The following is a 288358-nucleotide window of genomic DNA, read 5'->3' as shown; positions in this document are numbered from 1 at the left end:
AGAGCAATTAAGCCACTGGTGTATTCATCATATTGATATGTATGATTAAACATCAAATTACCTGGATTAATTGCTAAAAATATTCCACACATTATGAGTTATTCATAATGGTGAATAATTAGGATTAGTAATGTCTTCAAAATATTGTTTCTGTTTGATAAACAACTGAGCTATTCTCCAAACAAGATAGAAACCAACTATAGGCTCATAAAAGCCCTACCAAAATGGAATACAGGCTTTGTGAGAGCCAAATTATTCTCCAGGTAGGCTTAAAACACAGGCAAGTGAAATATTCTTCTCTTCCTTCCAACAGCCCCTTAAAAATACATTTTGCACATTCATTTCCTTACTTCAAGTTAGGCTATGGGAAAACAGCAGAAAAAATAAATCTTGAAATGTCTTGGCATAGCTTTCATAAAACTTATTCAATTAATGCAAAGCAACAGAAATTCTGCCTTTCTGTATCCTTCCTTTCTTTTTTTTTCCAATTTTTATTTATAAGTACAAACTAAACAGAACAATGAAACGTACAAAACATAAAAACATATAAACATCCATTTCAATAGATGTCCAGTTTGTCGCAACTGTAATATACATTTCTCTTTGTATTTTGACTCTTCCTTATTTGGTCATTCCCTTTTGTCTATCTACTATTGATCTTTGTTGACCTATGTCTGTTCTTTGTTTCCATCATATTATATTTGGTCATTTTATTTACTTCCTATTGCTTCATCTCTTTCCTATCTTTCAACCAACTATACCACTTTTCCCATACTAAGTAAAAGTCATGTTCTTCCCTATTTTGTAATTCCTTTGTGAGTCTATCTAATTCTGCACATTCCATAATTTTATTGATTACTTTATTTGGTGTTGGTATATCACTACTCTTCCAGTGTTGCGCTTATAGTATTCGTGCTGCTGTTATCATATGCATAATTAAATAGGTTGTTTCTTTTTCATAGTATCCATTCACTATGCCTAGTAAGAAGCTTTCTGGTCTTAGTTCTATATTTTGGTGTGTTATTTCCTCTATTTGTATTTTGATCCTTTGCCAATATTGTTTTGCCATTGGGCAGGTCCACCATATATGGTAATAGGTGCCTTTGTGGTGGTTGCATTTCCAACATGTTGATGGCGTGCCGGGGAACATTTTTGCCAATCTGGCTGGTGGCAAGTGCCACCTATAAAACATTTTATAGAGATTTTCTTTATAGGGTACAGACATTGTCAATTTATAATTTATTTTCCATAGTTTTTCCCATTTGTCTAATTGAATACTATAACCGAAATTTTTTGCCCAGGTTATCATATTTTCTTTCACTACCTCTTCTTCTAATTTATATCCTCGTAAGTAATTGTAAATTTTTTTGATCAGTTTGTCCTGTGTCCCTTGCAAAATTTTATCTAATTCGGTTTGATCTTTTTGAAATTCAAATTGAGCCAAATCTTTATTGTATCTTGATTTTATTTGTATATACGGCCACCAGTCAATGTCTGTACCCATCTCTTTTAGTTCTTGCCTCGTTCTTAGTTCCCCCTGATTGTTTAACAGATCTTTATAAGTTTTCATTTTGTTATAGTCCATGGCATTTGGATAGATCTGGGCTTCCATCATTGACAACCACTCCGGGATTTTGTAATAATGTGCCTTTTTAATACTCTGCCATGTTTGGTATAATGTGTGTCTGATTGTATGTCTCTGAAAATATTCATGCCTTTTGTCTGTGCCCTCCCATAAGAAGGCATGCCATCCTCGCTGAAGATCGAATCCTTCCAAATTCAATAGTCTATGGTTTTTGAGTTCCATCCACTCCTTGTTCCAAATTAATGCTGATGCTTTGTAATATATTTCCCAATTGGGCAATGCCAATCCTCCTCTCTCTCTTGAGTCCTGTATCCTTCCTTTCAATAGCAGTTATCAGAATTTGAATCATAAAAGAATCCTAATACGGATTTTGGTAGGAATAAATCAAAATGTTCTGATCTCATTTAAATTTCACAACAGTGTGAATGAGAGCATCAAAAAAGATCTGGTTAATATCTACTTTTCCATAATCTAATTTTTTCCCCAAATTTTTTTGGGGAAATGGCCATTGAATACTTTAAAACTAATAGCAATTATATTTCTCAATAGATTTCACATTAGGAAATTTACAGCAAAAGCATGAATTAGAAAACTTACTAGCAGCAATCAAGGTAATCTGCATTTAAAAAGGTTTTTTTGACATGTAAATGAGGAAGGAGGCAAAAGTTTCTGATAGAGGGTTTAGGAATCGGGATGATAGTAGAGTGTTTGATACAAGAAGGGACACAACACATCTCCAGTGATTTATTAAAGATCTGGGTGAAGATGAGGGCTGGTTGTTGAGCACAGGATTTCAAGCAAGAAGGAGTTATTCTGTCTGGGCCTCATGCTTTTCTGATCTTTTGTCTATGAAATAGCCCTCACATATCTTTTTCTAAGATTACCAGAGGTGGGGGCCCCAGAAGAAAAAAGACAGGTGTAGGAAATTTGGCTACTGTAACTGTATCTGAAGTGGGAAAAGTAGCAGTAGATGACAATGATTTCCTCTCAAACCTACAGTAGAACACATTCAGTTGATGATTCTTTTCAGCAAGAGAGGAAGGTCTGCTGTAGCCAATGATGTTTTTCAGGCTTCTCCACATAGTTGCTGGTTTATTAGCTGGGAACTGATTTCTCAGCTTTCAAAGTAGCTGGTGAGAATTGAACTGCTAGTAGTTGGCAGAATTAGCCTGCCATACTGCATTCTAACCACTGCACCACCATGGCTCTTACAAATGCAATCCAGTCAAGACTAGCTTTATCCCACATCCTCATGCAACATCTCTGTTATTTTAATCTCTCACAGGAACAGCTCTTCCCCTACACTCAAAATCTGCCTATTTTATCTTCTTTCAACTTTTGAGGCAACAGAGCTTCTAGCACCACTCAGAAAGAAAACAAAAGAAAAGGAGAAAAACAGAGTGTTTGATATTTAGCATAAAAGGCTCAGAATGCTGACAAATGAAGAACCAGAGTTTGGGAATAAACTGTGCAATGTTCAGAATATATGTGATTCAGAGAAAGTAGTGGTTTGTTGTTGTTGTTAAGTAATGAAAGGATAGGAAAGAACAAGACAAGAGAATACAGAGAATTACAAAGAACATACTGAAGGCAATAGGGCAACTAATTGTTAAGATAAAAGAGGCCAAAACAACAACAACAAGAAAAAGATGGATTTTTTTTAAAAAAAATGTTTTGTAAGTGGGTGAAAGGACTAAAAAAAGGATCCCCCAGGAGAATAAGTGAATGAATTAAAAATAAGCAAGATGAAATGTTCTGAAGTGACAGAGTGCTGGAAGGAGTATGTTAGAGATTTCTACGGCAATGATAGTGATGTGTCCAAAATGGAGAAGTGGAGAGTCTTGAATTATGGTGGTTTGGTGTGAATACGATGTTGAAGAGAAATGTTGTATGTGATAAAAGCTGTACAGGGTGGATATAAAGTATATATGAGAGTAATGGCGTTGCAAGGAATCAAACATGACATACCGCAGTGACTGAATAACAATAACAGTGCTGATCTAGACATCTCTTAGCTCTCATAAATTTGCTTAGCTCTTCCACAATACCATAGAGAGTTTCAGGAACTATGGATATGGAGGGGTCACTCAGGCTCAATCTAGTGTAAAGATGAGCTCCTAATCCAGACACTTATCAAGGCTTTGGTCAGAACACGTGGCATATTGTATTCTTCTTGTCGTTATTATTCCATTGAGGAGTGGGGGGATTTGAACTTGGGTCTTCTATATCATAATTATTATATAGCACTGCTTCTCTTCACGTTCATTATTTTAATTGATAATGTTAGATAGATGCATATTAAAACTGCAGAAAATCTGGAAAATCATCAGTTAGCAACAAAAATATATAGAAAACTGAAACTATATGCTGTTGTCTTATGTTCACCTTAATTTTTGCAACCAGATAGCATGTGTATTTATATGGCATTATTTACAACCAATAGTTGGTAGTATTTCTAATGGGAAGAAAATATATTTTATTTATTTTATTATTAAAAGTTCTAGCTCCTCTTATACTACTCATTAGATTGTTATGAAAATGATCACATAGTCCATCATGCAAAGTTTATACTAGTTTTCCATTTTGTCTATATTTTCCACTCTGTTGCTGGGTTAGTATAGTAAAGACAGTTCCATAGAATGTTAGTATTTAGATAGTCTAGAAAAGAAACAAAACAATAATAAAAAGTTTTAAACAATGTTTTCCTCATTCCTGCTTTACAATTCCTCTAATTATACCTTCCAATGTAACTCTGGTTCCATAGCAATGTGTCACCAAGATTAAAGACAACAGAGACTGTAGCCTGCTGAAATTGCTTTTGCTGTTCATCTAACACCATATGTGAGTAACCTTGACTGAAGGATACCCTAAATACATAACTCAGTTAAAACACTTTATAACTGAACTGAATATCAAGAGTTAGTAATCTTACTTAATAGAAGGCAGGGTCTTTACTCTCCTGATTGGAAATGGAAATTTACATCCAAATATAATTAGGAGAAATCCATCACATCCAACATAGTTTTACAATACAATTTTAGCACCTCTTAATCATTTAGCCTGAAAAAACACTATTAAGAATTGATATAATTGCCATTGCCAAATATTTGAAAGGATGTCACATAGATAATGGAACAAATTTATTTCTTGCTATACAAGCAAATGGGACCTTGCATAGTGGATACAAAATATAAGAAAGGAGATTGGGATTGAAAAACAAAAGGGAAAAATTCAGTCACTGCTTGACAATGGAACTGATTGCTTGGGAAGGTGATAAATGTGCTGCCCATAGAGTTTGTTTGTTTGTTTGTTTAGTTTGCTGCCCATCTCACTTTGAAGCAACTGTTCAATATGCTATGAAAGAAAGTGATCATTTTAGGATGTTATTACATAGAAGGTGCACTAGAGTCCTTGTGTGGTTTTTTCTCCCCAAATCTAATAATCAATTATTTTAATGATTCTAAAATGTCCCCTGTAAATCTGACATTGCTTGCCATAGCTGATGAATGGGGTGTGTTGAGACAGAATGGTATTTTAATTCATTCCTTTTTTTTTCCTTAAGGGAAGTTATATGATTTTGCAGCTCTCAAATTAAATAGCTAATGATACAGAATACATCAGCTGTCTGATTCGTTTTACCTAGTGCAATTAAAGCCTACTGAAAAAAGCACAGGAACGTTGGGGAGATATGTAGGCTCCCTAGTTCCTGCCTACTCACTTGGGGTGTAGAGATTCAAATGTCTGAGAGAAGGACAAAATTCCATACATTCTAGTTTCTCTTTTTCCATGGCAAATTCTGCTGTGGTGGGGAACAAAATAGAGTGGGGTAGAGGCCCTATCTGTCAGGCCCAGTCTGAGAACAATATAAAACAACCCAGTTTAGTTTAGTAAAGTTTAGTTATTTGTTCATGTCATATAGACAGAATATTACCAGATTAAAATTATGCTACTGTCACCCTAATGAATAGACCCTAGCATATTCTAGGAAGTGGCTATCCTAATTTCTTCCTCTGTCTCTGATCCAACTCCAGCCTATGTTTTATCTTCCATCCATCTCCCCCGCCCCCAAATCCTTGGAATGTGTTCCTTCCTTCCTGGGAAACAGCTGGTTCACTGTAGTCCATCACACCATCTGAACTGAGATCCAGATGAGGTTGAGATGCTAAGGTTTTCTGTCATTACTGGAAGAGTGCCTGGAGGGTGAATTATTTCACAGACTATTTATGGTCTGGAATTCAGTGGTTGTAGTGGGAAGATTTTAATTTTTGTTTCTGTTTTTGTGGTGGAAATGGATGTTTTTTGTGAACAGGAGTTGTAATAGTTTGGATAAAATCCGTCCTCTGGTATTAGACTGGAGAAGTTTTGGAAAAGAGTTCAGATTAGACATTCTAGGGGACTCTTTTCTATTGACTTGTTCTCATGGGGCTGATAGTCAAAGCCAGACCTGCCTGCAATAAGAACATTCTCATTCACATTTTAATGCTAGATGAGGCAACAGGACTGGCATTTATTACTGACACCTGGTTGGGCGATATTGTTATCTATCCAACATCTGCCTATCCCAGATCCTTGGAAAGGATTGATAGGTGGATAAAAATGCTAAATCCAGTGTAAACATCTGGCTGACCATCAAACAACAATAACAACAGTAATAATAATTCAAAATATTCAACAATAATTCAATAATAATAATATTCAGTTGACTGAGTTTCATCTTTAATGAATAAAAGAGATGGTGATGATGATAATGTCATAATAATAAAATAATTTTATTATAAAATGATAAAAAGCAGAGGTGCAATTTGATAAATAGGGTGGGGTAGAACCAGGGCTGAAATTCAGCAGGTCCTGACAGGTTCTGGAGAACCAATAGCGGAAATTTTGAGTAGTTCAGAGAACCGGCAAATACCACCTCTGGCTGGCCCCAGAGTGGGGTGGGAATGGAGATTTTGCAATATCTTTCCCCCAGGAGTGGGGAGGGAATGGTGAGTTTGCAGTATCCTTCCCCTGGAGTGGAGTGAGAATGGAGATTTTGCAGTATCCTTCCCTTGCCCACCAAGACATGCCATGCCCACCAAGCCACGCCCACAGAACCAGTAGTAAAAAAAATTGAATTCCACCACTGGGTAGAACATAGAAAAAGAGAACAGTGAGAGAACATTCAGTGAATAAAACTGAGGAGATGGTTGTGTGAGGCAATTAGGAATATGTGTGTAGTCTACTAAAGGCATATTACTCAGGCTTACCAATACTGGTTGTAGCATTGGTTTCAGTGTCCATTTTCAGATCTATAGGCAGCTGAGTGTATATAATGGAATGCAACACATTTTAAGCAAATGATTATGCTAATTGGACATTTTCAAAAGTGCCAATTTATTGCACTTTTATTTATTGCATTTATTGAGGATGTGGACAGGGTTCTGGGTAAGATTAGTGCCGCCACGTGTTTATTGGACCCGTGTCTCTCCTGGTTGGTACTGGCCTCCCGGGAGGTTACACGAGGCTGGCTCCAGGGGATTATAGGTGCTTCTCTGAGTGAGGGTGCCTTTCCTGCCGCCTTGAAAGAGGCGGTAGTGAGGCCCCTCCTCAAGAAGCCTTCCCTGGACCCGGCTGAATTAGCCAACTATCGTCCAGTCTCCAACCTTTGTTTTGTGGCGAAGGTTGTTGAGAGCGTGGTGGCACGACAACTTCCCCGGCACCTGGATGAAGCTATCTATCTAGACCCGTACCAGTCGGGCTTCAGGCAGGGGTACAGTACACAAACGGCATTGGTCGCATTGGTGGATGATCTCTGGAGGGCTCGAGACAGGGGTTGCTCCTCTGTCCTAGTCCTATTAGATCTCTCAGCGGCTTTTGATACCATCGACCATGGTATCATGCTGCAGCGGTTGAGGGGGTTAGGAATAGGGGGCACCATTTTGCGGTGGTTCTCCTCCTTCCTCTCCGACCGCTCACAGTTCGTGTTGGCAGGGGGACAGAGGTCGACCTCGAGGCGTCTCGCATGGGGAGTGCCGCAAGGGTCGGTCCTCTCGCCCCTCCTGTTCAACATTTATGTGAAGCCGCTGGGTGAGATCATCCGTGGTTTTGGGGTGAAGTGCCATCTGTACGCTGATGATACTCAGCTGTACATCTCCACCCCAGACCACCCCAACGATGCCCTTGATGTGATGTCTCGCTGCCTGGAGGCCGTGCGGGTCTGGATGGGGAGGAACAGGCTCAGACTCAACCCCTCCAAGACCGAGTGGCTGTGGCTTCCAGCGCCCCGATATAGTCAGCAGGTGCCATCGCTGACTATTGGGGGTGAAGCTTTGCCCCCCACGGAGAGGGCTCGCAATCTGGGTGTCCTCCTGGATGCGCGGCTGTCTTTAGAAGAGCATATGATGGCTGTGGCCAGGGGGGGCTTTTATCAGGTTCGCCTGATTCGCCAGTTGCAGCCCTTTCTGGATCGGGACGCCCTGCGCACGGTCACTCATGCCCTTGTTACTTCCTGGTTGGACTATTGTAATGCTCTCTACATGGGGCTCCCCTTGAAGAGCACTCGGAGGCTCCAACTGGTCCAGAATGCGGCCGCGCGGGTGGTTATGGGCGCAACTCGTTGTGCCCATGTGACACCCCTCCTGCGCGAGCTGCACTGGCTCCCAGTGGTCTTCCGGGTGCGATTCAAGGTGTTGGTTACCACCTTTAAAGCGCTCCATGGCATAGGACCCGGGTACCTCCGAGACCGTCTTCTGCCATCAATAGCCTCCCACTGACCAGTCCGTTCCCACAGAGAGGGTCTCCTCAGGGTGCCGTCAGCCAAGTTATATCGGCTGGCGACACCCAGGGGGAGGGCCTTCTCTGTGGGAGCCCCAGCCCTGTGGAACGAACTGCCCCCGGAAATTCGTAAGATCTCCGACCTCCGGGCACTTCGCTGCGCATTGAAGACCCTGCTGTTCCGCCAGGCCGGACTATCAACACAATAGTTTTAAATTGGGGTATTTAAATTTATTGGGGTTTTAAATCTGAGCCACTTTATTTAATTATTTTAAATTTTATATTGTTGTTTTGTCTGTGTTTTTAAATAGGCTGTACACCGCCCTGAGTCCTTCGGGAGAAGGGCGGTATAGAAATAAAATTATTATTATTATTATTATTATTATTATTATTATTATTATTATTATTATTATTATTAAGTTCATAGAACATTTAGTAATGTTAAATACATAATTTCAAATCATGAATATTTGGTACGTATGCAATCAGTTTTGGATTATTGAATGTCTACACTGTTATAAAACAGTAAAAATTCTTTACTGAGTTCAAAACAGGGTCATGAGTATTCTTGGAAATAGTTTGATTATATTAATTAATGCCAGTTTCATAAACTATCTATTTTAGAAGTGATTGTTTGCAAAAAAAAAAAAATCCAAAATCTTTTCTAGTGTGATTATCAGGTTCATATTAATTAACATACCTAAGTAGATATTTATTACAATTCAAGAGCAGTCAGCATAATGAAAAATACACAAGGCAGTTCTCAAACCAACCAATTAACAGATATAACTTTAATACATCTAATATATTGAAGAATCACTATGTATCCATGGCTATTAAACAAAACTATATTGTTGATCGTCTCAGTACACTAATCTCATAAGAAGTTTTTTCCTTCATAAATTTTTACATAAATTGTAAAAAGATCCTGGCAATTCAAAAATAATCCACCTGATTGTTGTTTATCTAGTTCACAGAGCCAGTTTATATAAATGAAATACAAATGAACTAATATAAAGGAAAAAGCAGAAAAGAAAGAAAAGAAAAAAACCAAAGAAAGGAACCAAAGACAAAAATGCAGCAAGAAAAAAGAAAAAGGTTTTCTAATTTGCTTTGCAGTAAATTTAAGGACTATTGGTATACAAAATTCTCTTACTCTATGATTCCGAAAGAAAGTTCATTCTTTTTTTATTATCCATTATTTTCTAAGCCTCAAAGCCACCAGTTATAAGTACATTTTTCCATTTTATTCAAAAAGTCTACAAGGAGTATTTAGTCATCCATAAAGGTAGATATTGTTTTCCCTCTAAGCAAAAAAAGTTAATTTAGTCATCTCTGCAAAATTTCATCAACCAATCTCCTGTTGTGGGTATTATTAAACTTTTCTACTTTGAGTATATAATAATCTTGCTGCAGTTATTTATATATAAAAACAACGTTTCATATCTTTTTTCTAAACTCTTAGGCATTAGCTCCAAATAAAGTCTTTGGTTTCAATTGTATTTTAACTTTTAAAATACGTTTAATTTTTTCTGAATTAATGTATGCATATATGTTTTCCAAATTGACTTACAGCAGAGAAAAAAACCCATGAACCAGTAAATTAATCCTAAAGTCTGTCCTTAGTAGAGACCACACCAAATTCCGTGTTCATCTGAAACACACAACACATGATATCCAAAAGATATGGTTAACTTGTAAAAGCAGTACTGTGTTCCTTATCAATACAGATTTGAGATACATCATGTGTGTTTGTGTGTGTGAATTTAGGCAGCTTTTATAGACCTAGGGCCTTTACTGGAATATAATTATTGCGTTTAGCAAAAAGAAAAGGAAGAAGAATAATTAAGATTAGACTTAGAATTGTTTTTAGTGTTTTCAATAACATTTTTTTTCCAGAATGGTTTGTTATTTTTCCAAACAGCTGTTTATACAGATATAAAGTCCTAAACGTAAAGTCTTATTTTAAAAAAGTCACGTTACATAAAATAACATTCTCCTTTATGATGCTGGACCAGATTTAATCAGCTGTTTTAATCATCATGTAGTAAAGAACTGGAGTCAGTGGCAGAAAAAAATAATCCCAAAGGAAGAAAAATATTTCAGGATAACTTTTTTTTTCTAATCAGCCTTGAACTACAAAACGGCTGGATTATTATGATAGATTTAAATGCAGAAATAAACTGGTATTATTTAACTTGGTCATAGTTAAGACCACCAGCATGCAAGATAACCAGGCACAGTACCAAATCCCAGTTGAACACTATGGTAAAGACTTGGAACTAATAAATTAACTAGCAATAGTTATTTGATCAAAAGACATAATGGAACAGGAACTGATAACTTTATTATTATTATTATTAGTTCAATTTATATGCTGCCTTTCTCCGAAGTCTCAGGGTGGCTTACAATGGATTTAAAAAACCTTTATAAAACATTTAAAAATTAACCCATTAAAACCCATTCACACCATTCATGTCCGGATCTCACAAGATCACAAAAGTGAGATTAACGGCCCCAGGTCTGCCAGAAAAGCCAGGTCTTCACCGCTTTTCGGAAGGCCAATAGGGTGGGCGTGGTCCGTACCTCAGGAGGTAACTGGTTCCAGAGAGCTGGGGCAGCCACAGAAAAGGCCCTTCTCCTTCATAAAGAAAATATTTTACATTTAGTTTGGTTTTAGGTCTGAACCAACATTTGTGGATTAAGCCAAAGATTCAGAATATGGGTCCTAAATTTTAATCATGGATGGAGCTTGCCCATGTATATTTATCCTATCAGTAGTAGCTTTTTAAATGTCATTATTTATATCATCAGAAACATGGAGAGATCATACCATGTTATACGATTAATAAATATCAAGAGGATAAAAGACGCAAGGAAATGTTACCTAACAAAAAGCAGAATATAAAATATTATTTATGTCTCGTTGATAATATTGGAACCAAGAATTCAAAGTCATGCTTTCTGATAAAGAATAATTCTCTTTTTTAAAATTCACATTAAGCCCAAATTATTCTGAATATCATAGTACATCCACATCTGACTTAAAAGGCATATAGAGTTCTTCTGACTTTTATTAAAGATATTAAAAAGGTAATGTGTATAAGTAGACATTGATGGTGACAGCTGATGAATTCACTTTTCATGCCAGAGAAGATAGTGAACATAGACAATCAAAATGAGATTTTCATTTGTCTACTCTTTTGCTATACAGATCAGAGAGATTATGAAAATATGTATTTCATCCATGCAACTACACAATTAAGGACAGCAACAGAAAAAAGGATCTTGGGAAAAATTAGTTCAGATTAACCTGTATTAATACACTTAATATGCTCAGTCCTGTCATTTGTAATGTCATTTTCCACATTAAACCTTGTAGTAACTTTTGGAGGTACTCTGAAGTTACATCAAGACTGTGGTCTATTGACACACTCAATGTCTATATGCACATCTACTGTCCAAAAGACAAACTCCATTCATGTAGCTATTGTTTTAATTTCTCCATATCACCCAGAGCTACTGTCATAAGATGGGTAGCTATATAAATAATTTAATGAAATAAACATTTCAATTTATATTAAAATTCTTATTCTTTTGAAATCCATAGAGCTAATAAAGATGGAGTTAAGTTTACAGGACAAGGAGGTATATAAATAAAATTTATATGGTCTGCAGGGCACTCATAGTGCTGTGTTTCTCATTTAAATATTTTATGATCCAGCATGTCTTGAAAACATGCCCATTATTTTTTTGTTATTTGTCAGATTATTATGTTGTGGTTAGAGAACTATTCCTTTCTATAAACAAGGAAGTACTTTGATAAAAAAATATCCATGTATGTTAGATGTTTCTAATTTCTTTGTTTACTATGTGGAAATGCTTTTCTTAGGGAAAAGAGCAGGAACAAAAAAAATGAAATAAATTTTCTTTGATTGTACAGAACTGTCCAAAAATAATAAAGCTATGCCAAGGAAGACCATTTCTTTACCTCTGCCTTCTCCTTGAATGAGATGAGTCCATAATAGCAAAGCTTTTAATCCAAATTGCATATCGAATAATGAAAATAAAAATGTCTAAGGAATTTCTTTTTTACTAGACTGGTTTCTGTTAATGTAGTTATACTTTTACATACATTGCTTAGTGACTTACCAGCTTGGGACTCAGGAGAATTTGTGAACTACCCTTGTTGAAAAATCTTATATTTCACTTGAATTTCACATATTTAAACTTAGCTTTGAACTTTCCATTGCTCTTTCTTCACCTGTTTTATCTCCAGCAGAATTTTTATATAGAATGCACTTTCACCTTTGCTAAGTAGTTTCACTTTCTTTATTTGAGACAACCTTATGGAATTTCTACTAGCAATGTTTTAAAAAGTCCATGCAGTTTTGATACTCAAAGACAAAATTTACTCTTAACAAGGTCAGGGCAAAGAAGGAAATAGATACAGTACAAATAAGGCTCTTGAAAAAAAAAAGACAGATATATTCAGCTTTTCAACATTTCTTTTCCAATATAAACACATTCACATGATCACTGTAGAAGAAAGCATTTCAGATTTTGCTTGCCTATATATATTGCATGAACATGCCGAAGAGATTTAAAAGAATTGAAACCTACCAATATGAATTATGTATCATCAAGACCAAACAGAATTACATCAAGATGTACAGATGTAATCTAGTTAAGTAATATTACAGAATCAATAGAAGTTAAGTTTGTACATTTGCACTGAACAGAGGCTACTCATCTCTGTCTTCCTCTCCTTTTATCTATAATAGAGTCTGAAAAAGATATGCTCCATAAAGTTATATACAAAATGAGAAGTGTGTAGATGCAATAAGAAAATATACATAACATAAATTACATCAAAGAAATTTGCATAAAGACTTCTTCAGGAATGTGTACTGTGTAAGTTAAGGAAAGGTAAGATGAAAATAGCTTGAGGAACAAATATAGCAATTCCATTTTGCTTGGGTTCAGTTTTCAACCCAGGTTTGCTGTTTAGTTTATCTGGGATAAATCCAGAAATAGGAAGCAGTGGAAAAATTCTGGTGGTAGTGCTGAACATGCACGGTTGGGCAACAACTAGAATGAATAGCAGACACCGGTCCAGCATTGTATAATCCTGTGTATTAGCACATATACTGGAAAGTAAAGCCTTAAGTAAGACATTGCAAAATCTTTTATGCAAATAGAAATTTGTCTCTGCAGTTTCTTTTGGAAAATAAAATGAGCAAAAGCCATTCTGCATGAGGAAGAGATCTGGTTGCAGAAGAACATGCCATTCTTTTATTTATTTTACCAAGTTCTGTATTTAGTTCTGTGTCTTTAGTTGTATGGAATAACTAAAAAAAATCCCACATTCTTTTTGACTCTTAAAAAGATGGAACATCTATATATCTTTATATATCTATATATCACTAAGGTTAACTTAAAACAGTATCAGTGAGAATGTTTAAAAAAAATGTTTAAAAGAAAAAAACAAACCGAAAAGTCGATTATTAACAAAATCCAATGCATTTATAAAACAGATAAAGCAGAATATGACATCTTCCAAACAGTTTTGACTACAAGTAGTCCTACAACCTTTCATTTAGTGACCATTTGATGTTACAATGGTCACTAAAAAGGGACTTATAACCAGTTTTCACACTTATTGACCACTGTAGAATCCCCATGATAATGTCATCAAAATTCAGATCCTTGGCAATTGATTCATATTTATGGCTGCTGCAATGTGCCAGGATCACATGATTACCTTTTGCGATCTTTTGACAAACAAAGTCAATGGGCAAGCCAGATTTACTTAATAACAGTTTGACTAATTTAACAGCTACAGTGATTCACTCAACAATTGTGGCAAGAAAAGTCATAAAATGGGGCAAACTCACTTAACAAATGTTTCACTTAGCAACAGACATTTTGGGGTCAATTTTGATCATAAGTCGACAACTACCTTTAGTAGTACCCAAGAGAGTACTACTTTCTTGGGTACAAGAGAGACAAAATTAATATGGCCGAACAGCATTTCAAGGTGGTGCTTCTTTCAGCTAAAATGGGCTCCCAAGCTCTGTTTTCACTAGCAAAGGTTGTAGGAGACCGTGGCAACTGAAAACAGAGCTCGGGAGACCATTTTCGCTGGCAGAGTGTTCGGGCCGCCAAAGACACCCCAAACAAGAGTGATGTTGAGCTGGCCACACCCCTCTGGCAATGCCCATCCTGGCCTCACAAGGTCAATCACAACCCTGATATGGCTCTCAATGAAATTGAGTTTGACACCCCTGCTCTAAGCCATCCTGGAATTTTAGAGCTTTAGTGCCAAGATTTAAAGTGGTCCTATTAAACTATTAATTAATGGAGTCTTTATATGACTTTTAGAATATGGTCTTGTCTGTGAGCTCTCACTGACATTCTTACAGGTGATGCATTCTGGTCCTATTGTAGGTTTCTATAGACGCTTCAAAAGTGTCTCCAAGTTGAAACTGCCATATGTTCAGTTGCTTTAAAGAGTTGCAGATGAGTGATATGTGACCCTATCCTGATATTTTACAGAAAAGAACCACTGAGCAAAAAAACAAAGTGGTCAATATATAAAGATTTTCTAGTACAGGGAAAGGAGAGCTTAAGACATAATGAGGACAATTGACTTTCTTAATTTTTATCACTCTACACTGTACCAAATGTGCTGATATTATAACGATAATTTTAATTTTTCTGTTGATGTCACATTGGAAAAATTGTATATATATTATAAGATCTGTATATTCTATGCAAATTGATTTATTTTTATAAGAAAACACAAGGATCAAGGGGAAATTATGTACTAAGCAGAAAGCTAGAAAAAAGTTTCAAAACCATAGTAGCCGCCATATTAAAAAAATAAACACAAGCCAGACTAAGTTTGTGTTGGCTAAATAACATTCACAGAGGGCATAGTTTAGGCAATAATAAATTAAAAGTTGGACATGGATTTCATGCTCATCTAAACAGATGGATATCTTTCTTATAATTTAAGCATTACCCTTGGTATTTTTGTTATGTTTGGTTTTGTTTTAGCTCTGAATGTTTTAACAGATATTGCCATAAAAATCCTGGGACAAGGAAGTTGTACAACTATTATTTCCGATGTTCTAAGAATTTCAGCTTGTTTTAGTAAATTAAACATACTTCTACCACATAATTTATGAATGCTTTAAATTTATAGAGGATGAGAATATGATATTCTGTGGCTTAGTTTCCTGGGATTTATTTGTTTACACACACCAAAAGAACTGTTTCTCTGCTGCACCAGCAACACAAGATGTAAACTACAAGAACTATAAAGATACAAAACTAAATACCACATCAGAGAACAAAGGTCTTTAAAAAAACAACAACGAAGTGAATAATTTCAGAATTTGATGGAAACTCCAATAGCAAATTGGATTTCTTCAAATTCTATAGCTAAAAACAGTTGACTGGAAGGTCTGGTACATCAGGTTTACATCAACATCCAGGCTTCTCAAATCTGAAGCAGAGACAAGTGACTCCTCGATTAATAAACTTTTCTAGAAAACCACAAAGCAAACTTTGTTTTTCTTCCCAAATTTGCTAATAAAATATTTAATCTATACATTAAAAATAAATCCAGGCACTCCCAATGGCATTATCTTAACATTCTCCAACTTTACTTGTAATTTTGATTAAAATTAATTTGAAAAGATGAGGCCAGTCTACAGCAGACTAAAAGTTCAATGGAGGTAAAATTTCCTTCCTTCCTCCTTCCTTCCTTCCTTCCTTCCTTCCTTCCTTCCTTCCTTCCTTCTTTCCTTCCTTCCTTCCTTCCTTCCTTCCTTCGTTTCCTCCTCCTCCTCCTCCTCCTCCTCCTCCTCCTCCTCCTTTGCTTTGTTAAAGACTTTCAGACTATCCATAAGGATTTATTTTGCATGTATTTTCTACTTCCCATTTATTCATCTATAGCCAGCTCATAGACATAGTGAGGCATTTAATTCCAAAATTAAACCCATTCTTTCTGAAATTCCATGCAATTTGATCCTTCTGAGATACAGAGTCATCTTTGATTGGCTTTAAGTAAAATTTTAAAACACCAGTGGGTGTGTTGCTCTATTGTAACCCCCTTTTCCGTTCTCACCTTCATGAAAACATACGTTAAAACAGATTAAAGCAGTTGTATAGCTTCTGCATAGACACAAGGCTGTCTGTGCTTTTTATCATATTTAACATCCAGCTGCATAGTCGTGTGTTGAGAAATGAAGATATTAATTCACCTATTTTGCAGAAGAGTGAACAGTCTTGCTTCCAGCAAACATATCAGCAGACAGATGTTGGACGCGACATGACTGTGCCTTTACTCTCTTTACTTTCCAAAAATTGAAGCTATCTGTCCTTAAGAAGAGCAAATGTTTTAACATGAGCATTCCTGTAATAATATCCAATTCCTTTTTACAACAGAGGTTTCTGATTGTAGAATATAATTAAACAACACAACAATATCCTCACTGCTTCAGAATTATTGTTGTGGCTCCGTTACCTGAGCCTGTGTCATCGGCAGGAGAGGACTCCGAGAGTGAAGGAGAAGAATTGGCAAGGACTCCCTCTCCAGGACCCTCCTCTCTGGCAATGCCTTTGGTGTCCGCTGAAGAGCAAGAGATAGGGTCAGGGCCAAGCACGTCCACACAGCCACAGATGGACAGTGATGAGGGTAATAAGTCTTGGCTGGACCCACGCCAGTGTCGCAGAAATAAGCGCCCGCAACAGAAGAAAGGGCGTGCCCGAGATTAGGCTGAATCACTGGACCACACCCCACAGGATATAAAAGGGACCGTGGTGGCCAGTCAAACCTTGTGACGAACAAAGCTGAAAGCTTCCACGCCATTCTGCATTGCCGGACTTTTGCTTTAAGACTTTGCTGGAAGTATCTCTGGACTTGATTTAATTCCATAATTATTGAACTGCTTCCCTTTGATGTATTAGAAGTGGGGAGAAGTTATCTCTCCTCTTTGTAAATAATAAACTTTTGGCAGGCATCACTAGGTTGTTGCCAAGTTCCATTATCATAAGGAAAAGGATTTTGCACTTCAGTTTTGCTGGGATGTAACTATAATAACGGGAGTTGGAATCCCAATCAATCTGAAGTCATTAGATTGGAAAAAAATAGTTTACTGAAATATAAAACTTTGTTTAATTATATTTACTGGATGTGACTTAAATTTGTAACTTGACAAAATTCAGTTCTAAAATGGGATTGATCCTTTATAAGCAGGGGTCCCCAACCCCAGGCCACGGATCGACACCAGTTCACAGACTGCCAGAAGCTGGGTCACACAAGTGAGCGAAGCTCCATCTGCATACATGCAGGATCAAAGCAGTGATGAAACCATGTCCCCCCCCACCCCGGTCCATGGAAAAACCGCCCTCCTGGAACCGATCCCTGGTACCCAAAAAGGTTGGGGGGGCTACTGCTTTATAGTAATAGTTGGGTAAGGATAACTTTCTACATTTTTGTAAAAACAGTTGCAAACTTAAAACATGAATCTACATGGACCTGAATATAATCCATGCTTTGGATCCATAATAAACAAATAAATCAAATCATTACCTTTGTAGTCTGGAACAGTGCCACTCGTTTACCGTGAGTTTGAATAAATTGAAAATTATTCCCAGAGGTCAACTAACAGAGATGAAAGTCAATGCCATTCAGATAGGCTAAACTTCAATGTCCAGAATTTCCAGCCAGCATATCTGTTGGAGAAGCCTGAGGCTAACATTACCATCCTATAGATGCTGTAAGTTTATTTTAAAGTCCATGTAAATTGTTGCAATTATACATTGGTCATTGTCACTATCTTTTTCAACAATAGATCATTCTGATCACAATACAAGGAATAGAACTTCTACAAGGAACCATCCTACCAAATTTGCATCTTATAGAATCTCAGGGTGAAAAAAGAGGGTTACTTCCAAAGTTTAGAATCTGGGCCATGTAATTTCAGAAACTTAACTCTCTGGGTATTTTTTTTTTATTGGATAAAATCACTTTATTTCATAACGCAAAATATTACCAATGCACATTATTTTTGAAATTTGGTATTGCAGTGCATTGGTTTAGTTCCAGACATAGGCCGTTTCTCCAGATTGCACTAAGCATGGCAGAAAGATGTCTCACCAACTGCTTTTAAAGGACATCTCTGCATGATATTGCTAAGCCAACACAGAGGTAGATTAAATTAATGATGACCTTTCAGTTTTAAAGTAGTGTTCTTGTCAGCTTTGGAAGCCATAGCTGGGTCCTGTACAAGGTGTTAACTCCTTCTTTTGTGTTTTGTGTGTTTTATTTTTCAGGGTGTGTTTTTTTTTTCTGCAGGGGGGGGAACTCCTGTCAGCTTTGGAAGCCATATTAGGCTGGAAGCTTCCATGCTACCACCTTCTCATGTGTGGGAAAGTAGGAGGGGGGATTTAGTAGAGGGGTTGTCTGTAGACATAATAGCATTCTTCCTATCAGTCAAGGTTAGGGCGATCCTGCATCTGGAGAAGGAGTGGTCGGAGTGATGTCTCGAGATGGGAGGGTGGTTGATTGGAACGTGTGATCGACTGGAGTGAGGGGATGGTTTTGAGGGTTTTGATTTACTGAGGGAAAACCCGGGCCTCTCAGATTCGCATTTTCCCAGATGTGCCAGTTTATCTATTCTAGTAAATAGAACTTTGAAAATGTTTGCTTCAGAGTCTTTACTTGGAACGGGGGGGGGGGGGGTTCTGGAACGTTGAGATTTCTATTGTCCTGAAGCAAGCCTTGCTGTATGAAGAATCCATAATGCTTTATTGATGTCAATGATGATGTGGTCAAGGAAAAGGATCTATTCATGCTAGCCATTTGAAGCTCCTGATGGCAATTTTTTCTTTTCCTCTCTTATTGCTGGGCATTGCCCTCCATGGCCATTTTGGCCTGAGCTGCAAGAGGGTGGCATGGCTTTCACAGAGACATCTACCCAAGGGTCGTATTCACTTACCTTCGCTACCAGTTCGCAAATGTAAGCGTTTGCTCCTTCTGCGCATGCGCAGAGCATCAAAATCAGGATGACATCCAGGCGGGTGGGCGGAGCCTCCCTCAGCCACCACTACCGGTTCACCCGAATCAGATGGAACTGGATGAATACCACCACTCAGGGGTGGGTTCTAAATTTTTTTACTACCGATTCTATGAGTGTGGCTTATTTTGTAGGTGTGGCTTGTGGGGGGTAATGTGACTGGGTGGGCATGGCCAACTTTTCTTTTTTTTTTTTACTTTTAAAAGCATTTTTTCTTTTAAGAGGTTGCAGAAAAAATGCTTTTAGAAACCTCTGACAATCAGGCAAGTCAGCTAGGATCGCCAGAGGCTTTTAAAGGCATTTTTTTTCCCTACAACCTCTTTGGCCGAAGAGGTTGCAGAAAAAAATGCCTTTAAAAGCCTCTGAGATCCCAGCTGAGCCGCGCAATCATCAGAGGCTTTTTTTTTTCTTTTAAAAGCATTTTTTTCAGCCGAAGAGGTTGTAGAAAAAATGCTTTTAAAAGTAAAAAAAAAAAGCCTCTGATGAGGTGGGCGGGGTAAGTGAGCGGCGACAGGGCCGGGGATCGGTTTGGGGGCGTGGCCAGCTAATGTTATTACTGGTTCTCCGAACTACTACAAATTTTTACTATCGGTTCTTGCGAACCGGTGCGAACCGGGAGCAACCCACCATTGCCACCACTGCATCTATCCATGAAGTTCCTGACTGGAGCTTTGAACATTCAGGCATTATGCAGCCTCTTTATATTCAGAGGTACAGAATATGATTTTAAATATATATATAGTGGACTTTTGAAAGAATGCGAGATCTGTCTTTTTTTTTTTTTTAATAAAGGACTGGCACACTAGTCAACTGAAAAAAGAAAAGAGAAATTGATTCTGCTAGCTGCTTGTCACTGGCTAAGTTTCAAAGGGGTGCAGTTCAGTTTTTCTGCTGCTTCTGATAACAAGACCATTATGTAGCCATGTTTTCTATTATTTTGTTATTTTGAGAAACCTTTGAGAAAGTATGAAGTGTCAACAATGTATAAGGAAAAACCTGTATGATGAATGACTAAAGGAACTAGGTATGTTTAGCCTAAAGAAGAGAAAGCTTAGGGTGGTGTGATATCCTTCTTCCAGTATACTTGAAGGGCTGTCACAGGGAAGAGGGAATGAATTTATCTCCATAGCACTTGGGTGCAGGACAAGAAGCCACGAACGGAAGCTCATCAGAGGGAGATCTAACATGGAACTAAGGAAAATTTTCCTAACACTGAGAACAATTAATCTTGGAGTTGAAGATTTCCATCTGGAAGTTTTCAAGAAAAGACTGTTTGGGATGGAATAAGGACTCCTGCCTTGGGCAGAGGGTTGGACTAGAAGACCTTGAAGGTCATTTTCATTGCTATAATTCTATGATTCTAAATAAACAAAAAATCAGCAAGGAAGATTGAATATGTACTATTTGGTCTGCTCTCATACATCACAACCATCAAACAAGTAACCACACATTTATAGCAATTTTAGCCATTTACAGTGGAGAGACATCACTGCAAAGTGATAGTAGTGAGCAGAATTAGCAAGCTACATTAGCCTGAAATTAAAAGAAGCAACTGTTCTACGTATTACCTTTTTAGTACAAGGAAATTTGAAAGGCAATATGTAAAGCCCCATGTGATTTTAAATGTGATCCAACCTCCTCACTTCTATTGTGATACAATATAACCTGAGTGATCAGAACATAAAGAATTGGAAATATCTGCCAGCACATATTCAAAATAAACTCATGCCGTGAAAATCAAAAACTCAAAAAGCTTTAACTTACAATTAATGTTTGAAGACCACAAAACCTTATATGATATCCAAACCAGAGGTATCTCTGCTTTCAGACAGTTCATGCATATGCAACTGGCTAGCCTATTTCACAAAAATGTATGGGGGAAATAGAATCTGTCATTTATTACTTGTGACCTTCCTATATTTTTCCATTGCTTCTTCTGTTCCCCCCCCCCACACTTACTATACAATATTTGTGCAAAAGGGAGAAATAGTCAAACATGACAAAGGTTGTAAGATCCAAGAGACATGCACAAACATAGCTAAAACTGTTTAGTGTAATTCAGAAAGGATACTCTCTAAATGTGTGCGAGAGTGTATCCCATAATATTTCAAATCCATCAAATCACTTTCTAACATTATCTTTGATGAAGGCAAGTCCTGATCTTATTTCTTATTCAACCCCAATCCATCAACTGGAGGGCGTTTCATGTTTACATTCTCTGCGTTCCTGCTTTTCTGTCTAGAATTCCTTTCTGGGATCTTCCCACTGCTGCCAGAAACCTGAATCCTTGGATAAACGAAGGATTGGAAAAGATTTAAAATATGTGAAAAACAGCATCTTCAGACTGAATCATCTCGCTGTGCTGCTGTGGGATAGGCTTAGCTTAATTGTATTTCTACACTAACGTACAATTATATTTGCCAGGATTATGTGAGAATTAATTAGAACATATTATAAAAATAGATGAGACAATGTAAAACCAATATAAAGAAACTAAATGATAAAATAAAATAAACAGCAACTGTGATAATAACAATAAATACTATGGCTTCACATTGCATGTACAAGGTAGTATTCAAAAGCAGGACTTCAGAACTCATACTAAAATAACTGCAGCATGTCTGTGTTATTCATGGAATGATTCTAACTTCTGCTTTTTTTCCCCAGACTGACATGGAATTATAATAGGAAAGTTTATGAATAGCAGAAGGATCCCGTTCTTTGACTTGCCCAAGATCCAAAGGCTTTCCTCATTTTTGAATAATGATAAATATAGTATATAAGCCACAAGGATAAAATTTAGCAATCACAAACTAAAATGGTTTGACTAAGTCACTTTAATTTACATAGATAATACACTTGGGAGGTTTCCCAATCCTTTACCTAGAGCAGGAGTTCTTAACCTGAGGTTCACAGACCCTTTGAGGATTCATAAATTCGTTCATGAACTTGGATGAGAAAAAATACAACTATATCTTTTCTATTTTATTTTAAGCATTTAAATATATATTTTATGAGAAGGAGCCCGCAGGCCCATAGCACAAAAATTAAGAATGGATGAGCTGGATAGCAACCTATCCTGGTTAGTAGCTAAAGCGACAATTCTTAAATGTAAATGCTGAGTGTTGAATTTTGATAAAATGTTAGCCAAAGTTTGTAAAACATTTTGATGAAGAAACAGTTAAATCTAATGTCAATTGCCAATTAAATAAGAAATGAATGACCGTAGCCTCTGTTTTTACTGGAAATTTGAGAGCATTTTTCAATCTCTTTCCTGTTTGTTATTACAAATATAATTATTTTTGAGACATAAAATTTGACCCTCTGTGTCAAACAGCTTAGGCAACATCACATGCATGACTAATGGCAGAGTGAAACACCAAACTTCCCTTTGCCCATTTTAATGCTCTTTCAACATATGCAGAAGTAGGAAAGAGGAAACAATAAAGTGTGAATGTCAGAGCTTCATGGCCCTTGCCCACTACTGAAGGAAAGTGCTGAGTGACCTGTTTCTGAGACAGCACTAAACAAAAAACAAGTCTGAATAAAAGTTAAGCTCCCCATTGTCACTCCCAATTCTGTCTGTAACGTGTGTTTCAATTCCCTTTCTCATGGTGAGGGTCTGAATTGTATGTCAGTATTTATTGTTGTTAGTTGTGAAGACATGTCCGACCCGTCATGACCCCATGGACAACGTTCCTCCAGACCTTCCTGTCCTCTCCCATCCTCTGGAGTCCATTTAAGCTCACACCTACTGCTTCAGTGACTCCATCCAGCCATCTCGTTCTCTGTCCCCTTCTTCTTTTGCCCTCAATCTTTATAGGCAAGGTAATTGCTTTTCTCTTCTGGATCTGTTGCCATCCTCTTACATCATATAATTAACCAGTGAAGAAAACACCCATTAGGAACCTACTTAGTGTACTGTATTTGGCATCGAGAGCAGATCGCTTGTTCTGTCACTGAGAGTCAGTCTGCTATCATGGTTAATACATGAAACTAGAAATCAGGATACTGAAAAATTAGGCAGAAAGCCAGCCATGTGGGCCAGTTATTCAGCCCTAGGAAGAAGGAACTGGCAAGCCACTTGCGAAAAATACTGTCAAGAAAACTGCAGGAGGTCGTCCTTAAGGGTCAAAACTGATTTGAAGGCACAAACAGAGCCAGCAGAGTGGTAGATAAAGAGGAAATACAGAGAAAATTCCTAACTCTCTATCCACATCCCATTTCTCCACTTTCATAAATAAAGACATGATAATATATTATTATTGTTAAATGGATTGGAGTCAGCATTTCAGATGCATTTGCAGAGGAAGCTTCTTCTTTGTAACAAAGATATAAAGGTTATGGAAAAAGTCTCAGAGGTAGCAACACATAATATCAGTAATGGTAACCCATAATAGATAATAATTTAGTACATTCATATCCTTAAAAAAAAAACATTGGGATTTTGTTGGAATTGGGAACTCATCCATAATATAATTTGGTGGAGAAGAATGCAAATGGCAACATACAGTACAACCCACCCAGTTAAGAACAGCTTGCTGTAGCTGAAGTCCTTCCTTCCTTCCTTCCTTCCTTCCTTCCTTCCTTCCTTCCTTCCTTCCTTCCTTCCTTCTTTCTTTTCCTTCCTTCCTTTCCTCCCTCCCTTCCTCCCTTCTTTCCTTCCTTCCTTTCAGCAGAAAAAATATTATTAATCCTCAATTTTATCTACTACATTAAAACTGTTATTAATGTATTAATATTAAGCATATAAATTGTCTGACATTTTTTTCTACCAGTTCTTAGTCAAGATAATAAAATATGAATGTATGTTTGCCTGCAACAGAGAGAATATTCTGTTGTTTACTGTACAATCATTTTTCTAGACCATCTAGTTTCCCACATTTCCATTAAATTCCAAGGAAACCTTAAATGAATGTGCTAATTTTTTTTGCTAAGTAAAACTCCTGCCTTTGAAAAATTGTTGGAGTTTTTTTTCTTCACCAGCAGAAATGTTTAAAAAAAACTTTCCATCCAATTTCTCTGATGAATTAGGTGGAGATTCATTTCAAAAGGCCATTTATGGCCAGCTCTACTTCTTATGCCTCTGTCATTTTCAATCTTAATGGATTTGAATGTTCACAAATCCCTCATTTAACCCAAGAAATTACATAAAACTGCCACATGGGTTCTTCGGTGTGATATAGAAATCTAGAAATGGAAAATTCAATTGTTATAATCATTTGACCACAATATCTCGATAACTCCAATTAAAGATGCTACTGACAGGCATAGTCCTGTAAAAGGAAAAATTCTCAGGTTTTTTTTTAATCAGGATGTTTTGCTGCAAGCTCAACTATTAAATACTGTTAAAAATGTACTTATTCCTGCAATATAATTTTATGTCTCAGCTGGACATTTCATGCCAGAGTGGCTAAGGCAATATTAGTGAATTGTGTAATCCTAATTGCCTTTAAGATAAAGTCAGCTGAGCTAAATACCAGAAGAGTTGGTAATGATGTGACTAACATTTATATCTCTTTTTGAACATGTTGATAATTTACCAAGTTTCTTTATTTCCTCCATAAATCATCAGCCTGATTACATTTGCTGGACCTCAGATTACTTTTGGGATTTTAATAACTTGTCTTCATGCTTGGAGTAAGGAAATAAAAGCATGTGTTCATATTAAAAGAAATGAATCATTTTAATCCAACTTCTGCTTTATTTTTAAAGTGCTAAATTTGGTTATGTTGAAAAGCAGAATCCTGAATATCATGAGCCAATCTCTGCTTCTGCCTGAGACTTTCCCTGGTTGTATATATCTGTGGGTGAACTCTAGGATGTAGTAATCTGCACCTGAAAACAGTAAATAAAAATCTTATGCTTGCCAAAGTAACATGCTCACTGAAAGATTTCTAAAGAGTCTAGAAAAGGCAGTGCATTCTATCCTAGAGCATGATTCAAATGAGCAGCCAACTCCCACTAGGTCTTCTTAAGTTTCTGGACCAGATCAATTTTCTTTTCAATGTCTGAATAAATCGTTTGAATCAAGTGGCAAATCTGATTTGATTTGCTGGTAAAACAAGCATCAAACTGAGACCAAGATCAAGGTTGACTCAGCCTTCTATCCTTCCGAGGTGGGTAAAATGAGGACCCAGATTGTTAAGGGCAATATGCTGACTCTGTAAACCGCTTAGAGAGGGCTGTAAAAACACTGTGAAGTCTAATGCTATTGCTAGTGCCATGAAACTGAGTCCTTAAAATGCAGCGGTAATTTCAGAATAGAGTGCAGTAAATATAGACAACAAATGTTATCTTGCTATGAAGACCAGAAATGTAAGTTACTTAACAACCATTTGATAGGCAATATACTGTAGTTGCCAGGCTCATAGTCAGATCAGCGCTATAAGTGTTTATTGTTTTAGCACTCTAAGAAAAAATAATCTTTTATTAGTTCTTTGATATGCTCTTTAACCTAGTTCCCTAAACAATTTCTTTTATGGAGAGTAGAAGGTCTCAGTTTCCTTCACTTTGAAAGCTGATTAATTCCCTGACCGACATGAAGATGTGGGTCCTGTCATGAAAAAGAGCAATATGCCAGGGCATTCAGGTTAAATACTAAAAGTTTATTTCCCAGAAAGATGTCTGTTTTTCTATATTTTTGTCTGGCACTTTTTGTCTGAAACTGTCTTGGCAATGGTCTGGAATTTATGTTAATATTAATATAGTGTCCTTTATAATTCTCTCCTCACTGCAGCTTCCCTGGCTGCCCATATTTTCCAATCTGCGCCCCACCAAAATTTGCCTCATGAGGACTTTCTTTGGGATTTAAGTTGCATGCAGTTGAATCTACAGAGGACTGAGAAACAATGATTTTAGAAGGAAAAGCAGAATACTTCCACACCCATGGATTCACCACCTCAGAACTAAGTGCAAATCTTTCACCTAGGAAATTTTGTCCTAAATTATCTACTATTTTGAAATAAAAAGCAAAATAGTTGATATCTATTTTCCAATTGCTTGTAAAATATACAATAACCCAGATGATTGTTCATGAAATTATAGATCCATTCAACCCTTGGGAGTGAAACTCAGACTGCTCCAAAAAGAGATATACTGAAAAATAACTATTACCTTAAAATATTTTAAGGTATGTTCATTATATACATGTATGCCTATTACAAGAATAATGTTTTAACTACAGTCTTTATTTATTTATTTGTTATATCATATGTAAATCCTATTTTTTTCATGCAGGAGCTCCAGGCAGAGTACATAGTGCAAGTTAGTTGGTTGGTTGGATAAAGAAGAACCGGCTTAAAGTAAACCAATGAGGTTCTGTGGTTGAGGCAGTACTAAAACCTGGTCTCCCACTCCTCGTCTAAATCCTAGCCACTGCAGCACAAATGGGTTTCCTTTTTACTACAGTACATATTGAGTAGCAGAATATAAACTTTTGAGTGTGAAATATCTCAACTTTGATCTGGATAGGAGTTTGAAGAAATCACTGTAAATAATATCAAACCAAATTCCAAATGCTTAGTTTTCTCATGAAATTAAATTTGAATTCCAAATGTTTAATGTTTGGCTAAATTAAGCCCTAAATTAATTGCCTGAATCAGCCTCATAATGTTGACCATCATTTAGGCTGTAATCAAAGAAATGTTGTTTTAATTTTATTTTTGGTTTTGAGGTATAAAAAAACAACAACTTCAGATTACCACTACATAGCAACAGGGATTTAACTATACTTTCATTATTCACTGCTACTGTTCATGGTCTTTCCTAAAATATGTTCTTGGTCTTATTTCCTTATATTTTCACTGATTCCTTCCTTTGGTTGTTAAAATGTCCTTCAAAAGCTTACTTCAAAATCAGCGTAATTTACAGCTTTCCGAACTGGACTCCATATGTCAGTAAAGAGCTTCTTATATTTCTCTACTTATATGTCTCTACTCCGTCTAGTTATCTAGAATTTTCCAGCAACCTCTGATAGCCCTATCATGAATTGCCATACATAATTACCTAAATCACCTTAAACTTACAACAATTTCTATGTATATTATGGTTAAATATTTTTCTAGAAATTATTAAAGCTATGCTGCATAAGTATCAAAGGCGTTTTGGGAAAGAGTATCATGCCAGACAGACATTTGGACAACTTGATCTCAGATCACTATTCCAACTCTTCATTAACAAAGTAACTATTAACCAGTGAACTGATCTTTTAAACAATGACTAATCAATCACACATCAAACTGGAGTCTTCCAGCCTAGCTGCCAAAACAAACTGGCTATGAAAACTAAGATTTCTTCCATAAACGATCATATTGTGCATTTGTACAATAACTTGGCCATTGACTCCAGTAATTAATTGGTTTTTACAAAAAAAAATCCTCATGATTAATGTTTCCTTTCATCCAACACCTCCCTCCTCCTTCCTTGTGTGTATGTGTGTACCGCATACAGCAGCAGTTCCAACAGTAATTCCTCAGTAGTTCAAACTAAAGACTCTAAGAAACCAGCCAAGATGTCAGCCACAAACACAGATGCCATTCCTGGAAAAATACCTCCAGGCCTGGCAGCTGTACAGCAGACTAGAGTTCCCTCTGTGTGGCCACAGTTGTTGTTGGCTTCTCTTTGCCAGGGAGGAGGTAGAAAAGAAAGAACAGAAAAGAGAGCAGCATCCAGAGCATTGGCAAGAGCTCTCTGCAACACATATAGGACTGCTCTAAATTCGTTTTAATCCAGCTTCAACCTCATACGACCTCTCTTTTGAAATGCAAGACCTGAATTGTATGCCTAAACTCCCTGATGGGAAGATTTTGAGTTGCAGAGAATATTTCTACATGTTTTATGCATGCTTTAAAACAAGTTCAATGACTAAATCTTGTGTATGGATTTTGCTACATTAAAAGTAGGGCATTTGTAACTTTTTGAATGTTATAAACTACAACTTCTAGTACTCATGCAGCACAGCTGAGGGTGAGAGATGCCAAGTATAGTAGTTCAGCAATATCTGAAAGGCCACAGCTTCCCCATCCATGTGCTAAATTGTCTTATTCGGCAACAGTACCATTTGCTCCATGCTTTTAAATATTTGAAGGCATTTTCCTAGAAAAGACATTAGCATACTCAGAAAGTTTTGTGCCGTCTTGCACATGGCAACAAAAGAAAAGAAAGGAAGTGAATGTTAAATTTTGTTGTCCATGATAGGAAAAAGCAGATGTTGCATTCACATTTACTATTACAACAAGCATTTTCCCTATAAGGCTATTTTTGAGATAATTCCAATAAAGCATCATTTATATGTATTCTATTTTTTGTGGATGTTATTCTTTATGTTATACATATATTGTTTTATATGTTTATATTTTGATATGTTATTTTAAAAATGTATTATTTTTCTATGTTCAGTTTGACAACTATTAGTTCTTTTATTGATTTACAACAACTGCCAAGCCTCTTCTCTAGAAAGAATTTAGTTCTAAATATAGTGATTTCTCTGCAAGTATTGTGCATTTGGAAAAGCATTTACTGCTTTTTCATAATGAAATAAATGTCATTTTTGTGATTAAAATTGAATTCTCATACTAGAAACAGCCTAGGAAAGTTATAAAAATAACTTTTTATAAAAACTTTTTATAAGAATGGAGATGGGGATAAATGGTTTTTCTCTGTTACCCTCTCAAGTGAATTCTTTATAGCTTTCAATAAGTCAGCCCCTTGACTTCAGATCCCAGCTGCCAGACACACATCGTGATAGGCCAGTATTCTTTAGAGGTGTTGAATTAAAAATAATGAAAATTCATTGAAGCAAGATTAAAAAGATACCCAGATAGGGAAAGCTGGACACTATACTAGAAATACTAGACAACACAGTATCAATAGTAGAGACCTTCAAATTACCAGGTTCTACCGTATCGCAAGATCTAAAATGGACCGCTAACATCAAAAACATCATCAAAAAAGCACAACAAAGAATGTTCTTTCTGCGCCAACTCTGGAAGCTCAAACTGCCCAAGGAGCTGCTGATACAGTTCTACAGAGCAATTATTGAGTCTGTCATCCGCACCTCTATAATGTCTGGTTTGGCTCTGCAACCCAACAAGACAGACACAGACTTCAGAGGATAATTAGAACTGCAGAAAAAACAATTACTACCAACCTATCTTCCATTGAGGATCTGTAAACTGCACGAGTCAAAAAGAGGGCTGTGAAAATATTTACAGACCTTTCGCATCCTGGACATAAACTGTTTCAACTCCTACCCTCAAAACAATGCTATAGAGCACTGCACATCAGAACAACTAGACACAAGAACAGTTTTTGCCTGAACACCATCACTCTGCTAAACAAATAATTCCCTCAACACTGTCAAACTATTTACTAAGTCTGCACTACTATTAATCTTCTCATCGTTTCCACCACCCATCTCCTTCCACTTATGACTGTATGACTGTAATTTTGTTGCTTGGATCCTTACGATTTATATTGATATTGTTTCCTAATATGATTTGATTGCTTATTCGTACCATATGACTATCATTAAGTGTTGTACCTTATGATTCTTGATGAACTTTTCTTTTATGTACACTGAGAGCATATGCACCAAGACAAATTCCTTGTGTGTCCAATCACACTTGACCAATAAAAATTCTATTCTATTCTATTCTATTCTATTCTATTCTATTCTATTCTATTCTATTCTATTCTATTCTATTCTATTCTATTCGGGATATCGTATTCTTGCTCATCAAAAGCAACAAAAAAGGGATTATGATCAGAGACCAACACAAACAGGTACCTTCTTTCAGTTGATGTTTATTTCTTAAAGTGTTGTAAGTATTGAATGGTAAATATATTTCTATTACTAAGAAAAGTTGTCAAATACAGTTTTTGAAACTAAAAACATTCCCTATTTGAAAATAAGATCCACATCAATGTTTCTGTAACATTAACAGCATCAATGTTTTTGTAACACTTTCACCTTGAATAACCCAGTTAACTTTGTGAAAAGGTGATCAATCTTAAATATTCAAAAAGAAAAATCTAGTATTTAATCATGCAAAATCGCCATGCATTTTCCAGTTGCACCCCCTTCAAATCATTCAAAACCATCTTACAAATTAGGACAATATAGTTGAGAACACATGAAAGAGTTGGAGGTCTTCAAATCTTCGTTCCACAGCAGCCGTGCTTTTCTTACAAATAAGCATGCTACTACTACCCTCTTTCTGCTGATGAGTATTCTGGTTTGCTGACAAGTTAAATCTCTACTGTCTCACCTTTCCTTTTGACATGAAGTGGCTGTTTGATGACATGGCACCTAAGTATTGCCATCACCACAAAGGAGCTACCGAAGAATAGAAAATATATATATATATTTCTGAGGAAAATTGGAGCTCTTGAGGACTGGAACTGTTTGAGAGATCTTGTTTCAGTAACTGTTTTGAAAGGGCATCGGTGGAAGGTTTTCTTTCAGTGTTTTTCCCCTACATTCTTTTACTATGAGTCCTATATCTTTGCTGGTTTTTTGTTGTTTAGTTGCAGGTGGGTCCAGGAAGACTTTGTTGCATGTTGTTCAACCTCCACTAGCAAGAGTGGTGCTATTTGCCTGGGGCAATCATTCCAAATCTAAAGGTTGGTGAAAGAATGCTCATATAGTCTTCTCAAGCAAGATTTTGCTATTTTTAAGACTATATCTTGGTCTGATTCGGACAATCATAGTGGCAGTGTTAATTCCAAGACATTGAGTATTGAGAATCTCAATATTTATACCAAAGCTACTTTGAGAGGAGCAGCTCAAGATTTCCTGCCTTCTTTTAAACCTATTTAAACCAGTAGTGGGTTTCAAATCCTGTCGCTACCAGTTTGCTCATGGACATGTGTGCTTGTGCGTGCGCATGCTGCTTCTGCGCATGCGCAGAGACATCAGGGTGGGTGGGTGGAGCCTCCTGCTGCTGCCGCCACTACCAGTTCGGGGCAAACTGGTAGCAACCCACCACTGATTTAAACCTATTTTCATCCAAGTGTTTCAGAACCTACAGAACCTATAAAGCAGATCATATTGGCTTTGTCCTGGATGGAACTCTGCCTGACAAATGTAGGCTCTTGAAATCAATAACTCTATAGAGACAAGGGCAAAATTAGGATGGCTAACACACAAAGGCAGAGATAAATGGTAATTGATAGTTTTAAAGTATTTTTTTCAAGCATGGCCAGCTCCCTAATTAGGCATTTGATGGAGTCATGAAATAATGTTTCCTAGTTGCTTGGTAAATCAAATTCAAAGCATTGTCTGACCCATGTCAGCCTGTGATGATCCATGGTATGTAAGAGTGTTACATAGAAGATAATGAATAAAAGTAAGCAGCTTGAGCCTAGATGTCATTATAAAACTTTCTACTTGGTTGAAAATGGAGGAAAAGTAGCATTTGGTATTTTTTTTTCCAATTGTATCTTTAGAAACAGACAACTGATTGGGTCTAACTGGTGGCCCCAACTGACAGTCCTGCAGCATTGGCTAACCATTATGTATATTGTATCAGTTATTCAGAGATAAAATTTCTCAGATTGTTGCAGGGATTGAAGCTATTTGGAGAAATATAATACTGAAGATGTGCAGCACACTGTCAGACGGAAGGAACTGACTTCCTGAAGCAGTAGTACCATCTTCTCATGCTGATTTGGAAGTGAGAGAAGAGAAACTGTAGAAGGTATTTCTTTCAAATAATTTTCAAAGCTTACATAACTCTAATATACAATTTTATCAGATCACCTATTCATTCATTCATTCATTCATTCATTCATTCATTCATTCATTCATTCAACCTACAGGCCACCCATCTCACCAAAGCAACTCTAGGAAGCTTACAATCGTTCAATCAAAATGGCATATAAAACATCAAAACAATAAACATGGTTCTTAAATTTAAAATTCAGTTAAAATTAAATTGACCAAGAGAGGGAGGAAGAGAGCTAAGTGTGCATGAGGAGGAGGTGGGGAAAGATTCATTAGCCACCTCCGGAATGCCACATCCCCATTGGGGCCCAAGGTCCCTTGGCAGAGCCATGCTTTCAAGTCCTTTTGGAAGATCAAAGGAGGGGGGCATGATGTCACAGAGAGTGGTATTGCTTCTTCTACTGGACCCCATCAGTTGAAATTCCTTGGTTTATGGCCCTTCTGCTGGCAGGTGGGGGGGTCTAGTCCCTTTGGAGTGAGACAATTGCTCAGAATTATTATTATTATTATTATTATTATTATTATTATTATTATTATTATTATTATTATTATTATCATACTAGCATAACAAACAAGGTAAGCCAATGGACATAACCAGTTTGCATGTAAAAGAGGGAGAGACAGATAAAGATATCCTTCATGTAATTTTTCCTACAATCTTCCAATATTTGGTCTTTTTTCGGGAGGAATTTTGTATAACCTCGTTCATTTGTGCTACATGGATTCCTTCCCCCTCCTTTTTTTGTCTCTGCTGTCTAAAAGCATGATTTGCATTGGCATTTTACAATAATTGGTTTCTAAATAATATCAGGAGCATCTCAAAGAAATAACCCAAGGCTATAATTTGGTGCAGGATTTGTAGAGCCATTTATAAATTGCTTCTACATCAATCCCCTGACAAGCAGAACTGTTTTGCATGCAAAAGGAAGCTATGTCTATTTCATATAACAGAGGTATCTAAGCTATGTTTCAGTTGTGGATAAAACAAGGTGCATCAGCCTCCTTGTTTATAGCCCTGAAGGCCAACAATGTGGAATTTATCAGATAATTGTATGACATAAAAAAGTAGCTACTGCCTGTATTTTGTTCCCTGTTGGCGAAAGTCTGTTATAATCACTGTCTTCCACTTTCAACAGATAGCCTATGCAAGTGCTGGGACAAAAGCTCATTTTTATAATGCATATTTTATACATTTAAATAAAAACATTACAATAGCAATGAAACTTCAAGATAAGATGGATTGTCCTTACCTATCATAAATATTTACCTTGACCTGGTGTACTAATGAGAGGGGGAAGAGGGAGAAATAATTTTGCATTTGCTATCTATTAATATGATTGGTGGTCAGTCTACAGACTATGAATAATCAACCAGTTTTCCAGAACTGATGCAGGAGAAATTGTATGTCACATCCCTGCACAGAAACAGAGATCACTTACAGTATTTTGCATCTCTTCAGTTTTCAATATTTGGTTTCTGTCTATTATGTGAGACAGATAACTTGACATCAAATGGAAAAGGAAAGGGTCAGTTGGAAATAGAGTATTGCAAGTATAATATACCCTGCATTAATTTACATCGTCTGACTCTCATTACCATTATTCAGATCTGATAGCTGATTCAATTTAACAGATTACTGGTTTAGTTCAAATCAGATTCTTAGTGTTAAATGATAAAAATGTGTGCAGAATCAAGTCACTAAACTGATTCAAAGGCACTGAGCCCAGTTCAGTCCCCATAATTATACCTGGTGTACACATATTATTACTCTCTAGTTTGATAGATAGGTAGAGATGTTAATGATTCTTTATTTGTTTCAGGACAAGACACTGTATGTGTACAATGGTATCTGGGAATGTCCTTGGAGCAGGGGTGGGTTCTACTTTCCATTACTACAGCTTCGCATCAGGCTTCTACGCATGCGCAGATCAACTTTCATGACGTCCGGGTCAGTGGGCGGAGCCTCCTGCCGGTTTTACTACCAGTTCTTGCGAACCGGTCTGAACCAGGAGAAACCCACCACTGCTTGGGAGACAAGGAAGAGCTACAGCCAGGGGAAAAGTGGGACTCTACAGAAGGAATGTGGACATAGCAAAATGTCTTAGAAGGCATCTTCCCTAATTTCTTGGGCATAAGGGCAACAAGGCTGATATCAGACTTGCTAGGTAGTACAAAGGAAGCACAACCAGATGAACTAATTCTACTTTATTGTAAAGTTAAATAACAGAATCTTACAAAACTGAAAGTACTTTCTCCTCCATTTATTTCTATATTTTTAAATTGATGTCTTTACTGTATTAACCTTAGTTTCAAAGCATTGCTTCTTTATCCTAGAGTGCCTATGGGAACATATTTGGAGAATTTCAGGTTGGGGAAGTACTCTAATATTTTCCTCTCTCTCTCTCTCTCCCTCCCTTCCTTCCTTCCTTTTTTTTTTTTTTTTTTTGTAGTGGCTAATAAAATAACAGAATCATTTTGTTAACCTAAGAAAGAATACATTCTTGCTGAATAGTTATCTAATCCAAGTTACTTATTGGGTTTTCCCCCCTTTCTTTCTTACCCCAAATATTTGAAACTGCACATCTAAAACATGCCATTTTATTCTCTAGACCAGGATGGTGCTTCCTCTCACCAGGGATCTCCTGCTTTGAAAATAAAGATGAAATAGACACCTGCAGATTTCTCTGCAAAAGCTTAGCTCTCACTGGTAGGGCTTCAAAACACACCCATGGAAAAACTGAGACAGAAGAATATTATTCAACAGCAAAAATGAGAAGAGAGACAAATTCCAGACGGTTATGTTCCAGATGTAAGAAGGGTTTAGGGAGAAAATGTATTACAGTTTTTCATTTGGAAATGCCTTGTTTTTCTTTTTCCAATTTCCTTAGCTTGTTTGTCCTTATTAAATATTTTCTTGGTGATGGTTAGAATGTTGTGTAATGCGGCTTGGCTTAAGAATGAGATTCAAGGCAGACATAAAAATCTCATCGCAGGCTAAGGAGAGTGGTCTGTTATGTACTAGGTCATAATGTTCCAACCCATACAACGGCACATTCACTTTAGGAAAGAATTAAATTTGTTCCAGAACCTTTAATTCAAAAAAGCCTGCAAGCAATAGACCCCAGATATATCATGCACATTCTTGTCCTGCCCTGTCCATTTTATTTCCCTGACTTATTTAAACAAAATAAACCCAGTAATTCATCTCCGAAACTTTTCATTCAGCCTTGGAAAATCATGTTCAGGAGGGAACATTGGTACTCTGAATCTCAGTTGGGACAATGTATCAGATCAGACTGCTTCCACATTAAAAGGTAAAGGTTCCTATTGCACATATGTGCTAGTCATTCCCAACTCTAGAGGACGGTGCTCATCTCCATTTCAAAGCCGAAGAGCCAGCGCTGTCCGAAGACTTCTCCATGGTCATGTGGCCGGCATGACTAAATGCCAAAGGCGCATGGAACGCTGTTACCTTCCCACCAAAGGTGGTCCCTATTTTTCCTACTTGCATTTTTTACGTGCTTTCAAACTGCTAGGTTGGCAGAAGCTGACAAGTAACAGGAGGTCACCCCATTACGCAGCACTAGGGATTCAAACCACTGAATTGCTGACCTTTCGATCGACAAGCTCAGCATCTTAGCCACATTAATCTCTCCCACATTAATGCTTCTACATTAGCCTGGACTAAATAGATTATTACTGAAAGCTCTGGATCGGATTGCAAAATAAATTGATCTTTGTGTATTATATTCTGATACACTCCATGTTTTTGCTAATTAATGCTAGAAATTATTCTACCAGAGCAGAAGAGATCAAGTGAGATAGAGAATCTTAGGAAGAAACTGCCAATCCCAAAGGTCTTCAAAGAGCCATGCTGATAGCAGTAGGGACAGGTTTTCCCCAGATGTTTCCTTGCTGGTACTAACAGAAGGGAAGATATATTCACCATGTCCATGGCTAGCATAATTTTCATTCATTCTCATGATTCAATTAGAAAATGGGCGATTCTTAGTTTCACCAAAGTTTTCCCCTGTTTCCTCTGTGTATGTTTCCTTTTCAGCTTTAGCGAGCAAATTAAATTCTAATAATAGTGGCAGGGAGTCAGAAGACCAGTGAAAATATTGTAGAATGAAAGGCAAGCATTCATACACAACAATTGGCTACCTCATAATTATTTAAATGTAAAAATACCACAGTTTATCAATAAGAATTCATGGGTCATTAGTATCATTTTCTTCACAGCAATAAACAACTGGATTTTTCTTGCTAAATGGCTAATTGCCACTACCTTATTTATGAATATTTTATTTTTTAACTTTCCAGTCTACAATCTTGACAATTTTTTGGTAGTAGCCTATCCAAATATCAGTGAGGTCCAATTCTACTCAGTTTCTTGAAACTTAGTTATATTTTGTTTTAAATTATAATTATAATTCCCAATATAGAACAACCCTAGAGGGCATCCTGATTTTACCGCTGTGGCTCGAATTTATTATCCAACACATCTGGGGGACATAAGGTTGGAGATGGATGATCTAAGCATTGTTTAAGAGCAGAATCAAAACAAAGTTTTCATTTTGTATGGGGACAAAGAGATGCAAGGACAAATTATTTAATTAGAAACGAAGTATTGGATCCTGCTGTCTGAAGGCAATAGAACTGAAATTGGATATAGAGTCTTTTCTAAGAAGTGGGGAGGATTACTTTCAATCTAATTTAAAACCTCCTATTTAAAAGTCATTTAAAAAACCTTTATATTTCATTAATTCAAGATGGAGCATCATAAATTCACATCTTTGAGAAGCTCAGATCACATATACTGAGGAGATATTTTTATTTCATGTTTCAATCTGTAAATATGGAATTTGGTTCTCAAAACTATTTAGCACCCGCAACTAAGAATCATTAGAATATTCAAGCTTATATTTGCCCAGTGTCAAAAATCTGGTTCCAAGAAACCACAGGACTACTTGTGAATCCCCACAGTCTTTCTGAACCATATGATCCTAATTTTGTTACTATAATGGGAATTAAATAACTTTGAAATCCTTCATTATTTATACATGATTAGATTGATCTTATAAATGAACACAGAATAACAATGTTGGAAGGGACATTGGACGTCTTCTAGTCCAAACCCCTGCTTAAGCAGGAGACCCTTTACCATTTCAAACAAATGGCTGTCCAGTCTAGTTTTAAAAACCTACAGTGCTGGAGCACCCACAACTTCTGAAGACAAGGCATTCCACTGGTTTATTGTTCTCATTGTCAGGAAATCTCTCCTCAGTTCTAGGTTGTTTCTCTCCTTGGTTAGTTTCTAACCATTGTTTCTTGATTTGCTTTCTGTGCTTTGGAAAATAAATTAACCCCTCTTCTTTGTGGCAGATCCTCAAATATTGGAACACTTTTATCATGTCACACACACACCCAGTCCACCTTTTCACTACACTAGACATACCCAGTTCCTGCAACTCTTCTTCATATATTTTTGCCTCCAGTTAAATCATCTTTGTTGCTCTTCTCTGTACTCTTCCCAGAATACTGGGCTATGACGGAACCTTGGCGTACCCCATGCTTACTTCCCTCCATGTAGATATTCCATTAAGGACTGCAGATTGAGTGAGGTTTGTCAGCCAAATATAAATCTATATGGTGGTGATGCTATCTATCCCACTTTTTTCTAGCTTACCAAGAAGTAGGTTGTGGTCCACTTTTTCAAATATGTTACTGAAATCCAAGTATACTATATCCACAGCACTAGTCCACTAATTTAGGCATTTATCAAAGAATGAAATAAAATTTGTTTGGCATAATCTATTTTTGACTAACTCATGTTGGTTTCTGGTTATCTCTCACTTAATGCAGAGTTTGTCTCCCAGTTGATGTCAGGCTAGTTAAAGTCCCCCCTCCCCCTTACTATTGCTCTGTGTTTCCTATATACATTTGTTAACTGATTAGCAAAAAGTACATCTATTTCTTTTGCTTGGTTGGATAGCCTGTATTATACACCTATGGCAATGTCATTCTTTTTTTCCTTTTATATTAACCTATATGCATTCATCCTTGATTTTATGCATTTTATGTAGAGATGTAGTTATCTCTTACATATAATGCAACTCCACCTCCTCTTTTGTTAGGTCTATTTCTTTTAAACAGTTTATATCCTTCCATTGGCACATTCCAATCATGAGTTCCACCCCACCAAGTTTCAGTAATGGCAACTAGATTATATTTGACCTTGTGTATTAGTACTCCAAGTTCACCCTGTTTATTCCCCAAGCTTTGTGCATTGGTGTATAGCCATCTAAATCCTTTATGACTGACCATGGGTATGTTTCCTACATCTCTACCTTCTTATTGGATTAGTTGTTTTGGGAGTTATGCTTGAGATTAGGTCCTAAAGATCCTAAAGATTGCTCAACCTCCCTGAAACAATTACTTGAAACATTGAAATAATTACTTTCATATTAGGACCGTGATTCATGCTGGACAACATTCAAGATAAGGGATGAGAGAAGATACTGAATTGTTGACTTTTTCATCAAAAAGTTGAATAAACCCACATTTGTGTTCAAAATGAATTATTTTGACCCCAAATGTTTGTGCAGCTGCAATAATTACACAACTGAAAACCAGCCACTACTCTAAGAAGAATTCATTGAGGAACATCTTGGAATATTTTCTACTGAAATCAGGACCTCTACAGTACATATCAATCAAGATGCAGAACCCCCAGGTATATAAGAGTGCTTAGATTTCAGTATATAACCACCAGGACAGTTCATTGTTAAAAAACAATTCATTATTCCCTTATGTGAAGAGCAGAGAACTCTAACAGTGTGGGAAATAATAGTTTCTGCAGCTGTAAGATTGTCCCCAAGGGCTTTTTCAATCTGTGTGGCTGATTGTTTTTTAACAATATGTGACGGTAGAGGCTAGTCCACCAGCAACAAAAATCCGATTTGACTTTGCAAAGCACAATCTATGTAAGGATGAATTTGCTAACTCTGCTCACAACTGCTGCCCTCATTGCCCTCCACAGGATTGGTGGCACACAACAATAAAACAACAAGACAGTAAAATGAATACTAAAATAATCCAATTAAAATCCCCGAATGGTTAAATCTAAAACTTCCAACAGATCAGATTTGTTGAAAAAGCCACATTTTATAAGAATAATCTCGTTCTTATATTGTATGCAATCTTTGTAACATGTTATTCATTTATGGCTGTTTCCTTACACATCACAAACCATTTCGTTGCAGCCTTCCCATTTATGCATCCATCTATCTGTTGCTGCATATTATGGGATGCATAAATTAGTTACATGGGTCCTCTTCATGCTCAGAATATGTCCAACCCAGAAAATGAACATCTCCAAGACAATGGAAAAAATGGTTTGCCACAAATTAACCTCAAAAAGCTAGACAGCATCAAAGAGGCCACAATACAGTATTTGGAGGATACAGGCATCTGATATTAAATATTATATATTGTTTTTGTAGTAACCTGTTTGTTAAATTTAATTGGTGAATGAAATATTTTGTGGGAATTTTTGTAGTTATCATACTATATAATTTAATATGAAATATGTGTTCCTAATTTTGTCCAATTTTCTGAAGTTGGATTGAAAAGTACATACTTTTCCTATTTGACTACAGTGTCTTTTGGCTCGATCCCATGTTCATTGCAAGGCTATCCAAAGATCATAAGATGTTTTAGATCTTCTTTTACCAAAAGGAAAGACAAAGATCCAACTTTAGAAAGAGAGGTTCAATTTCTTAAATCCCATTATAGCTGCCAAAGAGATTTCCACGTCTTTTGCTTTTCATTAGGACCCTTAGCATTCCATTCCTCCAAAACACCATCAGACTATGGCATAAATAATTATATTCTTATTCATTGCAACCAGTAATAGGCAAATCATAAAAATAAAAGTTGCATGAAAGAAAGATAAGAAAAATGCAGTTCTCTTTACTCTGATAGGGCTTTGCAAGATAGTATTTCTGCATTCAGATATCTGCATATTGGAAAATATCGACTTTATTAAGGCAAGTAGTTGTTAGAAAAATAAAATAATGGACAAAAGTCCCAAACAACATTTGAATTTGATGAGAAGGATTACTGATACTTCTATCATCTTAGATTTCCAATGGATAATAGTAGCAGTTGACTATTAAAAATATATGTATTGATTTCAATCTAGTTAAACTATCTGGGAAATATGCATGCATATACCTAATGTGCATTCTCATATCATCACACACATCATGTTACCTAGTTAAAGAATGAAGCACGAAGCCGAGAACACCAGCCTGAAGATGACGAATGAGACTTCGTCGAAACGTCGCCAAGACACTTCCAATTTTACGTGGGAGAAGACCCGAATAACCAAAGACCTACATATATATATATATATATATATATATATATATATATATATATATATATATATATAATTAGTTTTTTCCTTTACAAAATATAACAACTCATTACAACATTCGGAGGTGCGGTGTTCATACATATTTACAAAAAATACGTCAGATATACTTCGACTTACCTTCCTTATTGTATTTCCACGTTATACATCAGATGTAGTTCGATCTTACATTACTAAAGGTAACCGTATCCTGACATCATGCTTTTATCCTGTTACTTAACCATTCATACCACTTTTCCCATACTTCGTGATGTTTAGATTCCTCATCGTTATTTAACTCACTCGTTAATTTAGACATTTCTGCACACTCTAGAATTTTGTTTATTAATATTCCCTCTGGTGGTATAGTTTTATCTTTCCAAGATTTCGCATAGACTAATCTGGCCGCTGTTATTATATGGATTATGAGTTGAATTTTGTCTTTGGTGAAACCATCTCTAATTATACCCAATAAAAATATTTCCGGGGATAAGGCTAATTCCTCTCCAGTTATTTCCCGTAGCCAGTTTCGATTTCTAGACCAAAACCTTTTTGTCTCTGGGCAGGTCCACCACATGTGATAGGTGTCGACATCCTTACCGCACTTCCAACAGGTGGCTGAAGCGTTAGGAAACATTTTCGCTAATCTAGCTGGCGCTAGGTGCCACCTGTGTAGCATCTTATAATGATTTTCCCTATATGTTGCTGATTTGGTGATTTTATAGTTTCTATTCCAGTCCTCCTCCCAATCATTAAACTTTATGCTGTATCCAAAATTCTTTTCCCAAATGCTTAGCTGGTTTTTGGCTATATCCTCAGCCCCGTCCTCATCTAATAGCAGATTATATATTTTTGCTAACATTTTCTTTTCCACCCCCAACATGATTTTATCTAAATTTCTGTATTTTACTTCTATACCATATTGATCTCTATCCTTCTGATACCTTGAATTTATCTGTAGATAATTCCACCAGTCTAGGTTGAAGCCTTGGTCTCTCAATATATCCAAAGATTTTAGATTCCCTCTCTCATCTAGTGTATCTTTATATGTGCCAAATTTATAAATGTCTCTTCTGTTTGGAGCGGCCAGGGCCTCCACAATAGAAAGCCAGTTTGGAACTTTAATATAGTACCTCTGCCTAATTTCCTCCCACGTTTGTATGGAAAAAAAAAAAGATAACTTAATGTCCGTATTTGGAATTGCTTTTCTTTATCTCCTTTATCTGATTGTTAATACAATAGTCCTCAATTTACAAGAAGTCACTTACTAACCATTTGGAATTATGATAGATTCCCCGTCCAAAGATATTTATTACATAGTTTCAAAGTAATCGTTACTACAGCACCTCCATGGTCATTCACCCTTACAACCAACCAGAGATGCTACAGCATGCACCCTACCTATTCCCTCCTGATACACCCCATTTAATGACCGCATGTTTGTTTAAAAATTGCAATGGAGACAGAAGGATGGGCAGTCTTTAAATGATGTGGTTCAATTAACAGTCATCCCAACTTCTGACCATATTGGGCAGGCTACATTATAATCATTGAGAACTACCTGTAACACGCTATAGGAGTAGGACTACCAGGATCAAGAGACTAATTCACACATAAATAAATATGCAAGACTTTACCCTAAAAGTTCTTGTTAGACAGAAAATCACCTTAAATTTTTTTGAATTGTGGGTTGTCTTTATTATGCATAAAAATTAATAGTCTTTTAAATATATTTTTGCATATTTATTTAGCCACATTGTTTATTCTTCTGCAGAAAATGGAAAATAATAAACTGGAACCTTTGCTTTCTCCTTTAAAAATGATTTAAATCTATTTGCAACAACTGAAGTACTGGTTGCAGCACAATAATTATCCTATTAAAATTCCTACTGTGTTTATCATATTTGTGGCAATGGCTCACATTGATTTGGATTCTTTCAGTTCCTTACACTAAATAACGTATTTTCTGTCACAATTTTGGCAGCACCAAGTACTAGTTTAGAAAGTATTTTCTCTACAGATGTCCAAATAGACTACCATCTCATCTTCCAAATAACATCAAATGTATTTAGATCTAGAATATTGTATCATTGTTCTATTGTTGCTGTTGTCATAGTTGCTAATGTTTATTTGAATTATAGTAGTCTTGTAGATTACTCAGTAGAAGATCTTCAATGGACCGATTCTTCAACACATTTTTAGCACGAGACTGAACTACTTTAGTTAAGGTGAATCCTGCACACCTTTCAAATGTGCTTTCTTCATAAAAGAGAATGACTGTTTGGAGAATAGGACTGTTAATCACCAGAATTGGCTTGGGTTTTTTTCCCTTGATTTAGAGATGAAATGATACAAAATGTAATGTGAAAAAGCCATCTTCCTAAAGCAAAGTTCTGAGGAAACAAAACAGAAATTTCTAAAGTGGCCAGAATTTAAAATTAACTAGTACAAAATATATTCCAGTGATGATTCAAAAATTCAAATCGGACATTCTCAGCTTTCCCAAGTATGAAATTTGGGTTTTATACAAACAGGAGGAGGGGGGAAAACCTTGCTGCATTTTAAAAAAATTATAGTACAGTGCAATTCAAATTATCTGAAATATTGGGTCACAGTCAAAAGAGGTTATACATGGAAAAAGAAGGGAAGGGAAGGAAAAAAGGAAAGGAAAGGAAAGGAAAGGAAAGGAAAGGAAAGGAAAGGAAAGGAAAGGAAAGGAAAGGAAAGGAAAGGAAAGGAAAGGAAAGTCCACTTATTTATTTTCATATTTGGTTTCACACTTTTAGCAAACCAGGATATAGCAGTTGGAACATCAGAACTACATACCAAGGCAAAATTGATGTTTTCAGAGTAAACAAGGATGAACACTGATATTATGGCAAATTGAAATAAACTGGAATAGATCATGTCACATCACTGGAATACCAAATCTTCGACTGCAGCTAAAAGAGCTGGTTTGGTCAAATGGTTGAGGCACCAGGCTATAAACCAGGAGACTGTGAGTTCCAAACCCACTTTAGGCATGAGAGCTAGCTGGGTGACTTCAGGCCAGCCACCTTCTCTCAGCCCAGCCCACCTCACAGGTTGTTTATTGTAAAGAGAAACAGGAGGATGAAGAAGTATTCACCACCTTGAGCTATTTATATAAAAAATAAAGGTGGGATAAAAATAAAATCATAAAAATCATAAAAGAACAGAAGTAGCTATCATTATTAACAAAAAGTGTCAATATCAGTCAATACTGCCCAAAATTACAGAATGATCTCAGATTGGATCCAAGGCAAGTTAGCCAATAATATTGTGATCCAAGTGTGTGTACCACCCACTGATACAGAGAAGTTGAATAACTATAGTTCTATAACAACTTGAAGCCCCTTGTCAACACAGTGCTGCAAAAGGCATTATACTAATTATAAGAGACTGAAATGCTAAAAGTGAAAGAAAAATAGCATCTGGAATAACAAGAAAATCTGGCTTTGGTGCAAAAAACTATGTCAGAAACAGTCTGCCAAAAAGAGTTCAATGTTTATAGCAAATGCCTTCTTCCAACACCTTAAAAGAGGTTTCTACTTATTGACAGAACTAAGTGGACAAAACTGAAATCAAGTTACTATATATTCTGCAAGTTATAGTTTCATGCCATCAGCAAAAACAAGATTTGTTGCTGACTGGCTCAGATCATGAAGCCTTTCTTATAAAATTACAATTTAAAGAAAATTTATAGACTCATCAAACTAACAAGATACAGCTTCAACAACATTTCATTATGCAACAAAGGTAAAGGATAGATTTAAAGGATTACAGACAATAAATCAAATGCCTGAAGAAGTCCGGAATGAAATTTGTAACATCATTAAAAAGTGAATCAAACACAGCTCATTTCACTCAATGGATGGAAGACCTGATTGCACTTGCCAACTATGAGTGGGCTGCCTATAAACATACTTTGCATGGACAAATATAATGAAGTATTGGACTCATTTACACAAAACACAATAGATTAAAATATATGATGGGTACATAAATGCATTAGAAATATATACATATGTATAAGTTCTGGAATATATAGACTTTGGGGTGCACTTTGTTCATGAATTAAGTTGATTTACACAACCCAAAAGGCATATATTAATGTTAATGATTTGACCATACCGTGTGATGCAAAGGCTTGATAAAAATATAATTATAACATTATTAGGCAAAGGGGCTGAAACATTATTTAAATTCACAGAAACAAGATAACTTTCAGAAGGAACTCAGTCATATGGTGCCTGGGCCACATGAATATAAAAAATAAGTCCAGTAGATAATTAAAAATTTAGAAATAACTGGAAAACAATTACCTCCAGGAACTTGATTATCCTCTAGATAACTTTATATTCTCTTCCAAAGAAGAATCTTTAAAATTGGGGCTATCATATCTGGACTACAAAAATCCAGATAGTACCAAAGAATAAGCCATTTGCCACCATCTACTAGTTAACTGGATTTTTGCAGCCCAGATCTTATAGTTTTAGACAGCAACTTCTGTGAAGTCCAAAATCTTTGGGTTGATTTTGCAAAGAATAGAATCATTAAATATATATTTAATTGTAATCTTGTGGGAGAAGTTTGGAACTTGACTAAGATCTTAATTACTGAAGATCAGGAAAAATAGGCATAGACAAATCTACAGACTCCTATTATTATACAAATTGTAAATATATTCTACTAGTAAACTTAAGCTTCCAATATTAAAAATTTGGAGGATGTGAACATTTTTAAAAAACATAAATTATTATTATATATTATTTTTAAGAGTTTTATTATAAGTACTTTACATTTTCAGTGTTAATGATGGTTTTATGTTCTTTCAGAAAATATCTTGACATAATCCAATAGGTGTAAGTTGTAAACGTCATGCTTACTTTGCTAGAATTATTAGCAATATCTCACTTTAAATTTTACTTGCAAATGTGAGAAAAAGGCTAGTCATTTTTCTTCTGGCTACTAATAAATTGTTTCAGCCTTCTAATAATAGTAGAAATACTTGGTTCATCAATCCTTTCTCATAAAAAGAATTGATACTTTCCTCCAAAATTCTGCTTCCTTCACTTTGCATTTTAATTTCCTTATCCATCCGTTACAGAGTTTCTGACTTACTTCATCATTTCTTTTTCCTCAGAAGCATTATGGAGCTTTGATCTATCACTCTATTCCTAGCAATTACTCCAAATTTATCAGGTAGTTTTGAATCATTCATTCCACAGTTTACAGAAAGAATAGCAAAAATGTACTTCAGCATTCATAACTAATGACTTTTAGTATAAAAAACATTCCTACATTGTAATTCTCCACTGAATCAAGTAGTACATCCTTCTTCTTATTTTGAGGTTTCTATTTTGATTAAAATGGAATTTTGGCTTTCAAATCCTTGATCAAAATTTAGGAAGAGCTGTGTGGCAACTCTTTTGTATTTGTGCTTGAAAAAGGAAGATTTTAATTTATATGAGAAATATTGAAGCTAGTAAATAACAAAACCCATCAGATCCTACAAGAAGCTTTTACCCTGAAGCATACTGTCTTCTGTGTGACTTATCTATGGAATATTCTGGATCTTGGCAATCACTGAGAAGAGACCTTAACCTGACAAGCCCTGAAGATGTAAAATAGCATAGCATCTCCTTATCTTGCTCTGCATTTGTGTTTATCACACAAGCTCTACATGTTTAGATTTTCTTATCCAAATATGGGGGGGCATGCTGGTACAGAGGCTTAATGATGCTGTAACTGTGAGCCAGAAATGGTCTGTACCCCAGCAATTTGAGCCTGGCTCTGTGAAATAAAGTGAACTCCTGTCACTCATTCCCCAGTTCCTGCCCACCCAACAGTTTGAAAGCATGCAATATTTTGAGTAGATAAATGGGTACTAGTTCAATGGGAAAAATGAACTAACATTCTAGGTTGTCAGGACTGCATCTTGTGTCTAGCATATGTAGATTTCCCTGACATTGTATGCCATACTCTAAATCAATCAATCAATCAATCCAAGCATGAAGAACATGGAACTTCTGCAAACTGGAGAAATTAACAGAATGCAATATAATTAATTATTGGATCAACAGACTACTGAAATACAAGTCTTGTTACAAACCCATGCTGATTCTTTCTGGATATATTTCTGATTACTGTAAAGATCCAAGTGGATGTTTAGTTCCACTTGGAAGATTCCACTTGGGATTTGTTAGCAACAGACTCAAGGAAAATACTTCTTGCTTTAAGTACCATTTAAGAATATTCATAGACTTGTTTCAAATAACAAGCATTTTTCAAGTTGATTGTGATATATAATGACATTTTATTAGAAGACTTTATATGGCTTTTTATCATGTTCGCCTGATTCGCCAGTTGTGTCCCTTTCTGGATTGGGACTCCTTACGCAGGCACTCATCACCTCCCACCTGGACTACTGTAATGCTCTCTACATGGGGCTCCCCTTGAGGAGCACCCGGAGGCTCCAACTGGTGCAGAATGCAGTTGCGCGGGGGATTATGGGAGCAACGGGGCGCTCCCATGTGACACTCCTCCTGCGTGAGCTGCATTGGCTCCCGGTGGTCTTCCGGGTGCACTTCAAGGTGTTGGTTACCACCTTTAAAGCGCTCCATGGCTTAGGGCCTGGGTACTTATGGGACCGCTTTTTGCCACCAATAGCCTCCCACCGGCCAGTACGCTCCCACAGAGAGGGACTCCTCAGGGTGCCATCGGCCAGACAATGTCGGCTGGTGACCCCCAGTGGGAGGGCCTTCTCTGTGGCAGCACCTGCCCTCTGGAACGACCTGTCCCCGGAGATACGTAGGATCCCAGATCTCCATGCTTTTTGCCGTGCCCTTAAAACTTTTTTATTTCATCAAGCTGGGCTGGCTTAACCCGCCCCCCCCTTTAGATATTTTTAATTGTTAATTGATTTTAATTGGGGTGTTTTAAATTTATTGGGCCAAAATTTGTTTAATTCTTTTTTAAAAATAATTTTAAATTTTGTATGTGATGTTTTTAGTCTTGGCTGTTCACCACCCTGAGTCCAGTCGGAGAAGGGCGGTATAAAAATCTAATAAAATAAAATAAAATAAATAATAAAATATGATTTCTTTTGTCTAATAAGATGGCTTTCTTAATAACCATAAAATGGACTTTTTCACCATACTATGAAAAAGATGTTGAGACTTTGGAGAAAGTTCAGAGAAGAGCAATTAAGATAAGCAAAGGCCTGGAGACTAAACCATATGAATAATGGCTGCAGGTTTGGGTTTGGTTAATCTAAAGAAAAGAAGAATTAGGGGTGACATGATAGCAATATTCCAGTATTTGAGGGACTGCCACAAAGATTAATTATTATTTTTGGAGAAAAAATATTCTCCAAAGCACCAGAGGGCAGGACAAGAAACAATGGTTGGAAACTAATCAACCTGAAAAAGCAACCTGGAATTAAGGAAAACTTCCTAACAGTGAAGACAATTAACCAGTGGAACAGTTTGCCTTCAGAAATTGTGGGCTCTGTCACTGGAGGTTTTTAAGAAGACACTAGATAGTCACTTATCTGAAATAATATAGGTTCTCCTGCTTGAGCAGGGGGCTGGACTAGAAGACCTCCAAGGTCCCTTCCAGCTTCTGCTCTGCTCTGCTCTAATCTACTCTAGTCTAGTCTAGTCTATTCTGTTGATACATGAGGTCAAGTAAACTAGCGAAACAGTGTCTACAATAATTAAACATTGATTTATCATGAGATAGTCTGGGAAGAACCTGCTATTGAAAGAATAAGTATCCTATTATTTTAAAGCTTTTAGTTGCCTAGTTTATTTATTTATTTATTTATTTATTTGTTTAAATTTCTATACCGCCCTTCTTCAAATAGGACTCAGGGCGGTGCACAGCCTAAGTAAAAACAAAGCATACAAAATTTAAAAAACAGTATTAAAATAATTAGATATTCTGGCCGTAAATTAAAACAACCCAATTTAAAACCAATTTAAAATTTAGCTCAAGCCAGCCCAGCTAGTTGAAATAAATAAGTTTTCAGGGCCCGACGAAAAATCCGGAGGTCTGTTATTATACGTAACTCCGGGGGAAGGTTATTCCAGAGGGTGGGCGCCGTCACAGAGAAGGCTCTCCCCCTGGGGGTCGCCAGCCGACATTGTCTGGCGGACGGCACCCTGAGGAGGCCCACTCTGTGCGAGCGTACTGGCCGGTGGGAGGCTATTGGTGGCAGTAGGCGGTCTCGTAAGTACCCCGGCCCTAAGCCATGGAGCGCTTTAAAGGTGGTCACCAACACCTTGAAGCGCACCCGGAAGACCAGAGTTTATCAGAGGAGTTACATGCAATGGAAGAAAAGCTGGCACAGTATTCATAATTACTATCTCAGGACCATCTCTGCTTGTATGGTTGCCAGGGGTTCCAACTGATTACTTTAAAAAGTAATTTGTCCCTCTTGACACATCATCAGATTTGGGGCCTAGATCTTCAATTCCTAGCTATTTTAGGATTTTCCATGGACCTATAATCTCAGAGTTGGAATATGTTCTCTCCTTCCCTACCAATGAGATGAGGAAAAAGTATTTAAAATAAAAATGAAAACAAAATTAAACTAGAGTTATACCAGTCAGTAAAGTAAAAGAATAAAGTCTAAGGGTTAGAAATTAGGAGGTAAATAGATAAAAGAAGAAAACAAAATAAGAATTAAAAGTTAAAAGGATTAGAAATCAGATGTAATAGTAAGTCACATTATCATAACAATGTTAGTTATTACACATTGCATAAAAAGTCATAAATCATATTCCTAACCCTGTTATTATGACAAGTCATTTTTCCTACATTGCTAAAATTTTCCTTTTCCAATTTACAATTTGCTCAAGATTAGTGTTAAAATTATGCAAAGTGTATGTTAATTGTTTCATGAGGCAGATCCTGGTGTGTGATCATAGGTGTTGGTGGTGAACCCTGGAATTCTTTTTTATCTCCTTTCCTTCATTCTGCTGTTGAGAAGAATGATAACCCACTGAAATCAACAAATTATTTTTGTTTCCTGGTGAAGAAATCCATATTATCCTTACCAGGCAGCAAATACTTTGGGTCAGCCCTAGGTGCTCTGCAGACCTTTGCAGGGGGAAAAAATACCATAACAAGAACTATCAATCATTTTAAGAGAATACTATCTGCCTACCTACCTTTTATATTGCAAAATAAACTCTGGGGAAAATTGTTTCATTACACTCACAATACCAAGCAATAAATTAAAGAATTTTCAGTTTGAAATCCAAACACGAAGGAATGAAAGATTTATACACAGAGCGAGGTTTTTAAAAAATCCCATTCGTTTTGTAACTCTTACTTATTGCTCTTATTTCCCTCCTGCCTAAAAAATGTTCTACACTATTCTTAAACAACAAATGGTTAGCCACAGAAACAAAAGAAATCCATGCCTAGCAGATTGCACAAAATATAAAAATCATTGTGAAATAAGTCCTGTTAAGATTTATCCTCTCCTCTGTTTCATAAGCATTAGCTATTGGGGAGAGGTGGATCATGAAGCAATATCTCTGACACGGATCCTTGACTAGGCCATCCATCAGTGCCAGGAGATAAGCTTATTGAATAGAAAGGAGGGGTGAGAAATTCAAAGCATGAAGCCTGTTGTTTTTTCTGTTGTTGTTATTAGCAATGGATTAAGTAATGATCTTGTACTTAATTAGCTGGGGCTGCTTCAGATGTTTTAATTCTTGCAGGCACACTGAGTTTTTGCTGAAAGCGTCATAAAGCAAGCAGCAAAATAATCTCTCTCTGACTCTGTCTTTGCCTTATCAGTGGAAAGACACAACCAAATCTCACCTCAGCTTAAGTATAAATGATTGAGGTGGTCAAAACTATCAGTTTAGCAGTATAGTCAACAAGCTTTCACTAATTTGTTCTATCTATAACCAGGACTATAACTACTTTCATTGTTGACATATGAAAGATTCCTAATATCCCCAATAAAGCAAATTGAGCAAATTTGAACTGTTGCAGCTTCCATGTATCCTGATGGACCATTTGTTAAAGAAACTGGTTTTCAATGGAATTTTGAAGTACTTCAGGTTTAAAGAGAAAGATGTGCTTGGAAACCTGCAGCAGCCCTCATAAAGCCCCTGTCAGAAGCTCTTTAAAGCAGGAGAGGCTTCACCTAGGATCACAGCTGCAGAACAATTACAGAAAGGACAAAGCAGATTTTATAGGCAAACACACTCCAAAATCCCTTTTACCCCTTCATACCCTGCATAACCATAGTTTAGAGTCAGAACTAAAATCAGAGAGTGGTGAGGTTACCATAATCTCCTCCTTTGGATATCAGACATTCAAGAATAAAAACAATCATTTCCCCATAAATGCTAGTAAACTTCAGCTTATTCAACCAATTCTGACCTCCAGATCCCTTTTCTTTCTTCTCTCTTCAGATAAGTGAAGTTATCAGCGAGAGTGGACAAGAATTTGTTGGGTCTCTGAATCTTCAGATATATATAGATTTATAATAAGTTCCCACAAGAGTAACACATTTGTTTGTCTTTCCTTTTATTCTTGCCTAGATATACTAAACAGGATTTGTACAAGGATATTTTTTGCATACAAGGCAATGCCCCAGTCCTCTTCGTTGATTCATTTCTTTTGCATAAATTATAACTTTCCAGGGCTGTTTGCCTATCATGAGTATCATCCCACCAACTTATAATGCTACCTATCATATTGCATTTGGCTTTCTAAGTTAGCATCTCTAGAGCTTGTTTATTTTCCATATTAGGCATAATATTGTAGAAATAGTTGACTACCCCCTACTGGTATCTCTGTATAGTGTCCTCCAATAATCTGAATCCTTATCCTGGCCTCCTGTTTCTCTCTTTGTACTCTGCTTTCTTGGCTGCATATTTGTTTCTGGGCTTTTGCCACCTTCCCCCTTTTGTTCCAGTTTAACGCCCTCCTAATGAGACTAGCCACTCGCCTGCCAAACAATTCTTTTCCAGCTTTTGCAAGATGTATCTCATCTCTTCTCTTGAGTTTTTTGTGAGTTTGCAATGAGTATGCCTTGTTGAATTGAATGAAACGTACTTCAGAACAAACATTTTTCTAATAGCAGCCTAACCAAACTAAACAATTTTCACATCAAGCTTTACAGCTTGAAAGTAGTTGACCTTAGAAAAGTAGTCAAAAATTTTGCAGGGATAACTAAAACCTCACATGTAAATCTAGGTAGTTCTTTGGACCTCAGCCTTTTGTGTCAACTTTTCAAAATACTGAAGCTTACCAGATATGTCCACTTGCTACTAGTTACATGTAAGGTTTTTGAAAATCTTTAAGCAGTTAAAAATCCTGGCAGTCAAAATATATTTTGTATACATAGCTTGGGTGATCATCAAGAGTTATTAGTTATTAAGCAAGCAAATGAGACCAGTTTTAAAGCACATTTTTTCAGCCACATGATATTCATTAAACCTGAATCCTCACGACAGCAAAACTACAATTATTTCATGCATACGCTGGTTAAATGCCATTTCCTGCTTTGAAGAAAATAATGCCAAATATTTTGTGCATTCCAGTTAGCATTGCTGAGCAGCATTACTCAATGATGCCAGTGATTTAATGTTTGGAAGTAAATAAAACTATTTCTAACTAACATATCTGTGAATAGTAGTCATTCCCAGCTTATATCTATAGCTTTAATGTATTACATAAAGCAATTAAGATTAATTCCATTGTGTGTTCAGTTTTCAAGATCTGCCTTCTTTTCACTAACTTAGTCAAAGAAATTTCTGTGAAGAAGAAAAGCAGCTAACTAATTTTCAGTGTTGCATAATTTATTTGAAAAGTGCAATAAGATATTGTTCATTTCTGGGCATAATGTTCTAGATGCCTGTGCATTGTTTCACTTTCAGGATACTGCTACCTGCTCAGGAACTACTACATGTACAAAGTTGTCAAATTTTGCAGAAAAAGTGGCAACTGGAGAAATGTCTATGGAAATTCTCAGTCATCCAGGTCATAATTGTCTCAAAGCAACTGGACTGTTTTTCCTTTAGGAGGCAAAGAAGACATTTCACTTCTCATCCAAGAAGCTTCATCAATTGTGATTGGATGGTGCCTAGATGGAAGGATAGATTCAGAGAGGATAGTGGGGTGGAATACAGTCCTTCAACCACCACCCCCATCCTGTCAGAAATTATTCTTCCATTCTTCCACCATCCGATCACAACTGATGAAGGAGATGAGAAGTGAAACATCTTCTTCCTTAAGGAAAAACAGCCCAGTTGCCTTTTGAAAAATCACCTTTGTGGCAACTGGAGAGGAAATAAATGTCAGTTCCAAATTGGTGTGTTTTCCAGTCTTTCCAACAGCAAGATGGGATAATGCAAATGTATTATGCTTTAGAAAACAAAGACTCAAGATCTAGAATAGGAATTGCTAGTTCTGGGGTGGCATTTTTTAGGTTAAGATCTGTGTGACCTATGAGCATTCAGAATGAGTCATATCCAAATTAAATTAAGTCTGGTAACTATAGTAACTAAAATTTGCATGTGCTTTGTGTTAATGAAACAAGAAAAAGCTTGCATTGGTGAATGCAAGACTCTCTTCTTATTTCCATACATATGGTCTTTGTGTCACCATCAGAACTAGACAATGGTCCATCGTCAAAACTATTTAAGCTTCAAAATTCTGACTTCTTTTATCAGAGACAATTGAAAGAGTACCTGGCATAGGTGTTTTTTTTTTTAAGTAAATAGGGTCCATTTAGGTCAAGCTAACTTAACTAAAGCATCTATGAGAAATGGCTGTCCAGTCACTGCCTTAAGAAATCTTTCCCTGCAATTGACTCCATTGTTCGCTACTTTCATTTTTTCCCCTTAACATTCAGGCAGAATCTGAATGAATCTGAACTTCATTCAGTTCAGAATCTGAAATAAGGCATGGTTCTTTGTCCTGAATTCTGATACAGGCTGCAGATTTCTTCTCTGTAAATTTCTTCAGGAATTTGGAGGATACCATTATTTCTCTGTTTAATCTTCATTTCTCATGGCCAAACATATCCATTTCCTTCTATCTCTTATTGTAGGATTTTGTTTCCAATCCTCTGACCTTTCCAAGGAAGATAGGAAGGAAGGAAGGAAGGAAGGAAGGAAGGAAGGGAGGGAGGGAGGGAGGGAGGGAGGGAGGGAAGGAAGGAAGGAAGGAAGGAGTGGCAAGTTTACTGTTTTTCTTAAAATTTGACCTAGAAAGGTTAATATGGCAAAACTCTTCTCAACTGGAACTGAGGTTTTTTTGTTTATTGGAATATCCATCTTTTCATTGTCCTTAACTTTACACCAGTGTGGGTTGTTACCAGTTTGCCCCGGGTCGGGCGAACTGGTAGTGGCGGCGGCAGGAAGCTCCACCCACCCATGCACACACAAGTGGTGGGTTGGTCCCGGTTCTTTCCAGTTCTATAGAACCAGTAGTAAAACCGGTGGGAGGCTCTGCCCACCCGCCATGATGTCATCATAGATGATCTGTGCATGCTGCTGCAAAACGGTAGTAAAGATAAGTAGAACCCACCCCGGCGCACACCCACGAGCAAACCGGTAGGACAGGATTTGCAACCCACTACTGCTTTAAACTGCTCCACTGATGAGGTTGTAAAAGTAATGGCCATATAGGAAACAAGCAAACTTGATAGCACCATTTTTACATTTTTAATGTAAAAATAATAGATGTCCCTCTCCAGTGAGTTATTTGCAGGTAGAGGATGAGGTTAAGACTTCTTCCCTTTGAGAAATGTTCCATTGCATTCTTGTTAAGGTGAGCGGATTGTGCAGATCAGCCCTAATAATGAAAAATTGAAGGAGGAGAAAAATTGCTTTTCTCAAGAAACTAAAGGATGTGCATTTATTCCCAGAGCTTTAGATATGCGTAAGAGAGGTTCCATGGAGAAAGGAAATTAAGCATTAGCGTGCAATCATCTGGAATGTATTCTCCAGATTAAGTACTTGTCTAGCAGTGATAGCACAGAAGATTGTAAACAATGGCTTTAAAGCAATACTTGGATTTTTTTTTTTGTTCAACCATGTCCAATTCTCATAGACTGCCTGGACAAGTCTCTGCAGTTTTCTTGGCACACATTTTCAGAAGTGGTTTATCATTGCTTCCTTCCTAGGACCGAGAGAAAATAACTGGTCCAATGTCATTCAGCTGACTTTGTGCTTAAACTCACGTTCTCACAGTTTCTAGCCCAGTGGCTTAATTATTATACTAAACTGGGTCTCATTATACTGAATAAGTACAGTTTAGAAACTGTTACTATACCTGACCTAATAAAAGTGGTTTTAGACCCATATGATGGTTATTTTTTAAGCTTTAGTCTTAACCTTACAGGGCTGACAAATACTTTGTAAATCTTTAGTTTGGCATACAGTATCAGAGTCTAGGCCTGAGGGTGCACCTATAGCGAAGGATAGACCTCTTTTCCAAAACTTTATTTTAATTTCCTTGACAATCAGGTAAGATTGTACATCCAGCTAAATGGGCCATAAATAAGTCACATCCTAGAATAGGTAAAAATACCAATTTAGTTTCAGTTCTATTCTCTTATTAAAGTATTATGTAGAAAAAAGCAAAAATGTTTTCTTGGGTTTTTTTGATGAAGTAAAATCCAAACATAGCTATCTATAGTTTTCAGGAAATGTATACTGGTGAGATCTCTTCATTCTTTGACAACTAAAACAGTTTTACCTAACAGGATTGTCAAGGCAAATGGGAACTAAGGAGAGAAAATCAACTGGCTTGTCAATATCGCCTTGGTTGGCTTGAATGAATATGTTCCAAATGATTCTATGGAACCAGTGTAGTATTGGATGAAGGACAGAGGAAGGTAGCCTGAGAACTGGATTTATTACCTGCTTGTTTAAAGAAAATATGGGAGGGGATCATGCTAATTTCCCATCTCCTCCAGGGTTGGGCCAACTGAAATGTGTATTCACATTTCCTATTTATACGAAGGCACATCAGAGCAAACCTCTGCTTCTGTAAGAGTTGAATTCCATTTTCTTGTAAGTGTTGCATGTTATTCTCAAAGGGCAATCATAACACTAGTTTTTCAGTGCTTGGCTTGAAGGCCCATTCACCCTTACCTTTGTATAAACAGAAAGTTTGCTTTGGGCTTGATACTTTTTCTGGAATTATAAAACAAATAATTTACTGTTGGCAAAATCCTTGTCAAGGGGTTCAGGAAAAGCAACTCATCAAAAAGAAAAAATGCTGAGCCACAGAATTGGGAAACTGTTGCCTCTAGCTCTCTCAAGCCAGACACCTATTTGTTTGATTCTTGTTGCTTGTAATAATGATAGCAGTTAAAATCCTGCAGCCAAATACTTAAAGATGTTTAGGCTATAAGTTTTAAGTGGCTGATTCAGGCGATAAGCTTTCTCAGTTATACTGTTGGGGGGGGGGATCACAGAAACATGATGAAGAACCTCATAGATATCCAAATATCAATTAAATATAAAATATACACTTGTTAAATGAATACTTTGCTCATTTTTGTATATTCCTTTCACTTTAACTATATGTAAATGGTTCATACTTATACTTGAGCTGATCTTTGCCAGGATCCTATGCAGACTGAAATGCATTTGGATGAAAAGTAAACATTCAGTAAACATTCTGCCAGAAACCCAGAAACTCAGCATCAAGGTCCAACTGAATGATTTTCATGTCTGCATTAATTGTATCCTGCGACCTTTGCTTTGTTCTTCCACAAGGGCATTTGCCATCAGTGATAAAATGATAGGACAATGGTGTAAGATGCTCCCATAGAACATGGTCATCACTTGAGAAATTTCCACATTTTCTTTGTTATTGGTGCATGCCCATCTGCTACCAGACTGTATCACTGCTGATGTGTTTAAAATGGAAAATGCCTAATAACCAATGGAACATGCATATCACCGTGGCTTATGAAGGGTGCTCAGCACTTTGATGGCTGGCCAGAATTCAACACCATACAGTGCTGCTGGGCAGACCATCATGTACTGATGGGAACTCTGAAGAAGTTATATTCTTATTTACTTGGATATAAACGGAACAGCCAGTGCAATCTGTAATCCTGCTTTATTTCCATTCTGAATCACAGATGGAACTGAATTCATAGTGAAGCCAATGTGAATTTCCTTTCAATCTGTCTGATTATTGGCTCCGTTCTCTTATCATATCCATACAGCCAAGTAAATAACTGAACAAAAGACAACCACTAAGAAAAACAAATGACAAGTACTCAGAAAAAGCTCTGACATATCTGAGCTTTTCAGAATAATATACTGTATGTTTGTGACAGAAAATGCTTGCACTAATTCTTACCATCATTAACCTAATGATTTTCCCAAGCCTCATTTTTATATTTTCTGAACTACTTTAAATATGCTTGAACAAGAATATACTCTGCTCTAAACTATAGAAAGTCATATGTGTTGCCTGTCTCTATAGCAAAAGAGCACAGCTGTGATTCAAGGTTGTAAGTGGCCCTCCTTTTTTTTTACTATTTTTAATGATAAATAAATATTTTAAGATATAAAAATAATTGACTACATGTGTAATAATCATATGCTTCATATTTAATTTAATTATAATTGAAATTATAATTCAATAATTCAATATAATTATTGAAATTTTACCTTAAGAATACAGCTTTTGCTGTGTTATTCAGGGGCAACTTCAGCTCTTAGTTCCATTAATTTATATTCTTGATCAAAATGAACAAATAGCATTTTTAACACTATTAACTAATTGTCTTAAAACTATCTGACATCAGTTTTGTTTGAAGCAGCCAGTATAAGACAACTAAACTGAAGTATCAGTGGTAAAATATTCTTCAGTGTATAATATTCTTGTTCAATATTGATCAGTATTATTTTTAGATTTTTACTGAAGGGATTTTAAATTTCCTGTGCGTATATTTCTTGTTGCTAATCATTTGGAATCTTGAGTTATTCAGTGACATTACAAAGTATGAATTAATGAATTCAGTATAATTATTTCTAGAGATTACATCTTATTTCTAGAGATTACATCTTTAGCAGAAATGGCAAGGATTAATTGATACTGCATGATAAAACCAGAAAGTTTTAACATTGTGGCTACAGTTTGTTAACATTTTAAATATTTTAAATAGATGTTTAAATAAGAGCTAGTAGAGCTATGAAAAAAATTCTAATTAAAGCCTTGATTCTAAGATGGTTTAATAGAATGATTCCTTTGAACTGAAGCTTTGAACTGACATTTCAGTTTAGCTCAATTCCTTGGACTGAAGGGAGCACCTTCAATTGATTTGATTACTCAGTAGACTTTAACTATATTGATTCAATTTATCAAATCTAATTGACCACTTAGACTGGATCTTAGATATTTGGTCACCCCACCACCTATCTAATTTTATTTCCATTTTAGCTATTATCATGATTAGAAGCTGATACTGAAATTTGTTTTTAATTTTTATTATCTGTTTGTTGACAAAAAGAAATCAGCCCTTTTTCTAAGGAATTGTAAAATGCTGAAATAGATGAAGTTATCAACTTTCTTTAGAGCCTTAATGAAAAAAATTAGCCTAGCTTCTTCAATTAATTATTAGTCCACATATGTCAATGCAGGTATTGAACTTCACTGCTTTATAATACTTAGGGTAAAAAGGGTTATAGAGAAAAGAGTGTCTTCAAATTATCAGCTATTACATAGGGAACACTGTTAACTTTACATGTCTCTTTAGGAAATTTCAGAGTTTTTTTAATGGGGATAAGTTATCATGGCCTGAATACTTGACAGTATTTAATGTATTAATGAAAGTTTTGTATTTATATACATTTGGCTATTGCAAAAAGATTGACTGCAATTGCTGAATTGCTACAAACAAAATTCCTATGATATAGGGAAATGGTTATTCAAAAATGGTTGATGTGGTTTCATTTTCAGCTTTGGCCATCAAAAAGAATATTTTTATTCATAAGTACTTCAGCAGTTGGTGTGAATGCTGTCATGTGCATGAGAAAACAACTGTAGGCCAACTTTTCATCCCAATTAATCCCAAACATTAATAATCCCAAACATTCACATGGTGAGGGCTTCAGATAAACACACAGATTCTCACCATTGCTGCCATCAATATTAGTCTAATGCCTTTGGCTTCCTTAAACACATTCATACCTCCACATTGACTTCCACTTAAGCCAGAATTGTGGCTTAATGTGTGGTTTTGCTTTGCATGGAAGCCAACAAATATGGCCCTCTGTGTATAAATGCTTTTTTTTTTAAAGTAAAACATCAAGCAGCAAAGGATTACCTATACTGCTAATTTCAGGATTTAGTTCATAGAGGAAAGGTAGAATATTAAATATTAAGCAGAGGAATATTAAATATTAAATAGATAAATCCTTCTATAAATGATTATGTTATTGAAATCTCTTCATGTAGTTATCCTGTAAATTATCAATTAATTAGTCAATTGTAAACTTACAAATATAGGTGTTTGTGGCAATTTCATGACTGTATTTTGTCTATGTAAGCAAATATTCCTCATTTCTTTTCCCATTGTGGTCCTGAGTTTTAAGACACTGGTTAAATAGCAGCATATTTTAAATTCTCATTACAGCATGCAATATTGTTCCCATATGTCTGGTGGAATGCAACATGTCAATTGTTTTTCCTCTTATGTTAAACCCAGAAACCAGTTCTTTGGTCCTTTTATAAAGGAGGCAATCATTTAATTGTGACCCGCTAGAACAGAACCTCCTGTCTAGGACAATATAACTTCTAAAGTTTAATTATTTTTAACTTTACTCTCTCTGTAGCCTCTTAAAATATTTTAACTGAAAGTAAAATTAAAACATGCATGCCAAGGGATAAAACATGAATAAAAGAGAAACCCATTTGGGTTTCTAGCAAGTAGTGAATAATGCTATGGTTCAGTATATGTTGCCACAAATAGTTTTGTAATTATGTCAAGCACAAAAGAAACTCACTCAGAATCTAATGTAAAAGATCTAACATTTGTTCTGATGATGGATTAGATGCCTAAAATGAATACTCAACATCTGTCACATTGAATTACAACATCAGATAGGGGGAAAAAACTAAATAATGCATGCAGATAATTAGTATGCAGATTGACTCAATACTAACTGGATTAGTTGGTTCATTCTAAACAATTTTGTTATTGGCTTATATAGACTTTTGCTTTTGTCTCTTTTAGTCAGCATTGATTCTTAGAGACTGCCTTGACAAATCCCTGCATTTTTCTTGGCAACATTTCACAAGTATCCCAAATATTTTTTTTTGTTTGAAAAAATAGTTTTCAAATTTTGTTTTTCTTTGAAAAAATAGTTGCCAATTGCCTCTTGGGAGAGGGGGAAAGCACCTTTGGAACAGCCATGATCTGGATGACTAAAAATCTCCATAGACATTTCAGAAGTAGTTTGCCATTGTCTCCTTCCTAAGGTTAAGACAGTGTGACTAACCTAAGGTCACCCAGCTGGGTGTGTGTGTGTGTGTGTGTGTGTGTGTGTGTGTGTGTGTGTGCGCAGGCGCGTGCGTGCTCACACACACACACTCATGTGGAAGTCTTAATTCATTTGTGTTTTTAGTAGATTGTTATAAATAGCTGTGAATTTTTATTGATTTGGCTACATACATTTTTGTCTTTTCTATGACCCTGCAATCCCTTCATCTGGGTAAAGTCAGGATGACTGAAAGGAAAGTTAGGCTTAAAGTAGAAATCCATCCATAGGAAGACACCAAGTTAGGACATGAGCATATGGTTTTTTAATGACTTCTACATTATTCATTCTGATACTGGCTTCAAATTTCGGAACTTTCTATTGAAAAGATTGTCAAGTAATCAAAGTGTTTAGAAGGAAGATATCAACATTTTTACTTTAGTGAGACTTGGAAGTAAGTAGTCTATCTAATGTTTTGCATATGTTGATGCTGCTTATTATGCTGTATTTAGAGCTGTTCTTTCATTTCTACAAAATGAAGAGACATATTGTGAAGCACAAGCGTAGTTTACTTTATTATTGTCCACTAAGTATAAAACACCGAGTCAATATAAAGATGCTATTAGGGATAAAAATTCACAAAAATCTAATTTCCTTGTAAAGCATTATGATAGACTGCGTAAAAATGTAACCTTTATAACTATTCTATAATTATGTCTTGTTTAATATAGTTATTTATAATTTCTTAAGGTTTCTTACTTAATTATGGCTTCTTTAGGAGTTAAACTTTTTAATACTCAATATGCTCAAATACCATTTGTCTATCTTTGGAACAGAATTAATTACTTATCTTAATTAATTTCCTTGCATTGGCAATTTTCTTTTCTTGCTAAGATAAATTCAATCATCTTCAAAATATCGAAGTAATTGTGCCTAAGCTCTTGATCAAAAAACCTAATATGACACACAAGACACTGACATAGGATACATTTTCTTTTCAGTAATTTAAAATAGAGACTGATAAAGCATTTTGGGAAGGGGAAAATACATAAAGCATCATTTCCTGGCATCTATACTTTAAATTACATTTCTTTTCCTAACCCTACAGAAATGTAATCAATTACAATGACATAAATTTGAAAGCTATTCTTTTCAAAATGGGCCCAAATATTGTTGAAATTAACTTCCTTTATAAAAAGTAATTATTGAATTTCATCCAGGTCTCATGACTGCTTGGAATCCTGATTTATTTGAATGCTGTTTTAAGTGCCAAGATGTTGCTACAGAAGTGGATGCATCTTTCTAAGATGCCTGAAGTTTATCATGATAATCTGTTTGAGGCAGGCAAGTGGATTGTATCTAGTCCAAAAGTACAATTATTTGCGCCTTTTCCAGATCAGATCCTCAGCATAGGAAATAGAGGGGTTGTATTTTTTGCCATAATCCTGATAAGGATTTATTTTTGCTATGTATAGATATGGATGAAGATGTTAAGCCTGTGCTTTTCAATAGGAACTTTTATTTTTTAAGTGAAAATTGCAGACATGACATCAAGAGAAAGATACTTCATTAGTCCAGATCATGTTATTTTTAAGCTTCTGGGGGAAAAAAACACACCCTAGAAGTGAGATCATACAACACACTTAACCTGATAATTTAATTAACCCAAATACAGGGTTTACATTATATATTAAAACATAATCATTGCCCTGCTAGATAATAGGAAAATGTGTGTGTGTGTGTGTGTGTGTGTGTGTGTGTGTGTGTGTGTGTGTGTGTGTAAGAGGGAGAGGGAGGGAGGGAGGGAGAGAGAGGAGGGAGAGGGGGGAGGGAAAGGAGGGAAAGGGGGGAGGGAGTGAAGGAGTGCAAAAGGCTGGAGATAACAATACAGAAAAAATGTTTAGGGAATAGATGAATTCAGCAAGAAGACTGAACAAATTTCATTTATACAACAGAATGGGAATAAGGCTGTGCATTTTATTCCTGTTACCAATTGTTTATCATTTTTGTTATATTGTTTCTATTTTTAATACTGTAATATTAATATTATACATTACCCAGAGACATTATGGAGTTAACTGCCTTAGAGATTTTATAATGATATAAATGCACTGATGTATGCTTTCTGTCAATCCTTAACACTCAGCATTAAATGGTTTGGAAGCACCTTGTCATAGCCTTCAACATGTTTGAAAGGATTCCATATGGTGGTGAATGACATTTCTTTCCAGCAAGACCAAGAATTTAAACCAAAGAACTGATAATTGTGAAGCATCTGCAGGAGACCGTGAAACAGCTAACCATGATTAATCTTCAGATTATTCTGGAGATTTTCCTCCAAGCAATTCTAGTTAATATTTTTTTTCTTTTATCATAAATATTTAAACATGCAATCAGAAAGGAACTGATTGAAAAAACCATTTTCATTTTTCACTAAAGAAAATAATATAAAGAATAAAATCATAGGAAAGGCTATATATTGAAATAATAGACATCAATGGGTTAGAAAAATATATGAAATATTGAGAAGTGCATTCTTGCAGAACAGCAGTCTGGCTTTAGACAGAGTCAGTCTACCATGACAAATTGCTGTGTCTTGAACCATTGTATTACTAAATATGTCAGTAAAGAGAGTCAACTGTTTTCTGCCTTTATAGACTTTAGTGCAACATTTCACACACTTAACAGATAAATACTATAGAGAAAATTGACTGTCTAAATATGAAACCAAGATTGCTAGTAGTGATCAAAATTCTTTGTCCAAATACCTGCTTAGAGTGCAGTTTGGAATGATTGGAGCCATAATGAGCAGGATCAATTCAAAGGAGTAAGAGAAAGGTGAATATTTCAATCAATTCAATCTATATAATAATGACTTACCAGAGCTGATGAAGGATCCTGAAGTATACACAAGGTACTCAATACATATTGCAACAACTTGCTATTTGTTGACAATATGATTCATATCCACATGTTGGGTTGTGTACATAGATTATTCAGAAGTCTTGGCTCCTATTATCACAATTATTCTCTGTATTAATAAATGAAGTCAAAGATCATATTTTTAAAAAAAAATGTCATCACAGCTATAAATGGCTTTTAGATAAGGAGCCAATCGAACAAGTTAACACTTTCTTTCTTTTATTTAGGACGAGGCTTCCCTGATATTGAATCTTGGCTCTCTTATTATTAGATGATCTCACTCCAAGCAAAGACACATATGAATTAATTTCTAAAATTAATAAATCACTGTTACCTAGATTCCTTAGCCCCAATAATTAAAGTATGTAAAATAAAAGTTACCCCTATGCTCTGTATGGTGTTGAAGTTTGGAAAATATGTATCATTACTAAAGCAAACACAATTCCAGCATATGAGAAGTAATTTGGTTGTAGGTAAAAGTACTATGACTGCTGCATTTAGAGCCAAATTGGGAATTTATCCCCTTTGTTCTTTGTCTAAACTCAGGCAATTATTGGTGAAAAATCAGTGCTGTGGAAACTGATTCCCAAAATTGCATATAATAGAACAGACTAAAATGGCTAAGCATCTTAAAGGTATTTACTTGAGCAAGGTTCGAGGATAGAAGACAGCATATATAATTATTTGAATGTGAACTGTTTTAGAAGAGAGAGATGGTATCTCAGACCACACAGAAAATGAACAGCCTATTGGGAAATTTAAATAGCATCCTACATGTGCAGTCAGAACCCCAATATTATATATAAGTGGCCTTTTTTTTTCAGAATGCAATACAGTTGAGAACTGAATATGTGGGTCTGATTGGCGTAAATCATGGGGGTGATTACAGAAATATGATTTGAATTTCTTTTAGGCCTCCCTTTTACTTTATTTGTAGCATATGCTACTATTGTTCTGTATTTTGCATTCTGATATGGTCTATGGCTAATCAATAAAGTATTAGTAATAGTAGTATTAAGCATACATTATAATATATGCAGAAAATGCCCCTCAACTGGAAGTTTTCTTCTAATTTTATTTCTACCTCTATTATACCTTTATTTCTCTTTAGACTATGTACTGTTTCCATTAACAGCCCATAGTCAAAATCTATTCAAAAGTTGACTATAATCAGTGGTGGGTTGCTACGGTTCTCCCCAATTCTTTCTTGCGAATTGGTAGTGGAAATTTTGAGTAGTTCGGAGAATACCACCTCTGCCTGGCCCCACTCCCATCTATTCTCTGCCTCCTGAGTCCCAGCTGATGGGCCAGAAGGAAAAAAAACTATTTAAATCCTTGCCATGGCACTTCAAAGGGCCGCCCTACAGCTGATTAGCGGTAAAAGGCAGTGCGGTGGTAGACCAGTGCAAAAAATGGGTAGACCGGAACGCTACAAAAACAAATGGGTAGACCGGTATGGCTCTGCAAGTAGTTAAAAGCCTGGTAGACCAGTACCTCTGCTAAATCCTAAGGAATTGTCACATGACCATCAAACTACGCCCACAAAATAAGCCACGCCCACAGAACAGGTAGTAAAAATTTTTAGAACCCACCCCTGACTATAATAATATTCTAAATTAGAATATTAATATTCTAAACTAATATTAATATTCTAAAAGTATATACCAACAAAATAAAACAAAAGAAAATAGAAAACATCCAGAGATCACACAAAATTATTTTGCCATTCAATCATACAATTTTAACACATAATCATTATTTCAATATATTTTTTAAAAATAAACCAAGCAATATCAAAATTGATTGAATAATGCATAATATTTAAGGTATCTAGTCAATAACTTCATTAAACAGAACATGCCAAATTTCAAAAGCAGAACAAGCCTTCCCAGTCACACATGCACATTATTTATTGCATTTATTTATTAGAAAACAGATAATTATTGCTTTTGCTTGAATCAGATTGAAAATTATATATGAAAATAGGAAGCTGGAAAAGAACAAGGAAAGTATTAATCATCTGGTTTGTGTTAGCAACCTGAACTTGTTAGTAATCAGAAACACAGTTAAATTTAAAAAAAAAGTTTGGAAAGCTTTAAACAAATTTGGGAATCTATAGTTTTAAAAATTTATGTAGTGGAATAGTGGGTTTACTTGTTAATTTTTATAATCTGCAAACCAAATGATGAATTACCTAGATTAAAAAACTTTAGCATTGAAACTTTGGATAAACGATTGCATCATACTTTAGGACAAAAATGCCTCTTCATATGTTCTACAGAATACTCTTTGCATTGATACGTATTATTTCATTAGAGCTCAATATTTTATAATTCAGTCCTATAATTCAAGGACTTCTTGTAAGCTTGCTGTCATCACTGATTGTATCTTACACCTTGTCTTCTCTCAGCATCCTTTATTTTTTTTCAAATATCATAAATCTCCTCCAATGACACCTACAATCAACTGTCATATTTTCCAAGTACCAGGTATGTACAGCATGTGTCTAGATCCAAAGCTAATATGAAACTAGTTATAAATGAAATGTTTACTGTCAAATATAAGCCTCTCTGATTAGACAAGAAGCCAACTATAGTAATATATCTAAGCATTTTTTTTAAAGTTTATATAACGCATTCAACATTCACTCCATTCACTAATGCAGTCACTCCATTAAAATAATATTGGCATGATATAGTTGAAGCTATAAAGGAAATAGAAAAGATTTCCTTTAGAAATAGAAAGATTTCTATTTCTATAGGAAATCCTATAAAGATTTCCTTTATAGGAGGAAATTACATGTACCTATGGATTTGTGCCTTGAGCAACACATTAAACTAATTTACCCTTTTACTCTTTGGTAAAAATTACCACAATTCAGTCTCCTAGACCTTAAAACTAAATTATTTCCAATTGATGAGATTCAAATTTTGAAGAAAGAGAAAACCAAAAATATATATTTAAATATGACTGAAAAAGAAACTGTACATTTTTTAAAAAAATTGGATCCACTTGTAACCCTAATTCATAGGTCATCCTCCTGTATTTTAACAAATGTAGATCAGATGGTCAATAGAAAGATTTATTAGGTCTGTGATTCTTCAGAAAGGTCATTCCTTCTAAGTCCAAAACTTCATGGATCAGAAAGTCCAGTTACTTTGGGGGGGGGGAAATTAAGTCAATTCAAATAATTTAGCATTTTCATTTTTTTGCGTCAGATATTGATATCAACATTAATGTAAAAGGAAAATTAATATTTATACAAAGATTCTGAACATTACCTTTTCCTAAGGAAGATATACTATCAGGCCTAGCAACATGTTACACAGTAACATCCAATTGAGCCTAACCCTTTATTTGCTTACATCTAATGGATGGAATCTTGCCAAACTAAAGCTGTAAACTTCTAACCTGCTAGATATATCCTGAGAGATTCTAGGCTATGGCTTCCCTGAACCTCTTTCTCCCTTCTCCATCTAGTTTGGGACTGAACATAGTGCCTCTTAATCTGGCCCTTTCTAGAAAAATTATGTGTTGCCAAAATACACACACACACACACACACACACACAGCTTCTCCAAGTACACATTCCATCACATCTACTTACCTACAATGGAGAACAATCATAGGTCAATAAATTTTCTGTGAATCAGCATAGTATTTTCAAGGTTAATTTCTAATAGTGTTCAGTCTATTTAAATATAGCTCACTTTAAAATAGAAATTCATACTAAGCTTGTTTCATGCTTTTGACTTCCATAAATGTCCATTATCATGCTAATAAGAATTTCAATTATTGACAGGACTCAGCAGAAGAGCATATCTAAATGCTTCAGCCTGTGAAAAGGATGCATATTGAATCAATGTGATCCATTTATTTTATGTCACTAATAATTCATACATTTTATTTTATGCATTTCCATTAAAAATATCACAAATTTTTGACTATTGTTAGTATAAACATTTTAATAGATAAATGATTTATATAGTATTAGATTAATTGTGGGACTTTAGTCTCTTAAGATCTGATACTGCTTCTAATAATGTAAGACTCTGAAAATGGAACTGCAGCCAATATTTTCATTGCCTTAAGTTTCAGTTTGGATTGGCTGCACTTCCATTTTCAGAGTCTTACATTATTAGAAGCAGTATCAGATCTTAAGAGACTAAAGTCCCACAATTAATCTAATACTATATAAATCAATTCTATATTCCATTTTAAAACAATGGAGATCCCCATTAGGGGACTGTCTTAAAGTTTCTATCTACAGTATAGATAGATTATAATTATAAATTCTATAGATGTTGCACCAACTCCACACAAAAATAGCATTCTAGGTTCATTGAATGCTATTAAGTCTGTACAGAAAAAGGTTGTTAGAGATGCAATGAGAATCTTTCATTCAAGTATTTTTGTGAAGTCCTAAAATTCATATATTCTGAGAAGAAATAATTACCTACACTGAGACAGATTTTAATATTTTGAGATACCCATATTGTTTTTAATTCTTTAGCCACTACATAGAAACATATGACTGAACATTGGATATGGATTGTCCATAACCCTCATATTGTTAAGGAATAATTTCTTCAGTTCTAAAAAGATAAATTAATGGTCCTGTTTGCTCAGTAGATAGAAGACTGAATTTTACTTTTAATTTATGAACACACTGCATATAGAATATAAATAGCTGAAATATGGTCATTCTGTATGGTGTGGAACATTATATATACATGTATAAAATGCCTACACACACAAATACACTCACTCTCTCTTTCACACGCACACACATATTCAGAATTTTCCTTCTTGTTTCTTTTGTTTAACTAATTAACAAATTAGCAATACATTCATAACAACTACTCAAGCTATAATGTCTTGTTCTTTGCCAATTTTCCTACCTTTCCCCAAATGGACTCATTTGGAAAGAACTCATTTTGGGAATAAAAAAGAGTATATGAGTTTCAAACACTGGGATGCAAGAGACTCTGCAGTGCTCCCTGGCCAAACCCTACCCATGCTTGTTCTGTGCAGTCCTTATGCATGTAGCTGGTCACTTTTCTTGGCCTTTTGCTGGTATAAACTTCCAAACTATAGGGTTGTTTTGAGAAAAATATAGAATGGTGGAAAGAATTGGCAATGAAGTCCTATGTTCTTGGATGTTTCTCAGGTAAGTTGACAATAGTTTGAGTAGATGGGGGGGAAATGAAACTAATAAGAAAGTGAGGCATAGTAAACCATAATTAAACCACACACATTTGGAAATCGAAGAAGTACTCTAGTGTATAAATTCTGAAGCAGAAATGCTTCCATACTAAAGTACATTTGAAAGAAAATATACTGTGGCCTTGCCAAAAGATTGTTATTCTAAAACTTTGGGGAATGTGATATATTATGGTGAGTGGACAAAATCTGGAATCAACAACTAACCATGAAATCAGAGCTGCAGCTCAACTTTGTGTTTAAAATACGTTGACTGAAGTATATTATGAAATGAATTTATGTATAGAATTTGCAAAAGGATCTGAAAAATTGTAATTTATGGTGATTTTTTTCTTGATTTTATAAAAATTGTCAGCATATTCCAGAAGGCAAAGGAATAAAAATGGCATTTAAATAGCCACATCATAATTGTACTTTACATTATCCCCAACAGATCATGTTGAAGAGCTATTAACAATTACATTTTTATATTGGGCAATTCTTTCACTTTCAGTACTGAAAGTGCTTATGTTAATATTTATCAAAGGTTTCCCTTTTCCTCATATCCATTTGAAGCTTTGCTGTTTTACATCTATTTAGAATGGTTTTTGTGGAAGGAGAGGCAACGAATGGACTTTTGTGATAGTAAAATGGCTTTCAAAATCTGTCCGGTATTTTCTGTAGGAAATATTTATTAAAGAAATATGAGAGAAACAGTCTAACATGAATAGGTTTTTTTTTAATGTTTCATAGATATTATGCATGTCCATCAGCCTTATTTAAATGTACCATAATTTACTATTCTAATTCTGAAGTTCATTTATAGACCAGCAAATCTGTTTTGTAATCCATTGGAAAATTTTACTGAGTATATCTGCTCACACTTGGAATTATACCATTCACTTAAATTAAAACATGAAAATTCCATTTCAATTTCAATGTTGTTCCAAACATGAAACAAAAGTTACTCTAAATTCAGGTGTTTTTACTTCAAGAGAAAAAGTTTTCTATTACTTTTTGAAAACAAACACACATGCTAGAAATTTTGGATATATATATGTGTGTGTGTGTGTGTGTGTGTGTGTGTGTGTGTGTGTGTAGGCTCCGTTTTCACTGGAAGAGGTTGCAGGAGAATGTGGCAACTGAAAACAGAGCTGGGGAGCCCATTTTAGCTGGCAGAAACACCGTGGGCCTGTCCTTCATTGTTTCCAGGGTGGCCCTGCGGGCCAGATCTAAGTACCCCGTGGGCCGGATCCAGGCCCCGAGCCTTAAGTTTGACACCCCTGATTTATAGATATAACTTTGTGGGGGAAACATCTGTGAAATGATAATGTTAGTAGCCTTGGGGCCTGGACACTTCTGATTTCAAAAACAGGAAGATCGTAAATTTAATAATGTTTAGTGTTTTTTTTTCCCTTGCACTGACTTGGAAATGAACAATGAAATACAGACTCATTGGAAATATTTCTAATTATTCTGGCCAAGATAGCTTTTACAAGTTTGATGGTTTGCAGTATAGTTCTTGGCTATTAATCCTGTTGACATTGTGGTTCATACCAGTGATGCAATCCAATTTTTTTTTATGACCGGTTCTGTGGGTGTTACTTGGTGGGCGTGGCAGGGGCAAGATACTGCAAAATATCCATTCCCACCCCACTCCAGGGGAAGGATACTGCAAAATCCCCATTCCCTCTGCACTCCTGGGGAAAGGATACTCTGGGGCCAGCCAGAGGTGGTATTTGCCGGTTCTCTGAACTAGTCAAAATTTCTGCTACCGGTTCTCCAGAACCTGTCAGAACCTGCTGGATTTCACCCCTGGTTCAAACATGCTATGTCATTTCATGGACAGACACAGATAATTTACAAACCAACTGAAGGCAAGTTTCTCAGTTTTAATATGATGATTATTTGAATGCCTTGGTTATAAATGTTTAAAAGGGCTCTGGTTCAAATCTAGGGCAGTAGGATTAGGAAACATAACTTGAAGGATTTCTCACATCACTCTGCACAGTGTTTAGATACAACAGAAGGCTTTATTAGTGCTCATATGCAGTTGCATTATTTATAATAGGTAAAGAGTGGGACATGCAATTAGAAATAGTGTAGATAAGGTAATCAAAATGTTGCTGAATTATAGTTCTCAAGAACTGTAATCATAGCCCATATTGGCTGGAGAAAGAGGTAAAGGTTTCCAATATCAGAGTCAAATCCCACATTCATTATCATTGTTAGATCCTACACAGAGCATTCAAGCACTTTCTATCATTCTATCAGTAGCATCTTCAGCATCATTCCTAGGGGCATTAATAATCTTAAAATCTTCCTTAAGTGTTTGATTCCACATTTTCTAAGGCTGGCTCCATTTATGCAGGAGGTATCCAATGTAGTGCAATTTTTGGATGCTGGTCTTTAGGCATACATCTTACATATGTAAGATATGACCAACAAGCCATATTCAACATTAATTCACTTAACAGATGGCCTAAATCTGATCGTTGTAGTACCTCTTCATTAATGATGTAGTCACAATATGAGATGCAGAGCAATTCTTCTCAAGCAACATTATTGGAAAACATTTAATCATGTTGGTTGTAAACTTCTATGTTTCACAAACATATATTGCAGTTGGTATAACAACACCCTTGAAGAGTTTATCTTTGTAGAATACTTGGATACCGTAGACCAAATTGGGTGCATGCATTGGAACATGGCCACTGCCATTCAAATTCAATAATGTCCTTATCTGTACCTCTATCAATAGATATAATGCTGTCAAGATAAATAAATTGTTGGACTTCATCTGTAGCCTGGCTATGGACTGTTAGAGCATATAATTCTGAGCACTACTAACATGCATACACTGGGTCTTCTCAAAATTTATACGTAGGGCAATCTTGTTGACCTCATTATCTAAACTGGTGGTCATTTCTTGCAAGCATTCCTTTGTTTCATCAAGTAGGGTGATATCATCCACAAAATCTATGCATCACTCTATGCAAAGGACTCCAAAGTCCTTGGAGAGTAGAAACAAGAATGGTGTTTGTATACCAATCCCACATTACTAATACCAAAAACAAGGAGCATATTTGAGTATCATTTTCATCTTCTTCGCACCTGAATAGTTAGTGCTTGAATCAAAAGGATTATATCATTTTACCTGTGCCATGATTTGACAAGATTTTTAAAATATCTTAATAACAATACATGAAGGCTGATGGAAACTTTCAATAAGAAATAAGAGTAACTGTTTTTTAACGAGTTAATTAACACTAAAACAGCAGTGCATTAGGTTTTTTGTTTTTTGTTTTTTGCTTTTTTGTGCATTTTTGTTCTTTCTGCATTATAAATAAACCCTAATCTCTTTTAATAGTGACTTGATTTAGAGTAAGCGTAATTCAAGAAGAAATGATTTGTCATATAGGAATCCCAAATGTCTACAATTTCAGAAAGAGGAAAGCTGATGTTCTTCTTCTGAATGATCCAAGGACAAGGAAGATGAAAAGGACAAAATATTTTCTCTCATTTCTATCCCATCAATCTCTGAGTCAGGGTGACAATTTATTTTCATACTATTAGAAGCCTGGAACAAAGGAACTTTTCATGGGTATGTGTGTTTTAGTTCTCCCTTACAAGAAGCCAAACTTTGGAGAAGGCTATGTCCTTCAAGTCAAGGAAGCTTACAAATAAATAATTCCCTTAGTTTTAATTATAAGTCCAAAATTCACTTAAGAAAGAGAAGGGCAAATGGGAAGTTCTTATAACTCTCAGTAAGAATGAATATAAAGCCTATACAACTGAACTCTTAGGGAAAACTACTGAAGTTGAGTTTTACAGCTATACATTTCTAATCTGCAGTTTAGAAAAAAAGTATAGAACTTTTCAATTCACAGAGATTAGAATGCCTAAGAGCTAGAATTTAGTGTAAAGGAAAAGATGGAAAAGCCCTTCAGAAAAGGCAAAATGCCTACATACATCAGAATAAAAGTACAATTTAATTTTAAGTATAATTAAGTATAAAATGCCATTTAGTACTTTAATTGGCATTAAACTTAAGGTTTAATGCCAATTATCATATATTATTATACAGATTATAGTTAATGCCTAGAATTGGTAGATTAGAAGTATACACATAAAACCATGAAGTCTGAAATTATTAATTTTTAATTCCACCTTTTTTATTAAAGTATGAATGCATTTAAGCTGCAGAATACTTTACATATATTGGAAAGCAATAAGCATATTTATTAAAGGTGCAATTCCTCCTCAGTATGTTCCCATGATAAATCTATATGCTCTAATAGTGACTGCATACACACAGACACATCCACACATACATACACACAGGTGCATATTCAGACTCAATGAAAAAGTCTTCCATAGCTATCTGCTGTGATTTGCTTTCTTTTAAGGCTTCTGTAAGGTGCCCAGTGCTCCTAACATTACCACAAGTTATGAACAAGACTGTAGAGAGTGCAGTATTACCTATACATTAGTAATCAGCACTTTGTCTTTAAAACATTAAAAAAATACTTATGAACCCTTTCATCTGTGAGTTGGAAACATTTCAGGAAATATTAACAGGATGTTAATATTTCAGGAAATATTAGCAGAATATTAACAAACTTTCTGCCACCAAACCTGATCTTAAAGATTGTTATACTTCTCAGATGCTAACGATTAATATGTTAGTTTAAACTGAATCCTGGAGCACAAGCAAATAAGCTAATGTAGATTCTGTTTGTGGCAAGACGGTTGCAAAACTAAAGTTTGTGCCAGGAGCAAGGTAGACTCTATATTACAGCCCAACTAATATATATTCAGGATGTTCATCCTTAGGCAGTGGTTTGATTTATTGGACAAGGTATAAAAGAAGGAATTTACATTCAGGTGTCCCACCATTCACTTGGCATCCCTGCAGTTCATCTTTTAAACAATGGCACTAAGGGGAAAATATGTGACTGGAAGTACATTTTATAAGCTTAAATGAATAAAATAAAATATAGGATATGATTATAATGTGTAAATGTAAGCATATGTCAATACTCAAACCATGAAATGTGGATTAATTGTTAGGCTGTCAAACTGCAGGTAGAAATTTTCAGCCCGGGAAGTGGTAAAAAGAGAGCAGTAGATTCTCCAATTGTATTCTCTTTGTCTGTAGAAGATGATCCTACTTAGTACTGTATTAAATGCTAACAACGAACTCTGTAAGAACTCATTGTTAAATGTGCTCAGTGAATCTCAACAAGGAAATTGAAATAATTTACAAACCATAAGACAAGAACTTGAATTCCGAAGCTTAAAATCAGTTTGAAAGGTGAAATGGACAAATGACTAAACAAGAAGCTTTATCACATTAAAACAAAACAAAACAAAACAAAAAAACCCAGCAGCAGATTTCAATGTTATGTAATTATAATAAAGAAGTATATTTTCAGGAAAATTTCTGAATTGCTTTTTTAAAAAAAAAATGAAAAAGGTGATTAGTCAAATTTTGGAAATTCATCATTCCCAAATTGAATGGTTGTTCATTCATTTTATATATGTGTGTGTTTATGTTCCCAGGGCCATTTTTGCTGTTGCTTAATCATCAAAAAATTGAAATTCAGCCATCATCAGATTCTAATTCTTGAGACATTTCTTCAGAGGAGCTATTCCTGTGGATTCGGCCATCACTCTTCATGCTATGGAAAGTTTTCTTAAAGGCCTCCATCATAGCATGAGCTAACTTCTTGGCCTCTAGCTTGCTCTCACATTCTACTGCATGACAGTCCATCTGATAGGACAAATCATCATTGATCTCCCGATATATCCAAGCAAAAATGTTAGGGCTCACATGGTGATCAGCAGTGCAGTAAGCAATACGAGCAACCTGAAAGGTATCCATGTGGATAGTAGCCTCTCCTTTGAGGTCCAGATGATGAAGCCAAACCTGGAAAGGACGGATTTCTAGGAGGGCATTAGCTGGGAAGATGTCCTCTCTAGCAAGGGTGTGCTTCTTCCACAATTCAATTACTGGCTTTTCTGTGCAACCGGACAAAAACTGCATCCCTGTTGTAGAAACTTTTCCCAAGTACGTAACCTGATACAAGAGAAAAAGAAAATAGTTAGTCATCCTAACATGCTAACATTATAATGTCCAGTAATTGTTCCACCAAATCCATCGTTATTACTGAAAATTTCTGCAGAACTTAATCTCTAAAAGGCTATTTCTTTATTTTGGATTCACAAAGCTTCCGTAATACTGAGTCAATATTCCTTCAAAATTCTGCACATTCAGGAGCCAAATATCACATCACAATTTAAAAAAAGAAAAGAAAACTGAGTCACTGAGAAAATCTATTACTAGCTTGGCAGTTCTCAAATGAACATGATGCAATCATAATACAAATACCCGCAGTCCTGGATGCTACCATTAACTGAATCCAAGTCATTAGGTGTGGCAACTTCCTGTCCCCTTCCCACAACCAAAATAGTGGGGATACCAGCAAGAAATTGCAAGTCTTAGATCTTCAGGCAGTTAAATGGCTGCTGCTAGATGGGGGAGGATACAAGAAGGCGGGCAAGAGGCACAATGTAGTTCAGGGAGGGCAAGTGTGGGTGAGTGAGGGCCTGAGAGAAAGGGTGCATGAGGGTGTGAGGGGTGAAGAAAAATGAAGCGTAGGTTGGGCAGGATGCACAAGGGACAAGAGTGCAGCATGGGTCAGGTGCAAGAGGTTATGAGAGGGTGTACAAGAGATACTGCATGGATTGGGGAGGTTGCATAAGAATGCAACCACCCAATGCTACACAGGCCAAGAAGGGTAGATGAAGCACTGGTCAGGTGTGCAAGGGTTCATGAGAATCGTTGTGTGGTTGGGAAGAAAGTGTGACAGTGCACAAGTGGCTGGTGCCAAGTGAACACAGATGGGCTGGGTGAGGGTGTGTGCATAAAGGAAATTTACCACAGTAACCTGCAACCTTCCTTCAGGACTTCGTCATTTATTTTCTGGGGAATTCGGCAAGGAAGGTTGCAATTCACTATCAACATGATCACAAGTCACTTAACAACCTACTCGTAAGTGTGAATTGCCAAGCACCCAGATTGCAATCACGTGGCAATGGGGCTGCTGGATGGCCAGAAATCCAAAAATTGGTCATAACCCTACATCCAGTGCCTTATAGTAGTTGCTGATTGAATCGTTGTAGGTCAAGGACTACTTTGACCTACAGCCTTCAATTTAGCTTCACCAGAGTATTACAAAATATCAGAAAGCTATTGCTATAAGGACAAGGCGTAAGATTTAAAAGATATTTTGTTAACTGCTTCCACATGCACATTATCAACAGAACAAACATTATCAGCTAGTTTTTTTTTTTTTTTACAATTAACCTTTATGCTACTTGTAAAAAGTTGTCCATGTTTCTTCACTTACGGTCACAATGGAATTCCACAATGCAATTTCCTAGGAAGTCTTCATAGGATTGAAATCTAAGATTACGTGTTAAACTTAAGGTTTCTTGTTCAAACCTTAGTTTTGCTATGATTGCTTTTTCTTCTACAGACAACTATTTCACAGAACTGTTCTTTAGAAATATTAAGATCTTTAAATACCACTAATCAGAAATGCTGAGTAGTAAAAAGTAAAGGTAGAAATTTCCCTTTCCAATCATGTCTGACTCTAGGGGGCAGTACTCATCTGTTTCTTGGTCAAGAAAGCCAGCATTGTCTAAAGACATTTTCTGTGGTCATGTGGCCAGCTTGGCTATATGCCAAAGGTACATGGAACGCGGTTACCTTCCCACCGAAATGAGACCTATTAATCTACTTGCATTTGCATGCTTTTGAACTGCTAGATAGGCAGGAGCTGGGGCAGGAATGGAAGTTCACTCCATTGCGTAGCACTCCGCTCTCAAACCCAGGCTGTCAGCTTTCCAGCTGACAAGCTCAGCATCTTTAATTGTTGAGCCATTGCATCCTTCTGAGCCTTTAATAAGGCTGAGTATGTCAGGGTGGCAATTAATCCCATTCTGCTTTTGGGTAATTGCACCTTGATTAGAATGGATCGTAGCTTTTCCTTGAAGTATACTTTAAGAAAATAAACCCAAAATAAACACATAAACACATTTTATTATAAAGAAGTAAAAACATCTTACTAGCTAATTAATTACATCTTGGCAGCGTTCCTGCTGGACCTCTTGGCAGGCGAACAAAGAAAATTAGAAGAAAGTGAAAGAAGGAATGTGGACATGCGCAGTGGCTTCTGAGATAAGAGTCAGACAGTCTACCGTAAATCTCAGAATGGGAGACAGCTGACAAATACAAAAACGCAGTGACAGAGTAGTAGCCTTATTAAAATCCCATCAATTTTCTCTCCAATTTTCCCTTCAAAATCTCCCTCCAATTTTCCATTATTTAGACAACACCTTAACATGTTAAATATAATTACTGCCATGTCTACAAAGCCAAATTCACAATATCAAAGCATTCTACTTATTATTCAGACCAGAGGTTATAATAATATTCTAGAAAAAAAGAAAACAATTGACCATTTCCCAGAATAAAATTTCAGCTATTAAAAAGTAGAATTTGTTACAAAAATAAACCGATAGCACATGAAACATAAGGAGCTTTTTGGTGGAAAGGTTATTTAAGCGGAGCAGAGAAACAGCGATCAATGCAGCAGACAACAATGAGATGTGCTATAGAAGACAACAAGAAAGAGAATATGTGGCATTGGATAGTGGAGAGTGAAAATACAGAGATCAGAATGTTAGTACAACACATCCTAAACTCTGCTTTAAGATCTGGAAAAAGGAATGTGCTGACTTCATTTATCAAAATTAGGTTCAATTTTCAAAACCTATCATTTATTTTTGTGTAACAAATGGATTAAATATAAACATTAGTTTTATTGTGCACTTATTAAATGATGTATCATAATAAATCATTATTAACTATGATGTAAAATAATTTTAATTGAAATAAAACAGCTTAGCTTAATGTTACTCTAGTCATGGTTTGCTCTTATATATGAATGATGAAGCTGTTTCTCTAAAGGTCAATTTTGCATTTTAAGGATCCTATTCTCTTAAACTGTAAATGTCGTGTTCAGAAGAATGATTTTCATCACATCCTGATGAGAATGATTATTGTTTTCATATTTACCCTAATCTCTGATTGCACTGCTATAATCAGTGTCATGTCAAGTTCTGCCCATGGATTCTCAACTTTGGAATATGCAATGGCTGTTTTTCTGAGGACTACTTTTCTTATGCACAAGCTATAATGGAGAAAGTACGGGCAACATAAAAAAACATAGCTAAATATATAAATGCTTTAAAATACTGTTTTTTTATTTGTAGTCTCCCAAAGCCTTGGTGGTGCAGCAGACTAAAGTGCTGTTAAATAGCACCAGCTGCCTGCAATTACTGCAAGTTCAAATCTCAGCAGGCTCAAGGTTGACTCAGCCTTCCATCCTTTCGAGGTAGATAAAATGAGGACCCGGATTCTGGGGGCAATAAGCTGACTTTGTATAAAAAAGAACACCGCTTGGGGGGGGGCGAAAGCCCTATTAAGCAGGTATATACAAAAGTATGAAGACTATTGCTTAACGCATTGTAAGCCGCCCTGAGTCTCCGGAGAAGGGCGGCATATAATCGAACCAATAAATAAATAAAATAAATAAAGTGCAATATTAAAAAATCCAGTAATATAACAGGTATGCCTGTAAATAGGCTTTAATGTAATTTTGCATTTTTAGGATGGTAGGTAGGAGGCAACTAGGAAATTGCAATATTTAAAACCCTTAACCATCATTGTTTCATAATAGGAAAGCAATTTATCATTATTTCATGTGGGACATTGAAAAAAGAATTCTCAAGTGTGTTGAAGTTACAGTAACTTCCAGAATTTCTCAGCTATCATACAGATGGTCCTCTCTTATCAACTGCCTTATTTAATCATCATTCAAAGTGTTCATGTTTGGTAAAAAAAACAACTTTGTGACCAGTGCTTTGATTTCTAGGGACTGCAGCATCCAACAGTCATGGGATCACCATTTGTGAGCTTAACAACCAGCTTCCAACAAACGAATTTAATGGAGGTTGTGGAAGTGAAAACATAGGTTGCCATCACATGATGTCTTGTATAACAATTTTAATGATTTGCTTAACAATGGAAATGGGAGTAACACTGTAAGCCTAGCATGGTCATGTGATTTTTCAGTTAGCGACTGCAGTGTTTAGCCATTGGAACTAGTTGCTAGACCCAATTGTGGTTGCTAAACAAGGATTATCTGTAGTCTTGAATTCTAGAAATTTTTTGCAATATGTGATGTGCAATTTATGCACAGTAGGAACTAAGCACAGCTGTATATCATGTTCAGACATTGCTATGGCACAGAATTTAGCTACCTTCAAAGAGGTTGATGGTCTTGATCTTCTACCAGGAAACACATATCTAACTTTCAGCTGTTCCTCCAAACAGTCTCATAATCTAAGATGGCATACATTTTAAGGTTTACTAAAGAAAAAAAGAAGCAGCATAAAAACTTCACCATATTTGTTACAGAGCCAAGTGATTAAAATCCCATATTATGCAGCTAATTAGCAAAGTATGCATGTTATAAAAAGGAAAAATAAAACATACATAATGCACCCTTTTCTAATCTAAACAACTTCTGTTGGCCAAGATTAGCTGAAGTATAACTCTGGAACTACATATGGCTGTTTTAAGAAACATTTGAACTTGAAAACCGAATTGTGTGTTCTTTTTTTTAAAAAAGCACATTGAGCACAACAGTGTTTGAGCATCAAAACTTCAATGGAAGAAAAATGCTTTGATGTTCATTAGACATCAACAATTATACAGTGAACTTAACACCTCGACTTTCTCACCCTCCCAACACACACTAGTTTTTAATTTTTAAAACTACAAACCTGAAAGACAAGTAAACAGTTATTGGCAAAACATGCTAAATTATAGGGGACATGTCAAACTGTTTCAAAAAAGATTTTCTCACCTGAAATACTAACATTGCACATCAGTATTTCTCAAAGCTTAATGCGCACAAAACAGCAGCATTTCTGTGCATTTTCCATTAGATTAAATGAAAAAATTATTAGCCTTACAGATATTGTCATGATCAATGTTACCTTTCATAAATTAAAATAAATGGGAATCTGTGAATTTATATCAGTTTGCCTTATGCACTGTTTTTTATTTGCTTGTAGAAAAAATAGTTTGAAATAGTTTTGATCAGATTTCAGGACAAAAGTGCTACAAGAAGAGGATGAGGGAGTCCTTTCTACATTATATGCAGATAGATGTGGTTTTAACTCCATCTATTTCCTTTGGAAAAAGAAAACAATACAGGTAGTCCTCAATTTATGACTATTCATTTAACTGAAGTTACAATGACACTGCATGACTGTTGCAGCTTCCCTGTGGTCACATAATCAAAATTTAGACTTTTGACAACTGGCATGTATTTATGATGATAGCAGCATCACAGGGTTGCATATCATCATTTACAATCATCCCAAGGGCCTTATTCCAAACAAGCCAAGTCATAAGTCATTTTGGGGAAAGTAAAATTCGCTTAACAATTGTGTGAATAGCTTAACGACTGGGATTATTTGCATAATGATTGCAATGAAAAATTTTCCAATTTACAGTACTGTTTGTAAAATTGGTTGTGACTCACTTAATAATCGCATCACTTAGCAACAGAAGTTCCAATCCCAATTGTAGTCCTAAATTGAGGACTACCTGTACAGCAATGGAAATGAGGCATGAATAGTTATCCATTCTGGCACCATCAAACTATATTAGACTTCAATTTGTATGAATCTTAGCCAGTTTGCAATCTGAAGATTATTATTATTATTATTTATTAATTATTATTAATTATTATTATTAATTATTATTTACATTGGTAAAGTCTGGTTGAGAATGTACACTGACAATTATGCATTAAGCTTTGAATGTGTTTAAATGTCCAATGATTCATATAGTCAAAGAAGTTATCTTTCATGCCCAACAACATTAAACTACTGTATATCTGATTCATTCATTTATTTTTTTAAAAAAACCTTTTTATATTGCCTCTTTATTATTTAAATTCATGATTTGGGACAGATAGCAACAGCAAAAGAACTTTAAAAACCAGAAAGAATAGAAAAACAAGGCACAAAAAAACAGCAGCCAAGGCAAAAACTAATTTATCCACCAAAATGAGCATAACCCTTGTATGGCCTAAGCCACACCTTCTGATCCTCAGGCTTGATTTTTGCTGCCCATCTCCAGCAATACACAACAAGAAAGTATTTTAATAGAATGTATTGTAATGATAAAATATAAAATATTATGGATATTTAAAAATACTACAATATATAAGTCAGTGACATTACTGGAACTGCACTCCTTGGCTGCATCATAAAAGATCATTTCTTTGGTGGCCTAGAATTTATTTTGAGAAGCTGAAAAGATCTGTAATAACCTTTCATTAGATGCAAACACTCTTTTTTCAAAATAATGCTTTTCATTAACATTTATATTTGTTGGAAGTACTGTATATTTCAATGCCCACTAATTACAGAAAGATCAGCAATGACTGTCCATCAGTACAGAAACCTTTCTATTTTTTAATTTTTAATTGCATTAGACCTCACACAATAATGCCAAACTCATGAGATTTCATAATTATAACATTTCAGCTTTTACAGGTCATCATGAAAACTTTTACAAGGTATCCATACCCATTAAAGCTTGCTAAACTCTGGATGTGGTTTTAATCTCTAATGTTATTTTATTGATCAATTTGATTGTGATAGGCTCTTTTCAATACTTTTGAAAATAGAGAGGAAAAAAAACTTAAATCAATGCAATCACAAAGTCTATCTATCATTCCCTTCCTGTTTATACTCAATGTTCTTATTTATATCTTTTCCAAACAATGCACAAGTAGGAGCTTTTAGGCACAGTTGTTATGTGTAGAAAAAGATTCTAAAACACTGGTTGAAATTATGTAAATGTTTATTTTGTGCATTTCAGGAATTCTATTTCATCAAATAGGCATTTTTTATTCCTAACTTTCAGTATTTTACTTTAATATATTTTATCAAATTGAAAATGTATAGATATGTATTTAAGAATCATGGCAGTCTTCCACTATTACATATAGAATATCTATTAGTTTCTTGCTTTTTAAATCTACCTAGATTATTTTTATAGATATTATTGAGAACTTTTAAAGACTTCTATGGTATCAGTTTACTTTTTATTTTTACAAATTCATTTTCTCCGAAGTAGTTAATTTCTTGCAGATTTGGATTTTTAATGGATTTTAGACATGTTAATTTCTTAACCTATTATAAGAATAATGCCTGGTTGGCTTTCTAACAGTGCTCAAGAAGATCCGCCTTGCCCTATAATCACATTGAAAAAAGGAAGAACAAAAGATGCAATTTATTTAAGCAAGCTCTTATTCATTCCGCAGCTTTAAATGTTGGTTGCCTTTGCAGACTAATTAGCTGAACTATCATTAAAGAAAATACTGCTCGCCTTAGATCAGGAAACGCATCTAAGCAATTGTGAAGGGATGTACTTATTACATTACACAATTGCAATTGCCTAGTAAGAGTTTAAACAAAATGCCTGAACAATCATACTTCTATTGGAGCCAAATCTTTTCAACAACATGAGTCTAGAATATTATTTGAAGGCCAAAAAAGATTAATGTATGGGTTATGCTCTGCAGAGTTGCAGTGATATGTGGAAAATTTATCAATTTGCAGGCTGGCTTGGTTCATATTGCTGTTTAAGTCCAGACCATAAACTCCAATTGACTTACTTTATTTATGTAACTTCTCAAGTTATCTCCAGATTTGATGACACATTCGGTCCTAACTCAGGGACAGTCAACACTTTGGGGATTCCACCACCTTTCATACAATTTCAGGAGATCCAGGTTAATATTTATTTCTAAACTGTTAACATCCCAAAAGATAAGGGTCCTGCAAAGACTTTTGTTTCTGAGAGAACACAGTTGGTCCACTGCTGTCATTATGCCTCTTTTAGCGATATATTCCCAGCAGTGAAGTGCTAACAAACTTAGAAAAAAAACAAAAGCAAATCAAAACAAATCATCTTCAAAGTTGCTAGATTATAACAATAACATCATTTTAAAAAGATTAAGTCTGGTAAGCCTATAGAAATAACTTCATGGTTAGGGCTGCAATAAAATCAAACAGCTTTTTTTTTTAAAAAAAAAGCTTTTTTTTTAAAGATTTTGGAAAAATCTCATTTTATGTTAAATCTTCATTAAACTTGTAATCTCCAGGTAAATTGGACTAAAATTATCATGTGTTACAGAGCAACAACATACTGACTGAATTAGTATAAACTGAAGTTGATCAAGAAGGCTGCCCCTAAACTGGACTTGGACAGTATGTTTTGGCAATGGCAGAAAAGAAATAAAAATAACTGGACCAAATAAATATGAATGGTTGAGTTGGGTGGCAAAAGAAATTGAATAAATAAACAAAAATATAAACAAACTGTGTGTGTGTGTGTGTGTGTGTGTGTGTGTGTGCGCGCGCGCGCGCGTGTGTGCATGATACTGGATAAATATAAAGGAGTGCATTTTAATTCATTTAATTTTACCTCATGCATTGCCAGGAAGATTGGAATACAACTATCCTTGAGAATATGTATTTTTACAAATTTTGTAACAAAATTTTTAACTTAACTGAGATTGCAATCGATAGAGAAAACTAAATATAATAATGTGTATCAGAAAAGGTTGCACGTGAAACTATATATTCTTATTGTTTTAAAAATAAACACTATTGTAATTTAGAAAATCAACTGAGAAGATTAATGCATGCAAAATTAAAATTGACTATATGCAGATTAACCCATCGATACGTATTTAGATTATATAACCGTTGAAAGCAAAATGTGATTTGTTTTGTTATTGTTTTCCTTGACCTATCTGGCAGCCAATCTTAGTGGGTGAGAAATTAATGTAAACATTCATACACATAATTTAAAATAGTAGATTAAAGTTGTTGAGGTCATCCTCCATTGTTATACTGGAGTTAAATATACGATGTAAATCCAACTAAACATGCTATAAAAACAAAGCAAGTCAAATTGGCTGAAACAAATAAAAAATATTTGAGATCGCTTTAATTAAAATAACATTTTAAAAAGCTAAACTGAGTCCAGAAGCTTGATTAGCACCAAGCAGGTCTATTTTCTTTCTAGATGACAAAACATTACATTTAATATGTGTAACTAGTTTTAATTTTCCTTTCTTTGTTACTTACAACAACAGAAATACAAGTCCCCATGATAGAGGCCAATTTTTTTAATTTAATTTATTTAATTTCCACTTTACTTCATTTATATTATTTATATCCTGTCCTTTTAGGCAGGTTAGGTTGAAAAATAGTTTATGGTCCAAAGTCATTGAGCAAATTCTAAGTCAAAACTCTTAACAAATTACAAGATCCAATATAGTATACGAATCAAAGTTGGCATTCATTCTGGCTAGTGTCTATCAGTCAGAACCCTTGCAAGATAAATATAACTTGCTCCCACTTCATTTATTATTCAGAATTATTCGGAATTCAGCAGAATTCCTTTATTATTCCTTAACCAAAATGGCTGCCAATAACTCTGGTGATTAGGAGTGTTGTAACAATTCCTCTGAATTGTATTTTTCAATGTGTGCATCTACTGCACCAGGTCATTCACCTAACTCTAGATGGAAGATGTCCATGGCAAAAGTGTATTTGGACACAAGAACAAAAATATTTAATTTATTTAGTTATGTATTAATTTTTTTTCTGGCCTTCTCAATGATAAGGCGACTCTACTTGGCTTACTCTCATTTCTCAGTTCATTTGTTGCTTATCAAACACAGCCAGCACATAATTTGATGTTTCAACGGGATTCTTAATATGCAAAGACAGTAAATATTGTGGCTGACACTAACAAAGTTTGAAATGATTTGTGATGTATTAAAATGCCCTTTTGAGACAAAGGAGCTTTATAAAATGACACTATTATACTCCACAGGATATTCTTCTTTGTCTCTGATGCCAAATTTGTCGGCTTTGAATCAAAACAAAGGACTGCTATTCTTTTAGCAAAGGAATAATTCAACTTGTGACATTTACTGTACACTATTCTTTTGGTGCAAAGCATACAGAAGGCTGCCAGGAGAAATCAACATATTCAGAGTGGAAATCACATCAACATTTCTCCTTTTCTTCTATCTTAAAACCAAATCTGGATTGATAAATCTTCAAACGGAGTTACAAAATGTAAAGTAGTACTCAAGGAAATCTTGAAGTAAGGCCTGCCATTGCTTGTCTGCCCACAATGTAAATAGCTAGTTCCAGTGTCTGAGGAGTTTTATTGACCTCTATCAGTGGGGGGTTGGCCCCAGTTCACACCGGTTCTATAGAACTGGTAGTTCTATAGAATCAGGAGGCTCCGCCCACTGATCCTGACATCATCAAAATGGTTCTGCGCATGGGCAGAAGCTTCTGTGCTTGCGCAGAACAGCGCGCATGCAGCCCCATTGCGAATCGGTAGTAAAGATAAGTAGAACCCAACCCAACCTGTATGTTTCCAAAAACTGTAAAAAAAGACCACTAAAATGCTGATAAGATACTTTTGTATAGCTCAGAGGTGTCAAACTGGATTTCTTCAAATGCCAGATCAGCACTGTAGTTCTCCTCCGCAGGCCAGCTGGGAGGGAGAAGACGGGATGGACGCCTCCTGCAGCACTTTGCTAGCTAAAATGGGGCACGAGGGTGCAGGCCCCGTGTCCCATTTTGGCTGCCAGAAGCACCACAGGCTGGTCCTTTGCTATTTCCAGGCCGGCCCTGCGGGCCAGATTTAAGCACCCTATGGGCCTGATCCTTCCCAAATTCCTGCCTGGAATTTTACACCCTTGGTATAGATGAGATACAATTCTGCTAAAAGAAAGGATGGTCATAGTTAAATGTAGTGAATTGAGCTAAAACTGGATTGAAAAACTGACAGTACTATGCTGCATTATTATAAATATAGGTATTTTTAAAATGTGGAATGAATGAATGAGGATAAATCAAGATTATAATCTATGGTTTATAATCTTTCTTGTTTGCTGTATATATTTACGTTTTTGTATTGTGATTTTAATTGATTTTATGATTGTTCGCTGCCCAGTCATGTGTTTGAGATATAGGTGGCCACAAAAATTGATTGATTGATTGATTGAATTAATAAATGAATATTGTTTTTTTAAAAAAATTAATCAGCTGGGAAAATACTTTATTGTTTAGTCCAGCTCAGTCTATTATTCAACTCTGGTTCAATTGTTCAATGCGGTTAAGAAACTATGTATGAGAATTTCCTGTTTTAATATGTAAAAGAGAATAAACTATCAGAGAACAGCAAGTAAATGTCCAAAACAAAAGGTCTGCCCAAGAAAACAACGTTTTTATCTCTTCAACATTTCCAAATATAGATGAAATGTTATGGAACTCAGGTCACCCATTACAGTAACATTCCCACACTCTCTCTCAAAATCTTCTCTTTCAAATTTGAACAACAAATTTGAATCTAATCTTACAGCGTAATTTCAGCCTTCATTTCTACCCAAGTAAAGGAATTGTGGATATTATTAACAAAGTAAGAAATGAAAAACTCATTTTTATACTTTTATAAGATGACAATCTGAGCTACAAACAGATTTACTGAATGATTCTATATGAGTCTATAGTGGTCATTTCAGGAAATACAAAAGCAAATACTTAAGAACATTGATATGATAGAAAATTAGAATCTTTAATTATAAGCACATGCAGACAGGAAGACACAAATCCTTCATATCTATTATGAAAGAACACATTTTAATATACATTAGGAAAACATCAGAAAGCATATCGGAATAATTGAACATGTTCTAGATGAATGTACAAATATTATAACACTTTTAAAGTCCCATTAAATGGCATGCTTAACCCGTTATCTAAATAAAAAGATAATGCCATTGACTTCAAATGGCAAGAATAACAGAAGAGCGACTCTTCAAATAAATATTATGGGTAATACCCCAACATTTTATATGAATCAATAGTTGAGATTGCTTGTAATTTCCATTTCCATTGATTTCCCAAAGTCAGAAATCAAACAAAATGTTAAATTAATTATACTAAACAGCTCAGGCACCATCAAAGCTGACACCAGTGAGAGCATAGAACAACTCAAAGAAGTAGTGCAAGATCGGAAGGGTCAGATATGACTAAATGAACAACACCATCATCATTAAACAGTTCAGAATTCTAAAAGAAACATTCATGAATAAAAATGTATAGTTGAAAAACTACTCAATATTACCATTATAGAGCAACTTGGATAAGGGTTGTAGGCCAATTACTGCTATTAGTAGAGGCTGTATTCAAAACCTGTTGCAGGTTAAAGCATTGCTAGAATAATAGTGCAGTGTAAGAAGAGATGCAAATAACACTGAAACACAACATGAAGCATTTCATTGCACAATGGGTCTATTGAATTGTAAATGTTTTATTTTAACAAAAGAATTCAGTAAGTTCAAACTGAACTATAAGAAATATAAACATGCATTTAATATGTATACTGTTCTTGTAGTAATGTAAAGAACTAAGAATTAAAAATCTTCCCATGAATTATTCCTCACTGCATTTCTATCCAAACAGATTGCTTGAGTTTTATATGGCAGCACCTGGCTGAACTTGACTAAGCTTAGAAGTTAAATAAAACCAAGTCTGTCTGTCTATCTAGTCATTAAATTTATATGCAGCATATAGACTCTAGCAATTGTGTAGTTTCAATGGAAATTGTCAGGAATGAAAAATGGAAAGGGAAATCGAACATCATTCCAGAAAAAGACAAGAGTACATCTACCTATGTGACTGCAAAATTACATGGTAATATTTGTGCAGTTTGTCATAATCAGGGACTCAATATCATCCTAAGGCATCTTTGCCATTAGATTTGGTTGAGATAATAAGTGTGATCAGAACTTTAGACATATGAAATGACATAAGAAAATCCCTGCTAAAGTATTACGCTGTCTAGTAATGAAATTACCCAATAGATCTCTAACTCAAGTAAATTTATGAGCATGTTATTTCTTCTACTTAAGAATGCTGTCTAGGGATTCATTAAAAAAACTGAAAGAAATGCAAAGTATTGACTTTTTCCATCAATGAAAGAACAGTGACTATTAGAATAACTTTAAGAGACTTCGTTAACGCCCAGCTAGTAGAGTTTGTATATAAGCACAAATATTACAGAACATCTCCAGTTACAAAGAAAACTAAATATGAATAAATGCATCTTTCATTACTTAGAAAACTGAAACACACGTAACAATACCAAAGGGTGTCATTTAGCACTTGTTATTGGAAATTAGGAGTAGGTGACTTTAAGAAGACAAAATACTTTAGTTTGCTCAAATGGATTCTCTTTTTTTTAGTTCATATTGCAGATATGTAATAAATTCTCTGGCAATGTAATAGTAATTCACTTTATTTTGAGATTCTACACTTTGTTTTTCAAATTGGCTGAGATGGGTGGAAAAATAGTAAAAAAAAATAGTAAAAAAAAAAACCTCTTAGAAGCATAACACAAAGTGTGCTTCATGTAAAAGCAAATTTGCTACGGAACCTTCAACAGCCATATTTACACACCGAGGTAAACAGTATTTCTCATTTCATGTCCCTTGACAGCATGATACTTTTTCAATATTAGAAGGAAATAATTATTTTTTTTATATTTCATCTAAGTTAGACAGTAACTCTATTCATTGTTTGATATCTATCAGTTCAGTGAATGCAAATCCATTTATGCAGAATGGCATTTCCATTTATATGTAAATGAAATAAGTTAAGTAAAAGTATGAAGCATATTTAAGTTTTCAAAGAGATATCTACTGCTGTCTTTGTACTCTTTGAATATTTATGTACTAACATGAATATTATATGTATCAATCTTTGTTTTTTCTAATAGGTATTAGCAAAATTGACTATCTAAAATATTAATTTATTTAAAACATATATGTAGCTGCCTATCTTAAGAACAATTTTGGCATGACCCAGAAGAAGCTGATTAAAAAATAATTAGATCTTGTTTGAGTTCATTAAGGAAAGAAATGTTTAACTGATTATCTAAATATATTCATTTAACAACTCTGGCAAGAAAGGTTGTATAATGTGGCAAAACACATCACTATCTATGACTGTGCATCTGATGTAGGCTGAAAATCAGAGAAACTTTGTTCTTTCAAATAACAGATGGAAAAAAAAGATTGGAGTGCCATGTGGCAAGGAAGAAGTCAAGCCAACAAATACATTTGCTTATTTTCCATTTGGAAGTTAAAGTGATAGTATCTGCATTAAACTATCTATCTAAAGAAGACAGAATCATATTTCATTCACTTTGCTTCTGAACCATTCTGGTATCATGCGCTACTTAAGAACAGTGTTGATCATGAAGTATTTTTCTTTTAGCTCTGGAAGATAACTTTCCTGACCTTTACAGTAATGAAATTTTTTGAGGATAGCATAAAGAGGAATGAGTCTAACAGATGAGACCAAGACTATAGATTTCAATGATACAATTGCAGAAATAGCTGGAACATCTCCAATAGCATATCATAATCCCATATGTTTCACATATTAACTTTTCAAAGCAACAGAAAAGAATAAGTAGCATAGTTAGCGTGTCAGTTAGAACATTTCTAAGTTTTAAAGATTTTTCAGGAAGCAAGAGTTACAGCTTTCTAATATCAAGCAAGCCAGTACAGCATTGTTACAGATCTTCCTCAAGAGAACTTTTGAAACCAAAAGGCACATGGTATTTGGAGAAAAAAATTAGAACTTGACCCAGAGGTCATTGTCAGTAGAATCTCTGCAATTCTAATCTGTATTTTTCTATTATGTAACTGAAATTGTTTTACAAATGAAATTATGATCAATTATGCATATAGTTTATCCATATATGCACATAATATAAGGCTGATTAAAAGGATTGTTTTACACACAGCAAAAAGTGTGTATAGCATCAGTGATGGGCTGCAACCGGTTTAACAACTGGTTCTGTGAGCACATGCCTAAAGCATTTGCACCCAGCATTCAAAATACAGCAAGGCAGTCCTGGTCAGTAGAACAGCGGAGGCGCGGATATCAGCTGTACCGTGCGAAGCAGCTGAGCCAGAAAGAAGGAAATATAGGACAGGATAGGGCAGGCGGATGGGCAGGGCCAGCTGACGGTCAGAACTACTGGTTTGCTAGAACCGGAACCGTTAGGAGCCCACCACTGTAAAGCATGTATGCCCTGTTTAGAATAATCTTTCCTTCATTTCTCTCTCTCTCAACTAACTAATAACTAATTAGTTATTAGTTACTAGTAACTAATCCAGAAAAGTTGGCTTTTCTATTTTTCTCCTACCTTCTTTACATTCCTGATATTTGTTAAATAGGTGAAGGTACAGGTTTCCCTATCCAGTTGTGTCCGACTCTAATGTAGGGTGCTCATCTCCATTTCTTAGCCGACAGGGCCAGCGTTCTCCAAAAACAATTCCATGGTTTGTAACCAGCATGACTATATGCCAAGGGGCATGGAATCCTTCTTATCAAAGTGGTACTTATTTATCTACCTACCTTCAAACTGCTAGGTTGGCAGTTTGAGTTCACCCCATCACACAGCACTCAGGTCTTGAAACCTGGCTGTCAGCTTTAACTGGATAAATAATAGTATTAAATATATGAGCAGTATTATTGAACCTAACCAATGTCACCAATATAATTTTCCATCAAGTTCTCTTCTCCAAAGTTCAGGGAATTGAAGTCATATTTAACTTTCCATGCATCATAACCTTGTTTATTAATTTCACTAATACATATATTCTGCTGTGAAACAAATATTGTCAAATGTAATGTCAAGTATTAAAAAATTAAGTAAAAATAAAATATAATGTGACTGATAGCATCAATAATACCATGAAATAAATTAATTCCCATCAATAAGGAGCAGCTATAAGCAACATATTCTATAAAACATCATTGGTAATTTCATGGTGACACTGTGTAACCATTTAATTATCATTCTGCTTCCTAGGCAAAAATTAAGCCCAATCTGAATTTTAATTATAATATTAATAGGAACAGACTCTATACCTTCTAACCATTCTGGCTTCTAGAAAAAAGGCATTACATTAAAAACCAATTAATGGCAATTAAGATTTTTAGAATGATATTACTGAATCTATGATACCCATCCACCAAAATGGATGAAGTATAAAGGAAGAATCACTGATGTCCTACTTTCCATTACTATTGTGCTATGTATAAAATCCTGCTTTTTTAACCCTTCACAAAAAAGGGCTAAAACTGAAATTATCAAAGACAACTCCCTTTGAAAGCATCCATGTTAATTACCTGCACATTTTTTCCAGTGGTTTTGAAAGTTGTGACTTTTAAGAAATGGATTGATAGATTATGATAATTTTTATATTTAGTTCTGTACCTTTTTAATCTTGTTCATGTCTATCTCTCTTTCTCTCTCTGCTTTACCTGTCTTTTGTTCTATTTTTTCCTATTACCTTTGTTTTATTTGCTGATAAATAAACATCAAGCTATATTCTTGCTAGCTGATGTGTCCTTGCTCTGATATGGATAGACGGACTGACAGGTGTTACGCTAGGTGCAAATTGAACTAGAAATCGCCCACTGTAATTTCCAAGTACCATATTTTTCAGTGTATAAGACACACTTTCCCCCTCCCCTAAAAAAGTGGATGGGAATGTCTGTGCATCTTATATAGCGAATGTTGCCAAAGACTTGCCCACCCGCCGGCCCCACCCTTTGGCTTCTGCCTCCCAGCAATTTGCCTCCTTGCAGCAAACAGACTGGTCAACTTCAGCATAACTTGATTTAGCATGAGCAGCTGATTGGCAGTTGGATCTGCCTTCTGGAATACCGCCTATCACCTGTTCCAGGCTGTGGGGATCACTACTACCCATCGTGGTGCCACCTATCACCACTTCCGTGCGCCCCATTTTTGCCCTCCGCACACCCCATTTTCAGCCCATTCGAGGTGGCAGGGATTGCAGAGGCAGATTTTTTTTTCTTGTTTTGCTCCCCAAAAGTTAGCTGCATCTTATAGTCTGGAGCATCTTATAGTCGGAAAAATACGGTATTTCAGTTCAACATCAGTTTGCACCAGACTGTTTCAGACAACAACCAAATTGTATTCTTGCAAACTCTTTTCCACAACACTTAAAATGTGACTGCTTTTTTGGCCTAACTTTTAATCAATTATTCTGATGAAGAGTTTTGATAAATATGAAGACTTGTAACAATAAAATGTTGGTCTAATAAAAATGCTCTGTGTGGATATCTGATTCTGAATATTGTACTAGTGATACATAATTGCCGTACAAAATAAGCTTGTTCTTCAGTTATTGATTTACAACTAATTCTGAAACAAATAAAATCTAAATAAAAATTGCATGTACGTCTACTATAAAATGCAGAAAAGAGCAACTCTTGGCAAACTAATATTAAGAACTAAAAAGTTATTTGCAGCAAGTGGAGGTGCAAGTACAAACACTGTCAGCTATTGCAGAGGGCAGTTGCCAGCATATCTTCATGTACAATGTACAACTTAGAAATAAAAAAAAAATCATATGGTAACTCTCAACTGCGATTACATTGATCTTCAGAATTTTAAAAAAATCTTCCTGAATTATTGCATTCTTTTCAAGAATATTCTCCATATTTTAATATTATGAACACACAGCTCTAGGAATACAAAGTCTAGGACTGAAGTATGCTAAACATTGACAAGAATGGTTTTGGAACAGCAATAAAAATTGGAACAGGTTGAACCTATTCAGCAGAGCTGATATGTGCCTCCAAGCATTCAATGGAAGGCCACATCCATTCTATATAAAGGAATTTTTTTGATACGAAACTTAAAAGCTACCCATACTCTTCCTCATTTAACATCAATTTAAATGTTACATTTCCATATAGTGAAAATTATACATTAAAGCAATATTGAAATAAGATGCAAGTGAGAAGTATATACTGTATGCATGCATGTATGTACTGACCTAAAAAGCAGTACTATAAGACAGGTGTTTTTAGTTAAGACTTTTTTGGAATGTTGTATTGAGTGTGTTTTAAAATCATGCACTAATCTAGTTAGCCTTGGAATATATGAAAAATCAAATATGATAACATTTATTCCTGCATGACAGCGCTGTTGTTTATCATAACAGGCCTGTCATATCTCAGTTATATTGAAGTTTATGAGAAATATAACAAACAGAGAGGTAAAAGTTTCCCTTCCACTTTTTCTTTCTTTCTAAAGATAATATTATTAAAATATTTTCTTCTGCACTTGTATATTTATTAGCAAATAAACAGCTGTTTAACTTAAGACAACTTCAACTGAGAACGGCTAATATCTGTCACCTTAGTTTTTCTAAGGCAGCTAGCTTGCTAGTCACTTTTCTTAATGTTACCTGCTAACTTTTCTCTAATATTAATATTATACCACATCATAGATACTTTAAATAGCAGCTAACCAAAATTTGTATATTCCTTAACTTATTCCATCAAAATATTTTGAAAAATTTTTCAAAGCAATGAAATTTCTCTGATTTTCATTTTATTTCAGCCTTGTAAATACTTTTTAACTGACAGTGAATTTATACTGTTAAAAAAAATCATAAAAAAGAAAGTATCACTGAATATGGCAAATATTGAAAAGACTGCATTCTTAGATTGTTTTTCCCACTTTGATAGTTTGGGACTCATTTGTGTTTGTTTTGATTGTACACAATTTCCTACAACACTTCCTCATTATTCAAATATAGCATTCCATTATTATTATGTTATTATCTTTTGTGTATAAACTAAGCTGAGATTTAGCATTATGTGAACAAACAGAAAGTTTCTTGCACAAATGATAATACATAGCTTGCATATAACTATAAACAACAATACGGATACTAAAGACTTACAGTGTTCCTCCTCTTGCTATTTCATATTCTAATTTATGACCAAGATCATTTAGACATCCAGTCAAGCAATGACTGTCTAACAATGATCTAGTGTTATGTGTGAATAGTTTTTTATCCTCTTTATGTACTATAAAGACTGGAATATAAAATTGATCAACAAAGAAAGCAGGTAAGTGATTCTAAATCACAGCTGACCTGTGTTTTTGGTCTATAAATCATGATGCTTCTTAGAGATAGTTTGAGGTTGAATAAATATTTAGTTGATATTCTTGGATTCAAAGGCTCCTCTTTGCCTTACATGTAGCATTGTCTGCAATTCAAGTTGATAGCAAATAGAGTTCCTAAATTCAGATCAAATATTGACTTCTATCCTACTTTGGAAGGCTACCACAAGTCATAGCTTCTTTCAAACAATGAGAGCAGATGAGAAAAATTTCTTTTCATTCTTTTTTATACAAACACCAAACCATGTTTCACTTTATATCTGATTCATCAATGTGGTTATATACATTCTCAAAACAATGGCGTTCTTGGAGTGCATTTTCAAGTAACATTCTGAATATTACATGTGGTTTTAAAAAAATGCTCTTTGACCTCCATTGATTTCTTGGAACAGCATACTTAAAACCTTTAATCAATATAATATTCATATTTTATATACATTAAATACAGGGCATCTGGCAAGTAAAAGTATCTGTCTCAAATCAAGTGAGCCTCAGTTATTCTTCCACTTTGAGTAATATAAGGAAGTATTGCCCACTTTCATTTTATGAAAGAAGCATGTATTTGCTTCAATGAAGTGAAAAATATTTCTGGACCTTCAGCCTCAAGTCCGTTTTAATATCCATAAAATATAGACTTTAGCTGCAAGATCTGATGTTTTCTACCAAAAATCGATTTGATTGATACTGTAAATACTATTTATTTATATATTATTAAATTTGTACATTGGCTGATTCTGATACATACCATATCATAAGGGCAAAGAAAGCATATTGCATGCAGCATTCCATAAAAGCTACTCAGCAACCATTTCTATTTGGAAGAACCAATAACATGCTTCCCAAATTCGAATAAATGATAACATTGATACATAAATAAGCACATTTACATTATGAAAAATTGAAGTTAGCAAAGCAGGAACAACACCACATTTATTCCAGTCATTAAAGCAGCTAATCTGTAATGAACATTCCAACGGTATGACTATCTATACTAGATTACTCAGAAATGGATCATCTACTGTATGTCTTCTCTCAAACTTCATCTCAAAGTCACATCTTTCTTGAAACTGATTTTTTACAGTTCTGAGCAGCTACATATTATGCAGCTGTTTTTAATTAAGTTCACTTTTTCTCTTTCTGCTATCTAAATTATCAAACAGCCAGACCAATAATAAACATTTGTCTTCATAAACTTTCTCAGAACCTAACTCCATGTTTATGATAAATAGTTCATTTTTACTGATTATCATAATATTCAAAAGCTACATTAAAATCCTCTGAAAAGGATCACATTAAAATAACCATTCAGAAATGGCCCAATGATACACAAGAATCTATTATGGAAACCATGACAGTACAAATCATTTCATGGACAACATGAAATCCCAATGAACTTCACACATAATTCAGATCAGAAAATGGTCTTAAATCAGCCCTATAACTGAAAATAAAGTGGAGAGACAAGGTTACTAATAAACCTGACCATTTAATCAACAGTGAAAAGCATTTGTTTTCTTTTTCTTATTGTGCATTGGGCAAATAATAACATGGAAGTTACCTAGACAAAAGACAAAAGGTTTCACAACTAATACTCTGCAAACTAGACAAAAAACTAAAAAGAAAAAAGTAAACTAAAAAGAAAAAAAGCAGAAAGCAAATATAATTAAAGAATCCAGATAATAACTTCACTCCCTACCCTAGAAATATATACCACACCAAGAAGCCATAAAATAAAGGATTTAACCACCATAAAATATAATTTTATTTCCAATTCCATTCTAGTGGGGCTTTGGGAGATGGTACTTGTCCCATCTGCCGACCTAGCAGTTCGAAAGCATGTAAAAAATGCAAGTAAAAAAATAGGGACCACTTTTGGTGTGAAGGTAACAGCGTTCTGTCTGCCTTTGGCGTTTAGTCATGCCGGCCACATGACCACAGAGACGTCTTCAGACAGCGCTGGCTCTTTGACTTTGAAATGGAGATGAGCACCGCCCTCTAGAGTCGGGACTGACTAGCACATATGTGTGAGGGGAAACTTTATGTTTACATTTACTTAAGAATGCACAGCAAAAAAATAAATAAATGTGGGCAAAAATGATATATAAGACATTATAACTGAAAAATATAAAGGTAAAAAAAATTCAAAATAGTGACAGAATAAAACAGCAATTTTTCCAGTAGTATTTTTTCTTTGTAAAATAGAATAATGTCCTCAAAAAGCATTACCAAAGAGTAATCCCCAAAGTATAGTAGATAACTATATGTTTGGTACTGAGATTTTTTAAAAAAATCTGTCCTCTGCTTCTTTCTCTCCAATCCTCTTCCATAGACACACCTTCTTTCAGACTGCATGCATGGGAGGTTTAAACAATTGCTTTCCTTGGCAAGATTTCCTGCTGTGCTACTAAAATGTCATGCATTTCTAATGTATGTGTGTGTGCACTTCTCTGGCTCTTCCAAAGCAATTTACTTTCTTGCTGCCTTTATGCTTCGTTGCATTCTGATTATTTAAAATTAAGGTAGAAAAGAGATTTGGCATTGCTAACCTGCATTGGAATATATAAAGTAAAGATAAGAGTTCTCACTTCATTATTTAGCAATTAACATTACCTAGTCTTGTTTAAGAAAGCCAGTTTGGCATTAGGGTAAAGGTTCTGAGCTAGAAACCAGGAGACTGTGAATTCTAACTCTGCCAGCTGGGCAATCTTGGTCCAGTCACTCTCTGTCAGCCCTAAGAAGGAAACAATGGCAAACCACTTATGAAAAATCTTGCCAAGAAAACTGCAGGGGCTTATTGATATAGTTGTTAAGAAGACTGATTTGAAGGCAATTTTCCTATACTTCTTGATATATAAACACTTGAGCTTGACAGATATGGCTTTTCAACCTTTTTCATCAAAGGAAAAAGAAATTCAAAGAAATAAGAAATTAACAATTTCTCAAGTGCCAGCTGTGGAAGTAAACTGCTATTGTAAGGCCCAGCAGAAATCATTCCACATAACTTCTTTCAAGAAATATAGTACATTAGCACATATTCCTTACCACATCATAACTAAATAAATACAAGAACTCAAGAACCCAACATTCTTGAAGGGGGAAAATGTCAACATCAAATTTTATTTCACCAAATGAAAGTAGTTGAGAACTTGTCTGGAACCTTAGCACAGCTTAGAATAGGACCACCAAGATGCATCTTTATTTTCACTGGTTTCAGAACAAGCCACAATCCTGAAACATCTTAATAAAACTTAACAAATGTCAAAAAAATGTCTATGGAGATTCTCAATCATTCAGGTCATGGTTATCCTAAAGGTGCTTTTTTTTTTAAGGCAACTGGATTTTCTTGGGCTTTTTGCTTGAAAAATGTTCCATTTCTCACTCAAGAAGCTTCTTCAGTTCTGATTGAATGGTGGGAAATGGAAAGATTTATATTCTTTGCAGTCATCTAGTCTTTAGCATTCTGAAGGTCATTAGCTCTCTAAGAGTTGACAGCAGTTCCCAAAAGGTTTCACACACATTTGCACTTTCATTCAGGTGACACTAAGGATACAGATAGATTCCCAAGTGGGCTCAATGATTCTCAGAGAGCTAATGACCAATCTTCAAAATACTAAAGACTAGATAACTGCAAAGAATATAAATCCTTCCATTTCCCATCATTCAGTCAGAACTGAAGAAGAAGAACTGTTTTCAAGGGGGGGAAAACCAAGAAAGTCCATCTGCCTTCTTCTGGGTTAACAAGTGTCAGAATTATTATAGCCTTTAGATAGAACTTGAGTTTTATATTCTTTCAAGAGTTTGCATTATAATGTTACAACTTAAAAAGTTCAGTAGCTATTTTAAAAGCTGCAAGAAGCTCTCAACTGCATTTTAAGGCTTATACCAGGCGTGTCAAACTCAATTTCGTTGAGGGCCGCATCAAGGTTTTGTTTGACCTTGCGGGGGCTGGGGGGGCATGGCCAGCACATCACTCATTTTGGGGTGCCTATGGTGTCCAAAGTGCTCTACCAGCAAAAACGGGCTCCCAAGCTCCATTTTCGGCTGTGACAGCCTCCTGTAACCGAGCTCCATTTTTGATGGCAGAGGCACCGTGGGCCAGTCCTTTGCTGCTTCCAGGTCAGCCCTGTCGGCCAGATCTAAGCACCCCATGGGCCAGATCCAGCCCCTGGGCCTTGAGTATGATACCCCTGGCTTATACAGTGGGACTGTGCAAAACATTCAAAAGAGTGTTTTACAAAGGGAACTGGGACAAGGAAACACACCTCTCCTTGAATAAGGGAAGCAGCTATATCTTTCTGAAGTTTGGAACTGCCTCAGTTTTTCAAGGATGGGGTACTTAACTCAAATTAATGTGCTTTGGAAAGCATCTCTCTGACCACTTTGTATATCTTTACAACACACCATTTCTAAGGTTTAGTTTACAGTCATATTGCCATCTTGCAAAAAATGAAAACATTTGAATAAAATGATATGCTGTTCATACATAGTTATTTAAAAGTAAATTATTGTGTTGAATAGTCCTACAGACAAATCTTAAACTCAGTGCTCCTTTCTGAAATCCCAGTCAAGATTAATTCCTCACATCTTTTTTTAAAAAATTATATAATATGCTTTGCTCTAATTTGGCTTCACAACCAGGGTCATTTAACTAAAGAGACCACAATAAACAATAAATTTAGATATGTTGTTTTCTCTTGTTTGCTATGTTCTCACTTATGGGTGATATTATAACCATGGGCAGAAGTTTTATAATTGTTCCTATGTAATTTTTGACTAGCCTTCATAGAGCCTGGTACCTCTAAAATCATACCAGGGCACAGAGAAGAGGCACAAAGAATTCCTTTTGTTTACTAAAACATTAAGTTGTGCCTTTTTTTTTTTTTTACTATTCCCTACTTATAAATTTGAAAATTAACACAATATTAAACTTACATTAAGATTCTTGTAACCTTCTTTCAGAAGGGGGATCTAAGTGACCGCATGGATCATCACTTAAGTATGAGCCAGCAGTGTGCTGCAGCTGCCAGAAAAGCCAACACAGTCCTAGCTGCATCAACAAGAGGGATAGCATTATGATCAAGATAAGGGATAGTACCATTCTATATTGCACTAGTGAGGCCACAATTGAAATACTGTGTCCAGTTCTGGTTGTTATGATATAAAAAATATTCTGAAGGGCCTCGAAAGAGTCCAGTTTCATCACTGGAGGTTTTCAAGAAAAGAATGGACAACCATTTGTCTAGGCTGGTTGGTATAAGGACTTCTGCTTTGGGCAGGGGTTTGACTAGAAGACCTCCAAGGTCCCTTCTGGCCCTAAGATTCTAAGAAGTGTGACCTCACTGAACACTCATGACTTGGAAAATGGAAAAATACAGAACATGGCATAAACTTTCCATTATGATTTTTTTTCTTCTACAAGAAGAGTGATAAACTTTTAAACTGGTTTCTCTTTTCTAAAGAACAAGGAGGTCCTTTGGGAAGTAGTCCTGATAAATGCAGTCCTGTGGGAAAGTAGTTTCATGGTACAGGCAAAATTGTAAATAAATAAAGTTCTGATATTTTGAAACAAAGCAAACCATATCAGTGCAAAGGCTCATTATAAGGTAAACTATGTTTATAAATATTTTTTAAAAAATAGTGTTAGTTTTTCTGTTATCAGAGCTATGTCTCTAGGACTTTTTCTCAACTCCCAGCGTAATTTCGAAAGCTCTATGCAAAAGATCAATTCAGATTCTGGTAAGAGCAGTCTGTCCGTTCCCTGCTTCTTGACAAATGGATGTTAAGAGAATTCATGATTGTATCTACACAGCTTTTGGCTCCAGTCATATATGTACTTGATCCCATACAGGAATTTTTTTTGCCCATGTTCAGTTATTGCACATTCTTGCTAATCTACAGTCACTAATCAACACATTCATATACAGTAGCAGGTCAACTGGACATAATACAGAAAAGAATGTGCAAGTAAACACATTGCAATTCAAGCACAGAAAGCAGAAAACTGAGCTAAAATCAGTTGCAGACTACATGCAGTATAGTATACTACACACTGGATAGACCTTCTGGAAGTTTATGATTCATATACTTTACAGATGGGAAAACAACAAAACAGAAGCTTTGTATGCTTTGGTGGGTAATTCTATGTAGTGCAATCTAGTATTGATAAAACAGAATTCCATATTTCCACCCCTATTGAAATAATCAAAATTACTTCTCAATACAGTAAGAACATTTGTTGACTAGGGATGGCCTGCACATGATCAATATCTCATGATGCATGAACCTTTTATTACAGCAGGGTAGACAGCCCAATTAATACCATGTCATACATGTTTATTGTCTTATCCATGTATACCACAGCATTTTACACACATGCAAATCAAACACCTCTTCTTTCTTTTTCTATTCCCATTTACTATTTCCTCCCTACAACTGGACTGTTGCTTCTTTGGTCCTTGCGTCTACTGAATTCCTGCCTCTTTGTGTTTTAAATCTGGCAACTATACTCACTTTCAGTACAGGGAAAATAAGCAAGCAGAAATCTTGGCACACAACACAGACAGAATTCAGGGCAAGCTGTGGATGATTTTTTTCAATGAAATCTGCTAAGCAGCCTTTCTATCCCTTCCAGAGCTTTTCTTGATCCACTGTTTATGAACATTTTACAATGCAATGCTGAAAATAGACAAATAAATAAAAGCAATGAAACCCAAAGTAATTGGAACATTTCTCTCATTCAAAAATACAACTGCTCAGGATCTCAAACAAGCCAGCCCACTCTATTTCCTAATTGATTTTTGACATTAATGTGAAGACAATTGCCACTCCACCCACCTATCCTTACTTTTAACTCTACAAGTTTTTCTGATGTGAAGATATTCATTTTGTCAAATGATACAGCGAATGTGTTATGAGACAGACATAACAGATTAAAATTAAAAGCAGGTTCCTTGTCTGGACTCAGAAGAATAATGACAAGGGAAGAGATCTTCTCAGAGAGACTGGATATTATAAATTAAAGACAAGCTGAGACAAAGAGAATTAGAGCAGTTTGTAAGAAGAGACTACCTTTGGCTAGCAAGTATCCCCAGCAAATGCTACTTAAAGAGCATCAGTTATTTCCTTGTGTTACAGTACTGTGCATAGTATTGATGCACAATTAAGATTCCATGTTATAACCCAAATATAATTCCTGTTCCCTATACCCTAAAATCCTGTGGCTATCAATTGAAAATGAATGGTGTTAATTCAGCAATTCTGCCAATACATTGTTCTTTGTTAACTTTGCTGCCTTCTTTGAATTTGTGCTTGTTGGTGTCAGAAAATACCCTGAAGTAACTAACAGTAAAGTTACTGGCTTTCAGCTAAGCAATTAAATGCATACAATTTCTATCACCTAAATTCTTTCTTTCAGTTACAATGGAATTACAGAATCAAAATTATTTTAAAATAAAATAACATATTTATCCTATTTGTTTATAGTAGGAATAATAATTTACCAAAAAGAAGAGCAAACCTGAATTTAAACTAATACCACTTCCAAAAGAAGAGTAGAAAGAAACCCATAGAGCCATTCACTCTATCTATGTATCTATGCATCCATCCATCCATCCAAATCTAATCTAATCTAATCTAATCTAATCTAATCTAATCTAATCTAATCTAATCTAATCTAATCCAATCCAATCCAGTCCAGTCCAGTCCAGTCCAGTCCAGTCCAGTCCAGTCCAGTCCAATCCAATCCAATCCAATCCAATCTATCCTAGAATTGCCAATTCTAGCTTAAATCAAACCTGAAGATTTCCCTTCCCACAAATGTGTGTATGTGGACACATATGTATGTACACGAACATATGTATGAGTATAAATAGAATATACTTCCCTGAAAACTGGAATTTTTGGAAGAGAGATAATGGAAATAGATTATGGGAACTTCTTTCCAAGTTAAGATGAACCAATTTCCTTCATTTTTCAAAATAACAAACATTAAAAAATGCTAAAATATCACAGATCAATATTTTTTCTGTAGCGTCAGGTATAAAATAAATCTTTATACCATAATTCATGAAAAATAAATCAAATCAAACCAAACCAGAACAAAAACCTGGAAAAGAAGAAACATGTCTAATCCCTTCTGTTTACCTGTGCAATGGGGACTTTATTCAATAACTTGCAGTTCTGAAGCACTTCTGAAGACAGATCAAAATATTTATCTTTGCATTTCATTCCAAATATTCCATTTGACAGGAGAAATGTACAATATTTTGAAGTGCAGATCCTAAAAGTCTTATACAGTCCTCAATTTACAACCACAATTGAGCCCAAAAATTCAGTTCCTAAGCAAGACAATTGTTAGGTTTTGTCCCATTTTATGACCTTTCTTGCCACAATTATTCTGAATCACTGCAGTTGTTAAGTTAGAAAGTGGTCGCAAAAGATAATCACATCACTTCGAGATACTGCAACCCCCATAAATATGAAACAGTAGCAAGCATCCAAAGTTTGATCACGTGACCATGGGAATGATGCAATGATCATAAGTGTGAAAAATAATCATAAGTCACATTTTTTAGTACTGCTGTAACTTCAAAATGAAGGATTGTAAGTCGAAAACTACCTGCAATAGATTTCTATTGCTCTTGTTTTTATAACAAATGGAAATGGAAATCCATATGATAAAAATTTCACTTTCCAGTTTGCATTCCAGTAGTAGCGAATAAATCTTTTTATGTTGCTATAGACAGCTCTTGCTCAGTAAGAAATGTTGAAAGAAATGTTTAACTTTCAAACTCACCAATAACTGGAAAATGTTCCAAATGATCATTTTATTAATTCTAAAGCTAGCAGGTTATATTAAGTTACTAGTAAGTTACTAGCCACTCACAGCCAGAAATGCCAAGAGCAAGAGCCACAAGATCACACAGATCTTATACTGAATATTAAACAAAGACAGCTAAGCATGAATATACATTAGCAGATCACAAATATAGAAAGAACTGATTTACAACCAATTGTGGAAAAAACAAGATATCCAGGTATGGACACATGGGTACTTTCATGGTATAACCAATACAGCCACAGTTCTAGAAAGGAAACATAATAGATTTGATATATGACTTCAGCCAAAGATCTATTTGTTATTCTAATGGTCTGGCCTGCACTTACACAAAAGGAAGAGAAAGAAAGAGACAAGGAGACACCTCATCCTTGAATCATGCGTCCTTTCAAAGTATGAATTCCATTATCAATTAGTTACTAATTAAGCACTACTTATTAAGGATGCTACATAAGAGACATCACAAAGGACATCTATATAAACATAAACATATAGGTGCGTGCAAGTGCAACTACACATTCATACTGTGTTCTTATTCCAACTCTCTGCAGGATCAATTACTATAGGTTAAACCTTAGTGATCTATAGCTATTTTCTGATCTAAAGAATCATTTCCAAAAAGTCTGATTCTTTTCATACAGTGTGGTTATTTTTCTTCATAAATTCACTTTCATTAAAATATTGTACACCATGATAAATAGCTTTGAAAAAGATAAGGAATTGCACATAATTTCTTCCTGTGTTATTTTCCCTACTGCATCCTCTTGTGGTCAGAAATAAATTCAGCTTTTGGCTGATCTTCAACAGTTCCTCCTTATGTGAATGATTTCTCTGACTTCGCAACATTCAACCCACAATTTATCAGTAGAGAGCAGTAATTTAAATGAAGATAAATTCAGTTTTCTGCTTACCAATTAAATAATAAAAAGTTGTACCCAAAAATGAGATAGTCCTTTAAACTGGTGGAAGCCCATTAGTCCAAATCACGTTTGTATTTATCATCAGTTTTGCATTCAATATATATTAATTCCCATTCCCATTCATTCTTGATATTTTTCCTTCTTGCTTTACATTTCTCAAGCAACCTATTTTCAGTAAGTTCAGATTATTTCTTCAACATAACACAATGGGTAAAATAGGCATTGGTCTTACCTTGAAGGCCAAATTTCTTGATAGTTGTGTCATCGTCCAGATGTGGGCTGCTTCAGTCGGATCTGTTGCTGGCTGAGCCATAGTTTTTTTGACCACGCCCCTTGCTCCTCCCTTTGGGGCCCAGTTTGGCGAAGAAGGCCACAGGAACAAGCTCCAACAGGAACCATCATCCTCAGAAATAGAAACTGGTCCAACGGGACAACTGGAAATAAACTCCTTTAACATTAACAAAAAACAAACTGTACAGGCCCTGAGACAGAGGGAGGGGCTGGACGATGACACAACTATCAAGAAATTTGGCCTTCAAGGTAAGACCAATGCCTAATTTCCTTGATCCAGTTGTGTCATCGTCCAGATGTGGGACATACCAAAGTTTTGGCAGTCCTAAGGGCAGGATGACGAAGGGCCTGGGGAGACCCCTGACCGGTGCACCTGTTGCAAAACCCTCCTGCCAAATGTCGCTTCCGCAGAAGCAAAGACATCTAACTTGTAATGTCTAATAAATGGCGAGGGGGTGGACCAGGTGGCCGCCCTGCAGACCTCCTCAAGGGAAGCCTGAGTTGCCCAGGCCGCTGATGTAGCCGCACTCCGGGTGGAGTGAGCAGTAATTTGACTGGGAATAGGAACCGCCTGGGCTTGATATGCCGAGGCAATACATGCTCTGATCCAGCGACCAACCGTTGCAGATGAAGCTTTATTCCCTAAGGAACTTGGCAAGAAAGAGACAAACAAGGCCTCGGATTTTCTGAAAGAGGCAGTTTGTGTAATGTATATTTTCAGAGCCCTCCGCACATCTAAGGTGTGCCACCTCCGTTCCAAGTTATGGGAAGGTCTAGGACAAAAATTGGGAAGAATAATGTCCTGAGTCCTATGAAATAGTGAATTAACTTTAGGAATAAAGGAGGGGTCCAGTCGTAAGACGACGGTGTCGGATCTGAATATGCATAGATCTTCCCTAACAGAGAGGGCTGCCAGCTCTGAGATACGGCGAACCGAAGTTATGGTCACTAAGAAAGCTACCTTAAGGGTGAGGAAACGAAGATGGACCGTGCGGAGGGACTCAAAGGGAGATGCCGTCAAGGCGTCAAGGACTCTGGGTAAGTCCCAAGTGGGACACCTATGAATCGAGGAAGGCCGTAAGAGCCTGACACCTCTCAGAAATTTTCTAGTAACGGGGTGGTGAGTGAGCGGCTGTTCAGAGGGCTTGGATAGGGCCATAGACAGTGCCGCCACATGTCTTCTAAGGGTGCTGTGGGCCAGACCGCGGTCCAAGCCATCCTGCAGGAATTCTAGGACCTGAGGAGGGGAGGTTAGCAGAGGATTGATCTGGTGGGACCTACACCATCGTACAAAGGCTGCCCAGGTGATATTGTAAATCCTAACCGTGGACCTGCGTCTACAAGCCTGTACAGTAGGAATCACCCTATCTGAATACATGTCCCGCTTTATGAGGGCCCTTTCAAGTGCCAAGCAGTCAGTTGGAGCCACTGAGGCTCCGGATGGGTCAGGACTCCCTGCCTCAGGACGATCTAGTCCGATGGAATCCTCCAATGGTGTGATATGGAGAGATTGACCAGATCCGCAAACCACGGGCGCCATGGCCAGTGCGGAGCTATCAGGATTATTTCCGCCCTGTCGGCGACCACTTTCTGGAGCAGAGCTGGGATCAGAGGCAGAGGTGGGAAGGCATAGTGAAGACCGGGAGCCATGTGAGGCGGAGAGCATTGATCCCTTCCGCTCCCGGAGTCGGGAACCTTGAAAAGAAGCGAGGAAGTTGAGTGTTCAGATTTGTTGCGAAGAGGTCTATGCGCGGAAACCCGAACCTGTTGCATATTGCTTGGGAAATGTCCGGATGGAGCTGCCACTCGGCATTGTCTATCTGAGTCCTGCTGAGGAAATCTGCTTGGATGTTTTCTGTCCCCGCTATGTGATCTGCTCGGATGGAGAGGAGATGTTGCTCGGCCCACTTGCCTAGACGAAAGGCTTCCTCCATGAGACGTTTGATCGAGTCCCCCCTTGACGATTGACATGTGCTTTTGCAGCTACGTTGTCTGTCAGCACCAGAATGTGATCGTTTTGAACAAGCTGTTGAAACTGTATGAGAGCTAGGCGGATGGCCTTCAGTTCTAGCCAATTTATGGGGTTGGACAGGTCTGATGGAGACCAACGACCTTGAGCCACATGCGATTCGAGATGCGCCCCCCAGCCATGAAGACTGGCGTCCGTCGTGAGGGTGATCCTGTTTTGGTCCATGAAAAGACATCCCCCGTCTAGAGAAGGCAATGTCCACCAGTGTAGTGATCGCCTGACTGATAGTGGGACTCTGACAGTGGCCATGGTGTGAGCTTGTTGCTTTCGTTGGAAAGGCAGTAGAAACCACTGCAGGTGTCGGGCGTGAAGGCATGCCCAGGGGACGATCTGAATGCAAGAGATCATTTTGCCTAGAAGTTTTGACAAGGTGGCCAATGGAACAGAAGGGTTTTTGTGAATGTGAGCTATCATGTCTTTGATGTCAGCTCGGCGTTCCAAGGACAGGCAGACTGCGCCTTGATGTGTATCTATGATGGCCCCGAGGTAGACGAGTCTGTGGGTTGGTACTAAGTGGCTCTTCTTGTAGTTGACTAGGAACCAGTGTTCGGTCAAGGTTTGAATTGTGATGTGTAGATCGTGTAAGGCTTGGTCGTGAGATGGAGCTAGAATCAAAATATCGTCCAGGTAAGCCTGGAGTCTTACCGGTTGTTGCCTCAGGTGAGCTGCTACTACTGCCAGTACCTTTGTGAAGACCCTTGGTGCGGACGCCAGGCCGAAGGGAAGGGCCCGGTACTGTAGATGTTTTCCTGCGTAGCTGAAGCGGAGATATTGCCGATGCCTTGGAAGTATTGGGATGTGAAGGTAGGCCTCTGTGAGATCTATGGAAACTAGAAAGTCGTTGGGACGAATCCCCTGAAGAATAGAGGTTAGTGAACACATTTTGAATCTGCGATACACTATGTAAGAATTGAGAGATTTTAAATCCAGTATTGCCCTCCACCCCCCCAACCGTTTTGGAACCACAAACAGGATAGAATAAAATCCCCGTTTCCATTCGCTTTGAGGGACCTCCTCTATGGCGCAAATATGCAGGAGATGTTGAACCGCTTGGTCCATCAGGAGGCGTCTGGACTTGCTGCTGTAAGGTGGGCATTGAATGAAACGTGTCGGAGGTGTGGATAGAAATTCCAGGGGGGGGCCAAATGTTACTATGGATAGGACCCAGAGGTCTGGGGTAGAGGCTTTCCACCTGTCTGAGAAGAGAGCCAGGCAGCCTCCAATGGGAGGGTTTGGTGATGAATTACTTACGGCCGTGGGACTGGCAGAAGCCGGAGCCACGAAAGGGCCACTTGGACTGTGTGAATTGTCTGCCTCTATCCTGAAAGGACTGACGGTCCGAAGACAGGCTTGATCCCTGAGGGAAGCCTTGTTGGGAGGTGTTTCCATGGTAATAGGGACGAAAGGATGCCCTCTTGTAATAAGGATAAAATCGTCTGTCAACACGTGTAGATGATGAAGGAAGAACCTTACACTTGTCCCGTGTTTCAATGAGGAGGGGCTCAAGTGACTCACCAAATAATTTCGCTGCAGAATATGGAGCTGCAGCCAAACGCCATTTGGCCCGAAGATCTGCTGGCCACTGACGGAGCCAGATCATCCTGCGGGCTGATACAGTAGAGGCTAGGGCCCTAGAGGCGAATTTAACCGAATTTAGAGTTAGAATTTAGAGTGGCATCTGCTGAGAATTGAGTAGCAGCTATGATTTTATTAATATCCTGATGGAGGCGAACCTCACTAGGGGGCACTCTTGCTTGCAATTGCTGAAGCCAAAGGATGGTTGATCGGTTGAAAATGGAGGCTGAGGCAGCCGATTGAATTGCCCATGCAGCAGCCTGGTGGTTCTTCTTGCACAGGAAGTCTAATTTTTTATTCTCTGGTCGTAGACCCTCGGAAGTATCCCCTGTCACATAGGAGGAGGGAGACAAAAGAGCTGCTACAAGACTGTCCACAGGGGGGACTTGCAACAGTTGAGCAAATTTGGGTGCAACCGTATAATACTTCCTATCTGAAGCAAGGGCAGAGGCCAAGGTTGCAGGGCTAGACCATTGTTTCTTAACCACGTCTGTAAATAATTGAGGGATTGGAACAAAGGATTGTTCAGGAGTAGGTTCAGCAAAAAGTCCCTTTTTATGACCCTGGCTATCTTCTTGCAATTCTTTAATGTAATCATCATTGTCTAGAGCTGCAGTAATGCGTGCCTTATGTAACAGAGACTTAAATTTGTGTGGAGGAAATAACCCTGTAAAGGCAGGTTGATCTTGAATTACGCCCTCATCATCTGATAAATCAGAATGGTGATCCATCTCCAAAGCAAAGGATTCACTAGCCCTTGAAGCAGTAGGGGAATGAGAGCCAGTAAGACTAACTGCAGGAGATACTCTAGCATGAGTGGAATGCTCAGAAATTATTGATCCAGAATGATGTCTTTTATAGGCATCCTCCACTCGAGAAGCAATGGCCCTTTCAATTAAAACTTGTAAGTTTTCTGGCAGATTTTTAAAAAGGTCCTCTGGAATCTGATCTTGCAAGGGAAACTCCCTTGCAGCCTGAGCTGGTGTCACATTTCTGCTAGGAGCAGGAGAAGCCGGGGAAATTATTTGACTTGCAAATGGATTTTGCAGAGTGCTCTGTTCTTCTTGAATAAGAACCCCTCCCTCACCTTCTGAAGACCAAGCTTGGTGAACTTCAACAACAGGAAGGGGGGGAGTAGCGGGGGGAGGAGAGGTTTCCTTACTGGGAACAATAGCTTTTGAAATTTGCTTCTCTAAAGCCTTATACCTCCTTTGCAAGTCTTTTTCCTCTGATTTAGAAGAGTGCTTGCGCTTGCAATCTGCTTTTTTTCCCTGAGGCATGGTATTTCCCTCCCCGTGGGAAGAATGCTCTGCCATTGCAATAGTATACTCACTGCGACCAAGATGTCGACTGTAAAGATTTAGTTTCACTTTCGCCACGTGGTAAGATAAACAAAAGCAGAGGATCTGGCGTTAGCTCACTGGCTGCCAAGTAACACGTGAGCAGAAGAAACTTGCTCTAGAGGTGACTGTCCAGGAAACCTAGAAACAGCCCCTATAAAGCGCCTTTACAGCCACAAAAAACCCCCGGCTGTAATATTGCCACGTGGAGAGTGTAAGGAAACCTTACAGCTCTCCTGTATAAGCTCCTTTGGTGGTATAGGAGGATCACTGGCTAAAAAAGGGTTAAAAAGCCTCCTATTGACTCGTTGGTGGCAAAGCGGCAATTATCACCTTTCCAAAGTGCCGCGGCGCTTCAAAGGACCGCCCTACAGCTGCTCTGATGTCCCGGGAGCTGAGGGCGGGGGCGGTGGCCTATTTTAGTGATTCTGGGGTTTGTCCCAGAATATCACTACAAATGGTGGTGGTACAATGGTTTAAGCCCCCTGCGGTGTTGTTGGTGGTATAGATTTAAAAAAAAACCCACCAAAGGGAAGAAAAAAAAATTAAAAAGACGCGCGAAGAGGCTTCCAAAATGGCCACCGCCTGGAGCTATTGAAGAGCCTGATAGAACAGGCTGCTCCAATAAGAGGTATACCGGTAGCTATTATATGCAAAATAAAACTAAAAATATTTCTTAACTAGCCTAGTAGACCGGAACCTCTGAAAATTACAAGAAAAAATTAAATAGAAAAATAAATGAAAGAAATAAGAAAATAAAAGGTCAAAAAAACTTACAATTTAACTGCAATCAAACAGACCTGGGCTGAGAGCCAGATCTGTAGGAGGTGTTACTCTCAGGCCGACTGAGCCTAAACTGGGCCCCAAAGGGAAGAGCAAGGGGCGTGGTCAAAAAAACTATGGCTCAGCCAGCAACAGATCCGACTGAAGCAGCCCACATCTGGACGATGACACAACTGGATCAAGGAAATCACAGAGTATATATAGCCATTTTCACTTTTTTTAAAAGAAGCAATTATTTTTTGCAAGAGACTTTATACTATCCTATTATCTTTCTATCAGAATTTGTAGATTTGAAATTTTTAAATTTCTCACTCATTTTCCCATCATTAATAAGCATTTACTTGCTCAAATTATTTCTCATTTATATATAATTTGCACATATAAATATTATTTACTTCATTTTCTGTTCTGTCAACACGACTACTATGAGGGCTAGATAATCATTTTTATGTTTAATACAGTGATTTTCCGATTAATATTGATCATTGCATCATTTGACCAAATATTTGCTTCAAGTTCTCAGCCAGCAAAATCTGAAAACAAAAGTACACTCTCATTAGCATCTTTGACAAAAAGATCTCTAACACTACCAAAAAACATTTATCTATTGTTATTTTTTAATCTTGCCTTATTTTTATCTTATATTTATCTTGTCTTATGTTTCAATAATAAATATTCATATGTCTATTGTACAACGCTCTTACAGCATTCCTCAAACAACTTTCCAATTCCTTCTTAATGCAAAAGCACCTGTAGTTTACCAGCTTCTGCTGCTACTTAAAAACTGGCCCTGGATTTCAGAGCTGACATCCTCCCAGAGATGCCCTAAGCAAAATCTGTTCTGCTTCCTATAAATTTATTCTCGTGAATTCACGAGAGTGAATCAATATTGACTCGTGAGTCAATATTCCTTCTCATGGATGAACTCTAAACACTTTTGCCTGATATACCCCAAATCCAATAAGAGTCAAGGCATTTTTAGTTACAGACAAGCAACATTATTAGACAAGCAACATGGTTGTCTTATATTCAGAACCAAAGGTGAGAACAGCTCCATTTTATTTCTTGCATTGAAACAACCTACAAATTTAAACTAGTCTTAGATTATCTACTATACTTAGAAGTTAATAGAAATGACTATCTCTCTATTTCATCATTTTTATTCTTAATTCTATTTTCTATGGAAAGGTTCCTTGTTTAGTAGTTTTTCATCCGCTTCCAAAACATGTTTTTATTTCAGCAAAATTTACTTGGTGTATTCTTAGTATTTATTATAATCTGAACCGTTCCTTGTTCTTGTTTGATTGCATTGTTTACAACTATCTTTTATTCTCTATATGTATTAGATGTTTTTGTTCTTATTTTTGGCTTTATCTTAATGTTTTAGATTTCTCTTAATTTTTTCCTCATTGAGAAGCCTTTTATATTTTATCATTACACTAAGCATTATTTTCATATTTTCCATTAGCATTATCCTATATAGTTCTGTGGAAGTTCATAGCATAATTTTTTCATTACTTTTCACCTTTCCTCAAATCTAATTTACATTCTGTCTATTGCCAGATCTATTATCTAATACTTTTGCAATATTTTCTTTTTCTCTACTTTCTTTTCTTGCGGTTACTCAAAGCGTGTGACCTTTTTATTTATTGCAGTTGGTTTATATGATTTTTTTGTTTCATTATTTACCTTCATATATTGTTTTCACATTCTTGGTATGTCAGTCAATTACAAATATTGTTATAATAGCAACACAAAGTATTTACACATTAACATTCTAAAATGCTGCATGCACTTTATAATTTACAAATAAATCTTGAATCAAATCTGTATTTATCATAGTAATATCATAATCTTGCAGCTAGATTACTATAACATGCCCTTTAAAATGTTTAAAATTACAGCTTGGGGGAAATTAGTCAGTTTATTAAGATGGATGACACCAAGGAGAATGCAACATTTAGCCTCATTAAGAAGAACCAAATTTCTCATTATGCTCAAGTGTTCTTGTATGTGCATAAACATCTAAGTGAATGTCTTTTATAAGAGATTCTAATTTCAAAACCTGACAACAATTTCCAGCAGTGGTTGTAGTGGCTTGCTTCCAACCCTTTCATTTATTCAGACCACTGCACTGCATGCTTTGGAAAAGAATCTTTTCAACATAGCTATGACTGCAGAATTCAAGTTTATATATTAAGAGGAATATAAAATATAGCTATTTTTTAAATAATTTATTAAGTCCACTCATAAATAAATTAGGGTTGTCACATTAGCTGAAATAGATGCAATGGGGCTAGATGATTGATGATGATGATGATGATGATGATGATTGATGGTGATGATGATGATGATAACTGTCCCATAATTCAGGAATATTCTGTAGAATGTAGATCACAGATTGGGAACCACAAACCTTCTCTTTAATGGATCCTATTAACAGTACCCTTAAGTTGAAATAAAGAACTGAAAGAAATATTATTATGTAGTAATACATACCAACTGCTTTTTGTTAGGACTTATTTCTGTTTCTGGTTCAAATTTCATACAATTGCATGAAATTCATAAGCATTAGGTAATTATACTCCATAATCCATCAAACCTTTCTTTTAAAAACAAGCATATAAACAATATGAAATATTGCTTAAAAATAAGTTGATTCCAACTAATTATTTGACCTTTTTATTGAACAGATACCAAAACAGCTGAAGTCTGCTAGCTTTAATGCTAACAAAATGTTCAGAGTGTACAATTTAAACTAGTTTGCAACATATGCTGCAAACAACTGCTTTTCCTACAGCCATTTAGCTGAAAAGGTTCAGATCTTGCCCTTAGAATACTAGGGAGCTTAAGGCTCCAAAATTGCTCAACATTTGGATAGTTTCCCTTACTTGTGTTTGCCATTATAAGCTGGATACATTTTCACCTCCATCTGCTTAACAGATGCTCAGATCAGCTTTCTGGAAGATAAGATTTCATATAAAATATCTTCAAAACATTTAGCAGGCATCTAAGCTATTAAATGCTTGGGAAGTCTGTAAGTGGAGAAAAAGCACATAATCAGTCTGTCTAGAGGAAATAATGGAAAACTAGAGTATGTCTGGAACTTTTTACTGGAATATTTCCAATATCCTTTATATCTATCCAGATCCAGACTACAGAAATGTTTGTAGGCTGAAAAAAATGTGCTTAGAAAAATACATCCTTACTTCAGAGCATTTGCAACTATGTTCTTTCAGGAGTTGAACTTTTTGGAAGATAGCAAAGAAAACTGAATTTTCAGTTACTTCCCACACTGTTCTAAAATCAAGATAGTATGTCATTATTACAATGAGATTAGGTGATCCTTTGCTCTCTATATTCTTCGGTTCCACTTTGTCTTCCATCATGTCTACAGAAGATTTATTTTTATTTCTGTAATAGTTTTAAAAGCAATATTGTAATGTTATTAGTTTCCACTGAATTTTTCTTGCAGTTCTCATGCAATCTGATTGAACAAGAGTGTTGGTGAAATCCTAATGAATAGAATGTGATATTCTTACCAATATGGGAATGTGCTTTCTTTCACCAAAATTGCACCTTTTTACTGACCTATGGTCTCCCCGACTTTCTACCTTTAAATTACATTTGAAAGGAATTGATAGAACTTTTCTCCCTGACAGTCTGCAAACTGAGTTGTGTGGCTATCCAGGGAAGGAATAAGAATGCAAAATACAATACAGCATCACATAGCAATTCTCCCATTGCTACCAATAAAGAGAAATAAAATCTCTTTCACAGGTGAAGAAAACCTTTGAAAAACCACAAGGGAGATAGAGTTTTATGAGTGTTAACTGATTTATTTATGGATAGAAAAAGTATAAATCGTATAAGAAGTACAGCACAGCATTGCCTAAGATCCTTCACAGAACAGAACAGAACAGAACTCTTTATTGAACACACAAGGAATTTGTTTTCAGTGCATAAGCTCTCAGTGTACACAGTTACATTAAAATATTAGCAATTTAAATTCAACGCCATGATTAAATACTGTAATACTCATACACAGTAGCCTGTACCAAATATGCCTGTACCAAATATGCATATACTTCCTAGCTCTGGCAACAGTCAAGTATGGATAACAAGCTGACTATGGTTTCGCTAGCCAAATTTAGCAGGATGTGGATTTTATCCATCCAGAAGCTAGAGAACAAGTAAACAAACAAGAACCAAGCTTCTCTTCTTTGACTTCATTAAAGGTCTATCATGTCATCAGTGGCTATATAGCTCCAACCAAACATGAATGATAGCCAAGCATGGCCATGATTAACTCAGTTTTATGGTTTAATATAAAACCATATAAGATAAAGAACTTTCTTATAGCTGAAGATTTCACCTAACATTGACCAGATTAATAAATAGAAATTTAGGATTTTTTGTACATGAAATGAGTACTTAAAAAGTCCCCAATCTTCTCAAAATACAAAACCAACAGGCTAAAAAAATGTAGCCCTATACAATGCAGGAAGCCATGAAGTTGTTACCGACTCTGCAAAAATGTGTGGCTTCTGCAGATGTGGGCAATGAGATAGGCAGCCATGCCCTAGCATGACCATGCTAGCACAATCATATTGGCAGCAAGTTTATTACTATGTTAAAAGTGGAGAAGAACGATACAAAATGCTGCAATAATAAATAAAACCTCTAATAAGGTTTGAAATTTTTGTTGGAACAATGGTAAATTACATTAAAACTAAATAGAACTCCTCTTAATCTATTAAAACTCAGCACAATGTAAGTTTTTAATAGTCTATAGTTTCACCAAGAGTAAGTTTGTGTTTAAATAGTTTGCAATAAATTTTACTATGTTAACTCAAAGAATTATTATTTAAGCTTTTAACAGGAACGTTAAAACATACAGATCATAGAATAACAACAAAAGATACCAATAAAACACAAGTAAAAAACTAATAGAAACTAGTGATGAACAGAAAAAGCAAAAGTAAACTAGTTGGCTTCTTCTTTTCATCGCTAGTTTCTTTTTTGGTGGTGCGATGTTCCCTTCTCTTTCATTTGTTTCCCCAACTGCTAATCTAAGTATTTGTATTGTAGAGTAAACAACGAAGGTTATTGCTAGTATCTGTTTAACTGGTTGCATTTCTCTTTTCTTAGAAACCATATTGCAAATCTGTAGATTTTGCTTGGCATAAACTTAAATTTAACTAGACATTTAGTATAGATATATATTATCAGTTTTGCCATTGTTGCATGTTCTCTAATTTTATTTTTCCTGTCTTGTATCATTGACGAAGTTTCTCTTTTCCAATGTTGATAATGTGTTTATAATGAGTGTGTTTATACCTGTTGAAAAGGTCAGAAGTTGTTTTTTTTTCTGATTCTTGTTTAGTTAATTATCTTTTTCTTCCTTCTCTTTGAACTTTTTTATTTTTTCCTTATTATTTTTTCTTAGACTTGTCTTTTACTTATGAAAAAAATGTTAATATTAAGTATATATTAAAAACAGGAAATGGAACAGAGGCACATTAAAGGAGAAATGAAAACAGATATTGTACAGCTGCTGTGTAGTTTAATACATTTTAATTATATGTTTCCAAAAAGATTTCCAAAATATTCCAAGGGAAAAAAATTAAAACTATTGAAATAAAACATCCAGTTTATTGCAAAATAATCTGGCTCCTTATTTCTTCAAATAATTATAAACTTCCCTTTTAAAGATAAACACAGATATAAAAAAGTATTACAGTTCTACAGAAGGCTCTCTTGCCTAAAACTGTATTTTTGGGGAAACATTTTAGAAAATGCTTCAGAAAATGTTCTGACAGTACTCATATTGTTAAAAAAATGAATGGAAGAAATGTTATTCTGAATTTTATATAAAGTTGGAGACTTGTGGGAACATACAATTAGGAGTTTTTAAAGACTTCTTGTTTCTCTTATAGTACAAGATTAGCCTTTAGTTCTTTGATATAGCCACAAAACAGAGGGGAAAATACAAACATGCACTGTATTCGGTGCTTTTGGTTCCTAGGATGCCAAAAGGGAAACCACGGAATATGATATGAAAATAAGCTTAAATAGTAAACAGTAGTAATCAGGGGTGAAATGCTCCCGGTTCGGGACCGGATCACCCGATCTGGTAGTGATGGAGGCGGGTGGTTCGGAGAAAATCCTGTAGCAAAAATCCCTGCCCCCCCACCCTCATTGCCCAGCTGAGCCGCGCAATCATCAGAGGCTTTTTTTTTTATTTTTAAAAGCATTTTTTCTACAACCTCTTCGGCTGAAAAAATGCTTTTAAAAGTTAAAAAAAAAAAGCCTCTGATGATCGTGCGGCTCAGCAGGGATCATCGGATGCTTTTAAAAGCATTTTTTTTACAACCTCTTCAGCCGAAGAGGTTGTAGAAAAAATGGTTTTAAAAGTTAAAAAAAAAAAAAGTTGGCCACGCCCACTCAGTCATATTACCCCCGCCCACCAAGCCACGCCCACAGAACCGGTAGTAACAAATTTTACATTTCACCACTGGTATTAATTAATAAATGAATGACTTAATGAATGTCTGAATGATTGAACAAATGAAAAAGACATAAGTAATGTGATTGAAAAGGTAGGAGAAAGGAGAAGGTTGCAATAATTTCCTGGTTTGACATTACAACCATTCAAAATATAGGAGTCCACACAGTGTTGGGCACCCTTTAGATTGCCCACATTTCCTCATTGCTGCATGAGCTGCATTGGCACCCAGCTTCTTTCTGGATACAATTCAAGGTGCTGATTACTACTTTTAAAGCGATAGTGATGGTGTATTTCTTTCATCGAGAATAGGGGAGGCAGGGCACTGTTTTTGTTGCTTGTGTTTAGCCACCCACAATTAAGTGACACAAGTATATGTTTATGTAAATGTATATGTATATGTAATAATCAAACATCATAAATACAAAGTGGATACAAAGAAACAGGATGTGGGAAATGTTGACAAGAAATGTAAAAGGCTTATGCTACAGAGAAGCATATGGAGATATCACTTCTGTTAATGGGAAGTATCAGAAAAAACACTTGGTAGAATGATGAGGTGACAGATGCTGTGGATGACAAAAAATAAAATTAAAATAGAAGTGTTTAAAGTGTTTTTTGTGGAAATGAAGAACTGTTAAAAGGACTGTCTCTAGTTTCTTGGACTGTAAAGGGATGGAGAAGGGAAAATGTACTTTCAGACTTTCAAGATTTTGAGGGGTTCTTGGTGCTCTCTGACCTTGATTGTTTTCTTGCAGACATCTCATTACCAAACTAGGTAACATCATCAGTGCTAAGGAATAGGGTTTGCTCCCAGTTTATATGCAAAACAAATATTTAAAATAAAAGCAAATGGGTGAAAAAAGAATATTACTTGTGATTGGAGTTTTTGAAATTTTGAAAATGAGAGTTTTAAAGTAGCGTATGAAGATCAAAATGCTTGAAGAGGTACAATGAATGGTACTGATATAACTAGATTTAGCTGTTCTTTTCTCTTATCTTGTGTTTAATTTATTTGGCTTACTATTTTTATTCCTTTTCTGCCCTTTGTAGAAGTGTATTGCATTTACCCTGAACAGCAACAGCCTGAGGTAAACATATGTCTGCATGCATGCAAGTTCCTACAAAAGATATATGGTAAGTAAATAGAAATTCTATAAAAGGAGAAATGTAATGCAGAACAAACTACCGTATTATGCTAAGTCAAATACTGTGGGGAACAGCAAGTATTGCTGTGGTTTTATATTTCCTATTTCTTATCCATGAGACTTATAGTTATTATAATAGAGTTTTGAGAAAATTAAAAGAAACGGTATTTATATATAAAAGAAGAACAGCCCATACCATTAAATTTAAAAAGCCTTGCAATTCAAAATTTCACCAAGCAAGAATTATTCTATTTGAAGACAGGCAAGGAAGTAAAATACAGAACAGAGAACTATCTTAACTATTTTAAGAATATCCTAAAGGAAATGTTCTGTCACAAATAGAGATGCATTCAGCGAATCTTCAGTGGGATAATGGGACTCAGAAATTCCCAGAGGTAGCATTAAGTTAATCACCATTAACCAACTCTTACAGCTTTTCTGATGGTGTTATGAAAATGGATCACACTTCTTCGCCTCTTTTTCTCTATTACAATCCATTTATGTGATTAATAGTTGTGCTTACTCCACATGTAAGGAGGACACCCAGGTTCAAATCTCACAGGACTATGAAGTTTACTTGTGATTTTGGATCACTCAGAATTAATTCATTTATGAGATCCCAAATCCATATCAACAAAGTACAAAAGATGGTTACCTAAATGCAAATATTATTTGACAAGGATAAAACTTAAACCATTGTATACTCTTCCTAGACTTTGCAGAAATTCCAGAAATTGTTTCTGCAATATATTGCTTTTATCTAATAAAGTTAAACAGCTGTCAGAATATTTTGCTGTTATAGGAGCCACAAATCCTGAATATTAATCTTAATAAGAGTTACAAGAGAAAAAGATCTTATCTAGCCACTATTTCTCAGCATAACCTACAACACATAAGGAAGGGAATGTATTTTAGATAGGAAGAAAAAATAGTAAATAATAATATCATAAAATAATTTGTAGTGTAAACAGAATGTCTTTTTTATTTAAAAAATCATACCAGTGTTACTAAATATAAGCCTATATAAATATTTCCATTTGTTAAAACTTCCCAATATGACTTTAAAAAAGGGTCTTTGAGACAGATTGTTTAGCAGTAGTTCCACCACAATATCAAAATCCAGATTTAAGGTTGGCTTCTAGGTAATATCAGAATAATTTAGTTTCTATCTAGATGTAAGGCATTTTGTTTCTATCTAGGTATAAGGTATCTATCTCTCTAGGCATAAGCAAAAAACATAAATCATACATAAGTTATCTATGATGTGATAATGCATATTATTGTGAAGAATCATATGCCTAGCAGTATCATTATACTTTCTTCCAGAATTGAAACACAGCAGGAAGAAAAAGGAAAGAAGAAAGAGGGAGGGAAGAAGAGAGAGAAATGCAAAATATAAGTTGGAATTACAAACATGCTAAAGTCATGGCTTAGGAAAACAAAATATCAGAAAGTGAGGCAAAAAGGGGAGAAGGCTACTATACTGAATAAGTCTCTAAAACTATAATTCAAGGAAAAGTGCTGCATAAGAATGTGTCCCTATACTGAACCATTTTCCCAATCATAATGAAATATTCTAAATACAATTGACATCAATTCTTTCATAAAAGTATGCTGAGAAAAATATAGACATGTGTCGGCTTTATGAAGGCTTACATGGATCCATATAAGTCATTTCATTTCATAAGTCTGTTTCTTAGTTCAAGATATTGACAACTCTGATCAGTTCTTGATAAGTTCTTAAATTTGTTATCAGCCAAATTGATTCTTGATGCTCTCTAAAAAAATTCAAGAGTATCAATATATTTTCTTATAAATAATATGATTAAAGGATCTGCTTTTCTGAAAACCATTGGGAAAAAGATGAATAACACATATAACTCTATTTTACAAGGAGGCAATGTTTTTAAGCTCCATGGAGCAAAAAGTATACCCATCCTAATACAGTTTATGTTGTCAAGTTTTAGATATAAAGAATGGTCCATCTAGCAAAGCCAATTGAAGTTTAAATGCAATGTCGGCATTAATCATCACAAGGAGTCAACTAGCTGTTGGATAGGCTAGTAACCATGGCAACCTTGCCTAGATATTACTCATACAAATTACACAAGTTATATTTTTGTGGTCCCATCCAGAAGCCAAAATGATCATAAAAAAAGGTGAAAATGTTCTTCAAGAACATGACAATTAGCAATGACAGGAGAATATGTCCAAAGTGACCAAAACAATATATTTCAAGCTTGCTTTATCATCTAATGTCAAAAAGTATTAAATGGGATAAATATGAACTGTGTTTATTATAGATAGAAGGAAAGTTATAGCCAGAGATTTGATAATATTCTGTTCAGACCGGCCGAGTATGTGCTGCTTATGAAAGATAAGCAGCTTTTTGTAAAATTGTAAAGATTAAAAAGCTAAGAAATTTTGAACTGTGCAGTATGTAAATATCAAAAACCTCCAACATTCTGAAGTCCATTTAAGAAAATATATATATACTATTTGATTTATGAAGCCATGTCCGAACCCAAGCTGTTAAAATTAAGTTAGTAAAAGAAATTATACATGAAAGCCAAATTAGTTATTTACTTGGTAGACAATGCAACTATAACATTGTATTTTCTCTTCTATAATTACAGGTAGAGTAACAATCTGTTTAAGAAGTATAAAATTTTATTTGAGTGCTTATTGTATACTGGGATAGTGATAGTATAATTATCAATTCAATCAACTACAGGATGAGGCTTTTTTCATTAAAAATGACTGACCGAATTAGGTTGGTAGGCTGATGTTTTTTGACTTCACAGTCAAGGACTGAATGAGAGCTACCACCTTATCCTTCTCTTTTGTAAGAGATTTTGATCACTCTTTTTCAAAGGGCCTTTGGAAAATGATAGGAGATTCTGAGCAGCCATTTTATTTATTTGAAAGGATTGCATAACTCGGTCAATCTAAAAATTAAAAAAAAAAGTTCAATAGTTTTAATGTATGTGTATTTGCCTTATATAGCCTTGGTGGTGCAGCAGATTAAAGTGCTGTTAAGTAGCACCAGCTGCTTGCAATTACTGCAAGTTCAAATCTCACCAGGCTCAAGGTTGACTCAGCCTTCCATCCTTTCGAGGTAGATAAAATGAGGACCCGGATTGTGGGGGCAATAAGCTGACTTTGTATAAAAAGAACACCGCTTAGGAGGGGCCAAAAGTCCTACTAAGCAGGTATATACAAAAGTATGAAGGCTATTGCTTAACGCATTGTAAGCCACCCTGAGTCTCCGGAGAAGAGTGGCATATAAATCAAATCAATCAATCAATCAATCAATCAATCAATCAATCTCACTGTTGATTTCTGCTGAGAGAAAGTGACTGGCCCAATACTCACAGCCTGCTAGCCTGATTCCTTAAACACTATACCATATTGGCTCTCTTTTATAGTTAAATCTAATTATATAGTAAATTAAAATGTATTATAAAATTAAATCATTTTAATTTATAATCCAACAAAAACTTTGGTTGTTAGGTGGATTAGAAATAAAATACTGATAATAATGAACATGGAAAGAATTATTTCTTTCTCTTTATCACAAATGGAGAACTTTCCCATCCTTTGGGAAATCTTTCCCAATGCAATTACATGCCAATTAATCTTCATGTAACAGGATCTACAGCAGAGCTTTTGTCCACTTTTTAAGCTTTGAAAATTTCTTAGCAGGTAATAAATCTTTTCCTCCAACAAATAACTCTCTCTTCTGCAATTCATTTCTTGCCATCTTCACAAAACAGACATATGGCAAAGTATCTTGTATGTCAGATCTTTGACATCTTAGAATATGACACATTTCCTGCATGAGTTGTTATCTTAAAAGAACTACAATACTAAATTTTAAAAAGGAAAACTTTCATAATCCTGTTTTTGTAATCATAATATGCAAACAAATTTCTAGAGTAGTTTCTGAAACTTTTAATACACTTAGGACAATTTTTTATTAAAAGATTTTACAGAAGTTGTCCAACGATGATAACTGTAGAACCACTTAGATTTACTATCTTGTTGAAAATTAGAAATTCATTAGTCATCCACCATGTACAATAAAACACAGTGATGGCTTTTACTGTGCAGCAACCATCTTGGGAGTAAATCCCCCCCTCTCCTTCCCTTCCTTCCTTCCTCCCTCCCTCCCTCCCTCCCTCCCTCTCTTCCAAATAATTATCATTTAATTTTCTTCCAAGGATTAAAAACCCAGAGATCTAAATAACCTCTTTAGTGGGAATATATTAAATTATATATACAGATTTTTTTTAAAAAAAATCACTTGTTCCAACTATGCATTTCAGATGTAATCTATGATCTAAATTATCAATCTACAAACACCTGATTATAAAGTGTTTTACTGAATAATTTATAAACTATTTATTTTCTATTATTAAAAAATGTTATAATTTTATTATAGGTTTTAAAAAAAGAAAATCTGGCAGGGAAACATGCTTTTTTCATTTACCAGGATAATTTGCAGTAAAATAACTGTAGCTAAATTAGAATTAGAGATTTTCACACAAATGTTTTTCCCTTTATCTTTCCTGTCTTCAGAATATGAGCATTATGATGATTTATGTATTAAACACCATACATGAATAGATAAAATTATTAATTAATTAACCTTGTGCATTCGCAGCAATAAACAGAGTGACATCCCTCCTGCGGGAGGGATGTGACACCCTTCCTGTGTGAGCTGCACTGGCTCCCAGTGGTCTTCCAGGTGCGCTTCAAGGTGTTGGTTACGACCTTTAAAGCGCTCCATGGCTTAGGGCCTGGGTACTTATGGGATCGCCTTCTGCCATCGATAGCCTCCCACCGGCCAGTACGCTCCCACAGAGAGTGACTCCTCAGGGTGCCGTCGGCCAGACAATGTCAGCTAGCGACCCCCAGGGGGAGGGCCTTCTGTGGCAGCACCTGTCCTCTGGAACGACCTGCCCCCGGAGATACGTAGGATCCCAGATCTCCGTGCTTTTCGCCGTGCCCTTAAAACTTTTCTATTTCATCAAGCTGGGCTGGCCTAACCCCTCCCCCTTGATATTTTTAATTGTTAATTGATTTTAGTTGGGGTGTTTTAAATTTATCGGGCCAAAATTTGTTTAATTCTTTTTTTAAAAAAAAATTAAATTTTGTATGTGATGTTTTTATTCTTGGCTGTTCACCGCCCTGAGTCCAGTGGGAGAAGGGCAGTATAAAAATTTAATAAAATAAATAAACAAAACCACCAAATAACAGTGAATGCACATTCAAATGACTATAGTGATGCTAATATTAATGCAACCTTCAATGATAGAGGTAAATGATCACCACTTCAGTAAATGTATTATGGGGAAAATTTTAAGGCTTGGGACTCTTTCAAAGCAGAAGTGAAACCATGTAACATGTGACCTATTGCACATGAGGCCCTGTGATCTTCCAAGAACTGAAAGTTAGTGTCAAACTACATCAGCAAAGAATTAGACTGATCATCAATTTCTTTCCAAACCTCTTCCTTCTCTTGCCTAACCACCACATCCTCTATTTGCTTTTACCATCCTACCTTTTCCTTTCATATTCAAGCAAGTACCCATTTTTGCACAACAACTGTTGCCATCATCAAAATATTTTGATGAATATTTTTGTATTCAGATTCCTAAATATAAAAGGATAAAATTGCTTGTGTATGTGCTAGCAAGGTCTGACTATGTTTGGTTTCAGATCCTAGAAAAGGAAGTTCAATGGGTGCTGCCACTCGAAGCAACAACCCAGACGTGGCTTGTCTATAAGAATTCTATAAGATGAAAATTGTGGCAGAATTTTCTAAGAGATACACTAAATATCATAAATAATTATATGAAGAAAATTATATGACTGAAGATATATTCAGTGGATGTTTAAAAGTCCTTCCTTCCTTCCTTCCAGTCACTGTTGAATTTGGTGATTGCCCAGACTAGTTCCTATAGGTTTTTCAAAAGTGGTTTGCCTGCTTCATAGGGCTAAAAGAGATTTGGCTTTATGCCTAAAGTGGGACTAACTCACAGTCTTGTGGTTTCTAGACTTGTGCCTTCACCATTATACCAAAATAGCTGTCATCTACAGACATGGCATGCGACATTTCAATGCTGATAAAAAGGAGGATGCTCACAGAAGTGGAAGAGCAACCACTTGTAAAAATATGGTTTACTTCTCATTTCATTCTTTTCTATGTTTGACTAAAAATGGTCATATATGTCCCTAAAGCTAGCATATGCAGCCAAATTATATTTAATTGTTTAGGGCAGAGACTGTCAGCTGCCCAAAACTGTAATTTCTTGAAAGATATTATTAAGTTCGAATTTCAGAAAAATCCTTTTCCTTCTCCCATAGTAGGTTTTTTTTCCTCTAAAAAGTTAACTGATGTTTAAAAACATTACTATATAACACACAAATATCTTTGCTTATTACTGAATGGGCTTTTATAAAATTTCGTGACTAAAAAAAGCAAACACAATGTTGACAGGTTGAGTAAAATTAGTAGCAAATTTGGAGGCACAAACTGCTAAAGGGAGCATCCACAATGAAACTATCTATGAGTTGACAATTTTCTAGGAGCAGAACAGAATCTACAGATGCAAAGGCTCACCCAGTATTTTGCTATTCTGCAGCAATTACACAAAATTTCAATTAAGTTAAAATTAAGTTTAAGAAACCAACATATATGAAGGCAATCCACACAACCCAGCACTTTTTTTTCCTTATTCGGACCAATTCTCTAGGGGGCCAGGCAGGAGGCCTGGAGTCCCATTATTCACTGAAATCCATCACAGAAATCAGGAAATAAATCTTGCATCTTATATACTGTATTTTTCGCTCCATAAGACACACTTCCTCCCCTCCCAAAAGTGGGTGGAAATGTTGGTGCACCTTATGGTGAATAGTAGCCAGGCTGTGGCAGTGGGGTCCTTTTACCGTACTGAACCCAGCCTCTTCTGTCTTTGCCGCAGTTCAGGAGTCAATAGGCAGAGCTGGCACATGAGAGGACCCCAATCTGTTGTCCTCTTAGGCTCCACCTGATATTTTTTTGTTGTTTTCCTCCTCTAAACCTAGATGCGTCTTATGATCCGGAGCATTTTAGGGAGTGAAAAATATGGTATATTATGTATTCTGCCAATCAATTCATCACAGTATTTTTATTTAAAATCATATATATTTGTTAAATAGTTTAAATTTCATCTTTTGAGACTTTATTTGCATGGAATGCCTATTTGATTCTTCTTTTTATTTGTTTAAGGAATATTTTGAGTCAAGTCTCCCATAATCTGGTGTTCATCAGACATTTTGCTCTTTAGTTCCTTCAGTCAACAACAATGCTGACTGAAGGCTGATGGGAACTGATCTACATCATCAGTTGGAAACCAATTCACTGTATGCTATTTAAGGGACCAAGATATTCAAAATTGCAGTTGCCTAATGTGTCAGTGAAAGCCAGTCTGGTGTAGTGATTAAAGCATCAGACTAGAAACTGGGAGGCCATGAGTTCTAGTCCTGCCTTAGGCACAAAGCAAGAGTTTTATCAATTAGTGGTCATATTGTAAAACACAGATGTTTGGAGTCCTCTTTTCATTTATTTTGTATCAAAGTGGAACATTGCCAGAGAAGATATGTTGCTTCAGTTATTACATACCTTGCATCCAGCATGTGTCCGAGTCTTCATTAATGGAGTTGTGGTGCACAACTCAATGGCTTCTGGCTCATGGAAGATTACAGTGGGAAGAGGTTCCTTCCGAAGAGTTAAGACATTTAGCTTAGTCTTCAACATGGTCTGAAAATGCTAAATGAAATAAAAACAAAGATAGTATGGAGTTTTTTTCGGTTTTGTAGAATTTACGTGCTTGAATAAAATAAAAATATATGAAGGTCAATATTTCTACCTGACTTGTTCTAATGATCTGTGCAATGAAATGGAAACATTGCTAGAAGGAATGAAAATTGCTTAAGTTCATGTAAACAAGCAAGAAAGGAAGATAATGTCATCTATGTTTTCTTTTTTCCTTCTTTAAAATTATAAATGATACAGATGAAAGAAGGAAAAGAATGTAAACATTATTGTCTAATAATCCCCAGTTCAGTTTCTCAAAATCATTGTAAAAAGCCAACTCTGCTGAATGGCAATAAAATCCCCAGTAGTGTCTGTGTAATATATCTTGTTATTAAAACAAAGCCTGCATTTTCTCTCCAAAGTACAGGAAGAAAAAAAATCTAGAATTTAAATCTTGGAATATAAATCTATAAAAGGCTTTCTATATACTGTAAAGGGCAATTTTTTTTGTATCTTCTGATCTCATGTTTGTCCCTAAAAAATGAATGAACTGATTGAGTCGTGTCTAACAGCTTGTGCTAAGTAAGCAAATACATAATAAGAGGTCAAGTATCTGAAGTGTTTATAGTTGAACCTGCTGAAAACTGGTAAGAATAGTGATCCAAACATGTCTGTTTTGAAGCAAGTTATTTTTATATTCAATGGTAAGTTTAAATAGCTCAGGATCGAAGTGATATAATGGATTAGTTTCTTTCAGCAAGACAGAGTTGAAAAAAGTCATCTATTATAGGTGCCACCAAGTATATAAACTTTCCCTCACTTACTGAGGAAAATGATGAATATACTACCTTCCAACAACATGTTTTCCTGATTATTTGGTGCTTTTTTTGTTTATTGAAGAAACATTTCATGTTCTGGTTCACTACTGTCTAACTAAAAATATTCCACAAAATTACCACTTTTTCTGCAGTTGCTTTTTATCTTTCCATTTACCATAAACATTAGCTTTGTGAAAAGCAACAACCTGCCTGGATTTATTTATCTCATCACATTGCCTGAGAAGGACTTACTACCAGAAACAACACCTATAAGTATTACATTGGGCTAGTTTTAATAGTCTGATGACATCAATGAACAAAACTGGCATTCAGCATAACCTAAAATTAAGATATAGTACTGGAGACCTGAGGAGACACCCTGATGTCTCCAGTTACTGGCCTCTTCAAATGCAGTGAATGTACTATTAAAGCTGACTCCAGAATGTCTCATGGAACAAAGCAGTGTTTCTGGGTTGATCAATTTATTTCACATGCATGGAATATGCTTCTAACCCATCTCAACTGCAGAACTGATATCCAGACAGTATGCAATATTCTTATCTGGAAGCCATTCAAATCTTGATATAGTCCAGAAGCCAGCAGCACAGACTCGTAGTTTAGAGGATAACTATATTATAGATAGTAAAATCAAAGAAGCATCTAGTTTTCTTTTTATACATAATTTTGTTCTTACATTTCAAAGAATGATGTATCAGTACACCTGCATACTGACAAGAATTGCAAAACTCTAACATATCCCAGTATTTCTTTAGTAATTAGGGCTTAAATATAGAGTTACAATTGCAGCCCCATTTCATGATTAAGCCAACCACATGAGGGTTTTGCTGAAATGACCAATTTCCTGGAATATGCCTCTCCTGTTGCTCATTGATTTCTGCAGGCAGGTTCCTGGTATAGAAGAGAATAGCTGTGTTCTGGAAAAGTTCCAAGCTGCTTTAATGAGATTTGCAGTTTGTAGTCTTAAGGGTTTATAATCATTTATAGATAATAAACATCAAAGCAAGCAATTTTTCTGTTTATCTGGAGTCCTGTTTTTATGAGCAAAAGCTTTAAAAAATTATCAGATTCTTAATGACTATTTTTTCATGAAATTTCATTATATTAAGTAATGTAAATGTTAATAATTATTCCTTATGTTTTAAAAGAAAAAGCAATACAGAAGATACATATAAACATATACAAGTTTATATGTGACCTACAGCAACTTTCTTCAAACAGACTATATATACATATCCTGTATACAGCTTTACTCACAGATTGTCAGAAACTGCTCATTCAGCAATTATGTTACATATTGTTTCTCATATTCATAAACAAATGATTAACATTCTTGACATAAATTCATACTTTGCAACAATTCTTTTATAATCATGTTTTACTATCTTGGTTGGCCCATTATAAGTGGTTTTGCTTCTTATAAACTAGCTTTAAAAACAAAGCCGCAAATGAGGCATTGTCTGAAAATGGTTAGTATGAACAAGCACATAGTCTCATTGTTGAGGGCATCATCTTCTCAGAAGCTCTTCTGCTCAAATCATTCTTTCCTGATCTTTGATATTTTTATTTTATTTATCAAACTTATATGGTTACCCAGCTCATGGCATGTAACTCTGGGCATAATACAAGAAAACTAGAATCATATATTTCAGATTCATATTCCAGAACTTCCTAGAAGCATCACTATTGTACAAGTCCTCCAACTTCATTCAGTCAAGCTAGCTGTGAATTTCAACACATATGGAGTCTCAACACATATGGAGAGTACCAGATTCCAGACCTTTTAGCAGCACATGTATACAGCTATGGTGGTGCAGTGGTTAGAATGCAGTATTGCAGGCTAACTCTGCTCGCAGTCAAGAGTTCGATGGTGACCATCTCAAGGCCTTCCCAGGTCAGTAAAATGAGGACAATTGTTGAGGACAGTATGTTGACATTGTAAACCGTTCAGAGGTGCTATAAAGCACTATGGAGCAGTATATAAGTCTAAGTGCTATTACTATTATACAATCTGGTATTAAAAAACATGTATTAACTTTATTCTTGATATTTGGAGGCATGAAGCACATAATACCTAAGTAAGAATCTACATCATGTCAAAAGTTAAACATCTATTTCTTTTGTTTTCCTTTGATTATGATTTGTTTTGTTTGTCTCTTTGCTATTCTGGCCTATTATATGTTCTTTTAATAAGCTGGTATTTAATATTAGCCTCCAGAGTCATCTGGGAGTTAGGCAGCCTATAAATAAAATAAATAAATACTAGACAGCTGTAAGAGTTAAAGATCTCTTAATACTATAGATCTGAATATTTGTTCTAATTTCACCATCACCTCTGCCATTTTTATGTCTATTCTCTTTTCTTCCTTTTCTTGCTAAGCTTGGGTCTGATAACCAGAAATGGTAGGAATTTCAGGTTTTTAAATATAAACATTCAAAAATTAAAAGTTTGTACATGTGCATATATGCATATATACACACACAACAAAGAAATGCTTCCAAAACAGCTGTAAAAACCTTGCAAAAGTTCTAATTGCATTAATATTCTAAAAATAGATATTTTACTTGTTTTTTAACATGTTGCCGAAAATCAAAATCAAATGTTCTGCACAATCCTAATGATTGGTTGATTTAGACAAAGGGCAGATTCAAATCTCACCGCTGTATCTAGGAACTGGTTGAAAACCACATGAATGATATCTAGCCAGCTTATCTTAAATAACATTGCAAGTATAGGTGACATCACAAAATATAGGTATCTTGTTTGCAGAGTTATAATCTCCTAATGCCACTCTCTGGCAGTGCCTCTACAAGTAGTATGGGATACTTGTAACCTGCCTCCAATCCTGAACTTTCTGTCCAGCAGAATTCTGCAGCCCTGAACTGCTGATCTATCAAGTAGGATTTGTCACAGTTTCTCTGTTTCTCTTCTGCAAATGGTCATCTACCACAGTAAAATCAGTCCAGTGTCATCCAGGAATGTATGCAGTTGCACAGGTTATCACATGTTAAAGAACTCTGCCCTCAAAGTACATACCTACAATTGGATAGTAGCTAGAGGTTCAATGCAGAGTGTCTTTAGGGATGGGCAGATGATTGTCTCTTAAAGATTACAGTATCTCTTTATCTCCCAAAAAATGTGTTCATGCTGGATCTACCTAGCTGACCCTTTTGACTAGCTTCAGTTAAGATCAGATAAATGGGGATTAGGAAAACATTTGATGGGTGATATCCTTAGACTCAGTCCTCAAAAAGTCAAGGTGATATCATACAATTAGACAAAACAGCAGAAAGTATACTTCAGTATGGGCTGTGTCAGAAATAACATTCAAGTCAGTGTATAAACAAATGCTTTTATACTCAGTATGCTTCATGAATTTGATATTGTCAATTTGATGGCTGTTAATAGTTAAAAATAGTTAATGAACAATTTCAGCAAGAGACATTTATGAACTTAATATCTTTTAAAAGTGTCTGCCTAGTTGCAAACAAAATGGTTAATCCTGTCATCTCCAATACTCAAACCTGCAGAAAATGGCTGTCCTGCAATCTTATTATGAGGACCACCTGTCAGGATCACTTGTGGGCAATCTCCTCTTCTTATCTGGAGAGATATCAAGAAATTGGTCTACTCACCAGTTGCTTGGTCTTTACTATGGTTGCTGGCTCTGCTTTCGCAGAGCCATCTTCAGTTCAGCCTACCTTCCCCAAAAGGCTTATTTTTTAAATTTTTAATAGTGAAGTTCAAAAGAACCAACAGAAAAAAAGATTATATAGTTATAAGGAGGAAAAAAATAATCCCATATTTAAAATGGTAATTTCAAATACAATTTTCGATGGTATTCGATGGTGACTAAATGTGACAAAGAACAGAAAAAAAAGATAAAAAATTCATATATCCATAAGTATTGATGTAAAATTAATTCAGTCCTTAGGCTTATTGTATCTGCCTTGTACACAAAAATATTGTTTCATCTTCTGATTCTTAGAACTAAGAAACATTTCAAAAATAGATAACGACTCGTATCTATACTTTAAAATCAGGATAAGATTTTTTTTTTCATTGGTGTAAAATCCACTTTCAGCAGATCCAGAAGGAAAACCACGTTCCAGGTCCCACTCTTAAAAAGTGCCATCTGATAGGACCATCATTCTCCCAAATATCACATTAGACTAAACCCTGAAAGTCGTTATAGTCATGGCTATGTCATTAAGCATATGGGTCAGAACGTGTGGCTGAGCATGTGAAATTATTACTTTGATGCTAGTTTAAGAAGGTTGTCTTGTCTGGGAATTATATATTTATTATTATATAATTGCATATGCTGTTTTTACTAAGGTTATCCAAAGTCATGATTCTGAGATCAACAGCTACCCACCCACCTCTCTCTCTCTCTTGTGGGTGTGGGTGGGTGAATGATGGGTGTATACACGCCATGTTCAGAAACAAACATCATGAACTCCTTGAAACAACCATTATAAATCAATTGATTCAAAGTATCTTCTGGGACCAAGCATTCCAACAAAACATCTTTCTTTATAGACTACTGAGTTTCAGATCATAGACTTCACACATAAATTAACAGTGGGATCTTTGAGATTATAGTGCAATGTTAAATTACAAAAGTGTATAATTTTCTCTTGGGGTATAATTAAAAAGAGACACAGCAGAGCTTAGCTGTTCTATTTTCTCTAACTTCTGCTTCAGGAACTGCCAAAATCTTTCATGTCTTCTTTGCATCTATTCCCCTTTTCCATATAGTGTGAAAGGAAAACAGTGTAAATATTTATTCTTCTCACATTTGTACTGAATACAAAAAAGTCTGTAAAAAGAAATGATATGGTCCAATGCCAGCTCAAGTTAGTTTATAAATATATTGATTGACTTCAAGAATGTCAAATGAAAAACTTTAGAAGCACTAAGTCCTCCTTCAACAGAAGAAAGTTTCCATATTTTTATTCCATATTTTTATTGAGTTATATACTGTCTTTTCTATTGCCTCCAAAATACAGAAGTCTTTTGTAAATAAGTACCATATATCCCATTGATTATCATGATATTGATATCCCATTGATATTCATGATGAATAAGGGATCCAGTACCCAAACCTAAACCAAGCTAGGAGCCATTCCTTATTTTGAACTTTATATATTCAATTTAACCACAAATATTAGTTTCATCAAAACATCAGCCTTCCTACAATTAGTGTTTCTAATGTTAAACACTACAATTGTGTTTCTACAATTAGTGTTTCTAATGTGACTTAAATAGAAGTAGCCACTTGACAGCATTTTTGTCAATTTCAAAATAAAATGAGTTGCCACCTTGGCAAATTATCGGGGAAAAAATTAAACTTTAATTTGCTTCAAAAGAATCTTATGAAGAGGGCCAGATTAAGTTAAAATGTGTGCCAAAAAGATTAAGGCAATACTTTTTTTCTAGCAATTGGTCTTTACATTATGTAGATAATCATCACAAAGCTGATTTAAAAAGATAACAGAAATTGATTTAAGAATGGACAACAATATTATGAACTTCCTATTTTTCTGTCTTTTACAGAAAACTGGAATGAGAGAAAGAAGACTAGATGTAGTCTCTAGATGCTAGAACTTCCTATATTTCTTGTTTCAAGCACACATGTACTCTTTATGAAAGTATTCCTGACAATTTAGCAGAAACACTTAGAAATTGAGAGAGAGAGAGAGAGAGAGAGAGAGAGAGAGAGAGCGCAAGAGAGAGAGAATATTATTTTTAAATTCAATCTTTCAGATGAGATATTATGGTGAAACTACTATGACTGACTTGGTGGATGATACAGATTTTTAAAATGGCTGTGCGGTAAGTCCTCCAGTATTTCTCTGTGATTTTCAGTACCATAAGTTCCTTCTGGACCATTTGACTGGATTTCATCTTAAGGAATGGCTTTTCAATATTTCAAAACTTGCAGCTCTGAACAAACAATACAGACGCTTGAATGTTGCCTATATTAATTAATTAACAGGGTGGGAGTGAACAAAGTAAAACTGAATTTGAACAAAATGGAGGCACTGCTTTAATTGCAATTTTAAAAAAGCAATAAACGGAATAAAAAAGCAAAAAATACTTTCTTTTATTTGCTTCAATTCATATATAATTCTAAGCTACTTAATAAACCTGCAAAAAAAGATAGTGAGAGACAGGCTTTTTGTTGTCTTCAAACAACAATAAATTATGCAACCTTGGATCAATGATCTTTTTGTCATTTTATGCATTTCAGACTTTTAATGAGTATTCCTTTGTCTGTTTGATAGAATTGACATTTGTGTTCTAGTTTTAAGATTAATCATTTTAGCACATGGTGACACCTGGCTTATCTTGTCTGGATTCAAAAACTAAGCAAGGTTGAACCTGATTAATTCTTGGATGGAAGTCTGCTGAGAAAGGCAAGATTAAAAAAGATCCCTGAAAAAGGTACGTTGGCAACAAAATGGGATACTGTTTCTATACTATTGTTAAAAAAAACCCGCAATGACTTGTTCTGGGATTTGATTATTAAGATTAAACAACCTCCCTAATTTTCTTTCATATGAAAAAGGTATCCCACTCTTACAAGAGCTGAGATTAACATATACAGCTCTCCTGAACTAATTTATCCTCACATCAGTCTTAGATCATTCAGGAGGGTTTGAAGCTGCAGGGAAATTTGAATCTAGAACTTCCAGTCCTAATCTAATGCTGACCACTAGACCACACTAGTAATGTATTATTCATCAGACTTCTTCAGCCAACTTCTTTCCTTCATCATTATTCAATATCAGAAGGATGGCTCATTCAAACAGCCTGCAAACGCGTACATTTTCCACCTTGCCTCACTTTATTTGCCTAACCACTATTTGTTATATGAACCAACTCTGATTTGTAATCAGTACCAACTTGAACTATGTGTTTGCAACCCATGGAAGACAGTAAAACAATATAGGATGCAACAGATTGAGAAAAATGCAGAAGCAACCATTGAGGATTTTCCTATTCCATATTGTCCCAAAGGTGCTTTTTTAATAAGCAACTGGACTTTCTGATTCCAGAAAGTCCAGTTCCCTCTTGAAAAAGCACCTTTGGGACAATCATGAGCTGGATAACTGCGAATCTCCATAGACCTATTCCATATTGAAAAATATTTTCATAACTAATATTTGTTTTATGCACTATAAGAACGCTTTTCAAAATATTCAAAATAACAAATTGTTATATTACAAAATCCATCATGACATGCAAATACAAAGGATATATCTTAAACTTTTTAAAAAGTAGGTTATTTCTTAAAGGCAGATCTATTATGTTCAATTTCAATCCTCTTTCTTGACATCTGGTACCTATTACATAGTTTTATTAAGAAAGTACAACATACAGAGAATAAATACTACCTTCCTTCAGCGTCCATACTAAACTGCCAGTCTTGGTGCACTGGAGTCACAGACAATCCTTAGCAATTTTCATTTGCTGATTATAAGGTATTCTTTCAATGCACTACAATAAGTATTCAGGCTATCCTCTGGAAAAAAATCTTCATACCTTATAAACTAGGTAAGAATATTTTAAAGTTAGAAACCATTTACTTGAAATGAGTACATTAACTGCAAGTTTTACTATCTGAAATTACACTCATTAGATATTTCTCCTAGCAGTTAATGAGTTCAATAAGCAAAATGAAAAATGAATCCCAGAAGTCACAATCATTATCACCACTGTTAGAGAAGTCTATTTTTAATGTGCAGGTTTTTGGAATATTTAACATAGCTTAAATAGAAGCTACTTTCTACAATGGATAGCGCTTGAATTGATTTATATTAACAAAATCTTGAAAGCCACTGTGATGGTCATCCTGAGGACGGATTAAACAGAGGCAAATGGCAAAGTGAGAATCACAGTACTGTATAATGAGTTGTATGCATATGTATAAGGCATGGGCTTATAAATTCTAATATCAACAGAAACTGAAGACAGCTCTGGGACAGAATCACTTAGTCAATAAAGTTCAGTTTTTACTTTGGAAGAGACAATATCTCTTGATAGCAATGAGAACCTAAACAGGTTAAGACAACTGACACTTCCCTAGATAGTGTATATGGATATTGGCCAAATATGCAAATAAAACATTATCAGCGGTAGTTCTACCATAACTCCTCAATATGTATGTCTCAGACCAAGAGAAATAAAACTTATATTTTTTCCCCTCATGTTTCTATGTCTTCCAGTAAAATTTCAGCATGGAATATTTTAACATCTCTGCAATCTCCACCTTTAAAAAGCTAAACTTATTGCATTTTTTCTAACATGCAGGATTCAGAACCATTAAATATACACTAGCCAGTTATTCCAGTATGATTAGTCTAGTTTTAGCTAAGCTGCACTATGCACTAAGTGCCAGTTCAAGGAGACAGCATCTAATTTCAAAGAAAGCTGAGCCAACTTATTTTAATGACTGCATTTTTCCAATAACATTGATAGCATTTGTTGAATGTTCAGATGAAGTGTTAGTACCACTTTATAATGGCTTAATAAGACCACACTTGGAATACTGCACCCAGTTTTGGTTGCTACAATATAAAAAAGATGTTGAGAATTTAGAAAGAGTGCAGAAAAGCAACAAAGATGATTTGGGAGCTGGAGGCTAAAACATTTGCAGAAGGTCGCAGGAATCGGATATGTCTAGAGAAGGACCAGGGGGTAACATGATAGTAGTGTTCCAATATCTAAGGCACTGCCACAAAAAAGAGGTATCAACCTATTCTCCAAAGCACATGACAGCAGAAGCAATGGATGGAAACTAATCAAGGAGAGAACCAAACTAGACCTAAGGAGAAATGTTCTGCTAGAACAATTAATCAATGGAATGACTTGCCTTCAGAAGTTGGGGGTGCTCCAACACTGGAGGTTTTTAAGAAGAGATTGGGCAACCATTTGTCTGAAATGGTATAATGACCAGGGGGTTGGACTAGAAGACCTCCAATGTCTCTTTCAACTCTGTTATTCTTTTATTCTGAATTGAGAATTCTGGATGTTCTATTCCAACACTTCTGAAGCTGTTAAATTCTTCATTTGAATATATAATCACTATGGATTTCTTTTAAAGAAATAGTAGTTAAGAAATTTTACAGTGAAAAACTGAAGAAATTTGTAACTGTTCTTTTCCTGAAACATCCTTTCTATATTTCTCTTGAAAAAAGGTATTTATATTTTGTGTCTTGACAAGGCTAATTACTGAACTGGAAGTAATATTTTCGTAGTGCGATGAATAAATTGAAGTTTGTATAAAGATAAGACAAATTGTGGATAACTACATTTATTTCATTGAAGTTGATTTTACTCAACCGTAACTAAAATTAACATTTGAATCATAAATATGTACAAGGCCAAAGCTTATCCCCACATAACCGCAACCACATTCATAACTCAGTTGATAACATTTTAATTCTGTCATAATTGCTCTGAAACTCCAGGTTCATTCAACATTAGTTATTCCAATGCCAAACCACACATATGCAGTTTATCTTGGAAAGAGTCACATCTTCCAACAGCCTCAAATAATAACAGAGAAACAAATGGTTCAGTCATTATTCTACAAATAATTAGAATAAACTTTACAGCAAGCAAAGTAGAGATTTCTATGACTTTGTCTATTAAAGATTTTATTCAAACATCAACCAGTTTGATGGTAATAAGGGATTTAATATCTGATGTAGTATTCCTGTCAGAGATCACTATATTCTTTATGCAGCTCGATAACCACTTAACACAATTTTCAAAATTATACATCTTAAAAGCATGATTGCTGATCCAGAGGATAACATGCAATTCCATTTTATACATATTTATACAAAAATAATTACTCAATTTACTGTGACTTATTCCCAACTACCAGCAGAACTGCAGTCCTATGTGCATTGTCTGCATTTCTCAGCCTTTAGTTATTTGTATCCTTGACTTTCATAAGATCCTTGATTTAATTGGTTCTTTGTTGATCATTATTCCATTCAGTAAAATATACTGCAAGTTTATGCAGCAAAAATACTCCCACCTTTTCTGATGAATAAATTTACTATCGTGTCATATACAAAAACATGTGCTTTTATTACAGAGCTGTTTTTAAACATGGTTAAAAATATAAATTCTTCAGATTCAGGACTGTCAACAAAACAAACTTTAATTTGAACAATACTCTGAACCATTAGGAGTAGTAACATGGAAATATCTGTAAAATAAAATTTCAATCCAACTATTTGTTAAGAAAAAAGGCATTTCCAATGTCTCAATGGATTGTCTTAATAGTTTAAGGTGACCAGACGTCCCGCTTTTGGCGGGACAGTCCCGCTTTTGAGCAATTTGTCCCACGTCCCGCGGCGTTTTAAAAAAGTCCCGATTTTTCATTCTGCCTCCTGAGTCCCGGCTGCCTCCTGAGTCCCAGCTGATGGCTAGAGGGAAAAAACCTGTTTAAACTCTTGCCGCGGGGCTTCAAAGGACCGCCCTACGTTGATTAGCTCGGCTTCCCCCTCTCAGCTGATTTGCGCAGGGCTCTGCTCTTGCTAAATTGCTCAGCAGTTTTTTTTTTCTCTTTGTGCAAACCAAGCTCAAAACGAAACTGAAAGTAAAACAGGCTGTTGGCTTTGCTGTTTGCTTGCAACGTTGGAAAATTAGGCAGCAGATTTATTTTCCTTTTCCTCACCAAAAAAGGTAGGTCCAAAAAAGGTAGGTGCAAACAATGGGAAATTATTTAGGGCAAAAGAGGAGAGTTCAAGATTTTAAAACACAAAAGAAAAAAAAGCTCTTTTTAACTAGGGAATTGTAATAATTGAGATACTATTAATTGTATACTGTGTTGAAAGCAGAAATGGTTAAGTTGTGGTTTGGAGGAATATATGGGGGAAATTATTTGGTTTATTATTATTGGTAAGTATAAGTAATTGATTTGTAAGAAATTGGATTGCATGGAAATAATTGGAATATTCATGTTCATATTGATTAATATACAAAAAAGATAGTTATATAACTAATTGATTTATATTAAAATGTTGAATTTGTATTAAACAACTGTATTACATAATTACATAATTAACCAATGTGAGGATGGATATAAAAATAGATGACAATGGGAAGGGGTATAATATAGAATAGAAGGGAAAATTTGAATTTGATTAAGATTAGAGATGAGGATAAAGGGTAATATTGGTTTTTTAAAAAAATAGATGAGGAATAAATATGGCAAAAAGGAAATATAGAAATTGTAAATTTAATTGAAATGACTAAACACTGTTTAAATTTGTGAACCAGCCAAATATTCTGTTCAAAGAAAATACATTGTATGTTTGTATGTGTGTTTCTAATTATTGCTATTTATTCATATTTGCTCTCTTTTATTCTTTAAAGTTTAACAATTCATTCTTTATCTTAATATCTTTATATTTGTTTGGGGTTGGCTTTCTTCCCTTTCATCTTTTTTATTGTACAGCAATCTTTCTCCTCAAACCTACCACCTCTCTTTTCTTTCCTTCTTACTTTCTCTTCCCCCCACCCTCTTCTTCTCCTCCCTATTTCCTCTTCCTTTCTCCTTCTCCTCCTCTCTTCCTCCCTCTCTTACCGTCACTCCTACTCTAATTTCCCTTCCCTTCCTTCATCCCTCTCTATTACTGTATCCTTTTATGCATATGGACTACTCAGAGGGCTGAAAAAGTTATTTTTGACTGGTCCTCGCATTTTTGACCAGTCCTCGAACTTACGACTGTCCTCACATTTTACGTTTTTGCCCTATCTTGTCACCATGGTGAAGAGAAGCAGTTGTGAAATGAGTGACATGGTTGTTAAGAATGCTGCACGCATAAATGTGAGGATGGTCATAAGTGTGAGGACCAGTCAAAAGTGTGAGGACCTGTCAGAAATGACTTTCCAGCCCTCTGAGTAGTCCCTATACACATAGCCATGGCCACCCGGTCACATGACCAGCTAGCCACGCCCACCCAGTCACATGGCCTCCAAGCCACGCCCACACAATAAGCCACACCCACAATGGTGTCCCTCTTACCAATGTTAAAATCTGTTCACCTTACCCTATACACATAGCCATGGCCACCCGGTCACATGACCAGCTAGCCACGCCCACCCGGTCACATGACCAGCTAGCCATGCCCACAAAATAAGCCACGCCCACAATGTCCCTCTTTACCAATGTTAAAATCTGGTCATCTTATATTAGTTGGATGCATACTTCACATTAAGACACAATATTTATTTGTTAGTGAAATACTATAATAGGCAAGTCCACCCATTGTAATTTCTAATCCATGGTATTAATCATCAATTATGGTTTATGTAACAAACCATTTCTTAGTTAGTGTGCAGACTCTGTAAACTGTAGAATCATTGCCTGGACAATATAAATATCCATATGTCAGCATTAGAATGAGATCAAAACTAAAAAAAACCCAAAACAAAATGTTTCATAATTTGTACAATTCAGTGAAATCTCAATATTAATGACAGTCCTAAATCTGGAGAATTTTAACCATGTTGAAAAACAGCTAATTTTCATACACAGAAACACATGTTTCTGTGTATGAGATGCCCAACAAAACAGATTATTCTCTCGAATATTCTATAAATTATCTTCTCCCTTGACCACTTGTTCTTGTGGGTGCTGTTTTGTTGATGCTGCTAGAAGTACAATCAACATTACTCCCAACTTTCCTGTCTTGTATGTTTCAGATATTTTGGAACTATAAAGATGTCAAGTTGGATTTTACTTCTGGGTACACTATACAAACAGCATTGCTCACACATCTAAATGAACTCTGGTAGAAGGGAGATTGAGGTGGTGCAGTGCTACTCATTCTGCTTGTTGCCTCGTTGGTATTTAGTACCATTGAATATTATATCTTTCTGTTCATCCCCATAGGATAGGAACACGGGACAATATATTGCAGTAATTCTTCTCCTTTGTCTAGGACCAGTTCCAGTTGGTGGGGAAAGATCCTACTAGATAACACTTCTTTACAGAATTGTAAGCTGTCTTGTGATCAACTTGTTATTTTAATGGAGCTGCCCCTGAAGACCATTCAGAAGCTATAATGGCCCAAAATATGATGCTCCTTGCTCCTTGTTTCATTATGTGACACTACTGCTTTGCTGCTGCGCTGGTTACCAGTGTGTTTCTAGGTGCAATTCACAGTGTTGATGATGACTTCTAAAGCACTTAATGTCCAAAACAAAATTACCTATAACATGATCCTTCTCTTGTCATTTTTGTCTAGAAGGATCTAGATGAGCTGACCCATGCCAGGTTCCAGATGAAAGGCACAGTTTTAGTGACTGCATTCATCCTAAGGCCTATATAAACCGGATGCTAACTGTATATTCTAAATGTTGCTTTTTGAAAGTGTCAAATTGAGTATGGTTTATTATTGCTATTTGCTAGCTAACTTTTTACAGGTAGTCATTGAAAAATTCATTCAGCCACTCTTCAAAATTTTGACAACACTGAACAAGTGAGACAACAATTTTTATAGCTGTAGCTGTTGCAGCATCCCCATAGTCATATGATTGCTATTTCATGCTTAGCAACCAGGTCACAATTACAATGTCACAGCATCTTGTGGCACCATAGGTGACCTTCACTGACAGCTTTCAGCAGTCAAAGTCAATGAGGAAGTTGACGGGTGGTCACAAATGACAATCAGATGTCTTTAGCTCATTGCGACCACATAGAATTCACCTAACAATGGCAACTGGAACTGTACAATTCCTAGCGTAAGTTGGTATAGTCTCATGATAATACGCTTCATCAAGTCTACCTTATTGTACAATTTAGAAGAACTGAAAGCACAATCTGAAAAATCTCATTTATCACTTTCAAAATGCAGGCATCAGGATGACCCATTTCAGTGTCATAAAACAATTATTATAATGGCTTTATCCATGTGTGGAGTTAGAATTCCAAATAGATGCTGAAAAGAAAGATCAAGGATAATTTTGTGGACAATAAAAGTACTTTTTAAGTTATATGTCAAATAGGCTTATTTGTGCCTTTTATGAAGCAAGTTTTATGTATAAAAGCAATTGCCATTACAAATTTGCTAGTTTTAAAAGTATTGTTGAGTTCTATTATTATTTGCTGTAGAGACTAAAATGATTACTCTGCTGGAATGGAAGATAATTGCAGTCTTTTGCAAGTTGGTTCTTTAAAAGACCAAGCTTATGTTGAGACTGCCTGGAAATCAGCATTCAGCATGGCAGTAGAAACTTGTTTTGCAGCAAATGTATGACAAATTATTCTCTTTTCATTTGAAACAACATTGGAATAATCCTAAAAATAAATGTTAACTACAAGGAAGCATATTTCATCATTTCAGCATGCTCTCTATTGGACAGATGAATGAAATAATGAACTAATATTTAATTATCAGTCCAGTGCAAACTATATCTACTTACCAGCAAATGTGTGACGTCTGGATAAACACAGCCTAATAAAGCCTACAGAATTTTAATTAGCTGCTTTCAAGAAAACTATTGATTTGAATAATTAAAGGAGGTATGTGGTTTCTAACAAGGTAGCATGTTATAATGAATTCTCAGGATGTATTCCACAACAGTCTTTTTACTAAAAAAAATCCTTACTGACTTTTATTTCTCTTAGTTATACCAAGCTTCCCCTAGAATTAACAGTTTTTTTCAGAGCAGCTCATTTTCTGCAAAGTATAAACAACTTAGAAAATGGGAGCTGCCTATCTTAAGCAGTGCCAGATGAGTTTTTCTGAATCCCCAGATATGTTTTGTTTTCAAACATCTTATTTGATACTAATTCAAATAGCAAAAGAGGTCTAGAAAATTAATTTCTTTACAAGGTTCAAAGCATTGAATAAGACCCTCTAATTCAATTAGCCATAGTAGAAATTGGAAGAAAATAGCCAAAGATAGCAAAACATGATAAGTTTATAAGGAAGTCATAAAGTGACAAATAACTAAACAGATTGGTGACCTGAGATTCTACAACAAGGAAGGTCTCCAGAGTTCAAAACATAACAAGACCAAAAATAACCCCTACAAACAAACAAACAAAAAACCAACAACAATAATTATAAGGAAATAGAACATCAGAAAGGATGTATTGTATAGTGTTATGAGAATATGAGTTCCATGAAATGATTCCTGGATCTAAATGCCAATTTGCTCCCTTGAGATTAAGGCAGATAAGATGGAAGAGCTAAAGAAAAGGAAAAGAAAGTTTATGGACAAGACTTAGAAGATGAAGAGCTTTCTCTCCCAATTATCACAAAAACTAAAGGACATCCTTAATTCAAGCACGTATAGTCTTGGGCTTGTATGGTTACTATGTGAGATCAGGAAAAATGTTGCTTCTATAAGAAGAACCAAAAACAGCAAACTCTTTTCCCACTTTGGATCTGAATATTGTATACTTAATGGAATTGTTAGGCAATTTTGAGATTTAGTTATCAACTGATCCAAGAGCAGATGTCACTACTTTTTAAGTATAATTATGTCATAGATTTGCTTACCTACAGTTTTATTTTTATTTTTTATTCAGAATTCCCATTATGAAATTTTCCATTTTTGTAAAGAATACATATTAAGTCAAGCTATCCATCATGATCTAAAGCAGGTGTGTCAAACTCGATTTCATTGAGAGCCACATCAGGGTTGTGTCTGACCTCAGGGGGCTGGAGTAGGTGTGGCAGAAGTGGGCGTGGTAACTCGATGTTACTTGTGTCAGGGGCTCTGTGGTAGCCCAAGCGCTTTGCCAGTGAAAATGGGCTCCCAAGCTCCGTTTTTGGCTGCAATGGCCTCCTTCAACCCTCTGCCAGTAAAAACAGCCCTCCTGAGCTTGCTGGAAGAGAGTTGCAGGAAGCCATCGCAGCCAAAAACGGAGCTTGGGAGCCCATTTTCACTGGCAGAGGAACCGCGAGTCGGTCCTTTGCTGTTTCCAGGGCAGGCCTGTAGGCCAGATCTAAGCACCCCGCGGGCTGAATCTGGGCCCTGGGCCCTGGGCCCTGGGCCTTGAGTTTAACACCCCTGATCTAAAGGATTTTTTTCCTGCTTACTCAGCACCTTTTTTTTTTTCCTGTGACTACTTTCAAAAGAATCAATATGGTTACAGGATTAGAATGTTTCACAAAAAATAAAGGTTGCTAGAAGCATTCCCCATAAGCTCATATACGTTACATGAAGGCTTCTAATAAGCCACATTGGAAAATTAGACAGCATTTAGTCTACCTAATTAACACTCAAAAGCACTCAGGTTTTAAGACGGTTTTGAAGAAAAAGAAAATAAATGTCGGTATTGGTTACATATATCCATTACTAGTACAAACCAATCACAAGCAAGTTTATTCAGAGGTTAGATCAATAATACAGTGGTCATAATACTAGTGGATAAACATACGGGTAATTTTGGGTGTGTAAAATTACATGATATATTTTGTGTATCAATTTTAATCAATTATTTTAATCCAAATAGCATTTCAGAATAATACTTAATAAGGTAGTATTTTATTCAACTAAGAAACAGCTTATTATGGTTTTCCAATATCAAGGCTCAGAAGGGAATAAAAAACTTGCATTCACTTTGCTTAGAAAAATCAATGTGGTTGCTTTATTTTTTTAAAAAAGACTAGAAAATAAGGTTAGTACTTTCTGATTATAAGATACATATTATATTAAAAATAGTTAAACAGAACACTAAGTTAGTACTTAACTTTTATAAGTTCTACTATAGAGAAGGCATATATTCAAAGTATATATATTCAAAGTATAACAGTGCAGTTCTGTAAAAAAACTATTTGCCCTTTTCAGATTTTCTGAATATTATAAAACTTTATGTGCATCCTATTGGTATTACAAACAAATAACCCTGAAATTGGTGTTAATTTAATGTATCTAATGTATTATTATTACAAACAAAGTCATCTAATATAATGTTTCTGTGCCAGTGTGAAGAGGTAATCCCTCCTATTCAATTAATTCAATTAAAAACATAACTAGAACTAATTTTATGAATTCCTAATTTAAAGAAATCAGATCTGTATCCTGTAAAATTTATTTTCCCTCTTCATAGTGGCATTCTTACCATATATTCTAACAGTAAATACCCTTCTTAGAAGAAATCTCCTCCCAAAAAAACCTGTAAAAAGATTAAGCTCTCTTTTAAAAGATGCCTATCAGTCTAGAAAACAGTTACAAAACTAATTTCAAAACTCTGGGATCTCCACCAATGAACATCAGAGACAGACACAGTCTTGAAATGCAAAAGATCTGAGATGATCGTCAATCTTCCCTTCCAATACTCCAGAAGTATATCATCAAACCAGAAAGTTATGAAGAACCCCAAAACACAATTCAGGGATCTGTGGCTTTCTCACCTTGTCTAAAGTCAACATTCGTGAAAAAGAAAAGCAAAAAAGCACTGGATAAGTATGTACATTTCATGCCAGGGTCCAAGTCTAATTATGGCCAAGATAGGGGGAATTATCATTTCCTTATAGAAGCTCTAGTGCTTTAACAGCTGGTTTCCTCATAATATCAACCTTGAATGAGACTTGAATTTCTAATTTCAGTGATGCCTTTCTTCTATAAATTTACTATATTCCTACAGTACAAGGAAGGAAAGCTATGATCCAGCCTACAGTGGTTTTTCCCCTTTGGATTGCAAATTCATTGTATAAAACTTTTCAGTTCACCATAACAATGTTAAATGGTATTAGTTTTCCTGATTATTTACTGTCAGTGTTGTTTTTAAATGAACTCAGTAAATTACAAATAGAAATATAAACAAATTATTTAAATAGATAAATAAAACTTACAGGCTTATTTTCATTAGAAAGCTAATAGTCGATCATAGCAGAAAATTAAATAAAATTGAAATGTAAATGGATATTTTTCCTGCAAGCTCAGAACCAATTAGTTGTGACTATTTCCAAAATAATATGCATATGACTGGCAGATTGGGGAAACCAAGAAAAAAAGGTGAGAGAGAGTCATTCCCCACGTCAATGTCTCATCTACTTTTTAAATGAGTATAATTTACAGCCACCTATCTCCACAACCCCCATCTCAGACACAACAACAAAGCCAAGCCTCCTACAACTGAACCCATCCCATGGGGTTCCCACCCCTAGTGATCACAGAAAAGGAAGTGCAAAATCTATTTCACAGACAAAAGCCAGGAAAAGCTCCAGGCCCAGTCAAGATAACTCCTTCTTGCTTAAAAGTCTGTGCTGACCCATTGGCCCCCATCTTCATCCGTATCTTCAATAAATCGCTAGAGATGTGCTATGTTCCTTCTTGTTTCAAATGCTCTATCATCCCAGTGCCGAAGGAGGAACTGAATGACTACAGACAAGTTGCTCTAACATCTGTAGTTATGAAAACCTTTGAAAGGCTAGTGCTGTCCCACTTGGAAACCATCACAGATCTGCTGTTAGATCCCCTGCAATTTGCATACCGAGCAAATAGATCAACAGATGATGCTGTTAATATGGCTCTGCACTACATCCTACAACATCCTGAACCTCCAAAGACCTACACAAGGGTCCTCTTTGTAGACTTAGTTCAATATTCAACACTATCATTCGAGACAGTCTTCTAACTAAGCTAAACCAGCTAGCAGGACCTGAACACACTTGTAAGTGGATCATAAGCTTCCTAACAGACAGGAAGCAGCAGGTCAACCTAAGCAGAATCACATCAGATACCTGTACAATTAGCACAGGGGGCCCATAAGGCTGTGTGCTCTCTCCACTTCTCTTCTCTCTATATACCAATGACTGCATCTCAAACGATCCATCTGTTAAACTACTGAAGTTTGCAGATGACAGAAAAGTGATCGGTCTCATTCGAGACAATAAATCTGCATACAGATGGGAGGTTGAACAACTAGCCTCGTGGTGTGACCAGAGCAATCTGGAACTGAACACACTCAAAACCGTAGAAATGGTAGTGGACTTTAGGAGAAATCCTCCCATACTACAACCTCTTACAATACTAGACAAGACAGTATCAACAGTACAGACCTTCAAATTTCTAGGTTCTACCATTTCTCAAGACCTAAAATGGACACCTAACACCAAAAACATCATCAAAAAAGCACAACAAAAAATGTTCTTTCTGCACCAACTCAGTAAGCTCAAACTGCCCAAGGAGCTGCTGATAGAGTTCTACAGAGGAATTATTGAGTCTGTCATCTGTACTTCTGTAACTGTCTTGTTTGGTTCTGCAACCCAACAAGACAGACACAGACTTCAGAGGATAATTAGAACTGCAGAAAAAATAATTACTACCAACCTGCCTTCCATAGGACGTGTATGCTGCACAACTCAAAAAGAGGGCTGATCTCTCGCATCCTGGACATTTCAGCTCCTACCCTCAAAACGATGCTAGAGAGCACTGGACATCAGAAGAACTAGATACAAGAACAGTTTTTCCCCGTCATCACTCTGCTAAACAAATAATTCCCTCAACATTGTCAAATTAGTTATTAAGTCTGCATTACTATTAATCTTCTCATCGTTCCTATCACCCATCTTCTCCCACTTATGACTGTATGACTGTAACCTTGTTGCTGGTATCCTTAAGATTTATATTGACTGTTTCCTAATATGATTTAATTGCTTATTTGTACCCTATGACTCTCATTAAGTGTTGTACCTTATGATTCTTGACGAATGTATCTTTTCTTTTACGTACAGAAAGCGTATGCACCAAGGCAAATTCCTTGTGTGTCCAATCACACTTGGCCAATAAAGAATTCTATTCTATTCTATTCTATTCTATTCTAGTCTAGTCTAGTCTAGTCTAGTCTAGTCTAGTCTAGTCTAGTCTAGTCTAGTCTAGTCTAGTCTAGTCTAGTCTAGTCTATTTGAATATCTTCATATGAACAATGAATGGCAGAAAACTGTTTTATAATGCCCTTTTGACAGGCTTCTCAAATAATACTGTACTAATGATTTTGCTTTGGATGAGTAAATCTGAGGATTAGCATGGAGTTAATTGACCTCAAAAATTTTGCCACAGCTGAATAGATCTGATAACTAACACTAGAATAAGCTTGAAGCCAATTAAGACTGCTCTGCAGTGAATAATTAGAGGCAGTGCAACCTATATGTCCCATTCTGAGATTACTGAGGTATAGTTTATTTATAAGCAAATACAATGCAGCATTAAGGAAAAGATAGAAAACAGGAGATCCAAGTTGGTAAGAAAAGGCAAAAAGGTTTTTTTTTACTAGATACTTCTATGTCAGGCAACTTGATAGCCATATAGCATCTAGTTTTGAAAAAATAAAATAGAAAGTGGTTAATTCCTACATGCTCAGTAGCAACTAAGAATGCTTACATATTGACATTCTTTTCCTCATTAATGCCACCCTATTTTAGTTGTGTGCAATACAAATATATCTTGAATCTGGGCTAATTAAACTTCTCTCCTACTAATGTCTATTCAAATTCATCATCCACTGGTGTTGTAATACGCTTTCTGTGATTGGAGTCAATAAACATGTTTTATTGATTATACTTCAGCTGAGTTCGCATTCCACATGAAGCCTAAATCTTAGCTTAATATCAACTTTGTCTGCAAATTTTCTTCAATTTTGCCTGCTGCAAATCTTCCTGATTTATTTGCCTTTAATTTGCAATAAATCTTCATCTCCTATGTTGTAATTGTCCTGGAAAACGTCAATCATTGTTATGAACAAATAATACCAATGTGATTATTTCTGGAAATCAACAGTTGAACACACAGATGATTTGACAGAGATTTAATATTGATCCCTGAATCTAATTAGTAGTCTATAGAATTAAGACAAATTAGGATTGGATTGGATTGGAAAGTGGAGGGAAGGTTAATACTATTCTTATTTTGGCTTGACCTTCAATTAGAAGTCTTAAAGAATAATTGGTTTTTGGTTTATTTATCAATATTTCAAATCCATGCGCCCCCAAGAAGGTAGAAATGTGGTACTTTGTGCCACATATGAATGTCTTTCTACAGATAAGAAAAGTACAAAAACATGGCCCAATTTCTTTGAAAAGGGGATTGCAAGAAATAGTCTTTAGAGGTGGTACTGATAAATGCAAATTCTTACTGGGTTAAATCACAGGTGGTAGCTCTTTGATTCCTGCCAAATTTCAGGGTTGCTGTTTGTGATACGGTGTTAAAGGTTTGTTATAAATGTTTCAATGTTAGCAAATAATGGTGGCATAGGAGGAGTTCTCTATGGATTTTTTTGTTTATTTTGTTGCTTAATGGTTAGTTCTGTATTTTTTAGGTTTATAGGGGTTTTTTTGTCACGGTAACCATTACTTTCGTGGAGTCCATGGAGCAAGCTTATGAAGCATCTGTGTTTTTGTAAAGGAAATTTTATTCTAGTAAAGTAAATTTTATTGAGCAAGTATAGCAATGAAAAAATTATTTAAGTTGAAGCAACCAAATCAACAGAGTTTAATTTCTGAAAGTTACCAAGGACAGCCAGAGAGCATGTTTGATTCTGTAGCCATAAATAAACAGGTTTTCTTCTTTATTTATAAATATATAGTTTGGATGAAAAGAAAAATCAGTATTGATCAAATGTTGAGTCTGGTGAATATTCCATTTTTATCCTTAGATAAGATTAATTTGAAAGCCACTTTGGTGCAGTGGTTAAGATATCAGACTTTAAACTGGGAGGCATGAGTTCTAGACATGCCTTAGGCACAAAAGTAGTTGAGCAACCTTGGACCAGTCATTCTCACTCAGCTCTAGGGAGGAGGCAATGGCAAACCACTTCTGAAAAACCTTGCCAAGAAAACTGCAGGGACTTGTCAAGGCAGTCTCTAAGAATCAGATGCAATTGAACAGAAGGAAAAACCAGTATAAGTTTGCTGAAGTCTTCCTTGTTACCCCCAAAACTATTAGATTCTATGCAGCTGTTATAAAATGGTAAAGCTCTAGGGCAGTGTTTCTCAACCTTGGTAGCTTGAAGATGGGTGGACTTCAACTCCCAGAATCCCCCAGCCAGCGCTGCTACCAAGGTTGAGAAACACTGCTCTAGGGTCTGGTTTTTAAGTGCAATAGTATGTCATTTCCAGGTTTGTTAAATTCTACATTTTGGATGTTTATATGAATCTTTTAAGGATGCTAAATTGCCTTCATCATTTTATGAGTCATAATAAGGTTTCAAACCAGGTAAAAATTCTACATTTTGTGCTAGTTATAGGCATATTTTGTTAATGTGCATACTAAAATATTAACTATTATAATGGCTAGGTAATATGAAAAGGTCTTATCACTTATAATTCAACTCTTCTACTCTGGCTTCATCGTAAGTTGTCAGGCATCAATTTAGAATTAGTATAGCCAAGGAGATAATGGACTCCGCTGTACTAGTATCTTTAGATGCAGAAAAAGCCTTTCATTTGGATTATTTTTTTAAAGCAAGTAATAATTATATCTGATGATCAGTGGAATGAAATTTATTATTTTTGGTCCTATGATAGAATTATAACAAATTAAATGACTCCAGATTCTTTTTGAGTTACAATGTGGCACTCAGTAAGGCTTTGACCCTTATAATTTGGTCACTACTATAAGACAATCTTTAGACATTAAGTACACTACATTGACAGGGTGCAAGTAAAAATTATTTTTATATGCTGGAGATATATTTGCAGTATCTTAATCTCTGCCTAGTTTTATAAAAGTACTATAGCACTTTGTAAAGTATTTTGGTAGTAAAATTAATTAGGATAAATACTGTTTACTTCCCCTTAGGTCCTAATAAATCAGTACTCTTATTTAATAAGATGGATTTTGTGATTTCTACTTGTTATATTAAATATCTGGAACTTTACATATGCCAAAATATTTCTAAATATTTGGAAATAAATATGTTGAAAATTTTAGAAAAGATTGAAGGAATATAAATAGATGAAGGCTCATAGGGTAAAATTAATGTTATTAAATAGGCTATTATCACCAACTTGATTTGCAAAAATATCATTTCGCTTATCTTTTACAACCATTAGTATGTGGAATAAAAATATAGTGGAATACAGGTAGTCCTTGATTTACAACCATAATTGAGCCCAAAATTTCTGTTGCTAAGTGAGATATTTGCTAAGTGATTTTTTCCCCATTTTACGATCTTCCTTGCCACAGTTAAGTGAATCACTACAGTTGTTAGGTTAGTAATATGGTTAAGTGAATCTGGCTTCCCCATTGGCTTGGCTTGTCAGAATTTCATAACAGGTGATCACATGACCCTGGGACACTGCAACCGTCATAAATATATATCAGTTGCCTGGCGCCTGAATTTTGATCCTGTGACCATGTGCAATGGTTGTAGGTGTGAAAAACAGTCAAAAGTCACTTTTTAAAGTGTTATTGTAACTTTGAATATGTAAATTCACTAAATGAACTGTTGTAAGTCAAGGACTGCTTCTTCCAAAAGTACTTTTTCAAGAGACAACTGGACTTTCTGGTTTTTCTTTGACAACGTTTCGCTTCCCATCCAGGAAGCTTCTTCAGCTCAAGGACTACTTGTATAACATTTGCATAGCTTATCCATCTTTCAAATGATCCTTTTAATCAAAAATTAAAAGATATATAAAATCATTTTTAAAACTATAAAACTTAACCAGTTAAAACATAAAACAAGAAAAACAAGAAAAACCTGGTGCCAATCAGTGCTAACATGCCATCATCTAACCCCAAATATCCTTCCTTTATTTTGTACAATTTAAGGTGGTATATATAAAGTACCCATTCCAGAGGTGGGTTTCAGCAGGTTCTGACCAGTTCTGGAGAACCGGTAGTGGAAATTTTGAGTAGTTCAGAGAACCAGTAGTAAAAATCCTGACTGGCCCCGCCCCCCATCTATTCTCTGCCTCCCAAGTCCCAGCTGATTGGGAGGAAATGGAGATTTTACAGTATCCTTCCCCTGCCATGCCCCCCAAGCCATGCCACACCCACCAAGCCAACCCACAGAACCAGTAGTAAAAAAATTTGTAATCCACCACTGACCCATTCCCTATTTTCCCCACAACAACCACCCTGTGAGGCATGCTGGGGTGAAAGAAAGGGTTTTGCTCAAAGTCATCCTGACAGCTTTCAGCTGAATCAGAAGCATTACAATTGTAAGAGTTTGAACATTTATCTATGGGAAGATGCATGACTGACCAGACGCATAGGATGCAAAGTATCCAGTTATTCTAGTCTAGAAGCCCAAATATGTTTTAGCTTTAGATATACTGAAGAACTTTGAAACCATTCAAAATAAACTGGAAGGATCCCATTAATTTCAAATCTCAATTTTGAAAGCAAACTTGAGTGTTTCTCCAAATCATAAATTACCACTGCCACTCTCACTCTTCCAAAAATAATGCTTTTTCACATAAAAGATTGCTAGCAGTTTTCTTATCTGCCAATGTGCCGTCCCTACTATCCAACAGTTTTTCAAGTGTACTAAATTACCATTGATACATTTAAGTTTTTCTTACCTATTCCTGCACTTCTGAAGTGCCCATTTAACCCATTAAACAAAATAACAGTATGTATTATCAAAGGCAGCAAAAGTTTTATAAGGAGGCCTTTTTGCAGAAAGTGTGTACCTCTCTGTGGTAAAAAGTTCTCTACAAATGCTCAGAAGCATGACCAGGTTAGACAAGTTTTAATTATATCTGTTCACTAAAATATTGAATGGAGTCTTCAAAGAACAATAGTGTGGCCACTTTTTTAAAAAAACAGCTTAATGAAAAGAAGATCCATATGAGTCACTTTATCAAGGAAGAGGGATAAATTGATCCCTAAAAAAATATTGAGAGTAATGCATCATGTGTTATAATCAGCTGTCAATACCTTTGATATAGTTTAGGTTAATAGCCTGTTTTTATGGGCTGTGTATTACAAGAATAAGAAGGGTCTACAAATTTGGTTGCTATACACCAGTTTAGTATAATGGTTAAGAGCCTGTAGTACAGTGGACTAAAGCACTGTTATTAACATCTGCTGCCTGCAATTACTGCAATCTCACCAGGCTCAAGGTTGACTCAGCCTTCCATCCTTTCAAAGGTAGGTGAAATGAGGACCCAGATTGTGGGGGCAATAAACTGACTTTGTATAAATATACAAAAAGTATGAAGGCTATTGCTTAACACATTGTAAGCCGCCCTGAGTCTCCGGAGAAGGGCAGCGTTTAAATTAAAGAAAAAAAAAAGAAAAAAAAGATGCTGGCTTAGAAATGCAAAGACCTAGTCTGGCATGAAGGTGGCTGGGTAACTTTGGGCCAGTGACTTTCTCTTAGCCCAACCTACCTCACAGGGTTGCTGATATGGAGAAAATAGGAGGATGGAGTATTATGTATGTTCACCATCTTGAGTTACTTATAAAGTAATACAGATGGGATAAAACTCTAATAATAAATAATTATTTTTTAAAATATCGTAAGAAATGTGTTTGCAACAGTAAAGCCAAAATATATACCAATCGCCTTAAATAAAATCAAAACATAATATGTACCTCATATAGCCTCCCACCGACCAGTACGCTCCCACAGAGAGGGTCTCCTCAGGGTGCCGTCGGTTAGACAGTGTCGATTGGCGACCCCCAGGGGGAGAGCCTTCTCTGTGGGAGCACTTGCCCTCTGGAACGAGCTGTCCCCGGAGATTCGTCAGATTTCCGACCACGGTACCTTCCACTGCGCCCTTAAAACGCTATTATTCCATCAAGCCTAAAATATTATTTTAATGGGTTATTGTGTTTTAGATGATTGGCCAAACTATCTAATAATTTTAAATTGTTTTTAACTTTTATATTGTTGGTTTTTATCTTGGCTGCACACCGCCCTGAGTCCCTTTGGGAGAAGGGCGGTATAAAAATTTAATAAATAAATAAATAAATAAATAAATAAATAAATAAATAAATAAATAAATAAATAAACTTTTATAGGTCACTTTTGCTTGATTTTAAAGTCTGTTAAAAAAAACAACTGTTGTTACTTTAAAGTTCTTCTCTTTTTCTACCAAGAGACTATCAACAACAGCTTTGTGGTGCATTCAAAATTGTACTTTGCACACAGAGATATGGGAAAAGACAAGAGAGTATGGGAAAAGTTGTCTTTTAGTCACTACGTGCAAATACAGATCTCCTGAAACATCCCTCAAGAACTCTGGAGGGAAGATTGCCTCAAAAAAGCAAACAATGCTGGTTTTAAAAAGATACCATCAAAGCTGACTGAGGTTTTGAACTTTGAAATGTTTGAATCATGGGATATATCCAGGGGAGTCCAATAATACAGTAAGTTGTAACAGCTTATCGAAGTTAGCAGACATATTTACATTCACATTTTACTGCTGCCAAGGAAAACCCAGATTGAAATAGCTTGAGGACTTCAGGCTGAAGAGATGAAGTAAAAGTATCATTTTAACAGTGTGTTTCATAACAGTAGAAGATGCATTACTTTTGTCAGCATTTGCACAACTATTGCTAATCTCTTCAGTGTGCCAACAATTTTATATAACAGTCTGCTATCTGAAAGCAACCCTGCTAAAATGGGAGCATGCACTGCAGAAGGGGCCCAAAGCTAACCTTAGTACAGTATAGCCAAATAAACATTGAATCAAAAGTTAGTGTGTGAAGAAGGAGAACAAAAGCCCCAAATCATCTGCTTGCCAAAGGTCCTGTGCTTTGGAGCCTACACATTACTTTAAGTAAAGCACGATGTGACCAAATAACTTGAGCAGGCTTAATTATAATGTCTTGGAGCAACCATCCCAGAAGACAAAGCACACTACAGAACTGTAACTGCTACCAGAAAAATATCAGCGTGAAAGTTAAGTCTTTATTCCCAAATATCTTCAAAGAATAGTCAAGTTCATTTTAGATTGTCCTGGATGAATCAAGGCCAAAATATATAGCAACTTTCACAAATGTGTCCCCATAGTGTTTAAGTCAAAACACTCCAGAAGTGCAGCACCCATCATACACCTGATCATGCAGAAGAATTTAAGAATAGGAGTCTCCCAGATCCTACCCATAGAGAGGTTACTCAGCATTACCTCTGCCTACCTAGCCTTTGTCTTCTATCTTGTTGTTCTACAATTGTGTTGGGGGGGGGAGGTTTCCCTCTCCAGACATTCAAAACAGCCTTCCCAACTATTTTTGCCTTTGCCACTTTAGAATTTCTTCAAGGTTTTACTTGGGGATTTAATGCTGCTCTGGCCTGCCAAAAAAAAAAGTTGGTTTCTGTAAATTTATCTGGCAGCCTTTATAGCTGACCATCTGGAGAATATTTTAAAGTGAAAAAGAGAAATTCAGAGGGAGAGAGACCTGCAACAAAAACAGGCAGCTCTTCTCTTCTCCCTCTCCCCCCACCCCGGCTCCAAGTCAAGAGATTCCTGACTCGTTTTTGGCCAAGGATTTTCTCTATAAAAGCGCCGCACTCTGCCAGCGCCGTCTGGGAAGCGCCTGAAACCGAGCACAGCAATCTCCCCGTCTCTAGTCTTTGGGACAGAGCTCACCACCTCACCGTCAATGAAAACTCTCGCCCAGACGCTCTTCGCGGGTTTAGCTTTTCCACTGGCCGTCCTTAGACACGCATTCCACGGACGGGTTTCGAAATGGGGTGGAAGCGGGTGAGATGGACGCCCCTAGAACCCCACGGAAGGGTCAGTGCCCCTCGCCGCGACCTGAAAGTCATGGGAGGGGGGCGACGGGTAGCCAAGATCCCTCCGTCCATGGAGAGTAGGAGCCACCGGGCAAAGGGGAAAGTTGCAAGCGCGGAATCCTTACCATCAAGCCCAGGCAAAGGATTGGCGCCAAGTTGTTGTTGTTGCTGTCCCTCTCTCTAGTCGGGGCCACGCAAAATATTGCATTGCAGTCACATGACAGCAGCATCGCCCCCCCTCCCCACACAACCCACCCACCCCTCACCCCCCTCTCCCCTCCCCTCTATCCACCAACTGCCTCCTTTGCTTCTCCCCCTTACCTGCAATCTCTCCGTTGCCGGCTGCCACATATTTCTCCCGCTGGGACCTGGCGGGGCGGAGCGGCGGGACAGGGTTGTTGCTAACGAGCTGGCTGTGGAGCGGCTGCAGCGGGTCTCCAGCCAGGCTCGTTCACATCTGCTCGGCGTGTGTCAGCTCGGGGCCAGCCGCCAGCGGACAACCGGGGGGGGAGAGAAAGAGAGAGAGAAGCGAGCGCCGCCCAGCCGAGGAGGGGAAAGGAGGCGTGTGCGTTGGAGACGAGAAGCCCGGGTTGAACTTGGGCTGCGCGCAGCAAGAGCTCGGCGCCAGCTCCTCACCGCGGCGAGATGCGCTGTCCTATCGCCTTGGCTCCCCCTCCGAGGCCCCTTCACCGCAGCAGCAGGGGGACTGCGAATGCTAAGCCCCACCCCCACGAAGCCCCGCCCAAGCCCCTCCTCTCAGTCAAGTTCCGCCTCCACTTGGTCTCCCTCCCCCACCCCACCCCCACCCCGACGGGCGTGCTCCCTCTAGTGCGGGGCTTCCCGTCCATTTGCTGCCTCACCCCCTAATATCTGCCTCGCTGCTGCTGGTGGTGGCGTGTGACGGCGTTGCGGCTGCTCTGCTATCCGGCCTAGGGTCAAGGCTTCCCTGGCGTCGGCTCGGCTCCGCGATTTCAGAAGCAAAGTACCATCTGCAGTTAGGCAGCGTCGTGAATTAGCCTCTTTCCCTTTCGGTTAAAATGTGACGATTCCAACAAATGGTGCCTCGCTAGGTTTTTGGTTTTTTGTTTACCCCTTCTTGACTCGGGATTTCTCCCCCAGCCTTTTTAGTTTCTGATATAGATCATCATAGAGAAAGTCTATGTGCCCACTAAGAGTCTTGATGGCATGTGTTTGTAATTACCATCCTCATCCTCATCAAGAAGTGTCAGATTGGATTTCAACCAACTTCCCTTGTTTGTTCTTTTATTTGTTAGATTTGTGTTGGGGCTAGACTATCCCTGTTTTTTCAAAGGTAAACTACTTTCCCTTTTCATAAGAGCCTTGGTGGCGCAGCAGGCTAAAGCACTGTTAAGTAACACCAGCTGCCTGCAATTACTGCAAGTTCAAATCTCATTGACTCAGCCTTCCATCCTTTCGAGGTAGGTAAAATGAGGACCCAGTTTGTGGGGGCAATAAGCTGACTTTGTATAAAAAAGAACACCGCTTAGGCAGGGGGCGAAAGCCCTACTAAGCAGGTATATACAAAAGTATGAAGGCTATTGCTTAACGCATTATAAGCCGCCCTGAGTCTCCGGAAAAGGGCGGCATATAAATCAAACCAATAAATAAATAAATAAAAATAGGGTGAGTTGTCAATATGGCTTTATTAAGCACTTCCAGGCCCAGGGTGAGTTGGAAAGGGAGGGACAAGTTTAAGTCCCAGCTTTGCTCTGAGATAAAACCATCCTTAATTCTTCAGCATTGCAACATCCAACATTTTATAAATGATTTTATTGACCACTATACTGTTGACTTGCCAACCTTCCTGTTTGGGAATTGGTTCAGCGGTAGAGTGCATGTTTATAAATTTGATTGGTAAATAAATATGTTCTTGAAATGTTCAATCACTTTTAAAAACATTTATCTGGCATGGATAAGCAACTGACAGCAGTGAAGGGAATACTGAATTGATAGACCAAGATCCTTTTATCAACACTTTGCATCAGCAGGAGTGTGCCATGCTTTCCTCTTGATCACACTGTTGGTCTGCCTTGTTTTAGGTTTACACCAGACTTTCACTATTCAGAAACTAATGAAATTCCTTGGTTTGCATCACAGGTCTAAAAAAAATGTAAGGTTTTTATTTTTTTTACCTATTTCACCTTATTGGTGAAGTGAACAGTCCATCTGTGTAACATGGTAGAAATACAAGCCATTGGCTATTAATAAACCAAGAAAGTGTCCTCAGAATGCCCCCAATTTGACACCTCACACTTTTTATTAATTAGGGCAGAAACTAGAGTCAAGACAGCAGATCAGTATTCTGGCAAAATGTTATGTTGAAGTTGTGCTGAAGTTCTATAAAGCAGTGGTCCCCAACCCCCGGTCCGCGGACCGGTGCCGGGCCGTGAAGTACCTGGCACCGGGCCGCGCAGCGGCCGGGGGACAGGAACGCTTCAGCACAAAGGCTCCTGGGCCGTGCGCAATGGGCCTGCGCAAAGGCTCAGGCTCCTGGGCCGTGCGCAATGGGCCTGCGCAAAGGCTCCTGGGCCGTGCGCAATGGGCCTGTGCAAAGGCTCCTGGGCCGTGGCCCCACCCCTGCGCGCGCTCAGCGGGCCGCGGCCCTACCCCTGCGCGCGCTCAGCGGGCCGCGGCCCCACCCCTGCGCGCGCTCAGCGGGCCGCGGCGATAAAAAGGTTGGGGACCACTGCTATAAAGAATAAATGCTGTCATTTTTTAAAAGAAAATCTATCTCTTTATCATCTATCTCTTTATTATCTATCTATCTTGGTTGATAAATGTGCTTGTTTCCAAACTCAAGGTATCTTTTTCATTATTTTAAGAATATAAATAGAATTAAAATAATTTAGGTAAATATTTTAGATTTTTTTTCTGCATCTAGCATGCATAACGTTTCCATTAAGGAATTTGCCAGGAAAGCTCATAACAAGATCTGAGACTTTATAAATTAATTTACCCATTGAGTACATTTGTACCTAGAAATCAGGTTTCAGCAGCGTTCTAAGTCTAGCAATTTGCATCATTGATATCTGCCATTCCATCAGCAACATTAACCAGTAAAGAAAAAGGAAAAGGATCTTCTGATACTCATTTGCAAAAGAAACTTTGTCTTCTGCATTATGCAATCTATGCTGGTTGGACAGAGTAAAGAGACATCTGCTGGTGAGCAATGCAGCTCATCTCCTTATTTGGTGGAACTTACTAATAAAAATGCATTTTCTATCTAGTCACACATGGAAACAAGCAACAATATGGCAAGAGCAACATAGTTTGAAATTGACCATGCAACTGTTACATTGTTAAAGGTAAAATTTAGCTTTTAGCTTTTATTCGCAATAAATTCTTGAAAAGCACATAGTTTTTGTAGACTCTGAACTCATTATTTTCAGAATAAAATCTTAAAATCTGCAGAGAATATAATGGCTGCTATGTTTCAGAAAAACCATCTTTTGGACAGCGCAATCACCAAACACTTATATCTCGTCTTCATTTTTTGGCAGAAACCTATTGAAAATTGATTTCTTGGACCATTATAACAGCAATAATATTCGGGAGCTAAGTGAACACATTCTGGCTTCCACAAAGCTCCTGTCAAGTCTTCTGAACAGTTAAAAAACAATCTCAGGATGCTGGGCAAAGTAGCTGTGTTCATAGGTTACTTTAAACTCTTGTATGTTATTTAATGTAGTTATTTAGTATTGACGTAATAAAATGTACATCTAATCAGTCATGGTTTAGCACACTGGGTTACATGATAGCAGGGTTATGATAGGACTGCAGACAATCACTTTCAATAAATTAAACTTGTTTGTAGAACATGAAGCAGCAGATATTTGTAAAAGTCAATCTCATTGCTTAAAGTATTAGAAGAAGTCGATGAAACCTGATTAGGTTTTTGCAGTGGAAAGGGAAGCTGCCTCTCCAAATGCCTAAATGCTTGTACCGGGACTGCAGGATGCTGCCTTTCCCAGTTTCATAAAGAAAACAGACTAAATTATTAACATGCACCAATTTTCCTTAACTTGATGCTCTTCTAGATGTGTATACCAACTTTCAGAATCTCATTGTAGAATAGCCATGACTAACAATTGTGGGAACTGGAACCTACTGGTCCATATTGAGAAATTTCAAATTATGTGAACTGGAACTTTTTTAAAAAATGTATATTATGCCTACTATTATACAACATTTTAATGGTTTTTACTTTATTCTTCCCATGGAAATTACTGATAGTCATGTGTAATTATTTCAAGGTGTGAATTATCACACTTCTTTAATTATAATGATGGTGAAAAGCTAGTTGGTTCAATTCTTATCTCTAAACAAGGCAGAGAAAGGTTTATCTGAAACCTTAGAGATGTCTGCCTGTCAGTAGCCAGATTTAGAACTAATGGTGCAACATTATTTGTTTAGCTAATTTCTGGCTTGCTTGTATCTCTTAGTCCTATCTGGCTAGCAAATTGTGGTCCCTTTCTATTAACAAAGCCATGATGTGAAACCGTGACTCAAAGTTGGCTAGCAAATAATATTGAACCGATGGGTAATAATTATTTATGTCTTCAAGTCAGTTTTGGATTCCTGGCAGCAGCCTGGACTAGTTCCTGCAGTTTTCTTGGCAAGGTTTTAAGTAGGTGGTTTGCCATTGCCTATTTCTTAGCCTTCTTCCTAGCGCCGAGAGAGAATGGCCAGTCCAAGATCAAGAACCCATCAAGTGTCCCAGTTTCTAGCCTGATATTTTAACCATTTACGAAATTGGTTCCAAAATAGATAATATATTAATGATATAGTTGTCCACTGCCAGTAAAAGGCTTGTTTTCTAAGACTATTACTGCAAGCAAATCATAAGGCATTACTACTGTCAATTTTCATGATATTTGTTGTTTGAAGCAATGGTCTTACAATCCTACTACTGAAGGCATCACTGCAGCAGCTATTTATCCTGGAAGTGTGCAGAGTATGCAATTTATGCAGTTAGCATGCAATGTTTTTTTTTTAATTGAAAAGTTTTACAGCATGCAACGTTATTACAAGGAAAAAAGCATCTCAATAGGGTACCTGACAATATAAAAGAAGAAGGGTAAACTGTAAGCCAAATACACCAATGGTCAGAGAAAATAATAGCTATTTTCAATGACAAAGGTTGACTCCTATGAATAAAGGAATCTTGGGTCTCAGTATACAATACAAGAGGCATCAGCGGTAAAAGGGTAAAGAAGTAATGGTTAAAATGCATGAAAAATGGGTGAATTGTATAAGAAATTCACCTTATTAAAGATAATACTATTTTTATAAATTCAGATCAAAACATTTCTCTCTCAATGCCTTTGCTTTCAACCTTTGTCTGGCTTCACACATCATTATAATCCAAGACACAGTCAACCAACCACTTTATGGCACCACACAATATGTGAAGCCAGCCTCCAACATAGCCAAGTGCTGAATTAGAGACTATAAATCAACCTCAAAGCCAATAGGAAATCAGTTGGACTGCAATTGCAGTGATGGGAGGGGGGACCCTCCTAGGATCTCAGTATGTTTTTGTTTTTAATTATTGTCAGAGCAATTACTCTCCTGTTGCTTCAAACTAATTTGTAGGTATTAAGAGTTTAAAATAATAGCCATGAAAAACAGGAGCTTTTTTGTTCCTGGTTTGAATATCTGTACCATTTGTTACTTTCATCCAATTAGAAGCACGTTTCTTAGTTAATTGCATTATTTCACATTCTATACCAAATTTTTTGTATAATGCACAATGTCAATACGTGCACCTCACCCTGCTAGTGGAATATGGGCAACAAAATAGTATCGGACAAAGTGATTTCTAGTTTAGAAGTCCTAACTTGTATTATTGAGATAAGCCTGAACTTTGCCTTCAAACCAAAATAGGCAAAAACTGTCAGGCATTGTCTTTTCTGTTGTCAGGGAGTGCTGTTTGTGGTAAACAATAACATGTACATTTCCCTTCCCGCCCCCCCACTCTGATCAAAAAAGCATTACATGAAAGTCTCAATTGAGCAAAGCCATGATGTGAGGCGGAGATCAATATTTATGGCTGCATATAGTGATGAAGAAGATTGCAGTTTGGAATCTAAGAGGAATAAAGTTCATGAATTAACAAGTGAAAAGAAAAAAATAAAGAAAAACTGGTTATGTTAGGATTTTAATCCCGTTAAAAGAAAGGATGAAAGTGGCCTGATCTTGTGGATATGTGGACAATGGAAGAAACAAAAGTGAAAATACAAAAAAAAAAAAATCAGAAACAAAAAGCATGACTCCAGTATGTAAAATGTTAGAAGGCAGATTTCCCAGAAGAATGAATAGAAAATGGATGATAGGAAAAAGTATGTGGAAGCTACTTGGAACAGAATGAAAAGAATTATGACTTTTTTCTTTCTAACATAAAGTAGTCAGAGTGAATGGAAGAATTATAGACAAATTAGATTGTTAATGTCATCTATGTCTGTCTATTTGGAAAATAAAATATAAATTTTAGCCTAATATGGGTTCAGTGAAACATATTCTTTGGACTGATAATTTGCAGCCCTGGTAACTGCTAGAGAAAATATGTTAATACAGGAAAGAAAAATTATTCTTTGTTGATTTAGACAAAGCATACCATAAAACGAATAGATTTCATTTATTTATTATATCAGTTTTTATAAACCAACTCAATCTGAAGATTCTAGGAGGTACACAACAGAGTAAAAATAGAAAAAGAAACAAAAGCAAAGCAAAGCGTACTATTAATAAATGCCCCCCAGATGACCGCCATAAACAGTTCTCATTAAAAGAACAATGAAGTTTTCGTGGCTTTATGAAATGCCTAGAGGGATGGGGATTTATGAGCTTTCAGGCCAAAGAGTTCCACAATTATGGGACTACAGCATAGAGTGAAGATTGTAAGCTGGTCTTCTCACAGTGTACTTACTAGATGGGCAGATCCACCCTTGGCAAAGTGATGCCTGATGTCAGCCACTACTTCTCTGTATAGGACTTTGTAGGTAATAATAAGTATTTGGACCCAGATCCAGAAACTGGGCAGTAGCAACCAATGCACCTTTAGTACTCTACAGCAACAGGATTGACCTGACACACTATAGCTGCTACATTCTAGTTTAACTGCTGCATACTGGACTAACCACAGTTTCTGGGTGGTCTCCAAATGCTGCCTTCATTAAGTACATTTAGAGCAATCCAACTAAGTGGTGATTGAAGAATGAATTATGTCACTAAGGGACATTGCAACTGGTGCATCAGTCAGAGCCGGATAAAGCTTCTTTGGCTACCGCCATGACCGTGCTGTTTAAGGAGTAGCCATGTATCCAGGAGGTTTTCCAAATCAGAGATCCATTGAAAGGATTGAATAGCAAAATCAATATCTAAAGGAAGAGTTAATAATTAAGCAAAAAAGGAAATCCAGAATAATTGTGGTTGAATTGAATTGATGAAAATTTCACAAAGACAGAGAAGTTTGAGAAAAACAATGCAACACACAAAGCACATATGGATGCAATAGAAGTAAGGATGGTTTGAAAGTATAGAAATATAAGCATTGTAAACCAGTCTTAACTCTTCTCTTTTCCTTATCTTGTGTCTTTAATGTCTTTAGCTTACTATTTCATACTCTGAGTTCTAACTAGCATTGCTTGCTCTGAAAGGGATTAGCGTCATTGCTGTGAATGGAAATATAATCTACAGTTCATTCATTGGAATGAAGTTCTAGAGTGATTCTTAATCTTCCCAGTGCCACATACAATATATTTTCACTGCATTTCTGCTGGAAATTAGTTTTCCAAAGGCCAAACTGAAATTATCATTTCTTATGGGAGAAAAGACCAAACTGTAACGGCCATTATTTATGTGTCTTCCAAATCATGACATGAATTTAAAATAAACCAGTCTTCTAAAGAGATTCAACTGCAAAAGCCAAGGGAAAAAAAGGCTCCTCAGGTTTTCATACCAAATTATTTGGCCATTGCATTGCTAGCTTTTTACATTAATATAATGCAGGTGCTGCATCTGTCACATATTATGCATCAATTTCATACCAACATTTCCCAGTCATCTCTCATGAATATGTTTTTCCTATTTGTGCACTACTGCATTTAAATCTATGCAGAATCTTTAAAATTGAAAATTTATACAGGTATGGAAGACACATTACTGATGCGGTATGAAACTAAGCAGAAGTGCACATCACCAAGTTCCTAGAAAACACAGATTTCTGATTTTGGTTTTAGAAGATAAATATTGGAGCCCTAGTGCTTCTTTTACTACTTTCATTATAGGTTGGTTACTATGGCAACCAGGCATCTCTCAATGACCTGTCTAGGTATCAGAAGAATTTATATTTGCACTATTCAACCAGGTGTTTGTGATATTCAAGAACACCATAGGGTTCAACCATTATTTTCTTTCTCCTTCTGAACCGTAGTTTTAAAGCTGGCTACTGTATTAATGCAAATAAAGCAATTAAAGGCTAAAATTATATGCAAACTTGGAAATAAGTCCATTGAAGACAACAAAATGTTTCTACAAGTAGATGCAGATGATCAGGCTTATGTACTTTAGACCTTAACAATGATAAACCTATGTCCATATGTTTAACACACACACACATCTATGAAGAAACTCTGTGTTCTTCATTTAGTTATATATAACCAAATTTAATTTTCTTGTGAGATCTAATATTCCAAGAAGGCTGTGATCAAGGACACTAATTTGGCATAGTCCCCATGATTAGAGTGCCCATTTCCTGGAAGGTAAAAATGATAAGTCTAAAAATACATGAAGTTCAAATTACAAGCCACTCCTGTGATTGCATAATTATATCTTTCAATTGGAATCTTTCTAATCCTTTCACCCCATACTGCCAGCATACAAGGTCCATTCAAGCCAGTAATTCATTTTCTTTCAGCATCCCTCATCAACATTCATTATCTCACTCACTCTCATTTTCTCATGCAGAGTATATGAATCCATGCACAACCTTCTCAGTTTTTCTTCGGGCTTTGGTTTGTTTCACAGCTCTCCTTAGCTTTCCCATTGTCCTCCACTCTTTTCCTACATCTATCCACTTTCTCACATCTTAGACCTGGATGTGTTCCTGCTTTCTTTTGTGATGCTTTCAGCTCATCTTTAGACATTCTTGCAATAATGGTTTTCCAGAAACCCATATTTTGCCTTTAATTTGGCAAACATTAATGTCTACTGTGTTCACTGAAATCTATATGACAAGATAGTCCTATTTCCTGTAAATATGATTATATTAATTATTTGATCACAATCTTATTCTTTTATTTGAATAAAAACCTCACTGAATCCAATGATTGGTTTAATTACTATTATTCAATTATTGTATGATTATTTGATATGCTGCCTCCATCACCAGAGCTAATTCACCCAGAGAAAGCAATTTGGTTGCTCCAAAATACTTTGAACAGAGCTAAATGATTGTTAGATGTTAATAAAATAGATTCTTAGCTGGTAGCCTCTATAGTCAATCATAACTGCAAAGTATTGTTTTCATAACGGTTTCATAACACCGTTACCATTTTGAAGCAAGAAATTACACAAAGTTTTCTTTAAAGCACTGCAATATGTATTATCTGAACCGATCTATCTTCAAGAAAACCTTTTAAAACTCAGTGGCCAATGAAATCTTATTGTAAGCAAAGTGAAGGCATTTCTGACTAAAAGATAATATGCATCTCATAACAGCTAACTCGCTACAGAGTTTAAATTTTGCACTTACTAAAATAATAACCTTTCAAACCATTGGATGTACATCATCCATATGCAAGTACAAAATAATGTAATAATGTTGTTTGCTCAAAAATTAAGCATACATATTTGATGATGGAAACAAAACCAGCAAGCATTGCAATTCATATATTGCAGAAAAATCTTTCTCTATAGCCAGCCAGATTTTGTGAGGGCTGGTGCAGTAGAAAGATACTATACTACTGATATATATTTGCTCATCTTTCTTGCTAATATCAATAAATTAAATTTAGAATGTATATTGGGAAAGGTGAAAAGCATGTCAACCTATAGTCTTAGTGACAATTAGAATTGTATTTCTAATCAAATTATAAGTTTCTAATAAAGCTAAATGTCTATGGAGATTCTCAGTCATCCAGGTCATGGTTGTCCCAAAAGTGCTTTTTCAAGAGGCAAACTGGACTTTCTAGTTTTTCTTTGAACACGTTTCACTTCTCATCCAAGAAACTTCTTCAGCTCTGACTGAATGGTGGGGAATGGAAGGATTTATACTTTCTAATAAAGCATTTTACTTGCTCTTTACTTATTTTATGACATAGAGTCCACAAGGTATACCTAATTCTGCATGTACAGGTTAAATATTTTCCATTCAAATATTAAAATGTATAAATAAAGGTGCTAAAGTTAGAGGATGCTGTACCATATGGGTAAAATAATTTTGGGAGAAATGCTTCTGTTATATGATTAGTGCTTGTTGGCTGCATCTCACATATAACAGAAGGAAATTTGAAAAGCTGTCATGTGGTATGAATATTGGAAGCGCACAGATGGCAGTGTCAACAGGCAAATAGATTTTACTATATTTGGTAACTCATTTTCCTAGACATTATGCTCAATTTCTCTGTGGGTAGTTTTACACATTGCACAAAGCCCTAATGTATTTAACTGAAACTAGTTGAATCTGCAAAATTGTTCACATGCCCTACAACTGAGTGTAAAAGTAGGTGAAGGAGCTGAGAAAATAACAGCATTGCTCAGCCACTCTTCCAGTTGGGGCAAGGTATAAAATTATATTCTGAAACCTAGCAAGTAAGCTGCACCTCAAATCACATGTGGTTTCCTTGAGATGTTTCAGAAAGGCCTTCAGAAAGCAAGAACCATACATGTGATTTGGAGAATTGTGGCGGCATCCTTCCCAAAATTTTAGAAGGCTTCAAAACCTCTCTGTTAGCCCTAGCATTGACGATGCTGCATGGAGAGCCACTGTGAAGGGTAGCCAAAAGAGCAGAGATGGGGGAGAGTAAAGTGAAGGCGGGTTGACAAGCAACTAACACTACATCAGATGTAACTTCAAGGACCAGGCGTAAGTATCATTTGTTCAATGCCAACATAACATGGTTGCTGAATGAATGGTCTTTAAGCAAGGACTGCCTTTATTGCTTTAAGGAATTAATGGGTCCTTCATCAAATCAGAGACTTTTGGATGGGGGAATAAATTGGAGAAACTTAAGAAAGAAATCAATGTACTGTATATTCATAGTTGTTGTATTTATATCACTTTGTTCCATCTTCTCCTTTTCCAGGATATTTTTAAGACTAATTTTTCAATTATTCATTTTTAGTTACCCTATATTGTGTATTCTTACTATCCACAAATCATTCAGTACTTATTTTTAACTTCTAGTTTTGAAAATATTTCTAAATAATATTGATTTGTGTGTGCATATTCTTCATGTCAGGCATGGTTGCACCATTGCAGTCAATCACATTTCAGAGATATGTTTTGGGTAGTCGGGATTCAACTATGAGTTCTAGAATATGGAGTCTTGCTTTTTCAATCATTCTTACTCTATAGCTGTTTCTTGGAACCCTTTCCAAAATGAATCTAACCTGAGTAAAGTTAGCTTTACATTAATGAGTCTTTGGAGCTACATTTAATCCCTTGTTGGTGTTCCCATATCATTTTAATCTCTCTCCCATTTGATCCAGTATGTAAGTGAATTAAAAGACTTAAAAGCCTTGAATTAATTTCTATGAAATTTGGTACATTTTGTCTCCTGAAAATCATTAATATTATGCGAAGAGAACTATCTTTGATTGTCCCAAATGGTGTTCAATGAGCCAGTATGAGAAACTCATCTAATATAAAACCAGTTGAGTAACTTTCTGAGAAAAATAATTCAGCTACAAAGTAGCTTATACAGTTACTTGTAATGTAATGCTATCTTGCACTAAGTAGAGTTTACAGAAGACATTATTTCAGCTTGCTTTTGTGTTCAGATTCTAGATGTGAAGTGTGCCCAGATTCTCCACACTCTTATTTTATTCTCTTGCATCAGAGAACATACAAATTGCTGCTGGCTTCCATGGTATTAATTTCTGGTGAAAGTTCTTGTAATTGTAGACAGCTTGCTGTAAATAGATGAAACATGGATTTGATATAGCTGCTTTAAATGTCCTTGATTGAACATTAGGTTGGAGATCATGGACTGGATGTCTTAGCATAAGTTAAAACTTTAAAAGTAGCACTGAGATGGTTGGAGAACACTTTCCTATAACATCCTAAATATTTCCATTCCGTATACCAATATTTTTCTTTAATGTGAAGAAAATACAGGCCTCCTCAATTTCCCTTCTCTTTATATCGGCTCGTATGGAGGTCAGACCTTGATGTAACCATGAATAAAAAGAAAAATCCGCCACTTCCTATATGGCAGCTGTAATCCTCCACCTCCTATATGGCCACTTTTAGAAATTGCAGTGGAGTATCTAATCACAGTCTTGTCTTATAATGTTTAAGTTCTGTAAGCAGCAAAAGTTATCTGAAATTGATACATTTTAGTTTAATTGCCTATATTGAACATACACTGGATAATATATTCTCCTTCTGAACCAAAATGTTAACAAGATATGTAGGATTCAAGATGATAGTCTCAACTACTAATTATTCAGGAGGTGGAGATCTCAGGTAGTATAGCCAGATTTGATATACTGGCTATGGAACTCAAATAATTGCTTCAAGGCCATGATGAGTTAAGTGATGCCATGACACCTCTCCCCACCTGCAATGCTTGGATACTGATAAGGGCTGGATGGGGATCAACAGGCTTAAACTGAACCCTGGCAATACAAAATGGCTCTGGGTTTGGAATTCTTTGGTCCATGGAGAATTACCATCTCTGGTCTTGGATGGATGGAACTGTCCAAACAGACTCAGTCCATAACCTGGGGTTCTCCTGGATTCACAACTCCTGCTTGAGGAGTATGTGACAATCATGGCCAGAAGGGCCTTTGCATAACTGCGGGTTGTACACCAGTAACTCCTTTTCCTGGATCAACAATGTCTACTCCCACTCATGCCAGTGGTGGGTTGCTCCCGGTTCTGCCCGGTTCTATAGAACTGGTAGTAAAACTGGCGGGAGGCTCCGCCCACCTGGCACATCATCATTGGTAATCTGCACATGCACAGAAGCTTCTGTGCATGCGCAAAGAGTGCACACACATGCAATACCGCTGCAAACCAGTAATAAAGGTAAGTGGAATCCACCCCTGACTCATGCCCTAGTCACCGCCTATGTTAATTATTGCAATGGGCTCTATATGAGGCTGCCTTTGAAAAGTATCCAGAAGCAGGAGCTGCATTAGTTGCCAATTTGTTTCTGGGCCCAATTCCAAGTGCTGGTTGTTACCTTTAAACCCCTACATGGCTTGGAACCAGGTTATTTGGGGGACCATCTTTTCCTAGTCACATCTGTCCATCAGAGCTTGGGGCAGGGAATGCTAAGTGTCCCTTCTCTTAAGGAGGTTCATCTAGCTGAACCAAAAGGAAGGGTCCTCTCCATAGTGGTTCCCTTCCTCTGGAAATTCATCACTGCAGAGATAGGATTGGATTCCACTTGACACTCTTTCGGAAGCCCTTGAAGACTTGGTTTTGCCAACAGGTCTGAGAACTGCAGAGTGGACGGAGCCCATAAAATGGTTTGTTTGATTGATTGATTAATTGATTGCTATCACCAGGGGAGTGCGGGATTATTGCTTGTTATTGTTTTTATATCAAGGTTTTATTTTTGTAAAAGTCACTGTGAATGAGTTGGGCCATATAAATTTTCTTAAATAAATAAAATGAGATAGTCTGATTATCTTACTTCACTTATGTTAATTTATGTTTACTATGTTATATATTTTGCTATATTATTTTAGCCAGATTATCCTTCATCCTGATATATTTTTATTACTATTATTTTATTTTTTAAATTGTTCTTGTCTATGACCATAGTGTTCAACTAAGCTATACCAAACCAAACCAAACAATAGTCAGCTTCTTTTTACTAGGTATAACAGAAATGTGATACAAGAGAAGTTTTCTGGGTTTTCTGCAATGGATTTTAATGACATGCATAAAATTCAAAGGAATAGAAGATGTATTAACCAGGTGATAATATGGTTGTAGACCATCCCAGACAAGAGAAAAAATATATAAAGCCATCTTTTGATACTTTTAGACTAGTTGTAGAATAGATAGTATGTGTTTTTATGTTTCTAAATTTTCAAAGATGGATGTATTGTGTTCTTATCCTCCTCCCAAATGTTCAAAGACTGCTAATGAATCTTTAAAGTACCCATACAGGCAAAAATCAATATTCTAAATGTAGCATGAAGAAAGGTCTGTTATTAGGAAAAAGACAGAATTAAATGAGAACTGAAAACTATGAAAGAGCAGCAAAAGAATTCCCTCTCAGATTTGTGTATTATATTTAAGGTTGTCACTAACATAGATCACAGTTGTCAGACAAGCAAAACTTAAGAGGTATTTTAAAGACTGGAAAGGGCTTGTGGATAAAGTAATAAATGAAAATTATATTTAAAATTATAAATTATACTTAATTAAAAAAAACAACAAAGATTCATTGTAAGGAAAGGAATTAAAAATTAAAACATCTTCTCTACTGAACATAGATCATAAGATATTTATTTGTGTTCCAAAATCCCATTTTCAGTTCGATAAACCATTTGTAAATTATAAACCATTAAAATCATGGTATGTGGTGTGTATTAAATCTAACAATTAACAAATAAAAAATATTGCACAAACAAAAATATGGGAAATTATTCTCAGAAAAATTAAATTTTACTTACTAATATAGTATACCAATGCTTCCTGCTAGCCATTGATATACATATATACATTGCATGAGGCTTTCAGGCAACATAAATCACAGCCATGAACATACCGAGTAGCAGTTTTCTTCACTTCCATAATAGAGTGATAATGATACAGAAATGCCATTTGGAATTGTTATGTAGCTTCTAGAAATGATATATTGGTATAATTATGTCCTAAAACTGTTCCATTTGATCCATGCTGTCTACTTCAGTTGGCAGTTGTCCACTTAGGATTCCAGCAGATGTCTCTGACCATGTCTCTCTGCAATTATTTTACTAAAAATACAATATATTTGTATGCAACTTATAGTCCCACTTCAGCTGCAACTGAGAAATAAGGTGAGGATGCTAGTGAAATAACATCCTATGAGTTATCCTGTATTAGTCAGTACACACAGAAAAGAACCTTTGATTGTTTATATTCAATTACTCTCTCTCTCTCTCTCTCTCCTACCTGCTGGCCTTCTTCCCTACCCCACTGCCATTTGGTCTCCCTATGAGATGTAAACTTTAGGACTTTTCCCACTATTGTATCCATAATGCATTGCCCTCTAAGTACTTTCCACTCATCTATCAAATTAAATATACCAAGGAGGTACTGCTGTCTACAATAACCATTACATTCTGGGTATCTGGTCCATTCAAATCCCCCAAAATAATGGGTAGATGACAACACTTAAAGATCTTACTAAAAATCTTACTGTCTTAATAAAATATAACTATCTTGGGCATACTTAGTTATTAAATATTAAATATTTGGAAGCACAGAAAAAATACCATTCAGCAGGAAATACATATGTAGAAAGAAAGCGAAGAAAAATATAGTAGAAAATGAAAGTTCTGCATCTGTAGGTCTTGTTTTGAGATGAAGGAAAACAGTCCCTGTCACATGATTATACCGTGTTCAAAATCCACACTTGTGCTAAATGGCAGTTGCTCATATTACAAACAATATGAGCCAACTCCACATTATACAAACCAAAAATATGTTACATTTGAAAATGTTGAAAATATATAAATAAAATGGAACTGGTTCTCAAGACACCATGACTGGTTTACATTATAATTATAAGGCATATGGCTTACATTCAAGGGCACTCACAGTCGTAACAGCTGAAGGCAAAACAAATGAGCTGCCACTTGAATTGGTCACATTTATTCAATATTCTTTGAAATGAGCAAAAATCTTGAAACACATAAGCAGTCAAATAGAGCCACAAAAGTCCCACATGTGTAAATAAGATGCACTATGAGAATTACACAATATTGTAAACAAGAGTAATACTTTACGTTAACATTTGAGAGACAAACTGTTCAAATTATATGTTTTGTTTACTTGCACTATTAAAAAAAACTGGACTTTTTAACGTAAACGTAATTCCAATACAAAGATCTAATCCTCAGCATTATGAAATCAACTGAAATTAATTTCAAAGCAATAGGAACACCCCCTTTTTTGCCTTAATAGGCACTTCAATGATATATTAATTTTTACAAAGCTTACCTTGCATACCATTACAAAAATGACAAACACCAACTCAAGGCCAAATTTTAGCAAGTTTCAGGAACATAATACAGAAAGATTATTCATGCACAAAAGAGGGAGAAAGCTAATTCATTCAGTTTAAGAATAATAATTTTTACTAAATTCCTTTTCACAAACACAAACATTTCGGACTTCATTTTTTCAATAATGAATATATCAAGTTTTACATTTTTCCTAAGTCTACTAAGAATGCTGCCACTGTTACATTAAGGAGAAATTTTCATTGCTTAACATATCATATTCTGCCTGTACTCATCTGAGATTGGTAAAAGCAACAACACACTACTTGTTAAGATTAGAGTTTCTAATGCTGAAGTACAGTAAAAGAGAAATAATAAATTTCACAAATTCAGTTTAAAATATTTCCTTCAAACAAAAAGCTGCAGAAAACCTGTTCTTAAATAATCTACAGAAAATTCTGGAGCAGCTAAACATTTTAATTTTCATACACTTGCTTCATCTTAAAAATATTGAATTAATTCAGTAGCCCATCCTTTTGAAAAATAATCCCCTCCCCCAAAACGACTGTTAAATAGATTACAAATCTTTTGTTTTAATCAGTGTAACCAAAGGCTTGTCATCAGGGCTGTAATCTTCATAAGCAATTGGAGTTGCATCATACATTGCAGGACGAGATTTCTTTCCAAATCTAAAATTCAAAAAAGTAAGTGGAGACAGAAGTCGTAGTGGAGTAATACATATAAAAACATCTCTCTTCCTGGCAGTAATCTACAAGATCATTATTTTCAAAAGTTGTAATTCTAAAACTCTACTTCATCACCAAACGTTTATGGTGTAATTCCATATATGTTAAAATTCTTATAATGAAACTGTGAAAGCTTAGGTGATCAATTGTACACTACAGTTAATCCTAAATTGTACTGTTGCTAGCTACACTTGGGAAATGAGGTTCTAAAGACCATGCTTTGAAAAAACACCTCCAATATATACAAATCCGTGTACTTGTCCCTACTTTTCTAGTCAATACTTTATTCTTGTTTGCGGGGGTGGGCAGGCATAGATACGCTATACTTCAAACTAGGGCATAAAAAACCTTTGCTAGACCTATACTTGAATACTGCTCACCTGTCTGGAGCCCTCACTGCATTTCAGATATCAATACATTAGAGAGGGTCCAGAGATATTTTACTAGAAGAGTACTCAAATCTTCTGCTCGAAATATACCACCAGGCTTGAAATTTTAGGTCTGGATAGCCTTGAACTACACGGTCTACATTCTGACCTATGCTTAGTTCATAAGATTATTTACCAAAACGTCCTATCTGTAAATGAGTACTTTAATTTCAACCGTAATAACACAAGGGCTATCAATAGATTCAAACTCAATGTAATTCGTTATAATCTTGATTGTAGGAAATATGACTTCTGCAATGGAGTAGTAAATGTCTGGAACATTCTACCTGATCCTGTTAGTCTCGCTAATCTACATACCTTTTACTTTAAACTATCTACCGTGGACCTTTCATATTTCTTAAGAGGTCCCTAAGGAGGCGTGCATAAGCTCACCAGCATGCCTACCGTCCCTGTCCGACTATCCCCATTTATATGTAATCATTTTATGTGTTTATGGCTACGTTTTGCCTATTTATATCCTTTTATATGTGCCAACTTTTTTCATGTGTCCATGTCTATGTCTATACTGTTACTTGTTTCCTTGTACTTGTTGACAAATAAATAAATAAAAACAAACAAACAAACAAACACACCATTTTGATTGAGATAGATCATTCTTGACCTGAAGCTTAACATGAAAAGTTTGATTATGTGACAATATCAGTACCCAGAGTTCTGGGAATTGGGTGGCCAATATAGTGTATGTATCTAAGCATGTATACACTTTATATATACTGTACATATATAAAGAGAGCCAGTTTTGCATAGTGGTTAAGGCAATTATAAATTCTAGTTCTACCTTAGGCAAGTGGAATGTAGTGGCTCGTGTGGTTAGAATGGTGGGCTGACAATCAGCAAGCATGCATTCGAGACCTGAGTGCTACTATGTAATGGGGAAAGTTTTTGCTCAGATCCTGCCCACAGAGCAGTTTGAAAGCGAGTGATCTCAAACAGAGTCAACCAAGGTGGAAACAGATTGATTTCATTAGGCTCTTTAAGGTTCTTGCTCTAAATTGCAGCCGGTAACAAGTCTATGAAGGTTTGATCCTGCATGATCTATAAAGTTTAAAATTGCAATTCATGAAGATGATCACTGTTGAGTTTATAACCTAGGCTTGCATATTAAAGATATATAGGAATCAAATGTTACTCTATAGTGATTGAATTGTTATATTTCTTATTTAACTACTGCTTGGCCATAGGAATATGTTTGTGCCTGAATGTGTATACATTAGGAAAATAATATTAACCAGTCAATAATGACCTGCATATCAAGAAATGTGGCTCCCAAATTGCAGAAGGCAGGTTATATATTAAAAAGCTTGAATAAGCCAAAAGCATTTTTAAAAGTATAGATCAGCAGTCACCACTATACTCACCATACATGAGTATAGACCAATTGTCTATACTCAAGTGGACCACTGGTGGTCCATGAGAAAATTTTGGTGGTCCGCAGAAAAATTATTTGCATTTTTTAAATTGCACTAAATACTATTTATCTTTTTAAAAAATTCATATTAGTGGTCTGCGGAATTTAAAATTATGAATTTAGTGGTCCCTGAGGTCTGAAAGGTTGACGATCCCTGGTATAGATAGAGCTCAGGCTACAATGAGCTAGTGTAGGCTTATTCGCTAACATAGTTATTTTTTCATTCTTCAAAATATTTGTATGCAGAAACATTCTATCATTGTTTCTTACAGCATGAATTGGTTTATCATCCAACTTGCTGTTCCTTCAAAAACAGTGTTATGTTTCCCCCAAGCATACCTGGCATGTCGGATAGAAGCAATAGCACTGCTGAAATCACTGTCAATGCTCCTACAGTTGTAGAATTCTTCATAGGCTGGCCTAGATGAACCTTGGTATTCAATACGACTGATGCGACAGATCCCCACGATAAGAATGATCAACATCAGAACAAACGCTACACACAGGGCTCCAATTATGATATACAGAGAATGCCGAGGCATATTTGTCAGACTCTCAGCCACGTGCCCTGATTTCCACTGTAGATCTAGAAGAGTGGACGGGAAAAACAATTATGGTATTAATAGCACTCCCATTTCCCTGTGCCATAAAAAGCTCATTCCACTTTATTCTGCTCATTCTTTTGAAGGCATTCTAATCTACATAAAGGTCTACAAAGCTAGCAAGACCTAGAGGTACTCCTTGACTTATGACCACAATTGGGATCAGAATTGCTAAGCAAGGTGATTGTTAAGTGAATCCCACCCAATTTTATGACCTTTTTTGCCACAGTTGTTAAGCAATTCATTGCAGTTGTTAAGTGAATCACAGTATTAAGCAAACCCAGCTTCCCCCATTGACTTTACTAGTTGAAAACTGGCTGAGAAGGTCACAAATGGACATCTCGTGATCCGGGGATGCTTACAACCATTGTAAATACATGCCGGTTGCCAAGTGCCTGAATTTTGAACATATGTCCATGATGATGCTGCAACAGCCATAAGAGAACTGGTTGTAAGTCATATTTTCAGTGCCAATATAACTTTGAATGATTGCTAAAGTCAAGGACTACTTGTATTACAAACTGCATGTTCTTTTGTCTCATCCTCCTCTGCTAATGAAACACCAACTTTGGTTACATTTACATTTAGGTTATTCCTAAATGAAGAAGTAGATTAAGTGGACGATTTCTCACACCATAATTTGATTATCACTAAAACAGCTTCTAGACCACTTCTTCTCCTTCACACTTGACCAAAAAAGAATTCTGTTCTGTTGTTCTGTTCCATTCCATTCCGTTCCGTTCCATTCCATTCCATTCCATTCCATTCCATTCCATTCCATTCTATTCTCATGTATGGTTTGTCCACACAAGTCTGAAAGTGACCTGTGGCCCAAGACAATTACTGGATTTGGTATCCATTCAGACTATTTTCCAATTAAAACTCTTATTTGCATTTCTTGTTCTTTCTCATCGGCCAGGAATGTATCTGGTAAGGTGGAAAAGGACTAGCACTGATGATGTTACCTAGTTAGAATAATTAAACGTCTGATAATGAAACGTCTGCTTGAAAACAAGCAAGCTCAGAGAGCACCAAGGACCCCTCGAGATGGAAGAATAACTCAAATAAAGTAATGTTCCCTTTTCGGCTACATCTCATTGTTATTTGTAATCTATATTAAGCCTGTGAAGTTTTTAAAATATTGGATTAAACTAAGGTTTTGAACTTTTTGCTATCATAGAAGATCAGCTTCAGTAGGCAATAAAGGCATATGGTCCCAGCAATCTATCTCTTTCTTACAACTTGCATAATATTGTCATTACAATACTTAATACTGAAGCACTGCATAGAATGCATTTTTCAAGGATTATTTTATGTCTCAGGATATTAAAGCCAGCTGTCAGTCAGCCTATTGTCTATCACTGAAATAAATTGTCATTCACCCTTGGATAGTTTCCAGACTCATAACAAAACACACATTAGAAATGAAAAAAAAAAAAAACTTAACTATACCCCAGATGCTAACAAAACCTAATATAAATTTTACACAGCTACAAATATTTTTTAGCCTTCCCATCCTAATTATATTATGGATGAATTAATGACCTTTTACTTGTTAAATCTAGGTGAGTTAGGAAAACAGTATGTAGAATGTTGGTTTATTCTTTGGTTCAAACCTACTCAAAAATAAATAATGCAGTGAAAAGTCACAGAACTGAGGATGCAGAGATGAACAACTATTGCATGTCATTTCTTAGAATATAGCAACTTGGAAGAATGAATTTTATGATCAAGAGAGTTGTTTCCTCAAGCATTTCATACCACTCCCCTGCAGTAAACATGGATTGAGGATGAGGTACTATAGCTCTAGGACTTAAATCATTTGCTCTATTTATCAGTAGGATAAAATGGGAAAAGATGAGCTATTTCTATTCATGATCTGAACCTGCAGGTATTCATTATAGAATCCCTAGCCAGCAACACAATTCTTATCTCTCTTAATTGATATTAACTTTTATGTTCTCCTTTTCTTGAAAACTAGACATCACTCCAAAATGTTAGAAGGCATTGTTGTAAAGGAGATATGAAAGACTTAGATGCCTGCTGCTGAGGTAGGTCTGGCTGGAGGAGCTGACAGTTGGTAGGTGAGCCCTTTTCATCACTGGAGGGAGAGGTCCTTGGGGACAAGCTGTGATAAGGAAGAGGGATGCATTTTTCTTTGCAATCTATGGCTCCCTTTATTCTCTTTCCCCTCAGCATACTGGCAGATAATTCCACAGGTCAGCCAAGAAAGAGGAGGAATGATTTCTGAGAGCAACAGTTAATGAACCAAGACAACTCAAATGGGTTAATTTGCAGAATGCCAGCACCCATGCCCCATATCCAATTTTACCCAATTTTAGCAGTATATAGATACGGGAAGATGTTGCCATAATTGTGTGATGAAAATTACATATGTACTAGATTCTTTATATAAATCAAAAGCAAAAAATTGGAAAAGTTTTTCTTATTTTAGTTTAATGTCATCTCATGAAAGTTATGTGGTATTTTTAAACCTCAGTAGGAGTGGGTGCTTTTCAACCTATATCAAAATGTCTATGCAATTTACAGGACAATTTTGCTTTATTTGGTTAATTAATGACCTTGTTTAAGTTGAAATTACCCTGTTTTCCCCAAAATAAGACATCCCCTGACAATAAGCCCAATGGGGCTTTTGAGCTCATGGCAATAAGGCTAGGCGCTTATTTCAGGGTTCAAAAAAATATAAGACAGGGTCTTATTTTTGGGGAAACATGGTACTTGAAAACTATCTATAGTTTATATACTAGCACTACATCTCCCATTTATAATATCCTATGAAGTAAATAAAATTAAAAAACAATATGTAAAATCAGGGCAACTGTAAAAAGGTATCACTTTACATTTTTTCCATATGCATGGAATATAAAGGCAATCACAGCTATTAAAAAGCTGGGCAGACAATAAAATATGCATTCCCAGGATACTTCTAGCAGTGGTTCCTGGAAGCTTAACATAAATTGGTTAAACAGAGTATTCCACCATTGTCATGATCCATGCATGCTTTCTTGGAAGTACTTGCTACTTACTATTATTTTTTAAAAACTGCATTAATGTCTGGGACTATAATTTTGTAGGAAATCCTTTTCCAAGTCTTCAGGAATTTCAACTACATTCAGACATGAAGTCTGTAAAGAACTACAGCAGTTATAGTATTATGGAAGACATACTGTGCAGAGTGTCTTATGATGACATTACAAACTCCTGTTAACTCTATTTGATTAAATACTAAAATAAATATGTTACATAAAAACAATACTTCTATGGTTCAATGTACTATGAGTAATAATAAATTATACTCACGTATTTCACAGTTTGCACCAACCCATCCACGGGGACAATGGCAACTATATCCATTAGGTTGGTCTATGCACAGTCCTCCATGGTGACAAGGGTTACTCTCGCAGTCATTTATGTTGATGTCACATTCTTCACCTTAAAAACAGGTAAGAAAAACAGTTTTCTATTGCAACTGTAGAAGTAAAATGGTATACATGATGATTTTTCTATATCATTTTGATTTGTATATCTATTTCTGTATTTATATCTGTGACTAAAAAAGTAACACATTCCTTGTTAGAAGCAATCCACCTGTATCCTTCTTTTTGTCAGCTATCACTTTTACTTCATATTATTTGCTTCTAGGACGACAGCCCAAGATATTCCCAGGGTTGCACAGCAGATTAAAACAATAACAATGACAATACAGCCAAAAATCTGCATAGCAAAGCAATCAAACATCTAGAAAAAAGCTTGACTGAAACAATTTTGCTTGTTGGAAACCATCTGGGAAGATTACAAATGTGATCAAAAGATCCAGAATAGTGCAACCATTGTAAAGACATACTGGTTGCCAAGCTCCCAACATTTGATCATGTGACCATGAAGAATACAGCAGTATAAGTGTGAGGATTAGTTGTAAGTCACTTTCTTCAGTGACACTGTAACTTTGAACAGTCACTAAACAAATTATTGTAAGTCAAGGACTACCTGTACTTTGAAAAATGTGCCAAAGTATTGTTCTTGCCCCATATACAAAAATAACCTACCCAAATCTGAATCAACAAAGAATTGTGAAAAGGTTGTTGTGAAGCAGCCAATCAATCAGAAAGAGATTAAAGAATCAGTTGGCACAAATAAAAAGAAAGATACAGTTGTAAATGGCAACCTTAATTGAATTCCCTTTATGATCTTCTCACTTTCATACACTTTTTAATTATATGAATCAAAATATCACAAATATTATTATTGCTATGTTTCTTTTAGTTCAGAATAAGGTACTGTTATCTAAACTGTCCACTAATTTCTTGGAATCATAAATAGTGCAGGTGCAAGTTAATACATTTTACATTTACTTTACTTATGCATTTTTATAAATATCTCTGCATATTGTGCAATTTTCAAAAAAAAGTACCTGTAAATCCAGGTGCACAGATACAGGTAGCATTTAGCCCTTCGCTGTCACATGTCCCACCATTCTGACAGCTGATGTTTACACAAGGATCTTTATATAATTCACAGTGTCTTCCTGAGAATAATACAAGAAATAATTATTTAGTTATAAAATTGGCAAGGCTTTCCAACTCCATGACAACTCTGAGCAGCATATAATATTAAAAGCAAATTCCAACATCCAGTGCAGCTCATGGAGTAGAGATGTTACATGAGTATACTGTGACATGCCTATAATTGTCCATGCTGTCATATTCTGGACCAGTTGCAGTTTCTAAGTGTTCTTCATTGCATAACTTATTCAGAGGATGGCGAAGGAGAAAAGCATCAGAATGTATAAATATGGTGTATCAACATCTGACTGATAGAGAATATACTGTTCATAATGAACTTTACAATCATAACTTTATGATCATAAAGTTTGTCCTAGGTTATGGTTTGGTTTCTTGTTCACTAGGATATTATGTTATAGAATTAAAAAATAAAATAAAAAATAATTAAAAACAATAAATACATAAATACATTTAAAAGGAAACAAAAAAAAAAGGGTGGATTTGGTGGACCACTAGGTCTTTTTCTGCCATCAGTTTTCTATCTTTTTGTGATTCTATTTGTGATGTTATTTCTGATCATGCTCCAGTGACATTATATTTAACATTTAGCATACTCTCTTGAAGATGATATTGAAGGGTAAACCTGAAGTGAGTGATTCCTTTGACTTTTAGGTCCAGCTAGTATATACTGAAAGCTTTCAAGGACAGGAGGGGGAATAGTAGTGGTCTACATTTTCAAAAAGAGAGTGCAGGTTTCTGGTTTCAACAGTCCACAAGTGACCAATTTAATTTGCTATCTCTGGAATCACAACCAGCAATTCTACAAGAGGTATTTCCTTGCTCTTTTTGATCGGCATTCAAAATTCTTTGTTTTATCCTTTATTTTTTGTGGCAAACATAACATATGCACACAAACTGCTCAATTAGATGTATACGCATTTATCTACTCATTTTTAAAAACCACAATACACCTCTCTGAATGACAAATTGCTTCTATTTGCCCATTCAATTGCTACTCTCCATTTCAAATAGTTTTCTTTTTAGGTCAGAGACCAATCTTTGTCCTAATCAGAAAATTTCATTAATTGTGTTCCAGAGTCAAGGCAATTGTCAATTAACCGTTGTTAATTTAAGCCACGTAGTATAATAGTCTAAGGGGAAAATGCTGTTACATCCAAATCTGTTTAGCACTAGAGTCTGAAATGTCCATAAAAAGATTTATCTGGTGAATGGTGAACTTTAAATTATGCATTTACAGCAATCTATAAATTGATTTCTTTTAAAATATAGTATTGCTCACCTTCATACTCAGGAAGACATACACAGTCATAGCTATTGACAAGGTCTCGGCAGGTAGCTCCATTCTGACAAGGAGCTGAAAGACACTCATTATATTCCTCCTCACAGTAAAGACCATGGTAACCTAAGGCACAACAGAAATTTAAAAAAAGAATATATGCTACAAACATCTTTGTCAGAAAATGAGAGTTCCTCTCATAAATGAGATGAAATTGCTATTTATAAAAATGCTTTAAAATACTTCTGAATGGACATTAAAAGATTTGGACCTTAAATAGATCTTCTTGTCTATTTTATATGTTAAATAGCCAAAAATACATTTATCTCTTAAAGAAGAACTTCAGAAGCTTTATTAGAAAATCAGAGACAATTCAGTTTCCAGTGCAATAATATTTTTGCAGAAATCATTCTTCCATTGTAGTTGGCATAATGTGAAATATGTAGAAATTATAGTGACATCACTTTATCTTGAAATAAGCTCTCACACCAACATATAATTCAATGGAGAATGTTTAAATGTACATAAAGCTTCATAGTCAAGTTTTCTCATCCTTGAGGCAGATAAGGGCAGGGAACCATGAATGTACAGTTATGATTGTACCATTGCACAATAGGTCAATGGTCAACAGAACAAGCAAGAAAGCTATTTCACAGTTCAGAAAGTGTTACTAATGTGTTTGACCAAAATTCAGTTAGCATACAGTGTGCACAGTTGTTCAATAAACTATGCTGATTGCACATTCACAGACTGAATGTGCCACAATGCGGTTTGCCTGCCTATGGGTTAACATGCTTTCTGAAGGTAGGCACTATAATTAATGATACAGGATTTGTGGCAAGCATTGTGTGAACCCAGCCAATTATGATTTATTCAAGAAATCATAGCTAAGGAAGCTTCGCTAGCATGATGTCTGAAGTAGGTCACATTATTTTTTTTAATACTAGAAACTCTTTATTTTCCACCACATATTGGCTTATGTTTACATATCACACAAAACATTACTACGTATATGTCATGTAAACTCAGTTATGGTTTGTGAGATAAATATAATTTAGAGTAACACAGTGAAGATAATAATTGCTCAGCCTATTACCCATTCATAGGGTAAGTTTTTATTCCTATCAACACTGATCTAATATTTTCTCCTCATATATGAGAACAACACTGACTAGCCCTTATAGTAGTACAATTATACCTTTATCAGTTTAGTTCAGGATTTCCTTGCTAGCTCTATTTGAGCAGCTGTCATCCCAGATGAATTGTGCCTGTCATTGCACTTACTGGATATTACATTTCAGCTCTGGGTCACTGTGTATATTTAAGTGAGTAGAACTTTCATTTTCCACACATACCATTCATGCAAGATATTTTGTAACTAAAAGGTGAAACCACTACAATACCAATAAATATAGTGGTATGATTTATTTTTCTTCAGTAAACATGGGCTGAATTCAAATGACCCCCAGTGCAATTGTACACAGATATACATAGGAATCCCCAATCCATTCCACTCTCCCAATTACACATAAACATAGACGCACAATCCTACAAATGCTACTCCTCAAAGCAGTTTCTTTAGTATTAGGATGCTCCCTAAAGAAGTTGGGGGAGAAATTAGTAGCTCCTACAATGAAAGTAGATTCTCCGGGTACCAATATGGATATGACAAGGATGGAAGAGAAAGAGAAGGAGAATATATTAGATTTCTTTTTATTCTGTATTCTTCTCCTCTTAACACAGAACTGAGATAAAAACTTTTTGTATAATTAATTCAATACTTATTAGACTGTCCTGTTGTTGATATAGGACAACAGATATAAAATGTTTTTACTTATCATTCTCTACCACTAACATTTTATCTGAAAAAAAAAAATAAATAGCAGCCCTTTTAACTTTTTAAAAAGCCACCTGAAATCCCAATCTATGAGTGGAATTTGGGACTATGGATATGCATTGCAGAGCGGAATAATGTATACTTTTCATGATCATCATCCTACTGACTTCAGTGAAATTCTGAAGAGCAAGAGAAATCTTGGGAAGAAAAGTAAATGGAATGTTTTGTTTTAAAAAATCAGCAAACATCAAAAAAAATATTTTTATAGTATAGATACAGTATGAATCCAGTAATATGATGGTAATTGGAGCAGAATGCACTTCCTACCTTACATAGAATATATATATAGCTACACTTTAGGCCAGGGGTGAAATCTACTTACCTTCCTTACCAGTTCGGAAGTGCACGCGCCCCCCGCATGCACAGAAGGTTAAAAAAAACATTACTTCCTGGTTAAAACCAGAAAGTAATGACAGCCGGGCGGTGATTGCTACCAGATCACCGAACCACAGGGAAAAATCGCTACCAGATCAGGCGATCCGGTCCAATCTGGGAGCATTTCACCCCTGCTCTAGGCCCTTTAGTAGAAACTATGTAATTCTAGAAAATAGAAACCAGAGAATAACTCTGAAATTCTATCTTGATTTCCTATTTATAGATTAAACACTACAAAATATTCTTAATGTAGTTCATATTATATATCTGAATTATTTTGATTGGATCAAGATTTTTTTGCTCTTAGAAAACTGTTACATATTTAACAAATATTAATTTTGAATACAAGCAAGTAAGTTTTATAGGGCAATTGGACACAGATCACATGTTACATTGATACAGAAATGCCTTTTTCTCTCCACTAGAGGGCGTCTTCACCCTAACACATTTTTTTTCAAAAAAAGAAGGTCACAAAAGTATATTCCCCTGCTGCAAAGAAACTGAATCTGATCTTTTGAACTCAATTGCAAAACCAATATGAAATGCCACCACAGATGAAATGCAAGGGACATTTTTCCTCCATAAAACTTTAAATTACTGGGGTGTGTGTGTGTGTGTGTGTGTGTGTGTTTTTAAAAAAAAACCTTTCCAACTGGGTTACAAAGAGTTTTAACAGGGATGTTTGTAAGAGATTTTTAAAAATTCAAAGCTGCCCTAACCCTTTCCTTTGTACAGTAATGTTCGCATAGACCTCTGCTCTCAATTACAACAGTACAATTTTGCCTTTGGGAGGAAAAACAGAAGATAAGAAGTACTTGCATACATGACAAAAAGGACCCAAATTCCTCCCAACCCCCAAGCACAGATTTATAGAAAAGAGGTTAGAGACCCTGAAGAAATGAAAGTACAGGCTGTTCACAGAATATGCCTGTCCCTAACCACATACAGCATGCCTTTTACTGATTGCATGGATAGAACTATAAGCTCATTCACATTTTGCTGTTCTTTTGTTTACTGGATAGTGAATACACAATAAACATTGTTGGCATCTTGTTACCAACTTTGTTGAGAAAGGGCTTGAATTAGAAGATGTCCGAGATCCCATCCAGCCCTATTATTCTACATTCTATGTTCTATTCTAGAAGTGTAGCAAGTAGGTAATATTATTTTCCTAAGTGGAGCTACATTTATTGGTGTGTCTAGTAAAGTGAACCATTGTAATGTCGAAAGAACTAAAAAGACAATTGGTGAAGAAAGCTGAGCTCGGGGTAGAGAGTTGGCAGAACAAAGAGCTGTAGCTGAGAAGGCAGGCAAGATCTAAAGAGGCCATAGCTTGTTGGGAGAACATAGAATGACATTGTTCCAGACAGAAATAAGAAACAAAGATGTTTGGGGCTGATGTTTCTTGCAGGTCCCATGCATGGAAACAGGAATCTGAACAAGCTATTGAGGAAGTTAGACAGAAATGGATTGGAGGTTTGCAATTAAGAATAGCTGACCTGTGGAAGTGTGAAGTGGAATTTGCTTTGCATAATTGGTGTTTCATTTCCAGGGAAAGGGGAAATGATTTGCAATTTGTTAAGGGGACAAAGATAGAAGGTAAGATAATATTAGTGATGGACAGAAAGCGATAGCCATTCCAAGGATAGAGAATTTGAAAACATAAACTCTTAAGTCCAGCATCCAAATATATTTTCAATAAATCTAGCCCCATCCACCACAAAACTGTGGACAAGAAGCTGAACTGGTGTGCAATATGGAAACCCAATTAGATGAGGAAGGAGTACTAATCCTCACTAAGATCCATGTAGTTGGTTTACAAATCTTGAACCTTAAATTAGAGAAAGTGAATTAGAGAACATGTTGCAATTTGGCAGCCCCTGGTGGGCTCTGGGCAGAAGGGCATTGCCCAGCCTGACTGGAGCATGTTATGATTTTACCTAGAAGAGGTGCTAAAGATGGTAACTCATCTCTCACCTGATCAATTTACAAGGACTGCCCTGCAGTCCACCCAGAAACTTCTACTGGTACGAAGTCCAACAGTTTTGTGTTTACTGTACAGGGTACTTTCATTATTGCCATTATTGCTATATAATATTATGGCAATAATATGGCTCAGGGCCTGGGTATCTACCAGAACACCTTTCCCAATTAAATTCTTCCCATTCAGTCAAAGTGAATAGAGAATGTCTAATGAGAATTCTCAAAGCCCACAAAGTGCAATAGAAAATATATGAAATAGGATGTTCTACTCACCTCCTTTGGAACAGCCTTCTCGGTGAGGCAAATATATTTTCCAATGTTAATTTCTATCTGAAAATTAGTTAAAACTGTTGTGGAAGGCATTTAGAGACTAATTAATTACGATTTTTCAACACAGTTCAATACTTTAATGTTTTAATGATTGTGATAATTAGAGATAATTGGTTTTATCCTGTTATGATTTTGCTTTGGTGATATTATTGTGGTTCTTATGTACACAACTTAAGAGGTTTTTTAGATTGAAGAAATATGTAAAATGTATAAACAAAATAAAAACAAAAATATTTTAACATTCCTTTCTGCCCCTTTTAAGGAAACCATTGAATTGTAACTGTAAGAAAGTATATGTCACAGTTTATTGGTGTGATCTCACCATGCTGTCTCTATTCAAAAATAACTCTCATTGAATCCAATGGGACCTACTCCATGTATAACACTACAATCAATATAAGTGCAATTATTTCATTTCTTTCTAGTGTTACTGAAATTCTGCTATGCTTCTTCACCAGAATCATTGAAAAGCAAATCTTATTCCAGCTGTTGTGCTTATTCAGCAATAAATATGTTGTGGAAGGAAAGACCAGAAAAAGCATCCAGTCACAATATTTAATTACATACAATGCATCACTAATCATTCAGTGTATCATCTGAGTACATGTTTTGTGTCCTCTACTTCTTACATGTATGTTAATTCATTTTATGCCTCCTTTCTCCCCATTTTTCTTACATTTTCCCCAAAGTTTTAATTATATTAATCAGCTTCATTAAACTTGTCATTGTTTGTCTGAATATACAGTATATATATGAAAATCCTTCAGCAAAATCATGGTGAATAACATGCAAGTAGTTACATCATAACCAGACAATTCTATATCTTCTGTTGTCCTTCTCTTCCTATCAAGGCTTTCTTCTTTTATATGACATGCAGTAAATCTTTTGCCTGCTATACCCATTACAGATTTGTCAATATGTCTCACATCTTCAAAAAGCTTCTGAATCATTTTTCATAACTTCCCTTTAGCAAGTATTTCATAATCTAAAATTTTCAGGCAATCTATCTGTCAAGCAACATTAGTGACCAAATTGGTCTTGAAACCTAGTTAACATCCTGTTTTCCATGCGGCAGGTAACAAATCTGTTTCAATTCACATACCAGCTTTTTCATACCAACCACTTTGCAATCTGGGATTTAAACAACCCTCAAAAGACATACCCATTTTAGTAACTTTTCTGCAGGACCTTCTATTTGTAGAAGTGTGACATAGACATGGATATTACAAATTACATAAATGTGTAATAATGAAATTATCTAACCCCAATCCTTTCATTTCTGTTAACAGCTGAAACCAAAGATATCGTAAATTTGATATTCCACCAATATGATGACACAAAAACAGGGCTTTTTTCATTCTTATATTGTGAATATAACTAACATGCCACTTTAGTAGAAAGGCAAAGTAATCTTAATTCAAAGCTAGTAGAATCATGGAAGATGCTACACAGCCATATATTCAGAGGAGAACTATAAAAAAAATCTAATCACTTTTTATGATTATTTTAATTCATGACATATCAAGTACGTCTTAATGACAAGGCTTAGCTGCTGTGATAGATGGACAAACTGTGGAGAGAAATAGAATAGAATAGAATAGAATAGAATAGAATAGAATAGAATAGAATAGAATAGAATAGAATAGAATAGAATAGAATAGAATAGAATAGATCCAACCACCTGCTTAGGCAGGAAACCCTACATCACTTCAGACAAATGGTTATCCAATCTGTTCTTAAAAACTTCCAATGTTGGAGCATTTACAACTGGAGGCAAGTTGTTCCACTGATTAATTGTTCTAATTACATGAAATTTCTCCTTAGTTCTAAGTTGCTTCTCTCCTTGATTAGTTTCCATCCATTGCTTCTTGTCCTGTCCTCAGGTGCTTTGGAGAATAGCTTCACTCCCTCTTCTTTGTGGCAGCCCCTGAAATATTGGAACACTGCTATCATGTCACCCCTAGTCCTGCTTTTCATCAGATTAGCGTAGTCATACCCAGTTCTAGCAACCGTTCTTCATATGTTTTAGCCTCCAGTCCCCTAATCATCTTTGTTGCTCTTCTCTGCACTCTTTCTAGAGTCTCAACATATTTTTTACATTATGGCGAACAAAACTGGATGCAGTATTCCAAGTGTGGCCTTACCAAAGCATTATAAAGTATTATAAGTATTATTATTCCCTTCTTTCCTGGATCTTTTCAGCATTGGAATATATTTTCCTCTGCTGTGCGATTCATGAAAGAGGGCTAAGCTCTTTGATGTAGGTTGCTTATGTCTTTAGAACTGCTTATAATGCTCGTATAATTTCTTTAAATTTAAGATCAATGGTACCTAGTCACCTACAATTATAAATCAAAATACGGAATCTAGCTGGATCTTACCTAGTGCTTATGACCAAGGTATGAAGACCTTCTGTCCTTCCAGATATTGCTGAACAATAACTCTCAATATCCATAATTATTACTTGTACAACCTGGGGAGTTTGCAAATTCATTACTAATCAAAGAACCACACTGATCAACCCATATTTTTTGCCTTGAAACCTCATATACATTCCTGTGCATAAATTACTGTCTCAAAGAGGCACTTTAAAAGATAGATAATGAGCATGGATGCTTTATTTTTACAGGATGAGGGACAGTAATTCAATAGTCTGGAAGAAAAATAATTCAATTTGGAGTAGTCTAGAAAGTAATTTATAGGGGGTTACAGAATTACTCAACTAGTTTAGACCTTGCTCTAGTCATTCTTCTTCAATGTGGCAACCTTCATGTGTCAATTAATGTTGGCTAAAGGATTATAGCCATTTATTTCAACACATCTGGAAGATACCAAAATATTGTCTCATTATATTAGTTAATTTCAATCTGGAACTCCAATCTCACTTAACCCGCTTTATAAAGCCAATTCAAAATATTCAAAATATTCCCAATCTATAAATATAAAATTGGAAACTGTTCATGAGTTTACATTGACATACAAGGTAATATATGTTATTCACTTGACACATATCCTTAGAAAAATAATCTACTGGTATTTTTAAATTATTTTTATCCAATAAGCTATAAGAATGAGCTCACACATCATGCTATGGTAAAAACAAACAAATCAAATTTATTTATTTATTGGTTCGATTTATATGTTCTCTGGACACTCAGGGTGTCTTACAATGCGTTAAGCAAGAGCCTTCATACTTTTGTATATACCTGCTTAGTAGGGCTTTTGGTTCACCCTAAGCGGTGTTCTTTTTTATACAAAGTCAGTTTATTGCCCCCACAATCCGGGTCCTCATTTTACCTATCTCGAAAGGATGAAAGGCTGAGTCAACCTTGAGCCTGGTGAAATTTGAACTTGCAGTAATTGCAGGCAGCTAGTGCTATTTAATAGCACTTTAGTCTGCTGCACCACCAAGGCTTAGCATTAATATCACAAACATTACAATTCTCTGATGCTTTGAGTTATGCTATATTATTAAGAGATAATTGAGAGCTACAGCAGAACATCTAAATTTAACCTTATTTCGTCAGAAGCATACACTGCAGTACTTTCTCCCATAGGCCCCTTATTCAAAGTTCAAAATGTATGGGATGTGTGAGAGTGTGTGTGTGTTTCCAGTTTATGGAGGGGATAAAAAGAAAGATGTAAAAATAAAATGTAATCCCTCCCCTCCTTCTCTGTTATGCCTATGTAGAATTTATGCACTTAGTCTATCAAAAACTCTGTTGGGATGTTCAGCAATCAACCGGTCCCAGCACCAGCTATATATATCATATTTCTGAATAGTAGCTATTCACTGGTTTGTTGACATTCCTATACCTGTCAGCATAACAGGTATCTTAGAGGCTAGATAAGGAAGTACGCTGTCTTCCTCTCATTGGGGGGTGGGGTGGGGGGAGGGGTTTAACTCCTGAAAACACTGAATATATTTTTCACATTAAGAACCTTGAAAAATATTAATGAAGTATCACAGTTCTTCAAGGTCTGAAAGGCCTGTAATAATGTATGTTAAGTACTTTTCCTTATAGATGAACAAAACAGGACGAATTGGCTTCATATAATTCATTTTTACATTCTGAAGTGAGGACATCTCTTAAATTTCAGTGACAGTCTTTCATTGAAGACTTTTTACCATGTGGACAAATTTAAAAATGAATTTTAAAAAAAGGAAACAAACATGCAAAATTTTGAAAATTCTTGCACTAAGAAGCAAAGGTAAGGTAAATATTCTAAATTGAACCTGAAACATAATTAGGGATATTTTAATACTAAGTGAGAAATGGTCCCAGTTCATGGTCCCTTATAACAGCCTATTTTGAAATAACTGAAATGTCCAGATTATTTCCAAAGACAATCCTACATTACAGCTCATTACAATGCTTAACAATTAGATGTTGCATAATGGACAGGATCAATACAAAGCCCTTCCAGATGGGCCCATTGATGATTATTATGAACATTTCATCATTATAATTAGCCTATTTTAAATTTCTCTTTTGTTTGGTATTTCTGAGTGACATAATGGGGGGGAGAAGGTCAGTAATTCAGCAAAAATGTAGATAACATACAATGATGCAAACACATTATTGGGAAGTATCCAATAATATTCTATACTTAAACATTGTTTAAAATGCTTTCCTCTACTTATCTGCTCATTTTTCCCATCTGGATTAGAAGGATTTTCCTTAGTATGTAACATTCTGCAAACACAAAGCTTACCCTAAGCTATTCCTCTAGTTCAGATCACTATTGTGAGAAAGAAAAAGAGCACCATGAAACAATTGGCAGCTTGCTTGCAGATAATGTCCAAACAATTACAATTGTAGGAGTAGTAATTCCTTTACACATTAATCTGCTTTAACTGTCCTTTTGAATCAAGTTCTTATTGTAAATTACAGTGTCAAGTCCCTTACAAGGAAGCAGAACTCACACAGGCTTTCTTTAATGAGTTGAGCGGCAACAACAAGGGGTGGAAGTGCAGAATCTTGAGAGTCGAATTAGGAACCTTCGAGTCGTGTTTTATTAGTGAGCTCATTAAAGCAGGGCCTCTTGGAAGCTTCTGAATTTCTTTCTCCCAGTCTGCTGGCACAATGGATTATGAATCTATTTCTTTTATAAACCAGCAGTGACTTCTATTAATTGTTTGAGTCCAGATATACTCCTCCTCCTCTCAATTTCAGCACATTTTGTATAGAATTTCTGAATGTAGTTCTGAGCAAAGCCAATGAATAAGGAGCATTTTGATGTTCCTGAATTTCAGATTCAATCCTGTTTTTAAAGGGACGTGTCTAAGTGTATGAAATGCTCATGGGCATGCTTGCAATAATCTGTTTAGAAAACTGAATGCAGAGGCTGGCAATGGAAGAGAAATTAAAAAAGATTAAACTAATTAAGTGGGATTCTGAATATATGCTAGATGAGAGGAACTTCATGTTTGAATGCAGCCTAAGTTATCAGAAATTAGATAAAAAGCTAAATAAAGTTAGCTCCCACTAAAATTCAATGAGGTTCAATTAGCTGTATCATGATCCAACTCAGTCTATCATGCTATATTACTTGTTCATAAAACATACAAGTCCATGGATTTTATATAAGGCAATCACAATTTAAAATGTGATTTAATTTTCTGGTAACATAATTTAATATACAGCCATGATCACTTGATTCAGGTGTTTTTAACTCCTTTGACAAAAAAAGCCTCCCTACAATTATGAATAAATCTTTCAGACAAATGATATACCTTACTGAGAATAATTTGCATGTCCAAGTGCTCAGTCTATTTCTTTCATTAAACATAGACTGCATAAATGTTATTAAAGTTAATAGAAAAAAACAGGTTGTCAGCACACATATGTTAAACAGGAAAATAAAAATACTTTTGATTAGATATTGCTAACAGCAAAGAAAATATGAAAGAATATGACAAGAACTTACATACCTGGAATACAGAGACATTTATAACTTGTTCCAACACTGCGACAAATGCCATGAGCACAAGGATTCAGAGCACAGAAGTCAATCAGGTGGGCACAGGTAGGTCCCGTAAAACCTGAACTGCAGCTGCAAGAATAGGAGAGTCGATCTGTATAACAGGTCCCATTGTTCTGACAAGGAAATGAAGCACAATAATCGACTTTATCTGCACAAGTTGGTCCCAGGAATCCTAAAAAGACACAAATGGACCTGATTTGTAGGCTCTCTCCAAATTCCAAGCAAGTATTTGTCAGGAGCAAATATCCAGGAATAGCAGTTGAGTTCAAAACACTAACAGTTTATTCCTGCCAACTATACACAAGAACCTGAGCAACTAACAGCTCAAGCTAAATTAGTGTTAGATAAGAGTCAATAGAATTGATAGTATAGGTGTGTGTGTGGATTTGGATCTCTTGTTTGGTGCAATGACACCAAACTAATTACATATTTAACCCCACCCTTCAGCTCAGGCTGCTCATCTCCTACTTTATTTGTCTTACAGTTATTTAAGCAGAATATTATAAATAACTTAAAATGCAAACTGATACACGATGAGATACTAATATTTGGCAGAATCAACTGATATTATGTTGCTGAAAACCCAAGACATTTTGTACCTCTGGTAAGGAAAGAGTTTTTAGAAATATGTCATACTATAGTGTTCTGTTGTCATGAGAAATATATACATGAAAGCAACAACCAGTTAAGTTTTTTTTTTAATTAGATTTATCTGCCGCCCTTCTCCAAAGACTCAGGTGGCTTAGAATGCGTTAAGCAATAGCCTTCATACTTTTGTATGTATGTATGTGTATATATATATATTATTCAAAGTCAGCTTATTGCCCCCACAATCTGGGTCCTCATTTTACCTACCTTAGAAAGGATGGAAGGCTGAGTCAACCTTGAGCCTGGTGAGATTTGAATTTGCAGTAATTGCAGGCAGCGGATGTTAATAACAGTGCTTTAGTCTGCTGCGCTACCAGAACTCTGTTCATACCATTCCGCTGTTTCTTAATATTCTAAAACACAGGTGTCAAACTTGATCACATCATGTGACCTATCATGACGTACCATGACTTTTTTTGCCTTTGCGGAGCTGGAGTGGGCGTCGGCTGTGCATGACGGATCTGGCCCGCAGGCCACCAGTTTGACAGGCTTGTTCTAAAATAACCTTACCATTTCATATCAAGGACGAGATAAGAATAGTTGAAACAATATAGTAGAAATGGAAATGAAGAAATTTTTGTTTTGTTTAAAACAAATGCTAGTTGTTTGAAATGATGAGATGGTCAAAGAGTAATAAAGGATGGCAAAGTAAAAAGAGTTGCAATTTTCAGTTGCTCTAACAGATTGTAAATTCGTAGTTACTACATCATCTAAATGGAATATCCTTTACATATATAATTTCTGCGGGGAATTCTGGGAAATCTTTCGACCAGGTTTGGTTAAACACCAGAGGATTTTAGAAGTTACAGGAATGTGAAGTGGATGATTAACCATCAACCATTAATTGGCATTAACAGAACATAAGTCTGAGAGACATGGAAAAACAGATTAAAAGGACTGGAGTGATATGAAATGATATAAAGAATTACACACACATAGGTATAATACATCCCCACCACCTCTATATAAAATTATATAGGAGTATTAGAAATTCTAGAAAAATCCTCAAGTTATCCTTTATAGCAGCATATGTCTGCTACCACAAACAACGTTCTGCAAAGAATCAAACCCAGTGACAACCCCAAATAGATTTCTTCCTTCTCGCTCCCTTTTAATCCTATTAATTGCCATACAGTGTCTCAACCATATTTATTATGGTTTGTGCCATCAGTTGTATGATAGATGGAAAATAATTTTAAAATGTAAGTTAGTTTCAAAGCCTCAGTCTCAGTCAGCTGGAAAATGACACAGAATTATAGAAATCAAAAAGGAAAGCTGAATGAAATGCAGCTATTCTCATCAATATATTATGCAGTTGAAAAAAGTACTCAACACAAATTACAGAAATCTGTAAGCAGGAGTATGGAATATGAAACATATTTTTATGGATTATTTATCACACTATTTGTAGCATCCTTCTGTATCTTCAGTAATTTAATTGCTTCAAAAAAACACTACTTTTCACTTCTCCTTTGCTCAAAATAGTGGTTTGTAACCAATTGATCTTAGGTTTATGATATACATTTTTCATGCTCTAAGAATCATTTATTAACTCATTTATATTACATTATTGTTAATATTATTATTATTGTTTCTGGTCATGAATTTTATATTCCAATTAAGCAACTGGACAGAACTTGAAAAGCTCAGTAAAACTTTTTTTTTCCTGGATAACACAATAAAAACTTCCTTTTTATGACCCTATAATCCCTTAATTCAGGATAGTCGAGATGACTGGATGGAGCTGAGCACTTACTGACAAGACGCAGAGTTCACAGCAGATATTCTTTCTTAGGAAAGAAACATGTGCCGCTACCTAAGATTGAACTCCTAACCTTCTAAGTGTGAGATAAGCATCTTCACCACTAGGTCACCATGCTGCTTTCTCTGGATAACACAATGCTAGGAACTAATCCTTAAATTAAAGGGAATAGCTTGCATTTCTTAAGAGACTGATAACTCTTATTATCAAGGCTATCATGAAGAAAGCAGGAAGATATAGAGATAGAACGATAGATAGAACGATAGAACGATAGAACGATAGAACAATAGATAGATAGATAGATAGATAGATAGATAGATAGATAGATAGATAGATAGATAGATAGATACACCAGATAACAAGCTAACTTTTTCAAGGTGGTTCAAATTTGTATTACAGAATGCCCAGCTTCTTCACAGTTTGCTGTTACAACAAATCTCAACGAGGGAACAGTATCATAGCAAAAACATCCACAGAGGAAAATTTCATGGCAGTTTCAAAATAACAGTATGTGCAATTTAACACCCTAGGCTTTCTAAATTCCCAGCCATACTGTCTGTGTCTGTATTTTTAATCTCACTCTGCCCACACACAACAAGCTTAGATCTGAAAGTAAAAGTAAAAGATAGAGTGGATGAAAGAGTCAAAACATCTAAAATTCATGCTAGTGGAGAAGGAAAGTACTATGTTTGACCCATATATCTTGATTAAAAGAAGAAAAGAGGAGCCTGATTAGTCTGATCAGCGAATATGTTATTTTCATGTTTTCTAGAAAACATTTACTTTGTAATGACTGTGGAAATGACTACTACACATTTTGACTGTACATTTTGGTACAGCAAGTAACTGACAACAAATGCAATTCTCTAATATTTTAACTGACATTTACATGAAGATCTTCACATCCAAATACATGCAAGAAAGTTTTGTTTTAGGGAGATTGTCTTCCTTTCTTGTTTGTTGTATCAATGGTATTTCTAACCCCCTCAAAGTTTCTGTTGATGGATATTTACTCTTTCTATATATGATTATATTGCAGGTATTGGGGTCCCCTGAAATATGTTTACACTGTAAGCTGCTTAGAATCCATGGAAATGGGCAAGATACAAGCAATGTAAATAAATAAATGAATAAAATACACAAATTCATACATATATTTTGCATATCAGTCATCTACCTCTATTTTGGCTAAGTACAAAGATATTTAATGTGTAAATATTGTGGTCCATTATGAGGCAGCAAACAACAACAAAGGTGCCCTATCAAATCTAGGATAAAAACCCAAACTCACTATGAGAACTCATCCATCCATCCTTCTTTTCATATAATTTAGACACAGACTTTGATAGGATACTTTAAGAAAGCCATTTAGTTTAAGTTCAGTTTTAGTGTCTGTCTCACTATTCATTTTTACTGTTTATATATCTGTTGGGAAGAGCCAAAAAAAATCTAAAATTCTCCATTTAAATTACTGGGATTGTTCTGATCATAAGTTGTAGCATAGTTGGTAAACAATTTACTGATTATAGTACAGAGCAGTGATGGCTAATCTTTTTGCCGTTGTCTGCCAAAAGTGGGGGGAGCATGGGGGGGTCGCATGTGTGTGTGCCCACACCCATAATTCAATGCGTCCTGCCCGAGGCCCATTTTTTGCCCTCCCCAGGCTCCAGAGGCTTTCTTGGGGCCTGCAGAGGACAAAAATGGTCTTCCCCCCCAGAGGCCCTCCGGAGGCCGGAAATGGCCCATTTTCCGACGTCCAGTAAGACCGGAAAGCCCAAAAATCAGCTGGCCGGCGCACGCATGTGCACTGGAGCTGAGCTAGAGCAACGCTCATGTGCCCACAGATATGGCTCTGCGTGCCACCTGTGGCACACATGCCATAGGTTCGCCATCACGGGTATAGAGGTTCAGTCTAAAGATAGGTAGAAAACTAGCGTTACAGTATGCTACTGCAAATACTCTTTAATTGTCAGAATTCAGCAGCTTTCCCCAACTACCGTAGACCTTATTAGATATGCTGGGCCTCAACTTACAGAATTCTCAGGCTACAGAATCCTAATACAAGATTGTTATTTAGTAGATATATCTATATTTGAGAGTAAATCAATTTATATAAAAAACATTTCAAACCAGATGAAAGCTACAACAAAAATCAATACACAATGTTATTATCTGAAACATTGATAACTCTATAAACAAAAGTCAACAGAAAAATTTTAATAGATATGCTTACACACTCCCTTTCAGCCATGAGAACACTCAGGCATTATTCATTGCAGCACACTACCTAAATAACTGCTTACACATCAACACATAAAAGACATGCATGTATGTCCACATATACTTTAGGGTCGGATACTTTTATTCATCAGAGGCCAAATTAGCTCCCAAGATTTTCCCATAGCTACATGATAACAATGAGCTGTGTTGTGTTTGCCTCCGCCTAACCATTTTTTCTCTGCAGATGAAACTATGAAGTGATAATTCTCACAATACTCCCACTTGGTAATAGAGAGTACCCTTTTTTGTGCGGGGAGAAGGAATGCCCACATAAAAGGTGACATAAATATTTTTGCCAAATGATCCAAGAGCTGGGGCATCTGCAAAATGGCAAGAATTCCTTATGATTCGATAGGAAGATTCTGGTTGTATTCACACATATGTACATACAGTGTGTCTACTTATCTTGGCAAGAGAGAAACAGCACCTTTAAATGTTCTATAAAAAATATGTACCTTCTTAAGTATTACTGAATCTTACTGCTTACCTTCTGGACATTGGCAATTGAATTTACTGCTACTGGAATAGCAGGTCCCTCCATTCTTGCAAGGCTGTTGAATGCAATAGTCAATCTCTGACTGACACATTCCCCCAGTATATCCTTCAGCATAATAAAATCATTTTAAAAATATGAGAAAGAAAATACATTGTATTAATAGATGCGTTATTGGCATATTATAACAGCATCCAAAACATTGTTCCTATATTAAAGAGTTTGTTGTAATCACAAAGAATTGACCACACTCCCAGTCAAATTAAAACTAAGTTAACAGGTAACTATGATATATAGTGCATATCTGAAGTATGCATTACTCAGAAATGCATTTTTTCTCTCGCATATGACAATGACAACTCAAAACAGTGAGTAAAAACTCAATGTTAGTAGATTATCTAATCTTAAACTGAAGCACTTACCTTGATACTAAAGTCTGTGCAAATTCTATTCCTAATCAATGAAAATGTAAATACACAGTGAATAATAATGGCAATGGTATAGAAAATGCCAACTAATTAAATTTCCTAAACATATATGTTGCCACTTTATTTTCATAATTCTTTCCAGGCTTGGAAACCTTGTTTAGAATAGTAATTGTTTTTGTTTTCTTTTAAACTCAGATTTCTAATCCCAGCCTGGCTCATAGCAATCCCAGTACCATCAGCATTCCAATTAAAGATGTAATTTCTTTATAACAATGTTTGCAGTACAGCTAACAGTTCTTTTCCAGTGACTGAGCAGTTTTCCATTTTTAAGACTACAATGTGTTGGCCAAACTGTTACTTCTTTTTGCTAAGTGAATATGTTTTTTCACTTGCTTTGACCTTGACAGTACATGCTAGTCAAGTAATTCTACTTTACAATTAATTGCAGGATATTTTTTTTTATCAAACAGGCTTTCTTAAAAGGTCTTTTTTGCAGTACTTAAAGTTAATATGTTATGTAAACAAATGAGAGGGTACTGTACTATATAATTTTCAACTTAGGTAGACCAATCTATTCCAATTTATCCATCAAATATATAAAAAAGCAATTCAGTACTTCTAACAGAACAGAAGAATTGGGGTATTATAGGGAAAAGACATGGGAGTACCTTCAATTATTTTCATATAGGGATATAAAATTGAGAACCTCGGTATATAGATGAACTTCAAAATTCATCATTCCTGCCAACTAATTATACTGGCCAGAGCTATCAAAAATCCAATACCACTGAAAGTCACAGTTTGCTATATAACTCAATTTTGCTATGTGTGTGCAAATCTGAAGTCCCCTTCTCTTTCTTTAAAAAGAATAGAGGAGAGACTGACACAGACATGAACTGAATAGATCATCTGTTTTACAGTATCTATGCAGTACCACCTGACCCCATTTTATTGCCTGCTGATCTCATTCTGTTATGTAGGCTAATGCAGATGTAACACACTTCCAAACCTTTGTAAGGAAACTGTGCTTCTGGAACTAGGCAAGTCACATTAGCTGCAACTCCTAAATAAAATGTGCATCAGTGATATATACTGTATCTGTTACTTCCTGTGTCCAGTAATTCCAATGTTGTACGTAACTTAACTATAACCCCCCAATAGCAGTAAACAATGTACAATTGTCATTAAACACTTAATAATATGTGGGGTGCCGCAAGGGTCGGTCCTCTCGCCTCTTCTGTTCAACATTTATGTGAAGCCACTGGGCGAGATCATCCGTGGTTTTGGGGTGAAGTACCACCAGTATGCTGACGACACCAGTACGCTGACGACACCCAGCTGTACATCTCCACCCCAGACCACCCCTACGATGCCCTTGAAGTGATGTCCCAGTGCCTGGAGGCTGTGCGGATCTGGATGGGGAGGAATAGGCTCAGGCTCAACCCATCCAAGACCGAGTGGCTGTGGTTTCCGACGTCCCAATATAGTCAGTTGGTGCCATCACTGACTATTGGGGGCGAATCATTGGCCCCCATGGAGAGGGCACGCAACTTGGGCGTCCTCCTGGATTCACGGCTGTCTTTAGAAGAGCACTTGACGGCCGTGACTGGGAGGATTTTTCATCAGGTTCGCCTGATTCGCCAGTTGCGTCCCTTTCTGGATCGGGACACGTTACACACGGTCACTCATGCCCTTGTCACCTCCCGCCTGGACTATTGCAATGCTCTCTACATGGAGCTCCCCTTGAGGAGCACCCGGAGGCTCCAACTGGCGCAGAGTGCGGCCGTGCAGGTGGTAATGGGAGCGACATGGCGTTTCCATGTAACACCTCTCCTGCGCGAGCTGCACTGGCTCCCGGTGGTCTTCTGGGTGCGCTTCAAGGTTTTGGTTACCACCTTTAAAGCGCTCCATGGCTTAGGACCTGGGTACTTGCGGGACCGCCTACTACCACCAATAGCCTCCCACCGGCCGGTACGCTCCCATAGAGAGGGGCTCCTCCGGGTGCCGTCGGCCAAACAATGTCGACTGATGGCCCCCAGGGGGAGAGCCTTCTCTGTGGGGGCACCTACTATCTGGAACGAGCTCCCCCCAGAGATACGGAGGATCCCGGATCTGCGCACCTTCCGCCGCGCTTTAAAGACCTTATTATTCCACCAGGCGGGCCTGGCCTAATTTTCTCCCTCTTTCATAAAAGATTTTTAATTTTTAAATATCTTTTAGTATTTTATACATTCAATTTTAAAATTGGTTTTAAATAGTTCGGGGTTTTAAATTTGTCGGAGCCAAAATTATTTAATTTGATTTTATTCTACTTTTAAATTTTGTATGGATGTGTTTTATTGTTTGGCTGTGCACCACCCTGAGTCCTTCGGGAATAGGGCGGTATAGAAATCGAATAAAATAAAATAAATAAATTAATTAATAAACATAATCATAATCAACATAAAATATAGAATAATACACCCAAAGATGTTTTGTGTAATGTCTCATTCATCACATCAATGATGGCTTACACAACTGTACTATTGGCCCTGCAGGCCAGCTTTTGTGCAGCTCCATCAAACACTCTTGCAGTTTTTCTACCGAAACATGTTAAAACACTCTGGAGAGGCTGGAATCTATTGCCTGATATCAGCCTTCCAGCTATTCAAACCATCTGCTTGTCCCATCCAGCACCGAGGACCCATCCAAGAGAACCATCACATGCACTCTTCAGTGGAAGTGCCTCCCTTGTGTCAGGGAGCCTCTGCATAAACAGTAACACTTGAAAAGGCACCTTTGAGACTGACTTGCTAGGATTCAGTGTTTGCTCCATTCCATCCAATTCCTCACATATTTAACCTATATTCAAATATGTCGCATGCACATGTACAAGTTAAATCAGTTTCCGAGATTACTTTTAGCTAGAGTTGGCCCCTAGATTAAAAATGTGAGAAAGCTAGGCTTTGACAGGATTTTATGCATTTGTACGTATGTATATGTATACATGGAGACACACACAAACACACACGTGCGCGCACACATTTGTCTTTTTTTTTTGTATCAGCGATCCTCATATAAACTTATATCTAGTTCTGTTGGCTTCCTTATCCCTTCAGTATCAAGAAATGATCTGCTGTGCTAAGCGAAGTGGAGGCACTGTACAAATGATACATGATTCAAAACATACCAGGAAGACAAGTACAGGAGAAATTTTTTCCAACATGTTTTTCTGCCATATCCATGCAAGTTCCATTATTCTGACAAGGGTTGCTTTGACAGGCATTAAATTCTTCACAGAAAACACCCAGGTATTCATTGTCACAGTCACAGAAAAATGTTGCCTAGAACAAAAAAAAAAAAAAATTCCATACTTCTTTACAATGAAATCTCCAAGCTTCTTTTTAAAGCATGTTCCTGATTATGTAAAATACTCTTAAAGGAAAGCATAATTATGCAAACAACCAAATAAGATTAAGGAGCAAGACTGAGAAGGTGAGGACAAGAAATAAAGGACACACATTTTTGCAAGAAAAAACAGCTGTTTACATATACAGTCAGCACCCCTTTGAGAGCCAGACAATTTTTATCACTCCTCTGACTGAAACATTTGTCTCAATTTGCTTTTTTAAAACCTGAATTTGCAACCGCAAGTATTATTGTAGGTATAGAATAAACATTTAGATAGCATATAGTAAGTTATGTTACAGTTTTAACAAAACAACATGCATTATTTCTTTGTATATGTCTGAGCATATCTGCATTTCAGCTTGAACACCTCTATGAATATATATACTGAATTTATTTATGTATACATGCAAAGGGTACAGTATCACTTATCTTCCTTCCTTCCTTCCTTCCTTCCTTCCTTCCTTCCTTCCTTCCTTCCTTCCTTTTCTTCTATCATCTATCTAATTTCATACATATATATCCACAAAGCTTTCTGATTAATATATTTCATGTGTGGAGAGTCCCACTGGAGTAGCTTCGGAAATAGCATGTTTGAAAGATAAATTGAACAGAGAGGTAGTTATTTGTATTCTCATATATTACACCTTTCTTGAAAATTTGTTAAAACCATGGTAATAATTACAGCCTATAGCTACTGTAATCCAAACTAATGAAATTGTGAATAATTTCATTTTATGCACTGAGAGGCAGACTAGTAGTAAGAACTCGCAAATTCTACTACTACAAAATCATTTCATTTTTCTAATTCATTTTTGTCCCTTCAAGTCAATGTTGTTTCCTGTACAAGTTTCTAGCAAGTTTTTTTTTGGCAAGATTTCAGAAATGGGTTGCCCTTTTCTGCTTCCCAAAGCTGAGGCACAGTGACTTGTATAAAAACAAAATAACACAATCCACCAGAATGGATTCCATTACCTCAGAAAATCTAACAGCATCATTGCTTGTTCTTATCCCCCACCCACCAGAAATGTCTCATCCAAGAAGCTTCTTCAGCTCTGACTGGATGGTGGGAACTGGAAGGATTTATACTCCTTGTAGACAGCTGGTCATCTGCATTCTTTACAAAACAGCTGTCTGCAAGGAGTATAATTCCTTTCATTCCCCACTATCCAGTCAGAGCTGAAGAAGCTTCTTAGATGAGAAGTGAAACGTCTTAAAAGAAAAAACAGAAAGTCCAGTTGCCTCTTGAAAAAGCATCTTTGGGACAGCCATGACCTGGATGACTGAGAATCTCCATAGACTTCTGGTCTTATATGCTTAGGTTGAAAGCTTACTCTAAGTAAGAATAAGCCTGAATAAACCCAAAATGACTTATTTCTGACTAAACTATATTTTGCTACTGTTTTTTTGCTACTGTTATTATATGTCATAGAAATGCATCAATTAAGGTGTCATAATTATCAGAGAACTGCAATGAAGAAATTAAAAAGTAAATTCTTCTGGCTTACAATTCTATAGTTATAATACTACCAGTAAGGCGACGATGATGACTGTGCTGAAAGATAATATATAGTAACAATTTATTTTAAAATCAAAAGAGCAATTTATTCTTGAGAAAATATTGGCAATGAAACATGTCTCAGTGCTAGAAGATCAGAATTGCAGATAGATAATAGCGCTGGGACTTTGACAAGTTATTATGCAAAGATGATTAGCTACCATTAGCTGTTATTAAATATTCAACTGCCATTTTTCTTTCATCACAGAGTTACATTTTTGGCTACATATACTCATTTATCTGAATAATACAGAATCAAGATCACTAGAAATTGTCATAATCATTATTTAAATCTTTTACAAGCAGTTTCCAGCAATAACTAAATAATTCTTTTAAAGATCTTTAACTTGCTATTATTTGTCTGTTTAGAAATAATGAGAAGATGCTTAGAAAAGGAGACAGCCAAATATGATATTCCCTCTCTTGAAATGGACCCAATTCAAGGCAAACGTTTTGGATAAGCCCTCCACAAAGTAGTTTCTTAGAAGATCCACTGTTACTCTCAATCAATGCAAATGAGTTCCCTTTTTTGGTTCCCCAAAGACAGTGCAGGTGTTTCAGAAGGTACTAATATTTTACCATTTAGCAATTGTTTTGCTTAATACTTGCATTCTGTTCCTTCCAAGAATAATAGACAAATGAAATTGTCTATATTTTTGTATTTATTTGCAACCATTAAAAAAAAGGAGTCCCAGCAGATTTTACTCCACTAGTTGTTGCTAACTATAGAAAGCAGTGATCATTTTCTTTTCAAGGCCAGTGAACCAGTGCTCTCTGAAGACATTTCTGTTGTCATGTGGCCAGCATAACATCAAAGAGCACTGTTACATTCCCATTGAAGTAGTATGTATTTATCTATTCGTATTTGTATGCTTCCGAACCATAGGTTTTAGAAAAAATAAAATAAAATTACAATGATTCATATTAGTTCAATACATCCCCTCTAATATTAACAGCATTAAATTGCGAACAATGCAACTGGCTTTGTTCCACATTTATCCACATCAGTCAACAAAATATAGATTTTTTAAATTCTAAATCTAGACTGATTCAGTTGTATAAATAAAAGTCCAATGAATCTAGGTCTAAGTTCCTGATATAGTTTACATTATAATAATAAGTCAAATCTTCGGCCTTTTCATCCAATAGGTTGTTATATTGTGAAAATAAAGTTCTGTGAAACTTGTTTCTGGGAATGAGATATAACAGACAGTAAATAATATGGCATTCCTTGTGCAGCTTTTAAAAAAATGATATCACTTAGCCAACTCAAGCTATCCATCTTGTCTAAAATCTTTAAAGAAGTTATGCAATCCCTCAATAGTCTATGATAATTTATGTCATTCAGCATTTCACGATGTAGCGATAATTATGAGAATGGTTTTAGAAACAAATTCACCCATCTATTACCGTTAAATTGTTCATGGAGGCATTGTTTTGCCAAATAAGTGTTGTGCACGTTGTGTACTCTCCTATAAGATTATTATTTTATCATTATTGCTGGAAGCCCATCTCTAATCTCAATCCTGCTGCTGTACACATGAGGGAATGCTAAGATTGATCTCATTAATTGATTCAGGGACACTTCTAATTAGGCTGTTGGTTTGAGCACCAAGCTTGGCAATTTGGTTGCAAACGTTTCATCACCATTCAAGGAGACATTGTCAGTGCATTTTGAACTGACAATGTCGATTTCTCTTCAAATGGTGATGAAACGTTTGCACAAAATTGCCAAGCTTGGAGTTTAAACCAACAGCCTAACTACCAACCCGAGCTACTAATATTCAAACACATTTCAAACACTTCTAATTCTTCTAGTTTACTGAAATCAGAAATCTGGAGGCTTTAAAAAAGGGACTGACAAATATTTGTCTAAAATGGTATAGGGTCTCCTGATTAAGCAAGGAATTGGACTAAAAGGTCCAAGGTCCCTTCCAACTCTGTTATTCTGTGTTCTGTACTCTCATTGATCTCATGGCCATTGTTCTTGTTCATGCTACATTTTCCAAGATAATGTTTCAATAAACTGGATACTTCAATGACCTCAGTTGTTCCATCTCCTTATCATCTACTCTCCATTACGTCTCTTTGATTTTTTAGTAAATATGCTTTAGAATAATTTATCTGTTAGGTATTATTTCCTAAAATAACTTTGAAATTCTGCCAGGATTCTTTTCATTCCAATTTATGTTGTCAATATGTGTACCATGCCATCAGTATATAGTAATATATGGACTTTCTGAAGCCTGCCTGTTCTTCTGTTCTAATTTGCCTTGTATCTGCCAATTCAATCTATTTAAAATATATGTTGTATATAGCTTACACCCTATTTCAATGAGACTTTTGGAGTGAAAGTTAGCAGTGTTTGTGAAATCTCCCTTTTTGATCTTGGAATTACTGCACTGTTTTTCCAACGTAGAGAGATTTTCCCAGTAACATTGATATAAATAAAGAAGGAAGCATGCATAGGAGCCGATCAATCAGGGAGTGCCTTAAACATTTTTGGTGATAACACTAACTTTCCTGGGCCTTTGCCAACTGTCTGTTGTGAAATTATTCTCTTAATTTCTGTAGCAGTTACTTGTAGCACATTTTAATGATAATTTTAATAAATTGTACCCATTAACTATTCTTCTATTTCTTTTTAAAATAAGCTATCCAAACCTCAGGTGAAATATGTGTTTCTATTACTACATTTATTTTTCTCTGGTCTTGGAAAATTAGTTTATAAAATTTTATAGCATTATTTTGTAAACATGACAGTCTTAATTCTCACCACTGGCTTTTATAGTAACCTTGTTTGTTTTAGTGCTTGATATTTTCAGAGTTCATCTGTACCCTGTCAAATGATTTATCTTTCTTTATTTGTCTTAATAGTCTAGCCAGTTCCTTTTTTCTTCACATCTACATTTGTGGTTAAACCACAAGATTCTGGTTTCAGTCATTTTCCCTTGCCATGGTTTATACACCACAGGTTTAAGATTACCAACCACATCCTCGTAAATGATATTTACAATTTTTGGTTTTTGAATACGTGTAACCATCTGCTATAGCACTGTTGGACTGTACAGCATTGATCTTTCAGCTTCTGCCAAGGGGAATGTCCACTTTAATTGTTTCTGATTCTTTGTTATGCTTTCTATATTATGACTCTCTCATTCTACATTATTTCCACATATACACATAAGTCCAAGACAAGCAATAATTTATCACTCTCTAGTCTATCTATAATATTACTACATTAATGGGATATTAAACACTACACTAATGAGTGAATATAGGTGAATATATACTCAACAACAGTTCTATCTCTGTGGTTGATTTTTATTTATTTATTTATTTATTATCAGATTTATATACCGCCCTTCTCCCGAAGGACTCAGGGCGGTGCACAGCCAAAGTAAAAAACATAAATACAAACATTAAAATACAGTTAAAAAGATATATATGTGTTTGGTCCCATAATTAAAAGAACAATAACAAACCTATTAAAAACATTTAAAAAATGTGTTAAACCAGCCCGGCTTGCTGAAAAAGAAAGATCTTCAGGGCACGGTGGAAGGCACCGAGGTCTTGAATACTTTGTATCTCTGGGGGCAGTTGATTCCAGAGGGCAGGTGCCCCCACAGAAAAGGCCCTCCCCCTGGGGGCCACCAGTCTACATTGCTTGGCCGATGGCACCCTGAGGAGGCCTTCTCTGTGGGAGCGCAGAGGTCAGTGGGAGATTGATGTATAAAGAACCCACAGATTGATCCCATTGTGATCCATGTAAACTGACATTTGTAATTTGTACATTAATTTAAGTATTTCTACTGTGCACTTATTTTGGATCTTATCTTGAGACAAATGGCCCAAAAGGAAATGACATCCATTTTTTAAAAAAAAGTTTTTATCCTTTAAGTTCAATAGTTTCAAGCATGGGCTGATTCTAGCATTAAAATTCTCACAAATAATTAAATGTATACTTGTGGGCTGATGTAACTAAGCTAATGATGTAATCAGCTAAAAACTCCCAAGTTATCCCAATTGTCCCAAGTTATCTCAATTGTTATCCCAATTGTCTGGATGACATATAAATGTTAACACATATTAACATTCTACCTTTATATTTCAGCTTCAATTTTTGAATTTCATCTATATCACTTATATTCCTGATTAATTTCTTCTATTCTCAAATCAAGATGTTCTGTAGGCCTTCTTTAACAAGCCCAACATTGCTCTACATTACTCCTGCCAGTCGTTTGAAACATTCTCCTTTCCATTTTTCTGTCCTCTAATGCTTCCTGTAAAACTGAAACTAAAGAAATTCAGCAATTCAAGACCCTGAAAAGGAACTGTCAGATTAAAAGCTTTGTCAAGTTCAAGCCCTTAAGATATTGTTATTTATTCTAGGGTCCTCTAGGTGTGCAGAGAATGTATGTAACTTCCTAATGGAGAATGTTGCCTTAACATGGATAGCTGCGTTCCTATCAAACAGGCAGCATGTAGTCAAAATAGGGAATGCCTTATCTAACCTGCACCTGTTAATAGCAGTGTCCCCCAAGGAAGCGTTTTAGGACCCATACTCTTTATTCTTTATATAAATGACCTTTGCAATCATATTATAAGCAACTGTGTTGTCTTTGCGGATGATGTAAAACTATTCAACACCATTGACAATGCTGCTACTCTACAAAAAGACCTTGACATGTGTCAGAATTGTCAAACAATTGGCAATTCCAAATCTCAACCAACAAATGCTCTGTCTTACACATTGGCAAAAAAAATCAGAACACAAAATACAAGCTGGATGGATACGACCTAACAGACGACCCTCACTCTGTCAAAGACCTTGGAGTACTCATCTCAAATGATCTAAGTGCCAGAGCTCACTGTAACAGCATTGCTAAAAAAGCATTAAGAGTTGTTAACCTAATCTTGCATAGTTTCTTCTCCGGTAATATTGAACTGCAAACTAGAGCATACAAAACTTTTTCCAGATCAATTCTTGAATACAGCTCATCTGTCTGGAACCCGCACTGCATATTGGACATTAATACAATCGAACGAGTCCAGAGATATTTCACAAGAAGAGTCCTACAGTCCTCTGCTCACAACAAAATATCTTATGCCACCAGACTCGAAATTTTGGGCTTAGACAACTTAGAACTTCGTCGTCTTCGGTCTGACCTAAGCATAGTACATAAGATCATTACAACTGGGATGGCATGCCTATTTATGGCATGGTAGAAGTAAGATACATACATACTTTCATAGACATTATATAAGAAATGCATTGTTACTGGTATGGGAGAAGGCTAAAGATAAATTTTATGTGAAAATACCAACATGGTTATCAATAACGGAAGCTTTAAGACACCCAAATGTGTCCTCCTGGATTCACGGCTGTCTTTAGAAGAGTACTTGACGGCCGTGACCGGGAGGATTTTTCATCAGGTTCGCCTGATTCGCCAGTTGCGTCCCTTTCTGGATCGGGACTCATTACGCACGGTCACTCATGCCCTCATCACCTCCCGCCTGGACTATTGCAATGCTCTCTACATGGGGCTCCCCTTGAGGATCACCCGGAGGCTCCAACTGGCGCAGAGTGCGGCCGCGCGGGTGGTAATGGGAGCGACATGGCGCTCCCATGTAACACCTCTCCTGTGTGAGCTGCACTGGCTCCCGGTTGTCTTCCGGGTGCACTTCAAGGTTTTGGTTACCACCTTTAAAGCGCTCCATGGCTTAGGACCTGGTTATCTACGGGACCGCCTACTACCACCAATAGCCTCCCACCGGCCAGTACGCTCTCATAGAGAGGGACTCCTCCGGGTGCCGTCAGCCAAACAGTGGCCCCACCAGCTTGCCTACCGTCCCTGTCCTAATGTTTTCTTTTATTCGTACCCTTTTTGTGTATTTATAATTATGTTTACACTTGTATTTGTCATAAAATACATGCTTGATGAAATAAATAAATAAATAAAATAAAAAATAAAAATTGATATCTTTCTGTTAAAAATAGCCATAATGAAAGCTGAATGTTCAGGCATCTTGCCTGAGCACATTAGCCAAAATGTTTAATTATGCTAATCCTTATTTCTCAATAATTTCATGTTATATTAGATGCACATCTGCTACATCAGTGTTGCAAACATGCAAGCAAAATGATTTTCTAAAAAGTGGGAATCAATCTAATGAATAGTATATTAAGAGATATTTATAACTATCCATAGTTAATGTTCAGGATTAAATATATTTCTTGCAACTTTTTAGGAACATTCTGGAAAAGGACACCATTTTCTTCTAGAGGTTACAAACCAAGCAGTATAATACACACATGATTTCCTTGATAATGTAACTTTGATTGAAGAAAGTAAAGTTGAACTCTTCTTTTGCTTCACTATTTTCAACTCTTAACACAGAATGCCCAACTATTTTTACTGAATTATTAATTTGTATGACAAATATATAACTATGTATTCAGTAAAACTTGAGCTGCATCAGCATTATCCTTGTCCTTTTGTTTTAACTTTTATGCCTATTTATTGCAAAATGTCTTCTAAATTATCTTTTTTAATAATGTGCTTTGCATAGTAAAACATATGTGTTACAAGCAGAAATGTTTATGAACAACCTAAGGAAAACAGCAAAAACCATGCCATTAAACCATTATCTAAAAATAACTGGAAAAAGCTAATTTAGATAAGATATTCAATATTGCTAACTGATTATTGTATGAGTAGAAAAATTACTGAGGCATTGTGGGCCTGTATCACTGTAGGTGAACAAAAAGTGTCAAAAAACACTTTTGTCTAATTAAGTTAGCTGATTAAACTACTGTTCATTCTGGCTTTGAATCAAATTTTCTTGGCTTAAATTCCAATTGGCCATTTAAGGAATATGAAAAAAAATAAACTTTTGCAGAAAAAAAAACCAAAGTACAAAACTCAAATGATAATCTCATTAAAGTAAACATTCAGCAAAAGCTTTTGATGAGCTTGCCTAGTGAAAGACTAGCTCATCTGTAAACACACATGCTTATTTGCAAGCTCAAACTGTTGATCCAAAACACTTGCATGGAATTTCCAAGTGCATATTTATAATGGATTTTGCTAACAATACTTGGCTGAGCTATTTTTAGGAGGTGATAAAATGTAAGTTTGGTAGAACAACATTTAGGAGACACTTGAACACGGATATTTTCAAGAGCACAGGTATTTGCTAGAAACAAAACAGTGTACGAGTTCAGAAGAAAGCACACAAGGAAATTCACTGTCACTTTCCTTTATAACATTCTCCTGAGAAATTATAAATTGCTTTTTGAACTCAGGTTATCTTAGATCAATAATCTAGGAAAAATATATAGGGAAACATAGCATCCTATCTTCACATACCTTCTTACTTTTAATTACAGATATTTATTTCAGAAAAACAAGACACACTAAAAGAAGATAAAATAAGAATTGATCTTCCAGTGGGCACTACCTTGACATGGTTATGCACTTGTGTGTTCTAAGGAAGATGAGAATTATGCCAGAGGTTCAACCATATTGGACAGGTCTCACCAAAGGAATCAGACAAAGAGTGTCTCTCCCATAGAAATATAGTCAGATCAAAATTACAGAAACCCAATCTGACTCAGTCAATAAGGACTGCAGGTGCTTGAGTGTCTGGACATCTAATGAAAAATGGGCCACAAAACTCAGAACTGATGGCTGAGCAATCAGGGCCAGCAGCTGCAGAACTACTGGAAAGAAGGGTGATTTACCGATGGCAAATATACAGAGATTGTAAACAAAAAATAATAATGATCTGTTATTACAGATCAAATCCAACAAGAAGAGGATATTTGAAATGAATGCATCAGTTCTGGAAAGAACGACATCCAGAATCAGAAATAACAGAACAGAGGCTAGCAGATTAACATTGATTTATAGTGCAAAATAAGTATTCACAGAAGGGGAACTGGAAGAAGATCAAAGGTCTACCCAGGACAAAAAAATCAAAGACTTGCCAGAAGTAACTCAGTCTGTAGAGGCAGATTGTAGGGGGAGCTAGCAGTAGAGAAAGCCAATACCGCTATAGAATTTTGTTTCACTAGCTATCCCAGGTCTGCCAATCCCTCATTTGCCCATCCCATGGCCTTGGGAAGGACTCAACACATGAATAAAATGCCAGTCTGAACATCTGGCTGACTATGCAATGAACCATAAGAATATAAGAAGAATATAAGAATATGAATAAAAGGCAAGGAATTGGGAGAAAATTACAAAAAAAAATTAAGATGAAAGATTATGACATAAACCGGCCATGCTAGACCAACTGATTATTGACCCACTGGGTACCATCTCAAAAACAAAGGTCTACACTTAGGTAGCACTTGGGTAGCACTTAGAAAATCTGAGCATTGACAAAATTTCCATCTGTCAATTACATTGCTTGGATCCATATATATACTAGGCTGATACATTGCAAAATCCTAGATTCTTGGGAAGGACTCATATGAAGGCCGATATAAACTAAAGAACATAGCAGCTATGATTTTGCATTATTGTATATATAATAATTCATAAACATGTACAATATTCCAGAACATGTATCCAATTATTCTGCTTGAGTCTTAAAGAGCAAATAAAATTCCAAGTTTCTTGTCTAAAATTTTTTATTTTCTTCTCTTGATGCTGATTTTTATGGGAATATTAGAAAAATTCAAAGTGATAAAACATCATGAAAATACAATATATGCCATACAATAAATTTGGCACCATCTTCTGCACTTTCTACTGAAATGCTGCCGATTTCAAAGATTTAGAGTCCTTCTATACCTGTGGACATTGAAAGTTAAGCAATTGCCGAGTATTTCAAAACTGATGAGGTCATTGCAAAGACCTCAAAAACTATTCTCTTTCTGTGCTAGGAATTCTGCCTGAAACAATTAAGAAAAGCTGATGGTACATAAAATTCTCAGACTTTACTACACTATTTTTCCCAATTTAATGCCTCAAACTGTCTGAGACATAAAATAGATTTGGCTGAAACATGCCAAACAATGATAGCAGCACTTCACACATAAAACATCTTCCAAGAATGAAAATAGCAAGGTTTTTATTCTTCATCATCTTTTATGCATCTGGTGAATAAGCTATGAAAGGACAGAGCTTTTTTTTTTCTTTTAACAAGCTTCCAATAAAAATAGGAAACAGGAAGAGTTTTAGCCCCAAAATTATAATTTTGAATATGCAAGGCAAGAAAAGAGGACACTCAAAAATAAGTACTGAAACTATAGCAATAGAGAATTACTGTTTTCAATCACATGGTACACGTCCTAAAGTAGAAAGACTTGTTATTCTTCTTGAACACATAATTATTTCTTTTGTTAACTGTTTTTTGGCAAATCAAATGTTATGATTTCTCCTGGCAACCGCTTTCATTTTCTAAGAATATAGACGGTTTCTACATCAGTATGGATAACATCCTATAAGGCATATACTTATTTTTTTTTGCTTTATAGAAATATGATATTATTAAATAATAATTAGCAATGTAATCCAAATAGAATTGTGAGGGCTGCAAAGCAACAGCTAATCAGCCACTTCCAAGCTAATGTAAGCCAGAAGAGAAAATATTGGGAAGCAGTTGTGAAAAATTCCATGCAACAACTTGGGATGCAGAATTTACTAAGGTGAGAGCTGCTTTACCAAGAGCCCTGCTCTGAAGAATAGTGGATAGAGCCAAGACAAATACTATATCTGATTTGATTTGTATTTATAGTTTAATACAACTTTTGGACATCTCTGGTACCATACTGTGTTCAGGGATCTGAATTGGATGCCAGAATATCTCTAAAAAGCTGCAGAGCATTAATCAAATGCTGGCTTTGAAGCTAGAACAAAGCTCTTCTAATGATCCACAGAGGAGATATGCAGCTTTCAGCTCATCATGCAATCCAGGCAGTTGCATGCTTCATGAATGTGTCTCTTACAAACTACCAATTTTTTCCATCTACCTACCCTTTACACTGCCTTTCGCTGGTTTCTCCCAAACCATGCACTGCTTCTTCTCTGGCAATTGATCCTTGCAGTTCTTTGTTTTGTCTCAATCAGCTTTAGATGAACAAGTCAACACTAGGATATTCATATCCCTCCACATTCCTTCTTTTTTCTTACCTCAGATGCTCTTGTAATACATTTGCCTTTCCCAGAACACTGAAAGCCATCAGACTGGATTCCTCCAGGCAAACACATGCTGACCTTTACTATGACTGTCAAGCGTAATGCCACGATGCATTTGGAAACAGAATCATTCACAAAACCTGGAAGAAAGAGGCCATATATATTACTCTTAAAAATAGAATACAATGCCTTAAAAGGGAATTTAAGATAGCCAGATACAATGGCAGAGATGGGGAATGAGTTAGGGCTGCAGTTAATACTTCTCCTCACCTAAATTCCATTAAACTGCTACTGAGTGGCCATAGACAGAGGATATATGAAAATCAGCCATATTATACTGTACAGATTGTTGTTTTTTTGTTTTTGCTTATATTGTCTCTGTAGTTCACAACAGCTTTAGGAGAGAAAATGACAGAAATTGGAGAAGAGGGTCAATCTAGAGTTGGAATCCATGTGTGTGTTTGTGTGTGTGTGTACCTGTGCTAATTTCACTAGAAGCACAATGAAATGTAGTTAAAATGCACTTACAATTAATCCAATGACCCATATCAAAGAAAAAATAAATCCCTTATCAGAAGTTGAAAATCAGATAAGATAATACTGCTTCTTTATATATTTTCATCTATCTATGAAAACTATGGATAAACCACATTAATTATACAGTTTGGGAAAGGTGGGCCTCTGGCTTTATGTGATTCAAAGATTGGTTTCTCACTTCCTCTGTGTGCCTCAGCAGGAATCAGCACTAAGCAGACTTTATATAGGCTCAGAAGCTACGCAAGTTCAGGTTTGGTAAATTACGGAATAGGGTACTACAAGAATAGAAGAAATGCAGGCTAGAGTGAAAAATTGGAAAAAATCCTGGGATAAGGAAGTAGTAAACCACCCAGTATAGAAATAACAGATACATCTACAGAGTTACCAAGAACTTATCTGGACTCAAAGGAGTCTCTACTTTTACATAGTCTATAGTCAGATGCTTTTGAAAAATGAACTGAGATTCAAAGCAGCTAGATATAGGCCAGAGATATATAATTCATTTGCACATCACTGGAGTTATAAAATATACAGTCATGTACAAAGGCCCTTATAATTTAAAGTAGTTCTAGCATCCATATCTATACCCACTTTGATCAGATATCAAGGTCACAGCATTAGAACAGTTACAAATGACTAAATTAATTTTGATGCTCTCTCTCTCTTAACCTCTTATACCAGCAAGTAAATGTTTAGAGAAATTCATTATTAGTAAATTGAGTTGATGAATGTATAATTACCATACAGGAGAATACTCAGAAATGAAATGAAAACACCATCATTCTTATGCAAAATTTATTTTAAGAGTGATCATGAAGTAGAACACTTTGAAGAAGTAAGTAAAGGCGGCCTTGCATTTGTGGTCATTACTACCTGGAGTAATTAGCAAGATAGCCCCTTTCTAGTAACAAAATTACTTAAGACCATTATTATCTAATAATATTTACTAAAAAAATACTTTTGAACTCCATGACAAGAAGTAAATAGTGTAAGTTGTATTTTAAGAACGAGTACTGTTAATGACTCTCTAACACACTGAAATATCTCTATCACACTGAAATAATGGTGGATTTTTGGATCCATCAATATTTATAAATTATATATGCAAAAACACTTTCTATCATTTACTTATGATGAAATGGAAGAGGTTTTAAAATGTATAATTGCATTGCATTAATATTTAAGGTGGAGAATATATCTTGAATAAGAAGTAAAATAAATATCAAATTATCTTTCATAATAAAGAGAATAAATTAAATACTATTATTCCAAAACTGGCAGGTCCCAATGAGAATGATCTTTTCTTTATTGGTTTCCTGAGGCTAATTGTTATAAGCTGTTCCTAAAAATTATGCTACAACAATAAATAGCAACCTCAATAGTTTATTACTTCTGGCTAGTAATGATCTAAAGTGGATCTAAATGATCTAAAGCAGATGGACTAACTTTCCAATTTATATTTTAACTCCAAATTAAGAGAAGAAGATGCTGTATACTGAAATATCTGCCATTTTAACACTATATTTGAAATTACTAAGAATTCAGTACATCAATTATTGCACCAACATAACTCTAAAAACGGACAAACATATTATGATGCTATGCTAAGAAAAGCAAAAATTCTGCTAATAAGAACAATATTTACCTACCTGCCTCAATTATTTAATGTATATAAACAAAACAAAACAAAACAAATGCCTTTTTCTGTTCCTCACATCTTTTTTTTAAATATTTTTTTTATTTTTTAAATATACATGAATATCAATACATGAATAGTGAGGCATCTGGGTATCGTTTCTTTGAATACAAGTAGTAGTGATAATATTAATATTATTTGTTATTTAAGTCATACTTATATAATTGTAATGTTATTATACATATTTATGTTAAAATATAGGCCTTCATTATTTAATTGTTCAACATTTTAATCCCCATTCTAATAACAATGGCACTATCATTTTTTTTAAAATTTGATTTATAAGCCGCCCTTGTCCGGAGACTCAGGGCGGCTTCAATGAGTTAAGCAATAGCCTTCATACTTTTGTATATTTTATACAAAGTCAGTTTATTGCCCCCACAATCTGGGTCCTCATTTTACCTACCTTAGAAAGGATGGAAGGCTGAGTCAACCTTGAGCCTGGTGAGATTTGAACTTGCAGTAATTGCAGGCAGCTGGTGTTAATAACACTGTTAATAACAGTGCTTTAGCCTACGCCACCAGGACTCTTCTCATTAAGTCATCATCTTTCAACATCTAAACTTTATATCTAGCTATTACTTTTAATATATTATATAAAAATATGCATAATATTATTCCTCCTATTTGTTGTGTCTGCCCCTATTCTAGCTCCTAATAATGCCAAACATTTCCTCTATCCATTATCTCTTGCCCATTTTAATGTTTCAATACTTATTCGTTTTTTGACTTGCCTCCCAAATTCCTCCCTTAGGTCTTCTTCTCGATCTACATCTTTCCTGTTTAACTTAAGTATCTCTACTATCTTTTGCTGCCAAGTCTCCAGAGGATCTGCCCAACTCTCCATTTTCTTTTCAAAACTATCTTTCTGTTTATCCAAAATATTTTTTTGATCTTTTAGCATGTATTTTCCCTGAATTGCTTCACTAATTTTTATTACGTTCTCCTTCTTATCTTCTTGTTTTGTTTGTTGAATTATCCATTCTATCTTTTCCCCTGGTCTCTCTATTATCTCCTCTATTTCCTGGGCTTTTTTATCATTATTCATTATCCCTTGTGAAGCACTTTCTAGCTACCCATTTATATTATTCATTAAATCCATTATCTCCCTGTGATTCCTTGTCATAGAATCATAAATGCTTTGGAACATCACCACCAATTTTTTTTGCAACCCGCTTATTTCCCCCTGCTAAAACATCTTGCCTTCTTTTTTTTGATAAATTCAAATATCGCTCAGTAGTCTTTCAATGTTCTATCACTGCCCCAAAGTCTCAATTATCTTTGCCCTCAGTCGAACTGGAAACGATTTAGTCAGTCCTTTTATTGCTCCTCCAGGAATACAGTAATATAGTTCTTTATATCCCACGAATAGTCAATTTAGCTCTCTTTAGGTAATCCAGGAAAATTTCCAAATGTCTTCTTAAATCCCCTCTATAAATTCAATCCTAACTTCTGATATTTGAAAGTCACTTTACTTAGATGTCTTCCATATTTTCACCATTTGAGCTCCAGTAGTCACATAGTCCAGTAGTCAATAGTTTCCACTTTCTCTTCTGTCTTATCAGTATTTTCCCAGGGTTAAAGGAATATAATGAATTCCATTCACCAGCAGATGGTGCTTTCCATTTAACTTCAACGTTGCATAAATTCTAGAAGTTCCGTTGTGTTTATTCAAACAAATAATCAAAATTCTAACAAGTAGTTACAGCATTTTAAAATGCCTCATTGCCAATAAAAGCTAGTGATCCAATCTTTCTATATTTTTAAAGGTTTTGCGCTCTCTTCTTAATATCCTTTTCTTTTCTTTTGGGTCTGTAATTTTTCTCTCTGTAATTGTTCACTGCTTAAACAAACTTTTCAAAGAGTCCCTTTTCCAGTCCCTTTATTTTCTTTAGGGTTGGTTTTAGAATAAAAAAGTCACCTCACCCAGTTCCAGTCACTATTCACATACCACTTCAGTACATTCTTTGTTTCTTCGGCTGCCCCAGCTTTATGGCAGCCATAATGGCTGCCACTCTTCTTCATTGTCGGCTGAGAGGGATTTAGCCTGAGTCAAGCAGGAGAGCTGCCACTCTCCGCAACCTGCAGGGTACTCCTCCGCTCTTTGTCACCCCTACAGGGTGACTTTAGCCCCTTATGGGGCCCTCCGATGAACGGATTCAGCCTCTGAAGTTCATGGAGCCCTGCTCTTTGTGTCCAGTAGTGCCATGACATCAACCGGATTACATAAACTGATTTCTTTTTCCCATGAAGCAATAGATTGAGCTGAAGAAACATAATATAGCTTCCTGAACTTTAATCCTAATGTCATTTACATCAAAGCAATAATATTTTTATAGTAAAGGAGCTAGTGAAAATCTCACATTCCTGGATCTAGCAAAATGAAAAGTGTTGTTTTTTTAATTAGTTGTATCATCTCTTTGAACTGTTCATTGAAGCCTCCTAAAAGTCAATGCAATACCCACAGAATCAAGGTCATATGTCACCTGCCAGCATTTTACATTTTCCTGGGTAATCTTTTAAGGAAGCCTTACATATATACATATTCCATTACAAAAAAAACAAATCATATCTCATAGTACTCCTACTCATAGTGCATTACTGTAATACAAAAGAGAAATTCCTATTCCTATTATGACTTACTATAACAACTCTGATTTAATGCCAAATATGCACATGATTTGTTCAATACATTAGAAAAATACTTTATCAATATAAAAATCAACATTAGCAAAACTCACCAATGAAATAGTTGTTTCCCAATTCCAGCATCTCCTCTGCTAGGACAAGTCCACCCATTGCTTGGAGAAGAGTAATGCTTGTGGCATCTATAAGTGAGCATTGTTTAAACCTTTCTGTGGTCACCTTCCATAACAGGATAAGGGAAGCAGTGGCATCTTGCCTTATTCTAAAGACAAAAATAAAAGTATTAAGCAGATCATAATTAAAACAAGTGTTTTAAACATTTTCTATAAGAATGTAACATCACTCATGACATTAAAAACATGTCTCTATAACTTGATCTTCTTTGTGATCCTCAGTAATTCTTCTATTGTACTATTCCTGGTGTTGTCATATCAATTATCCACAATCTCTTATTGTCAACCACAGTTAAATCTGATGAGTTATGTCCCAAGCCTTTATCAGTTTCCATTAGGATATCCCACAATATTTTAATCTGCTTATTTTTTACTCCTCTTTCAAACTTATGTTCCCATTAATTTTTCATTATTGGCACATGATAATTTTTTTAAATGTTTCAATGAGTCATCATGGTGACTATGTTGTGTCATTGTTTATAAACAGTTTGTTTGACCTTCTTGTACGAGCTGAGTATATGATTGTTTCTTTTGCTTCTTTGAATAATCTGTATTTTGAATTTTTTGATTTTTCAACTCTGGTCTTGATTGCATTTGTTCAAACAACTTGCTCTTGAGCACCAAAATCAAGCTTCAGTTGTTGTTTTTTAATGTTCTAGTTGTAATGAATTGCCAGGTTTTATTTTTATCTACTTTCTCCTCATTTTTTTGTAGAAATTTATCATTAATGCTTTTCCTTGCCAGCATTTGGTTTATATTTCTATTACATTATTTCAATATTCATGTTTTATTTCCTGTACACTTAATAAGTTCCAATTTTTAACTTGCATCAATTCTTGTTCTTAGATGTATTTTACATAAACAGCCATCACATGCTTTTCTTCTTTGACAGTTTGACTTGAAGTAAATCTCTGCCTTCATTTTCAAAGGGTAGATATAATCTATAACTCTATCACTACAGGGATGTAATTCATAGTGAATAGTCAGCAAATTTCTGACATTTTGGTCCAATTGATTTTTAGTCCAATTGTCATGGCTGGTCACACAGTCAGACAGATGTTAAGAGTAGATTTGGCATTTTTTCCTGCCTATCGTGCCCTTCCCAAGGACATGAAATAGGCAGATGTTGTTTGATGGCATCAAAGATACCATCATAGGATGTAAGATGTACCAAATCAATCTTTTGCAATTGTCTGGTAGTGATTTTCTCAATGCCAAGGGGGCTCACATAGTGCTCATGTTGTTTTGGGATTGCACCCAAGGCAATATTGGTGTTATCTTTGCTTTCTTTTGCCACAGTTGTTCTATTTCTACTTGCAGGTCTTGATATTTTGTGATTTTTCTCTAGTTTTTTTCTCTTCTATTCTGCTTTCTTCAGGTACTGCAACATCCACTATCCAGATTTTTTTTTTTTTTGGTCTTTCTTATCAACAATGTTTAAGTCTGGGGTTTTATGTGGAAAGTGCTTGTCTTTTGAATTCTAAAATCCCAGAGCACTTTAGCTTTTTCATTTTCTAATACTTTGTCTACTTTGTGGTCCCACCAGTTCTTGCTTGCAGGAAAATGGTATTTCTTGCAGATTTTTAGTGCACCATTGTTACTACTTTGTCATGCCACTGTTTCTTCAGCTTCTTTGCAGAAGCACCACTTGCTGTCTGCTGCTGTCTTCTCAATTGTTGCTTTGTTCTTAAGGCTTGGTCTTATACATCCAGAATTAGCCCTTCTGTCTCTTTCTTCAACTTTTTTGCTCTTAGCCTTTGCCAAATCTTGTTATCTCCTTTGTCTGCTTTTTTTAAAATGTAGTACTTTGCCTTGTTATAGTAGCTTTATATATATAAATATTCCTCTACAGTAGGTATCCTCAATTTCTATACATGTTGGAACAGCTGCCATTGCCCATAGTGGCTAGGAATTCTGGCGACTGCCACAGGCACTAGGATGGGAAGGCCAAAGAATATGAGAATGATAGAAGAAACAATCAAAATTTGGCTGAGAAACAGAGAGCCATCTTGAATATTTTTAAAGTATAAATAGACCAAGAAGAGATTGGCCTCAGGAACTTGAGAGAAAGATGAAGGAAAAGCCAGGGTAAAAAACATGAGTGAAGAGACAACTGGAAGCTGCGTAAATATAAATTCTGAGAGGGGAGGGTGAGAAGTCATGTCAAGCTTAGAAAAAGATATATCTCTCATCAATAAGTAACTTTGAAGACATTAACCCCAAGGGGAAAAGATTATAAATCTTATAAATGTCTGCATACACATCCAATCCATTAACTGCTATCTCAGCAGCTAAAATTTAATAGTCCCGCATTTCTAGAGCAGTAACCTTGGAGGGCAACTCCAGTCAATCAGTCACAGTAGATTAAAATTGCAGCTCTAATTAATCACATTATTTTGGCTCAAGTACAACTATTAAATATTTAGCATTTTTATATTTCTAAAAAAGCAATTATGGCTTGGCTTTGTTTCTCTATGTTGTAAATATTAATTTTGCCAAGGTCAAAGCCATATTTCTACTAATGACACTGGGTTTGGGTTTCATGTCACTTCCCAAATAATTATTGGGAAGAATTGGCTTTTTTAGTAAAATGAAATTTTGTAAATGAAGAATAATTCTTTCTAATGAATATTTTCCCCTTATTCTTTCACTGCATCTTCAGTTAAATAGCCAAATATTTTTAAACACACTATTCCAAATGTGAGACTACTACACACAAGAGTTGGGAACTCAAAACAAGAATTTAATCTTCTTAAATATATTATGTCCATTTTATGTTAGTTACCAACTTTCATGTGGAATTCAACATTATGTCCCACTTCCACCATGATTTCTAACATAAGTTGCCTCTTCCAAAGTTACCTCTTTGGGATAATAAGCATACAAAAGGGTAAATCTTCCTTCCAGATAAATATTTCTTTTTGATGACAAATAATAAATGTATCCTCTTCTGTAAAGTATCATGGAACTTGACCCCTACTACTTTTGCTTGAAAACTCCAAGATCCCTAACAATAAATATCTGCAAGTGAGGAAAAACTCTATAATTAATCTATTGTAATATTTCTCTTTGGGTTGGATTTAAACTATCATACTTTCCAACTAATTAAGAAGCATTGATATCTAAAAGGCTAGTCCACTCCTACCAAAGCATGTGCTGCCCATTGTCTTTTCCCTTCAAGATTGTGGAAAAGGGCAAAGCAAAAAAATTGTACATGCACTTGAAGTCTAAGACTGCAGAGTCAACATTGAAAGCAGTCATGTGATCTTGGAGAAAAAGCAAAACTGCTTTAATGATCGGGGGGAGATCATATGGACCCTTGCATGCACCAAAGCATCTCTTTCAAAGACCTTGAATTATCCTATCTCCATGCATGAGAAACAGTGACAAAAATAAGCTTTTTGTGTATTCCAATGAAACAATAAAAATTTGAACATTTGGACAACTGGAAAACTGACAAGCCATTTTTAGGAAAAAAAAGAAATTGGTGAATCAATTGTGACATAAGATACTGTAAGGTTTTTACACTATGTTCCTGCCATTCTTTTCCATTTATACACAAATGATGGATTAAACAACCAACATTATTTAAAACTTTTTTGTAATAATGCAAAACAGAAGTTTCTTACTTTATTGAAGTATTTTGTGGAACTTCAAAAGATATTAGGCGACCCCCACCAGAATTATTGGAGCTGGCATTTCCACAGGCTACATCAGGGATTATCTATAAAGAGTGTGCATAAATATGAGACATCCTATATAACTAACAGTTTTTAAATAGAACCCGAAAACTGGTTTTAAAATGTAATAGAACTGAAATGTATTTGATGGATATATGTTGGAAAAATTATTTTCTGAAGCTTTATAGAACAACAGATGCACAAACAAAAAGGCTCAGCTTGAAAAGACATTGATTTGGGTCTGGTTTTCTTTTCTTAAGAAAAACACAAAGGGCTTTTCATATTGTAGCAACCTAGATTCCTAATAGATTGCAACACAATACTTTAAAAAAGCAGGTAATGAAAATTCATTGGCTTTCAGGAACACACAGCAAGATAGCCGATAGCATCTCTCAGCATCTTACTGTTGTGTAGTGTGGAATACAAACAAATCATAGGTAGCAATGCTTTGCCACCTGATGCCAGCAAAATGAAGACCAATTATTAATTTTTTCCTATGAGAAAAGACTTTTCACAATATAAGTTAGAGCCATTACTACTTGCCAAGGAGAAAAAACAATACTATAAGGTATTTGTTTATTTTTGTGGGTAAAATGTTTCATTTTCATGCAGCGCTTCTTTAAAAAGCATTAACAAAGTATGCTATTAATATGTCTTGTATATTGATTGCAAATTCAGCAGCAGCTCAGTGAAATGTATAAGCTACTACCTAAATTGTCCTTGGGAGTATTTCCTGCCTATTTTACAAATGCTCTTAACATTTTTTTATTTTTTTATTTTCTTTTGGATTCCCAGATTTTAGGCTGTTCAGCCCAATTTTCTTATTACAGAAAATTCAAAACATTAACATTGTCCTAGAAGCCTTATTACATACAAATGAATAATACAAAGCAAATTCTTAGAAATGGGAGGAGATATTTTAAATACTAACTTACGCTTTCTTAATATAAAATATAATTTTCTTTTCTCTCCGTGTAGGACATGAGAAATAAAATAGCATCAGTTAATTATTATTTTATTATGATTATTTTTATTATTCCGATTTATATAGTCCCTTCTCCCGAGGGACTCAGGGCGGTGTACAGCCAAAAGTAAAAGCACACAAATATAAAATTTAAAAACGATTTAAAAGCATATTAAATAATTTGGCCCAGATATTCAAATAAAACACCCGTATTAGAATTTAAAAAAATTAAAAAAGTTTTAAAAATTAGGCCAGCCCGGCTTGTTGAAATAAAAATTCGTGAGGGCACGGCGAAAGGTGCGCAAGTCGGGAATCCTCCGTATCCCGGGCGGCAGTTCGTTCCAGAGGGCAGGTGCCCCACAGAGAAGGCTCTCCCCCTGGGGGTCGCCAGTCGACATTGTTTGACCGACGGCACCCAGAGGAACCCCTCTCTGTGGGAGCGTACTGGCCAGTGGGAGGCTATTGGTAGCAGCAGGCGGTCTTGTAAGTACCCAGGTCCTAAGCCATGGAGCGCTCTGAAGATGGTAACCAGCACCTTGAATCGCACCAGAAGACCACCGGAAACCAGTGCAGCTCGCGCAGGAGAGGTGTTACATGGCAGCGCCATGTCGTTCCCACAATCACCCGTGCGGCTGCATTCTGGACCAGTTGGAGCTTCCGGGTGCTCTTCAAGGGGAGCCCCATGTAGAGAGCATTACAGTAATCCAGGCGGGAAGTGACGAGGGCATGAGTGACTGTGCGCAAGAAGTCCTGGTCCAGAAAGGGACGTAATTAATATTTTCAATAGATTTTAAAGAGTGTAAAAATCAATCTTGCAAAATAAATGATCAAATTAAAGCATTTTTCCCTAACATAATGCTTTTAGGTCACATTCACAGAGTTATAGGGTATCTAAATTTTAAATATATATATATAAAATATACATATATATACATATATATATGTGTGTGTGTGTGTGTGTGTGTGTGTGTGTGTGTGTGTGTATATATATCTTTGGTTATTCGGGTTTTTTCCCGCGTAAAATTTGAAGTGTCTTGGCGACGTTTCGACAAAGTCTCATTCGTCATCTTCAGGCTGGTGTTTTCGACTTCGTGCTTCTAGGAGCAATGTGTGATCGCAGCTGTTTCTTCCTTTTAACTGCCAGTGGGGGTGTGAACTGATTGGGTGGGAGCTTGGCTGTGTTCTGATTGGGTGGAGGTGTGTTCTGATTGGTTGGGTAGTTTGGCTGCGCTCTGATTGGATGGGGGGTTTGCTATGCTCTGATTGGCTGGGGGTGTGTTCTGTTTAGGTGGGGGCTTGGTTGTGCTCGTGTTAGTCTGAGTTGCAGGGGGATTTGAGCTGTTGAGCTGCATTCCTGTTGTTTGGCTTCGCGTTCGGGGTCGTGCCACATCTTCATGGTGGGTGTCAGTTTGCTTCATGTATGGATTAGAGGGGTTTAAAGTGGCTAATGATGCAGCTGTGGTCTGGCTTCTGGTTTGTGGTCATGCCTCATCGGTGTATATATATACTGTGTGTGTGTGTGTGTGTGTGTGTGTGTGTGTGTGTATAGTATATATTTCATTCTTTAGTTTTCTTTTGAAAAATCCCTTAAACCCTTAAACTGAACTTTGATGAAGATTCAATATCATATTTTACCATATGATAAAATCAAATAATGAACTGAATATAGTGCTATATAATCCATACAAAAGTAGTAATTATGTAGGCAGCATGCATTTCAAACTTACTTAACTCCTAGCCCATTTTCTTCTGTGATCTTTTGTTGTAAAAATCAAGTATCAAGAGAAAACTTTTAAAAATTGCAGAACTAAAAGAGGAAAATACGAAAAGAATATTCCAAAGAATAAAGAATTTCTCTATACCCTTAAATGTCCATTTGGTAGTATTAAATAATTAATGTATTTAGTAATAAATATGGTCTGTGATCAACAACAATGCTGGTGGCATTCATTAAAATTAATTACTTCTCAGAAAAATATTAAAAATTTACACTGAGTTCTAAGATAATTTTGTAATTTACACTTTGCACCACAAATTTCACAAACAGAATTCTTAGCTATTTTTCTTGATCCTTCCAGCTTTCCACATAAGGTCACATACAGACAATCTTTTCCTAAAGCTGCTACTGGATTTCATTCAGAAATAATTTATGGTACGTATTTTGCTTTAAAAAAAATCTTACTTCTACTTCATCCCATTTCAGATCCACAAGTTTTTGCCCCTCCTTGGGTTCCCATGTCGGTAGTGTCACTGTTGCTTGGGCTCGTGGCAGGATAATGTCCGGTTCCATGGTGGCTGCTCCTGGCCTATTTTCACTTGGCAACTCTGATTCTGTCCACCCAGACACTGGGGAACCATAAAATGAATATTCACAGTTTGTACCTTCATAGCCAGTATTACAAGCACAGAGATATCCATCCCCATTGCTAGTGCAGTTGCCATGGTGACAAGGGTTGCTGGCACATGGATCTGAAACAAACTGAAACACAAACAATAATGGAATTCTTAGTACCACAGAATAAGATATGTCAGTCTTGTCACAAACATTAATCTGCTAAAATATCTAAGTGGCCTCCACCTGCTTTACTTAGAACTTCCTTTTCCAACCAAGCATCTTTCAGGTGTGCTGGACCACAATGGTCAAAATTCCTAGTTGATCTAATAACTTTTAACAACAAAAGCTGTGAAAGAACATAGCTGGAAGGTAACCAGGTGAAGAAGCAGGTTCATTATTTACATTTCAATAAAAAGATTATGCAGGAGACATAGAAGAAAATTAGTAAACAAAACTGATACTGTTGACAAAGTTGAATGGTTTAGAAATGTAATATTGGAACAGTTTCCAGAGGAATAATAATTAGCCTTTTGCAGCTTAACGGCTGTTAAACTAATCTAGCTTCCCAATTGACTTTGCTTGTCAATTATAGAGGGCAGTGCTGTTTCAAGTCCATTGAGCCAGCACTGTCCAAAGACATTTCTGCAGTCATGTAGCCAGCATGATGTCATGAACACTGCAACCTTCCCATCGAAGTGGTACCTATTTATCTACTCACATTTGCATACTTTCAAACTGCTAGGTTGGCAGGAGCTGGAACAAGGACAGGAGCTCACTCTGTCACATGATGCTTAGATCTCAAACCTAGACTGCCGGTTCTCCAGCCCACAAGCCCAGTGTCTTAATCACTGAGCCACCGTGCTGTCCTGGATGAATAGTTGGAGAATAAGAATTCTGCAGATATCTTTAAAAATGAGCAGAAGGGAATATGCTCAATGGTTTCAAATTGTCTAAAATGGCAGTGACACAGATAATTTGGGAGAATCTTGCTGTTCCTTCATTTTAACAAAGCCAAAGAGAACCACAATGAAGGACTTTTGTACTTAGGGGAGTTTAGCTGTTTAAGATATAAAATAAATTATGTTATTCTATTCCTCAGATTTTCAGGGAAGCTAAGATAGGGAGTCTTGTCTAGATTGGCTTGGCACTCTTACCTATTGTATATTGTTTAAGATGTCATCTATCATACCAAGAAGCTAACAAATTGGGAAGACTACTGTGTGGGTGTTTTTTTAAATAAATTGTCAAACCACTTAGATTGCCATTGAATACACTTTTATGAGAATACCTCACAAAGAACATCAGGGTAATTATCTTTGAATCCTGAGACAGCAATATTTGTGTTAGTTCTCTTATAGACTGTTCTTAAAAACACAAAAAATATATTTCTGCTATTCTGTGTTATGATTTTAATGTTTTTAACAATTGAAAAATAATTATAATTGAAAGTTATACATGGAATGCATGAGAAAATAACTGTGTCTTGGTGTGCTGAAAATACACTGCTTATTCATTAGGGCCAACACATTTTACCAAGTTCTTCCCAGGGACATTTTGTCCTACATTACAAGTAGCACAATAATGACTGTTCTCAGTATATAGGACACAATGACATAAGGAAAAATTCTTGAAAAATGTTGAACTACTTATTACATACTTCATTTGATATTTCTGTTGGTTTTACATGTTCTAATGCATTTCCTTCTTTTCTCCCTATATATTCTCACCATTAGGAGCAGTACTGCAGACAAACTCTGTCCATAGCCAGGAGTCCGACCCTGAGGGGGCTCAAGATTGACTCAGCCTTCCATCTGTTCGAGGTCAGTAAAATCCCGACTGTTGGGGAAAATATCTTATATTGTAAATCCGTGATGGCGAACCTATGGCACGCATGCCACAGGTGGCACGCGGAGCCATAACTGTGGGCACATGAGTGTTACCCTAACTCAGCTCCAGCATGCATGCATGCACTGACCAGCTGATTTTCAGGCCTTCTGGTCGCACCGGAAGTCATGAAACGGGCAGTTTCCGGCTTCCCCAGGTTCCTAGAAAGCCTCTGGAGCCTGGGGAGGGCAAAAAAGGGCCTACTGGCCCACTGTGCCCTCGCGTGCCAAAAGTGGGGGGAGCGCGGGGGTACCACGAGCATGTGCTATCATCATTACAATTGTTCAGAGGACCAATGTTTTTTTTTCTCCAACTGCCCAAACATACATTTATCAACCCAATATACAAATATTCTGGAGAACAGGAATAGAATTTCATTACAGTAGCATAGATGCATGGGATCAAACAAACTAGCTTATTGTTTATCCAGTTTTCTAGATACTATCTATCAACTAAAGTTGTTAATAACTTTTAAGCCTTTCATGGCTTGGGGCCAATTGGATAAGAACAGTATTCTCCCAGTTGTTTCTACTTATCCAATTTGGACAGGCACGTTGGGCATTGTGCAGATCCATCAATCAAGGAACGTCAGCTGGTAGAAACTAGGAGATGTTCCTTGCCTGCTGTAGCCTCTGAATGGTAAATAGGTATTCTCTTACTAATTCTTTGCCTATTTTGACTTGCATACCTCTTTTATCTTCCTTGGTGTTGCTTTTGTTAGGCTGGGCTTTTTCTTTCTTTTGTGTACAAACAGATGCAAAGAAGCAATTTCTTAAGAAGAAATCTGCTTCTTAAGCAGTCCTGTTTTCTCCGTACTGTCTGTCACCTTCTTGCCATCTTCTCCCATTACTGGACCTATCATTTCATTGAGTTTCTTCTTGTTCCTTACATATTGAAATAAACAATTTTGTTATCATTATTGGCATCAGTTGCCAATCTTAGCTCATTATGGGCCTTAGCTTTCCCAACTCCTTTCTTGCAGATTCAGGCTATTTGCTGGTATTTTGTTTTAGTTGTGTGTTGTTTTCCATTTTTTTATATTTATCTGTCCCTCAAATTGTTGGAAAGTCCTTTGTGCAACCATGCTGGTCTCATCTGGTATCCTGTTTTTGTTTCTCTGTATATCTGAAGGAGACAAGACAGAGGGGCATGGAGTGTACTGATTCATAGAGTGACCAAAGGACAGACACAATTGAATGGCTGACAATCATAACAATATTGTTTTTGCTTGGGCCTTCATTACCTCGTTATTCAAAGTTTCCCAAGCATCTTGAATTGTTTTTCCTTTTTGAATTTCCATCCATGGAATCCTTCATAATTTCTTTCTAAGTTTTTTGAAGTCAACTCTTTTAAAGTCTAAAACACTAGTCTGACTTGGTTCAGTTATCTGTGGTTCCATTATAGGGAGTTCAAGTATGACATGATCACTCTCCCCCACAGTTCCTGTAGTTAACCTACCTATTCATAATGTTTCCTCCCCAAAAAAACCCCTGCCAAATTCCCTCTTCTTTCAATTGCCTGTTATTGCATCTTTTTTAGCCACATGAAAAGCCCAAAATGCTATCACACTTTTATTTTTGGTGTTGATACTGTTTTAACACCATAAAGTGTTAAAATATTAGTCCTTGAGAACTCATTAATTTGCACACATGTGTGTTAAGAATAGTGAGGCACCATAGAAACCACTTACATGTATGATATAACTCTTGGTTCTTAGTTTCTGTTGGCACCAGGTAGCAACCAGGAGTCAATAGATTCTGTATACAGCAAGGTATAATGGCTAAAAAGGATTGTATTTATTTTATTGAATAAATTCTAAGAATATTAACAGGGAGAAAAAAATCAACCTTTGTCTTTTCAGCATGCAGGAACCCTAGGAATAACAGCAATTAGACCGATTACTGGCACTTGTGCAGCAATGCAAAGCTTGTCAAGTTTGACAATAGAATGACAAAAGCAACTTTGCACTGTTGTGGTTGGTCTTTTGGGGGACAATAATGCATCTCACCCATATGAAAAGGACAGGATGATGCTCCTTTCATCATTTTTACAACAGCTGCAAGATTCTATAGATGCCCATGGCTTTAATATATTTGGATTTAACTATAATCTTCAATAGTATCATTCCTAACATTTTAAATCTGGCAATGTCCTTTGGGTTTAAGCATTATAATAATTAAGAATTTGTTGGAGCAAAAATACCATAAGAGCTGAGATACAGAACTTTCAAACAAAAATTAATATAACATGTATTCTTATTTTTATCTTATTTGTATTTATCCCAGAATAATCTTGAGTTTCAGCTTGGACATTCTACTCCATAGAAATATTGGTACAAGACATTAACTGCAGAATATAGTTACAAGAATTGGAATGGTGGGAATCACATGCCACCCCAATTAGCATGAGATTTGCAGACAGATGCAAGCCAAGGTAACTTTAACAATGCAATTTGACATTTTTTTTCTCCCCACAACACAGTCAGAATGCAGAAGAACTGCCTATAGCAGTTTTCTATAACTACTCCCACCAGGTTCTTACAAAATTGCCTTTCTACTTAAAAGGGCAACCACTTCCATAATCATAATGGAAGAAGGGGTGATAATTTTTCAAACCCTCACTTGCTGGTTTCATTCTATTTTCCAACCTATATAAGCACATACCGCAATGCTCAGGTCAGCTGTTGGGGATATGCAGGAGCTGCAGATGTAAAGTACAATAACATTCCTTCCATTCTATTTTTTTCCCTTGAAACTAAATTTAATACTTCTGAACCTGAACCTGAACCTGGAGACATTTTTTTGGACCCAAGAATAGGAAGAAATGCTCCTTTGAATATGATAATCCACCATCTGACTCAGTGGTGGGTTGACCCTGGTTCAGACCGGTTAGCAAGAACCGGTAGTAAAACCGGCGGGAGGCTCTGCCCACGTCATCAGAAGTGATCTGTGCATGTATAGAAGCATGGGCATGATGCAAACCAGTAGTAAAGGTAAGTAGAACCCACCCCTGATCTGACTCAAGAATATTGAAGCAGGAGAAATATAAGCTCAGCCAATGAATAGACCAAGTCCTTTAAAAGGAGTAATTCTTCATAAAATCCTCCTTGCAAATAGAAAGAAAAGTGGGACACACCATTACTTTTTTGTTTGTTTTTATTAGCTTAAGTTTTTTATTTGAAGAAAAAAATAAAGAGAGACTAAAAAATCATATTATATTAACATGTTTTGTTTTGTTTTTATAAAAATGACATTGTTCAAAAATAAAACAAAACAGTGGCACACTGGTTAGAATGCAGCACTGTAGGCTAACTTCACAGTCTGAAGTTAGATCCTGATGGGGCTCAATACTGACTCAGCTTTCCATCTTTCCGAGGTCAGTAAAATGAGGACCCAGATTGTTGGAGGTAATATGCTTACGTTCTTCTTCCTTTTGAAGGACCACAAGTATATGGTAAGGATAAGCAGAGTCAAGTCAGGACTGTACTGAGCTTGACTTCAGGCAACAGTATCAACACATCCTGGCAATTTTCATGTCAAGGGCATGAAACTAATTATCACTGTCTTCTTTCAGAACAGTCAACATTTTCCAACAACATTTCAATTGCAGATTGTTCACATCTGTTTTTCTACTGTCATTCTAAACAATCTCTTCTGTATCAGCAAACATTTCCTTAAATTGACCCACAGCATGTGACCAACACTGTGCTAATATAGGATGAACTAGATCTGGAGGAAGTTTGGGGAAGGTCCTTTGTTTTTCATTGCCTTTTCAGCCTGTATAGTAGTTTTCTTCTATGTCTCACCTCAAAATGGAAGGAAATGTGTCATCAATTTTCAACAATTATTATCAAAGAAACACTTGGCATCAAAATATCTATGAGCCAGCATACATTCCTTTTTCTCCTCTGCTTTCCATTTTAAAACTGTTTTCCTAAATATATTTTGACGCCATCTCTTAATTCATTTTAATGATCAAATTCTAAGAATAAAGCAATACTATTGAAAGAATCCTTTTCTTTTCTTGGCCTTACCCCTCCTCTGGAGAGCTTTCAGTATATTCTGTTTCAGCAGACAGCTAAGAAGAAAAGGTTTTATTCTTGTCATTTTTTTTCAAACTAGTCTTTAGATTAACAATCTTCTCTTACTCTTTATTTTCCCTAATATTTAAAATTAGAACCTGCATGCAAAACATAAACACTTCTCTGTAAGTTACACTCTGTTTTTATTATCTATAGTTCTTTACACACAGTAAGATTGCTAAATTACTAGTTTTCTCTGCAGGCAACTCTACAGTTGGTTCTTCTATCAGGCTGTACTCTACAATCCTGCTAAGCTAGTTTTTCTGTTTGCCACCCCACATTGCCAATTACTTTTCCCAGAGCTCAAATAATCCTTGTATTTAAAAGAACAGCTTTCCCTCTGAAGCCTTTCTATTTGCTTTCTTCCAAAAATGCTCTCACTATGCTAGATTTTCTTATCATGGTACATTGACTGAGAATCCCCTGGTGAGGAAAGCTAGAGTAGAGCCAGGGTTAGAAAACTACTCCAGATGCCATACATGGTCTCATTCCCAACCAGAACCTTGAAAGAAAACTAATTAAGTAACATGGCATACAAATACATATCAAGTCATTCTCTTTACCAGACCAGGAAAAAAAGCCAGTTTTGTGTAAGTGCTGTCCTAGAAACCAAGATATTGTGAGTTCTAGTCCCACTTTAGGCATGAAAGCTGACTAAGCTCTCTTTTCCAGCCCAATCTACCTCACAGGGTTGTTGTTGTGGCGAAAACAGGAAGAAGAAAAATTATTATGTATGTTCACCACCTTGAATTCTTTTTTAGACAAAAATAAGGCATGATAAAAAACCTAATATAAAAATAAACAAAGTAATAAGTAATCTTTAGTAGGTATTTGAATGCACCAGCAATCTGTCAAAACATCTGCATATTCACAAGCTCAAGGATTGATAAAAATGTCTGATCCCTCCGTCGATGACTTCTAATTTATTGTTTTTTAAGAAAACAAATACATACATTCTTAATACAGTTCATAATCAAGTTCAGTTAAATTCAAAAAAATGCAAGGCAAGACACAAAATGCAATAGACTTTTATTCATTTATTTATTAAATTTCTACACCATCCATCTCATCTAAATAAATCTGAGTGGTACAAAACAAGATTGTGACATGTGCTCTACTTCCAGAGTTCACTTGAAAGGCCAAATGTCATTGTAGTCCATGCTCTAACTATAAGGGAAGGAGCCAAAGCTCAGGACAATTATCATTGAAAGGAACATTTTTGCTTAGTTTAATTTAGCTTTATTGAACCAGCTCTTCCCATAAAACTAAAGCAAGAGATAGAGCAAAGAATAAATTCTCAGAGAAATTGCTAATCTTCATCAATAGGCTTTCCAGTTATACTTATCACTATTACATAAATAACATCATAACCGAACAAACCAAAGTCTTTAAATATTTAGGAATTACTGTACCTTTCAGCCATTTGTTTCTGGACAGAACAATCAAAAGCTGCCATGGATTAGGCTCATAGGATTATTGACAGAACTGTGTGTTTTCCAGGCAGCAGAGGTAACAGCAATATACCTATTGCTATAAACATATATATCCAAAGTGTTTTATGGTTCCCAGATTTGCTTTTATAAAAGCCCAAGATCCCTCTTGAAGCAGTCCAATCAATTTTTAAAAAATAAACAGTATATCCTGAATTCTTTGGGTTATATCCAATTCTATGTTATGACTGGAAATAGGATATACCTTTATAAAGGTTCATAATATGGCAAATTTTTGTGGCAACAGTGAAATATGATGAGGGCTCTTTGACCTCCCTGACTACTTTGGATATTTTCTCTTTCTCTTGGAAATAAGGCACTGAGCATGATGCTAGATAAATAAGATATTCTCCAACAGTTGGGAGTTTGAGAGGGCCAACTTACTTGAAACAATGATTTCCTGAGATGGCCTTCACAGAAACTGGATCACAATCTCTTTGCATTTTGGGGATAGTTTGGGTAAAACACTGTTCATTTTCCCCTAATTATATAATCAAATTTCATATATACTGCACTAGGTACTTCCCCCATTCCTGGTGAAATTTAAAATAGAGCCATCTATATTATAGAAGGAAGATATAACAATGTTCCAATCCAAGAGAGATTATGTCCTTGCTAGTTGAAAGATATTGAATCTGTTTTGCATGTCTTATTGCTCTACCAATTTACACAGCTTGGTGCTCAAACTTAATATCCCCCTTGCTGTTAAACTATCTTGTCTGGTCGGAAATGGAGAAACCTTCCCCCTTTTGGCTGAATAATCTGGAAAACAGCTAAGATTTGTGCAGTTGTTGCTATGGGGAGGCAACTGTTCAAATATTAATCATTTACATTTGCCTATTTGTTATAGACAATGTATAAGATTAGCAAGTTTTCCTGAATATAGACAAACTTTTATGTTTAAAAAAACTTGCTTAATAATTTATTTTTTAAAATAGACTAGTTCATAATCATCTCATAAGTTTTTGTAATAAACGTGCAAAGACCCAAAGGCTGCATCTGAAACCCACTTGACTTTTGGAGACTTTTACTATCAGCATAAAGCAAATTGAAATGAATTTGTTAGCTGATTGGGGGATGCATAGTGAGCTAAATATGTCTCTAGAAGAGCGAAGATGATAATTGCAGCAAAGAATGTAGAATCGGTGAGTAGACTAGTCTAGTGAGTCAACTGGAACTTTGGAACTTCTCCACAGATTGCTCATATGTGTCCACAGGATAGTGGTCTCCCACAGATTTGAGTACAAGGATGAAGGGATCAGTTATTAAGCTCACAACAGCAGCCGAGCCATTTAAAGAACACTAGGTTTGCTAATCTCTTTTTCTAACCTAACCTTCTGAAATTGCTTATGTAACCATCTTAAAGCTATTAGAGATCTTTGGAACAACAAAGATTGAAAAGCCATTTGTTGAGTCTATCTTCATTTCTAACAAAAGAAAAATTAACTACAAGTTTAAGAAATAAGGAAATTGAAAAAATGGCAAAAAGCTAAATAACATTTTGAACTAAGAAAGTTCTAAATTAATTCAGGGTCCAGACAAATTTAGAACACTAAGACTTTTACTACAAGCTTTTGGAACTAACTATATAAAATAAGTGGCTTTTTGTGGGAACAAAAATTATTTTATATACTGTAAATCATAACAGAGATTAGAGAGTTTACCATTTAAATTTCACACTTCAGGGGACTAAAGATTCCAAACAAAAAGAAAATAAATGCAAACCTGATTTTGGTTTCAATTAGTATTGGAATTTCAAAATAGCACAAAATGCTATCACATTTGAAATATTAAAGGAGATTTTCAAAGAAGGGGCAGAAATTAGTAGCCACAATATTAACAATATCAAGAATGACTAAACTACGGTATATTCAAAATATGCTAATGAAGAAATCACAGATGTAAAACAAATCTTGTATGATGCAGAAGCAATATATAATTAGAAACACTGAATAAAAAGATGGGATCACAAGACAGATAAGGCATTTAAAGTGGAAATACATGTGACAGACTAAGAGAATGACCTAGATAAGGATTGTTTACTGGATATACAAAAGAAGCTGCCTGAAGTTTTAAAGATTAAAGAGGAAATACAAATGATAAACCAAGAGAGTAACCTGGATTATGTCTTTTTACTGGAGTTACAGTAAAACTTGTTAAAGACTCAAAGAAGCTTTTAAAATAGGACAAAGAAGAATTGGAGAAAAATAAAATCCAAGAATAACATTTAGATAAATTATAGATTAAAATTTTTCAGAAGTAAAAGGAAAGGAATGTAAAGTTGGCTTATTTGATCAAGACTAAAATAAGACATGTTTTTATAAAGTTCTGGCAACCTTTTGTATGTTGGGGAAGGAGAACAGTCTGTTTCATTCCTCAGCATCCCTGCAGGTCATGTGGTACAGTCATAGAATTCATTGCAATTGCTCTGAAAACAGCATCTGCTTCCCTATAGGCCACATGGGATCCAGTTCTGGGATAGAAGCATACAGTCTACAGATGGCAAGGAATGGAGTGGCCTATTCACCTTCCCCAGCACAAGCTCTGGAATTCCAGAGATCTCCAAATGGTAAGTGTGCAAGCAATGATGGGAGTAAGATGTGGCACCCACACAGAAGCAGGCCCAAGGCTATGGAAACCCAATGGGGAAGCAGGCCCAAGGCCTACAGGAATCCAGTGGGGTGAGATGGGGAGTAAATAAATAGGGAGGTAGGGTTAGAGATTTGTGTTTTGGACTGTGGATTTGCCTTTGCTGGACTTGTTCTGTATTTTTCTGACTTGGGAAACTGGACTCATTGGGTCTTGCCCTGATTCCTGTGTGAGGAATACTATTTTGGATTGGTGAAGCCTCAATAAAGATTTCAAACCCTTGTGGTATATGCGTGTGTGAGCGGACAGGACAAGACAGAATTCTTCACTGGTATATTAGCGGTTAATATCTCATGAATCATTGTGATTATCTGTTGGAAAATATTTAATACTTCATGCACATCTTTCCCAGCACAGATGGCCTGGTGCAGCTTGGTATTTCCAGGAAAGCTGAGAAATTAAAGAACGACACTTTCCAACTCACCAGACCATCTAATCTTTGAACACTAATTTTTGGTATAAATACTTAGTTTAATTACAATCAGATAATTTCATGATTAACAGAAAATGGTCATTACCGAGCAAATTTATATGTTAAAATGTGTCACCAGAACAGTATAGCATACTCCATAAAATTGGTCCCATTTCCAGATGTGTTAGAATCCCCACACTCTTTAAAATAAATAAATTCAATTTAAGGTTTATTTGCATAGTCTGCCAGCTTCTATAATTAATCCCCTTGAGTTTCAATTGGCAGGGTTTGGTGTATTTAGTTTAAAGCTTAACAGTGATTTTTAGATTTTCCTTTAAAAAGTAATATATTACTTTTGTAATTTCATAAATAAATCATGATACAGTGAATTACCACAAAATTTTAGATCCCAGGCTTACTTATTTGTATTTTACTTACTTTAATTTTTTATTCTTTTTAATCTCCTTTACCATTCTTCATTTATATTCTATTCATATGTTTAACTTTTTTAAAAGATAAAATAAAAAAAAAATAAAACAGAATAAAATACACACTGAACATAACTAGCACAGGTGAAACCCTTTTCATTCAAATAAAGCATTTTGAACACTGAGACACAAAGGTTTCAGTGAAACCTTGTAAATATAGCTAGAACTAGATAAATAGAAGAGTTAACTATTTATCTTCCAAGCCTTTTCTTCCATTTTGAGATACAGGGATCAGCTAACACATATGGAGAGTCTATAGGAAAATAAAAAAAGCTTGTAAACAAAAAAAACAGTAAAAACAGTAAAAAAAATTATCATCCATAAATGCCAAGTTATCCTCCATGAAGGAACTCTCCACAAGTCTTTGCTGAAAAGCATCTTATTGTAGCAGGTATGAACTGAGCACTATCCTATAAAATCCTGGATAGCAGATGTGGATTTAGCTGCATTTTGTGTCACATAATCTTTACAGACCAGTGTTTCTCAAGCTTGACAACTTGAACATGTATGGACTTCAGCTATGCTGGCTGAGGAATTCTGGGAGTTGAAGTCCACACACCTTAAATCTGCCAAGGTTTAACCTTCCTCCAAGGAATATAGAGCAATTTATTTATTTTAGATCAGTGACGGCTAACCTTTTCCAGACCGAGTGCCCAAAGTGCGCACGTGCAACCCCCCAAAATGCAATGTGCGCACAGCCCCCGTGCATGTGCCTCCATGACCTCACGCATGCGCAGACACTCCCCTCCATATGCACGGCAGAGACCCGAAGACCAGCTGGCTGGCAGGAGGCGCACATGCATGCGCAGTGGTGCTGAGCTGGGGCAACGGCTCGTGTGCCACAGAGAGGGTGCTGCGTGCCACCTCTGGCACGCATGCCATAGGTTCACCATCACTGTTCTAGACTATGCTTACTTAGTGACCAATTTAGTATCCTCGGCCTTTTATTGAAGATAATTATTTTGATTTTGCCAAAATTAATCTCTAAATATTAGTTCTCATAACAGCAAGCAAGAGAGTATAATGCTCTTCTTAAACCCAATGGGGTTTGAGAGAAAATTATCACCTCATCTACATAAAGGAGCATCCCAAGATATGCATTTGCTTGTTTTGATGGGCAATACTTTAAATTATCTAAATGAGTAAAGCATAAATAATACAATAACAGAGCCAAGATGCAACCTTGCCTAACTTTTCTAAAAATTGGGATTTCTTTGGTGAGCTGCCTTTGCACATATTACAGCACATCCTTTGATGTGAATTTTGGTATAATTCTAACATCAGGAAAAATGGGCAGCAATCAATTGATATTGATAACAATTTATGCCACAAATTCTGTCTTGATATCAATTCAAAATCTAAAACTCTGCATATAATGCTAGATTGTTTAGCGGGGGGGAGGGGTGTTTCTTCTACCAGATGATCTAATGTAAAGATGAATGCAACAGAATGGCCTGACCAAAAGCCAGAATGTTTTTAGAATCTATCCAATCTACCAGCCATTAACAGGGCGATTAACTTCTGACTATACTTAATAGGTCTGTAATTCTGCACAGTTTTCTTTCAGCTTTGCTGTGTATTGCAGGGCTGTCAAACTCCCGGGCCACAGGCTAGATGTGTCACATGCTGGCCATGCCCATGCCCATGCCCGGTTTAGTGAAGGAGGAAAAAGTCCCAATACGTCACGTGACACTGCCATGATGACATGAGTTTGACACCCCTGGTCTATTGTAATTTTTATTTACTGTAAACAGGAATTATTACTTGGCTTTACTAGATCTGATTTAGTAGCAAAACTATTTCAGAGCATGTTACTTGTACACTTTGTTTAGGATGCGACAGATTTCAAAAATAAATGCACACCAGATGCCTTGGAAATTTTTGGGCTATGTGATAAAGCACTTGATTCTAGTTGACCTCTGCTATTAATAGAAATTATGGAGAACTGCAATAGTAAGTACAGTGACATTATAACTCTTAATACTGACTGTGTAAAATCATTCATGATGATCAAAATCACTTTGAAAAACTTCCCGAACTTCCAGTAGGCCCATTTTTTGCCCTCCCTGAGCCTCCATGCGCACCCTGTACTTACCTGCATCCAAAATGGGCCGCATGGGGACTCCTGGGAGGGGCGGGATGGGGTGTGCGGGGCCAGCCAGGAGTGGGATTTGGAGGTTCTCTGAACTGCAAAGGATCTTAGCTAGAGATTCTCCCAAACCCCTGCGAAGCCCTAGCAGCCCACCCCTGGACTGGGCACCGGGTTACTTATGAGATGGTTTGTTCCCAATTGTTTCTACCCATTTTACTCAATTTAGCAGCAGGAGAAGCATGTTAAGGCTACTATCATCCAAGAAATATGAGCTGATAGGACCCAAAAGAAAATTCTTTTCTGTTCACCCTCTGAAAAATCATCTCTCCTGAGATTAGGTTGGCCTTTCAGAAAGCTTTGAATACCTTATTCATAGTCATTTCTTGGCTATGTTGATTTTTTATGATTCTCCAGCTGCTATATGTTTTGTTTCTTGTTTTATTTCAATATTTGTATATATTTTATTTGTTTTTAACATCGTAAGTTACCCAAAGTCATGTATGAGATGGGTGGCTATATAAATCAAATTAACAAAGTCTAAGGGATCTCAAGTTAATTTATAATGAAGTCATGACTATCATCTTTGATCACAATCCTACCCACACATAACTGACAACGATCCCTGCAAAACTCACAATAAATATTTTCTAGGTCTATACGATTATGTGGTTTCATTCTTAATTGAAAATAACTGAGTTACCTTCTGCTTAGAACCAAGCAGTCAATATGATGTGCAACAGGATTAAAAACAAATATAAATGCAAATTAAAAGCAAGGCTACAGGAAAACAAACTATATAACTTCATAGCAGTAAAGCAAACAAGTATAATTTGTCTTTTATCAGAAAATGGTTTAAGAGAGAGAAAAGAATTTAGTGGAAAAATAAGAACCTAAACCACTTTTTCCCAGTGAGCACTGATGCAGTGCCACAAGCAGCTTTACTCTGCACTCCCTCCTATCATAGAATAGTGAATGACGGAATAATAAACAGGCTTGTTTTAAAAAATCCCTCCTCAACTCTATGGGTGGTATGTATGCTTCTAAATCTCATATCCTCTATCACAGGGGTGTCAAAGTTGATTTCACTGAGGGCTGCATCAGGGTAGTTTTTGACCTTCGGGGGGCAGGATGGGCGTTGCCAGGATGGGCATGGCCAGCTCAACGTCACTCGTGTTGAAGGCACCTGTGGTAGCCTGAGCACTCTGCCAGTGAAAACAAGCTCCCAAGCTCTGTTTTCAGCTGCGTCGGCCTCTTGCAATCCTCTGACAGCGAAAATGGAGCTTGGAAGGGCCGCATGCAGCCCTTCCGAGCTCTGTTCTCATTGGCAGAGGCATTGCGGGCCAGTCCTTCGCTGTTTTCAGTGCAGCCTTGCAGGCCAGATCTAAGCACCCAGTGGGCCAGATCCAACCCCTGGGGCCTTGAGTTTGACACCCCTGCTCTATCAGAAGCCTGGGAGTTTGAGGGTTCTGCACAGTATCTTAGCAATGCACTCTTCTGGAAAGAGAGCTCTAATGTCATTCTTGGGGTCCGAGTGCTCCTATCACTTCTGGGACCACTTTGGCCTTTATTTTCCACATCCTCTCTAATTATTACTTCAGGCCCTGATACTGTTCCAGTTTTTCATACTTCTTCTTGATGTACTTGTCACTTAGCACTGCTACATCTATCACCATTGTTATCTTCTGGTCTTTGTCTACTACCACGATATCTGGTTGATTCGCCCGTAACTGCCTATCTGTCTGTATATGGACGTCCCACAGGACCTTATCCCAGTTATTCTTCACAATTTTCCATGGAATCTCCCATCTTTATTTGGGGGGTTCTAGCTCATATGCATTGTGCTGTTCAGTGTATGCTGTTCCTGCCTGCATCTTACACCCTGCCCAGGGTGGTATTCATTTACCTTCACTACCGGTTTGCAAATGTGAACACACATGCCATCTCCGCACATGCGCAGAGCCTGCCGTGCATGCGCAGAGCCTTCCTTGCATGCGCAGAGCCTTTCGCACATGTGCAGAGCGTCAAAAACAGGATATGATGACATCTGGGTGGGTGGGCGGAGCCTCCCATAGCCGCCGCTACTGGTTTGCACAAACCAGATAGAACTGGCTGAATACCACCACTGTTCCTGCCACTATGTATTGGACTGTTCAAAGGTCTCTCTGCATATTCTATACAACAAGTATTGCCTATTGCAGTAAACTGCAGCGTCTATGGATCTGGTTCTTCTGTTATGTCAAGTTCATCAACCATTCTTCCATACTGGGTAACATCAAATATTTCAACTTTGTGCATATAGTAATCTCACGGCAGTAATCATATATTGAAATAACCTTCCATAGATTTTTCTAACTGTTCATCTACTAACCTTAAAAGCAAAAATTCTGGCTTCAATTGAATATTGATCTTTAAAATCCTCTGTATCAAAATGTGTGCTGAATAGTGAACGGGTTTATAAGGATCATGTCAGTGAGCAAAGAGAAACAGATGAGGAGGGGAGAGTAATGGTTGAGATAGTTTTTTTTTTCAGGCAAACAGGACCCAAGACAAGAAGCAGCAAACTACTGTACACAATCAGCAGCCAGAGATGTTACCATATACAACACTTTGTATTTCATCCAGACATTGCCGAATTAAACTCCTATCACCTCTCCAAACTGGCTGTTAAATAAATCTGCTCGAAGTGGCAGTTCAATAACAGGCATCCCACCACTGATCAAAAGTTTGAATCAGGTCAAATGAAAACAAATGAACAAAAAAATCTGCACTGAACCATTTTCAAAATTTTACGATGAAGATAAAATTCCTTACAAGCTTAGGGATAGAGAATTGGTGGGATCTTCAGGGATGGGAAACATACAGATTTCTAGATGTTGTTGAAGTATATTTCCCAATGAGTATGGCCAAATTCTGGAGATTTATAGGTTTTCCATATATCCAATAGTCTTAACAAAGACTTGAATTAGGACTTATACCTATGTCCAGTCATGTCTCACCTTCCTCCATCATCAATTCAAATCTTCACCCACTTCATTTCTTAGAGTTTCTCAGAAAAACAAGGAGCCACCAGAATTGGTAGGCATGAAGAAGCCATTCAGGAGCAATTCTATCGAATATCTGCACATCTCCATGTTCCAGAGGCCAACAAGGGATTAACTGAACTGTTCTCCAGGGAAAATTCCCAACCACTGTCTGGAAATTTTCTGGATCCATTTAAGCCTCTGGAGCAGGCATTTAAATTGGCTCAGCCTCCCTGCAGAGACTAGCACCTTCACAATCATAAGAAAGTGATCTGAAGGGTCTGATGCAAAGATCCTCCAGCATGACATTAGACTTTTTCCCTGGTAAAAGTCAGGTTTCACATGGGTCAGATCTATTATGACCAATGAAAAGTGCACGGTTGTCATGGCAACAATAAAATTTCTGAGCCACATCCAATCCCAGAGACAGGAGATTAAAATTGCCTTAAAATTTTTAATCTAGGCAGAGTGGTACCATTCCCCAAATGAGAACAAGTAGCTCAGGAAAGAATATTTATCATGTGTGTATCTTTTCAATTTTCAATAAGAATACTTCTGAATATTAATAATCTATTCCTTTTTAAGTAGACATCAACAATTTTGGTTCATCTGGATTGAATTACAATTTGTTAGAAATTATTATTCACCAATAACAGAGCTCAAATATTTTCCTTAGCAAGAGAAAAGATCCATCAAAAACTAAGGATGATTGCCACAGAGTCTGCATATATATGATTATAAAATGAAAGGAAAAGAAAATATCTTGCAGAATCTTCATACGATAAACAAGTTAACACTTATAATATCCAATTAAATGGGAAAAAAGACTGCAATATAGCATTTTGTATATCCTTCACACCAACACAAAAGGAGATTTAGATGTCTACAAACCCTATAAGACTGCCGTAGAAAAGGTAGAGACAGATTAACCCACAAGGTTCTGAGCAAAAACCTAATGGATATAATTTTCCAACATTTATATAACCACAATTCATAACACTGGAATGATCATATCATTGATTCAGAAAACCTAGATGTGCAAATGCCAATAATTTCTAAGTTTAGAAAACAACCACAGCGTGAGCTGAGAAATGATGTTTTGCTAGTATTTAGACTACAGATTAATTATTTCTGTTAATGATAAACATTTAAAAAGTGCTCACTTCAAATTGCTTTCTAAAGGCAGCCTTAAAGAAACTTGAGGAAAACACAAAGTATTGTAGAAGCCTGCTAAGGAAAGCCTTGGAAGCAGAGGTGGGTTTCAGCAGGTTCTGACTAGTTCTGGAGAACTGGTAGAGGAAATTTTGAGTAGTTCGGAGAACCAGTAGTAAAAATTCTGACTGGCCCTGCCCCCATCTATTCTCTGCCTCCCAAATCCCAGCTGATTGGGAGGAAATGGAGATTTTACAGTATCATTCCCCTGCCACACCCACCAAGCCATGCCACGCCCACCAAGCCACACCCACAGAACTGGTAGTAAAAAATTTTGAAACCCACCACTGTTTGGAACACATACTGTACATACAGTAGAAGATATACAATTCTGTGACAAGTTTAAAGTTGAATTCTAAATCTGGTATTTCAGGATAAATCCTACTGATTTTTCATTATTGGTTTTTAATTTAAAATACGATAAAGCACCGAAGTCTTGTACAGCAAATTTTTAAAAAATATTGCAGTATATATCGGAGTTCAAACTATTGCATATGTCAATTCAGCCAACATCTTCTAGGAGATTAATCCATGTTTTAATAAACCAAATGAAACTGAGTGACAGTAAAATTCTCCAAAATGGGGATGGTAGACTCATTCAGCCATACTGTAATTCATAATTCAGCGTCTAAGCCTTCAATTGAGGAATATGCATAAATTAAACTCACATTTAAATCTAATTCTAAACTAATTTTCAGCAGTAAACAGCTTTAATATAAAGCATCAGAAGCCCAATATATTATTCTTAAACTTGCTATATTTTGTGCTGATCAGCTGCTTTTCCCTGCCAATTGAGTATCACTTCTTTGTTTTGTTACAAAAACAGTTTGGAGATTATATTAATCAATTAAATACGTCTGTAATTTTATTTGTATCCATATGCTAAACTACCTTATTTGCCAATTCATAACACATCCTGATTAGATAAGCAACTGTGACCACATTGAACACTGAACATTAAAATATAGGAAAATGCCTTTTGGAGTCAAGGTTCACAAACTCTATTAAGCTTAAGAAGGTCTACCAGATCTTGTCTGAAAAAATCTAAACAAGAACTAAAAGCAGGAAAGAGACATAGAATGAGATCTTTACTTTTATCTCATAGTCATCAGGATTTTTGCTGATTAAATTGCTAGGCTGAGATCTAGAATGTTATAAAAATCCAACCATTTGGTTTGTAAACCATGCTACAAAAGTTAGCACGATGTGTGAAATCAACATATAGACCATTGGTCCAGCAACCCTAATTTTGTTTAAACAATCAGTAGCATTCCAGAGTTTCAGGAAGTTTTTCCATCCCTACTTAGAAGTGTCCAGAATTGAGCCTGAATTTTCTGCTCACAAAGTACTTGCTCTAGCAGAGAGAGATGGGTTCATATAACCTGGCTCTAATTACTGCTTCTACAATTGTTTAAAAAATTAATCTACAAAATCAATGTGAACTTCCTCTCACTAGTGTGAGTTTGGCTGACTGACTGTTGACTTTGAATTACAGTAGACTCTCTGGCCTTTCCTAATCCCTAACTCAGAACACAATATTGTGTCCCAAAATAATCAAAACAGATTATCTTCCACCTATGTACAATATAGTCATGAAGTTCACTTCCCATTTCAGCTCTGCATTACTGCACAATCTTCCCTTTACCTAACTTCTATTGCTTGCCTATATAAAAGTGAGTGGAGTCAAAGCAGGCAAAATGTTATGGTGACTCCTCATAATCAGAGGCTGCAGTGGTGACCTTACAAACTGTCAAGCTTGGAAATGGAGAGGCAATCAATGACCTGAAAGAGGACCAGATGAGGGCAGGTTCAGATAATGTCAAGCCAGATCCTGGCAGGACACCTAGCCTTAGGATGTGCCAACAATTTCAAAGAACAAAACAAAGTTTTGGGAAACAAATAAGATAACACTCCTAAATGAAGCATGCTCACAATGAATCTATATAGAGCAGTTTCTAGAATCTTACTTTGTCAGAAACCAGTCTCCAAGATCAGGTCTTCATATCCATATCCTTGCTCTGTCCTCAAACTTTAGGCTTACACCTACACTAGCTTGTGGAACCTCTGGAAGAGAATCCTACATTGACAGATCAGTTTTGTCTCTCTGTCACTGCCTAACCCCATCAACTTGGACAACTCTTTTTTAACTCAAAAAGAGAGATCAATCAGAATCTCCTCCTTGGAATTTTTAGTCTAAGAAGTAAGGTAGCCAGATGATCAACAGACATGAAGTGAAGGACACTGATAGTAATAACTTTTATTATTTCAAAAAAAATAAATATTTTTTTTTTAAGTTGATGGGATTTTTGCTTTACATAGGGAAATGTGAGTTAAGGAAAAAATCTCCTTATCTTTTGACTGCTTTATTGTGTAACTGGTAAGGGGATAGGGGAATTTGCCAAAAACTATTGCTCAACAACATCTTATATGTCTCCCTGCCATCTTCCTTCTTCAACTGTTCCTCATGGATTTTTCCTTCTGGGCTTATTATCTTGGATAATACGGTATCTTTCTAAAATGTGGTACCTGAAATTAACACAGCATTAATTTAAACATATTATTTACCAGTTAAATGTCTCCCAATCAAAGCCAGATGTGTGACCACAGGATGACAATTAAAAGTTCATATTTATATTTTTCTGTACTTTTATAGTTCTGGAGTTGTAATTCAACAGTATCTTGAAAGCCACATGTTCTCAAACCCTATTTTAGAAAGCATGAAGCGTTAAATGTCAACATATCAACTTTATTAATTTCATCTGGTTTTCTCTCAAGTAAAATTTGAAATAAAAGAAATGGAAATCATCATCAGACAACTTTTATATATTTCTAGTTTTAGCATCACTACATTCATTTTTTTTTTTTTTAATTTGATTTATATGCCGCCCTTCTCCGGAGACTCAGGGCGGCTTACAGTGCGTTAAGCAATAGCCTTCATACTTTTGTATATTTATACAAAGTCAGCTTATTGCCCCCACAAACTGGGTCCTCATTTAACCTACCTTAGAAAGGATGGAAGGCTGAGTCAACCTTGAGCCTTGGAGAGATTCGAACCAGCAGTAAATTGCAGGCAGCTGTGTTAATAACAGGGTGCTTTAAACCACTGTAGTACCAAGGCTCTTTTTTTCTTGCAAAGTTAACCTTTTTTCAAGCAGGAGTAGTGTTTGCGTTAGGTATAACCTTGAGGAACAATAAGGAGAGCATGCAGCTATTTTTGAATTCTTGGAGCCAGCAATACTATTGTCAGTATAAAGAATGTCATGTGACCCCCTTTCCAAATAAAGAAACAAAACTATCTATGCAAAGCCTCCAAGTCTCCTCTTTCCAAAGATAAATAAGTTGCACAAAATACCAAAATATTGATTACCTTTTTGATTACAATAATTGATTAAAATTATTATTATTATTATTATTATTATTATTATTATTATTATTATTATTATTATTATTATTATTATTATTATTATCGTATGGGGTTGTTAGCCAGGAGTAGGAGCTTGGCAGTCAATTTACCAGCTCTGTAGGACACAGTTGCACGCTTTCTACAGTATGCCACAAAAGGGTGAGCTTGCTTCGCACCAAAAAAAAAAGATTAGTGGCTCTTCCTGCAGCGTCATCCCGGCCCTCCTCTGGAGCTGCCTCGTAAACAAGCACCACAACTGGGAAGGTTCAGAGCCAGCAGGAATCTGGCTGTCAGCACAGAGCACCAACTCGTCTCCCTACCAAATTGGTACTATTTATCTACTCACATTGAACATGCTTTTAAACTGTTGGGTGGACAATTGCTATGGTGAGTGATGGGAGCTTACCCATCATGCATGTGCGGGGGGCAAGTGCATGGGGGAGCGGTGTGCACATTCCGGAAGTGAGGAAATGGGCCCATTTCCAGCCTTCGGAGCCCAGGGGAAGCCATTTTCTCCTTCCCAGAAACTCGGGAAAAGTCTCCAGAGCCTGGGGAGAGCAAAAAATGGGCCTCCCGGAAGTTCTAGAAGTTCGGAAATGGGCCCATTTCTGGTCTCCAGAGGGCTTCTGGAGCCCGGGGAAGGCCGTTTTCGTCCTCCTGGAAGCTCGGGGAAAGCCTCTGGAGCCTGGGGAGGGTGAAAAACAGGCCTACCGGAAGTACTGGAAGTCTGGAAACAGGCCTGTTTTCGGCCTCAGAGGGCCTCCGGAGACCAGGGAGGCCATTTTCCCAGGAAAGCCTCTGGAGCCTGGGGAGGACAAAAACACGCCTCCCGCCCCCCCGCCCGCTGTGGTGCAGGTTGCTAAAATTTTTGAATCCCACCCTTCGCATGCCTGCGTGGAGGGCGGGGAGGATCGTATGGGGGTTGTGTGCGCATGCATGAGGGACATAGAGGGCATGCACGCATGCATGGGGGGCACATTGCATTATGGGACAGAGCACGGTTTTGGCACACAAAGAGAAAAAGGTTAGCCATCACTGATATAGACTAATACCCACGACTCTCAACAATAGACAATTCCAACAGTTGAAGACAACAAATAAGGGCAGCAGATTTAAGTAAGACTACCTATTTTAGTGTGGGAACTCCGTTTTTTTTTTCAGTGTAAACGCTAATGTATATTAATGTACATGATGAGGAAAACGAAATAAAAATATTATATATACTGCTTTTCAAAACCAACATGAAGACAGGAAACATTCATTGGGTGATAGTGATATTCTTAGGTACATTTGATTTAGGCAATCATCCCCTTCATCATGAATGAATGAAAATGAGATCCTTCTTATGTTACCCATTAGAGAAATGATTTGATAATGTTTGAACTGTGTCTTTAATAAACTTCCTACCCGCCATATCAAGGGGAATGGGAATTACAGTTTAAGAAACAGAAATAGAGAGGTAAATATTAACTTTCTATATCACCAAGGATGTGGTTTTGTAGTTTTCATTTTGTATTAGCTGAAAAGTATAGGCTGTAGATCCAGTTACACTCCTGAGGGCATCTTTTTCATCATTGGGTACTCAGAATCCAAACACAGTATGACTTCTAAGCCAGCAACAATGTATATAATCAGATCAAAATAGCACAAAACAGAAAATAAACAACAAATAAAATGAGCAATATTTCATACGGGAGAAAAAGATATGGTCTCAAAAGAATTTATGAAAACAGCAGGAGATCTACAGAAAACAGCCAGAGTTTAATCCTATGTGTTCCTACACAGTTTCTAGCTTGACCTTTGCATATTTCTAACATTACTGTTACACCTCCTTTGGGGAAACATTGAATTAAAAAAAAACCCATCCAATAGTAAAGAAATATTAATCTAGGAAGAAAATCAACTGTTGTCCTATGTATACAGTTATGGTGATCGTATTTGGGTATGAAAAACTAGAATGAGAAAAAGAAGAAATTAGATGAGACACACAACTAAAACATACATTAAAAATGTAGAGACAGCAAATTCAAATAAAACGGGAATACACTCAGCTCTCTGAATTTAACAGCAACCATATTTTTTTTCTTTTTAAGAAAGCTAACAAATATTATTTGTGTAGAATAAATAAGAGGTCCAGAAGTTAGATTGCTATCTTCTGTATAACTAAGAAAAATTATTACTTGGATTGTCCAAAGCCTTATAGTTGCATAAGTAGTAAAAATTTCTGTATGATTTCAAGTGAACAGGGCAAAAAAAAGCTAAGAAGCCATCACAAACATGTGGCATTTTTTTCTGCAAAGATTATAAATTCACATTGTAAAAAGTGATAGCATATCCAGATTTTCCTGAGATTATGTTAATATAATCTTAATAGTATCAAGAACCATCAACCCCATGTATCACAACATGTACTGTATGTCAATCATGTCAGGTATAGACCAGTCTTGACACTACATGCAAAATGTAAGAAGTCACAGAATTCAGCTGCAACTAGAATGTTCCTCTGCTCATAGTAAGCAACAGCTCATGCAAACCTTGCTTGCTTGGTCTTTTATGAAAACATGGTAGCTCATCTAAGTGGTTGCCAATGTTTAACAGTAATGTTTAAAATGTTATAGTTACCCCACATCTCCAATTTAATTAGCTAGGCATCACTAACTAACACAGTTTAGCAGCTATTTCCAAGCCAAGCCAAGTCTATTAGAAATTAAATTCTGTTGACTTTAAAGAAAGAATGTTAACCATTTAACTGGCTAAACCCAGTTACACTGGATGATTTCTTTGAAAGATAAAGCGTTAACATTAAATAATCTAACTCAAAATAAACACTCTGTGTTTATAGTAGCAATTCCCTCCAGTGTTTACATAATGCTGTGTATTCCCAAGAGGTAAGTTTTGATCAGTATTGAATAGAAAAATGTGTACAATCACCAAATTAAAAAAAATCACTTACTGAATTAGCATTTGAGTAAGATCTGCTATTGAATGTATATTTCAGAATGATCGTTGTTGCCATCATCATATATATTTAATCGAAGAAAATCACAATGTTTGCAAATCAATCCAATAAAAATCAACTCAGAACCTAACAGCAGCCCAGTGAGCAAATATTAATACTAAAATGGCCACTAAAAATCAGTAGATTTTAAAATATATCCAGCATATATCTTTTCTTAGGTGTTAATTTAAAACTGCAGCTGAGTAAAAAATAGATAAAACAGCCAGATTATCTTATCAATCAAATAAAAGGGGGTTTGAATCTTTAAAGGCCATTACACTTCCAAAAAGATAGAAGGAAGAAGAGAAATAATTCCAGAATGTGAAACTACAGTAGGCCCTTTAAGGATCCATAATCTGGATAACACTACACTACTGGAATCTAGATCACATTACAAGAACAAGAAATTAAGAGAAGGCCTTGCTCAAAAAAACATAAAGAAAAAAACTGGATTTAGGGTGAAATAGGAAAAGCAGATATTGCAGAGTTTGTAACTAAAATGCTCTGGGCATTCTATAATGAATGATGGCATTAATTAGATATGAAATATCCAACAATGTTGACTTGCTTTCAAAGAGCCTTGGTAGTACAAGGGTTTAAGGCATCCTGTTATTAAAGCTGCTTAAGACCAGCTGCCTGCAATTACTGCAGGGTTCGAATCTCGCCAAGGCTCAAGGTTGACTCAGCCTTCCATCCTTTCTAAGGTAGGTGAAATGAGGACCCAGTTTGTGGGGGCAATAAGCTGACTTTGTATAAATATACAAAAGGATGAAGGCTATTGCTGAGCACATTGTAAGCCGCCCTGAGTCTTCGGAGAAGGGCGGCATATAAATCAAATTAAAAAAAAAAAAAAAAAATTTGGAAACAACTTGAATCAAGCTAATCTCACATATTTGAGATTGCTTTTTTTTCCTGGGTGTGAAGCATGAGATACTTCAACAAGGATTCTGTCCTCACAGAACAAAATAAATGAGCTAATGCCATCTAACTTGAGAAATAATAGCATCTAATGTTTCCAAGCTGGATACAAAAAATAAACATTTGCCAATTATTTTTACCTTACTGGAAAAAAATTGTATTGGAATGTTTATGAGATGCAATCCAGGTTTCTTATCTTAGTTCTGGTTTTTGTTCTTAAGTTCTTATGGTGACCTATATAAAAGGGTTATCTTCTCATTATCTAAATTCTGCAGCACTCAGAGCTGACAGTAATTGATGGGCAGAAAACACAGCTGCAGCAGTAACCTTCAGATTCAAAGCTAATCAAAAACGTGATCTCTGTGGATGACAAGAATGAGGTGTCATTCCTAAGGCTTTGAAATGACTGTTTGAAAAAAATGTGAAATCCTCTGAGACAGGCCTGAACAAAATTGGTAAAATTCAAAACTACAACTGGTTGACAGTTTCAAGGATTATTTTTTTAATGCTTGATTGGTTGACAGTGCCACAGGGTGAAGGGGGAAGGGGGCGATGCAGTGTACATGGAGTAACCAATACATTGTGCATCCAGTTAATAGAAGCTTCTCATGTGGTGGATGAATTTGGGCAGGGCTGGAATTTCAACCAAATATGGCCCTTAAAATGTGTGCTAAAGTTTTATGAACAACAGCACAGTTCTGAATTATTCCATGTGTGGTAAAGACACTGTGGGGGCAGCAAGATTTAGGAAGCTTAATTTCTTGCCGGTTCCAGAATAGGAGGGAAGCACAATAAAATAGCTACCTGGTGCAATATATAAAAAATAATAGCTTTAGAATCTACTCGGGAGTGTCCCTAGTTTTTCAAGTCATGAATCCATTAAAATCCTACCTGGTATCTGTTCTTAAACTAAGCTAACCCATTCTTTATGTTTCTCACTGCATGCCTAGTCAGCAGGATTTCATTAGGTATGAGAGAAAATAATGCTGCATCTTAAGGTTATATAACTCCTCTATAAAAATTATATTAAAGGAGGAGTTCTTCAGCTGACAAAGCCTACTTGAAAAAGATAAAATCACTGATGCTAGCATTCACAAAATAATAACGAAGCAGGATATTCATAAAATAACTATGGATGTTAGAAAAAAACCAAAAGTCAGAATAATAATCATTGTGCCCCAGGGGACAATATATACAACATTATTTTAAAAAAATCTAAATTGTAATGAAAAAATAATTTCTTTATTACAAACCCACACAACTGCCCTCTAAATAAGCAAGTTTCTGGGCAATATTTCCCAAAATGCAATCAGACAAATAAGGATGAGAAATTATGTTCTAGATATTCTGGCGTATAGGGACATACTGATTGAATATGATTTTAACTAAAATTGGACTAAAAACCAAGCTGATTTCTATGTTCAATTAATTCCTTTTCTATCTGTTGCAGAGATCTCAGTGTCAGAAACACTATAAGGAAGCAAGTGATGAGATGCATAAAGAATAAAAGAAAAAGGAGAAAGAAGAAAAGACAGAGGTGGGGTGGAACTGACATGCATTGTGAATGATCATGCAAATCTTTTCAAGCCATCTGAAACATTTCTAGCTACATTTTTGAAAATACTCACACCTTTTGACCTTCCTGATATTAAATGAAATGAAAAGATCCCTTGCCAGAAATATTCCACAAATAATTTTTCTCCACAATGCTGGCCCATCCCTTGGTTTTTTTTTTTTTTTTTTTTTTTTTTTTTGGTAATCTTAGAAACCTGTTTGCTGAGATCAACAGCACGACCAACTTTATATTCAGAGTAATCAGCTTAGCAATATGTTCAAGAATAATGTAAATTAGTAAATGATACTAGATACACAGAATATACAGATATTTTTTCTTGAAACATTGACATTTTAACAACTTCAGTAAGAATAACTATTATATGAGTAACAACAAGACGACTATCAAGGCCTAGAAGAACAGTAGCAACCTGACATGAATCTCAGGTAATTAAACAATAGTATAAATACTCATAAATATGAGAAACCAAAATTGAGTGAATTTCTTTAGGATTGGCAGTGCCCTACACTTTGGGGGAAGAAGCTAAGATCATTAAGTTTCTACAGATTCAGATGTGATTCTTCATGTTAAGTGAACATGGATTGTAGTTAATAAACTGGTCTCGATACTTCAAGCAGAAGACAGATGCATCATCTGATCCTAACCCAATATGTGAGTTAATATTGAATTAATATTGCAGTAAGTACTTTTGAACAGGTGAAACCAAGAGTTTTGTTATCATTAATTGCTCAACCACTTTCTTTCTTCAACTTCCCAATAGCTGCTGTCTAAATCCAATCTGATGCTCTTATTAACCTCCTTGCTGAGAGGCTAGATGTCAAGTGCATGTACAGAACAACTGCTGACATATTATAAACACTATCTGAAAATCACACTACAATTAAGGATGGAACAAGCAATAAGATGATCACTATATGAATAGGAGCTAACAGTTAAACCAAAGAGGTTACCAGAGGCAAGTGAAGCAATGTTCAGTGATAGTTTCAAACTCAGAGTTATAAAACATTCCATTAACATTTTAAAAATGTTTTCAACAATATTTTCAGTGCAGAAATGTTCTTTCAGAGGGAGATATTCTTCATTCATTTTCTAAAAATTTATTTATTTGTTTAAATATTTACCCGTGCAAGAGTATCTGCAGCTTCTATATCCTTACTTCTATTCTGTTCTACCTTCTGCTTCACCACAACTTCAGGATCATCAAATTGCCCTCTAGAAAAATTTATATGAAAATATCCCTTATTTTCAAGCCTAGTCATGGGTGAAATTCATATTTGACTCACCTATGATTCAGCATACACATTCAAGAATACAATCAAATGATACAGATTCTTTTAAAATAGTTCCATTTTACCGTGCCAAAAATTATAGGCTTGGTTATCAAACACAATTTGCTCACTCATTCACATAGTTCAAGTTCATCTGCCCCAAAATGAGATGGCATTTCACAGCTATGTGATTAAACTCAATTACAATCAAAGGATTTATTTCTGTACAACATGAGCCAATGTTTCACACTTTTTAAAAATAGCATTTTTTTTTAAAAAAAAAACTATAATACCAGCAAGAAACAAATAAATGAGTATACATTTTTTAAAAAACCTCTAGATAATACTATGATTAGGATAAATTTAACATGATTAGAAAAAGAGGGGGAGAAGCTAATTAATTACAAAAGAGAGAAAAATCCATACAATATCCATAATAATCTTATACTGCTAAAATTCTTGTGTCTTTCTGATAGTTTGCAACCTTCAATTGGACAAAATGCTACATCATAGGGCAAGACTTTGTCAACAAAGGTATCTCAAATGGGCTAACTTAGAATGTCAGGACTCATTACTCCCAAGGGAATAAAATCTGGGAAGTATTTTGTTGCTTCAGCACCACTGTACTCTTGCTGTTCACTTTACTGCTTGTTCCATCCTTAATTGTAGTGTTATTTTCAGCTGCAGTTACATGAATGTCATTTTCAATGTTCCCTGGCAGCTTCCTACAAGTCAATGGAAAACCTGAAATGAACTGGTGCGATGTTTCATATGCTCCTTATCACCTTCCCTCTAGCAAGGTCTTTGCTCATAGGAAGCTTCAGGAAGAAAGTCAATAGAGAAATAGTTCTGTCCCCATTTCATTTCATGAGCATCGCCCCCTAGAGTCGGGAACGACTATCACATATATGCGAGGGGAACCTTTACATATATATATCAATATATTGCAAAATCTACACCATACAGAAAAATATTGTTTCATCTTCTCATTTTTTAGAACAGATTTAAGAGCCAACAGTGCAGAAAAACCTTTACAAAGGTAAGGAGTGTTTGGAATGACTCTTTTGCTACTCATTTGCTAAATTAACGCTGGAGTAAATTGGTGTTTATCTTTGATTCTAGATTGCTGTCCTTGGTACTGAAACTACACCTGACGGCCCTGAATTATTGTAGTGCACTCAAAAATGGTGACTAACATCCTGGCTAAAGGCATTTTGGATTTAAGTATTTACTAGTACATTTTTACTGACCTCACATGAAATGATTGTGTAATAAATAAATATAGTTATTTTGTGTTAAAATCTTGTTGAATCAACAAGCAAGAAAATGTTAACTCTAAACTTAGGAAAAGCAACCAGATGGAGTCATAATTCTTTCTGTAATTAGAACAAAACTGCTTATAGATCTGGTCAACTATTTTGTGACATTTTTTCACCAAATACAAAATTAGCTGCCTGGAAAAATGCTACATTTATCCAGTCAGCTAATTAAGTAATAGACCTCGTTCATCAGCATATTTCTGGTATATGGTCTCTTTAACTGAAATGTTTTTTCTTCAAAAATTAATAAATAAATAAACATATTTTCTGAAACATGCACTCTGCTGAGAATTTCACAACTGGTATTAAAAGGCAATATGCAACATCTAACCTTTCCTAGTCTTGACAATGTTGTCATAAGCAAATAGTCCAAATGGCACTTTATGGAGCTTTCATAAAATATCAAAGTTTGCATTTATTATAAATAATCCAGAAGCAGCAGTAATGTCTATTTCTCAAACAGCTGTTTCCATCTAATCAAGGAGCTAGTAGGCAAAGCATGAAACACGATTTCATTTTAAGGCAGAGAAGAGCCCTCAGTGGATTAATGGTTAGAGGAGGAAATTTAGGAAGGACTCGCCTTAATGGCAGTTAAAAGCAGCAGTACTTTCAGACTTGCAATATTTTGTTAATGTAACCTTACAATAAAATACTGTAGATTTAGCTCATCTAGCTGTGTTTCCTGTCTGGTTTACCTGGGAAGGCTGACACTATTTCTTTGCTCACCAGGGAATTGCATTTTCTCAATAACTACTGTGAAATTTGCCATATGCCTCGATTTTTAACCTATCTTTAAACTGGTACAGTCTGTGAAATTAAATTTGTTTTCCCAGAGTACCTGGAAGTTGTTAGAATCTGGATAGGGAGAAATATATTTATGTTTAATCAGGTGCATAAAATTATAAAATCTCATGTTTCTGTCCATTCAGAAACCTTCTGATTCCAGATGAAATATAAGTTTAAATGAGGTATTTGTTTCGGATAAGCTTTTATTAACAAAGTTAAACTAACAAACAACGCTTATAAAGCGTCTTCAAAGGGAACACCCAGGAACCGGAAACACCTCATAGAGGCACATAGAGATAAAGATTAAAAGCAACACAACCCCATAACATCTCCCCTTTTCTAATAACAGCAACACTTTCTACAACTTGAGTCTATCAGGGGGGCGTGAGCATCTACCACTCCGAGTAACGACCGGCTCTCTCACACCTGACTCTCTCACGCAGGCCGGATCTCTTCGCTCGCCATTTTCTGAAGCCTCAGATGTTTGGCTATCACCAGACGCAACAACTTGCTCAGCACTGTCATCAATGTCAGACGACCATTCATTATTATCCCTAAGTAGGTTTGGCTTGGCAACTGGCTCTGACCCACCCACTAAATATGAGGAGTCTGGTTGCTCAGCCACACGCAAGTCTGGTTGCTTAGCCACATGCAAGTCCACACGGTTCCGCCGATATCGGGTTCCTCCAACCTCCACCAAATAGGAGCGAGGTGCCACTTGTTGTAAACAGGTACCCCTTTCCCAACGGCCAGTCCGATCTCCAGGCAGTGGTCTCATCCAAATTCGTTCTCCCACCTTTAACTCTGGCAAGTCTCTTGCAGATCTATCATATTTGGCCTTTGCCACTTGCCTCTTCTGCCGTAGCCTTTCCGGGACCCCTTGTATCACCACGGGCTCAAGCAACTTATTTGCCACGGGTAAGGACGTCTTTAATCTCCGTGACATTAATCTTTGTGCTGGGCTACTGTCCATACCTTCAGTTGGAGTATTCCTCCAATGTAAAATAGCCTTCCACGGATCACTACATTCGCCATGTGCTTTCCTACATAAGTTCTTAGCAATCTTTACAGCTGATTCAACTTTTCCATTCGCTTGCGGATAATGTGGCGATGAAGTAATATGATCAAACTCCCACTCAGCAGCAAATTTCTTGAATTGCAGACTTACAAATTGAGGACCATTATCAGTAATCACTACATTTGGTTGCCCATAACATGCAAACTGAGACTTCCATCTCTTGATGGTGGTCTCAGCTGACAGGTCTGGAAGGAGGTCAATTTCCCAATAATCCGAATAATGGTCCACTATTATCAAGTGCTCTTTCCCTGCATAATTAAATAAGTCCATACTAATGATCTGCCAGGGTCGGGATGGTATCTCGTGTGACATCATAGTTTCTTTCTGTTGCCGATATGCATATTCATTACAGATGGTACAATTACTGACAAAATCCTCAATTTTGCCTCGCATATTCGGCCAGTATAATGTGTCACGGGCTTGTCTATAGCATGCCTCCCCACCAATATGGCTTGAATGGATGCGCAATAACATTTCCGATCTCAATAACTTTGGCACTATAACTCTTGGACCCTTATACAGAATGCCATCTTGTACAGCAATCTCATCTCTGAAGGACCAGTATTCCCTTACAATCATGGGAACTGCCTCTTTCACATCCGGCCACCCACTCAACATGATATTCTTTAGTGTCTGTAGGGCCACGTCAGCGTCCGTATGTTGCCTCAACTGCTGTAACCACTGATTCGTAACATTAAGATAATCTGCTTGATTAATTTCAGCAAAACATATTTGTTCCTGTCGCAGCCAACAAACCGTCTGATATTCATGTTCTCCTCCCGTAGCTGTCTGATCTACTGTGGCTCTACTCAGGGTATCGCTGATATACATTTCACGTCCTGGCTTAAAAACCACATCAAGATTATAATGCTGTAAACTGAGCATCATGCTTTGCAAACGCTTCGGGGCACACAGAAGAGGCTGTCCATACAACACAACCCCATAACAGTATTCTCCCTTGTATAGAGAGGTTTTTGGGATGTAGTGGCTCAGTGACTAAGATGCTGAGCTTGTCGATCGTAAGGTTGGCAGTTCAGCAGTCTGAATCCCTAGAGCCATGTAACAGGGTGAGCTCCTGTTACTTGTCCCAACTTCTGCCAACCTAGCAGTTCGAAAGCACGTAAAAAATGCATTTAGAAAAATAGGGACCACCTTTGGTGGGAAGGTAGCAGCGTTCCATGTGCCTTTGGTGTTTAGTCATGCCGGCTACATGACCACGGAGACGTCTTTGGACAGCGCTGGTTCTTCGGCTTTGAAACAGAGATGAGCATCCGCCCCCTAGAGTCGGGAATGACAAGCACATAAGTGCGAGGGGAACCTTTACCTTATAGAAAGGTTTACAATCTGAGATCCTTCTGGGCTCACTCTTCCATCAGGTAGAACTATTTCCAGGAGGACTTTTCACAAATCTGTGTATCATCTTTATAACAGCTTTTTCTGGACTGGGAAGCTTTATTGATGGTCACTCATGTTCTTGGCACTTCCCTGCTGTGATACACTCTACATGAGACTGCTGCTGGAAGATTATTATAAGAGCCGAGGTGGCACAGTGGTTAGAGTGCAGCATTGTAGACTACTTCAGCTGACTGCTAGCTGCAGTTCGGCAGTTCAAATCTCACCGGCTCAAGGTTGACTCAGCCTTCCATCCTTCTGAGGTCGGTAAAATGAGGACCCAAATTGTTGGGGACAATATGCTGACTCTTTAAACTGCTTAGAGAGGGCTGTAAAAGCACTATGAAGTGGTTTATAAGTCTAAGTGCTATTGCTATTTTGAAGGTACAGCCAGTTCAGAATGCATCTGTTCACAATTTACCCATGTGACATTGTTACTGTGTTACACTACTCCCATCCTGAGCCTGCCACAGATCATTCCCTTATTGTAGAAAAATATTTGGGGTCATTCTCATAACCCCCAACCACTTCTCTGTTCTCATCCAGCAGACTGGAGGAAATCTGTCACACACTCTCTTCCAGGTCAGATAGAAATGATCTTGGGGTCTCCCATCTCTCACCTGAGAAGGATTAAATAGCTCTGACCCTCATACTTTCCTCCCAAATCACCTGACATCACCATTACGCCTCTCACCAATCCAAATACAGATCTTCACCAAATCTCCAAGCACACAGATAATATAAAACTGTCATAAACCATCAATCTAATGTTAATTGCAGACCTCTATCCTCCACAGCCTCAAATCCAGATAAGAGGGAAACAAGAAAGGTGACAAAAAAGAAATATAACAGCTGTTATTTCATGTGACTGATCACATAGCAGCTGTAGTTACCTTCTTCCTACAACAAGAAACCTGTTCCCACTCCCAGTGCTGTCCCAAAAATCTCCATTGCATTAAGATGAGCACTCCCAACTGGCTGGCTGAAGCATCTTTCCATCTTTCAGTCAAGCATGGCCAACTCCACTCTCTGCAAGATGACAGCTACATCTCCACCAGCTGATCAGCCAACAAAGATAAATCTTGTTCTACCACTTGAGAATTCAAATATACAGAAAGATTGAATAATCTCTTTGATGAGAGTAGTATTATTACTCATATTCCTAAGAAACTGATTAGGAAATTAAAGACTGAGATACTGAATAAACTGCAGGGAGAAGAAAGCTAAAAAAGGAAAATACTTTAAACTTAAATGATAAGGGAATGTTACTCTGTTTCTTCAAAATACATAATGCCATAATTCAGAAATATAGATTTTAAAAGACATTAGTTTATTTTTAATTTTTTTAAAAAACCAGCAGTAAGTTGAGAGCTTCTCTTATAGCAGATGCTATCACCCATTCCACAGCTGCATACCTGTAGAATTGACACATCTGGTAAAACCTGCAATTATGTGGGGGGGGGAATTACAAGTCTTTATTGTAGCATTACAAACAATATCCAGCCTTCTGTAGTTGTGTCCCAACATCAGATGCAAGTCAAGAGGTTTTGTTGCTTGTCCCTTATCTCTCCAATGGACTCCAATGTATATGGCTCTATTAGAGCTATCAGTTGGAATCAAAAACTGCTTACTGGTAGCAGTGATGTGTTCTAAATTTGTCCTTGGCTATATTTGGTGGAGGCTGTTAATACAAAATTTAAGAGCTACTGAGGGAGGAAGCATCAAGTGGGTTGGATAAATGGAAGACTGATTCAAATATACAAAATAATATGGCAGGTTTAATAGATTTTCATCAAAGACTGAAGCAAAGAGGAAAATAGGTACAGTAGCTTAATTAGGACAAAAGAAGGAGGGAGATCAGTGAAAACAGGCCAAGTTGGATATTATATTTTTAAAATAGAGCAAAATATAATGGGAATCCCTATATAAATGAATATAGATAATGAATCACAAACTAAATCACTTTGGCATTCTCATACACATCTTTATCCAGTGATGTTCATTCTCATGTAAATGAACATAGAACTGCAATCTTTATACAATCCTTCAAATACCAGATTTTTTTCAGTTTACAAATAGAGATTATTGAATGACGACGTTAAAAATCTCTTGAGTTTATGTTACATTTTATAGTATGTGAAATAATATTGCTACCCAGCACATATGACACTAGAAATTTCTAAAGGCATGATAAAATTTATGTTAATTATGTCCAGTTTTTCTCTTTGATGTTTTTTGTGCTCCCATGGAACTGTTACATTAGAATGAAAGGAAAAGAGGTTAAAGAAGACAGTCTTTCTGTTTCCTAGCAACTAGCATTATATCAAAATAAAATAAAGAACTACTGTAAAAGGAATCAATATTCATGTACAGCTCAAATTCCATAATTATTGTCTGGTAAAATGCTTTGGTACAACTTTACTGACAATACAGTAGCCATGACAAAATGGAACTGAAAAAACTTACAGAACTTTGTCAGCTACAAAACTATCAAAGGGATGGATTTTAACCTTGCTGCAGGGAGAACGTGGAATCATCTGGGTGCCTCAAATAAGGCATAGTTAAATTTAATTCAAATTTTGATTAATGCCTTTGATAATATTTTAACTCTAGGCTAGTTGGTGAAAGCATCCTGTATACATGTTTACAGAAATAATCCATCAAACAAAGTAATTTAATTGTCATTTAATACAACGAAATATGTGTTAAATATGGCAATATGGCAAATTAATGATACTTGGAGTCTCAACTCCAATATAGTAAATAATAATAATAATAACAACAACAACAACTTAATTGTCATTGTATGCATATATACAGTATACCCATACAACGAAACTCACTTAACACCCAAAGACCAGGTCCAACACACATAACAATCCCCAAACACCCTCACCCACCCACCACAAATTCCCCAACCCTAAACCACCCAAATATCCACACAACAAAACAAGTAATGCTGTCCAACAGCTCACTGATGGTGGCTCTTTAGTTCAATGTTGAGTGAAATTATAGCTCTGGGATAAAAACTATTCAGAAAACGTGTGGTCCAAGTTTTAATTGTTCTTATCTTCTGCCAGAAGTCAGAATCACCAGGAGTTTAATAAATACAAACTGGTATTTAATGGTGACTGTGTCATTCACACAGCAGCACAGAAAAATTTACACAAATTGACTGCATTCAAATGAGATCTCAAATACTATCCAGTCCTATTGCTCTTTGTGGGGCCATGCTTTGTGAAGTAAGACTGAGAACACTGCCTGGGAAGAGCTGGAAAATTCTTTTAAGAAACTGCTGATGAGATGGTTTGTTCTGGAAGTCAATGTGAATTAACTGTTTTAGATAATCAAAAGGTTGCACTAGGATGAGGAGACATGATATAATAAGCAGCTTTGGGAAGTCAAGAGATAATCAAGGGTAAAAACTTGAAGCACTTTGAGATATTTAAAGAAGTGTACATTTAGAAGAATTCAAGAAAATTATAGCCAGATGTACAGAGAATTTAGATGCAAGCATGACACAGTCCAGAGATCATTTTGGAAATACAGGAACACAAACTGACTCACCTTCCTCCCTCTCTCCACACACAAACACACTGAAGTAGAAATGGTTCAGAAAAAATATTTTTAAGATTTGAAAAAGAAAATAGTCATCTCAGTTTATCTATACTCCTCTTTCAAACATTTTTGAATAAAAAATTAGATCACATAAAACGAGTGTAACTATTTTTAGCTGTCTGAAAAGAATGTTTACCTTCCTTCTTGCCTATTTGCCTCATTATACAGAGAAGGAGCTATTGTATCAGTGAAGCCTTGGTGTATTGGTGTGCTGGTGCATAATTACTATATTTATGGGATTCTCAATATAACTAGTAAGATAATGGCTTAATTAGACCACATTGAGAGCACAGGTAATATCACCCATTTCACTTGCCTCATTTTACCTCCCCTTCAGAAGCCCAGGATTAAGATATGTTTTAAATATAGAGCAAGAGTTCACAATTTGACTAAATTTACCATCTGATCATACATGTATGAATAGGGCTAATACTCCCTGCTGCTACCAATACCATAATCCTGCATGAATCACTTCCTCCAGCACCTGGAAGCAATGCATGCTGCTTTGTCAGCATACCAAAGACATTCTCAATTTGTGTGTCCTCTATATCTAAATATGAATATGTGAGTTATGCTTCATTTGAGTTATACCACAAACTGCAAATCCTAGACACAGTGACAACTGTAGCTTTACTTTTCAGAGGCAATTATAGTTTTGTTTCATCTTAACTGGTTGCCTTATAATTTCTAGTCTCCAAATGTCAAATTATATCTATTTACTAAAATAATTTAATAAGCCCTCCACTTACATTAATCTGTTTTCAACAATTATCTCTAAACAGTTTTAAAATACACACACACACACACACACACACATACTGTGTTTCTCCAAAAATAAGACCCTGTCTTATATTTTTTTGAATTCCGAAATAAATGCTTGGCCTTATTTTCGAGGGAGGTCTTATTATTTTGGGGCGCATGGAGCAAGACGGGGCTACTCTTGCCATCTTACCTGATTTCCACCTCTGTCTCCCCAGAGGAAATGGCAGAGACCGGCTGCATATGCGCTTAAATATTTTTGGGGGGCTTATTTTAGCGCATGTGCTCAAAAGGCTGATTGGGCTTATTATTTGGGGAGGTGTTATTTTCAGGGAAACAGGGTACGTGTGTGTGTGTGTGTGTGTGTGTGTGTGTGTGTGTGTGTGTGGACAAAAGAAATTATTTAGGTAAGTTCTCTTTTGAAAACCCTGCAGTATTAGGATAACGTAAACACTAGAAATGTTTCTGTTTTAAACAATTACTAAAGACCCTTAATTCTGAAATAATGGCCATCATAAAACTGTAAAATGTTTCATTCTCTACTAAACAAAGAAAAAAAAATCAAGGAACTATTGAGTCACAAAACTAGTAATTTCCCCAAAGAAGCATGGAAGAGAACAATGTAAGATATCTATTATTCATCTGACATAGTAAGTAGAAAAATGTAAAATGGGAATTGTACAAAGAAATTCAATTGCTTTCATTAAGTTTATGGCCACAATGATTAATATGAGACAAAGAGATAAATAACCTATTTTCACAATTGTACATATTGTTGAAAATCATGATAGCAATACTTGTGGCAGGATTAACAGTAATACTCAATTTTTAAGGGGCATTTGATCATTAAAATTAATAAACAACTAAAGAGTGGTTTTCATCTCCAACACATCAATTTTATTGCATTTTTTATTTACCAATTAGAAGCTATATATGTCAAACTTAGTTACAAATTCAATAAATTATTAAAATCATTCAAATAGTAGGCTGAATGATTGAAGACATTTGTAGGAAAATATATAACTTGTCTTGTATAAAATACATAATAGTATTTTATCACACATATGTAGTTGCTTTGACATTATTTGTAGTTGCTTTGACATTATTAAACTCAAATAACTAACAACTGTTTGAGCCAATGCACTGCTGACATTACAAAACAGTTATGTTTACCTTTGCTTTCCATGGCTTTTGCTGATAACACCTAAAAACTTTTCCTTCCAGAATTATACAAACATTCCAGCTGCTTTTGGGTCAGGACCAAGAACTGTGTTAGTAAACATCCAGCAGATGGAAGCAGCTTCCTTGGCCAATATTCACTGCCTGTGATGTCTAGGTCCATTTGATTTGGCAAGAGAAGTTGTTAACAGCAGGAGGTCACCTCCAGCTCATGCTCTTGATGATATACCTGCTTGGTTTATGCATATTTCCTTCTTACCTTACTAGGTTTCTGCATGAACAGCTACATGTTTTTTTAATGAAGGTGTCATTTACATGCATAGATATCCAGTATCCTTTTTACTTTCACAAACACCCTCATTCCACCTGGCTGAAGGCACTTATCTGTGAGATGGGATGGGATGGGATGGGATGGGATGGGATGGGATGGGATGGGATGGGATGGGATGGGAGGAGAAGGAAAGGAAAGGAAAGGAAAGGAAAGGAAAGGAAAGGAAAGGAAAGGAAAGGAAAGGAAAGGAAAGGAAAGGAAAGGAAAGGAAAGGAAAGGAAAGGAAAGGAAAGGAAAGGAAAGGAAAGGAAAGGAAAGGAAAGGAAAGGAAAGGAAAGGATAAAAGAAAAAAAGAAAAGAAAGAAAAGAAAAGAAATAACTAGTATCTGGTGAGCTGAACAAAAAAAAAAAGAGAAGCAAAGAACCTGGTAGATGAATAAAGTATATATAATTTGTACAACATATGATTTAAAACATTTAGATGATACTTTGCAAATCTACATACCATTGTTGCCTGATAAAATGAAAGATAAAAAATAATGAAATTCTGGAAAATGTTTTATTCAGCTGTCTAGTATTAGACGTGTTCTTCTTAAAATACCTAATGACATTGCAACCATTATATTATTCCTGGCCATCTAAACCCTACTGATATGACTGGAAATCAATGAACTTCAAATTACTATAGTTGATAGGTTTGGAAATAGAGGATCAAGAGTGAATGAGAACCTAAAGAAATTACCCCACTGAGTGGAAGAAAATGAGAGAAAGCACATGCAGAGGTAACGCCTTCAAGGGGCAGAAGGAAGAAAGAACACCCCAAAGCAGAGGTGCGCAGCTTGAGGATCCAAGGCCACATAAACTGCTCACCCCCATTAACTAAAAAAAAAAAATAGTTGCATTAGACATAATTGGATTTTCCCTTCATTAAATTACCACTGCTAATGAGAAAGGGGGGGGGAATCTCTTGGCTTCTTCCTCATTCCTTTCCAAATTAAAAAGTCCTTGGTATGACCCATGATACTTTGAAGCTGAGCAGTTATGATACATTTATGCAGTGGTCATCACTGTGTGTCTGGGAACAGTTGGTTCCCACCTCATTTCCCACATAAATGATTTATTTATGACTATTGAGTACATGAAAATCATATACATATCTAAAATATACCGGAAACTGATAAGAAGCACACTGCAATTACATCTGGGAATTTTAACATGTCTTTTCTAAGAAATTGGAATAGTGGCCACAATGGTAAAAGCTTAGCACCACATTTTCAATTGCATTTTTGGTTTCAATTTTTGTACTGTTGGGAAAGCTGTAAAAAAATTCCTCTTACTGAAACCAGTCTTTTAAGCTAAAGGATTGTTATCTACTATGAATTCATTATATAGTAGTTTTCTACAGTAATGAGAGAAAAGGGGAAGTAATCATTGTTAACACCATTAATCAGAGAGCAACTTTTGAAAATACAATCACTGCCTTTGAATAAAGGGCAATAGCAATAACATGGCTGCTGAAAGCTCTTATTATGCTAATAGTGCATAAAAATTACAAGCCAATCTGGGAAAACATCATGTTCAAATTTCATTCAGTGCTATGACTACACAACAGAAGACCTCAGTCATCTTGTATTCTGAGATCTTGATCAATCTGGACATGCCTCTTGCAGTTATTTCTCTCTACTTAATAGATCAAAGCAACTTGTATACTGTATGGAAAAAGCAGCTTTCACAGTAGAACAAATCCTTTTCTTTCACCATTCCTACCCATCTCCAAACTTCCTTCATTGCTCATCACATGGGCTTTATTTTTTTTAACCAAATTCTGCTACACAGAATTACAGGATCATGCTAGTTCTCTTACTTCCTTTAAAGTAAAATTTGCACAAAAACATGAACTTTGAAATGAAAACAAATATTAACCCTTTTCTAGTTGCAATCATCCGTGCTCTAAACATCCCTATTGCCTTCAAAGAACTGAATCCAATTCTTCATAATTAACATGGGCACATCCATGCACTCTTCTTAGCATAACATGAACTGAGTTTGCCAGAAAACTTTATTTGACTTGGGAATAAGAGTTTGCATTATAGGCATATTCACATGATTTTACAATGAAAAACTTATTTAATCAGTGCATTTCTTTCAATATGTGTGCATATTTATATCAAATCAAATCAAACATTTTTTATAATAATAATCCAATACAAAGCCATGAATTATACACAATTCTACTAAGATACATTAGGAGGTAGCTCTTTCAACCAGATATGAGAGACAGCCAAAATCCAAAAAGAGAGGCAGTGTGGTGGAGTAAGAGAGTCCCAGCATAGTCCATGTGTAAGTGTTTTTGTGCTAAGGGACTGAAAGTCCTGCTTGAATTTCAAAGGGAGGATTTTCAGCTTCTGAAGGGAACTGTGATGATCTAGGGCATGGCACAAAAGCAACACAGCCAGAGAACCAGTCTAACTCCCCTTTATTGCTCCTACTTTGCCCCCAAATGTCCCCAAGTTTACTACAAGTCCTGGAGCAAAGCTTTCACATGCACCTTCAACAGCCTCTGGCTGCAAGTAGTCCAGTAAACAAGATTAGCAAAACAGTAACCAGAGCAAGAAGTTCAGTGAAGCAGGCAAATCAGGCAAGCCTCACAAAACAGAGCACAGTAATTTCCAGGCGGCGGCAAGTGCACACGAGGCTCCACAGATTCAATGCTTGTTCCCAACAAATGCCCCTCCCACTTGCATCTCCTTACATCTTAGTCTCCAGGTGTGCCTTGTGAAGTGGGGTAGGGCACTCTCCTCCCTCATAACTGGCTCAGTCTGCGTTGTCCTTGCCTTCTCTCTTCTCTTCGTGCTCTAGGATCAGGAGAGGCTGATCCTTGCTCATTGCCTGAGCTCTGTCTCTTCTACAAGCCTTTCTAATCCTGAAAAGCCCTGCCCGGACTGGCTCTGCCCTTCCTCAGTTCCCTCCAAAGCCAATGGAGCTGCCCCTCAATCTCTGTTGGCTCCTGTTCCAGTTCATCTTCCCCTATATATTCAGGCTCAGACAGGAACCCCCCAGCTTCCCTGAAGCACTCCATCTGCTTAATGAACCACAAAAGCACTTAACAAGGTCAACTAGGGCTGCTGGGATTGTGCTCACTGAGTGAAGCAATCACGTGGGCATCTCACTTATTGACTGCTTCGCTCAACAACCAAGATTCTGGTCCAAATTGTGGTTGTAAATTGAGGACTACCTGTAGCCTATACATGTTATAAAAGATTTAATGAAAATCATTCAATCGATTGATTACAAAATATAACTGAAATATAAAGGCATTGATCCCAATAATTTCTTAACCTAGCTTTGGCCATATTTAAAAGTGCAATTTATATTTCCCAAATGAGAATGAAGTCCTCAGCCTCCAAGTATTTCTCTAATTCTCTTTATCTAATTTAAATATTAAACAATTAAATCAGCAAGAGTAAAATATTCTAATCAATCACATTTAATAAAAAAGAAGAGGGTGCTTTAAAATATATTTTTTTTAATATCAAAATCACAAATTTAGTAGCTAGTAATAACAATCATAAAGTAAGCTTGGGTACTTAATATAAACATCTTATACAGTAAATAAATATCTTATAATCCTTGGCTGCTGTGACAAGTTAATATGTTACACATCTGCAGAAAAGGATAGGAATCTATCCTGGAAAGGATAGAAAAATAGGAAAGGAGTTTGCTCAGCAATTAATTTAACAGAATGAATAGCTTTCTGTTCTATATTATCCTGCACATATGCTAAGAGCAACAATACAGAGTTATAAAAACTGATCCTAGATACCACAAACTAACAGACCAACTAGATATTAATTCAAGGGCAAAATATAAATGATATTTAATGGAAATTAGGCAGCCTAAACACCTAGGATCAGCAGTAATGAATATTAACATGGTTAATGAGTCATGACAAGGTAGAAAGTCAAGGCCTCCAAGACCAGACACATCTTGACATTTGTAATAAATGGTATAAATGATTTAGGGGAGTCTAGGAGCAATTTAGATCTCTTCAGATCTCATATATCTCCCATATAAATCACCTTGAGTTCTCAGGTAAACAGATTATAAAGGGAGGTAATAATGTTGCCTTTCTGTGTATGCTTTACTTAGGGTAAGTTACATTAAACACAAAGAACCATACACTGTATGTAATATGATTTGATTTGGCTTAGCATCATACAGACTATTGTTTATGAAGTAGGCAGTAAAATGAGGAGTCTACTGTCAGTTACTCAATATTTCACCAAGATTTAATATGAGGTTTGGATTCTTATTAATTTTGGGGTATTGTATTTCTAATTAACCCAATCATCAAAGCAGATTATAAAATAACAAATAGTAATTTCAGTAATAACTTTTAAAATAAAGAAAAATTATGTTTATTGCTTAACAACATCAATAAAAAGCAAAGGAGGAATATAATAAAATTATACAAAAGGAATTATTTCATTATACATACAACTGCATTATAAATAACTCTTCTAATTTTTTCATGGACTTCCATCAGTTCTAATACATTCATGATATAAAACAACCAATAGGCTCAAGAAGACTATAAATATTCCCACATAAATAAGATCTGCTAGAAATTTTAAAAGAAAGAACAATGTCTGCTCTTGCCTATGCCTCTTAATATTTTCTTACAGATGCTATGACTTCTCTCTTTCTACAATTCTTATTAAAACAATAATATATGTTGTGGGCACAAAACTGTTGTGCTCATTTTTGACATTTTTTAAAACAGATGTTTCAGCTTTTCTCTATCATTTGCAACTGAAACAAATCTTACACTTTAAGGCAAACTTAAGATTTAACAATCGGGAATATAAAACAGATATATAAGAGGAATTTCAAATTGTGTGAAATATTAGGCATGTTCCCATAGTGTTCTATATAAGTGGCATATCCTGCTTTTGATCAAATTCTATTCAGTTTGATCATGTTCACCTAATATGCTTTTATATACTTACTCTTTGGAAATAGGTATAAATTAGATGAAAAATCTATTTTGTACACAATTATCAACTGCCAACACAGCTAAACTTAAGAAACCTTGCTATTTTACTTCAAAAGAAATATAACATAGTTTTCAAATCTTGTTCATTTATCTTTTGTCTTGGGAACTTATTAAATAATTTATTTCATTTTTGGCAATTAAGTAATCAGAGTATTCTAAAGTTGCTTTGAAGCTCCTTTTTGTTCAGTTCTTTTATTTTTATATCTTGCTGTGCTTAGAGAATATCATTAATATTTGTTAGAAAATTATAGCTATTTTTAGTTTTATTAATAAAGAGGTTTCTTTTTTAAGATATATATTGACTTTCTGGCACACAGAACCAATGTAACTGTTAAGGGATTTTGTATTAAATCTTTCCTGGATAAGATTTTATTTATGTGAACTACAATAATGGTATTTCTTACAAACTCCTACATTTCTGTTTGAACCTGACATTGGTTTTAATTATTATAGTTCAGGAAATACTTTTGATACTGATACTGAAGGATGGTAATTGTTTCCTGTATTTGATTTCATTTTTAATGTCCATTTAAGTGGATGACTTCTGTCTGAATTTGCATTGTGGGAATGCAGCTCTCTTGGTCTTGTTTGATCTCTCAGCACCTTTTTATATCTTTCAGCATGATAGCCTCCTGGCCTGCCTACAAGTCTTAGGAGTGAGAAAAAGAATCTTAAATCTGAAGCACTTATTTTAAAAACCTGTTTATTTCTGTAGCATCAAGTAGAAAGTTGCAGAAAAACAAAAGGATACGTTGATAAATGAACTGAAGCAATTAGATTTATGGATTTAGAACAAAAGATTAAAACGATTTGTAAATTGATTGGACTTAATGGAAGTATAAGACATTGAATTTTACTAAAGGGAATATTTTGAGAAAGGTAGTAAACTACTTGGCATATTCAAATATGAAAAGAACAAGAGAAAATAATGATTATTATTTCTATTTGAAATGTGAAGTATATGTTTCAATCGCAGAGGAAATTACAAGGAAATTATAAGAGGAAATCGATTCTTTATGCAGGCATTAAATCTCTAGAAGAGTACTTAAAAACAATGCAAACTGGGAAATGTTCAGATCAACAAAATCCAGTAACAAAAGATGAAACAAAAGAACAAAAGAATTGAAATTGAACAAATCCTCAGGACCAAATGGCTTTTCTACAATATATTGTAGATCTTGATCAAACCATCAACCCAGGTAATGAATGATACAACAAGGTCAAGTACTCTTTTCCTCATGACAAAGAGACTTTCATTTCTTTGATTTACAGAAAGGGTAATATTCCAATTCATCCAGAGTTACTAAATCTAGATTATAAACTTTTTACAACAACTCTTTCACAGAGATTAAATGGTCTTTTAAGTGATCTAATATATCTTAATTAAACTGGATTTGTTCCAAAGAGATGTCCCAGAAATATCCCATGTATTTTGAAAACCATTGACGATATAAAATATGGACATGGTTATGATTCTGTTTTCATATTCACAACTTTGAAGAGGATGAATTAAAGTTCAAGTGTTCTCACAGAGTATTTACAAAGAACAAGAGATTAAGATAAATAATAAACTTAGATTCCAAAATGGTATTATAATAAAGAGGAGAATTATAATTCTCTTTAATTTTACTGGCATCAGAACCACTGGTAAGGAAGAAATGACAAGAAAAAGAAATTTCAAGAATTAAACTGGTAAATTAAGAATTCAAATAAAACTTGTATAGTGATAATTATACTTACAATTAATCATCCAAGAGATTCCTGAGATATATTCAGTAGTACAATTCAATGTCATATTAAATTAATAAGATTCAGATGATCACATAGCATTTCTCTGAAGTAAAGGCCAATATATTCTGAAGAAGTATGTTGTGGTCTACTTTCTCAAGTGCCTTACTGAACTCTATGTATACTATATCCACATCATTTACTCGGTCCACTAATTTATCACATTATCAAAGAAAGCAATAAGGTTTGTTTAGCATGACCTGTTTTTAATAAACCCAAACCCTGGCTTCTTGTAATCACTTTGTTCATTTCTAGGTGATCATAAATCCTCTATTTGATTATCTTTACCAGAATTTTACCAGCGCTTGATGTCAAGCTGATTGGTGTGTAGCTTCCTGGACTTCTTTTTTTCCCCTTTCTGAAAATTGAAACCATATCAGATAATGGAGAGATTAACTTGTATAGATTCTAAAACTTAATTCTTAATAAACAAAGATGGAATCTTTCAAGACTTTCTTCAAAACAGTCACAATTACCCAGGGGTTTCAATATCTTCAACTAAATAGCACAATCCAAAAGGAATTACAAAAACAAGGTAGAATATTTCTTTATATAGATATAAATGACTGTCCCTCTGGCTGAAGCAATTCTGGGTGATAAAGTTTAAGTTTAAAAATAAATCACAATATAAATCAGGGGTGGTATTCAGCAGGTTCTGACTAGTTCTGGAGAACCGGTAGCAGAAATTTTGAGTAGTTCAGAGAACCGGTAAATACCCCCATCTATTCTCTGCTTCCCGAGTCCCAGCTGATTAGGAGGAAATGGGGATTTTGCAGTAACCTTCCCCTGGAGTGGGGTGGGAACAGAGATTTTACAGTATCCTTCCCCTGCCATGCCCACAAAGCCATGCTTAATAAGCCACACCATGCCCAACAAACCACGCCCACAAAACCAGTAGTAAAAAAAGTTGAATCCCACCACTGATATAAATAGTTAATAAAACATGCAACACACACTCTAAAAAAATATGCCAGCTGAAAATCTCAAATTAATATAAATCACTTTGACTTCAGTAACTTCCTGTTCTCCATACAGGGACAAACAGCCTGGTCTTCAGCACCTTCTAGAACAGGATCCACAATCCCTGGGTCCACGACCTGGTACCAATCTGTGGTCCATTGGGAACCAGGTCGCACAATCCATGGGCAAGTGCATGAAGCTACATTTGTGCAAGTGACAGATGCCCGCACAAACCTATCCTCTCTTTCCTCCCACCACTGCTGCTGCCGGTCCGTGAAGCCGGAAAGGTTGGGAACCGTGTTCCAGAAGAAAAGCAGGATTGCAGCCAACCTGATCTTAAATACTAAGGTGTCTCAGAGGGCAGACACCATTAGAAAAAGATCCACTTTCTGCAAAAGGTCATTCTATAACTATAACCTTCCTCCTAAAGCTTGAGCTAATAAGGTGGATAGCATAGAGCCAGGAAGAATGCCTTGAGAGACAGGAGAGAGAAATGTTACCAAGACAATGATCAGATAAAAAAACTTGAATCTAGGACAAGAATGTAAAATATCCCTAGTTCACACACAGAAAAAGGGTGTCAACCCTTAAGCTGACCTGAAGCCATTTTGAGATTTCAGGGTTGCCACACTGGAGCTGAGGGATAGGGAGAGGGAATAGAGATAGCTGGGGTTTTATAGCCCAAACAAAATACTTTTTCCTGGGAACCAAGGACATTACCACAGGTGGCCAGAGAGAGAGGAGGAGTGAAGTTACCACGCAACCGGATGGCACCTTGATTGGACCATGCGACTGATTGTTTGGGAAAGGAGAAAAACTTTTACTTTTAATTAGGTGAAAACCACAGGAATCTTCAGAGTTGATTTTCACCAGAACTGTGCCAATATGATATATTCAGTAAAACTATTATTTGAGGAATCTACCTGCCTCGGAGTTTTGTTTGCTATGGGTGTATTACTTGGAACCCTGACATTGGGACAGATAAAGTATATTCAGATTTGTATGATTCTTTTACTATAGCTTTACAATAGTAACATTGGTTCACCTGGTTTCCTAGTCTTATTTACCTTGAAGAATTAATAAACTCAGGTAGAGACGTGATTGAATTTGAAAAATGTATAATACAAAACCCAGAACATCTCTTGTAGCTTTTTACAAATGGTTACTGAAATACAACTGAAAAATTAACCAAGTTAAAAGCTGCATAACTAATTGGATGCAGGGTCTAAATAAGATAACTGATATGCGATAATAAAAAGTTCAATGGAAGGCAAATATTTCTAAGTAACATACTTAGGAAAAAGACAGAAGATGATTTATTGTTACCAGCGCCGACTGCCAAAACAGGTAATTCATTCTTTTAAAATGGCCAGAAATGCAGTAAGTTGGATTGTTTCCTCATATTTGATGCGACATTACAAAAGACTCAGAAATTCTGGAAGAAAGTTTATTAAAGAATGAAATAAACCTTGAAAATGAATTATCTTTCCTCCCAGTTGTTTTTCTGGTAAATGTCACCAAACCTTACATTCCTACATTGGCTCTGTATATGATAATAGCTGCCAAGACCTTTATGCCTCTTACTGGAAATCACATTCTTCTTTAGAAGAATGGCAACATAAAATGTTCAAATGTCATTTTTTTCCAGAAATTTGAAGAATAAATCTGATACATAATTTAATTCAACTTGGAAACCACTCACGAGTCCCATTTAGAGACTCACTATACCTGAAGTTTGTCTTTTTCTTAACGTAAGTCTTTGTTAATACATTAGCTCCAGGGGAGGCCAACCTGCAGCTTTTAAGCTTTTTGAAGCCAAGTCCCTAGCACAATGATTATATGATGCACAGCTGAGACCACCTTCCAACCCTGTATCACTGAAACTTGTCCAATCTAAACTTCTAAGAGCAATTTTTCAAATTCCCCACTGCGTTACTAATACAATATTACACATCGAAGCTGAAATTACAAGAGCGGAGACCTCAATATGGCAGGTTATGTTAAATTATTGGCTGAGATTAGCTGGTTTTTTTTTTCAGGCTTATTCCTCCTGGTAGATTCCAAACCAGTGAAAGTCAGTAGTTCACAAGAAGAATTTATTCGTATGGCTTTTACCTTGTTACTTTTTCTCTATTTGGGTTATAAGCAAATAACAATGACAATTAGACAGGACCTGTTTCACAAAGCCTATCACACTGGGGCAGGCTATACTCCATAGTTTCACATAGCTAACTATACACTATGCCACCAGCATTGCTGGAAGGAAGTAGGTTTTTTTTTTTTAATTACAGCAGTAATTTTACATTAAAAATATAGAGCCAGTTTGGTAGTAGTTAAAGCACTAGACTAGTAACTGGGACACTGTGATTTCTAGTCCTGCCTTAAGCACAAAGCTCTTTCCCATCCCTGAGAAGGGGAGACAATGCAAAACTATTCTTGAAAACCATTAGCTCTTTGATGTAAATCAGACAAGAAGCACAACGATGAGTATTAACTCTACATTTATTGCAAGATTACATGAATAATATCTTGCAAGATTGAAAGTATTTCACCTTGCTTTAGTTTTTCTCCAGAAAACTAGGGCAAGTCATTTCTGAAACACTTCCCACATCTCCTCTCTTTAGCCTCCTTATAGACTGAGAAATCTTTTACATGTCACTTGTCCAGCCTGTAACTCATGTCTCCCAAGGTCATTCCTGAATACCTTTATAAAACCTTGTCAAGAAAACTGCAGACACGAATTCAGGCAGACACTGGGAGACAAAAATTGACCCGAAGGCACCCCTCCTCCCCATTACTAAAACATAAAAGCATTATAGTAAATGCAAAACAAATCAAACAATTATATTATTTTCAAAATACATTTTTAAAACGAGTTTGTTTGCTATTTTTCATTTGTTATTAAATGGTACTTTACACAAAAAGAAAAATAGTAAACATACAACATACTGTACAATGTTATAAAGAATAAATACAAAAGGTAAAATGAGTAAAATATAAAGACACTGTTAAGGAAGTCCAAAAGTTGTTCGATATATATACTCTGAGCAGTCTATGTTAGACTGTATGTTCACACAGGTATATGGTATTTTTGTCAATTCTTAAAATTATATATATAATTTTAATAATTGACAAAAATACCATACACCTGTGTGAATATACAGTCTAACATAGACTGCTCAGAGTCACATAAGTGAAATGGGCAGCTGCATAAATGTACGAAAGAAATAAATAAATTTATCAGACAGAATTCTCTTCCCACTCAATATATGGCCAAACTGCAAATAGAAGAATGCGAAGAAACCAATTACATTGCCTAAGTATGTTTGTTTGAATAATGTTGAATTAAACACATTTGTAATGACAATTTAAGAAAGGAGTGCTGTTTTGAATTTTCTTTCTTGTTTAGACTTTCCTTATCCCTTGACTTTCCCATCAGATTCCTGAGTTAATTAAAATCAATATTTTACATCAATTCATTATTTAGTCTTTTGGAGGGAAGAATTTAAAACAAAATCTAAGTTTAAATGAGAATCTCTGTGGAACCAACTGACTAGTTCAGGGGTCAGCAACCTGTGACTCTGGAGCCGCATGTGGCTCTTTCACCCCTCTGCTGCGGCTCCCTGACACTCAAAATATGTGTCCCAACCACCAATGTGCGACATCCGCCCGCCCACAATTTATTGAGCTTTTCAACCCAACCAACCATGGATAAATCCAAGAAAAGAAAAGTTTCAGAAGAAAACAGAACATTTAATTCAACTACATATGCTAGTTTTGTGGTTGCTCAAGAAATAGTCAGGCATGGGAAGGGTTTTGTGGCTCCCAGTATTTTCTTTTCTGTGGGAAATGGGTCCAAATGGCTCTTTGAATGTTTAAGGTTGCAGACCCCTGGACTAGTTTATCTTTAATTATCTTTAATTTCCCAATCTCAAGAATCACATACCATTTCCAATTCAAGTGAAACAAAACTTGAATCTTCAATATTCAGAATTATCAAATAATAAAATCTCTTACTCTATTTATGTGCAATGCCCAATAAGAACTTTTGCTTTTCCTTGCAAAGTACCGTATTTTTGGGACTATAAGGTGCTCCAGAGCATAAGACGCACATTAGTTTTTGGGGAGGAAAACAAGAAAAAAAATTCTGCCTCTGCCTACCAGCATCCATCGGTATTCATCTGGCTAGCGTCCTTGCAGCAAAGAGCCAACAGCCTAGTCAGCTTCAGCACGTTATCGCAGCCTGATTCAGCACAAGGAGTTGATTGACAGTTGGATTGGCCTCCCGGAATACCACCAATCAGCTGTTCCAAGCTGCAGGGATCGCCACAGGTCATTGCTGCCTCCGTGCGTCGCGTTTTTGGCATCTGTGCATTGCATTTTCGGCCTCCACATGCTCTTTTTTAGACCCGTTCCAGGCTGCCGGGATCACCACAGCACATCACCATGAACATGAACATTAGCTCTATAAAATGCACACACATTTCCACCCTCTTTGGGGGGGGGAGTGCATCTTATACTCTGAAAACTACGGTAACTTCATATATTGCATCAAAAATATTTTTTTAGATTGCCAAGTCATCCCATGGGGTCAATTAAATGATCCTCTGAATTATACCCAAGGAGTTCCAATAAAGATAGTACTCAATCCTAAGGAGCCATTTCTATATGCAGAAGGGATTGAATGAGAAAGTCAAAAATAATTACATACTTTTAAAAAATGCATTTAAAGGCTTTCATTTCAGGCTTAACATAAGAAAAACAGCCAGTACTTTGGCAACCTTTAGTAACAGATTACTAAAGATTTATCTAGAATTAGAAAAATTAATAGAAATGAAATATGCAGTATCTTGTGGCACAGAAGAAGAACAGAATAATGGAATTACTGCCTATCTCTCTCTCACTCTCTGCCTCTCCACCCCTGTAAAACTATCTTTTATTGACTCCTCAGTCATCTGTGTTTTATAATTTAGTAATTTTATATATTTGATTTTTGTAATGTTATATTTTTACATTAATGGAACTTTGAAGAAACAGCAGTGGAAACACAAAATAAAAAATCCTATCTGTCTGAGCCGTTAGTTGTAATTTGGACAAAGGTAATTGTGTCCAAGGTAAATATACAAACAAGAAGAATATCAGTGCTACTAACAGTTTTTACAAGATCATGAATAATAATGGAAGTTGAGTAATGGCTTGGAAAATCTGACATTTTCAGATTTTCATTGTTCAGGAAGTAAAAAACAATCTCAGTGGTTCAACACAGGAGAAAAGAAATAGAAAAAAAATACTAGAAAAAGAGAGAGATAACATGAAGAAAAGACTGAAACAGTCAGACAACAGGAATGTTACGAACCAATGATATTGTAAGGTTATTTAAGACCGAAGTCCAGAACCCTTGTCTGCTGAAAAAACATGAGAGCCCCCACACTTGGCAAGTTCACTTTACCAGGTATATAAATAAATGTAGAAATAAACACTGCCATCTTTAAAAGACCACTCCACAAAATCATTATAATTAAGATCCTGAAATGACTTAACTGCAGTAAAGGAATAAACAGATAAAATATTAGTTATATAAGAGATTAAAAGACGACATTAAACATTTGATTGCTACAGTAAATGACAAGATATGTGTAACGCAGGAACAGAAAACATGGAAAATATTAATTGGATTAATAAAGCAAAGTGAGTAAATAACATTTAGGAAAATCTTCTTAAGAATCAATAAGGGGAGAAAATAGTATGCTTTATTTAAGATTAGACAAGAAACTGGAACCTTTATAGTACTAAACTTTCATTGTAATGAACTTGAATCAGCCATTATAGGGCAACAATTTTCAAACCAAGATATTTTAACCTACAGAATGTGCCCAAAATCCAGGATGACTGCTGAGGAAATGAAACTTGGCGAAGTTGTGGCTGCTTGAATGCCATTGGCTGCTACTTACGCTGCTGAGTGGCTGCTGCAGTCATGTGATCTTTATTCTCTCTTTAAGTAAAAAAATGTTTCTGAAATGATGACCCAATGGGGCATGGACTGTCTGGTATAATCTACTAATGAATTTATAAGCAATAAAATAGGTTTGAGTCAAAGTCCAGAGACAACAAATCAGGCATAAATGTAAATGTTTTCTTCAAGTCAAGCTCAGTTTTTGGTAAGTTTATGTACAAAGTCATAACAGTATCAAAATAGTTGCTGCTGGCTTCTGAATTATTTTTTAACTTTCCCTACAGCCTTTGCTATCTCTGGTGATTGCTTAGCCAAATAATAACCAGGCCAAATTTTGCTCATCTCCTGCTGTCAGACACAAAACGTTCAACGTTCACACGTGGTGATCCAATTAATTTTGCCATTACTGCATATTGTCCAAGTTTCAATTCCCATTCTGAGCTCTTTAATTATGTATATCTTTTGTAATGTTGTGCTAAAGTTATCCTTGCCACCATATAAAGTGGTGGTACGTTTTGTTAATATGTTTTAGAATTAGGTTACTAAGAAGAATTTTGGTTTCATTTTAAATTAGCTAAATTCCTCTGGATAATCTATAAATTCCTTTGTAGTACTTTTGAAATGTGTTTTACATGTTCACTACATAGAATAAAATGTTCTTTGTGTCTTACGACATTTCAACATTTATTACCATACGTCTTTCCTGGTGATTATTAATGGAATTATATATCAATTATAAAATATTTTATATCAGTTTTCCCTAATATTATAATCTAGGGTAGATTTTATACCGTTGTCCCATAATTGCTCCCATCATTGTGCTATAGCTTGTTTCTTTACACTTTTGCATCCATTTTATCATGCAATTTTTTTTCTTTGTTCTGTCCCACTATCATAATTGAACAACAGTTTATATATGCATTTTAGTTAAATGTTCTGGTTCTATGGCCAGATAATAATATATTATTATCATTCCAATAATTTGTAGATCACCAAACATAATATATTCCACCACCCTACAAGATAGAATTCTTTACCTGTTCAAAAAACTGCTTTATCAATTGTTTAAAGCAGATGTTTTAAGCTTCATGTTTTATGTCACCAATATCCATTCTAAAAATTATGAATGAATTGGTGAAGTGCATAATAAGTATGATTCATATGTTAGCTGTATAAGCAATACTGATTACTCGATATATAGTATTAGAAAGTCTATGATATAATGTAAAGCATGTACAGTATTTCATTATGCTACTGATATGATAGCAGGCATAATAGAAAAATTAAAATGATTATTAGAGAAAAATAAATTAGAAAATAGAACACTAAAACACTCTGATGTATTGAATTTTTTTTGTTAATAATTTCCTTACAAAGCTTTTCTCAAGGCCTTTCAACTATGAATACAGGAAGGCAAATCATAGTGTTTGAAACTCTTGAAGTATTTCTTGAAGCAAACAATTTACAGAGTAATGACCTGTAAATTATGCAAAGCAGCCTTTTCAATGGATTCAATAGACTTTTTGAGTACTTTAAAAAGAAAGAACCTTTTCTAAGCATTTATATAACTCATGATGCATAAACAGAAGGACACTTTATTTGCCATAAAGACAATCTGAATTGCTTGGTTTTACACCTAACCCTTAAGGGCATCCTTTCAAAATCACATTCAGAGGTTAATTAACATTGGCAAGACATAGAAAACATAGTAAACATGCTGATCTACATGTTCAAACATTAAGTTACAATTTAAGGAAAACATGGGAAGATGTGAATATATATTTTAAAAACACAAAATAATTCAAATATATTTAATATTTTTATAATCAAACTTTGGAGAGTGGAAAACAAATCTTTCTTCCTTAGCATCTCAGTGAAAAACAAAAATTAGTTTACAATCAATTTGATCCACCCATATACTAGAAATTTAGTTTCTCATCCATGATCGTTTCTTCTTGATCTTGATTCAGTATGGTGGTTTTCAATCCTTTCTCAAAATGACAGGCCTAGGTGCAAATATTTGGGGAGGAGGGTAATGCAACAAAAAGCATTTCTCGTGATACCTACAATTGTATTCAACAATCCTAAAATCATATAAGTTTTAAGTTTCATGGAGTGACTGGTGGGAGGAAATGCTTTTAGATCTAGCAAGAAAGCTTCCGCCATCTGAAGAGTGTCTCCACACATCAAGGTGGAGGAAACTCATTAGATTACTTTGGAGATAGTCCCTCTCCCAGCCCTATCAGACTCACAGGTTTGTTATGAAGAAAATGAAAGAGGGAACTCTGTATATATTGTCATGAGCTGCAGTAGGGCTAATGAATAAAATTGTAATTGTATCTGTTGGGAAATAGGAAAATACAAAAACAAAAATCATGGAGGACAACAAGCTGGGCAGAAATTTCAACACCATGGGGAGGTTATAATCAGGAACTATTGCTCCAGAAAGATGAAGTTCCATTAAAAAGCCATTTATTTTTTTTAACCATCAACCATTTTAAATATAATGATCAAATCAACTTGTCTGGTATCTCCTTTCAATCTGCAGCCGATCCTACTTCTGCTACCAAAACCTGTACCTTTATCTTCTCTTGTTTCTTGAAAATCTTAGAGAAGAACAAACACTCAATTGTAAACAAAAGTTTTCTAGGAAGACCTATAGCTATGTTGGTGGCTCTGGGGTGTTTCCGATGGCCTCACATACAGTATCTCCTTTATTCTGCCACCTGATCAAGGGGACAGGAATCCTTCACTGGGAAAATCAGGCATTTTGTTTTGCAGGAAAGCTTGAGTATCTATTGTGTCTGGGTCGCTTTGAAACAAATTGACTTGATAATTCAGCTTTTCCGATAGTACAAAAAATCAGTCCAATTTGATCAAATCAAATCAGTCATAATCTTAACTCTTGCAACAAAATGTAAAATAATTTAAATATACTTATTAGTGTTCTTTAGTTTACAATGATTTCATGCAATAACATTTAGGATTAATTATATAAAAGCATACAATAATGAGAATTGAACAAAGTGGATATAAATGGCTAAAACATATCTCAGGTTGTAATTCTTTCTTCTCTAGACATTACACTTTACTGGTGTTTAAAATAGCAATTTACCTTTGTTAACTTCCAGAAGGCAGCACAATTCATACAACACTCTCTTTCTTCAAACACAGAAGGAACCTAGGAACAGTCAACACCTAATTTACAAGATTCACTTGGTTTAAAAGAGTTCCATTTATTTCTCCTCGGTTTGATCCAGCCTCCCACAAACTTGCATTGCAGAAAGAGGGGCACTGTGACATAAAACGCAGAACTTCTTTTTCCCAAGTTATTTCATAAAGTCTTTAATTTTCAGTATTTCACACAGTAGCCTTTTGTTCTTTTCTTATCCCTGTATTCATAAATGCAACATCTTACATAATATTGGGAGGGGGAGGGAGAAAGAGAAAGATTACCAACCTTTTTGCCATGTTAAAAATATTCAGTAAATTTAGTGTGGTAAAATTAGCATCACTGATTAGCAACCTATGCCTAGGCATAATTATGCAGAAGTAAAAGCCATTAGTTTTATTAAATTATTTCCAAGTAAACATGCACAGAAATGTAATACATTGCAGCCTTATTCTAAAACCAAACCCATCATCATCATCCCCACCACCATCATTCTATTCCTCCTCCTCCTCCTCCTCCTCTTCATCTTTTTTCCTCAGAAAGAATGAAAGACAAATATCAATGCACCATTTTAAAGACCAGAAACAAATGAGCTGTTTTCTTTTCCAGACCAAACTGGGTTGACATAACATTTCATAACAAATGTTAGCAAAAGTTGTATTCTTTATACTAAAACATAGATTTGGGGGGGGGGGGGGATAGCAGTTCTAGTTGTTTTATTTATCTATTTTAATTCCAATAAAAATGGAAAACCATATGATTACCCAAAGTCTGTGAACAAGCCCTCATTTGGCTATTAGTGACAGAAATCACTAGTATATTGCTTAACTGCCCTGAGTCTCTGGAGGCATATAAATCAAATTTAAAAAAAAAATATTCATCACTAGGAAAAAAAAATCTGTATGTGAAATTACCAAGACCCTGTTGGAAAACATCATTAAGCTCTAAAATACTTTTAATTTTGAGCAGAATAGAATTCTGTCAACCAACAATTTGCCATACTGTATCCTGGAAGGCACTTCTGCAACTGTCATTCTAACAACCCCAAGCAGCATAATTCAGGCAGCTCAAAAAGAAGAGTCCAAATTGGCATCTTCGGTGGCATCTCTTAGAAATACAAGGCTGCCTTCACATAGCACGCTCAACCTGCTTACTTAACCAACCCATTTTCTGATTCACACGGCACAATGAATCATAAAGTGAGTCCAGGGTTTGCATAATATGAAAAGCCATAAATAATAATAATAACCAAGGTTACACTAAACCACACTTAGAACGATTTTTTTTAAAATCTTTAGTTAAAGTGGTGCAAAATCATTTACATAGGAAGGGTGGTCATATGGAAAGGTTTTTGGTGAGCGCATAGAATATGCCCTTCAAGTTCAGCACTCCAAGCATTTGCCCTTGTTAGCGCTTATGTGTGAAGGCCACGGGACTCGGTTCCACAGAGAGGTCTGGCTCGGTCCGTGTAACAGACGAGCGATCCGTCACGGACCACGGTGGATGATTGCACAATGAGTCGCGTGCCCCGGATCGGACGTAGAAACCGAAATGCGAGCGGTCGGATCAGGATTCTGCATGTAGGAACTCCAACCACACTTAGGGACCAGTGCAAAGCAACGCAGAGCGACCGCCAAGGAAGATCACGGTTGCGGAGCGAACCAAAATCACTACGCGATCTACGGGGTGGAGGAGATTTGGGGGTGGGGGGGAGGTGATGGGAAGGATGGAAGGAGGAAGAATCCGCGAAAGCCCGGGCCGATCGAGTCCAAGGCGCGGGGGCGGCAGGTGGAAGACGAAAAGACATCCGAGGCAGAAGCCTAAGAAGGCGGAGATGAAGAAGGACGGGCGAGCGCTTTGCAAGGCTCGGACTGATTAGACCACAAGGTCCCCCCACCCTCACCCCCCAAGGGAAGGCGCCCGCTTCCCCGGCTTACCTGGCATTCGGTGCCGGTGACCCCCGGGCGACAGAGGCAGCTATAAGCAGGCTGAGGCAAAAGGAAAAGCAACGGCAGGCGGTGGGGCGCGGCGGGCAGTTTGGCTAAGACCGGCGTGCAGGTGCCGTTGTTCTTGCAGGGCTGGTTGAGGCAGGGGTCCGCCGCGCTCTCCAGAGACGAGGCGGTGGGCCCGGCGAGGGAGGCGCGGCGCTGGGCCAAGCAGAACAGCATCAAGAGGAGCGGGACGGCACGAGACATAATGGCGCGGTCCGCCCCGGGAAGCAAAGCAAGGAGCGCGCCCGGCTCGGTGCTCCAGTTACCGGCAAGAAGGAAAGGCTGAGGAGACGGCAGCGCTTACAGCGGCTTCCCAGCTCTGACAACGTGCGGGCGGAGACTGGGGAGGGAGTGGTCGGGCATGGCCACACGTCAGCGCCAGCCATCGGCAGAGGGCGCTGCTGGGACCTTGACGCTGGGAGCCCACCGACGGGAAGAGGGGCGCAGCTGGCCGGGCAAGGACACGGTGGCGGACGCCCGGGGCGAGGAGAAGGCGAAAGCCAGAAATGGCAGCGCCTGCGCGCTGGGCAGCCTGCGGAAAACGGGGCTGGTCGTAGGAAGAGGTCGTAGCCAGAGGGCGAGGAGAGGTTGGGGGGGGGGGGGGAATCGGGAACTGCCTAGTGGACCAGCATCTTCACACAGACGCTGATTTGGTGACCCTAGGCCTGCCTTACTGCTTGAGATCTTAGCCGACCTCGCAAATTAAATCACCTCACCTGGCCTGAGCTTCTTGGCTGGACACCGGACAAAATGAATTTAGCTATCATACCCTCAAAAATGTTGCATGATCAGTGGTCGAAAAGAATAGTCATGCTAAAAATGAAATTGCCTAATCACCTGGCAGTTCTAGAAACAATAAGATACACAGTTAATCAACATAATGAATGCCTTTTTAGAATTGATAACATACAGAAAAAACAAAAAGGAGGAGGACAAAACTAGTATATAGCCCATTCATAAACCAGTCATTTAAAAAAAAAGAAATCATTATTAAACCTTGATCTTACAATATTATATTGCATTGATAAAGAACAGACAGGCAGTCACATATTGTTTGGGGTAAATTTATTCATTAAATTTATATACTGCCCATCTTACTGTCTAGGGCAACTGTCACTTGCTGTCTAAGTGATTGTACAGCATGGTAATACTGTCTATATTGAAAATATGCTGTGGCTATACTTAGAAAATCCATAGTTCATTGTATGATGACAAAAATCTAAAATTTTGGGATATAACATATTTCTGGATATTAAGTCAAAATCCAGTAATGGTGAAAAAAAAGTTATTATCATTTTCCTAAATCCTGCCCATCATTCTACATTTCTAACATATCAAATTAACTCGCAGACATTAACATTCTATGAGATGTCTAGGGGATGGGGTGGCTCAATGGCTAAGACACCGAGCTTGTCAATCGAAAGGTCAGCAGTTCAGCAGTTCAAATTCCTAGTGCCGCGTTACTTTTCCCAACTTTTGCCAACCTAGTAGTTCGAAAGCACGTAAAAAATGCAAGTAGAAAAATAGGGACCATCTTTAGTGGGAAGTTAACAGCATTCCGTGTGCCTTTGGCGTTTAGTCATGCTGGACACATGACCATGGAAATGTCTTCAGACAGCGCTGACTCTTCGGCTTTGAAATGGAGATGAGCACCACCCCCTAGAGTCGGGAATGACTAGCACATATTTGCAAGGGGAACCTTTACCTTTACCTTTACCTTTTATGAGATATCTAATGATGGGGAAACTTCTCTTGAATCAATCTCATTATGAGATCATTAAAACCTTTCATTTTTGGTTTGTTTTCATGAGATTTCCCGAGTCTTTATTCCGAAGTTCTTCTAAATAATTAATGGACACATTAATTACCTGTAATAGAAGACAATATGTATATATTATAATAGGTAGATCAAGAGTTGAACTGTGAAATCCTTGATGTTTTCTGAGCTTGGTTGTTTGCTTGCAGACATTTTATTACCCAATTAGATAACATCAGTGCACAACATCAGCTCACAGATACATTAACTGTACATTCAATTGTCTACTTAAAATAGTACAAATTTCAACTCATACAAAATTCATTTCTGTGCAGAAATAATTCAAGAGCTTTAGATGTCCTGATGTATCTGGACTAAAATGTGAAATGAGATGAATTTTTAATTGAATATAATCAGTGGATTCCTCAGTTTTAAGCATCCCAGATTTTTCATAAACTATTATTCAATAAGTTTTAAAAACTATATCCATGATGTTTTGGAGTGTGATTACAGTACTTGAATCCCATGGAGAATTTTAAGTATTGTGCCCATTTGCAAAGTAAATCAATATGCCCATTTGTGACTATTATAGTGACATAAGTTAAAACTCCACTCATGTAATGACTACTCTGATTTAGATAAAGAAAATATAGGGGTTTACTCTTCTCATAAAAACTTTCTTTTAACTATCAATACATCTGAAATACACTGAATTTTCTCAAATTACATTTATCACTCTGGAAATATTATTCATTTTGCAATGTTTATCATTCTCCATAAATCTGAGATCTCCAGAAACCACATTTCTGGATTTTCCCTTATTTCTCATAGGAAAAAAATATGTATAGTAAATAATTTATAATGTCTTGCCAATCCTTACTTAAGAAATAATATAATGTCTTCTAAGCAAATGTATTTTCCCAATGTAGATTCTTATCTAACCAAAACAATTATTTTCATTGATTATTATCTATAATATAAAAGAGAATATCTTAAATAGATGAGAGAGAGAGAGAGAGAGAGAAATAATTCTAATTTTGCTTGGCAGATAGAATATTCTGAAAATTGGCTACCTGGGTGAAATTCTGAGCAAAAGTATTCATTACCGAAATATTTTTCTTTGGATCTCATTTTTGTATGTGTTGCTGTTAATTTGTCATCGCTTGCAATAATCACAACAAAAAATTGAACAATCTTTATGCTTTTCTTTATGCAGCCCAGCTCCATTGGGAGATGCCATCTCTGTCAGCTTGTCTCACATTTGGCATACATGAAGCATTTTGACTGTTATATATATATATAATTTATTGTCATTGTATGTATATACACAGTATACCCATACAACGAAATTCACATAACACCCAGAGACCAAGCCCAACATACATGACATTCCCTAGACACATCCCCACCCACCAAAAATTCCCCACTTCTAAATCACCCAAGCATCCACACAGAAGACCAAGTAATGCTTATGTGAGAAGGTGTGTGATGTATATTCTCATTTCATATGCAAAAGCTTCAACAGGCCACTTTTTGGGATGCAAAGTTGTATATTTGGATTCTAGCAATATGCAGATCTTTCAAAATAGTATGTTAGAATATTTGGGAGTGCATCTGGTCACCCCTTTAGCTTGTTAAAGCAGTCATGTCTTTTTTCAGGATTGTATGCTGCTTTGGAAGCTACCCTGGGCCATTTCCACCTGGATGTGCATACTCAACCACTTCATTCCACTAGTTATCTACTGCTGCCAAATAGTATGGCTATTGGTAGGAACCAGTGTATTAAACTAGCATGAAACTACATATCACTTCACTTGAGAAAATAGTCTCAGTAATGGATGGGTAGGCAGAAGAAGATTTGTCCACTTCCCCACCCTCTGATCTACCATTTATTCTGTGTTTTGGAAAGATGTAAGCATATTTCTGAAGAAGAGATCCAGTCCTGGGTTTTTTTAATTTCATTAACTAACAAAGTGGGGCAGGGAGTACCTAGCTGAAACAGTGAAATGGGGAAAGGTGGGAAAGGGGAGCTTTTCTTGAAATCAGCTTCAAGGTATCCCTGGCATTTATCTTTATGAAGGGAGGATCTATAAGCCAGCAGTACAGCATATGCCCTACGTATGTGAAGCAGTAGATTCAGTCATTTAGATTTTGGTGATATATATTCTCCCTAAGACAGAACTGAGCAACCAAAGTCCCCAAATGATCACATAGTTCATGTCACATTTTTATTGATTCTAAAGCTGCTTTTAATACTGCTGGACAATTGTTTACTCAGCTGCAAATTTTGAGCTAGATTCTGTAGAGGATAGTAAGATCTATTTCAGAACAGCTTATAGCCTGAGTTTAGCATCAAAGCAGCCTTGAATGTCCTGACTGATTACACTTATCAGGAGGGAGACAGAAAATTCTAACATGTTGCATCTCCTGGTTTTTACATCACTGATCATGTGATCTAAAGGCATCAAATTAAAGGCAGTGGATTTTTTTCCCCTTCTCTGCAGTCCTACCAGCAAAAAATGGCAGTGTAGGTTTTTAATTTAGACCATGGGTGTCAAACTTACAGCGTCACGTTGCCATCACATGACATATCACAGAATTTTTTGCCCTTCGCGGAGCTGGGCTGGGTATGGCCTATACGTGATGCATCCGGCCTCCGGGCTGCCAGTTTGACACCCTTGGTCTAGACACATGATCCTTAAGCTTTGTAGGTATCACAAGTTCTATTCTTCACTACTGTTAAATATCTACCTACATGAAGCCACTGGAGGCAGTCATCAAGAAATCTGGAGTTCATCAGTATTTGTCATCAGTTACATTCAGCTCTATTTTTTCATGTGAATCAGGAAAGGAAAATTGTGGGAAGGCTGAGAAAGGAATGCAAAGGAGAATAGACCTAATCAACAAGAGAAAGAGCACAAATTAGTTGGTATTTGTATGATGCATTGTCATTCAGTCCAGATAGCAAAGAAGTATTTCAAATCATTCAAAAAGACCTTATCTTAATTAATTCACTATATGGACGTGTTAGTAATTCTTCTGATAGTCTCCAAAATTTACCCCAATCTACCTGTGAAAATACCTTACTGAAACTTGTATAGTTCTTGCATTCTTGACCATGCCTAGCTGCCAGTGGTGGGTTCCTCCCGGTTCGGTCCGGTTTGGCCAAGCTGGTAACGGTGACGATATGACATCACCGAACCAGTTCTCCCCCCCCGCCCTCCCACCCACCCACTCACTCATGTTATTCTTATCTTTTATTTGGTCCCACCCCCAATCTATTGCTGCCTCCTGAGTCCCAGCTGATGACTAGAGGGAAAAAAAACTGTTTAAACTCTTGCCACGGGGCTTCAAAAGACCGTCCTACAGCTGATCGGTGTTAAAAGCAAACAAATGAGTTGGGTCGTAAGTGTGAGGACTGGTCGTAAGTGCGAGGACCTTCCAGAAATGACTCTGACCAGCTAGCCACGCCCACCTAGTCACATGACCTCCAGGCCACGCCCACAAAATAAGCCACGTCCACAGAACCAGTAGTAAAAAAATTTAGAACCCACCCCTGCTAGCTGCATAAAGCTTGATATCACTTAGAAATGCTTTATAAGAGACAACAGTTATTTTTGTGTTCTGGTTCTATGCCATGACTATAGATCCACAACAAAGTCCATTGACAGCAGCATAAGTTCCTGAAGCTGCCTTCCAGAACAAGTATGTAATTTAGCCAGTTCTCTTGATTCTCATCTGTCAATAGAGGTACAGCTAGCCTAAATAGCAATAATTGACTCTTGCACCAACTAACATCCTACACAATCTAGCCTGACTGATTTCTGATGTAATCATTGCTTGGTTTGATTACTGCAGTACATTTACTTGAGGCTAAAGATGACCTAGAAGCTGCAACTAGTACAGAATGCTTTAGTTGCATTATCCCTAATAGTGGAGTGGCTAAATAGAACCACAAAACATCAATCCTGAAAACACCACACTGGTTGCCTATAGGCCTAACAAGATGTTATATTAATCTGTAAGGCACTTGCAATCTAAATATCATCTCTCTTATTTAGTTTGTTGTCCCATTAGCAAATTTCACACACGGTACAATAGCTTAAAGTAGGACTTTATTGACAATGCCTTGATTATAGAAGTTTACAAGGGTTACTCAGCTAATCCCTATGCTGACTTCTTTCAGAAAACAGTAGAACCTTGCCTATGCATTTATGGGGTACATTACTTCAGGATCAGTTACTTTATGATTAATAGTGCAGATGTGAAGAAGAGAAGGAAGAATATTATATTCTTAGACACTGTAGATTTTACATAAGATTTCCCCCTCCTTTTCTGAAAGAGTGTTCTTTGGGGAAAAGGGTAATATAGAAATCAAATAATGTTACTGAAATCATCAATTTAGTTTTTTACCATTGAGAGCCAAGAAATACATATAATTTTATATACGTCTTAAATTAAGCTTAGAATAGTTTTCAAATCAATACATTTTTCAAACACTTTTCAAATTCAGGAAAAAGATGGAAAATCCTGGTTAAAGATATTGCATAGTCCACTTTGATAATTGTCCAATCTGCTGTGGCCATTGGTTCACCCTAAAACACTACCTGTTGCACCAGCCACTAAGAATGCCCAGATTGTGCACATGCCCACATGTACACACCAGTTGCTTTAAACTATTTATTTGAGGGCAAACTGAGAATGTCCTGACAATATGGGGAAAGCAATTAATTTTCCCTTCCCCAACTGACTGCATCTTTTTATCTGCTGAATGTTAATATTACATAAAGTGTCACACTTACTCCCTCTGGTGGTTATTGTTTCCTAAACTTACACTCTTGTGCTTGCTGCTTTGCATCACAGCTTCTGTGCAATATCCATGTTGGTGTGATATTCAAGGAATTGTAATGAGAAACACCTAGTGGGCAATTAAAGTGAGGGCTGCTATATTAGATAATGTATTTCCTTTGACCCCAAGTGTTCCTCCATAGCGGTTTTATAATCTCTCTGTTCAGTGCTGACTCCTTTTAAATGTAGAATGAACTAAATGAAACCAATCTGATAATGTCCAGCCAGCAGTATATGGAGGTATTAACATGAGTAGAGCTTATTACTAGGGTTTTTGTAATAGGTTGCCACTTTTGATTTGCAGAAGTGATTCTCATGGCTTTTATAACTTGCTTTCATCAGCAATCAATTGATTAAAGCAGCCAAGAGAGACTTGCCAAAGTCTTTGGCAGAAAAGAAAATTGAATCCAGCTCAGCTCTCTAGAGCATTGTTTCTCAACCTTGGCAACTTTTAAGACGTGTGTGCTTCAGCTCCCAGAATTCCACACATTTTGAAGTTGCTGAGGCTGTGAGATGCTAGTCCAGAAGGATATCTGTTTTCTAGAACCTAATATACTTGCTTTAGTTCTAAAGAAGGAAGGAAGTACAAATCCATGTAGACAGTGGAATTTTGGACTGACAGGTAACACTTTGCATGGGGGCCTGCCCATTGGCTAAAAGCAACTGTAAACCAGCTCCAAATCCCATTATCCTGAATAAGGTTAGTAAGGGAGCATGTTTATTTGTGGCCCTGTTGATATAGTACAGATTGAAGGACTGACAGTATTATAGCCTTATTTCAAAGGATTTTCACATCCTAGTAGCAAAAAGGATTTGAAAAACAATCATTGTGATTGTAATAAATTATAATAAATGAAATATTTATATAATATATAATTTTTTAAAAAAATTCTTCTAATACGTACACATCGTACATTGCTTATTTCAATAAATCTTTTAGGACACTGCGGTTAGATTTCTTTATCTTAAATATGGATTTTAAATAGAAGAAAATTGGGTAGGTAATGAACCAGAGTAAACTGTTATCTCCAAATAGTTATAACTATAGCTATAAACAATTATAAATTATAAATAGTACCATTTGTAAATCACTTCAATATTAATTCTTTTCAGAAATATATATCATATAGTCATTTATAGTGCAAACAGAACAATTAACTTTGGTATGGAAAGTGCTTACTTTCAGATAAGACCACTATTAGGCGATGTATGTTAACTGTTTGGTCAACTGCATCTAAAATATTTAAAATCTCGTTTGTGTCCAGCTTGTTATTTGAGCAGAAAGTGCTAGTGTAAAACGTTTGTGAGACTATGAAAACAACAGCAAAAAATTCCTTCAAACTGTTCCCTGAGGGAAGGAGTCACATATATGGCAGCCATATGTATTGAATGTACATGTACTTTGCTGAACTATTGAGAGCTTTTGCATAATAAAAACATAAACCCATTGCATCAAATTAGGTACAATCGTTTCACTAACTAATGTCCAAACTTTGATGCCTTGAACACTGCTGTGTCACTTCTGACCTTGTCAGCTGAGTAGAACCACAGGAGTAGAAAGGAATGCATGGAGAAGGGTGGGAGGGACCGTATTCTTCCCCCATCCGGGGCTCATAGAAAGATGATTCCAGCAATCAGAAGGCCTGTCTAGTTGGGTTTTTGCACTAAAAAGCTTTCTTTGCCTCTGGCAGAATGCACCTTCTGACTCTGAAGGGAATTGACATTACAGGAGGCTCAAGTTTATTTTGCAGTTTTAAGCATCTGGGAGAAAATTATTTTTTCCCCACCATCTACTTATGGTGGCCCCAGTCCGCATACGCATGCTGACTTGGCTGCCATATCATCCTAAGATAGGAGCAGAAAATGAAAAGCATCTAAAACAATATTTTTCAAACTTGGCAACTTTAAGATCTGTGGGCTTCAACTCCCAGAATTTCCCCAGCCAATTTATGAAGGCTGCAGTACTTTTTCCTTTATCAGTAAAGGGAGAAAAAAAACCCCTTAAAATAAAAAGACTAAAAAAGCACCCATTTCGGTGTCATAGCACCCTCTAGTGAGAAAGAATAAAAAACAGTGCATGGGGGTTCAAGAAGAGGGATCTTCTATTACCAGAAACACAACGAAAATAAAGTTGTGTTTTAAAATAATAAAATAAAAATATTACTTTTTAACTGACAATAAAATATTTAAGAAAAAATAAATTTAAAAAGCATTCAGACCTTGGTGTGCTATGCAACGCTTGTACAGCATTCAAGCTGAAATAAGGTACAGATCCCTGCCCAAATCATAATGTGGTTTGATTAGCTTTGGATTATGTTCTATTCATGTTCTATTGTGCGACCAGCCAATTGCAAATTGATTCTCTAAACCACAGTTAAGCAAGCCCTGTTTTAATATGTACAAATTAGATTGTTCCATATCTAATTAAAAGAGTCAGCTATATACTTAATAAATGTGCTAGTGCCTAACTTTATGGAAAAAAAGTAAAGTCTCCATGGACTTGACTCCTGTTGATTTCTTTATGCCACTTTCTGACAACAGTATATTCCAGACTGATTTCTTATTCAGAAGTCTAGCCTGGCCAACTGAGCCCTAAGCAAGTATCCTCAATGAAATAAAACAATAGTATTATAAAGGTTATATAATCTATATGTTGGCTTTTTTCTCATATTGAATATATTATATTTTTAGGTAGGAGACATTAAGCAGGAAGATCTAAGATGTTAGTTTCTAAAACCATGACTTTATTAATATGCGGATGGATTCTGAGCTATCTGTAAAACCAGGAAAAAGGTCTTGGGGTCAAGGAGAATGTTGGCTCAGCATGCAACAAATCTGAAAAGGGTAAATCTCATACCAGAGATTTATTTATTTTTTTATTTATTTATTGCGATTTATATGCCGCCTTTCTCCCTAGGGACTCAAGGCGGCTTACAAAATGACAACTTCAATACAAA

The 288358-nt window shown here is 36.1% G+C and overlaps 2 protein-coding genes across 2 annotated transcripts; both read right to left on the bottom strand.

The window, feature by feature from the left end:
- Window positions 1-73693: 73693 nt before the first annotated feature.
- On the bottom strand, window positions 73694-153838 carry PID1 (phosphotyrosine interaction domain containing 1). Its single transcript, XM_070945768.1, has 3 exons — window positions 153557-153838; window positions 124585-124731; window positions 73694-74285 (listed from the first exon to the last, which is right to left on the bottom strand). The coding sequence occupies exons 1-3, from the start codon at window positions 153584-153586 to the stop codon at window positions 73809-73811; spliced, it is 654 nt and encodes a 217-aa protein (XP_070801869.1). The 5' UTR covers window positions 153587-153838; the 3' UTR covers window positions 73694-73808.
- A 16373-nt stretch (window positions 153839-170211) lies between these two features.
- On the bottom strand, window positions 170212-279001 carry DNER (delta/notch like EGF repeat containing). The gene is made up of 13 exons (XM_070945609.1): window positions 278744-279001; window positions 221832-222128; window positions 218635-218729; window positions 214928-215094; window positions 209948-210093; window positions 198027-198180; window positions 194424-194537; window positions 189194-189418; window positions 178677-178799; window positions 177286-177399; window positions 176175-176306; window positions 172591-172837; window positions 170212-170337 (listed from the first exon to the last, which is right to left on the bottom strand). The coding sequence occupies exons 1-13, from the start codon at window positions 278999-279001 to the stop codon at window positions 170226-170228; spliced, it is 2184 nt and encodes a 727-aa protein (XP_070801710.1). The 3' UTR covers window positions 170212-170225.
- Window positions 279002-288358: the final 9357 nt, after the last annotated feature.

The sequence above is a fragment of the Pituophis catenifer genome, unplaced genomic scaffold (assembly GCF_029215685.1).
Source record: "Pituophis catenifer annectens isolate HBS135680 unplaced genomic scaffold, rPitCat1.0.hap2 SCAF_6, whole genome shotgun sequence".
In the NCBI taxonomy this organism is placed as follows: Eukaryota; Metazoa; Chordata; class Lepidosauria; order Squamata; family Colubridae; genus Pituophis; species Pituophis catenifer.
The sequence above is the reverse complement of the archived record's forward strand: the minus strand, read 5'-3'. Positions and strand labels throughout refer to the sequence as shown.

Coding starts and splice junctions, on each gene's coding strand:
- DNER (XM_070945609.1), bottom strand. CDS start 279,001: ATGTCTCGTGCCGTCCCGCTCCTCTTGATGCTGTTCTGCTTGGCCCAG. Junction 222,129..278,743: donor TCACCGGCACCGAATGCCAG/GTAAGCCGGGGA, acceptor TTTGTGTTTCAG/TTTGTTTCAGATCCATGTGC. Junction 194,538..198,026: donor CTCCTGTACTTGTCTTCCTG/GTATGTTTTGAA, acceptor ATTATGCTGAAG/GATATACTGGGGGAATGTGT.
- PID1 (XM_070945768.1), bottom strand. CDS start 153,586: ATGTGGCAGCCGGCAACGGAGAGATTGCAG. Junction 124,732..153,556: donor CGGCAACGGAGAGATTGCAG/GTAAGGGGGAGA, acceptor TATTTCATTTAG/CATTTTCAGACCATGTTGAA. Junction 74,286..124,584: donor GGACACATGCTGGATGCAAG/GTATGTAATAAC, acceptor CTCTTGTATCAG/GTTACGTACTTGGGAAAAGT.